The 288,358-nt window shown below is 44.4% G+C and overlaps 1 protein-coding gene across 1 annotated transcript; it reads left to right on the top strand.

The window, feature by feature from the left end:
• The first annotated feature begins 57,203 nt into the window (after window positions 1-57,203).
• CHRNA4 (cholinergic receptor nicotinic alpha 4 subunit) lies at window positions 57,204-275,266 on the top strand. Its single transcript, XM_078651639.1, has 5 exons — window positions 57,204-57,346; window positions 122,388-122,432; window positions 122,577-122,686; window positions 189,523-190,894; window positions 273,163-275,266. The coding sequence occupies exons 1-5, from the start codon at window positions 57,212-57,214 to the stop codon at window positions 273,286-273,288; spliced, it is 1,788 nt and encodes a 595-aa protein (XP_078507765.1). The 5' UTR covers window positions 57,204-57,211; the 3' UTR covers window positions 273,289-275,266.
• The last annotated feature ends 13,092 nt before the right edge of the window (window positions 275,267-288,358 follow it).

Below are 288,358 nucleotides of genomic sequence, written 5' to 3'. Positions count from 1 at the left end.
CCTAATGTTTAACCATGCAGAATGAATGCAAAATTAATGAAAAAGGAATGTAGAGAAAAGTGCCCTATTATCAGCCACAGTAGATATGAAAAGTATAAACAGGTTGGCTGGGCAGACGTGGCGGCTCTCACTTGTTTCCAGATAGAGGTGAGACCGAGGCCTCCTTGAAGTGATATGTAAAGTTATAAACTACACCAGAGGGGCTGGTAGGTAAAGAAATCAGCACACACATTCACTATCAGGTTAAACAATGAAGCAGAGGAAAAGCTCAGTAGTAAAATGTCGGAAAATGTGTCTTTTATCATTAAAGGCTATGTGAAAATAATTTTTAAAGGCACAAAAATAAATGTTAATGAAAGTCAATTGCAATGCGCCACGAAAATTTTGTGGTTCAATAAAGTAAATGAATGTATGAAAAATATTTGGAAAAAATTACTGGCTCCCCTTACGGGATTTTTTTGTATGTACTAGCGCCCCAAAACTGTCTGAATCACCATCTGATGTGGGTCACCTTAAGCAGGATGTTGTGATAGGTTGGAGCAGTTATCCATTGCTCTTACAAGGCTCCTTGTCTAGTGCTCAGTAGGCTCCAGCTGGGCTTTGTTCATATGGTGTCTCAGAAGGGATTGTGGATCCTTGATACACTGAGTGTGAGCTCACAATGAGATGGCTTTTCAAACCTGCTACAGAACTGGGGACATTTATACAATGAAATGGCATGGCATGGCGCTGCAAGCAATTTAGCAGAACCACAATGCATTGTTTCAAAAATGCAGGGATGCACCATATTTACAAGCAAACGGCACACCCCTGTGTTTTCCCTTGCGCCATACCTAAAAAAAGCTGCCTAGCACCAGCGCATGACCTCTTTGCACCATAGTGCAAGGGTGGCTGTGTTGCAGGGATGATTGTGTTTGTCCAGGGAGGGACACATTCCTCCACAAAAAAATCATTCATGCCGTTTTGCTCCTTTTCAACATAGAAAAAGCAAAACCGAGGAGAAATAAAAGTATTTCTCCACATTAACGCCTCCTTTTGAAACGTGTTAGTTTTTGGCACTGCCTCAGATTTAAAGCATGCCTGTAAATCTGGGGCAGTGTCAAAAAGCAATGGGTGTTGTGTGGGAAAGCCTGCAACAACATCTATTGCACACCCCTTTGCTTCAGAAAACTGCAGCGAGAGGGCCATATTTACATGGTGGCATTAAGCCACGCAAAGTGGCTCAGCGCCACCTTGTAAATATGGAGCAGGGCATTGCACCACCAAGTAATGCTCTGGTTGCGCAATTCCCTTGAAACTGTGCCCCTAGGTGGCCAGAAGATGAGACTAGGCAGGTGGTATAGTTGCCGAACCAGCTGTGCTGGGCCACTTTGTTGCATGAAAGTCAGAAGAGTTCAAGGGCCCGATTCCTAAATGCCCTTTGTGAATACCGTAAGTCGTAAAGTTAGGATTTTGTCTCAATTTAGGAGTAGTAAAGTTCGGAGTCTGAACTTTACTACTCTTAAATACCTTTTGTGAATACCGAAAGTTGTAAAGTTAGGATTTTGTCTCAATTACTTTTGTGAATCAGGCCCAAGTTCTTTGCAGAGACTCTTCACTGAACACGAATCTTGTGCTGAACTTCAACACTGCAGTTCTAAGCTAAGAAATATTTGCCTGCGCTTGTCAAAAGAACAGAGCCTCCACACTATAATGTTAGAGCATCAACCAGTAATGCAACACTCCACTCCCCATGAACAGTGTCTCTAAATTAATGTATTGGTATTGGGAAGCTCTCCTTATGGACTCCACTTTCCGAACCTCCGGCTTCTTTGAATTCTTTCTGGTCTGAGATGGCGAGCATTCATGGCCATTAGTTTGCCATATCTAGGCTCAAAAAGCATGAAGCAAAAAAGCATAAGCTCTAGTTACAAAGTAGTCAGGTAGAGTTTGATGGATGAAGAGCACCTGCCAGAAAAAGAGTATGCCATTCAGTCTGGAATAAAATGTATTAATTTGCTTTGCGCAAATTGCATAACATTTTCCCCAATATTAACTGATTATGCAAAGTGATGCATAATTATGGGGAAAGCCTGTCAGAGCTGTGTGTTTTTTGCACAAAATTCCCTTTTTTGTCTATTTTGCAGGCAAGGATGCATTTTGCGCTAAACAAAAACAACAAAATGCATGTGAAATCACTATTACCTTGCCTCAGTTAGAGATGGGTAACAATAGGGATTCCTATGGTAGAACCTCAGCTGGGTATGCATCAGAAGCATCTGAACTGATGGCCGATCCACCACAGGGCCATCAGGTCATAAAAATGGTAGCAAGCACAACAAGATGATGGACGGAGGGCTGATATTTTTCAACCAATTATCCCCATGTCAAGAGATCTGGGTTTAATCCATCATTCTTTTGCTCACTGTGCACCCCTGTTTGGACCCAGCCATATGCAAATCAGTCTTAACACTGCTCATCATGGGACCAGCCCAGCCCGAACTGCCAGGCCAGGTCCTCTCTGGACAGGAAACAAGCATCCTGGGTCCAGTTTCCGGGTATCACCCCTCATCAGCAAGGCTAGCTTGAATTCAGTGGCACAGAGAGCAACCTGTTGGAAACCGGTCCCATGATGCTTGTTTCTGATCCAGAGAGGACCCGGCTTGACAGTTCGGGCTGGACAGTTCCCATGGGGAGCTGGGTCAAGACTGATTTGCATATGGCTAGATCCAAAAGGAAATGGTGTGGTGGGCAAAAAAACGATAGATTAAGGCCAAATCTCTGAACTGAGGGTGAATGTTTGACAATGTTCAGCATTGCGTCCATCATCTTTTTGTGTTGCCATGAAAACAGTAGCCCATGTCTAGCTCACCCTACCTATGCATTAGTGAATGCCACACCTGTAAGTCATTGGTCCTGATTCATATGTTGTTGTGTTGGGCACAAGCAGAACACTGCTCTGCTGAACAAGGATGTAAACAAGATGTTTCCCTAAACACGGTGAGACCCCAGGCCAGCCCATTAGAATGCTGATGGCAGTCAAATTTCTAATGAAATCCTTAGCCATTTTTTCTAGTATCTCAGAGAGAGCAATGACAACTAGGATTGCACAAAATATTGTAAATTGCTTTGCAAATTTTACGAAATTTCTCAAAAATTAGGCGCACTTATTCGAAGTATTCAAAATGCTCTTTGCTGTTAGCTTGTGTGAAATTTTTCTGAGAAGGCAGGCATACGTCTCAAAAAACATCATTTGAGACACTAGAAGGGGACTGGTTCGAAAAAGACATTTTCTTCTCTAACTAGTCTCCCATTAGCAAAAATAAATGAAATGAATTTCATAACTGTTGCTGCATAATTAGAATTGTGAATGGGGTTATAACAGCTTGTTCCAAGACGCATACATTCAGTGCTCCATAAAAGGCCCATGGTGTGCTTGTCCTAAATTGGGATGCACATGGAGATGGGTGGATTATGACTGGTGTCCTTCACAAGGTCATGTCTCAGGCAGCAGGAGATGGCGTCTCCCATAGAAGAGATGGGTGTTCTGGCAAGACCTTGGGGGGACCCAGAGACCCTTAGCAACCTCACGTCTCTCCTATTTCTGTACTCTGTTTGCATACTGCTTTGAGACCAGCCTGGCTCTAAACAGACAAGAAAGGCCAAAATGGGTTTCCTCTGTTCAGCCCAGAGAGCGCTTAACTCTGCTCAAGGTGTCAGGCCTGTGTGATGTATCCCAGGGGTAGCCATCTCTGCTCTCAATCATTTGTGCTCTGGAAAGGGATGTGGCCACACTGAAAGACCCGTCTCAGGGAGTGCCCCTTTCCTCCAAGGTGACCCACGGTTGTACGGCATTACAACGCGGGCTTTTACCCCGCATGCCATTACAATGCAGTTTTTACAACGCAAGTCGTTACAATGACTTGCGTTGGGGGGCGCTGGATAGTGAAATAGTTTAATTTTCTATTCCAACTCCAGCCTACGTTGACAGTAGGGAAGGTGTTGGATAGAAAATTAAACTATTCCCTATCCAACAGCGCCCTCCAGCGCAAGTCATTGTAAGGACTTGCGTTGTAATAGCAGCGTTGTAATAGCAGTGCTGGGTAATGCCCGTGTTGTTATGGATGTTTCCTTTGAACCATATGTCCCTGGCCTTCCTCTTCTAATGTAAAGCCCGTGAAAAATTCTGCAAAGCAGTTGTTTACTTTGGTTATCTGGGTTTAAATGTTCTCTTTGTATTCGGCAGGCCACTGGAATTATGGTAATTGTGGGCGCTGCGGTTGCCCCATAATTGTGGATTTGCCGCATTTCCCACACAATCACTTGCTGCATAATTGGCATATTTAAAAAAAAAACATTGTTTATAGTTCAAACGGATCAAAGATTACTAGAATTAATGCAAAAAATACCTGTTGTCATTCAGTAGAAGACGCTGCTCCATGCTCACTTCGCCTTCGTGAGGGTAACGGCCATCATCAGCATTACTTACCTGCTGTGAAGGCTAGCGGCCACCTTGCCTGACATCTTCCTTCCTTGAGGGGAACGGCAACCAAGAAACTCCCAGCGGCCCTGCTGCGGCGTCGGCCGTGACGCCGCCACTACCGCCCGCGCCTGGAGGCGCTATAAGAGCGCTGCTGGTCTCCCGCAGCACGGGATGCCTGTGGCCATGCCCGGGCCAAGGGCGGGCCCGCAGCCGCGGTCGGTAGGTGGATGACCTGCAGGGCGGTGACGTGGGGAGGGGGAGGGACAGGGTGGGGGGTAGTAATGTATGGATTACGGAGTTATACAGGTAAGTAAACATATAAATAAATAATCGAATTTCTTTGCCTGCACTGGTGATGCAGTGCACGCAACGATATTAGTTTTATTTATTTATTTATGTGTTTACTTACCTCTAAAACTCCGTAATCCATACATTACTAACGCCCACCCTGCCCCTCCCCCTCCCCATGTCACCGCACTGCAGGTCATCCCCCTACCGACCGCGACTGCGGGCCCGTCCATGCCCGTCGGAGACCTGAGGAGGCTGGGCTGGGCCCCCTTTCCAACAACAGGCTCCCCGCAATCTTTCTCTGATCACCAGGTACTGTAATATTTCTCTTTTCCTTTTCTGCCTCTGTGGTTTGTGCGCACTGAGATCTGTACTTATTTATGTGGCCGAGAGACTTATATTGACAACCTAACCATGAGTAATCCTGCTGTGATTAGGAGTAGGGGAGCCAAGGGGACTTTGGATGAGCAGAATCACTACTCTGTCATGAAATTGAATTAACAGAGAGGCGGCTGTCTCTAGACCCTTCAATTCTGCCGAACTAAAGCTAGAACTGAGGCAAAATCTTAAGCGAGCATCAGATCTGAAATACATGAAAGGTTTTTGGAAGGCCGTGAATGCCCCCTTTCTTGCCTCGGGTAATTTTCTTTCATTGAAATAACAATAGGGGAGGATAAATGGGTGACTCACTTTTCTAGCCTTTATAATAATCTGGTGGATAACCAAAATGAAGAGGCCTTAAGCGCAAACTCCTCCAATTATCTTCTGATTGAGATTGATGTTGATGCCCAGGAAGTGATTTTAGCTATAAATGCGAGTACGAGTGGTAAAACCCTGGGCCCAGACAGCCTACCAGTGGGTTTATTTAAATCAAGGCCAGCGCTCTGGGGACCCCTGCTAGCAATGGTCTTAAAGGCCTGCTGCACCTTGGGATTCACGGCCACCTGGACGGAGTCCATACTTGTCCTTATCTATAAGAATGGCAATTGTGACGACAGGTCCTGTTATAGACCGATATCACTTCTGGACTCTTTTGCAAAGGTGGCCGGGTGTGTTGTCTTGAACCGCCTCCAGCTCTGGGTGGAGGAAAAGGGCATAATCTCAGAGTTACAGTACGGTTTCCGTCAAGGTTTGGGCACTGTTGAACAGAGCCTGCACCTGAATCTCTTGCTGGGAAAATATCTACAGGCCAAAAGGGGGAGTCTATTTTTGTTGATTTGAGTTCAGCCTTTGATTGCATCAACCACCAGAAGCTATGGAGTATTTTAGAGACCATGGGGGTCGATCCACCTAACTTAAATTTTTTTACACAGTTCTACCTAGATGCCAGGGCCCGGGTGTGCTACGGAAGAGGTGGCGAACTCAGCCACAGCTTCCCTGTAAAGAATGGGGTGCAGCAGGCCCCTCCTGTTCACCCTTTATATTAACAGCTTGGGAGTAAAACTGAGTAGTGGCTGTCAGGATCTACCATGTATTGATAGACGACCAATTGGAGCATTGTTATATGCGGACAATGCTGTCTTACTGGCTCGTACCCCCCTTGGCCTACAAAAAGTTATCTCTAGCTTTTCAGCCTACATGTCAAAACTTGACCTTCATGTAAACATTAACAAAACATTTACAATCGAATGTTGTAAGCCTAGTATCAAGTGTAGAGATTTCTTCATTAATAATAGGAAACTCGAACTTACTAACCACTTTTTATACTTGGGCATCGTATTTGAAAGAAGGGGCCTATGGGCAAAAGCCATAGGGGTCCATTATGATGTCGGGCAGATTGCCTCCGCCAGGCTGGCAGTGGCCACCGCCGGCCTGGCGGAGGCAATCCGCCCGACATCGCTAGCCCAAATCCCCCCCCCGCCATATTAGGATGCCGTGGGGGATGGCAGCGGTGAAAAACACTGCCCGCCTGTTTTCCGCCCCGGTCGCCTTGCGGCCGGGGCGGAAATCGTGTAATATGGTGGCGGTGTCTGTTAGACACCGCCCGCCATATTACTATGTGCATTTTTCAATGCCTTTCCGTGGCGGAAAAGGCATGCGGTGTTCACTCTGGGGGGGCCCTGTGGGCCCCCATTGTGAAGGCCAAAGGGGGGTGGCACACAGGGGGGTACCTGTGGTACCCCCCTGCATTTACATGATCGAAGCAGCAGGCACCGTGCGGTGCCTGCCGCTTCGATCATTTAAATGCGTGCATTTTTTTTTAACATTGTAGCGGGCGGTGCCGTGAGCACCGCCCGCCACAATGTTAAATTGAGGAATGCGCATCCTAATACCAATGTCGGGACCCCCGCCCTTTAGGCGGGCGGTCCCGATAGCCGATAGGGTGGCAAAGCCCGCCCGCCATCCTAATAACCCCCATAGACTCTAGAAAATTATTATTTTGAAAAGAAACTGGTGCATTGATTCATTTTGCTTGAAAGCTAGGAAAGCGCCCAATCGCTGATTTACTAACAATCTACAAAGCTAAATGTATACCGATTGCTATGTAAGGAGCGGGCATCTGGGGCTAACGTTGAGTGCCAGCAGCTAGTGGAAAATAGGTTTTTAAAATATCTCCTAGCGGTCTCAAACAGCACAGCTACATTCATAAGCCTCGCTGAGCTGGGTCTGTCCTATCTGGCAGGTGTACCTCTAATTACAGTTTCCCGTCTGTGTGCACGGAGGCGCTTACATTGCGTTGTAAGGCTCCCCTAGCCCCTTCCTCTGTCCACGTGCTGTGGGACCCTCACATCTGTATGTGGTTTCACTACCCCACATTGCCTATCCATGACCCGTTGCGCCGCCCACTGTCCATGGTCCTGATCCACTCACACTGCCCAGTGAGGCGTATCGGCTTACACTGCCCTGAGGCACTTCCACCCTCCCCACACTGTCTACGGGATACTCACACTCCTGTCTGGTGAGGTGTATCGGCTCACACTCCCCTGACCCCTCCCCCAACACTGTCTATGGGGTAGTGACACTATTAAGGGACTCTCACATAGTCTGGCCTGAGGACCTAACACCCTCAACCTATCGATGGGACGCTCACACTGGCTGCCCGGAGGATCTAACCCCTTCACACTTTCCTTGATCCTGGGACAGTCACACTGTCCACTTGCTCCGGGCCCCGCACATTGTCTGTTTATAGGTTCAAAATCCCACACTTCCTTTCCGTGTCCATGAACCCGTCTGCTGTCCATGGTCCTGAGGTACTCGCTCTGTCTGTCTGTCCCTGGGCCTCCATCCGCGCGCATTGGGCCTGGAGGCCCAAACCCCGTCACACTGTCCTTGTCCCATGAGCACTGCGCGCGGTCCATGGGGTCTGAGCCATTCACACTGTCTGTCCACTGTCCCGAGAGTGCCGGGACCATCACACTGTCCCAGGGCGCTCACACTGTCTGCGGATCCAGAGACCCTCACACTGTCCACTGTCCCAGATCGGACGCTCACACTGTCAGCGGGTCCAGAGACCCCCACACTGCGTGTCCACTGTCCAGAGACCCTCACACTGTCCACTGTCCAGATCACTCACACTGTCCACTGTCCCAGATCACTCACGCTGTCAGCGCGTCCAGAGACCCTCACACTGTCCACTGTCCCAGATCGCTCACACTGTCTGCCGGTCCAGAGACCCTCACACTGTCCACTGTCCCAGATCGCTCACACTGTCTGCCGGTCCAGAGACCCTCACACTGTCCACTGTCCCAGATCGCTCACACTGTCTGCCGGTCCAGAGACCCACACACTGTCCACTGTCCCAGATCACTCACACTGTCAGCGCGTCCAGAGACCCTCACACTGTGTCCACTGTCCAGAGACCCTCACACTGTCCACTGTCCCAGATCACTCACGCTGTCAGCGTGTCCAGAGACCCTCACACTGTCCACTGTCCCAGATCGCTCACACTGTCAGCGCGTCCAGAGACCCTCACACTGTCCACTGTCCAGAGACCCTCACACTGTCCACTGTCCCAGATCACACACACTGTCAGCGCGTCCAGAGACCCTCACACTGTGTCCACTGTCCCAGATCACACACACTGTCAGCGCGTCCAGAGACCCTCACACTGTCCACTGTCCCAGATCGCTCACACTGTCAGCGCGTCCAGAGACCCTCACACTGTCCACTGTCCAGAGACCCTCACACTGTCCACTGTCCCAGATCACACACACTGTCAGCGCATCCAGAGACCCTCACACTGTCCACTGTCCCAGATCGCTCACACTGTCAGCGCGTCCAGAGACCCTCACACTGTCCACTGTCCAGAGACCCTCACACTGTCCACTGTCCCAGATCACTCACGCTGTCAGCGCGTCCAGAGACCCTCACACTGTCCACTGTCCCAGATCACTCACGCTGTCAGCGCGTCCAGAGACCCTCACACTGTCTGCCGGTCCAGAGACCCTCACACTGTCCACTGTCCCAGATCACTCACGCTGTCAGCGCGTCCAGAGACCCTCACACTGTCCACTGTCCCAGATCACTCACGCTGTCAGCGCGTCCAGAGACCCTCACACTGTCCACTGTCCCAGATCGCTCACACTGTCAGCGCGTCCAGAGACCCTCACACTGTCCACTGTCCCAGATCACACACACTGTCCACTGTCCAGAGACCCTCACACTGTCCACTGTCCCAGATCACTCACGCTGTCAGCGCGTCCAGAGACCCTCACACTGTCCACTGTCCCAGATCACTCACGCTGTCAGCGCGTCCAGAGACCCTCACACTGTCCACTGTCCCAGATCACTCACGCTGTCAGCGCGTCCAGAGACCCTCACACTGTCCACTGTCCCAGATCACTCACGCTGTCAGCGCGTCCAGAGACCCTCACACTGTCCACTGTCCCAGATCACTCACGCTGTCAGCGCGTCCAGAGACCCTCACACTGTCCACTGTCCCAGATCGCTCACACTGTCAGCGCGTCCAGAGACCCTCACACTGTCTGTCCGATCAGATTGAAATGCAGCCTATCCTGCTGTGGCATAAGGTTTGGACCGGCATTTCTACTAGCTTGAACAGGGACTTGATCAATAATTGTCTGTCTCTTGATGGGGCAGACCGCATTCCTTGGTTCACCTACGTTAAAAACTTCCTACAGGACCTAGGACGCCCGAGTACTTTGCCAATCCCGACAGTCTGAATAATATTACTAGGAACACATTAAAATCACTGTCTTGATCATTTGGAGTCTATTAATCTAGGGCCATATGTATCAAGCAAAATTGCATTTGCAAACGCCGTTTCGGCATTTGCGAATGCAATTTTGCTAAATGGTATGTATTAAGGCAAAATAAGGAATCGCAAAATGTGCGATTCCTTATTTTGCGCTTGCATTTTAGGAATCGCAAATTTTGCGATTCCTTAAATGCAATGTAAGAAGCACCAAAAAAGTGCAATTTGGCCTTAAGGAATCGCAAATTACCACCAACTTCAAGTTGGTGGTAATTTACGATTTCTTTCACAAATGCACTTTTTGGCATTTGTAAAGGTGCAATGTGGCGCACATACATGCCCTTAGGGCATGCATGCGTGCCGTATGCGCACACATGTAAATTTCAGGGGTGCATCAGGGTGTCCTTATGACACCCTTGCACCCTTGAAATTATTCTCAATTTGCGATTCTCAAATTGCGAATCGCAAATTGAGAATAACTTCCCATTCATTCCTATGGACCTCCTGGCCCATAGAAATTAATGGGAAAGTATTCTTTAATTGCGATTCGCAATTTGCTAATCACAATTAAGGAATATTAAGAAATTGCTAAAAAAAATTGATTTTTTACATACATCCCATTTCTAATAAATCGCTATTTGAGTATCGCAAATCAGGCTATTGATACATATGACCCCTAGTTACCAATATCGTGAAACAGTCAGTAAGAGCACATCAACTACTCCTGACCCAATCAGGAACGCAACCATACTTACTAGATACCATAGGAGCCTATGACAGGCTGTTACTGACCCGCTTACGCCTTGGAATTTTTCACATCAGGGTCACTTTTCCAAATACTAATGGCTGGTCTCGCTCCCTATGTTTATGCCCGTGGGACAATATCTCTATTCAGTCAACAATTCATGTTATGTTTTTCTGCAAGTTTTATTCCACGCTTAGGATAAAATTGATTTGACCTATTTTAAAGTTGTATGGCCTGAGACAATGTCGACCTGCCTTTTTAAAGTTGCAATACTTGAATGATGGAACCGTGACTGCTCATATAGCCAAATACTTGGAAGGGGTGGTTAGATACAGGATGACAATGGATGGTCCTCCTCTTTCTTAAATTGTCCGAGTTATTTTTAATCTATTTTAATTAAATTATCTTGATGTAATGTATGTTCGATTAATATGTATTGTGCTTTTATGGTTTAATATTTATTTTTAAATTCAATAAAGCGTATTCTGATCAGTAGAAGACCTTTTCAATGGTTGACTGGCCTTTGTGGTCAGCATATGCAATGATTTTAGTTAGTTATGCATAATAATTTTGAACTTTAACTGGCCACCATTCAGTAGGGTATTGCTTCCTGTCTGTCATTGTGACCGTGGTACTGTTAAGCTGAAACTATTGCTAAGACAGGGTTAACATGGCTAAAAAAGACAATAAATAAGCAATTTTATGACAAAATGTGCCGTGTTATGTGCACGCTTTTCCTTTCTTCACTCATAATTTAGTCAACTCTACTACATAATCTAGTTGTCTCCGGCCGTATAATTATAATGGCTTTGCTTTTTGTCTTGTGCTTTTCCTAGTACGTTCTGTTTTAGGTTAATACTTCGATCCTTGAGCTAAACACTAGGGGCCTCATTTATGAAAAGTGATGCATCGCTGCGTGAAAAAAGCGATGCGTCACTTTTCACTGCGCCCTCCTTGCTACACCAAAGATGCGTCATATTTACAGTATGAAGCATCATTGCGCAAGGAGTTACAGATACGTCAGTATTTCTGACGTATCTGAATGGCGCAAAAGTCACGCATTGCTGGAGTGTGTCACAAAAAAGACGCAACTCCAGCGATGTATCCTTTCACATGGGGGCAAGCCCCATGTGAAAGGGCCTGCGTCAGTCTTACGCCTGCTGTGAGGCAGGCGTAAGAAATTGACGCATTTGTGTCCTAGAAGTGGCGCAGTGAAATCTCATAGATTTCACTGCGTCACTTCTATGACCCTTTCTTGCGTCAAAACGCCCCCCTTGCATATATTATACCTGGCGTAGGTGTAATGTGGCGCAGGGGTTTACAAAGTGACACATCTACCTAGATGCGTCACTTTGTAAATATGGCGCAACAAGGCGCATTTTTTACGCCACTGGTACGTCACAAAAAGTGACGCACCAGCGGCGTAAAAGTGACGCATAGCCTCATAAATGAGGCCCTATGTTGTGATAGCAAAGTAGGATCTGTGATCTGCCTGCTTCGTTAAACACACATCTCTGTAGCAGGCGCCCAACCCTCTGACCTATAATTTCTGTTCAAATCAAAAGTCGCGTAGACGTCAAATGAAATCTAGATGTCGGAGCTGACGGGCGTCCCGAGGGGTGGAGGGGTTCCTCTGATAGGTTGCGATGATGATGAAGGGTCGTACATTCCCTGCGAGAGGCGGGGCTCGTTAATGGCCGCCCCCCTTCTGAAGAGAAATGAGATATGCGTCTGAGTACGAGCGCGCCATCGAGCGGGAAGGTATTCGTCCACCCCCTCCGGCTGAAGGTGGGCAGGTCCAAGTGGCTAAAACATACAGACGCGCAGCGATCTACTCAGCGAGGCAGCCTCACAGCCTCCCGCTCACTCCCAGCTCCAGCAGCCCGCCAGCAGCAGTCTACCCTCAAGGAGAAGGCTGGAGCGCGACCGAAAAGGAAGGAAAGGAAGAGCTATAAAGTGAGGGAAGGAATAAAAAGCAAAAGAGAGACGAGAGTAAGAATTAAAGGAAGGAAGAAAGAGCAAGACACCAACAAGGAATAACGGACGGAGAGCTTAAAGTTAGGAAAAATAAACAAGAGTTTAAAGAGAAAGACACAGGAAGAAAGGATAGAATGAGATAAAGCTGAAAAGAAAGAACAGATGGAGTGAAGGAAGGAACAAACTCGCAAAGAAGCTTGTAAACGAAAGAGAAAAAAAGAACGGGAAAGATAAAAAGAAATTTAAGCAAAGAAAAAGAGGGAAGGTAGTAAGTCGGAAAATAAGGTCAAAAGATCTTAAAAAAGAAACAATCAAATATTAAGTAGAGGACAGTGATAAGGAATAAGAAAAGGAATACAAAGAAAGAAAAGAGAAGCCAAGAATACAGAAAATAAGGCAAATAAAAAGAAGAAAACTATTAGTAAAGATCAGTATTTCAACGGTGGATTCAACGGATTTCTTTAAACCGGACATCTGGGCTGTGAGACTCACTGTGCGATCACAAGGTCGCCTAACCCCCGTGGCGAGCCACTTCACAGCCGGACCAGTCCCGGAGACTCCGAATGGGATGAAGTCGCAGCTCGCTGGCAGCGCTCCGAGGTGCCGGCGGGCTCCGTGCAGTAGTAGGCGCTAACCGACCATGTACCCCTCCGTCTGCAGGGGGAGCCTTCTCTTCCTGCTGTGTGCCAGCATCGCCCCAGGTAAGTGGCGAGGGAGTCCGCGAGGAACCCCCAGTCTGTGGCGGGGGAGGAGGGCTTAAAGTCGGGGGCCGGTCTACATTTGACAATGGAAGAGGGGTTTCAACCCCAGACCTCCTCGGAGTACGAGTGTGCACCCCTACTGGAAATCTGAGGACAAACTGTCCCCAAACTGGACACTCCTCTGAGAATCTAGAGTCTGGGAGGGGAAGGGGGTGTGATTGGGAAGCGTGTGGAGCGGGTACTGCATGGGTGTAAGACTCACCACCTAAGTATGTTCCGATAGTGTATAATGCGTTTCTGTTATACGTGATTATAGCGCCCAGACACCCTCAGAGGAGGAGCTGTCGGGGTGCTGCTTCACTCAGGATTATTTAATACGCGCCCGTATGGTATCTGTGTTGGACCCGAATGTGAAATGACCACACTCCCCCTACTTTCCACTCCCAACATTCCCGCAAAGCTTCAAAACTTTTCCATTGTCCAAACTCCCCTAAATGTTAATAATTCTTTCATTTAATAGCGCCTCCTGACATTGTGTTGCGACTTCACACCGCTGCACACGCGAAGCAATTAGTGCTGTAATTGCTCAGCTCATATTTACGTCCATGGAAAGAATGAGTCTTGTGAATCGGTGAATCCACATCATCGCTCCGATCTTTGCTGCCTGCACGCTAGCCCACTGAGCTATACCACCGGTACGTGAAACGTATTGCTGCTGCATGAGGGGCTGGCAATTAGGATCGGCGCTGAATATTATCAGAGCCTATATCTAAGTCCCAGGCTTTGCTCGCATGCTGGGAGTGTTGCTCTTTGTCAGCTCACCCCCCCCCCCCCCTCCCAGCCCCCTCACCTCAGCTCCGCTCCAAGCCACGCACACACCAGCTGAAACCCAGATTGCTTTCACCAGGCGCCCCTAGAAGGCGAGGCCGCTTTGGAGATAGATTTGTGGTAAAGGAAGAAATCTCTGATCTGGAGGCCGCTGATAGCTTATCTCCCGTCAGAGCGTCACCTAGAGGGATGAATGACGGCGGCGGGGGGCCGGCATCGTTTAAGCTGCCGCCATACAGCCACTTCAAGGCGCTGTATTGAATTGTTACCCGTGAAACGAGCTCAAAGGTTCTACGCTCATCTTTTCAGTCGTGCGCCCTGCTCTGACGCTGTGTCGGGCTGGGTGCACGTTTCCTATAAAAAAATAAATGGCCAAACCATCGGCAGCTTCGCCCTAGCTCCCACGATTTCTTTAAACTATTTCGCAATATCCCTTTATCCTTCCTTCGAAGCACCAGGAGCCTGGCAGGTGCACCTCTAATTACAGTTTCCCGTCTGTGTGCACGGAGGCGCTTACATTGCGTTGTAAGGCTCCCCTAGCCCCTTCCTCTGTCCACGTGCTGTGGGACCCTCACATCTGTATGTGGTTTCACTACCCCACATTGCCTGTCCATGACCCGTGATGCCGCACGCTGTCCATGGTCCTGATACACTCACACTGCACAGTGAGGCGTATCGGTTTACACTGCCCTGGGGCACTTCCACCCTCCCCACACTGTCTACGGGATACTCACACTCCTGTCCGGTGTGGCTTATCGGCTCACACAACCCTAAACCCTCTCCCCCAACACTGTTAATGGGGCAGTGACGCAGACACACTGTCTGCCTTGAGGCCCCAACCCCACTGACACTATTAAGGGACACTGACATAGTCTGGCCTGAGGCCCTAACACCCTCAGCCTATCGATCGGACTCTCACACTGTCTGCCCGGAGGATCTAACCCCATCACACTTTCCGTGATCCTGACACACTCGCACTTGTCCACTTGCTCCGGGCCCTGCACATTGTCTGTTTATAGGTTCAAAATCCCACACTTCCTTTCCGTGTCCATGAACCCGTCTGCTGTCCATGGTCCTGGGATACTCGCTCTGTCTGTCTGACCCTGGGCCTCCATCCGCGCGCATTGGGCCTGGAGGCCCAAACCCCGTCACACTGTCCTTGTCCCATGAGCACTGCGCGCGGTCCATGGGGTCTGAGCCATTCACACTGTCTGTCCACTGTCCCGAGAGTGCCGGGACCCTCACACTGTCCACAGTTGCAGATCGCTCACACTGTCTGGGGGTCCAGAGACCTTCACACTGTGTGTCCACTGTCCAGAGACCCTCACACTGTCAGCGCGTCCAGACACCCTCACACTGTCTGTCCACCGTCCAGCGACCCTCACACTGTGTTCACTGTCCAGAGACCCTCACACTGTCTGTCCACCGTCCAGCGACCCTCACACTGTGTCCACTGTCCAGAGACCCTCACACTGTCTGTCCACTGTCCAGAGACCCTCACACTGTCCACTGTCCAGAGACCCTCACACTCTCTGTCCACTGTCCAGAGACCCTCACACTGTCCAGAGACCCTCACACTGTCCACTGTCCAGATACCCTCACATCGTCCACTGTCCAGAGACCCTCACACTCTCTGTCCATGGTTCGTGACCAATCGCACTACTTACGAGTTAGTGACCCTAATATTGTTTATGGGTGCAGGCTAGGGGTGGACGTAACTCGCATAATTACGTGTAGTGTAATCATGCGGAATTACCCCTAAAATCTGCAAGATTACGGAGAATTACGCGAGAAGAGTGGATCTCCATTAAACGCTATTTTCTTAGCACAAAAATGCCCAGAGGGCGCAAGAATGCGTTTTACACTAAGAAGTAGCACTAAATACAAGAGAACATGACTAATGAGCAGGCGAAATGTGCTCCGGCGGTACAATCTTTTCCCCCAAATGACTCTTAATTAAGCAAGCGGGTGCAATCACACTATTGGCAGCAATTTTGCGTCAAAGAGTAGCGCGCAATTACCAAAATCAATCTGGCGCAATTGCAGACCCCTCGCACTGTGAATGGGGCCTCACCAGCTCATATTTCCAGCCCATTGGCACTAAACCTCTCACACAGTCCATGCCCCATAGACCCGTCATACCCTCCATCGGCCTGACCACTTACACTGTCCATCATGAAGAACCCCTCACACTGTCTGTCCAGGGCCCTCACCCACTCACATAGTGTACGGTCCCGAACCCCTCACACTATCTGTCCAGGGGCCCCACCCACTCACACAGTGTAGAACCACTCCTACTGTCTGTACAGGGGCCCTCATTCACTCACACTGCAAACGGTGCAGAACCACTCACACTGTCCAGGGGCCCTCACCCACTCACACTGAGTATGGTGCAGAATCCGTCCCCTCACACTGTCTGTCTAGGGGCCCTCTTCCACTCACTCCGTACAGTGCAGAACCCCTCACTCTGTCTGCCCAGGGGCCATCCTTCGCTCACTCATGTATGGTGCCGAACTCTACACATTGTTCATGGGCTGTCATCCTTTCACAGGGTCTCCCGAGGGCCTTAAACACACATCCCTGTTCCCTCAGCCCTTCACAGTGTCCGTGGGTCTTGAGTCACTCGCACTGTCCACTGGGCCCCTGACTTTTTTTCTGTTTGAGGGGTTTCAACCCTCATACAGTTTAAGTGATCTAAATCCTCACACTAGCTATCCATGTTCTGCAATCCACTCACACTGTCCATGGTCCTGAAACACTCACTCTGTTTTCCTTTTCCCTAAAGCCAAGAAACCGCCTATCTAAGGTGCCCGAGCCCTTACTCTGTCTCATGGACCCCCATCCAATCACAGTTTATGCCCCAGGGTCCCAAAATGCCTCACACTGTCCATGATCCTGAGCCCATCACCCTGTGTTTTCATTGGCACTGAAGTGAAAAATCCTTTCTTTGGTGCCTTGGCTCTCACACTTTCTATAAGTGAAAATCCCTCACACTTAGGGCCCTATTACAATGTAAATCGAAAAGCCTCCGACTGCAGGTTGGAGGATTTCCGACTTACATCCTTGGTTTCAAATCTGACAGCCTAATTACGATGAAGGCTGTCGGATTTGAAACCGGCCGGTTGTACCGACTGGCTTCTGATGGGCTCAATGGTGTTTACGCCATAGGGGTTATGATGTTGGTTTCCAAAAGGCTTTTCATGCTGGGCTTAAAGCCTGTCAGAAAGCGACTTTGGGGATCCCTAGCAGGCCCCCCTACCACAGTGCCTTCTGGTTGGAGGCCTAGGAGGCACACATGGAGCCCCTGTTAATCCCTGCACCGCCTGGCAGGAACCTAATGCCACCCTAAACCATCACACTGCCCTGTTCCATGAACTCTTCACTGTGCCCATGGGTCTTGAGTCTCTCACACTGTACACCTGTCCCAAACCTCTCACCATATCTGTTTAAGGGTTATGAACCTTCATACTGCCTATTCATACTCCGTGAAACCCTCACACTGTCCATGGTACTGAGACAATCGCACTGTCTTTCCATTGGTCGCAACGCTGTTAACTGGTCTATCGGTGGTGCCCGAGCCCTCACACTGTGTATGGGTGCAGAGCCCTCACACTGACTGTTTAAGCACCCTTATCCGCTCACGCTATCTGCCCAGGTACTCTAAAACTACCAGCGTCACTCCAATCTGTCTGTCTATGAATCCTGAACCATTTACACTATCTGTCCCTGAGCACTTCAAGCTTCCCAAGAGTTGTCCATCGGCCCTCCACTTTTGACAGTATCAGTGGGCCAGCCACCCTTCATATTATCCTGTCAATGGGGCATCCACCCTTCACACTGGGCCATCCACCCTTCACACTATCCTGTCAATGAGCCACCCACCCTTCACACTATCCTGTCAATGGGCCATCCACCCTTCACACTATCCTCTCAATGGTCCATCCACCCTTCACACTAGCAGTCCATTGAACCTCCACTTTACGTGCTGTCAATGGACCATCGTCCCATCACACTATCCTGTCATTGGGCAATTCAACCCTCACACTAGCGGTCCATTGGACTTCCACTTTTCATGCTATCAGTGGGCCATCCACCCATCACACTATCCTGTCAATGGGCCATCCACCCTTCACTATACTATCAATGGGCCATCCACCCATCACACTATCCTGTCAATGGGCCATCCACCCTTCACACTATCCTGTCAATGGACCATCCACCCTTCACACTATCCTGTCAATGGGCCATCCACCCTTCACACTATCCTGTCAATGGACCATTCACCCTTCACACTATCCTGACAATGAGCCATCCACCCTTCACACTATCCTATCAAAGGGCCACCCACCCTTCACACTGGGCCATCCACCCTTCACACTACCCTGTCAATGAGCCATCCACCCTTCACACTATCCTGTCAATGGGCCATCTACCCTTCACACTATCCTCTCAATGGTCCATCCACCATTCACACTATCCTGTCAATGGACCATCCACCCTTCACACTAGCAGTCCATTGAACCTCCACTTTACGTGCTGTCAATGGGCCATCGTCCCATCACACTATCCTGTCATTGGGCAATTCAACCCTCACACTAGCAGTCTATTGGACTTCCACTTTTCACGCTATCAGTGGGCCATCCACCCATCACACTATCCTGTCAATGGCCATCCACCCAACACACTATCCTATCGATGGGCCTTCCACCCATCACACTATCTTGTCAATGAGCCATCCACCCATCACACTATCTTGTCAATGAGCCATCCGCCCAAAACACTATCCTATCAATGGGCCATCCGCCCATCACACTATCCTGTCAATGGGCCATCCACCCTTCACACTAGCAGTCCACCTGCCCTCCACCATTCACACTAGCAGTCCACCTGCCCTCCACCATTCACACTATCTGTCAATGGACCCTACGTCTTTCACAACATCTGTCTACAAGTTCTGAACCCCTCACGCTGTCCCAAAATCCCCTCACTCTCCAGATGTTTCTCTCCTCACCCTCTCTGGGTAGTAATATCTCCTTGCGCTCAGTGACGTGGCCAGTGTGTCATGGCCTCTAGGGCAAGGGAGAAAATAGGGCGCCTTGTCGCTGTTTGATCTGTGAAATACAGCAATGCTCATGGTTCAGAGGGCACCTCGGGCTTCTGACTCCGGTGCCACTGCACCTGATGCACCAATGGAACCCATGCTCCTACCCACACTGTCCGTGCTCACCACTTACCTTGCCCGCACTCGAATTTTGAGCAAGGATCGCGGCGCTATGTTTCTAAACAGTGGCGCCATGAAGCACCCCATTTAGCAGCTAGAGCGTGGTTGCCACTGGATCACTAAAAGCTGTTTAGCAATTTAGAGTCTTCGCTGTCTAAGGTCTGCAGACAATAGCTAGTAAATAACATAGGAAGGGAACACGACAAATGAGACAAGCACAGAAAAGTATACAGGGAAATAGAAATTATGCAAATGTGGAAAAAAGGATGAAGAGACAGAGGCAAATAGTAAGAAAAAGCAGGCTGGAGAATAATTCGAAAGAAAAAGCATGGCAGGGAGAAAAGAAAGAAGGATTGATAGAGAGAAGAATAAAGGGGAGATTAAGGGAGTAGGAAAGACGGGGATGGGAAAGAAGGTAAAGCAAGCGAAAGGAAGGATGGAACGACTGAAAGATGAAACGATGCAGGGTAGGAAGGGTTAAAGGATGCTGGATGGGAGAGTGAATGGATGGATGGATAATAGGCGAATGGACCGATGCACGAAGGAATGGTAAAAGGCTAGATCGATTGGTAGACAAAAAGATGAATAGTTGGAGAGGTGAAGAATCAATGGATGGATGAATGAATGGGTAAAAGGGTAGATCAATTGGTGGATGAACAGCTGGAAAGGTGAAGAATGAATGGATGGGTGAATGAACGGGTAAAAGGGACAATCGATTGATGGATCAACAGCTAGAAAGGTGAAGAATGAATGGATGGATGGATGAATGAATGTGTAAAAGGATGGGGGGATTAGTGGATGAGAGGATGAATAGTTGGAAAGATGAAGGCTTACTGGGTGGGGTGGATGATTAAAAAATCCTTAACACATAGATTAAATGAAGTGTGAAAGAAACTCTTTTAGGGTGTCTCAAGCTCACTAGTTTTGCTCAATTGTAGAAGTGTGGGTCAAAATTGGGTGGGGGGTATTGTCACACTATAGCTACTGCCCTGTGCCTAAAACACCCTGTACAGTCCCCAAATCTCTGATAACCACCCTGGTCGTGTGCCGAAGCTCACCACAATGTTCACGAGCTCCATGCTCCTTGCACTCTCTCTCCGCGTGTGGACAGAGCTCCTCCTAGCGCCATTGCCTTGTGCACATGGACATCTTAAGGATTTTGGGGGCCATGGGCCAACCGTATTTAAGGGCCCCTGCTCAGAATAACTTTGAATTCATGATCATTTTCAGCTCTTTCATGAACTCTTTGGCCAGGTCACTGACAGTGCACCGGCACACTCATACACATTTTAAATGTGTTTACATCTAATATTAGGAATTGTGACGTGTTAATATCGCTGCGAATAATATCTGTGACACCCTTCTATTTCTCATAGGCGAGGTCCTGTTTTGCTCTAAAAAAATGTTTTCATGGATGTTGCATTAAACATAAACACAAAAGTTCTCAGTAAATTATTTGTAATAGACACTCACACAACACTCGCATTAAAAATAAATTAAAGGAAAACAGTATTTAGAACAATCTTTTTAGGAATTATTTAAAGTCACAAGGACAAGACTTTCTGCATAACAGAGCTGGCTCTATCAGGCCCCCCCTCCCGAAGAATGTGTGACGTTAAAATGCGTACATTTACAATGCATGCACTTACAACGCAGTTTTTACATCGCAACATCCACTACAACGCATTCCATTACATCGCACGACACTACATCGCATTTTAAAAAACTACTGTTACAATGCATTCCATTACATCGCATAGTACCTTTACAATGCATACAATTACAACGCATACCTTTACATTGCATTTAAGGTAAGTATTGGATTGTATAGGGGTAAAAATTACTATTCTACCTCCAGGGGGTGCAACAGTAGGGTAAGTGTTGGATAGTGTAGGGGTTAAAAAATTACTATTCTAACTCCAATGGTATGCGTTGTAATGGTATGCGATGTAATGCCTGCGTTGTAGTGACATGCATTGTAAAGGATGTTGCGATGTAATGACTGCGTTGTAAGTCTAGTGCGATGTAATGGTTGCGTTGTAAAGGTGTTTCCCCCCCTGAAAGGCTGGGGACCTGGGCCAGAGCCCACTTTGGCCAGGCGTTAAAACGTCTCTGCTTGTGCATCCTCAAGTGGCTGAAGAGCAACACTGGTAAGACCCGTAATAAGAAATATCTGAAAGTAAAGTTCCTCTGCCCAGCCAATGACAAACTTGCAGAAGTCGTTCACTGTAACCCTTGCACACTTGCGACGACCCTTGTGATTAAATTTCAAGCAGACTTACCGTCCTATCCCACGCCTCTAACCCAAGCACATTATATGATTATATATTGTTCACTTTCAATGTGACAATTCCCTGGTCCTTAAATGTCATAAGTCAATTTCTGCAGCACATTTGGGGTTAGTTGATCGCTGTCGTTGTGTTTCCATTACTTCTAGTGATCATCCATTTCTGGTGAAAAAGCTCAAAAGGCTGCGAAAGGCTGTCTCAGCCATTCATCCTTCCATCTCCCTGGAAGGAGATAGTATGCATATGCATGCCATGGCACTGAAAATAAATGCGCTCAAAAACCTAATATTTAGAGTAAATGGATATTGACACATTTATAACTAGAGTGCTAAGATTACATTCCAGATTATTACCACAGCAGAATTGGCATGAGAAAAACAGCCATCAGTGCCCCACAGATCACTTGTGAAATATACACGAGTAAACAACCCTTCTAATAGTAAGAGCTACTCTTCAATGTGATTTTACCTTAGGGCACATATTTAACTCTGTCAGTCCTGGTTTTTATTGAGAAACTATTGTTACAATGAATACTCAAGAAAAAGTAAAACACACAAAATGATGGACGGAATGTTGCACAATGGCAAAACATTCACCCCCAGTCACAGATCTGGGTTTAATCCATCGTTATTTTGCTCACCAAGCCACCCCAGTTCAGACATGCTCATATGCAAATCAGTCTTGACCCTGTGCCTCATGGGAACAGTCCAGCCCGAACTGCCAAGCCATGTCTTTCCTGGACCGGAATCACGAAACTCAAGAAAAAGTGCCATGGAATTGACCATATATGCAGATATGCTGAATGTAATATGCTATTTATTACCTTTGTCGAGAGAGGTGAGGGGCATCATGACTCATGAGAGATGTGTGACCTGTATCCGTGCTATGCCTGAAACGTATCTGCTATAAGCTAGTAGCAGCTGTCAAGCACATGACCTGAATGCAGGTAGACAGGAGACAACTGCTTGCTCCATAAATAGAGTGCGTTGGATTCCCATTACCAGAAGAAGCCGGAGGCTGGGTCCATCCATCACAAATACAACAATGTCTGCCGCGCCTCCAATGAGCAAAGCTGGAAAAGCCTGGGCAAAAGCAGGGAAAGAAGGCGGGAACGTCAGAATTATGGCCAGTGGCAGAGTTAGACCTTATGCTGCCCGTGGCAGTAACTGCTTTTGCCACGTGGCTGCTGGAAAATGGGGGCGGGGGGCAGTAGTGGCTCCTGGAGGGAGTGCTGCGGGGTGGTGAGGTGGGGCCGCGGAGGGGCAGGGTGAGGGGCACACGCTGAAACGCATTTGGCGTTTCAGCGAGCGCAATGAAATTCGTTTTATTTATTTATTTACATTACTCCGGTCGGCCGTGAGCCTGAGTTTACTACCCCCACCCTGTCCCTCCCCCACCCCACCTCACCACCCCGCGTCACTCCCTACAGGAGCCGCTGTTCGGGTGGAAATGCTGGCCATTCCTGCGTACCCCTTGATGGGTGCAGTTTAGAACAGGAGGAGGAAGAGGCCGCTGCCCTGAAAACTCGAGCCACCCGGGGCAGACCACCCTCCCCATTGCTACACCACTGAATATGGCGGGAGACCTGGAAGCTATGAATTTGGAAAACCGCTTTGGGTGAGGATGTGTCTGGTAGGACTAGTGCTTTAAATGGGCAGGCCTTTTTTAAGGGGTGCGTACTGTTCCTCTCCCTTTGGAAAGAAGTGCCCCTTTAAAGCAAATTTGGAGGTCGGGAGGGTGTGGCGCAGAGGCCAGAGATTTTGACTCTGGAGCACTGGCTCATGGTTCGATCGCCAGTGGCAGCTCAGCTCAGCACCATGTGACTCTAGGCAATAGCTCAATTAATCTCCCGACGGCCCCAAGCGCCTTGAAGCACTAAGGAGTGATGTATTTGCGCTTTACAAATATGAATTGTTATTATAATATTTATGTTGTTACCCACTAGAAACTATTACACACAACTCCTCAAGTTTCCCACATGCCATAGAGATAAGAGGCTTATTATGACTTCAGCCATTGAAGATAACGCGAGAGCCACTGGAATTATGCAATTCTGAGGCCACAGCAGCTTGCACATAATTATGAATTTACTGCACTTGCTACAGTACAGACCACTCATAAATCATAAGGTGGGGAGAAGGAAAAAAGAGTTGGATCCAACCACTTTCCTTAGAACGTAATCTTATAAATCAATTGTGGGGGGGGGTTGGATCACTTGTCCTGCTAACCTGGGTTTTCAGGTTGCTGGGATGTCCCTTGGTAAAAAACCCTCATACACGTGAGTGAGTATTTTTGTTGGTAGCGGTATATCTTGGTTCTCCGCTATTGCACTCTCGTGTCTGCATAATCACGGGGTTAGTTGGTATGCATCCTCCGCAAGGAGGTAGTAACCCGAGGTTAAAAGCAGTAGTGTCCAGTGACAAGTGGTGAATGTGAAATTTAAAATAACTCGGACAGCCAGAGTGAATATTTATTATTCAGAATTCGAGTTAGTGGTGAAAATATAGGCAGATATGCGTAGGGAGAATTGTTAGGGTTCTCACGCTATCAATTTTCGTAAGGTTAAAAGGTCAACTAGTTTCAGCCCTAGTTGCCTGGGAGGTCGGTGGGCTTTCTTCAGGACCAGGTGATAAATGTGTTGCAAAGCGACATATTAGTCCTTTGCTGGGTGAATGTCAATGTTGTGCCTGTGAATATAAACAATAAGGGTGACCTCGGTGAGGGTGATGGGACTATTATACAATACGTATGGTGCAAATTAAAACTGTCAATACTTGTTAGGTGGCCTAGCCAACCATTGTCACCGCTAAGGGAAATTTCATATCATTGTAAGTTTCCTTTAGCAAGTGTGTATCCAGGGGGCTCAGTGTCACTGGGAATCCCAGCTAACTTTCTAGGCGTAGGTTTTCATGTGTGGTGTGGTTTCTGTGTGGTGTTTTTTATGTCAATTTCGTTGAAGAATGTTTAAAAGAAGACAATTGCATTGGTATGTAAAGGGAAAGCACATGCTTGTATATTTGTGTCTATGCTGATGTGCAGTCATCTGTTGACCTCACGGATTCAATGACGTCACCTGTCTGTTCCCTTAAGGCATGCAATTTAAATGCACCCCATGCATTATGTAGCCATGGTCTTCATCTCTGCCTCAGAGCTTTGTAATGTGTAAATGTTATTGGGATGCCCTTTCTTCACACAGTTAACAATACTATGAAAAGCTATCAGATAATCAATGTAGAAATATTCAATTCACCACTGCAAAATGTGGTGTCTCGCTCTCTAGTCTGTTGCAAGAGTAGCTCACGAATATCAGAAATACACTCAGCTACAACATGGACAGACACCTGGGTAGTACTACATGCAGTAGTATTCTAAACTCAATCTAACAAACATTGTGGAAAGTGCACAGATTGGGGAGGGGAGTAGGGATATATTACTATTCTAACTCCAATGACAACTGTAGAAGATAGTGCCCACATTGGGAGGTGGCTGTAGGGGTCATCTTTACTACTCTTAGATGAATCTAGTACAATCAGGGGAAAGTGCAGACATGGGGGTATATTAACTATTACAACTCTAATCTAACATCTAGCTTTACTATCCGAACAAACATAGGAAAAACTGTTAACAATGGGGTTCAGTTTGCTATTCTAACTTCAATTGAACATTGGGAACATTCATACATGGATAGATCAAGGTGGGGGAGGGAGGGTTGTCAGGTTTACTATTCTTAATCCATTCTAATAAACGTTATGGAAAGTGCATATATCGAGGAGTGGGATAGGGATATGTTACTATTCTAACTCCATGACAACCATTGAGGAAAGTGCATACATTGGAAGGTGGCTTTAGAGCATGGGTACTCACAAACTTTCTCTCGGGGGCCACATTTACAGTGTGGTTTGTGGCCGAGGGCCGCACCGGTGGGGGCGGGGTCAGAGGAGGAGGGGGCGGGGCTAAAACAAAAAGAAAACTTGTAACCATGAGGTTGCACACAGGTCCCTGCAGCAGATGCCTTCATCCACTGAGCCACCAGACCCAGCATACACACATCTCTCTCTCCCTCCTGCCCTCCCTCTCCATCTCCATCTCTCTTTCTCTCCTGCCCTCCCTCTCCCTCCTGCCCTCCCTTTCCCTCCCTCTCCCTCTCTCTCTCCCTCCTGCCCTCTCTCTCCATCTCTCTCTCCCTCCTGCCCTCCCTTTCCCTCCCTCTCCCTCTCTCTCTCCCTCCTGCCCTCCCTCTCCATCTCTCTCTCCCTCATGCTCTCCCTCTCCCTCCTGCCCTCCCTCTCTGTCTCTCTCTCCTTCCTGACCTCCCTCTCCCTCTCTCTCTCCCTCCCTCCTGCCCTCCCTCTCCCTCCTGCCCTCCCTTTCCCTCCCTCTCCCTCTCACTCTCCCTCCCTCTCCCTCTCCCTCCTGCTCTCCCTCTCCATCTCTCTCTCCCTCCTGCTCTCCCTCTCCATCTCTCTCTCCCTCCTGCCCTCCCTCTCCCTCCTGCCCTCCCTCTTGCCCTCTCTCTCTCCCTCCTGCCCTCTCTCTCCATCTCTCTCTCCCTCCTGCCCTCCCTCTCCCTCCTGCCCTCCCTCCTGCCCTCTCTCTCCCTCCTGCCCTCTCTCACCCTGCTGCCCTCCCTCTCCCTCCTGCCCTCCTTTTCGCTCTCCCTCCTGCCCTCCCTCCTGTCCTCCCTCTCTCTCCTGCCCTCCCTCCTGCCCTCTCTCTCCCGCCTGCCCTCTCTCACCCTCCTGCCCTCCCTCTCCCTCCTGCCCTCCCTCTCCATCTCTCTCTCCCTCTTGCCCTCCCTCCTGCCCTCTCTCTCCCTCCTGCCCTCTCTCTCCCTCCTGCCCTCTCTCTCCATCTCTCTCTCCCTCGTGCCCTCCCTCTCCCTCTTGCCCTCCCTCTCCCTCCTGCCCTCTCTCTCCCTCCTGTCCTCCCTCTCCCTCCTGCTCTCCCTCCTGCCCTCTCTCTCCCTCCTGCCCTCCCTCTCCCTCCTGCCCTCCCTCTCCCCCTGCCACCCCTCTCATCTCTCTCTCCCTCCTGCCCTTCCTCTTCCTCCTGCCCTCCCTCTCCCTCCTGCCCTCCCTTTCCTCCTGCCCTCCCTCTCCCTCTCTCTCTCCCTCCTGCCCCCCTCTCCATCTCTCTCTCCCTCCTGCCCTCCCTCTCCCTCCTGCCCTCCCTTTCCCTCCCTCTCCCTCTCTCTCTTCCTCCTGCCCTCCCTCTCCCTCTCTCTCTCCCTCCTGCCCTCCCTCTCCATCTCTCTCTCCCTCATGCTCTCCCTCTCCCTCCTGCCCTCCCTCTCTGTCTCTCTCTCCTTCCTGACCTCCCTCTCCCTCTCTCTCTCCCTCCCTCCTGCCCTCCCTCTCCCTCCTGCCCTCCCTTTCCCTCCCTCTCCCTCTCACTCTCCCTCCCTCTCCCTCTCCCTCTCCCTCCTGCTCTCCCTCTCCATCTCTCTCCCTCCTGCTCTCCCTCTCCATCTCTCTCTCCCTCCTGCCCTCCCTCTCCCTCCTGCCCTCCCTCTTGCCCTCTCTCTCTCCCTCCTGCCCTCTCTCTCCATCTCTCTCTCCCTCCTGCCCTCCCTCTCCCTCCTGCCCTCCCTCCTGCCCTCCCTCCTGCCCTCTCTCTCCCTCCTGCCCTCTCTCACCCTGCTGCCCTCCCTCTCCCTCCTGCCCTCCTTTTCGCTCTCCCTCCTGCCCTCCCTCCTGTCCTCCCTCTCTCTCCTGCCCTCCCTCCTGCCCTCTCTCTCCCGCCTGCCCTCTCTCACCCTCCTGCCCTCCCTCTCCCTCCTGCCCTCCCTCTCCATCTCTCTCTCCCTCTTGCCCTCCCTCCTGCCCTCCCTCTTCCTCCTGCCCTCCCTCTCCCTCCTGCCCTCCCTCTTCCTCCTGCCCTCCCTCTCCCTCCTGCCCTCCCTCTCCTTCCCCCTCTGTCATCTCACTGTGTGTGTCTGTCTGTGTCAGCCTTCAGCCCGGCTGAGACAGAGCAGAGGCTTTGTCGTATTTCACCTCTTAGCGCCCCTGCATCTCCACTCTGCTCTGTGGGGGCTGGGGGAGCAGTGATTGTCAGAGTGGAGAAGCAGGGGCGCTAAGAGATGAAATACAACAAAGCCTCTGCTCTGTGGGGGCCGGGGAAGCACTGCTGCGGCAATGTTTGTCAACACTAATAAATTATTTCTTTAAGCACAGGTACGATTGTCTGCAAGGTCCGCAAACTGCCAAGGAAGGCTTGCCGGGCCGCTTGCGGCCCGCGGGCCGTACTATGAGTACCCCTGCTTTAGAGGTAGTTTTTACCATTCTAAGACATATCAAATAAACATGGGGGAAAGTACATACAGTGGGGGGCATATGTACTATTCTAATTAGAATCTAACGTCTAACTTTACTATTCTAGCAAACGTAGGGAAAACTGTTAACCCCTTCGGTGCTCGTGACGAGCTCAGCTCATCATGGCATATACCTCTCAGGTGCTCATGACGAGCATGACCACACCCATTTTTATTAAGGCCCTGCACAGCAGGGGGATAGCTCCAGTAGCCATGAGGTTAAAAGTGAGGTTCAGATTTACTATTCTAACTCCAATCTAACAAACATTGGTGAAGGTGCATATATTTGGAAGAACAGGGAGGGAAGGTAGGAAAGTTGTCAGGTTTACCATTCATTCTCCATTCTAAAAAACATTGGCGAAGGTGCATGTGTTGGGGGTAATATTTACAATTCTAATTACAATCTAACAAACTTTAGGAAAGTGCATCAATTGGAGGTCATATGAACTATTCTAACTCCAATCTAACAAACATTGGGGAGAGTGCATAGATAGGGTGGGACATATTGTCTGTTCTTACTACGATGTAGCAAACACTGGTCAAGGTGCATAAATTGGGGGTTGCCAGATTTACTATACTAACTCCACTCTGATAAATATTGGGCAATGTCCATACATTGGGGGTTCAGATTAACTATTATAACTCTGATCTAAGAAACATTGGGGAAAGTGCATACTTGAGAGGGAGAATAAGGTGGAGAGGGGTAAGTGATATTTACTACCCTAACTCCAAATAACAAACATTAGGGAAAGTTCATGCATTAAGGCAGTCACACTTACTATTCAAACAGTCAAATACGCATAGGGAAAAGTGCAGGGAGGGCATATTTACTATTCTCTCTCAAATCTAACAAATATTGTGGAAAGTACATACATTTGGCAGTGTTATTTATTCTAGAGTCTGATTTACTATTCTAACTCTAGTCTAACAAACACCTAGAAAAGTGCATTTGTTGGGTGGTCATAATTAGGATTTTATTCAGATTAACATTGGGGAAAGTGCGTACACTGAAGAGGGAATATTTAGAACTCCAATCTTACAAGCACTAGGGCAAGGGCATATCTTGGGGGTGGGGCATATTTATGATTCTAAATCCAATCTGATAAACATTGGACCAAGTGTATACATTGGAGGCCAGATGTACTATTTTAACACAATCTAATAAACATTGGGAAAAGTGCATACATTGGGAGTTAGATTAAGTATACTTACTTCATTTTAACAAACATTAGTGGAAATGCATACACTGGGAGGGAGAGCATATTTGCTATTCAAACTCCAATCTAAGAAATATTGGGAAAAGTGCATATATTGGGGAGTGGTAGTGATATTTATTACTCAAATTCCAAAAAACTAACATTGGGGAAATAGCATGCACTGTTAGGATCGCAAGTACTATTCTAACGAGAGTCAAATGTATATTTACGGAAAGGGGACAGATGGGATGGGGCTCATATTTACTATTCTAACTTCATTGTAAAAAGGTCTGGGGAAAGTATATAGATTTGGGGGGTATGTCCATTATTGTAACTCCAATCTAATAAATGCGGGGAATGTGTACTGTGTGCTCTTTTTAGTATTCTAACTCGTGTCTAACAAAGATTGGGGAAATGCTTACATTGGGGGTTCATATTCACTGTTGTAACTTCAGTCTAACATACATTGGGGAAGGATACATTGTGGGGTCAGATTAAGTATTCAAACTTCAATATAACACACATCTGGGAAAGTGCACATATACATGGGGAGGTGTCATATTTACTATTGTAACTTAAATCTAACAGACATTAGGGAAAGTGCATAAATTGTGGTGTCTGATTTTTTTATTCAAAATCTAATCAAGCAAACATTGATGAAATTGCATGAGTTGGTAGCAGGGTGGCATTTGATTAACTATTCTTATTCCAATCTAGCAAACACTGTGGAAAGTGAACACATTAGGGGTATCAAATTTGCTATTCTAAGTCAAGTGTAATAAATATTGGAAAATGTGCAGAGATTGGAACGGAGGCAGATTTACTATCTAGCTTCAGTTTAACAAAAGTTGTTAACAGTGCATACATTGTTGAGTTGGGGTAAAATTCCCTATTCTAACTTCATAGGAAAGTACATATATGGGGTAGGGGCGGGTGATATTAATATTCAAACTTCTGTGTAACAAATACAGAGGAAAGTCAAAGCATTGGGGGTAGGCGTGTCTAATTTGTTGTTCTAAATACAGTCTGGCAAACAATGGAGAAAGTGCTTACATTGTTGTGTGGGAGCAATGAGGTTTACTATTCTAACTCCAGAGTAACAAACATTGGGGAAAGTGCATGCACTGGGGAATGGGGTATATGTACATCATCCTGCTTCAACACCCTCCTCATGCTCCGCAATATCTACAGGTGGATCCCCACCGAAACAAGAAGAACGGTCACCCAGGCCCTCATCAGCAGCAGGCTGGACTACGGAAAAACCCTCTATGCAGGAGCCTCGGCCAAACTCCTGAAACGACTGCAATGCATACAGAACAACTCTGCACGCCTGATCCTCGACATCCCTCGCGGCAGCCACATCACACCCCACCTGAATGACCTGCACTGGCTCCCTGTCAACAAGAGGATCACCTTCAAGCTCCTCACCCACGCACACAAGGCACTCCACAACACCGGTCCAACATACCTCAACAGACGACTCTGCTTCTACACCCCCAACCGCTAGCTCCGCTCCGCTGACCTCGCCCTCGCCACGGTACGCCGCATCTGAAGAGCGACCTCGGGCGGCAGATCGTTCTCCCACCTCGCCGCCAAGACCTGGAACATCCTCCCCATCCTCCTACGGCAGACCCAGGACCTGTTAACCTTCAGAAGACTCCTCAAGACCTGGCTATTCGAGCAGTAGCAGCACCCCCGCCCTCCCCCAGCACCTTGAGACCTTCACGGGTAAGTAGTAAGCTTTACAAATGTTCTGATTGATTGATTGGTTGATTGATCTAACTTTAATCTAACAAACATTGGGGAAAGTGCATACATTGGGGGTTACATTCATTAGTCTATCTCCAATCTAATAAACATTAGGGAAGTGAATACATGAGAAGGGGCAGATTTACTATTCTAACATCATTTTAACAAACACTGGCAAAAGTACATACACTGGGGGATTAGGAGGGTAGGTTTACAATTACTATTCTTACTCTAGTCTTCCAAACATTGAGGAAACCTCATACACTGTAGAGATTAGATTTACTGTTCTAAACCACTCTAACAAACACTGGGAAAAGTGCATACATGCAGGGGATAATTTACTTCTAACTCCAGTCCATCCAGCATTGGGAAAAGAGCATACATGTTAGATATTATTAAATCTGAATCGGCCCCAAAATAGGATGACAAATAATATCAGAATTAACAGCACTCCTGAAACTCACCCATAAAACACATGAACACTAAAACAAATCTATCATAGAAAATAGTTTATAACACAATTTATTTTCTTTTAAAATTTAACATTTGTGAAAATTAAATGAATAACAACAAAATATAAAAGCACAATCAAACTTACAAATAATCACACAACCTTTCAAAAATATCCATTTTTTTTTTTAAAAGTGACATCAAATATTAGTTATCAATTAGGAATTTAGTAAAGTGCAATTAAGTAATTACAAAATACAAATTAACTTAAATAATACATAAACCAATGAATTTCAATTATTAAATATTACATAATGAAGAAACTTCCCACCCAATCACCCACTACATCATCTTACCCAAACTTAAAATGTAATACACAAATACAAAATGTAATAACATATAAAAAAATCAATTAAAATATTTTAATTAGTCACCATATTAAAGAACATTAATTTACATGTAATTAATAAAAAATGTCTACCTATCTGATACCTAACTTCAGTTGAAGGATGTTTAAAAGAAGACATTTACAATGGTATCCAAAGGTAAAGCACATGCTTGTAAATTTGTGTCTGTGCTGATATTCAGCCATCTATTGACCTCACGGATTCAATGATGTCACCTGTCTGTTACCATAAGGCATGCAATTTAAATGCACGCATGCATTATGTAGCCATGGTCTTCATCTCTGCCTCGGAGCTACGTAACGTTATTGGGATGCCCTTCCTTCACATGGTTAACAGTACTATGAAAAGCTATCAGATACAATGCTGAAATAATCAATGCAGCACTGCAAAATGTGGTGTCTCGCTCTCTAGTCGGCAGCATGAGTGGCCCATGAATATCAGAAATACACTCCGCTACAACATGGACAGGCACCTGGACCCTACTACATGCATTAGCAATCTAAGTTATAAATCATTTTCTATAATGGGATTGTTTTAGCATTTCAGTGTTTATGTGTTTTAATGGCGAGTTTAAGGTGTGCTGATGATTCGGATATTATTTCATTATATTTTGTGTTTATTTAAAAAGTAGATTTTACTTCTTTAGTAAACTATCATATTATTTAATGTATATGACAGTTTAAAATGTTATTATTTCTTTTTAGTGAATGTAATATCTAACATGTGTGCCCTTTTCCTAATGCTGGATGGACTGGAGCGCAAAGTAAATCCCCCCCCCCCCCCCCCAGGAATGCACTTTCCCCAATGTGTGTTAGAGTGATTTAGAATAGTAAATCTAATCTCTACAATGTATAAAGTTTTTTCAACTTTTGGAAAAGAAAATGCATTGTGCTATAAATGATAACAGAATGTATATTCTTTTAAAATTTAGCAATTGTGAATATTAAGTTAATAACAACAAATTTTAAAAACACAACCAAAATCACAAATAATCACACAACCTTTCAAAAATAACCATTTGTTTTAAAAAACAAATTACATAAAATATTAGTTATCAATGAAAGATTTAGTTATGTACCATTAAGTAATTACAAAATGCAAATTAACATCATTAATACATAAACCAGTTAATATCAATTATTAGATTATAAGAAAACTTCTCACCCAATCACCCAGTAAACCATCTCAAAATGTAATACCATATTAAATAGAAATCAATTAAAATATTAAGATAGACACCATATTAAGAAACATTAATAAATATGTAAATAATAAAAATGTATACCTTTCTAATACAGCAAAGTCATATGGCTGGGTCCAAACTGGAATGGCATGGTGAGCAAAAAAACAATGGATTTAGGCCCAGATCTCTGCACTGGGGTGAAAGTATGACATTGTTCTGCATTCGGTCCTTAATTTCTTCTTTTTGCATTTACCTTTCTAATACCTCCATAAACTCAATATCCCAAAATACATTTAATTAGTAATAAAAAAAAAATTAAATATGCAAAGATATTATTAGGATTAAAATAATATATTATTAGCAAAATAATTAACATTAATCCCACTGGACCACGAACCCGCCAGGCCACACTGATCACCAGCCGACACCAGCGTGTGTCAAGGAAGGCCCACCACGTGCCGACGCAAGCTCCAGGCCAGAGGCACACGAGCCTGCAAGCTCCCAGACCATCGCTGGCCTCCCAATGCTGGCCCACATTACTCCTTCCTCGTTGACATATTCCACCGGCGTCACTGTGGCCCAGCGGATCCCATATGTGAAACTGTGTCCTGGCTCCTAAGTGGCAGTGACCCCAAATCCGGGACAGCGGCCACTGCACCAGACCCCCCAATCAGGGAGGCATAGTTCCATATGGGCATCTTGCGACACGTGGTGACAGAAACCCTGTTCAACGCAAACAGGCAACACGTGGTGCCACAAACACTGTTATAATAATAATAATAATAAAACAGCTTATAAAGCGCCTGGTAACACCTTCACGGCGTGTCCCCGCGCTGTTCAACACCAGCAGGTGACACGTGGTGCCACAAACCCTGTACAACGCAAGCAGGCAACACGTGGTGCCACAAACCCTGTTCAACGCCAGAAGGCGACACATGGATGAGGGACCAGGACTACCCTGCGGACCAGTAGGTCTCAAATCCAGCACCTAGTCACAAATCACAAATGGCAGAGTCCACACCAGTGGTTGCACGGAAGCCAGGCCACAGTCACGGAGGTGAGCGAGCACGTGGTGCCACTGAACCTGAACTACGCAGGCCAGCGAGGCCACCAACCTATGCCGGCGACACTCGTTGAATGTCCCGTGCTGACCGCTGTCTCCAGCCTACACTGCTCTTGACCTAGGCTGCGTTTGAGTAGGTAACATATTTTGGAATGAATATCGATTATGCAAAGGTAGATTACATATTATTGCACGCAAGGAGAGGCGTAAGAGGATGACACGTTGCTTCTTAGCGGACAAAGAGGGTCATCGTCAAGGAGGTGGTCGAACACTACTGACAACTGCCCTGATGTCACTAACTCTGTGCATTGTGAGCCAACGACACGTGTCAGTGGGCCACTGCTGACCACTGCCTCTGGCCTACACTGTGGTCCAGTAGGTCACAGAGTCTTAATTTTGCAATGGCTGAGTTCATATCAGCCTACCGGCATCATCGCAGACAGCATCCCCTCTCAGCCCCAGTGCCCATAAGTCTGTTTCCCAACAATCTTGGACACTCTCTGGTCGACCTTTGATGGCTTCTGAGTCTATGGACTAGGGGGCAGTTTTCATCCTCATGTAGCTGATACCGAATTGGTGGTGGCAATGAGGCTGTCGCATTCCACTCCTCCATTTGCTGCTTCCGGATAAAATCAAACCTTTCTGTGTCATGCCCCGGAGGACACCTTCCACTGTCCCAGAAATCCTCCGCAACATACACCTCAGACATTGATGGTTACCCGCTCAGTTCACATGGTCCATCTGACTGCACCGCAAGTCACAGTCCCGTGGATGCGTGCCTGTGCCCATCGCAGTTCATCCGGGGCCACTGACTCTGTGCTGGTCAAGTCCGGGACCCTTTCTCCGGAGACATTGGATGGCCCCTGAAGCATAGGCCTTGGGGTCATCAGCGCCATTTCTCTGTGGCCTTGTGCTGTACGCAGCCTCCGGGCCTGAATTCGTCCCACCAGGGCTCACACACCAAATCGAGTCCAGACCGGCCCGGACATCGCATCACCGCAGGAGGCACACGCCACCACCGCAAGGACCACCTCCAACCGCCATCTGCCAGAGTTGAAACGGTGGTCCTGACATACTTACGGAGTTGCTCAGACCTGTCGTGGATGCTATCATCTGCCTGATACCCTGCTCTGCACTCCAGGTGCAGGCTATTCAGTGCACTGCAGGCCATTCTTCCTTGCTGATTGTGTCTTGTGCTGTGTAGCGGTTGCGCAGCTATGTCACCTCAAACAGTGTGGGGGCCCTGAGACATTGATGGGGAAGATGATACAGGTATAACACACTCCAATGCATCTCCATCAGGTATCTATCGAAGGAACATAATCCGAGACTTTTTCTTCACAAGAGCGAGCGCATCTCTAGTGTCCCATCCCCACTGCACTGCAACTCACGGACACTTCTATTTGCATGTTGGCTGTCCTCTGGACTTTCTCCGGCTCACTCCATGTTGTTCAGCAGTTGAATCTTTTATGCATGTGTTTTCTATTTCCGTTGCACTGGTGTCCAATGTTCAAGTGGTTGCCAGCACCAGACATTCTGTGCAGAATGGCTTACACTCACCCCACATACATCCAGCACAGGTGTCACTATACATGTGGCCCTGCCAATAAAGCGGCAGGGCGCATGTGTCAGTAGTCAGTTCAACATGATATCTGCATGTGTACCTGTGTTCTTGTTGTATGCAGGAGGGCCCTGGGTCCTATGACATTACATTGTACAGTGTTCATCGGATGCAGACGTGTAACCGCAGGCAGTGGGTTGGAGCTTTTATAGGTACCTTTGTAGTCACCCACTCAATTCACAAGGGGAGTGGCCAGGGCCGTTGTACGCAGAGCCAATATGGGTGTTTTACTGCTATTTGAGCGCCTCTGCCTGTGGTTCTGTACTGTGAATGTGCATCTGCATTTGTCTCAATGGCAGTGTGGTTCTCCTTAGTGGGGTATTGGTGGCCCCTGAAGGGTGTTAGACACCTACATATGTGTCTTGGTTCGCATTCCATGGGTTCGGCCCCCATCCACACCTGTTGGGGCACCTCCTTTTGGCATGCTGACGCATGGCATTGGGGTGCGATGTGTGGGTGGGTGAAGTGTTGTGAGCCAGCTGTGCTTGCGGGTGCTTCCTGCTATGTGTTCTGTTGCAGGCTCGGTGTTCTCCTCTGAGTAGCCTGGTTGTCTGAGTCCTTGGGGGGGGTTGCGTGGGATATCCATATGCTGTTCTGGGGCATTGGTGTTGATGGTGTAGTGGTCCTCTCCAGCATCTCTGATGTGTTGTATTCTGTGCTCTGCTGAAAGTATTTTGTGCCCCTCTGCGATGTGAAGGGGAGGTGCGTATTGACTTTGTGTTGTCATAAATGTTGGCGCATTGTGCAGGTTTGCATGCAGACTGTATGGCAATGTATACTGTGACTGTTTGGGGGGTGCTGGATTCTTCTGCGGGACAGTGTACATTTGGTCTACATGACGGATGTGAGGTCGTACGTGTACATTTAGATTTCACAGTTTCCGCCTCCGTCAGATGTAGTAGGCATGTTTCTGTGCATGTGCGGAGCCAGTTGTGTCCTCTATTCCGCAGTGTCGGCTATGCGCATTGTTCCATGTTGTCATCAAAGTGGGTGTGCTGTTCATTCTATGTGTGTGTGCCGCAGTGTGTCAAGGGGATCTGGGACATGACCCTGGGTGATTGTGGGTGTGCAGTGTGCTACACCTCGTTGTGCATGTATGCCATTGTGCCCACTCCCCCCTGCCCCCCAGTCCCTGTTCGTTGCACTCCCTGTTGATGTTGTGTCAGGTCCTCTTGAGCTGTGTCCGTATCCCTACTCCCTGCACCGTCTCCACACTGATGATTGTGGCCTGGGATTCCTCCAGCTCCTCCGGTGACGCTGGACTGCCACCTCCTGTCACCATTGCTGCCTTCCTGCTGGCAGCGGGTTGGTGCCTGGTTTAGGTAGTCACGTCATGCCGGCAGCTATTGGCCTCCTGGATTGGCCTCCTCGGCACTCCAACTGCAATCCAGGTATATGCTAGTGGGTCAGTTGCTGGTAGTGTTCTGTCACCTCCTTGACGCTGGTCTTGTTTTACTGTGGTTTGCACCCCGTCTTCCTCTCCCTCTTCTCCTTGGCCTTCCCCGACACCGTTGTTCCTTGCTGGTAGTCTGTGGGGGTTGTGGGGTTAATGTTAATGTTAATGTTAATGGCAATTTATTGAGCGCACTTACACCGGGTGGCTTCATGGCGCTGACCCGAGAGCAGAAAAGTACTGAAAGCAGACTGAACAGACTACAGCTGTCAATTATCCCAAATTATAAGCGAGCCGAAACAACCAGGTCTTGAGGAGCCTCCTAAACTGCATGATGTCGTTACAAGACCGAATCTCCAGCCGAAATGAATTCCAAAGTTTAGGCGCCAAGACCGCAAAATTGCGGCCCCCCCTGACGCACATGTTTAAACTTGGGTACAGAAAGTAGAGAAAGATGGGCAGAACGAAGGGTCCGGTTGGGCACATATCTGGATAACAGGTTAGTAATAAAAGCGGGGCTTTTGGCATGCAAGGCCTTAAACACCATGCAGCCAGTTTTGAAAACACAGCGCTGAGAGATGGGGAGCCAGTGAAGTTTCTGAAGCGCTCAGCTAATTGGTTGCCATCTGGGTTGACGCATGACCAACCGAGCAGCCTGATTTTGGACTAACTGCAATCACTTAGATAAATAAAGTGGCAACCCCAGGTATACAGAATTCGCATGGTCCAAATGGGATAGGACAGTGGCCATTATAACCCGGACCAGAGCGTCCTGAGTGAAAAAGCGGTGGATTTTCCGGATCTTGCGCATCTGAAAGAAGCACTTTGAGATCACACTGGCCACCTGAGATTTCAGTGTTAGTTCCTTGTCAAGGGAAACTCCTAGCGTTTTTGCCGAACTGGCAGGGGAGGGGGATGGACCTAGCTCCGCGGGCCAGTAGTGAGGACCCCAGATTTTACCACTGTCCTCGGTCAAGACAAGCTCTGTCTTGCCCGGGTTCAGTTTCAGATGGTTACCGTCCATCCACTGTTGTATAAACAACAGTGTTTCATGGAGGTCTGCCACTGAACGTTCGGAGCCATCGATCTCAAGGACCAGCTGCAGATCATCTGCATAGTTGAAAACTGTCACGTTTCTCATCTTCAGTGATCGAATCAAAGGGGAGATATAGATGTTAAATAAGTGAGGTGACAGTGCTGAGCCCTGAGGAACCCCACATATGGTTTTATGGGGGGGGCAATGTAGGCCCCTTGGCGGACAGCCTGAGACCTGTCATTCAAGAAAGACGACAGCCAACAGGCGGCCGCCCCCCGGACACCAGCCAGTTCAACACGGTCCACCAGAATTTCATGGTCGACCGTGTCGAACGCAGCTGAGAGATCTAATAGTACCAGTACCCGAGGGGAGCCCCCATCCACGTGTTCTCTGAGAGTATCAAACACCGCCACTATGACCGCTTCCGTCAAATGAACTGGCCGGAAGCCTGACTGGTGGGGGTCAAGATATCCAGACTCCTCTAGAAAGTCAGATAGACAGTTTGCTACATGAGTTTCCAGTAGCTTTGCGACAATAGGCAGCAAAGAAATCGGGCGATAATTGGATAACAATGTGGGGTCTGCCCCGAGTTTCTTCAAAAGGGGAATGACTATAGCCTTCTTAAAGGCCGGGGGGACTTTCCCCTCGGAGAGAGACTCATTCATTAGAGCCAGTATGGGGCTGGGAAAAGCCAAAAACCAGTCTTTGAGGATATACGGCGGACAACAGTCCGATGGAGCTCCTGATTTTACCTTCATTAGGAGCTTATGAAAAGTTTCCAGGTCAATATTGGGAAATTGACTTAACGTATGAGTGTTTTTAAACTGATCATCAGAACTAGGTACAACGGAGCGTTTGGGAATATTATTTTTAATAGTGATAATCTTGTCAATGAAATAATCATTGAGGGAATTGCATAATTCCTGTGATGGTGCCATCTTCAATAATATCCTCTCTGAATTGGAGAGTTCATCGACAATATCAAAAATCTCTTTATTATTTGAATTAGTAATGGGACTAGAGAAATGGGCAGCTTTGGCTGCCAAGATGTTTTTTTTATACTCTTTCCTAGCATTCACATAAATCAGTTGTTCTTCCTGGCCATACTTTACACGCCACTGTCACTCCAGTTTGCGGAGCCGTAGCTTCTGATCTTTAAGTTCAGTAAAAAACCATCTGGTAGCATCAGAGCGTCGGGAGGTTTTTAATCTTGTAAGAGAAGCATGTTTATTACTGGCATTCATGAGCCAGTTTGAGATATTTGTTTCCATCGTCTCTATGTTAGGCCCAACCTGGGGCAGCGTGTCGGCCAACGAACGGAGAAAATCACCCTTATTAATCGAATTCCATTTTCTGGCGAAGCCACCCTCCATGGTGCTAGATTTCACAACTGATGGGTAGGGGACAGAACTTGCTGGGTAAAGTTCAGGTTCATGAGCAGGTCCGTCATTTCAGCCGAATGTGGTCCCTCCTCAGGGTCTTTATACCAGTAATTAAAATCACCCATAAGTAGTACCCTGGCATGGTCGGTAGCCAATTTAGCTATTTGTTCACTAAGTTCCAGCGGAAAGGAGGAAATATTATTAGGGGGCCTATAAATAAGTACACAGACTAAGGATTCATGTGAGGATTCAAGTTTTAATACCAAGTTGTCAGTATCTTTAAGGACAAGGCTAGGCAGGGAACAGAACCTATAATCACTATGAATGATAGCTGCCACGCCACCCCCTACCTTATTAGAAGGACGATATGCATGTATAATATAATAGTTATTGGGAATGGCTGCCAACATGTCCGGACTAGAGTCCTCCGTGAGCCATGTCTCAGTTAACAATAAAAAGCTGGGACTGTCTGAGAGTTCTAGGGAGCAAATATCTAGCTGGTGCTTAACAAGCGAGCGAGTGTTCAGGTAGTATACCATCAGGTCCTGACTAGTTCCTGACCTGTCATGGATTGATGAAATCCCAGCAGGGACTGTCCGAACTGACATTTCTGGAAAGAGGGTCCTGTTTGCAAGAATATCATTTATAGACAACAGGTCCAGCATATACCTGTTTGGGATCGCCTTGGATGTGTGCAAGTTTTGTAGAAATGCTGCGGAGTAGGTAATAATCAGGGCATTCTGGCTGGCCCCTGGTTCCGTCCGGGTGCGGACGGGTGCAGACAGGCTTGCCTTTGGCGCGCCTTCAGCGCACTGCCGGCGCGACCGCTGCGTCCGTCCGCTGCGCTCCCGTATGACGTGTTGCATTTGAATCCCAGATCCCACCTCTGACACCGCCCACTGGACGGGGTAAGTAGCTCCCAGAAAATATGTATGAGGGTGACAGGGTCTAGCGCGCTCATGCAACGCCCCTGTTTAAGTAGGGCAGCGTGAGGGCAAGGAAAACAACTAGACCGCACCGTCTCCCAAGATGGCAGTGCCGGTCTAAAGTGTACTGCGGCTCAGGGTTTGATTCCCACTCCCGCTCCGATAATGCCCACCCAAAGCAAAATTCCCACAAAGTGAACACAAAGATCTCAATCATCAATGTAATCAAATTTTAAAATAGTTTCTCAATTCAATTTTTTAAAATGCTCGATAGTAAGCAAGTTGGTCTGCAAGTGTTTGTCAAGTATAGCAAGCAGGTCGCCTATCAATTGCCCTCTGGGTCTAGTGCGCTCACGCAACGTCCCCGGTTAAGTAGGGCAGCGTGAGGGCAAGGAAAACAACTAGACCGCACCGTCTCCCAAGATGGTGACCCCTGCCCATGCGCAGTATAACGTTTATTCCACATCAAAGCAGCAAGAACCACATAATGCGTCTTCTTCAAAGAACAAAGATATTGTTGTACACCATAAACACAGTTCCAATATTTTACGGAAAAAAAAATCATACCTGGCCCCAGTATATTCCAAGTAAAGGTTTATTTGTGGGTTTGAGTTGGCCTCTGTGCTGGGTCAGGGTGCATCCATGTTGTTACGCACTTTGGATTGTTTTTGGTGTATTTTGTCTGTAGTTTTCATTGTGCATTGTCCCGCCAGACGCGTGTGATTTGCAGGCCTGTGGCTGATTTTCGCTGCTTTTTGTACAGCGGTTGGCCTCATCACATTTTTTTGCATTCACGTATCGTATTTATGCAGTGTGGCGTTGATTTTCACCCAGACATGTGCAGCATTATCTGATGTCTATCGCATGCTACCGCCGCGTTGTTAATTCCAAATTGATGCAGGGATATTTTCCCAGAATAGGCTGCGATGTTGCGTTACGCTACTCTTGCGATAGTTATCACACGTTATCACACGTTCCTGTAAATATACCCCTCAAAGCGTTAGTCCCAGGCTGGTAATGTGAGCAGACATAAGTCACAATAGGGACTTGAATAATGCCAGAGCAGGTTTTTAGACATTGTGCATTAGAGCCTGGTCTCCCCATGTGTCCTTTCTTATGGTTCTAACGTGCTCATTCAGATGAACAGAACTTCTTCTTGCCACGCTCTGTGAAAATAATAAACATAACAGCAACATGCGACCCCTGCCCATGCGCAGTATAACGTTTATTCCACATCAAAGCAGCAAGAACCACATAATGCGTCTATTTCAAAGAACAAAGATATTGTTGTACACCATAAACACAGTTCCCATATTTTGCGAAAAAAATAATCATACCTGGCCCCAAGTAAAGGTTTATGTGTGGGTACATTAACATGACTGAGATGCATATGTCTAATCAAAATCAAGTTAATTTTTATTGTAGTTTTACCCAGAATGTATTGATGGCTGTATATGCGTAATATGTGAATATTTATGTACATAATGAGGCTGACTGACAAAAGCATTTATGATCAGTGGTATAACCAGTGTGTCATTGGCCTTAAGCAAGGAAGGACAATGTCTCCCTGGGTGCTGTTTGAATTACAAAATACTTCAATAACCAGGGTTTATTTGACCCTTCGGACCTCTGGGCCCAAGCGATACTGCACCTGCTGCACTAATGGATGCTATGCTCCTGTTTATGGATCTAGGAAGTAGTACTAAAGGGGAACTCTTTTACTTCCTCTTGTGTACCTTTGTTAAAGGCATAACATTAAGGCCCTTATGACAAGATTGGTGATCTTGGAGCCGGGTGCCACGCCAGAGGCCCGCTCCAAGACTGCCAAATAGGTAGTCAGGCAGCCAGCTGGATTATGAGTTGTCATCCTGGCGGGCAGTCCTGCGGTGGCAGTCCCACAGTGGGGCCTTTCTGAGGCTCATAGGAGAGCCTTAGAAATGTACCTCCATAGGAGCGCCACAGCCTACTCCTGCACAGACAGAAATGCACAATGTTGTGCATTTCAGTCCGTGGACAAACAGAAGGTGCAATAATACAGTGTGGCACAACATCTGCCACTCTGCTGGCAACCCCTGTGCACATCCGGCAAAGGGGGCCCTGAAGGGCCTCCTTAGTTTCCTCACCATCACCCTTTTCATGGCCGACTCACCACCTTGAAAAGGTTAGCAGCAAAGAAACTTGTAATATGCTTTGTGGTGCCACGCTGGCAATGCCAGCAAAACACAGCCTTGGACCGCTGAGCCACCTCCACGGGATCAGGGATCCCCAGCGATTGCACTGGTCTTATCTCAGTCCCACTGTCGTACTTGTAATACGGCGGGTAGACCGCCAGTCTGGCGGTCCAGGGACAGCCACCACGGGTTTGGAGGTCCTATTGACTGCCAACCTCATGACTAGGCCCTAAATCCTATTAATAAAAGTGCAGAGAGGGAACAGTCCTTTCAATCTGTTCTAATTATGTATGAAAATTCTGCCAAAGTGCCATTTTGTTCCTATTTTAGATGTTTTTGGACCAATACACAAAGCCATTTAAGAGTACATTAAAGGATACTACAGGAGGACTAATATATATGCTTCAAAATGCCTTTCTGAAGACGCCCAGGACCCGATTAACAAAGGCAATCTGAGACAAACGTTCAACTTTAAGACTTTTGGTATTCACAGAGGTAATTTTAGAGTCATATATTTACTTGTGCAATTGGGCCGGAATCTCCGGATTTGGCTGTAATCTCTGCACCCGGGCCGTACTCTCCAGCTGGAGCTGTATTCTCCTGCTCGAGCCGTATTCTCCGGCTTGGACCAAATGAAGTGTAATCACATTAGAAACACATGATAAATGGTAAAGGGCATCATGAAAATCAGTTTGGGCAGGGAAAAGGGTGTGGCCAGACACTACATCATATCCTAGAAAAGTTTGCTCCTTTGCATCATTGTACATGCAGTCCACATTTGTCCTCCCCTCAATGTTGACTGTAGTGTCAACACTACATTCAACACTCCCCTTAGTTAACACCAAGAGATAAATGCCCAAGAGCTAAAATGTGCAGGACAATCTGAGCTTGGACTTTTGTGGATCGGCAATTTGAAAACATGAAGGGTGGGAAGGATGAAACATGCATACCTTTTGTTCTGCAACTATATATAAAAGCAAGAAAGTGAGGATTTCCATTCATGTCAAGGAAGGCCGGAATGGGGAGAGTGGTGGGCAGAGGGGTATGGTTGGGGGGAGGAAGGACATACAGAAACAGAGGGTTGAGGCCCTACCAGCACTATTGCGCCTCCGGAACATCACTTTTTTGACGTTCTGGTGGCGCAATGTGCCACTGGCATGTTTATAAGGACATGTACCGCCACGTTACAAGGCGTTTCATGGCCTTATGAATATGTGCCCCTTTCATGCAGAAAAGTGCATAAAAGAGGTATTCCATGGGTGTTGCTGGGGGTATTCCATGAAACATCCATGGCTTTTTGACACTGCCCCAGATTTATGAGGAATCGTAAGTCTGAGGCAGCGCAAAAACTTACGCCTAGGAGGCACAATGAGTAGAAATATCTTTATTTCTCCTCATTTTTCCTCTTTCTATGTGCGCTGCAGCACACATGGAAAGAGGAAAAGCCTTTTGTGATTGTTTTTGTGCAGGAAGTTTTCCCTTCCTGCACAAAAATAATCATCCCCACCATGGTGCAAAGGTGGCTGCGTTTGTGCACGGCCCATTGAACACAGGGGAAAAGGACAGGATACCGCGCAGTCCTGCCCTTTTCTTTTGACGTAGGGCAGCGCAGCAGTGAGGCGAGGCCTGCTGTGCTGCTCTACGGCACAAAACACATATATGAGGACCAGAGGTTCTTACTGGATAGTTATAGTACTGTACGAAAGGTCAGCCTAACACAAAAATATCATATGATCCCCCCAAAAGGGCTTAAGTGAAAACCATCAGCACTGAGGTGCAAATGCAAGGCCTGGGTGTCCAGATCCACGATTTCAGTGATTAAAGTTCTACTCATGCCCCCTTCTGGTTCACCCCTCCCTCCTCCACTGAGAGCCCTTGCAACTGTGATAATACCTTGGCGCGGTTTCTTCATTTGCTCCTGCGGCATCCACTGGCATGTGTTTCTATACTTGGCAGCTCTCTCAGCCTGTAGCCAGACCCACTCATAACGTAAATGACTGCAGTGAATTTCCACTCAGTGCGGGCGAGGCTGCCAAATTCTATTAGGCGACAGATTTATTTATTTAATTAATGCAGTTTTATATGGCGCAAACTTTACCCAAAGGTGTCAGAGTGCTTTACAATGGAACCAAGTAAGTTACAAAAGGTACACCTGATGGAATTTACACACTAACAAGTTACATACACAATCAGGATTATAAAAATTAAAGGTGGCAACATAAGGTTAATACAGGTATAGAATACATATTTACAAAGAGGAGCTCATGTAAATGCCAGGTGGCTGTGAGGGTGCTTAAATGGGTTGAAATATTCCAGGAAGTGTCTTTGGAAGAGAAGAGTTTTAAGATCTGTTTTGAAAGTATGGAAAGAGGCCGTGGTTTTGAGGATTAGAGGAATCCAAGGATTGAGCCATAAATCTTTCCCTTTTGAAAGTAGGAGGTTCAAGCAATACATTTTCAGCATTGCATGAAGGTCTAGAGCCGCCTGAGATTTTGAGTTTATTCTCCAGATAGCGAGGGGTGGAAGTGTGCAAGGCTTTGTGGGTGATACAGGCAGTCTATAGATAGGTATTAGAACAGCTTCCATATGTTATGGCGACACATCAGAGCGTACTTAAAAAGTACGTCACACTATATACTTGATGATACCCTCACAGCTTTAACCCCTTGAACGCTCATGACGAGCTCAGCTCATCATGAGCCACGGTGCTCGTGTGCTCATGTCAAGCTGAGCTCGTCATGACCGTTAAAACACTTGCACGCTGGGGAAATTCCCCTGCTGTGCGAACGTTCTACAGAAACGGGTGTGGTCATAGCTCGTCATGAGCACACGAGCACCGTGGCTCATGACGAGCTCAGCTCATCGTGAGCACCGGGGCGCTGTGCGCGCCTCCGCCCCCCCACCAACACAGCGGGGAATGCGCCCCGCATACAAGCGGTTAAGTGGCTCTCGGACGGCCAATTCAATCTGAACACAAAGTAAAGCCATCCGTCGTCATCAGCACATTTTTGCACGAGCGCTGCTCCTAGGTAATGCTGTAGGTATGATGCTAGCCACAAGGTGGCATACACCAAGTCTTAAAATTGAATAGAACTGGATGATTCCAATGAAGGTTTATGCTAAATTACCTTTCTGTAATAAAGAAACACATTTTAACACTGTGACTGAAATTACAGATGCTACAAGTAACCACTTAGTAATGATCTTGATAGACGAAGTAACTTCGGGAATGACACCAGTATGATGGAGCGTGAAGGTCTGTGTTCATGCCAAAACGAATCTTTATATATTACGTATTGCCAAACCTTTGTTTTTTTAAATGCCAAAAATATTCAGTGCTATCAGTTATGTTAGCAGGGATTTTTTTCTGCACTAAAGCCGCAATAGGTTTTAAATTGCCAGCAACAGCAATGCACCAAAATCCTGTAGCATTAGTATGTTTTTCTAAACTACATTAATTATTTTTGGAATGTGCTCCTTCTTTTAGACTTTAAGATTTTTCCCTATATTTTGTACTTCTTAAAAGTCTTAGAAAAAGTGCCTGGCAAAGGAGGCTGCAGAACGAAACACATTTCAACCGTCTTTCTTTTGCAAGTCTTTCAGATGAAGAAGAAAACATATAGACAATTGTTGCCATCCACCAGAAACATCTTTGAGATTAACCACCCATCCATCCACGTCCTAGCATCCAACCTTGTTTGCACCCCTTCCCCTTCCCCTACCCCTCCCCATTCACTGTCCGGCCACTCACATATCAATGGATCCCTCTTTTTGACAACACACTCATGTATTCATCTATCCAGCGGCTAGTGCCAACATGTGTGTTTGTGACTGTGTGCATTTTTCTGTGTTTCTTTGAGTTTTTTATTTATTTATTTATATTCTTGTATAGCGCATGACTCGATCCCCGAAGGGGTATCTCCGCGCTTATGCTTTTACCAAGAAAAAAAACTAATTATGATCATGGACTGTGAAGGAGTCAGTGTATTGATATCTTAGCAGGCCGGAAACAGATAGGTTTTTAGAGTTTTTTTAAAAGACTGAAAGTTTCAAGGTTGAAGGAAGTGAGTTCCATAGAGTGGGGCCTTTATAGGAAAGAGCACAACCTCCCTGTCTAGCTTTTTTAATTCTTGGGACCTGGAGCAGTTGTTGACTGCTAGAGCGCAGAGTGCGTCCAGGGCTATAGGGGTTGAATTTTTCTTTCAGATATTTAGGTCGAGTGCCAAACAGACATTTGTGTATTGTACAGCAGATTTTGAATTTTACACGCTGCCTAATCGGCAGCCAATGAAGTTTGTCCAGGAGAGGTCGTGAAGCTGTCCTTGGCTGAGCATTGAGAACGAGTCTCGCTGCGGTGTTCTGGACTACTTGTAATCTTTGCAGTTGTTCCTCATTGGCCGAGATGAACAGGCCATTACAGTAGTCTAGCCTGCTAACTACCAACGTCTGGACAAGTGTTTTCCTATAGATGTCAGATAGGAATGTAAAGACACGTCGTAGTTCATCGGTATCTTATTGTACATACTTGTCTGTATGTCAACTGGTTTGTTTTCATTGTAGCTTGTATTCATGGTAGCTGTAAGAATTGGTTGTGGGTATTGGTGTGGGTATGGGTGAGAATTGATGCCTCTATTTGTGTTGGTCTGTTTGCATGGTTGCATTAATGTATGTTGGTCTTTGAACATAGTTGTCTTTATGTGTGTTGGCCTGTGAGCATGGGGGCCTGCATGTCTGTTGATCTATACACGTCTGAATGTCTGTAGATATGCTACTGTTTTTGCCTGTGTGAATGCATGAGTGCCTTATACGTGTCTATCAGCCTGATTCATGTACGGGCCGTTTTGCGTGTCCCTAATAGCGATTCATAGCGACTCGCTATTGAGGAAACGCAAAACGGCATTCATGTACTTTTCGGGGAAAAAATAGCGACTCGCACGCGGGCGCTAAATCCGTTAGCGACCAACTAAAAATGCAGAAAAATCGCTATTCCCGGCTACCTGCGTCGGGATTGCGACTCGCAATCTCGTGCGATCGGGATTGCGACTCGCAATCCCGTGCGTTCGGGAATGCGACTCGCATTCTCGCGCGATCTGGAAAACGGGAAGTCGCTTTCCGAGCACAGTGATGACATCACAACCAGGAAGCAGGCAGTTCCCACCCCCAAACACCACAGCGAGGCAAACCTTCGGGGGAGCAAGTCGGAAAGCAGACGCTAAACCAGCGATAGCGACTTCACAACCGACTGTAATAGTGACCTATCTGCTGCCATGTCTGAGGAACCTGTCCCTGGCCCCAGCAACAGCGCAGGACGAAAGCGAAAGCTGAAGTTCTCAGAGCAGGAGCTCGAGAACCTTATTGAAGGGGTGGTGGCCAACCATGACAGGCTCTTCGGGATCAACTCCAGGAAGGTCCCAGAGCAAGACAAACGCAGGATCTGGCTGGGAATAGCCTCCAGCGTGAACTCGGTGGGTGTGGCCGATAGGTCATTGGAGGAGCTTAAGAAGCGATGGTATGACCTCCGAGGTCGTGCCAAGGAGAGGGTAGCGGAGCGCCTTGGAGAGGCATCGGGCACTGGAGGTGGCGGACCGACAGTCCCACCCAACACACCCTTGGAGGACCAGGTCGAGAACACCCTTGAGAGGGAGGCGTGCGTTGGCGTCACCCCTCTGGACTCCTCCCGCCCCACCCAAGACACCCAAGGTAAGTGGCATGCGACTGCGACCCTGTCCCCTATGACCGTCCCTGACCAAATAGGCTCACTGATTGGCCCTTAGTCATGCCTTTGTTGCGCATCAGGGAATGCCCTGAAGCATAGTGGGAGATGTAGTATGTCCACAATGTAGTAGTACCACAATGCAGCCAGACAGATCCCAAAGTACGCAAATCCACAGCCATCCAGGGAATGTCACCCAGCATGCATGTAACATCAGCACGTCTGGCAGTCACATGCAACTAATGAGTATCCACTTACCCTCACAGGTGGCACAGAAAGCAGTGACAGCGAGAGGCTGCAGATAGATGAGGAGGCCCAGGAGGAGGATTCACAACCAGAAACCCAGGCACCAGCCCCTGGCCCTGCAACAACACCAGCAGCCAGGCCCCCCACCGTTGTGGCCCCTGCATCTGCCATCCCACCCGCAGCCAAGGCCAGGCCCCCCACCGTTGTGGCCTCTGCTCCTGCCATCCCACCCGCAGCCAAGGCCAGGCCCCCCACCGTTGTGGCCTCTGCTCCTGCCATCCCACCCGCAGCCAAGGCCAGGCCCCCCACCGTTGTGGCCTCTGCTCCTGCCATCCCACCCGCAGCCAGAGCCAGGCACCCCACTAATGTGCCTCCAGTCCCTGCCACACCAGCAACGCCTGCTGTGACACCACCTGCAGCTGGTGCTATGTCATCTGGGCCTGCGACAGCGGCAACACAGCGGCCAGCCACTGTGACAGGCCAGCAGAGCAGGCGTGGGAGCTCTCACGGTCACACCACAGCTCCAATCAGCTGGAGGGGCAATGGACATCTCCATGCCTGTATGAGCGTAGAGAGGCGCATGCTCAGGATCCACCAGCGCCAGTCACAGCAGCAAGGTGCCATACAGCTCCAGCTGCACAAAATTGGGCGCAATGTGGCGGGAGTGGGAGAACGCGTGGACCGCATGACGGCGGCCATGGGCCGCATGACTGCAGCCATGGAGGCAAACACTGCTGCAATGAGCAAGCAGCGCAGGGCAGCAAGCCGGCGCCACCACCAACTCATGAGCCGGCTGGCCTCCTACAGCCGGTCAAATTATGTGGCTGCAAATGCCACCTCCCAGTTGTCACTCCGGTCCCTCACACAGCAGCACCAACTAGTTCAGTGCTGTGAGGACATCACCAGGGTCCTGGAGCACCTAACCATCGCGGTGATGGCACTACACCCTCCAGCTGTACCTGCCACTGTAGGGGGTGACGATGGCAGTGAGGGGGCTTCAAGCGTCAGCAGCCAATCTGCAACACTAGTCCCGCCACTTAGGCGCAGCACCAGGGCAACGCCTGGTACAGGTGCCCCGGAGGAGGATGAGCCTCAGAGGCGGCTGGGCATTACGCGCAGGAGGCGCACTTGACTCTGCCCAAAATACACAGGCACAGGCTGACTATAAGCCTGCCATGGACTTGCACAATGCAGTATGAAGGAATACTGTTGGTTGTAAATAGTTGTACAGATTACCTTTTTCTTGTGAATGAAACAAATATATTTATTTTGCTGCACACATTAGCCTTGTGTGATCATTACATTTTGCATGCAATTGTGATATGTGGGGTGGGGGTAGAGGGTGGGCTAGAAATTGTTCGCTGTGATGTGGTTGCGACGTCTGTGGCCTTCAGCTGGGTTCTCCCCGCGTGCATGGTGCGCATGTGCTGGTGGCCGGTCGTCCCCTTCTGATTCACTGCCTGAGATCTCAACAGGTATCCGGCGCTTGGTTGCAATGTTATGAAGCATTGCACAGACAGCCACAATGCGGCAGCACGCAGCAGGACTGTAATACATGGCCCCACCTGTCTTGTGCAGTATACGGAACCTGCTCTTGAGCAGGCCAAATGTCCTTTCTATACAGTTCCTTGTCCGGATGTGCGCAACATTGTAGCGCCGTTGCTGAGGTGTGGCAGGGTTGAGGTAAGGGGTCAGGAGGTATTCCCGTAGGGCGTAGCCACTGTCACCTGAATGGGAGGAGCAGATGTTGATTGCCTGTGCAGCGCAGTGCCTTCATTGCAATGTGACATTGTCGACAAAGTGTACTTACCAAGTAGGTGTCCTTCCCCAAACTCTCCCCTGAGCAGTCGTGTGTGGAGTCCGCTGTGCCTGAAGATAAAGGAGTCATGGGTACTCCCTGGGTACTGGGCGACAATGTCAGTGATGATGGTCTTGGCATTGCAGACCATCTGTATGTTGAGGGAGTGGTAGGACTTCCTGTTGCGGTACATATACTCCGTGGCAGCTGGTGGGCAGATGGCGACGTGGGTACAGTCTATGCAGCCGAGGACATGGGGAAAATGGGCTACATTGTAAAATTGAAGTTTTGTCAGGTCCAATTCCTGTTGGCTCGTGGGAAATGTGATGTGGCGGTGGAGCTGGGTGAGCATGGCGTCAACGAAAGTGTGGAGGCAGCGTGATATGGTGGGCTGGGATATCCCCCCAGCAGCCGCTACTATGCCCTGGAAACTGCCGGAGGCCAGGAGGTGCAGGCTGCACAATACCTGCACATGTGTAGGCACCGAATTGTTCCGCCTTGTTGGATGCTGCATGAGGGGGTCAAGTTCATGTATCAGCCAGGTGATCATTTCCCCATTCAGCCTGTATTTGGCATATATCTGTTCTCTGGTTTGGCCCAGCAAGGTGACCCGCTGCCGGTAAATCCTTCCCTGCCTCATGCGTCTCCTCCGTGCTGCTCGCTGTAGCCTTCGCCGCCTCACCACCATGTACATTCCTGGCATTGTGGAACGCCTACTGCTGCTGCTGAATGTCCTTATGTGTGATTGGTCAGGCCTGGACCTGTTGGTGATTGGCCAACTGTTTTTCAAATTTTTGATAATCATGGCTTTTATGGTTACCACCTGCTTTGAGTTGTCCTTAATTTGCGCCGCGCTAAATTGCGATTTTGGGGTTTTCCGCTATTGTATATTTTTCATGAATGCCGATTGAGAATATATTGCGTTTCGCTATTCATTTCGCAGATTCCGTGGTTGGTCGCTATTTCCGTATCGCTAATGCGCGACTACTGGGAATCTGCGACTATTATAGCGTAATCGCTATTTGAATCGCTATTCTGTGTTTGCGAATTCGCTGTTTTGTACTTGAATGCCGATTCCGTGTTTTGCACCCGCAATTGCATTTTCGCAGCCATTGCGGGCGCAATTTCGCTTCATGAATCAGGCTGTTAATCTCTTTATGGTGTGCTTCTTCATATTGTATTGATTGTAACATTTATGCTGCACTTCATATGACTCGGTAACCGAGGCTTTGCCCTGCATATTTCTGTAAGACACTAACCAGCCTGGTGTGTATGGGGTGTAAAAGGGTATGAGTAAGAAATGTGTTACTAGTTGATAGGTGTAAGTAACCACCTGATGTAAACATTGTGCTCTTGGTCAGGGTAAACCACAAAAGTCACTAAATAAACCTGAGGTCCCACCTTGGTAGATATGGAAGAGAGCCGAAAAGCTTAATTTAGAGTCAATGTGTAAAGTGTTTTTGCAGTACTAAAGAAGTAGTAAAATCAAATTGCTAAATAATATAAATTGCAAAACATGGGGAAGAAAACAGACAACAGAGGGTGGGCAGGTGGGAGCGCAGAAGCAAATGGAAAATAAAGTGGGGAAGGGGAAGCAAGAACAGCAACAGGAGGTGGGTGGAGAACGAAGAGGGTGTAGCACACAACGATTTACCAGTAAATGCCTCCTGGAAAAACAAGTATGCATCATTGTGTATTGTAATTCCACTTCTGTAACGCATTGTTGATATACCTAGTGTTCTTATTGTGTTGCTTTGTACATGTTTGGATAATGTCTCAGATACTCCTGTACTGTTATGCAATATAAGAAAAGAAAAAATAAGAAAAGACCAATAAAGTTATTTAAACAAAAAACAGAAGGTGGGTGGAGAAACTGAGGGAGGGAGGGCAAGAGGTACACGTTTTAGACAGCTCAAAAACACATGCACTCCTATAGAGGGCTTAAAGCTAAAGAAAAAAGAAAGTACTTGAAAAGGGAGCAGTAGAAGGGCACAATGAATAGACCTATGCTGAAGGCAAGGAGATACACCAGAAGAGGAAGTAAAATTCACACAAATTGGCGAATGAGAAGCAAGAAAATGCAGGTGACGAAAAGGCCAACCAATAGCTACCAATGTGGGGGCTCTAAGCCCAACGTAAGCTAAAAATATATCTCACAGCAGAAGGTACACGCGCTGTCTTAGGTGAGACCTAAAAACCTACTGGGGTGAAAGAGGACAGATCTTAGAAAGAATAGGCAGTGAGTTTTTTATATTGAAATTAGAAAAAAACAAATGTAAATATTGGCTGTATAAAAACAAGGATGAGCCTTTCAGAGAGTAATACCTTCTGGAATACAGCCAGTAGGAAGAATCCCCTTTATAGGTAATTATCATGCCTGTTTTGCTAAAATCACTGACTACTTCAAATATGAAGTGTCATTTTGCAAAACAAAAATATAAGTTGTTTCTAACCAGGATGTTTATTTCACTATGTTTTGAGACATTATTTCAAAATGTATGTGATTGAATTTATTTCGGTTTTGCAGCTGAAATCCATTTGAATATTTTTATTTGGCATATTTAACCATAAAAAATTGCACTTTACAAACATTTAAAACATGCTTTAACCCAACAGTTTTCCCATAAAACTGTATAGTACACGATGAAGGCCTACTAAGATATGTCATAAAAGGCTCCTATATGAGGGCTCTTCAATCATAACCAAAGCAGCAAGGGTTTGTGCTATACCATAGCTATACATTTGTACAAAATCTTTTATAGTTCCCTGATCATAGGTAAGATTGAATTTTCACCATATGTTCTTTTCAACGTATGCCATTTCATTAATTGATTCCTGTATAGCAATTAAAAGTCTTCCTATTGCACATGCTACGTCTAAAAATCTCATATTTGTCATTAAACTAAGTGCTTGGGGGCACATGCATCATTGTAGGAATTTGCGATTCCTAAATTGCGAAAATTAAGGAATCGCAATTTAGGAATTGCAAAATCCTATGCATCAAGAATTTTCTAAAGTTTTAGCGATTCCTTAATTTTCTGTATTTGCGATTCCTTAATTGCGAATCGCAATTAAGGAATCGCATTACATTGATTGGCTCATAGGAATCAATGGCAAGGCATTCTCATTTTGTGAATTCGCAATTAAGGAATTGCAAAATGAGAATGCAATTTCAAGGGTGCAGGGGGGGTCCAAAGGACCCCCCCCTGCACCCCTGAAATGTCACGTAAGTACATTTTACTCACACACATGTCCCAAGGGCATGTGTGTGTGTAAAATAGAAGTTTCAAAAATGCTCTTTTGTGCATTTTTAAAACTTTTCGCAAATTACCACGAAGCTTGACTTCATGGTAATTTTCCCCTTCCTAATTGCGAATTCGCAATTTAAAAATCATGCATAGCATTTAAGAAATCGCAAAATTTGCGATTTCTTAAATGCTATAGCAATTTAAGAAATCGCTAAAAATTGCAATTTCTTAAATTGCGAAAAACGAAAAAAAAATAATGCATCCAAAAATGGTTTTTGCATTCGCAAACGGCCGATTTTTGCGATTCGCACCGTTTGCGAATGCAAAAACCAATGATGCATGTGCCCCTTGGTCTCTACTAAAACTTTTATAAACAGCTGAAATACAGGACCTCCATAAGTAGGGAAAATCTCCCAGTGGAACGGTGTTTTCGTGCAGTCATGAGACAACTTGTCACCCTGATTGCGAAAACCTTGTTACAAAGACTCCGAGCATTTTAACCTCAATATGGGCCTCGGAATCTTATTAAAGATGCAAGAAAACTTTCCAAGCGCCTGCAAACACTCTTAAAGAACCACGATTCGCTTGCTGCAAGGCATTGAGGGTTCGAATCGTTTAATGTAAAAGAGACAGCCCTACTCTACATTTGAAAATCCTTTTATACTACTGACCCAAACATGAGATTCCGGTCGAGGTTCGATCACAACTCCCTTTACGTCAAGAATCAGAAATGTTACGTATCTTTAGAAGATGTGCCCGGACCTCTGAAGTCAGAGCCTCAAAGTACAAAAAACACATTCAATGTAAACATCTATCTAAATAAAAAAAAAATATTTCCTCAGAAAGGATGACAGCTGAGTTCGTCAGAAATTCTTATGACCAGTCTCATCCCCTTTGTCTCACGTAAGGAATTTGCAGTTGCAAAAAATAGTGTCTGCAGACATCTCACATACAGTGCTTTACATGCACATCTTGCATCCATCCACTCACCCACCCACTAATCCATCCATCCATACATGCATCAATCTATAGATCCATACATCTATCCAAACCCATCCATCCATACATCGACCCAAACCCATCCATCCATCCATTCATTCTTCAATCACCATCCATACATCCATCCAAACCCATCCATACATCCATTACAATCCATCCATTTTCTATCCATCCTTTCACCCACCCACCAATCTATCCATTCATCCAAACCCATCCATCCATCCATCCATCAAAACCCATCCATCCATCCATCCATCACCATCCATACACTCACCCACCAATATGTCCATCCATCTGAACCCATCCATCCATCTAAACCCATCCATCCATCCAGCCAACCATCCATCCATCACAATCCATCCATCCATCCATCCAAACCCATCCATCCAAATTCAACCATTTATCCAAATCCATCCATCCATCCAAACCCATCCATCCAACTGGTTCAAAGTTTTGCATTATTTCTAGTTACTTTTCTTTACACAATTCAGCACCCGATGAAATGTGTTTTTTCTGCACCTTCTCTTGTAACTATATATCTTTTCGATCATCTTATTTAATTATTTGATAATATTATAAACCTCGAACCGCAGACAAGTCTTTTTTCAGAAAACAGATTTCTGAAAGTGTATAGTTTATTTAATCTAAAACATATAATGTATAAAATCATTCTGCCAGTATGCTATTCCATCCAAAACCATCCATCCATACATCGAGCCAAACCCTTTCATCCATCCAAACCCATCCATCCGTCCATCCATTCACCCACCCACCCCAATCCATCCATCCATCCAAACCCATCGTCATCACAATCCATCCATCTATCACAATCCATCCATTCAAATTCATCAATCCATCCATCCATCACCATTCATCCATCCATCACCATTCATCCATCCATCACCATTCATCCATCATCTCATCATCTCCATCCATCCATCCACACCCATCCATCCATCACAATCCATCCATTTAAATCCATTCATTCAAACCCATCTATCCAAATCTATCCATTCATCCATCACCATTTATCCATCCATCACCATCCATCCACCCATCCAGTCCCATCCATATGGGTTGAGTATATTTTCGATTCACATATTTAATAATCTGATACTATAATATACCTCTACCACAGACGACAGTCCTTTTTCAGAATACAGATTTCTGAAAATGTATAGTTTATTTAGTCTAAAATAAATGATATATATATTAATTCTGCTAGTCATGTTGTGTCTGCTTTCCTTATTGAGTATGCTGTAAATTTTAAAGGATTGCATGAATCTCGACAAGGCCATGTTGTTACCTTGGCTACCTTGGCTACGTTATGTGAAGGAAACTTTCTATAAAATAGGGCTAGAAAGTTTTTATGATAATCCGGCCTCTATTAATTGGAACATGTAGAAGGTCATCAAGAATGCATATTGTACTGTTGTAGGATCGCATAGGCAAGAAACATTAACATCTAATCAAGTGGTTACATCACAACAACAGTTTTATTTGTCTTTTACCACACACATACAATGGCGTTTCTATTTGAGCAGATTTCGGTTGAAAATATTGTACTTCTTGGCTGCTTTTCCTAAGCAAGGGGGTTGGTGTGAGAGGCTGCCACCTTGCCCATGTAATAATGTAGCCACACAATGCACAGTGCACTTTGTACTCTTCTGTTCACTTTACAAAGCCCCAAGAGATCGTTTTATCAAACCCCTTTTGAGGGATATTAGACCTTGTACATATATGGAAGGCTTTGAGTACATGAGATCATTGTCAACTGCTGCTATATGTTGCTCTATGCTTAGTTTTATTAAATCTGCACTTTTGATTAGGAATCATTATGAATTATGAACCTTTTTATTGATTTTACGTCTTTTTAACATGATATTTTGTACATTGTGTATTTTTTTCTATGATCCTATTGTATGAATATGAAATAATATTAGTGATCTGGAGATGAGAAATTTATTTTAATGCACTGCACTTTAGACTTTTTTGGTGACCATGGGGGTCAGTGTGGGAAGAGTATAACCAGGACTATTTAACGATCTACCCCATCAATGTGTAGTTTTTAGTGTTTATTGTCCGTGAATTTTGGAATTGTGATTATGATCTGTGAAATACCATTTGTGATTTGAATGTATGATATTTGACATTTGACAATTTTATTAGTATACTTTTATGATTCTTTTGAATCTAATAAAGTTATTTGAACTGAACCGAGTATGCTGTTGTAAGCTTTGGGCACATTCTTAGAGACCATACGGTCTAACGAGCAGACACAGGTCTAACATACATTATTCTCTTGTTCTCAAAGTGCAGAGGGTCGGCCGATGTCCATTCCTATTTTACCATTACCTAATAAGCATATTGTCTTATGCGATATGGGCATAGGAAATCCATACCCTAAACATCTTTGGAATGTATGCATTGGAACTAATAAAAATAAAGGGGGTGGGGTGGAGAAGAAAGTTGTCTGTTGGAAGATGCTTTTCTCAGGACCAGAACCCTTACTCACCCAGGCGTACTCTCTAATTGTAGTCATGGAGCAGAGAGTAGGTTCTAGATCAGGTCTTGTAGTGAGGTGAAACCTCCCAGTTGTTGCTTGTTAAGTAATGCACTCTTTTCTGTAACTCTCCAGCCTACTGTGATGTACAGATGCGCGCCCATGCGGAGGAGAGGCTGCTCAAGAAACTCTTCTTTGGATACAACAAGTGGTCCAGGCCCGTCGCCAACACCACCGACGTTGTCCTGGTCCGCTTTGGGCTCTCCATCGCTCAACTCATTGACGTGGTAAGTGATATTTCTTCTAAAACCAGATGGGACTGTTAACAACCCATGCTAAATGTATAGCTGAGTCTGTGCTTTTCATGTGTGATTTTGAGTGAGTGAGTGAGTGAGTGTGTGTGTGTGTGTGTGTGTGTGGTTGTGTGTGGTTGTGTGTGTGTGTGTGTGTGTGTGTGTGTGCAGTTCCTGGTGCTCTTTGTGGTTGGTACCAGACCACAGGATCATTAAAAACTTTGTACATGGGAGTTGTTTAGATAGATGAGATGTATGTGTGAATTTGAACTTCCTAATGGAAAATGAAGAGTGAACTCAAATCACATCTCATATACATGCAGTCAAAATAGTATAAAGTGCAAACCATAACAGCAAACTGTTGGATCCTTTATTTTCTTCTCAACGATTACCAACATATGCATGAGTAGAAACATATAATTGAGTTAATTGACTTAATATTAATTAGCAGTGCTTCTTTAGAACATCCATGTGTATACTTCAGTTTTTAACACCAATATTGTAGTGGTTTCAAGGGTAAACAACCTTTACAATGAAACTTTTACAACGCACTACCATTACAACACGGTCATTACAACGCAAACCATTACAACGCATTGCGCTGAGGGGCGCTCTAGGATAGGGAATAGGTTAATTTACTATCCAATAACCTTCCCTAGTGTCCACGGGGACTGGAGTTGGAACAGTAAATTAAACTATTCACTATCCAACACCCAAAAGCACTATGCGTTGTAATGGATTGCGATGTAAAAACCGCGTTGTAAAGGCAGGCGTTGTAATAGCCTGCGTTGTAACGTCATACATCCGGTTTCAAGCCATCAAGGCGGTATGCTTTGCTTTTTCTTTGTGGGCCGCCTTTGAGACACATTTTCATCTTCCTGTTCTGCGTGGATCCTTGGTGCCATCTTTGTGAGACCGAGGAAAGGTCTTGTAGCCCACTGTGTATTTGCAAATGCACTCACTGAGGTTTTGAATACTAGACTATGATGGTGACAGCAAGGCTATAATGCAAATGTTGACTAGCATAAGATTCGCGGCCAGTGGAAGCTTGTTTGGAGGCAGCAGCCCTCGTGATACCTAGATGGCCACACGAGATTGAAGATAAAAGTTAGCAACCATTTTTGCATGAAGTCTTAATAACGGAATAAACTCAAAATAGTCAACTCACCACAAGAGGGCTATTGATTATCTGTTGAGCTGAGATATCTTTGACCTTCACAATGTATGTATGGATATTAGGGGGCCCATTATGATGGCGGGCGGATTGCTTCCGCCGGGCCGGCGGTAGCCACCGCTGGCCCGGCAGGGGGCAATCCGCCCGTCATCCATGTCTGATTGACCCCCCCACCATATTAGTATGGCTGGGGGGGTCCGCGGCGGACGGAAAGACCATCCGCCGCTTTCCTGCCGGTCGACTCGTCGACCGGGCGGAAAAGGGGCATAATATGGTGGTGGTGTCTGCAAGACACCGCCATCCATATTATGATGCAGGCGGAGAACAGCCTTTCCATGGCAGGCGGTTCTTGCTTTTGGGGGCCCGTTGCTGGCCCCAAGTGTGTTGGAGGGGTGGGGGGTGCACATGGGGGTACCTATGATACCCCCTACATTTACATGCTCAAGGTGGCAGGCACCATGCAGTGCCTGTCACGTTGTGCATGCAAATGCACAACATGCTTTTTTTACATTGCGGTGGGTGCTGTTTACAGCACCGCCCGCCGCAATGTCAAAAATGCAGGATGCGCCTGCCAGTGTGGCGGGCACATCCTAATTTGAATGGCGGGACCGCCACAACATCGCCGGTCGGTCCCGTGCTCCGATGCAGTGACGGGCCGACATAGTCCGCCCGACATCATAATAGGCCCCCTAGAAATTGAGACATCAGGATTGAAAAATTAACTTTTAGTCCCAACTTGAACAAGCAGCATTCACGCATGGAGACTCGAATACTGAGACAGAAATCTATAGGCATCCGATTTAATTGGCAGCCATGATGGATTGGGGCGTGCAGTACACAGATCTATGGGTATCCACTTGGCAACACTGAAGAAACAGTAATTCCATTGATCATTTGCAAACCCTACAAAGCTTTTAACACTCTGACTAGAGAAGAACTAGGCACTTGACACGGGACGTCAGTGCAGAGATTCGATGATGCTCAAGGACTCATTAATGCTGCCAGATGTTTTAAGCAGATATCATTTCAGAATTGAATTTACATAGCAGGTAGCCTCCAGCAGAACTGACACTCTCTGTACAATGTGTTGACACGTCATCTTTAGGGAGTAGCCAAACAGAGCTAGACAGCAGCTTGTGAATAGATGTTTACTTAGCACAACTGACATATTCAATTTCCCCAGCACAAGTAAAATATGATAGGAATAGACAAGGCTGACAGTCAGTAGTCAATGAGTATTAAAAGGAAATGCGGAATATAGTACATTATAGAAACTGTCTTTACACACACACACACACACACACACACACATACACACACACACACACACACACACACACACACACACACACACATATATATCCTAACAAAAAATGAAGTTGAATGAGAATTAAGATTGAGCAATATGTTGACAGTGCCATCACTATAAAAAGTAGTGTCACGAACATTTCAAGTTAAGATGCTGCCTTCACCTTGCTGTACTAAGTCAACATTAACTCCTATGCTCATCATACACTGCCCTATGCAAGAGGGGCATAACAAAGGGCCCTTGCCTTCCCCATCCAGGAGAGTGACAGCTACAGAGATGTAACTACAAACTTGCAATGTTACTTTATTGTTTTTGAGAGGGCAAGGTGACTTGTCTCTTCTCCTGTCACTGTGCTCTGGTACAATCACAGCGAGAGAAATAAGGCATAAGCGAGAAAAAGGGAGATAAGGGACAGGGGAGTGGGAACAAGGGACCAGGAGAAGGAAACGAGGAAAGGAAAAGGGAACGGAGGAAAGATGTGTGGGAGAGGAGGGAAATAGAAAGGGAAAATGAAAACCAGAGAAAGGGGGAAAAGCGAGAAGTGGAAGAGAGAAAAAAGGGAGAAAAGAAGGAGATAGGGAAAGAGAATAGTGAGAAGAGAAAGATGCAGCTGACAGAAAAGAGGGATAAAAAGGTGGGTGAGTGAAAGACATAGGCACTCCTATATACGGGAAACATCCTTTACAACGCAACTTTTACCACGCAGTGCCTTTATGATGCAACTTTTACAACGCAAACCATTACAACGCATTGCGCTGGGGGGCGCTCTAGGATAGGGAATAGATTTAATTTACTATCCAACACCTTACCTACTATCCACGGGGACTGGAGTTGGAATAGTAAATTAAACTATTCACTATCCAGCGCCCCAAAGCACTATGCGTTGTAAAGGTATTCGTTGTAAATACCGCGTTGTAAAGGCATGCGTGGTAAAAGCATGCGTTGTAATGTCATACATCCCCTATATACTCTCCTATATTCTGTTCTGCCGAATTCTGTTCGATTTCCACCTCTTCTTCCAACCTCATGCAGATCTTCAAGGCCACCAGAGGCCCATTAGACCCTGGTACAGGAAATCGGGATATTTCCAACCCCTGCACAAACCCCTTTTTGGGCAAGAATTCCAATTATAAAATGATTTGAGATTACCATACTCAGTAGTTACCCCCACAATTGTTCGCAGGTACAATCTGACAGCTCAAACCTCTTCACATATACCAGAGAAAGTTCACGGTAAAGACTGGAACATTCGGATTTTGGTGCAGAAAGTACCAAATTAAGCACGGTATGCTCAGATAAATGTTGACAATTATTGTACCTGATTTAATGCTACACCTGGTGTATCAGATTGTGTCGGTTGTGATAATAATTTCCTACCCCTCTGTGGGAATCAAAATCAGGGCCTCAGTCTCCTGAAGTGTTCCCAAGATGAGGAGATGCTCAGCAGTCAGAATAAAAGACACAGAGGCAACGCGGATGTGTATCGATCACTACACTGATATTTTGGTGGTGGCGGTGGACTTCTTTTTGTTACTGCTGATTTCATCAATGATGAACATGAGGGGGAGGAAGAAAGTTGCAGGAGATGGGAGCAACTAGGTAATCAAACACGTCATCGACATCACTTCCCTACAATTTGACTTGAAGTGGTTCTGTGCCCTATTGTGGGGCTGATGCTGTGGGACTCAAGTCCATTAGTCTCTGGGCACTGTTGTCCACGGCCATGGATGATGTCAAGACTGAGACCCACAGACCTCGATAGAATGGAAGGGTTCTCAAGAATGTATTTTTTCTCACGAAATATGAGATGCTTCCCAAGGCTTCATCACTTGGTGCAATTGGGCATCTGGCTGTCCATTCTGGTTTCTGAAATCCCATGGCCTGAGTCACGCTGGGGGGAATGGGTGGCAGGGAAGGTAGTTCAATCAATCAATCAGGGGATTGTAAGCACTCTAGTCACCCGTGAGGGTCCCAAGGCACTATGGGAGAGGGGGGGCTCCACAGCTCTGTTCAGCAGAAGGGCCAGGTCTTGAGAGTCTTCCTGAAGGTGTTCAGGGAGGGGGCACGTCTGATGTCTGCCGGGAGCTCGTTCCAGGTTTTGGCCGCAGTGTGCAAGAAGGATCTTTTGCCTGCTCTGGCTCTGTGGATGCTTGGGGTCCGGCCAGTGCGAGGTTGGATAATTGGAGGTTTCTTTTGGGTACGTGGAAGTTTATTCTGTCGTTGAGGTATTTGGTTCCAGTGTTGAGTAGGCATTTGTTGGCGTGGGTGAGGAGTTTGAAGGTGACTCTTTTCTCCATGGGTAGCCAGTGGAGCCTTCGTAGGTGTTGGCTGATGTGTTTGTGCCAAGGGATGCCGAGGATGAGTCTGGCGGCGCTGTTCTGTATCGTCTGGAGTTTGAGGAGTAGGGGCTTGTTTATGCAGGCATATATTGTATTTCCATAGTACAGTCTGCTGGTGATGAGAGCATCGTTGACTGTCTTTCTTGACTCAGGGGGGATATATTTGAAGAACTTGCATAGGGTGCGGAGGGTATTGAAGCAGCCGGAGTCGACGGCATTGACCTGCCGATCCATGGTGAGGGATGAGTTGAGTACGATGTCTAGGTTTCTGTTGTGCCGCCTTTTGAAAAATGTCAGATTTCCTGAAACTTTGGGCCTGATTCACAAACGGCCTCCACACTCTTGGCGGAGGTCCCACAGTCATGGGGGACCAATTCAGAAAAATCGTCAAGACCTAGCTCTCTGAATGACCTTCGGAACTTCTCGCAATCTCCCCCCAGTGCCTTGAGACCCTCAAGGATGAGTAGTGTGCTTTAAAACCCCTGATTGATTGATGGATTGTTTGATCTACTATCTGCATTTGGGGCAGAATCTCCCCAATAATAATTCTCATGGTGGAGATTCCACCCCGAGTACAGAGACTCCCCCACGAGTGCAAGGGCCCTTTGTGAATCAGTTATTCTCCATTTCTCTGAGCAGTGGCTAGTGTCCCCTTTCTTGCCAAGGCAAAACCTGGCATCAGTTTACAGAGTATCAGTAATTTGTTTCCAAGGTGGGATCGCGCACCAAAGCGAAGTCACCAACTTGCAGATTTGACTCATGGAGTTGTGCTTTTGACTGGTCCTGTTGTTGTCAAAACTGTGTGTATTTGTTTGGAATTCGCAAGATTGGGAACCCAGGGTGGGATAGGGTCAGTCATAATGCGGTTCATGCTCATGCAGTCTATGTTGCAGCTCATCGTCATATGGTGTATGTTCCTATTTTCCTTTGGAATTTGTTGATAGTCAACTATGATTTTTGCCTACGGCCCCTGCATCATTTAGAAAGCATACTACTTTGCTATTTACTTATGGACACCAGTGTATGGCAGTGAAGTAGTTTATTCCAAGGAACTTCAGCAATTCTACAAACTTACAACCCTATACACTGTTGCTAATTTGGAAAACAATAAGTGTAGGAACCCAACATTTTTCTTACAAGCCTACAGCCACTTCTGCTGAATGTCAGGATTAAAGATTTGTTGAGGGGATTCTGCATGTACACAGAACTATGCACAGGAAACAGGACCTCAGTGAATAGGAGGTGTACCAACCTACCACATCTGTACCCAAAATCCCTTACCGACTAGCTATAGTGTCTCATTCGTTCTCTGTCTACAGCGAAACTACGAATGATTAGACAACCCAGAACATGTAATGCTATCTTGGGAATCGCGGGAGGCAGACACTCTTACTTGTCCACACTGCGAGTAATTAGAGATGCAGTATAGTTTAAAATGTTTATTTCAACTAGCGCGCTCTATGGTGCAGTACACGAGTCAATACTAGCAGCAGAATGCATAAACACAATATAGTCAGCATTGTTACAATTCCATAGAATACAAATGGGGATGTCATGTTATGGAAAACAATGGAAAAGGACAGAACGACCAAACCACCCTCCCCGTGACAAGATAAAGTTTATTATAAAACAGAAGACCTCAGGGCTTTGTCAGCAGAAGCCCATACCTCAAGGCCTAGATGCAATGTTCACATCGCAGGACAATTACGGGTCTTCTCTCTGGAAAGGTGTCTCTCTGTGTGTGCAAAAACAGGTTGTGGTTGCAATAAATAAAGTACACAATTTCCAGAGGTGCAGCTGTGTGTAGCCTGTTATGTCTAGGTGAGAGGGACAGATCAGAACAGAATAACAAGGGGCATTGTTGTTTAACCTTGAACATCGTGTTCAGACTAAACCTCAGAGAACAGCAAAGAACCTGCAAGGCAGACAGTTCTCATGTGTAAAGGGGCACAAATAAAGTCTTGCGAAATAGATGCTTGCAGTGTTGTGTGCAAAAGCAGGTTCATGGCAGCGAAGCTCATGCTAATTTAGCAATTGTTGATAATGGACCTATAAGCCTTACTACAGATTACCAAGACTGGGTTTTCTGTATTCCTTCTATGCCTCTTTCTTCTAATACCCTGCATCTCCAGTCTTTTATCTCACTTTTGCATGTTAGTTTTCATCCTTGCTTTCACCCTTTGCCACTGTTTTCCTATCTTTCACTTCTTATTTTTTCTTCCTTTTATACCTGTCTCTTTTTTGATCTGGGTGAACTTCTGACGACAGAAAATAGGGTCTGATGTCTAAAAATGGGAACCAATGCCTACCAACTGGAACCCGTCTCATAAATTAAGTAAAGATGCAAAAATGTGGCCCCTGTCAGCTTAGGTAATGGCTTCATCAGCTGAGGTTGTCTGGCCAATCTTGATTCAGCAAAGGGGGTGGTGATGAACAGAGTGTCTGAATTAAGCAGACCACTCTTACCCAGTCCAAAGATCAGGGCTTGATCCATCACCGTTATTTATCTCACTTGTGAGTCCCTTGCTCATTGCACCATCAGGATTCAAGCAAGCCGGGCCGAAGACGGCTGAAATGCCAGAAACCGGTCCCCGGAAGCTTGTTTCCTTCCCAGTGTAAGAATTGGCTTTTGTAGTCTGGTCTGCCCTGTTCCCATGATGCACTGGGCCAGGGACAGACTAATTTGCATACAGCCAGGTTCTGAAACTGGGATGGTGCAATGAGCTAAAAAACGGTGTTGGATCTAGCCCTGATCTCTTGACTGGGTGAGAGTACTCTGCTTAATTCAGAGACTCTGTCCATCACCACCCCTTGTTGTAAATAATTTTGTCCACCCTAAGCGTGGAAGGGTATACTCAGATGTGAGTCCCTTGCTCATTGCACCATCAGGATTCAAGCAAGCCGGGCCGAAGACGGCTGAAATGCCAGAAACCGGTCCCCGGAAGCTTGTTTCCTTCCCAGTGTAAGAATTGGCTTTTGTAGTCTGGTCTGCCCTGTTCCCATGATGCACTGGGCCAGGGACAGACTAATTTGCATACAGCCAGGTTCTGAAACTGGGATGGTGCAATGAGCTAAAAAACGGTGTTGGATCTAGCCCTGATCTCTTGACTGGGTGAGAGTACTCTGCTTAATTCAGAGACTCTGTCCATCACCACCCCTTGTTGTAAATAATTTTGTCCACCCTAAGCGTGGAAGGGTATACTCAGATGTGAGTCCCTTGCTCATTGCACCATCAGGATTCAAGCAAGCCGGGCCGAAGACGGCTGAAATGCCAGAAACCGGTCCCCGGAAGCTTGTTTCCTTCCCAGTGTAAGAATTGGCTTTTGTAGTCTGGTCTGCCCTGTTCCCATGATGCACTGGGCCAGGGACAGACTAATTTGCATACAGCCAGGTTCTGAAACTGGGATGGTGCAATGAGCTAAAAAACGGTGTTGGATCTAGCCCTGATCTCTTGACTGGGTGAGAGTACTCTGCTTAATTCAGAGACTCTGTCCATCACCACCCCTTGTTGTAAATAATTTTGTCCACCCTAAGCGTGGAAGGGTATACTCAGATGTGAGTCCCTTGCTCATTGCACCATCAGGATTCAAGCAAGCCGGGCCGAAGACAGCTGAAATGCCAGAAACCGGTCCCCGGAAGCTTGTTTCCTTCCCAGTGTAAGAATTGGCTTTTGTAGTCTGGTCTGCCCTGTTCCCATGATGCACTGGGCCAGGGACAGACTAATTTGCATACAGCCAGGTTCTGAAACTGGGATGGTGCAATGAGCTAAAAAACGGTGTTGGATCTAGCCCTGATCTCTTGACTGGGTGAGAGTACTCTGCTTAATTCAGAGACTCTGTCCATCACCACCCCTTGTTGTAAATAATTTTGTCCACCCTAAGCGTGGAAGGGTATACTCAGATGTGAGTCCCTTGCTCATTGCACCATCAGGATTCAAGCAAGCCGGGCCGAAGACGGCTGAAATGCCAGAAACCGGTCCCCGGAAGCTTGTTTCCTTCCCAGTGTAAGAATTGGCTTTTGTAGTCTGGTCTGCCCTGTTCCCATGATGCACTGGGCCAGGGACAGACTAATTTGCATACAGCCAGGTTCTGAAACTGGGATGGTGCAATGAGCTAAAAAACGGTGTTGGATCTAGCCCTGATCTCTTGACTGGGTGAGAGTACTCTGCTTAATTCAGAGACTCTGTCCATCACCACCCCTTGTTGTAAATAATTTTGTCCACCCTAAGCGTGGAAGGGTATACTCAGATGTGAGTCCCTTGCTCATTGCACCATCAGGATTCAAGCAAGCCGGGCCGAAGACGGCTGAAATGCCAGAAACCGGTCCCCGGAAGCTTGTTTCCTTCCCAGTGTAAGAATTGGCTTTTGTAGTCTGGTCTGCCCTGTTCCCATGATGCACTGGGCCAGGGACAGACTAATTTGCATACAGCCAGGTTCTGAAACTGGGATGGTGCAATGAGCTAAAAAATGGTGTTGGATCTAGCCCTGATCTCTTGACTGGGTGAGAGTACTCTGCTTAATTCAGAGACTCTGTCCATCACCACCCCTTGTTGTAAATAATTTTGTCCACCCTAAGCGTGGAAGGGTATACTCAGATGTGAGTCCCTTGCTCATTGCACCATCAGGATTCAAGCAAGCCGGGCCGAAGACGGCTGAAATGCCAGAAACCGGTCCCCGGAAGCTTGTTTCCTTCCCAGTGTAAGAATTGGCTTTTGTAGTCTGGTCTGCCCTGTTCCCATGATGCACTGGGCCAGGGACAGACTAATTTGCATACAGCCAGGTTCTGAAACTGGGATGGTGCAATGAGCTAAAAAATGGTGTTGGATCTAGCCCTGATCTCTTGACTGGGTGAGAGTACTCTGCTTAATTCAGAGACTCTGTCCATCACCACCCCTTGTTGTAAATAAGTCTGGCCAATCTTGGCATCAGTATAGTTGGAGTAATGTGTAATCATGACGGATCCTCACTTAGTGAGTGGTTGGGAAATCCTCTGTAATGAACAGGGCAGGCAGATCTCTAGGTTCTAATGCTTGGTTGACAAGATAGCTGGGGTTTCGACTTTACTGCTGTTGTGGGGAAACCATACTTTTCAATGGACTTGTGTTGCAATTGACAGTGCCTTGAATATCTGGCATTGAAAAGTGATGCACCGCATTCGGCCACTAGGTTGTAGATCATTGAAACAAGTTTTCTTGATGCTGGAGGTTCCACTTCTCAATCCTAGAAGGTGGTTTCTAGGATGATGCTTGGAACAGGAGAACCATGGTTTATGGCTGGTAGCTTCTTAACCGCATGGATGCGGTGCATTTTCCCGCTGTACGCGGCAATTTTAAAATTACCGCGTTACATGATGAGCTTAGCTCGTCATGAGCGTACGGCAGGTTACGCTCATGACGAGCTGAGCTCGTCATCAGCCCCAAAGGGGTTAAACTTGTACCAATATGAGTAGAGAAGAAGTGGTGATAGCCATGTTGGACATTTGTTGACTCTCTTCCAACCGAACGATTGCCCTGCTGTGTTGCTTTGAGTGCCCATTCTCTGAACTCTAGAATCTAGAAGAGGACAGCTTGAGGGCCTGCGGGACTCATGCCAACAGTCAGTTCTGTGACTTTGTTCCTCATAGTACCCTGTTGTGGTGCCTGCCGATGGCTTTTCTTTCATGGCCTTAAGGGATTAACTGTGTTCTTTGGGCCAATCCCAAATTCACATTGTCTTAAGCAGGTTGTGGCATGGCTCTAAGAAATGTCAGGTTCTTGATGAAATGCCCACTGAATGTCACCATGCTCAGAAAACATCTGAGCTAGGAAACAAACAGCATCTTAGGTGTTTACAACTTTGTTTGGGCTGGTGGTTACGGTATAGGCTATGAACCAGAAAACAAAGATTTTAATGTCAGAATGTGTACTTAATGTAGAAACATGTTCTTCACTGTGTTGCTATTCTCTTATTACCTGTACTAAGATGTTAACTGAGGTTGTAGGGATTCTGTTAGGGCCAGATGTACATCTCAGATGCATGTGTGAAACATATTAGTTGCACTTGACATGCCAAAAACATAGGCCTTTGTATAGCCATGTCCAAACATACCTCGTCTAACAGGAGCTGGTGCTATCTTGAAGAACCATTGTAACCCATCAATTCTGGTCACAAGGTCAACTAGTGTGGTCATGTTGTGGCACTCTGAATTATTAGCACACTTTAGTGAGGGGCATGTCACTTTTGGTGTTTCTTTTAGCTTGTGCTCTGTGATTTCAGAGAGGACCTTTGTCCTTTTGGATACTAGCATGCTCAATTGTTTTATGTTGAAAGATATACAGCAGTAGAGGGGGGTGTGGGGTTTGATGGTTTTCATTTTAAAGCACCCATCACCTAGGAATAGTGTTTGAAATTCGAGTTCATTTTCATGTTTAAGCACACAGTGCAAAATAGATGAGATGTACAGCTTTTGTGGTTCTGCCACTAAGCATTGTTCCTTTTTCTTTCTTTGCTATGAAAGGACATGAACTGTGTTGTTCTTGTGCACAGCATTAGTGATTGATTCAAAGCTGAGTGCCATATTGAAGTAAACTTAGATGTGTTTCAGCATTGGCACCAAGGCGGGGGTTAGGGGGATTGAGCAAGTCATAGGCACTTTTCATGGGTTGTATGATAGAGGCACGACTGGATAAACCATGCGGGCCTCTTCCATGCAACCTAAACCACAAATGTGTCTTAACCACGCATTTCTTTACCACTTATGCCTTTACCACGTAATCTTGTGGTAAAGGTATGAATGGTAAAGGGGTATGTGTGGCTAACATCGTGACCCCTCCCTCGTCTTTAGCTACAAACTCCCTCTCCCACCCCCCCACCCTACCCTGAGTCCAATTACCCCTACCCCCTCCCAAACCCCACACTGTCCCTAACCTTTAGACACTAATTCGACCCCCTCCAACCCCCTTGCGCTGTCCCTACAACTAACACAACCCCTTCCACTGCCCTTAGGCAAACCCTATTTTAAAAACCTACCCGACCCCCAGTCCTAAAGACTACCCCACCCTCCCCTAAGCCCAAAAAACTACCCCAACTACCTATTGCCCCCCGTCGTGAATCCTAATACTATAACCCCTAATTAAAAAAACTGCCCAACCCTCCCCCAGCCCTGAAAACTAATCTGACCCCCCAGCCCAGAAAACTACAATAACCCTCCCAGCCCTGAAAACTACTCTGACCCCCCCAGTCCTGAAAACTACCACGGAGGCCCCCCAGCCCTAAAAACTATCCTGACACCCTTCAGCCCATAAAAAGTAGCCCGAACCCCCCCCCCCCAGCCCGAAAAACTAGCCCGAACCCCCAGGTAAGAAAACTACAGTCAACCCCCAGCCCTGAAAACTACCCCATCCTCCCCTAAGCCCTAAAAACACCCCATCCCAGAAAACTACCTCTGACCCACCCCCAGCTCAGAAAACTACCCCGACCCACGCCCCAGCCCTGAAAGCTAACCCAACCCCACAGCGCAGAAAAATACCCCTAACTCAGAAAACAAACCCAACCCACCCAAGCCCAGAAAGAACCCCCGACCCAGCCCAGAAAACTACCCAACCACCAGCCCAGAAAACTACCCACGACCCCAACCCAGAAAACTACCGACCCACCCCCAGCCCAGAAAACTACCCCAAACCCACCCCCGGCCCAGAAATCTACCCAGACCCAACCCCAGCCCAGAAAACTACCCAGCCCACCCCATAAAACTACCCCAACCCCTAGCCCAGAAAACTACTCCGATCCACCCCAGCCCAAAAAACTAAACCAACCCCCAGCCCAGAAACTACCACTACCCTACCTCAACCCAGAAAACTACAACCAACCCACCCCAGCCCAGAAAACTACCTCTCCCCTTCCAGCCCAGAAATCTACCCAGACCCAACCCCAGCCCAGAAAACTACCCAGCCCACCCCATAAAACTACCCCAACCCCTAGCCCAGAAAACTACTCCGATCCACCCCAGCCCAAAAAACTAAACCAACCCCCAGCCCAGAAACTACCACTACCCTACCTCAACCCAGAAAACTACAACCAACCCACCCTCCGCCCAGAAATCTACCCTGGCCCCCAACCCAGAAACCTGGCCCACCTCCAGCCCAGAAAACTATCCCCAACCCACCCCAGCCCAGAAATCTACACCGACCCCCTGGCCCAGAAAACTACACCCAGCCCAGAAAACTACAGGCCAGCCCCACTTACTTCACTGGGATCTCTTCCTGCTTCCATCCTAAGTGGCCCACAGCTAGACCACCCATTGCCTTAACCATGTATATGTATCGTTAAGGCATATGTGTTGTTAAGGCACATGTGGTTTAGCTTGAGTAATTGGAATACACGTGGTTAAGGCCGCAGTGTTCCATCTGTTTCCCTGTTTATGTGACATAACTTTCATAGAAGTGGCATTGCCCATGAGAGCAGTAGGGGTCAATACATTTTCTTTGATCTGGTAAGTCAGGTGTAACTGTGCCTGCCAAGTGGTCGTTCAAAGCGGATTGTCTTAGTGGAGACATCTTCACCCATGTCATTGGTGTTTCTTCTGTGCTCTTCATGTTGATGTGTACTTTTTGCTCTGTAGATGTTTTAGCTGTGTGTCTCAGGTCAATACCCTGCACACTGACCAGCTACTTTCATTAATGGTTGGCTTTGCCAAGGATGGATTTTATTTTTTCCTTTTGTTGGGCTGCAGGCAAAGGAATAATATGGAACTAATTTGGGGGCATATCCTTATGTGCCCTTCATCTGTCTCTCTGGTGACTGCAGTCACATCAGCCAATCTGGATTCAAAGTGTTCTTCTCTTACTTCAGACCACTTGTGAGTTATGAGAGAGTGGCATCTTTGGTATCAGAAGATGAGACATCCACAGCTTGTTCTACTGAGAAGCCTGGATGACTTGAGAATAAATCATGGCTTCACTTTTTAGGAGGGTGTACATGCTTGTGATTTAATGAAACTGGCCATGGAATGCAACTATAGACTCACAACTATCCTGTTTGCCATGAAGCAATAGGAAATGTTTGTAATTTGGTTCACAGGAGGCTTATAATGGTCCTCGAAAGCCACCTGAACTATGACATGTCCATATGGGGGCTGCACCTAAACAGGTCCATAAGAATTTGTGGATGTAGTCGCGGATGCAGCAGTAGTGACCTTTTTTTGCTGCAACATCTTTCTCTTTCAATGCAACAAGAAACCGCTGTTGCCTGACACCCAGGAACTCCCAGCACAGCACCAATGAGAAGGCGCTGTCTGTCTGGTCATGTGATAGTAGTGAGCTGAGGCATTCCATGTGCATAATGCTTGGATGGGAGGGGTGTGAGGTGGAGCCTCTCTTCACAGTACTTGCACGGGGGCTCCATAAGGTTAATTTGACAACACAGCCCCTTTTATAGAGCAGTTCAGCAAGCATTATATGGATGTTTCAGAACATTTCATCTGAAGTACCAGGACACCATAGGTTCAGTCCCCTTAAAAGATGTGAAGAAGCATTTGATCACCAGAAAAACTTGGCAAAAGCAAATGGCACATGACCCTTGAATATAGGTTGTAACACTGTTTTTGTGCTCATACTTCACTATCTAGAGCCTAGGAATCAACTTTACTCACAAAAGTTAATTTATACATATAAATGCACTTGTGTAGATCAAGAGCACCTGTTGGTAAGTTACAATTTTGTCACCATTTCTGAATTTAAAGTTACTCCAAGGTACAGACATACATGTCAGCAGTAGGCCCTGGTGGAGCCTTGTACACAAGGATTTACAAATGTAGTGTTACTGCTCATAACGTTTTGCACATAGGTGGGGACCTCTGTTACAGTGTTTGAGATCCCCTTATGGAAAAGTATATGGAAAATTATTGTAATTAATTAATCTTCAAATAAATTATTACACATATATTAATATAAAACATTCATGTAAAATCATTGGAAATATTTATTTTGGACTTAGCATTAATAAAAAAGAAATATTACAGCACATTATCCTAAATGTACATCAACTAATTCATTAAAATATATATATGTATATATATATATATATATATATATATATATATATATATATATATCTATATATATATATATATATATATATATATATGTACACACTCAACCAGCGTGTTCCTCCCTTCAGTCGTGGAAAAAGAACAACACAGGAGCCGTGGCCTCTGTTCGTGGTGCAGTTTATTTCAGACACAACGTCCTACGCGTTTCGGAGTAAACTACTCCTTCATCACGGGCAAAATGTGTGCATTTCAGTGTAGTTAATAAAGTAAAGCAGTATGTCACGTGATAAAAACATAAACAAAATACTTCGCCTACAATCATTTTGCATTAGGTGATTTACGTAAATATTTTCGTAGATATCTTACATACCAAGTATTATATATAATGATGGCAAGAGCAGTGTTCTAATGTATTTGTTAAAATTAAAGTGGCTCATGACCAAAATCACAAAATCACAGAAACAATTCCGTTTATGGTTTCAACGTTGCTCATGACAAAACAGCGCTTATCTTTAACATTACTAAGCATTTCACAGTATTGTCCGCATACATTATAAATTAACGGTTGCTCAAAGTTTGTAAAAATAAAAAACAAAACTCTGTAACTACCAGATTCGAACCTCTGGTCTCAAAAGACAGCGTACGTGTGACCTCGCCCTGTCACTTTGTCTATTGAGCTATGTAAATGACCATGCTCGACGAGTGAAATAATAGAAGGTATCATATTCACTCAGTAATGCGCTTTCAAAGTTAATAATGCCCCAGTGGGCAAAAACAATCTTATTACTCTCTATTTTGACAACCATTATCAGACAATCCTGTTTAGCTCAAAATACAGCCCAAGTGGACTGCTCATGTATATACACGGTATAAAGTTCATCCTGACAAATTCAAGATTGGTCAGCCAGACTTATTGCCCCAGTGGGCTATTGCATTCTTGATTGCCAGCCTCGTCCATCATCATTCATTTTGGCATGTATATCTGTAACACCTAAGACAATAATATAGGCAAAGACCTATTAAAATCTTCATAATCCAAAAAGACGTTTTACGAAGAAAACACACAAAATTCTAAAAACAACTAGCAGAAGGTTGTTAGCAGCAATAGATTCTAGATCATTCAGAGCTTTACGTTGATTTTCAGTCAAATTATTTCTAGTAAACATTTTGTGTGATTTGAGTCTTTTCAGCTCATTAATCATTCCCTTTTCAAAACAATTAATTGCTTCACAGTTTACTTGGGGTAGAAAAACCGATTTCGGTTTAAATGAAGTAGCAGCCATCAGATCTAGCGTCAAATCACTTCTAGCTGCATTGAGGACAGGGTCATCAATTATCCCCTCCACTCCTGCCAGTTCATGCACCGTATGTAATGTCTCAATATCACCTATTTGTAGATTTCTAACATCTCTTATTGGAGTCCAAATTTATCATTAGATTCAACACCAAGGTGCCCCATGGGTTGAATATGGACGAGGAACTGTCAGTGCATCTATACTAAATTTCAAAGAGAAATGTCCCACAGCGGATCAACTAGCAAGCACCTCAAATTTCCAAAGTCCCTTGAAATATTATATATAGTTGTGCTGTCAACCTCCAGGACCTGCTGTGGTTCGGTCCCACTGGAATCCCAGACAGAAGATTTTAAAAAATAATGGAGGCAGCACCAAGTTCAAAGTCAATCAACGGAACCAAAGTTTGTTCAAAAAATATTTTTTCTTTTTATTTTCTTATTCTTAAAGTGCACAAGACAGCCAACGCGTTTCGCTCCCCAACCACGGGAGCTTCGTCAGGGCGGTTGCAATGGGCGATTAGTCTTTCAATAATGCAGTCAAGTTGAGTCAGGAGAATCTGGCCAATATAATGGATCAGATACTAGTACAGGTATTCCAAGACGAGAATAAAGATATCACGAAGTATGAGGGGCCGTCGGGTGGTTCACATAGATTTCATAAACGGATTGTCCCAAGAGTATGTATTGGTATCCTAGGTACACTAGACGTAAAGCGACGTATGTGCAGTCCTTGATAAGCTGCCAATGACGTGCTACGAGAATATAATCGGAACAGACGGCCCGCGGCGTATCCTCTCGAACTGTCAGTGCATCTATACTAAATTGTAAATATAACTGTTTAAAGAACATTGCTGCTAACAACCTTCTGCTAGTTGTTTTTAGAATTTTGTGTGTTTTCTTCGTAAAACGTCTTTTTGGATTATGAAGATTTTAATAGGTCTTTGCCTTTATTATTGTCTTAGGTGTTACAGATATACATGCCAAAATGAATGATGATGGACGAGGCTGGCAATCAAGAATGCAATAGCCCACTGGGGCAATAAGTCTGGCTGACCAATCTTGAATTTGTCAGGATGAACTTTATACCGTGTATATACATGAGCAGCCCACTTGGGCTGTATTTTGAGCTAAACAGGATTGTCTGATAATGGTTGTCAAAATAGAGAGTAATAAGATTGTTTTTGCCCACTGGGGCATTATTAACTTTGAAAGCGCATTACTGAGTGAATATGATACCTTCTATTATTTCACTCGTCGAGCATGGTCATTTACATAGCTCAATAGACAAAGTGACAGGGCGAGGTCACACGTACGCTGTCTTTTGAGACCAGAGGTTCGAATCTGGTAGTTACAGAGTTTTGTTTTACATTTTTACAAACTTTGAGCAACCGTTAATTTATAATGTATGCGGACAATACTGTGAAATGCTTAGTAATGTTAAAGATAAGCGCTGTTTTGTCATGAGCAACGTTGAAACCGTAAACGGAATTGTTTCTGTGCTTTTGTGATTTTGGTCATGAGCCACTTTAATTTTAACAAATACATTAGAACACTGCTCTTGCCATCATTATATATAATACTTGGTGTGTAAGATATCTACGAAAATATTTACGTAAATCACCTAATGCAAAATGATTGTAGGCGAAGTATTTTGTTTATGTTTTTATCACGTGACATACTACTTTACTTTATTAACTACACTGAAATACACAAATTTTGCCCGTGATGAAGGAGTAGTTTACTCCGAAATGCGTAGGACGTTGTGTCTGAAATAAACTGCACCAAGAACAGAGGCCATGGCTCCTGTGTTGTTCTTTTTCCACGACTGAAGGGAGGAACACGCTGGTTGAGTGTGTACATGTTAAAGGGGGTGGCTACCCCTGCCGTGAGCCCGCCGATACAGAGGCTTGGGACCAGCTAAAATCTCGTGTCCATATATATATATATATATTTTTTTTAAAAAACATTTTGTATTACAAAACAAGGCAGTTACAATGGCAGAATTACTTTCAGTAATATGAAACGTTACAATCATGTCTCTATACTTAGTAGAACATGTAATACGCATAGTGGCAGTAATATATCTCGACATAGGTCATTGACAATGCCCCCTCCCGACCCAGTTTAAACCTCTTCCGTCTCTTCGTCCGAACTATCAATGTCCCCCTCAGGCAATGGTTCACATATTTCCCCTCTAAAAACGTTCCAAGGAGTCCATATCTGATTCCACCTGCGTGGACTCCCCCTGTTAGCATATACTGAACGTTCCGGAATCATTATCAAGTCCACATGTTTGCACCAAGCTGACAATGTAGGTCTATCCGCTGCGCCCCATTTTTTGCAATGTCTCTCTTAGCAATCATCATTCCTAGTGTTCCCCATATTTGTCCGTGGCAAATTAGGTAATTCGGGTCCCATACATTAAGGAGACATTTCCGTGGTTCAGGCAAGAGGGACAATTTTAGTGTTGCGAGATCGTGCGCATTACCTGCCGCCAAAATTCAGTTATCACTGGACATTCCCATAAAGTATGAAATAGGGTACCCTCCTGCCCGCATCCACGGAGACAGAAGGGATGCTGCGTGCGCTGAAGCTTATATAAAGTGGTCCTGGTGTAGTAAATGCGGTGTAGGATTTTAAGCTGTACTAGTCTAAATTTAGCGGAGATGCCCACTTCCTTAGGGGACGCCAGGGCCTCTAACCATTCCGTATCGTCTAATGCGCCCACCTCCTCTACCCATTTTTCACGTAGTTTCAGTGTCGGATCCGATAGATTGTTAAGTAGTATGTGAGTGATGTAGCACTGTGTTGCATATACTCAGTTAGGAGCCGATCCTCCAGTGGGAGAGGCCTCCGGGACCTCGGTACCCTCTGGTAGTGCCGTTAGTAAAGCATGTCTAATCTGTGCATATCTATACGCTTCAGTTGAACCCAGGTCATATTGCTGTTGAAGTTGCGTAAAGGGAATTACTGTTCCCTTGTCCCAGAGGTCTCCCACCGTGGATATGCCGATATTGCCCCTACTGTTTCTCAATTGACCCAACGGCCTGGCATCCCACAGCGGGGTGAGTTTGGTTATAGTTTCCTTCCATCCCAGTCTCGCTTGCGCCGTGTACCAGAGTGTGACAGAGTGTTTCGTGGGTCCTATCAGTCTTGTGGCCAGTTTCCTATTGTAGAGCACTGCAAGCATGTTGTTTGAGCCTAGTTGTGCCCTATTTGCCCTATACGCTGGGTCGTCTTGGGGTGCATGAATCCAGTGATTGAGGGTTTTCAAGTGTGCCGCCCAGTAATATTACTGTAAATTAGGCAACGCAATCCCCCCGTCATACCAGCTCTTGTTTAATTTAATTTGTGCAATACGGGCTGGGCGATTCCCCCACAACAGGTTCGTTACTAGGGCTGCCACCTGTTTAAAAAATCTTAGCGGAACCGGGTACGGAGTGTTATCAAGTGCATAAAGAAATCTGGGCAGTGCCATCATCTTATATAGTGCTGCTCTGCCCAGCAGGGGTAGGGGCAAAGACGCCCAGTGGGTCACATCCCATCTCAGTCGGTCTAATGGTGGCATCAAATTTTTTTCTAAAAATTCGGCCGCGAGTTTGGTGATATATATACCTAAATATTTAAAAGAGTTTTCCGCTAATATTAGTGGGTAGTCAATTGGAAGCATAGGCACCGGACCCTTCAGGACATATAACACTGACTTAGTCCAATTTATGGTGTATCCTGACGCTTTCCCGTGAATGTCACAAAGTGTCAGAAGTTCAGGGATTCCAGTTTCGGGGTCCGTCAAATACACCAACATGTCGTCGGCATAAAGCGAGAGGCGATCCTCCCATCCCTCCTTCCAACTGATACCCTTCAATAAGGGGGTTGCTCGGATTAGGGTAGCCAGAGGTTCCAGGACTAATGAAAACAACAAGGGTGACAGGGGACAACCCTGACGTGTCCCTCTGGCTAATGGCACCATGTGCGATAAGTGCCCGTTAGCTGTCACCTGTGCCATTGGGTTAGTATATAAAAGCCTTATCCAAGCCCTAAATTTGGGGCCAAACCCCATTCTGGACAGTACCGTGAAAAGATATTCCCATTCCACCATGTCAAATGCTATTTTGGCATCCAATTACAGTATTACCGCCGGGTCTGTTAATGACGATGCTCGTACCAACACCCCATGGACTCGCCTGAGATTGAGGGAGGTCTTTCTGTTGGGCATAAAACTTGACTGATCTGGATGGATCAGCTGTGGGAGGTGCGTCATCAACCTGCTGGCTAACAATTTTGCTAGTATTTTAGCTTCTGCATTTAGCAGTGAAATAGGGCGACACGATGTGCATTTCTAAGGGGGTTTGCCGGGCTTTGTAATTGCTACGATTGTCGCGGTACGTTGGTCCAATGGGAGTTCCGCAGTCGCCAGACTGTCATTAAAGATTGCTAACAAATGTGTACTTAGGGTATCAGACATTATCTTGTACCATTCAATGGGGATTCCATTAGGGCCCATTGCCTTCCCTGATTGTATCGCCCCTATGGCCAGTTGTTTTTCATCAGCTGTGAGGTCGGCCTCTAACTCCATGCTAGCTTCATGCGTCAGTGTCAGGGTGTTTATGTGGCTTAATGTTTCCAACGCAGCTACCTCCGATACTTCCTGCTCCGGAGTATAAACTACCCTAAAGTATTCTGCGAGTGTGTGTATTATCTCCTGGGGGCGTGAATGCAATGTTCCCTCCCTTGTGCGTAGGGATTGTATTCCCTTGGTGCTGCCCCCTTTCTTGTCCAGCCAGGCCAGTAATTTCCCTGCTTTGTCCCCCACCTCGTATATTCTATGCATGGTTGTTGTAATACTATCTATCGTTTGTTTCCTCAGGTGCTCTTCGTGTTGCTGTTGACATATCTGTAGGGCGTGCGCTGTGTCTGGTGTAGGGTCTGCCATATGTGTAATATTCGCCGCGTGCAGGGCCAACTCCAATGTCGACAATTCCTGCTGCTGCGATCGCTTATATCCAGTTATGGATGCTATAGCCCGACCCCGGCGAACTGCTTTATATGCCTCCCAAAGTACCGAGGGTGACTCCACAGAGGATGTGTTCTCCTCAAAGTATTGCCTAGTAGCCACCTTAACTTCTTTCTTTATACGTGGGATCTTAAAATAGTTGGGATAAATAGGATATATTCTCTTGCGGGTTTTCTCCTGGCATGCCAGCGTCAATAATACCGGGGAGTGATCTGATATACCCCTAGGCTTGGTGTCTACACTTTCTACGTTTTGTAGTCGGTTTCTCAAGAGCAGGAAATGTTCTATCCGCGATAGACTGTTATGTACCGTGGAGTGAAAAGTGTACTGATTAGTCATGGGGTACATATGCCTCCAGACATCTATCAGTCCCATTGCCTCGAGGAAGCTCTGCTTTCTAGTGGGGAATCTATCCCGTGACGCATCTATCGTTGTGTTAAAGTCTCCCCCTATAATTAGATCTCCCTGTGGCAAGGCTAGAACAAATTCTCCCAGTACAGGCAGCGCTATGGAATGCAGAGCAGGTGGAATGTACACCGATACTATATTGAAGAGTCGGCCCTCCCATTGGCCCTGCATCGCAGCGAAGCGCCCCTGGTCGTCCATCTTAGTCTGTAATATCAGAAACGGTGCGTTTTTTTAACCAGAATGCCAGTTCCCCTGGAGCCGGACGTGAACTCTGAATGCACCGCCGTTTTGTATCCTCTCCTATCTAGCGCTTGGCATGCCTTCCCCGTAAGGTGCGTCTCTTGCAGCAGGATTATCGCAGGATTATAGCGTTTTATGGCCTGCAGGACCAGTCCCCTCTTAATTTTATCACCTAATCCCCTAACATTCCACGTTAGTACTCGCAGGGGGGCTACTAGGGAGTCCTGTGAAACCTCACCGTGGAGGTCCGCTTGTGGGTTGTGTGCCATCAGTGTGGTGGTGAAAATGGGGGAGTGATTCTCCCGACCTACGTTCGATTTGACTGCCCGTCCTTCGTGCTCCTAGTATATGTAGTCCTGCACTGTCTGCTTTAATAAACACAAACTGAAAAACAAAACCCAGTTCCTCCCAACCAACCCCCCTCCCTGCCTCCCTGCTCAACGGACAAAGAACCGCCCCCCACCCCAACTTAGCAGAGTGCTTCTCCCCAACCCAACCCATAGTACTTGCTTGTTGGGGTAAAAGGTCCGTAAGGCAGCAGCCCTCTACGCCCCTTCAGGCTCGCCCCAGTCCTGAATCCAGAGCCAGCACAATGTCCAACTGTTAATACTGCATCTTGTTCAGTAGGTCGGGAAATCAAAGGTCTTGTCTCTGTTCATGTTCGTCTAGTACTAGCCGGGGTGCGCAGTTCAGATCCTCTCGCTCAGATTCCTGAGATCCTTCGTGAGCTTCTTCCTAATGGTTCCGTTGAGTCTTGTTGGTACGTCGACGCGTTCCTGTCGGTCGCCAGCCCTCCAGCCAGTCATGCGCCGCCTCTGGTGTGTCGAAGAACCACGTTTTATTGTCTGCTAGTACTCGGAGGCGGGCCGGAAACAACATGGAATAAGGTAATTCACGCTCCCTCAATGCTTTTTTGACCTCTACAAAGCTCTTCCTGCGCCGGGCCACTTCTGCCGTGTAATCAGGAAAGAAAGCAAGAGTCGAGTTCAGTATACGGACCGGGTGAGAAGTTCTCGCCGCCTGAAGGACAGCGTTCCTGTCCCTAAAGTTGAACAGTCTAGCAAGCACCGGTCTCGGGGCTGCTCCCGGTTTAGGTTTGCCACCTGGGACCCTATGGGCCCTTTCGACTGAGAAGAAAGTAGACAGTCCTTTGGGCTACAATTTGGTTGTGATTAAATCCTCTATGTACAGATCCATGGCTTGCGTACCTTCTGTTTCCGGAATCCCAAGAATCCGTACGTTGTTCCGTCTCGACCGCCTTTCCTGGTCATCCAGCTTCTTTTTCAGGTGTTTGTTTTCCGTTTCAATCCGCGCCATTGCTCTCTGCAACTCAGATGTGTCTTCTACCAAGGATTTCGTGACTATTTCCACCTCCTTGATCCTTTCGGTCATCTTGTGAAAGTCCGCCCGTAGCAGAGAAACATCTGTGGATATTGTCCCTACCATTGTCTGTACGGCCGTCAGCGCCTTCATGATGTCTTCCAAGGTGACCTTTTTCGTTCCATCGCCATCTGGTGTCTTCCCCGTAGAAGGGCGTCCGTCCACTGAGGGCGTATTGTTTTTGTCATGTGCGTATTTATCCAACTTGGCCTGCGCTGCGTGATTCCTTGGGCCCCTTCCCGCCATGGTGCACCCCTCTCGTGATCCGCCGCGGCAGGGCAAACTCAGGAAGAGAGTGGCGGTAGCACCGGATCAACAAGTAGGGTGAAGATGTGCGCGTTTCACAGTACCGGCAGCGATCAATCGGCAAAGGTGTCCAAGTGTGGCACGGTATTTCTCAGTGCCTCTACTTAAGTTGAAGTCCCAGACACACCAGGGCAAGGTGATGGTGATATGTTCTCCCTGGTCAAGTCGTGAGACAGTAGCCGCGGGGTAGTACAATTTTCAGTGTGTCTGGCAAGAGAGGGAGGCCTAGTGTCGCAGCCCCTCCTTAGTCACAGCTCTGTTCAAGATCGTATAGTCCACAAGATTTTATAATGGGAGGCCTTGCTGTTTTCCCCTCTCTTGTTGCGTGGTTTATCCTTAGTGCTGGCCGATTTGAAGTCTCCCCACTGCCTCAAGGGTTTAAGAGCAGCCCCAGCCCACACGCTGCTGCGCTGTCGTCTCTTGGTCTGGGTTCCTCGGTCTGCGAGGAGCCGTCGCGGCTACATCCGGTCACGGGGAGGGTTGTTGTCAAGAGCCCCCCCGATCCTCCACCGGTACTGCTTCGTTACGGGGAGATGGAGGGGCGGCCGTCAGCGGTGAGAGCGCCGGGTACAGGCGGCGCAAGTACAGTCGCGCGGTGTTCACCTCAGGCCCGTCCTCCCGGTTCGCTCACTCCGCCTCCTACACCACCGCTGATTTGTCGTGGTCACCGCCTGTGTCGGGGCCTCCGTCACCGCCCGCGGAACACAGGTGAGAGCCCTGCAGTCATGGCTGTCCATGCTGGCCGACACAGGGCGCACTTCCGGTTTCACGCCAGCCGGGTTTTCTGCACTTCCGCCCGGCACTCGGATCAGGACAGGCCGCGGCTTGTGTCTGTCGAGCAGGCCTCCATGCTCACCACTCGCCTTCTCCTCTCATAAGTATCAGAGCACTTCCCGGGTCCACCGATCCACGCTGCCTGGTTCCGGTCCTTAGCTGCAGCCCCTCGGAGCCTTAAAATTGCAACGGATTAGTGATCGGATAGATGTTAGAGGCGCTTTGCCCATGGAGCTCTTCGGCTATGCCGCCATTTCGATCGGCTGCTAGCCACGCCCCCCATTAAAATATATTTAATTTTTAAATAATTTTTCTCACAAAATAATTTTAAAAATCCACTTACTCTAAAATGCTTATTGTTTAGTATTATTACATTTGATAAAAAATATGTATAGAATTCATACAAATTATTTTGAATATTTTAACAAAAGTTCAAAAGTTAATTTTAATATTAATAGGTATGTATTACTAAATGTATTAATAGTATAATGAATATTTATATATTACATATGTGCATATCTATATCTATTTCTTTCTATCACTATGTATTATATATATATTCGTAGTGATAGGCTGCTTGACAGCCAAAAAACATCTTTTTGTTGCCATCTAACAAATAAATATACTTACCAGAGCAAATTGGAGTGGCTCGTCTTTCCCCGCCGGAGTGGGGGATGTCAGTGCGATATATATATATATATGGGAGAGGTGTGGCGCCGCGGCCAGGGCGACTGACGCTGGAATCTGGGGATCAGGGTTCGATCCCCGGCTCCGGCGGCAGGTTAGCCCAGCACCATGCGACTCTGGGCAATAGCTTGCTTTATCTTCCCGACGGCCCCCAGCGCCTAGAGACCCTAACGGGTGATTGTGCGCTATACAAATGTGGATTATTATTATTATTATATATATACTATACTATACCAAGGCCAAAGACAATATCAAAAAAGAACTATTAAAATGGCGAAACGAAGGATTGATCACTAAAGATGAATTTAACTTTTTGTTCAATGCCCATCCTAAAATTCCCCTATTATATCTGTTACCAAAGTTGCACAAGGGGGTCAGTCCAGTGCCTGGACGTCCAATAATTTCCGCAATTGACAGTATGGCGGAACATGTGAGACAGAATGTTGATTTCTTCCTCCAGGACCTTGTAAAAACTATGCCATCTTATTTGAAAGATACAGGAGACTTCCTAACTCATATCAACAACATGCCATGGAATCCTGATTTACTGTTATTAACTCTTGATATTGAATCACTCTATACAAGCATACAACATGATTGTGGAATGTTGGGAGTGGAATATTTTTTGAACACTCGTCCAATAGAATATGTTCTACATAACAAAATGCTTGTATCCCTAATCAGATGGTGCGTTGATAATAACTATTTCTCATTTGGAAAGAATTCATTCAGACAAAAGCGGGGCGTAGCCATGGGGGCCTGTTTTTCCCCGAGCTATGCGTGCTTGCACGTGGGGTTCTGGGAAAGGCAGGTCCTCATGGGGGAGCACAGTATACTTTACAACCAAAGAGTCGTGTCCTGGCTTAGATTTATCGACGATGTGTTCGTCTTATGGAAGGGTGACATAGAAAGTGCTAATACATTTGTTGAGACATTGAATAATAATGTGTTCAATCTGCACTTCACATCACACTGCAGTACTACCACTATTCAATTTTTGGATGTACAGGTACAGGTAGAAGGAAACAAACTAGTCACCACCGCATATAGGAAACCTACAGCAGGAAATACGATACTTCATGCCTCCAGCGCGCACCCACGACACTTAATTGCGAGTATCCCCTATGGGGAAATCTTGCGTCTCAAGCGTATATGCAGCACTGATAATGAATTTGAAAGATGTAAAAACGAAAGCATAGAACGCATGAGACTCAGAGGATACACAGAAAACATCCTGTCTAAAGCAATTGAGAAAGCTAATGCTAGACCCAGAAGCACTTTACTACCTATTAACACTGAATCTGAAAGTGCAATTGTAGAAAAAAGAGAGGCACCAAGATTAATTGTAACTTACAGTAGACAGGAACGTAAAGTTCGCTCAATCCTAAATAGAAATTGGCCCATTGTCTTGACAGATAGTGTATTGAAATGTGAATTACCTGATAGGCCTAATGTAACTTTTAGAAAAGCTAAGAACATGGCCGCACTTCTCTCGAACAATACGGTGATTGGGGCTCCAGTCGGGAGTGCTTGGCTCCCAGTTAAAAATGGATTTTTTAAATGTACCACATGTAGAGCCTGTAATTTTGGTGTGAACACCGCCAAATACAACACCCCCTTTAAAACTGAAGATCAGGTGATTAAAGGTAAATATGATTGCCGCACTGATTATGCAGTTTATGTCCTCACGTGTACCTGTGGGCTTAGGTACGTTGGCAGTACCAAGAACCAGGTGCACGTGAGGATACTTCAACACATTAGAGCAATCATAAATAGCGACCCAGCCTACCCAGTTGCTAGACATTTCAAGAATGTACACAATAAGGATGTGAAATGTCTCTCTTACTTTGTCATTGACACAGTACCAGAACAAAAAAGAGGAGGAGACAGAGACAAACTTTTAAGACAATTGGAGACCAAGTACATTCTTAACTTAAACAGTAAGTCTCCACACGGTCTCAACGACAGAGAGGACATGCATACATTCCTGTAATAATTTCTCTACTTCATTACCTGAACTAATTTGTTTTTAAGAACTACTGACTTGCTCAATATTAGTGTTACCTAGTAATTAGGACTTGTAGAGATTAAATAGGAGCTTCCTATTCCTAATGCAGATACTAACATTCATTTAACTTGTCTTTTTAATCACCACACATTTTTTCTAGTTTTTTTATCACTTGGACCTACTAGCACTTTACACAGGGACAAGGTTTCATATAGAATCATAATATAAGTGGGCTAACATTCGGGATCGCATGTTGCCCTATAACCTTGTTTTTACTTTTACTTTTACTTTCATCTTTATATAGCACCAGTGTCTATATATTCTTACAATCTGCATATCACAGCGATATAAACTCATTTATGAGGTTCTTTCCAGCATAGTGGAACACATGAAGTGTTTTTTTGGCATTTATGCTTAAAATTGGTTTGCACTTATTTGCACTGAAAACCTTGCAATATGTTGCACATTTATGCGTATATTTGCACATGTTATCTAATAGAATATATATTTTTGTACCATATTTATATGTTTTATAATAACAGGTTTTAAATTACAATGAATTTTTAACATATTATTGTTATTGAATTGTAATGTGTATATATTTACTATGCTTATTTATTGCTAGAATTTGCACCTTGTTATTTTTGTGCATTTATGCCTTAAATAATCAAAATAAGTAACTGCTGAATTGAAGAATACATTACATTTCTGATATTGTCGTTATCCATGTAAGAAATGCAAATATGCGCGAAATACGTTTGATCCCTGTAATTCATGCACTTATTGCACTCTTGAGTATGTTTTCACTTTCTATTGCATCACGTGCTAAAACTCACCAATGAAACTAGTATTTAATGTGGTTTGTAAAACTTTGTCGACATGTGATCAAGGGCATTCTGTGCCCGAAACGCGTCATGCCGAAATAAGACCTTTGGAAGATAATAAACCTACCTACTAAATACTATCTGCTGCGTGGTGGTCCGTGTATCTGTGGTGGTGGCGATATACCAGTGAAACAGAGACTGGAAATATATATATATATATATATATATATATACAAAGCAGCAAAGACTGAATTTTGCTTTTCTCTTTTCTGCTCTATTTTAATAGCTTACAATGACAAGCAGAGTGAATATGTTCATTTTTGCACTCCTTAGATAGAAAAAAGCTAGACTCTTTCTGCACATTTCTACACATTCTGAGCTATTACAGCTTCTTTTCAAACAACTACCTTGGATTTGACTGTTTCTAATATTTGTTTGCAACAAATAGCAGATTTTTTTGTGTGTTCAATTTTGCACTAGAGGCTTTATTTTCATTCTTCATGTTTGCAAGTATGCTCGCTCTTTCATATGAAAGAGCTATGCACCAAATATTTTAAGTGGTTTGTGGGAAAGGTGATGGTGTGACCACGTATTAACTGGAATGAAAACACCCTGGGGTACATGATAAGGGTATTGCAAGTCACATCAGCGTTCCATAACCTTATATAGGAATTTAGCCTTCAGTCTTATTGATCTATGTGGTTATGGAACTCCTTGGTGACTTGCAATGTCCTTATAATGTACGGCAGGAGTTACTTTATCCCGTATATAAAAATACAGCACTGACAGAAATTGAATTTATTATCTGTTGTTATTTGCTTATACTGTAGACCGCAAACAAACCATCTACCACCGCACAAAGAAAGCCAGGACTGCTCAACCAAATTAACATTGAAAAGTATGAAGTCGAGAAGTACCGGATTGCATTAGTAACTTAGTCATACAATATTATGGAGACTGGGAGCTCTGCTTTGGGGCTTAAGGTAAAATGGAGTGGTGCGGGGATGGGATGGGGAAGTGAACTTCTTACACACCTCAGGGAATCCATTTTGTTGCTATTGCTAGCTCTTTTCTTTTAGCTTCCATGGGACCAGAACCCATGGTTACTAATCGCAGGCAGATCGTTTATTTTATTTATGTATCTACAGTAACAGGTTAGGTAAAAGCTAAGTGGGGATAAACATGAACGTTCCTTCTGCCTCATTGAGCACAGCTGATGTATTTAGGATAGTGCATCTCATTGCAGAAGACATTCTACAGGATATTGTGAAGTCTAAACTCCTCTCTAGTTCTACCCCTTAAGGTCTTATTCCACATCTAATTACACACTCCTGCTTGAAGTGCACCTTGGATTCACCTTGCCTGCCTATGTGTGGAACAGAGGGCCAGGAAATGGGTCTAGTACTAGTGATGGGTTGTTCCAAGTGGCAATGACTGTTACATTTCACTATGTGAACCTGCTCTATTTCTGTGCATGGTCCTCCCCGTGAACCAAGGCTGGTGTGCAGATGAGACACAAGACTCATGATGCTGACTTGGCAGCTCTGGTTAAATTCTGTCATTCTTGTTTGGCACTGACACCTGGGGGTCGATTCCGATCCGGTAAAATCCCCGTCCGTACGAATCGTATCCGGAGCCGTTTCCGTACGACTCGTACGGACGCCGTACGACCGGACGATTCCGATCCCGATCGGCGGACCCGGACGCGATTCGTACGGTACACGTCGATTCGTACGGAAAAGCGCACGATCACCTACACATCGTATGGCGCGTACCCCCCATGATCGCAGGGGTACGCGCCGTACCCCTGTGATCATGCGGGGTACGTGCCGTACACCCAGCATACATGGGGTACGTGCCGTACACCCACCGTACATGGGGTACGGTGCGTACCCCATGTACGCTGGGTGTACGGCACGTACCCCGCATGATCACAGGGGTACGGCGCGTACCCCTGCAATCATGGGGGGTACGTGCCGTACCCAGGGGGGGGCGTTCCGTACCTGTTTCGGCGCGAACTCTGCGTTTACGACTGTTTTCGGCTCCCGTAGGAAAAGGGTCGTACGGCGCGTACCCGACACGAATCGTACTTGCTGGGTCGTAAAAACCAGTAGTGATGTCGCGTACAGCCGGTTCCGAGTGAAACTCGTACGGAGATTTGAGTCGTACGGAGTCCTGTACGACTCGTACGGAGTTTGGCACCTGGTACGGATCGTACTTCGTCGTACGTACGGGACGTCTACGGGTACGATTCGTATGGGGAAAAAACTCTCCGTACGACGATTCGGAGCGCATTTTACCGGATCGGAATCGACCTACTGGAGTCTTCATCAAAAGTACCTCTTGCTCTGGTGCCTTATGCTGAGATGTACAACCTGGCTTATGCAGCCAGGGCACAATACAAGCATTAGTAGCACTGCCAGCTGCACCCATCTTTCTGCCTTTACTCAGTGTGACAAAGTTCCAGACCATACAGGCTGTTCCTGAACTACACCTGCATTCAACAAGACCTCTATTTTAGGATGTTAGATACATTGTTTGTGGTGACAGAATCAATAAATTCAGCTCACAGTCGAAAGTATAGTGAATAACAAAAATAAGATGCATTTCAACTGCAGGTTGAGTTGATGAAATGGATATCTGGTGTTTCAGCTTATGGTGTCAATGGGTTGAACTGGATGTAGTCAGTTGCTTGAGTTCATAGTAACACGCCAACTAGTAGATAGGTCCTGGATATTAAGGTTACTTACATTGTACGTTTATCAAATATCATTGTTTAACTTTGGGCAATGAAACAACAGAAGGTGCTAGTCCGGTATATGTAAGTTAGAGTAGTAGTGGACAGGAACGGAGGATGGATGTGATATGAGATCTTATTAGCAATGTTACAGACCAGCAAATGGAGTTTAAGATGCATGATTGGAAGTCTGCCAATCAGAGGACACATAAAAGATGGCTCTGGGTAGGTACCGTGCCTGGCCCAAGATATGAGGGTAAACCATTTGGCATTCAGTACATATGATCAGTACATGTGGTACAAGTGTTCATATATACACACTGCTAAATGTGACACAGTCTTTGCATACTGAATGTATTGTTTGCTGATGAGTCAGTGAGTTTGATAAGTGTTATTAAGCTGCAGCTACACTCTGCAGATGAGTAGAAAGTATCAGTAGGCTGACCATTTTAGTCGATAAAGTCTGTCGTTTCATCGTTAATTGAACTAACAGCGCTAGAAATTTGTGTCAACGGATTAGGCTGAATTAAAACAGAGATGGTGGTAGTATGATCTCACACTGATTTGGTTGAGGTTGGTGCATTGGTATGTTTGGATGATAATCACTTTAGGTTAGACTGAAGTTCATCAAGTCAGTAGGTTGAAGTGAAAGAGTTATTAGGTTAAGTTGATGGAGATAGAAGTTCAATCACTATTTTCAATATTATATCATTAAATGATCTTCATAATGTGTCAATCATATCCTCTGTATCGTATAAAACATCTACTCGCTCCGGGTGCACTTTGTCTGAGCTGGAATGGGCGCCCCTTATGTATTCCATTTGAATATTTCATGAAGGTGCGGGTTTGGTGCATTACACATCTTTGCGTCTTAATGACTTGCCGTGATAAAGTCCTCCCCATTATGTGCACTGCAGCAATCAATAAATATGATTTGATTTAGTTGCTGTGGCATGGCTTTCAAGAAACTGATCCTGCATTTCGACCTTCCTAAGCTTTTGGCTACTCCAAACTGCTTCACAGTTTCCAAATGCTTGCTCCTCATCTCTCCTCACTATCCAATTCCTAGTACTGTTTTGAAATATGGTGGCAAAGATGGGATCATCAAACACTGAAACCCCCTACCAATCTGCACAAAGCTAAATAAAATATGAAGGTGCAAAGGCAGGTGTTAATATAAACTGTCTTGTCTTGTTTGAATCCATTTTGGGAAAGGGATTAGTGCATTTTTGTTGCACAAGAGTTTCTTTCACCACACAACTTCTGGGTTGAGTAGAAAATCCATTAACGGAAACATGACTAAAACATAATCCAGCAGGTTGTTTACTCATTTACTTCTGCCTGCTACCACTCCTGGGGTATAGACCATCAGCCAGGACTCTCCCGCTACCTCTTTCCTGGACTTTTGTTTCAATCTGACTCTTGGTGTAAACCATCTCCTTGCAGTCAGCCTTGAGGTAAGGACACCAGGTGTTTCTTGTCCTTCCTCTTTTCCTTTTCCCTTCAGGGTTCCAGCTCAGGGCTTGCCTGGTGATGTTTGACGCAGGCTTTTGGAGGGTGTGATCTATCCAGCCCTGCGTATTTTCATGATATTCTTCATGAGAAGGGGGTTAGAAAGTCTGCTGCCATAAGTTCTTGTTGCTGATGGTATTTGGCCAGTGGTTTTGGAGGATTTTCCTCTGACAGGTGCTGACGTAGCTATGGACTTTTTTGGTGGTGGTCACTGCTGTCCTTCTAGTTTCTGCTACAAACAGAAGAACTGATTTTACGTTGGTGTTAAAAAGTCTAATCTTGGCTTGCAGTGTTACGTACTTGGCACTCCAGATCTTCTTTAGCTAAATAAAGGCAGTCTTTGCTTTGACAATTCTTGCCTTGACGTCAGCATCTGGGCCGCCCTGCTCATCTATGACACTGTTCAGGTAAGTGTAGGCCTCAACTTCTTCCAGTGCATCGCCTGCAAGAGTGACTGTAAATGTGCTGGCTGTGTTAGCCTTCAGTATCTTGGTTTTCCCCCCGTGAATGTTGAGACCACATTGTGCTGATGTTACTGGCCCCTTGTTGGTCTTCTCTTGCATTTGCAGATGGTCTCTGCAAACTCCAGGTCATTGAGCTGCATGCAAGGTCTCCACTGGATCCCATTTCTTTTCCTTGCTCTGGATGTCTTCATGATCCAGTCTATGGGCAGCAGGAAGAGAAAAGGAAGGAGCAAACAACCCAGTTAGTTGTCCTCCATGGACTATCTTGCAGGCCGTTCCTTCATGAGAGTTCTTGATAATTCTTACCTGTTTATCTGGCACACCATGGTGGTGGAGGAGTTTACCAGGAGTGTCTCTGTCCATACTGTCGAAAGCCTTTTCATTGTGGAAGAAGTTGACATAGAGGGGTGAGTTCCATTCCAAGGGCTGCTCAATGATGACGCGCAGTTTTGCAATCTGGTTTGTACAGGATCTATTTATGCAGAAGCCAGCTTGCTGATCTCGCAACTGAGCATCACTTGTTCCTTCATTCTGTTCAGGATAGCTCTGTTGACTACTTTGCCTGGGGTTGATATAAGAGTTATCCCTCTGTAGTTTGCACAGCTACCCAGGCCACCTTTCTTGGGGATCTTGATGAGCTGTCCCTCCTTCCAGTCTGATGGCACCTTTTCCGCTTCCCAGATCCTTCCAAACATGAGGTAGAGCATGGCTACTGATGTTTCAATGCCTGCCTTCAGTACCTCTGCAGGAATATTGTTGGGTCCTTCTGCCTTTCTATTTCTTAGATTTTTGATGGTGTGCCGTATTTCTGCCTCGGTTGGTCTGCTGCATACAATTGGCAAGTCCTTGTCAGCTGTCTGTATGCCTGGTGGAGACTGCAGTATGGGCTGGTTCAGCAGTTCTTCAAAGTGCTCTATCCATCTTCATTGTTGGCCTTCATTACGCATGATTGTCTACCTAGCTTTGTCTTTAGCTGGTTCTTCTGGCTTGCTGTTTCTGCCAGAGAGTTTCCTTGCTACGTTGTAGAGTTCTTTCAAGTTTCCATGGCATGCTGCTTCCCGGGCTTCTGTGGCAAGACCATTGATGGATCTTTGCTTGTCTGCTCTTAATCTTCTCTTTGCTACCTTGCTGGTGTTGGTTTATTCACCTTAAGCTTTTGCTTTTTCTGCTTTCGGCTGACATTGTCTTCGGCTTTCTTTTCGTTTCTCTTTTGGATTTTGCAGAGAGTCTCAGTAAAGAGCCTTTATTTATGCTGGTGTCAGTGGTGTAACATTAGCACCAACAGCCCGTGCAGTGTGGGGAGACCTAGCTCCAGGGGGTCCCCTCAGCACAGTGCACAGGGTCTGGGACCAAAGTGGTAGGTGGAGGGCGGGGGGAGCTCTCATTGTACGTTGCAGGTGCCGCCCTCAATTTTCTTTATGCCAGTAGCTGGTGTTTCTTGGGACCCAGTACCTCCTGACAGGTTGATGTCACTGTTTGATCTTCTCCCACTGACTTTCTACTGAGTCTCTGCCGTCCTCTAGGTCTTGCGGGACTTAAAACTTGTTGCTGAGGGTGATTGACTATTGACTCCATTTCTTTGCCTTTTTGAGGAGGGTGGTTTTATATCTGTGGCATTGGTTTGTCAGTTCCATGCATATTTCTTCAGCTGTATCTTTAGCCTGGCCACGACAAGGTGATGGTCAAATGCCAAGTCTGCTCCTCTCACCACTCTCACATCCTACTGGAACCTCTGGAATGTCTTGGCTCTCGAGACATGGTTGATCAGATTCTATGTTTTATGGTCTGGTAACAACCATGTTGCCTTGTGCATTCTTTTGTGTGGGAATACACTACTGCCTATCACTAGACTGTTCAGGGCACAGGGATCTGTGAGCCTTTCATCATTATTGTTCATGTCACCAAGACCATGGTTACTCATGACTACTTTGTCCCCTGTGTTATCGCTTCCAATCTTGGCATTGAGGTCCCCCATAAGTATGGTGATGTTTCTCTCAACACATTTCTCTAGGATGGACTGGAGTCTGTTAAATTGTCCTGTTTCCTCTTCTTTGCTGCTATTTGTAGGTACATAACACTAGTTAACATTCATGTTGAACCTCTTTATGTGGAAAGCCGCTATGATGATTCTGGGACCATGTGCTTCCCATCCAATCAGAGCTCTGTTGGCTGCTGGCGTTAGCATCAGTGCTACGCCCTGAGTATGTGAGGCATTCTCTTCCTCATGTCTAGAATACAGCAGCATTCCTTTCATGGAGCTAGTCTTTTTTGCCTGGACTGTGTCCATCTGGTCTCGTTGATGACAAGAGGGGCAAGGTTGTATTTGTTAATTTCTGCTGCCACTTGGGCTGTTTTTCCTGTCTCGTACATGGCCCTCACATTCCATGCCCCGATGGTGTTGGTCTTGGTCAAAGGCAGGAGAATCAAGCTTTGTGGTTTTTAGGGTTTCTGGCTTTCGCCACAAGGCATCACAGCTCTCTGTAAAGGGTATTCCTCTCTCCCCAAGGCTAGGATGTCTTTTGGTCTTTCATTGGTGTTTCTGGAGCTAGGAGTGTTTTACAGTGTGGGGTATCTAGCGCTACGCATAACCCTCCTCCTTTCACAACTTGGTGTAGGACTGGCCATGGCGAGTTGGGACCGACCAGGGCGGAGTTGTTTGATTGCACATCAGTCATAAGTTTGAGGTCTCTGATCATACCACTCAGGGAAGGAATCCACTTATGTAAAAAAGGAGTACCCCAGTGTGAACTCTTGGTTGACATCCAAGTTCAATGTGTGGGCTTTTGGGACTGTGGTATACACTTAGGTGTGTGAAACTTTGTTTCCAATGGGTTGTTTGCAAAGTTGCCAAATTCTGAACGTTGCCGAGGTTGTCAGGGGTCCAACTTTATCTGTGCTTGAAGAAAAGATTTTCTCGACATTGTGAGATAATTTAAATTTTCTCTGAAATGCAACTTAGCCAAGCTGGAAAATGAGTACAGAATATTTCTCAACAAAGTTAGATATAGGGCGCTCCACAAGAGTGCTGTTTTTCTTACGTTGTCTCATTAGACATTGAGAAGACATTTGATACTCCGCTAAGCCGTACCTATTAGGTGTGCTTAGGAAGATGGAAATGGGTGAGAGTTTCCTAAACGTGACCAAACTACTATCTGCACCACTGCTGAATGGAGTCCAGATGGAACTGATATTTTCCGAACAGATTTTAGATACAGAGGGGAACAAAACAAGGGTGTGCCCTTTCTTAAAATCCTTTTGCTTTGGCCCTGAGTCGTTAGTATGTTAATTACATGAAAGGGAGCAGAAATTAGGTATATGGCTACCACATCACTCTATGCAGATGATGTTCTCCTATTTTTGAAAGGCTCACTCAGGACCACACCGGGGATTTTGGAATAGTCTTCACATTTAAAGTCATCTGCGAAAAATCACCTCTTTTCTCAAAATATCCGGCACTTGAACATATCAGGATTGAAAAAATTGATATACAACTGAAGTCTGAACCAAATACCCATAAATATCCAGGTATTCAAATTTATTATCATGCTGATTAGATATTGAAGGGTAATCTTCAGATGGCCCTTATTTTTATCAAACAATCTATCCTGTTGTGGTGCCAACTTACTCTCTCCCTTCTGGAATGGGCGGCAATTTCTAAAATGCTTATTCTCCCCAGACTGCTATACTGTTTCATGGTAATGCATTTAATATTTTTCAGCATTGCATTAAAGTAATAAAGAAGATATTCTCAGAATGTATCTGAGGCCAAGCACAAAGAAGACATGCCAATTGAAAAGCGGTTCACTTCATAAATGAAAGAGAGATGGGTGTTCAAAATCTAGAATTCTATTATCATGCTGTCCAATTGATGTGGCCAAAGAGATGGATAGGTAATGATGTCGACCAGGAAGACATTTCACTGGGGGAATGCTTTTGGCCGAGGTGGTCTGACATAATATCCTGAACAAACATATCGAGAGACATAAATATTACATCAGAAATATGGTGATCCTTTACTTATAAGGAGAGCAACTAAACTATTCTGGAAGAAAATGTTGACCAAAAATCGGTAAAAATATCTTTTTTTCCAAATAAATATGGACTATGAAGTAATTTATTTAAAGTATCTAATTAGTTAAAATAATATATTGTTAAATACATTTTTGTATTAATGTATTTATTAATATATAAATGTACATAGACACTTATGTGTATATAATTTAAAAAATAACAATAAATAGACACATTTTTAAATATATTTCAGAGGTTAAAAAATTACAATATTAACAGAAAAAAATCAAAAAGTGTCTATATAAAAATGTAAAGTACTGTAATAAATATAAAAAACATGTTTTCTAAAAAAACAAAATGTTCAAAAAACTAAATACTAAAACACAAATAAAATGAAATACCTATATTGAAATCAATACAAATCTATTTTAGCCAACATTAGGGAAACAGCTGGAGTGTGGGGGGTTTCATTTAATATTGCTGCTCCAATTTGTGCAATAGGGAAGGAGTTGGACTTCAGAGCGGTAACATTCAATATGCCCACTACTAGAATAACCTGTGCTCACCCTCTGGTAGCTTGCCACAGAGCAGGCATGCTTATCTCAAAAGGCAATACGTATAGTATTTGTGCAACACACACATTAACACAATGAATACACCACAAAAAGACTGCACACTGGTTTAGAAGAATAGCTTTCTGTATACCAAACAAAACAAGACCAAAATAATAAAAATCTCATGTACACTTTTCAAGTTATGCACATTTAAAAATTACATTAAATGCAAGTTACGAATATCTTAAATGTGCAGGAGAATATAGTGTTTAACTTAACACTGACGTCTAGCAGGTTAGTTGTGATCCCTCAGGACTCGGGTGACTAACAGAAGACCTATACCTTGATGGTGGGGTTGCCGATGCTAGGGGAGAACCCAGCATTGATTGGGCTGCACAAACACAAGGGGCCGCAGTGTTGGCAGGCCTCATGAGAGGGGCCCGCGTCGCTGAAGTTGGCTTCCTCCAGGAAGTGACTGGCAGTGATCATGCTGCTCCAGGGAGTATAGACACCAATGAGCCATGCGTCCCAGGGGCGGCCTGGATCAGCAAGGCAAGACGTCTCAAGAAGGCGCTGTTGAGAGGCCAGTTGGAATCAAAAGAATTTTGTCTTGGAGGGGTGCAAAACCTACAGTAAGCGCTGTTCTTGGGCACACACAGTGAGAGATCTGCAGCCAAATAGGAGTGATTGCTTTACTCACAAGCGGGTTTTGCAATCAGATGGGGTCTGATCTTTGTTGACAGCCACCTACCGGACTCTCAAGTGACAGAGTCCCACAGTACGAGTAAGAAGGGGAAATCTTTGATGCCTCCGAGATTCCCAGAAAAGGGGGCAAGCTAACCAGCCCTTTGAGAAAACTTTAATGTTAGCACAGTACAAAAGTAGCAGGCCAGCACGGCAAGGCGGGTAGCAAAGTGACAGCTCCCCCTGCAGCACAACAATTATTAGGCCACCACAGCAGAGCAATTAGCAGAGTTGCAGTCCTCCTGGTAGCAGAGCAGTTCCTTCTGGCATTGTGCAGATGTGGAGCCGTGGTCCAAAAAGAGACTGATTTCAGGGGGTCAGAGACCCAGTACTTATACCCAAAAGTGCCTTTGAGGTATGTGGTGACTTCAAAGGAACTCTCCATAGAACACAATAATCTCTCTCAACCCAGTCTTCCAGGCTAAATCTGGGGGGTAAATCAGTGCTTTTTGTGAGGTCAGGACACAGATTATTCAGATGTAAGTGATATCCATCTATCCCCCTTTCTGCCCAGTAAGACTATTAGAGTGCAGATAAATGCAGATGAGTCCTCTGTCACACCCAGCCCTTCCTTTGTTTCTGGCTGTCTAGAGGGAATGCACTTAGTGTAGCTGTCATCCAGGACAGAAGTGTATTGGAGACAAGCTGTCAGGCACAAAGAGCAGTAGTACAAAGAAATGTCTACTTTCTAAAAATAACAATTGTAAAACAGTAATGTTAAATCCACCTTTACCAGTTTGGAGGATTTATCATTGCCATTCCAAACATATCAAACATGAAAAAGGCACTCCTCTGTGATCAGGAATTACAGCTTTAAAGTATATTAGGGAATTCCTAATGCTGGCCTCTGAGAGGGGTAGGCCTCACAGTTGTGAAAACTAAATAGGCTGTTTATCGCTACCAGGACGTGCAAAACATAAAGGTATATGTCCTACCTTTTACTTACATAGCACCCTGCCCTTAGGTTTGCTTAGGGACTACCGTAGGGGTGACATACATAATAAAAGAGGAGTTTAAGGCATGGCAAGTCGTTTTGAATGCCAAGCTGAGGTGGCAGTAAACAGCACACACCGTGGCAGGCCTGAGACAGGTTTGAGTGGCTACTTCTGTTGGATGGCGCTATCAGTGCTGCAGGTCCACCAGTAGCATTTGAAGTATAGGCGCTGGGTATGTGGTGCACCACTTTACAAGGCGCTTGCACATACAACAAATATGTCAATCAGGTATACACTGATGTCATCACATTTAGGTGAAAAGCATATGCACTTTAGCACTGGTTGGCAGTGGTAACTTTCTCAGAGACCTAAGGCCAACAAAAAAAGAGGTCAGAAAAATAGGAGAAGGGAAGCAAAACGTTTTGGTGGACCCTTCAGAGAGGGCCATTTTCCAACAGGATAGAGTTTCTATACCAATGCCAGTCTATTTAACAGAAGGGAAACTATTGGAGTGCGAAGGGGGTAGATTTACTAGTCCCACTCTTATGTTTGCAAAAGCAGGTAAAGCGTTGAACTAGAAAGGTTAGATTTGCAACTCCCACTCCAGTCTAAACAAAATTAGGGAGCATGTTGGACTTTGCAGGGGTTGCATTTACTATTCTCAACCCAATGTATGGAACAATAGGGAAAGTGTTGATATTTGTTAGGATTACTTATACAATTCCAACTCATAATAATTTTATACAATCATAGAAATAACATAAAACAATATTTGTTTATCATATTTTATATAAAAGTGAATACAATATAAACTTAAAGAAATATTAAATAATTTAACAAGTAGGTTAATTCACTTTCCTCCTTACAATCCAAAAAACATAAAAAGTAAAAAAAGTATTTGAAAATATTACATAAATAAATTTAAGAAATAAAATTTAAAAAGATTAAAATTACATTTTTCAAATATTATTAGTAAATACATCTAAATTTTAAAACATGTTGCTAAATAAATAAAGAAAAACTAATATTTTAAACAATAAACAATTGCAAATAAAAAGTAAGATTATCAATTAAATAAAATTAAATAAAAATAGAATTTCAACAGCTTTCCGTCATATCCCACTACAAATCTAACAACCCGCAGCTAAAATATAATTTACTATCAAAAGTATAAAAATTTAAATATAGATTATAATTTTCTAAATAAATTCATATAAATAATATAACAATCTAATAATTACACAATCTAAAAAATAGTAATCAATTAAATATTTAAATTACAATGAAAAGCTCAACTAACATATAAATTAAAATTATTATAACTTAATTACCATCCCCTCCCTATTCCTCTACTAACCCAACAACATGCTGCTAAAATATAAACCACTAATATACATTTTAAAATTAAAATGAGCAAGTTAAAGCTAAACAAATAAAATATCAAATAAATAATTGAATAATTTACATAATTGATATTCAATAAAATATGTAATTTGCAATAAAATATATTTAACATGAAAATATTTATAATTTAATTAACTTCCACTCCATTATCATACGAACCAACAGTTTGCTACTACAATATACATGACTAATTATATATTTTTTAAACTATACATTTCAAATGACAAGCTATACTGTTAAAAGTTAAGAACATTTATACTAATAATATTGGCAATTAAAATGAATATGCTAACTAATATAGAGTAAATAAATAAAAATATTTATAACAGCTAGATTAACAATATTAAGTACAACAATGTTCTAGGAAGCAGTTTTATGTGCCAAAAAATTATATGCTGGCCTTTGACATTCTCTTCCTTGATATCTTGGTGCTCCCAATCTTTTTGACGTGATATTCGTGTCACACGATATTGTCACCTGGGTGAAACTGAATGCTGGGAATAGAATTGGGTAATGTGAAGTTGAATAAACCTCAACCCAGAGCATTACCTGCAGCACAAAATTTCTGCCGGCGTTACACACAGGGCTCTAGCTTTGCTTTAATGTAAGCCCAAAGATTCCATTGTGGTGTTTGTCAAGGTTCAAGGAAGGCTTAAGATGTATGACAAGAAACCCCGGCAGGAGAATGAGGATCTCATAGTTGAAAATCTGTACTCAGGGAGAGTAGTCCATTCGAATCAACGATCAATGATTTTGGAATGTGGATGAGTCAATTCACAATGTAAAATGCACTAATGAAGGCTGCAAGATTAACTGGAGGGAGGAGAAGAACAATATCCATCAGATTCGAGGCAGTAAGATATTGACTTATGTGGGAGTTAGGCGACCAGTGACAAATCTCTACCTGCTTATTCTGGACAGATGTGCCAATTCGAAAGTAAAATGGGAAGACAGGCCCAGGAAGGAGCTCACAGAAAACAATGGATTAATGTATTGGATTATACTAAAGGAATAACAAGGAACTCTAGATATAAGTTGACCTAAATCAACTATTTACATCAAACCTTGCTTCAGCAAAAATAACCCATATATACAGTCCATGATGCACAGGCTGACTTCTATGATATGGTATGGGGATATGCAATAATCTGACGGTATTGGGAAGAAATACTTACCATTGTTACACTGGTGTTGGGCAAAAAGTTGGAAATCACACCACAGTTGGGTCTGCTGTTGCTAAGGGCCACATTACTATGTTTGTCAGACAAGGGTCGGACCACCATCGCCGTGGGAAGGTGACCGTCCGACAATGAGTTGCCAGTCCCGCCCTCCCTATCATGATAGGACCATTGTGCAGGTGGTTGTAAAATGCCCTTTTCTACTGCGGATTGCGCTGTATCCCAGGAAAAGGGCCGCAGCACAACACGCAGTAGAAAAAGGCACTTTTCAAGCATCCATGCACTATGTGCCAGGCACCTGTGGTGCCTGGCAAACAGTGCATGGATGAGTGGGGGCACCACAAGAGCCCCCCTGGCCACTTAGCAGTGCCCCACGGGACCCCTGCTTGGGGACCCCAAGTCCGTTTCTGTCTACCTTTTCATTGCGATCGGACCGCCAGTAATAAGGCAGTCGGAAAGGACATCCTAATCCTTTTTTTCGGTGTCTGCGCAGGCACAGCCTCCATTGTATGGATTGGAGTCTGACTACCGCCCAACGGAAGAAGCGGTCTGTCCCCCTGACATTATTGTTCCGACCGCCTGCATCATATTGTGGCGGTTGGATCAATGCCCTGGATGGCGGATGGACGACCAACGATGGCCTGTCGGTGGCAGACCGCCCTACACCATAATGAGGGCCTCGTCATCGGCAAACAAAAGTTAGGCAAGAGTTGGAAAAAAATTGTGGTTGCATGATATAGGTAAATGGCTCATGGCTGTATTTGTTACGCTCTTGGCTTAGCAATTGCAAGGCAGCGGAAATATTGAGAGTGATGTATAGGACAATATACTGATGGCTAAAACGGATGGGTTGCCACCATGAACAACCTGGGTGATACTGAGACATATTGGATCAGGACAGAAGATGAATATCAACTGATTAAGGTGTGTAGAACATAGTGCTATGTAACTGGACACCTATGCTATTATGGCTAAATAATGTATTAGAGAGTAAATCAGTGTTCTTTAAACTTAGTAATGCTGCGCCTCCCCAGTGAAAAAAATAATTAATTGGGCCCCCCTCAGAGTTTTCCACAATTATTTTATTGAATTGGCAATGTATAAATATGTCTGGACTTATTTAAATGCAAAACATATTTAAACAATGCAGGTAAATTCTGTTACCCCTTTCAAAAATGCAACCAAATACATGATCGCCAAAGATACTATTCAGGTCAGGCAAGCCTTACTAACGTGTAAAAGTATCCACAGTGTGACTATTAGAAATGGGGGTGGGATTTTTGAAGAATATTTGGAGCCCCTTCCTTTTCGACACATACTCCCTGCTAGGTTATCAACAACAAAAGAGGTTAGTGATGGCCCATTACAGAGCGATTACTGCCGCGCTTTTATTTCCCCACTTAAAAGAAAGCACTGCTAGCAGCATAATGCTTCTTCTGGTCAGAGCCTGGTGCCCCCCCCTGGGTTCACTTGAGGCCCCCCCTAGGGGAGTTGCCACCCAGTTTGAAGACCCCGAGGGTAATTTGTAACAAAACAATATAGGTGATCAGACCATGTGTGGAATGAACACAGAATTGCTCTGGTTGCTGCTAACTTCTTTAAAGTTTTATTATATATTTGTTTACCTTTTCCCCCTCTTTTCTCTTCTCTTCCTTTTTTTCCTTTTTACTTATGATTGAGTTGCCTATTCTGTGTTTAATAGCAATATAACCCTGAGGGCCTGATTCACAAAGGGCCTCTGCCATGGTGGCCGAGGCCCAGGAGTCATGGGGGAGTCTCCGCACTCGGGCGTAATCCCCAGAATGAGAATTGTAGACTTCACCGCGACTGCAGGGCCTCTGCCACGAATGCGGAGGCCCTTCGTGAATAAGACCCTATGTTTTGAAATAATGTTCTGCACATACACTAACCTATGTGATTTGACCTACTGGTAAATCTTACAAAGAAATGAAAAAACCTTACAGAGCAATTGGAATGAAAATAAGGTAAATTTTTAAAGAATTTTTCTAAAGACAATGGGGCCCATTACGATGTCGGGCGGATCGCCACCGCCATGGTGGCGGCGGCGATCCGCCCGACATCCATGCCCACCCGTCACCCATTTCCCCCACGCCATATTACTATGGCGGGGGGGACCGCGGCGGACGGAAACACCGTCCGCCGCTTTTCCGCCCTGGCCGCCTTGCGTCCGGGGCGGAAAAGGGTTTTTATGGTGGCGGTGTCTATCAGACACCACCAGCCATATTAGGATAGGCTTAAAACAATGCCTTTCCGTGGCGGCGGAAAGGCATGCGCTCTTCACTTTGGGAGCCCCCTGCGGGCCCCTGAAGAGAAGGCGAGGTGGGGGGTGCACATGGGGGGTACCTGTGGTACCCCCAGCATTTGCATATGTAATGCGGCAGGCACTGTGCGGTGCCTGCCGCTTTTCGTATGGAAATGCATACATGCATTTTTAGCATTGTTGCGGGCGGTGCTGAGAACACCGCCCGCCACAATGCTAAAAATGCAGGATGAGTCCACCACTGTAGCGGGCGCATCCTAATACCCCCCACGGGACCCCCACCCTTATGGCGGACGATCCCAAAGACCGATAGGATGGCGGGCGGACTAAGTCCGCTCCTAATAGACCCCAATGTCTCTGCACACAATAAGAACACTGGGGATCCCCTTCTATATTTGCTATTACCTAATTTGAAATTACAAGTTGTGAAAATTTTGCAAGGGTTTTCACCACGATTCAGAAAAATTGAGCAAGAAAATTTTGGCTAATGATGGGTTTCCTCCAGGCCACACCGGCCTGACAACACATCTGTTCTGATTCTGAGCAGCTGCTTATGCCACAACTGATTCAGTTGCATAATTGCTGTCTTCAGAATCTCATCTCTTCTGCACCCTGAAGTATGCCCATATCACTGAGATCTCGCCCTCAGCTGGGCCAGGCGACATTTCCATTACACTGGCATAATCTTTAATAATTTAGTAAATTTCACACTACACTTGTTATGCGAAATTCCTGAAATTATCGTTTTGTGCCAGGTCACACAATTTCACACCATTTGCAGCAAAAATGTAGTGCGAGCAAAAGGCAGTAACACAAGCAATGTGAGCAGCTGCTGTTTGCAGCACTTTTGTTTTTTTCCCAATTTGTTGACCATGTTCTCGATTCCAAAATGGGCACTCGGCACATTTCCCACAAAAATATCACACCACATTCCAGTTTTGAATTTTGTGTAACTAGGCCAAATTTCACGTAATTTTTCTGAAATTTTGCATGATAACACAAAATCACATTGTGTAAATGTGGCACACCTCTACCCTCATCTATATACAGGAGGGGTGGAGTCTTCTCATTTTGTCATTTTAAGATCCACCGCTCATCTACACTTTTGCCAATTCACTAACTGGGACACGGGAAGCCACTTGCAGGACATGGAGCTAAAAAACAAAAGCGACCATGTTCCAAATCATAGCAGCAAGCCTCAAAGGAGCATATTTCTAAAAATACCTAAGTTCATCGCCAAGAGCAGAATAGTCCCTGCTCACAGACCTTCGTCCACAGCCCGTGGCATCTGTCTTGCGCGCTCCCAACTGAAACCTGAGAGTTAGTCAAACACTTTGGCCGACCAGATATGGACTTGGAGGAATTATTCTCACGTCTGATCACATGATGTAGTTGCAGCCTCACTGCTACTGTGATTCCCTTCCAACATAGGTGCAGGACACTTCTGGGCATCATTTATGAGGCCACACCAGCACTTTTTCTTCTAGTTGCATTCATCCATTTGTGATTGGGGCTTGTAAATAAATTGGCCAGAGTATTGCACCCATCTGGTTTAGTATGTGATCCTTTAGTTGGTAAGGCACACTTTTGGGTGAAAAGTCCCTAACACAATTTCCTTGTGACAACCTGCTCTTCGTTTTAACACACAGAATGACCTCGTTTTTCACTTGTTTGGTAGATTTGTGTCACAGTTCCTCAACAGATGTTCTGCATAATTTTGGGATGTTTATCAGGATTGTGCTACTGAACATGTACACCAACAATATTGTGGTTTATGAATATCGAGGAGCAAAATATTGAAAGGGAAGTGCATATTGGGTAGTACAGATAGTGCTAATTCCATATTTACATACCTTGAAGATATATGTACCACATAGGTAAAAATATGTGGATTTAGGTATAGAAAATCTAGACTTACCTGATGAGTTCAGGCCTCAGCAAGGCCCAAAGGTACCGAAAGGGTCCGCCCTTCTGTGTACAAAGTCCTTAGACTTACAAATGAAGTTGGCAAGGAAACTGGAAATACAAAAACATAGTTTAATAAACCTTTAAAGGTGGTGATACAACCTCCACAACACTTCTACAGTATTGTACAGAGTAGCACACTGAATACAAGCACATGGCCCCTTTTATACACAGTGGAAGGGGTTCAGTTTACAGCTTAGACAGAGGTTACAACCACGTAAGGACATTTCCAAATATATCAGTGGGTGGAGCTAACAGTATTTCTAGAACATGGGAGGGCTATGCTAATAAGGAACAACTGTTACTTCTGCTGAGCATGCGCTACACTCTCAAGAAGGACTAATAATAACTGTTGCTAGGTAGAATCCACAGTGTAACTGGCAGAGAGGTAGGACAATCAGAACATTGAGCACATGGCAATGTAGGGCATGAAAATGGCGGACTCGAAATACAAAATGGAATCCCTATACTAGATATTTGGACTGATGCATTATGGCTTCAGCTAATGCTTAATAATACCGCTGTTTTATTTACAACAGACGACCCTTTCAGCGTTAGCTGAAGCCATTCCATTTCATAGGGTAGTCATCATACTCATCTTGAATGTCAATGCTCATAATGTTAGAAATCTCTTTAGTTAGACTCTTTTGATAAGCAGCTTCGGAAACAGCTTTCTTATTGGGTATACAAGAGGTAATGCAAAGAGAACATATCATAGGACCACATTGAATACACATACAGCAAGTGAAAAGAATTACTACTATTATACAAAGGCCAGTGAGGATCTTCCAACCCCATGTAGTAAATAAGGTCCAAAACCAACTAGAGAAGGTCCATGTACCATTATCTACATGTATGTCAGCAGCTATTTTATGCAGTTTATTTATGGCATTATAAACAGAAGGCGAGTTGTCTGGGATGAAGACACAACAGCTACTTCCAATAAGTCTACAAGCTCCTCCCTTTTCTGCTAATATGACATCTAACACCATTCTGTTTTGCAGGGCAACAATTCTAGTAATTTGTAACTCTTCAGTTACGTTTCCTAGTGCTGCAGCAGTTCGGTTGGTCACTGCCTCTACAACTCTAGTTAATCTTCTTATCTTTCTACTGTTTAGGGCAGCTCCAACAAAGAAGAATAAACCTAGGTTAAAATCTACATATTGCTGCAAACTAGTGTCGGTCTGGTCCACATCATCGATAGATAAAGTACGTTTGTATCTATTCACAGTGGCATTATTCAACAATTTCAAGTTTTTATGATAAGTGGCAGGTGCTAAAAACACTGGTGGTAATAAAAACGATACATAGCATACTCCTGACCAGCCAGCTGGTAATCGATAATATCCTCTATTACCGCATACAAAATATGTATTATGGGATGCTAAAAATGTGCTATTATTCAGACCATCTATATTTAATACTTTAATACAATCACTAACACCTACAGGGATGTACCCAACACTTTGTACGCATAAGTCCGCTTGTGCTTGTGCAACTGAGATCACAAATTTTTCACTTTCGACAGTGTCTCTAGTGTTCATAAAAATGTAGGGAGTAGACTCATTGTCCGGTCGATATTCTTCCCACTCCCATATAGTTCCATTGGCTTGTGGATAGCCTTCTTTATTCTGGTGACATTCTTTGTTTAGTCTAAAAAGTAATCTTCCAACAGCAGACTTTCTTGTGGCAAATAGAAGAGTATACCAGGCACGACAAGAACCATTATGAGAGAAAGGGAGAGGTATAAACGGTGTTCCCCCCTTCTTCTGGTGCGCTGGCATCATACCACATATCCAGCAATTTGTTTCATTTGTAGCAGTGTGGGTATGATGTAGCATCTGAATGAAGGTGTTATTTACAAAGGACAAGCGGTGTTTTGATTCCTGATAGGGGAGCGTATAAAAGAAATGCTCCTCTGGCACCGGTGTAGAAACCACATATAGATCACGGGCAGGAATTACATCCTCAACAAACCACGTGATAATGGCAACAACTGCCAGACTAGCAATAAATCCAAAGGCGCAGATCACTTTCTTTCTCTCCATGTTGAACAAATGTCTCGCAAATCTTCCTGAAACTAAAAAAAAGGCTGTCAGAACTCTTCCCCCAAGGCGGCTGTTGTTTTCTTCACCAACGGGCCAAGACGGGTGTCACTACTCTAATGCAAGGCTGATCCCCCCCCTTGCCTCATCGGCTCTCCGTTGCACCAACCGAGAGGCCGTTCTGACAGCAGTCTAAACAGCAGCAAACTTCTTCCTGGGTCGAAGGTTGTATTTTCTTACTCCAGAAGTCGTCGGGTCTGGGAAGAACTCCTCTTGCTCATCAGGTACCACAGCAGGGCCTTTCTCTGTAGTCAGGATTTCTCGATGGTCAGTCAACACGGCAGGCTCCACCAATCCGGGTTGCACTCTGCGACAATGAAGGGAGTGAATCCAGTTCTTCCGGTTGGTTACTCGGACGGCCGTTCTTGTTGCGAGCAGAACCTGCTCGGGACCGCACCATCGGGGCTCCAGGCCACTCGTCCTCTTGAACGCCTTGATGAGGACGAAGTCACCGGGTCGGAGACTATGACCCTCACCTGTGGACCGGTCAGGGAGTGCTTCTCGAACCTGTTGATGAATAGAAACCAAGTTATCAGTTAATTGTGCCAGATAGTCATTCATCAATACACAAGGTACATCATATACGGAACTTGGTTTGGGCACTCCCCAAATATTCATGGGACGACCAAACACCACTTCATACGGTGTAAGGCCGGTTCGGGAGTGTGGTACTGATCTTATTGACAACAATGCCAAAGGCAAAGCGTCGGGCCAAGTCAGAGAAGTGGAAGCCTGGATCTTTGCTAGTTAAAGCTTCAGTGTTCCATTGTAGCGTTCCACCAAGCCAGCCGACTGTGGATGGAACACTGCATGAAACTTCTGTTTTATCCCCAGACCTCTCAGAACGTACTTGATAACGTCTGCTATAAAATGAGGCTCGTTATCACTCCATAATAGTCTACAAACACCATACCTAGGGAAGAACTCCTTCAGTAGCACCTTTGCTGTAGTCATTGCAGTATTGTCCTTAGTAGGGTAGGCTTCAATCCATTTACTGAAAGCACACACCACCACCAAGACGTACTTTAGATTATTACAGCGTTCAAGTTGGATATAGTCCATTTGCAGGACTTCAAAAGGTGCAGTAGGTATTTCAAATCCTCCTGCTGGAGTCCGTGTTCCTTTCCCTGGGTTGTATTTAAGACAGATCATACAGGTCTGTACCACTCTCTTGGCCGTGCTAGCAATCTCTGGATGTTGCCAAACTTGCGCAAGCAATTTCACAATCGCTGAAGCTCCAACATGTGCTAGCCCATGTGCCATTTGAACCATAGGTTGGACAAAAGCTGTGGGCAACTTCCACCTATCCATTTGTTTGTTGCTCCAACAACCTTCATCATCCAGTTCTCCATTTTCAGACCATTGCTCTCGTTCTTTATCAGAAGCAACTCTCTGTATTTCCCTCACTTCTTTCCTAGCATCATGCCATCGTTCTGCTTGTGACTTCACAACATACATTGAAGTGGAGTCAGGTCTCATTGCAGTTTCTCGTGCTACTTGGTCAGCGAAAGCATTTCCTTGCCCTACTTTGTCAATAACTTTCTTATGTGCACTGCATTTCACTATAGCTATCTTTTTAGGAAATGTCAGGGCAGTCAAAAGATTGTGCACCAATTCTCCATACATAATTTGTGTTCCGTGTGATGTCAGAAAACCTCTTTCCTTCCAGAGCAGGCCAAAGTCGTGCGCTACTCCGAAAGCATAGCGGCTATCTGTATAAATATTCACACACAACTCTGCACTAAGCTCACATGCTCGTGTCAATGCTATCAGCTCCGCTGCCTGGGCTGATTTCTGTGGTATGCGTGCTGTTTCCACGATAGTATACAAAGTAGTGATGGCATATGCTGCCGAAGTCGTACCATTCGGTAGCTTCAGGCAGGAGCCATCCCCCCATAATTCTCCATCTACATCTGAGAAAGGCGTATCATTGAGATCGATACGACCCTTTGTCTGTTCCTCAGTCACAAAAATACAATCATGTGCTTCTTGTGCCTCAGGCTGAGTCGTCAGGAATGGTAACAATGTTGCTGGATTTAACGTAGCTCATCTCCTCAATGTGATATGGGGAGCCAGCAACGTTAGTTCATATCCGGTCAGACGGGTACTTGTTAAATGCTGCGTCTTTGTTTGATTCAAAAGGGTGTCAACAGCATGGGGAACCAACACTAACAGCTTGTGAGATAACACTATTCCCTCACTCTGACGTATTGACACAGCTGTCGCTGCGACCGAACGAAAACACCCCGGCAATGCCCGAGCGACAGGATCGAGCAATGCCGAAAAATATGCACACGGACGCTGCCTGTCCCCATGCATCTGTACTAACACAGATGACGCACATCCATCTCTCTCATGTACATATAATGTGAAATGTTTTGTGTAATCAGGAGTGCCTAACACTGGTGCTGAACAAAGGGCCTGACGTAACTGTTGGAAAGCGTTTTCACATTCATCTGTCCAAGGAAGGGGAATTGAAGTGTCTTTTGTCAATAGCGCTAACAGTGGTTTGACTATATGTGAAAACCCCAGTATCCACTGCCTACAAAAGGACGTAAGACCCAAAAATGCTCGAACATCTTTCTGTGTAGAAGGTGTTGGTGTGTCCAGGATGGCTTGGATGCGATCTGATGTAAGTGCACGCCCCTCCTTAGACAAAAGGTGGCCTAGGTAGGTCACCTTAGGTCTACAGAATTGCAATTTCTTCTTAGATACCTTATGATTGTGAGAAGCCAAAAAGGAAAGCAAGGACAACGTACAAGTCTCACATTGCTCTGGGGTGTCAGCAGCCAACAAAATATCGTCGACATATTGAATAAGCACTACCCCCTCAAGCAAGACAAAGGAATCCAACTGTCTTTTCAATGCCTGACTGTAGATACTAGGGCTCTCAGTATAGCCCTGTGGAATTCTACAAAATCTATACGATCGATTATTCAAAGTGAAGCCGAAAAGGTAACGGCTATCAGGGTGAATAGGGATCGAAAAGAAGGCGTTCTTCAGGTCGACAACCGAGAATGTTGTCGCTGTTGGTGGGACCAAGGTAAGGAGTGTCGTGATGTCAGAAACAACAGGGTATTGGGGCACCACTATCTTGTTCACCTCCCTCAAATCAATAATAAATCGATATACCCTAGTATCAGTGTCTTTCTTCAAGATTGGTAAAATAGGACTGTTACAAACATTGTATGGGACTTCTTCCACCACCCCCACTCGAATGAGATCCTGCACAATCTGTATGAGCGCCTCCTCACCCTCCTGTGAAATCCTATATTGAGGCAGGCGTGGCAACACAGCTCCCTCCTTTACACTAATGCGAACCGGGGGAATGACCATCTGTCCCACATCAGTGTCTGAAGTAGCCCACAACGTGTGAGGTAAAGAGGCTAATGCAGCACTTTCAGCGACCATACACACTCTCTCTTTTGCAGGGTAATTGTCATTTAAAATCACGCGTACTCCTTCAGGGGAGCAGCGGATTGTGGCTCTAAAATGTTTCAGCATGTCTAGACCCACAATGTTGTCAGGCGTGTTTGAGGAAAGCAAGAATGGACATGGTGCTGTAAATTTGTCGACATGAAATGCAAGGGGTTGGGATAATGGGCTAAGAGAAGGTGTTCCATCGAACCCTACAGATGTGATCGTTAAGCTAGACAGGGGAGCCCTCGGAACCAATTGTTTAGACAAAGCGCTACGAGTAGCCCCTGTATCAACCAGAAACTGATCAGTAGAACCCAAAACATGTGCTGTAACATAAGGACCCCTCTGATCTACTGGTAATTCAACTGATTCCTCCCCCCATCCTACGCAATCCTATGCATATTGGGAATCATGACTTTCGGGGTGCACATAGTCAGACATCTGATACTGATTTCGTCTATCAAAGGTATTAGACCCTCCTTGTTGTTGCTCCCTAGATTCGAATCTAGCCCTGTCATTTAGGTTACCTCGTGGTCCAGAGAAACCCCCACGATTTCTCCCAAAACCTCTACCCCGTCCCATAGCCCTGTGTTCTCGCGCTAAAGGACACTCATTGGCCCAGTGGCCTCGTTGCTTACAATATGCACATTGATCTTTAGCCAAGTCTGTGCGGTTATATGTAGAATCATAAAAACCCCGACCACCTCTATTATTTCCTCTCTGGGGTGGTCCATACACTTGTGCTAACATAACTTTTGTTTTCAAATCCTTAGATGTCTTATCTTCATTACTTTTTGCTTCTAATTCCTGACGCTCGTAATACTGAGCCATTGTCAGGAGGGATGCCGGAGTCGAAGTCGTCCAGGAGCTTTCACTCGCTTTCAACCGAGCTGCTACTCCCGGTAACGGTAATAAATTCGAAACATATTTGTCTACAAACAGATGTCGACCCGTGTCATCCGTCAGAGACTGACCACTGAAATCCTGAAAAGTTTCTTCAAATCGCGTAAAGAAGTCAGAAACTGATTCATCTATCTTTTGCTTGCAAGATGCTAACATAGTCCAGTCAATCTTTTTAGGGGGGATAATCATCTTCAATTTAATCAAAATGGCAGCAGGGAGGTCTAGAATGAGCTGGGGTGGTTTCTGCGCAGGTTTCCTAGCTCTGTCCTCCTCCTCAATGTCTTCCCATTTAGCTTTAAACGTCACTAAATCATCAATTTTTCGTACTGATCTCCACATGTCAGGGGGTAATATAAGACCAAAGAATAAATCAATGTCAGCTAATGTCATAGTACAAGAATTCAAAGCCCCCTCAACTTCTTCATAAAAGGCAGCAGGATTTTTCCGTGGGTCAGGTAACGCTTTCTTTAAGGCCATAACATCCGCTCTATTCCAAGGAGTATATACCCAATTATAGATAAAATACCCTCGGGCATCAGCTGAATCTTTATCTGAACTAGTACCCGCTCCTTTAGGAGGAACATACAAAGGCGCTGCCTCTCGCATAGGTTTAACATGCACAATATCGACCTTATCTGAAAAAAAGATAGGTGATTGTTTCCCGTCGCCACTCAAACCCGTCTCTTTGTCGTCCACCGTCTTTTGTCGCTTTTCTTCTCGTAACCGAGACGCCTCATCCCGCAATACGAATAACCGTCGAACTGCATCAGCTGCCTGGGAAGGAGAAAAGAGACCTTTACGCAATTCTTTCTTATCTTGTATTATGTCATCAGGTTCAAGAACAGGAGAATATTTTCGAAAAGCCCCGACTACTTCATCAGAAAAGGTTTCAAGAAAATACATTTTTTCCCTGTCCGGCCATTTTTCAAGAGACAACAATATTTCAGCAAGAGGAATTGTACCCTTAAGAATACGATAAGAAATTTGTCGGAGCTCCGCCATACGATCAGATGTTAACTTAGACCGCGTGTCTACCTTATCTTTAAATGATCCAGAATCCTCATCTTCCCCTTTCGGAGCAGACGGGCCAGCATACGGAGGCGGAGAACGATCTAGTAATAAAAAATCATCATCAGAATTATTAAGGACAGGATAAAGAGGCCGTCGAATAGGATATTGGCCAGATATCTGCAATCTACGTTCCTTTTCCCGTTTTTCTTCCGCTTCTTTTTGTTCACGTTGTCTCATTTCTTGCGCCTTCTCACGCACATTCTTCCTCTGCTCTTTCTCAATCAGCGCATGTTCACGTTTCTCACGCTCACGTACTTCTTTCACCCACATTCGCACACTCTCAAACATGTCTTGTCTCGCTCGGCGCTTACACAGGCACTGTTCCACATACTCAATTTTGCGCACATCAAACAAACCATACAAAGGCCATCTCAACTCAGGATCCTTCTTGGTATACTTCCTCCACAATGTGCTGTACATTATAGGGGAAAGACCAAACTTAATGTACATGTCCCTATTCGGCGTCCCTTCTGGGGGAGCCGGCTGCGATTCTTCAAGACTTAACCGGTTTCCACAGCAGCACCACTTACGTAGTGCGCTAAAAGCAGGCATGCTAGAAATAGTGCGAAATACGCAATATTATACAGAAAAATGGCACTTAATCGTTGCGCCGCTCACAACCATATGTTGGAGAAAAATCTCCACATTGCCTGCCTATATGTGTTGCAACGCATATATACCCATTTTCATAATCATAATATGATCGATCATCCAAACATCTCCATATCCATATCCATAAGCCACAGCAAGCGTATCCTAAAACTGCCTTGCTAATCACTGGCTACCATAAACACTCACAGTAATTACCATACATTGGTCCTTACCAAGCACGAGCGTCCAGATTCCACTTGCCAAGTTCCACAATTTGCTCAAACAGCTTATCCACAGCAAACCGACAGAAGAGGTCTCAGTCGAAGACCGGCGCCACCCAGATGGTCAGATCGGAAGGAAGGAAGAAATACCTCAGGATGCCAGGACTAAAGACGCCGCTGGCAGTGATCACTTCCCCGGCAGAGTTCCATTCCTTCGTCACGACCAGTCCTTCGAGCCTCCGAGTCGCCGATGAGCCCTACGTTGGGCGCCAATTGATGAGTTCAGGCCTCAGCAAGGCCCAAAGGTACCGAAAGGGTCCGCCCTTCTGTGTACAAAGTCCTTAGACTTACAAATGAAGTTGGCAAGGAAACTGGAAATACAAAAACATAGTTTAATAAACCTTTAAAGGTGGTGATACAACCTCCACAACACTTCTACAGTATTGTACAGAGTAGCACACTGAATACAAGCACATGGCCCCTTTTATACACAGTAGAAGGGGTTCAGTTTACAGCTTAGACAGAGGTTACAACCACGTAAGGACATTTCCAAATATATCAGTGGGTGGAGCTAACAGTATTTCTAGAACATGGGAGGGCTATGCTAATAAGGAACAACTGTTACTTCTGCTGAGCATGCGCTACACTCTCAAGAAGGACTAATAATAACTGTTGCTAGGTAGAATCCACAGTGTAACTGGCAGAGAGGTAGGACAATCAGAACATTGAGCACATGGCAATGTAGGGCATGAAAATGGCGGACTCGAAATACAAAATGGAATCCCTATACTAGATATTTGGACTGATGCATTATGGCTTCAGCTAATGCTTAATAATACCGCTGTTTTATTTACAACATACCTATCAATATTTGTTTCCGATTTTGTGTCATCTATATTCTGTCCGGCTGATATTGTAAATTTGATATTCAGCGCAGTGCTGTCCTAACGCATGGGTAAGATGGCCAAACGAGCATAGAGACCCCATGCAGACCAGATTTTAACACAAATTTTCTGTTAAACGTTTTTATTCCTGTGAGTGGTTGTCTAGGCAGGGCCCAGTGCACTGCTTTGCCCGGGGTTTTATAATGCTGTTAAGACGGCCCTGATTCAGGGGGCGTACAGTTTATCAACAACAAAGTGCTAGTCTCGGTTGGCCATTTTTAGTACTGATTAAGTGATGCTCTTTTTATCATGAATGGCTAATATCACCAAAAACTGCTGTAGCACAATTGATGGTCGGTGGCAGCTAATTAATAGACATTGGGGAATCATGTAATTTCACCTGCACAGCAGTGGGGTGACTGCTTATCACCTATGTCTATGTAAATCTGCGCATGTGTTTAGACTGCATCCCCTGATTCTCACTTATATTATGGAGTATGCACAGAAAGTGATTGGTTACATGAGATCTGGGGTTCCCATTGTTTGGAGTCCTACTATATGTATGCAACTGCCTGCTACGGTTTTGGGGTGCTCCATAGGCTTTAGGAGTAACCAGAACTTCTGTCTCCCATATTTCCTGTCTGACACACAGCACTCACTGCTCCTTTGCTTCCCCTTTCTTCCCACAGAAACTATTTTGAAGGCAAATGCACACCTCTGGAATCACATCCACTCGAGTCCCGGGCTGCTATCGAGCCACCCCGAGACGCACCCACGGACCCTTCTGCTGCCACTCCTGCAAGTTCACCTGCATTCGGACCTGCACCACACCAGCACCGACCAAGCCAAGCACCAGCAGCAACCACCTCAAGTGCATCCTGCTCAACACCCGCTCAGTCCACAGACACTCCGTCGAGCTCTGGAACCTGCTCGACACCACAACCCCAGACGTCGCCTTCCTCACGGAAACCTGGATGAATGCCTCCTCAGCGCCCGACATCGCCATCGCCATCCCGGACGGCTACAAGATCATCCGGAGGGACCGCATCAACCAGACAGGAGGAGGCATCGCCATCGTCCACAGGAACACCATCCGCATCACGACCAACACCGACGACACCCTCGCACCCGCCGAACACCTGCACTTCCAGATCCACATCAACCCCAAGATCACCCTCCGCGGCACCCTCATCTACAGACCCCCGAGACCACGCACACAATTCAGCAAAGACATCGCTGACTTCATCAGCCCGCACGCCCTCCCCTCCGCTGACTACATCCTCCTAGGGGGCCTCAACTTCCACCTGGAGAACAACAACGACCGCAACACCACCACCCTGCTGGACAACCTCGCCAACCTTGGTCTCAAGCAACTGGTGACCACCCCCACCCACTACGCCGGACACACACTCGACCCAGTCTTCTCATCCAGCAAGGACATCGCCTTCAGCCATGCCACCGGACTCCACTGGACGGACTACAGCTGCGTCCACTTCAGCTTCAGCAGGACCACAATCGACCACCACCAGCAACAGGTTGCACGCAGAAGCTGGAACAAGATCACAGCCAACCAGCTCGCGACCTCCCTGAGCATGAACCCTCCCACCAGCGCAGCGAACCCAAGCCAGGTGGCCTCCAACCTCACGAAGTGGATCAGCAACTGCGCAGACGACCTGGCCCCTCTGAAGACCCCGCCTAGCAGACCCTGCAGCAAGAAAGCCCCATAGTTCACCGACGAACTCAAGAGCTCCAAGAAGAACTGCCGAGCCCTCGAGAAAGCCTGGCGCAAAGACCCAACACCGAACAACATGACTGCCCTCAAGCTCGCCACCCGAAAACACCACCAACTGATCCACGCCACCAAGAAAACTGCATTCAAGGAACGACTGGACAACAGCGCACACAACAGCAAGGAACTCTTCAACATCGTTAAAGAGCTCTCCAACCCCAATGCCGGAAACAACGACATCACCCCCTCGCAGGACCTCTGCAACTCCCTCGTCTCTTACTTCCACAACAAGATCGCGGACATACACAACAGCTTCAGCTCACAACCGACACACACCACGACTGAACCACCGCCCCCCACCACCACCCTCCGCGCCTGGACCCCGATCAGCACCGAAGACACCATCCGCACGATGAACTCCATCCACTCCGGATCTCCGACCGACCCCTGCCCTCACCACGTCTTCAACAAGGCCGACGCTGTCATCGCACCCCACCTGCGGGACATCATCAACACCTCCTTCGACACCACCACCTTCCCAGAGAGCTGAAAGCACGCCAAACTCAGCGCTCTACTAAAGAAGCCATCAGCCGACCCCACCGACCTCAAGAACTACCGCCCCATCTTGCTGCTCCCGTTTCCTGCTAAAGTCATCGAGAAGACCGCCAACAAGCAGCTGGCCACCTTCCTCGAGACGAACGGTCCCTCGACCTCTCGCAGTCTGGCTTTCGGGCCAACCACAGCACCGAGACCGCCCTGTTCGCAGCTACCGATGACATTCGAGCCCTGCTCGACAACGGAGAAACAGCGGCCCTCATCCTCCTACACCTCTCCGCGGCCTTCGACACTGTCTGCCACCGTACCCTAGTACAGCGCCTCAGCAACGTCAGAATCCAGGAGAAGGCACTGGAGTGGATCACCTCGTTCCTCACCGGAAGGACACAGAGAGTCCGCCTCCCCCCGTTCAGATCAGAAGCCACAGAAGTCATCTGCGGCGTTCCTCAAGGCTCCTCGCTCAGCCCAACCCTCTTCAACGTCTACATGAGCCCCCTCAGAGACATCGCACGCCAACACAACCTCAACATCATCTCCTACGCCGACGACACCCAGCTGATCCTCTCCCTCACCAACGACCCCGCCACCGCCAGAACCAACCTACACGAAGGGATGACAGACGTAGCCAAGTGGATGATGAGCAGCCGCCTGAAACTGAACTCAGACAAGACGGAAGTCCTCATCCTGGGATCTTCACCCTCCGCCTGGGACGACTCCTGGTGGCCCCCCGCCCTGGGCTGAGCACTTAAATCAACAGACCACGCACGCAACCTAGGCTTCATCCTGGACTCCTCACTCTCCATGACCAGACAAGTCAACGCTGTCTCCTCGTCGTGCTTCAACATCCTGCGCATGCTACGTAAGATCTTCCGGTGGATCCCCACCGAGACCAGGAAGACGGTCACCCAAGCCCTCGTCACCAGCCGTCTGGACTACGGCAACTCCCTCTACGCCGGAACCACCGCCAAACTCCAGAAGAGACTCCAGCAGATCCAGAACACCTCAGCATGACTCATCCTGGACATCCCCCGTCGCAGCCACATCTCCGGACACCTGAGAGATCTGCACTGGCTCCCGGTCAACAAGAGAATCACCTTCCGTCTCCTCACCCACGCACACAAAGCCCTGCACAACCAAGGACCAGCATACCTCAACAGCCGCCTCAACTTCTACGCTCCCACACGCCATCTTCGATCGACCAGCCACGCCCTCGCCGCCGTCCCCCGGATCCGAAGAGCCACCACAGGAGGAAGGTCCTTCTCCTACCTGGCCGCCAAGAATTGGAACTCCCTCCCGACCCACCTCCGCCTGACCCAGGACCACCTCGCCTTCAGGAAGCAGCTCAAGACCTGGCTGTTCGAGCAGTAGCGGACCCCCCTTCCCCAGCGCCTTGAGACCCTCCGGGTGAGTAGTGCGCTATATAAATGCTGTGATTGATTGATTGATTGATTGATTTGAGTGGAGCAAAAGGTTCTCTCCGCTAACCTCTCAGACCAAGTATGCGGCCTGAGAGAGGCAAAACAAGAGCAAGTACTGTGGACCAGGGTGAGATCAAGGCTTCCCAACCATCTCCCGCAGAAGTTAGGACCCGTCAATACCATTTGATTGGGCAGGGGTGATATGAGTTTCAGTCTAATACCTGAGAATGACAGTAGCTCTGGTTGTTGGGTGCATTGAAGATATAGTACACCGCGGAAATGAATCCCATTTGTAATGAGTGACTTCCATCAAATATTTGTAGACAACTTGAATATAAGTAGCCAGATGGCGGAGGTGCAACTACCACTGGCCTAGATAAAAGCTAAGCCCCTTCGGCTTTGTCAATGATCACCTTTTACTTGACAAGCCTTGCACACCAGCGATGAGAAAGGCAAGGCTCAGAGGCAGAGACTTTGGTTGTCTTCTGGGGTAGCGGACACATCCCGGGACCTAGGAGAGGAGATGTCTGATACTGGAAGTAAGCAACAGAGGGGGTAAGGAAGGAAAGGGGTAGATTGCTTGGCATAGAAAATCTTGCCAAGAGCCCAATCCCAGCTACAGGTGCACTGATGTGAGGCGTTTGTAAGGGCCAAGTCTACTGAGACCCAAGATCTGGGATTGTGCCCCGACACACCTTCGATCAGTCTGCGATAGATGGCTACCGCCAGCATTAAGGCCCATGTGACTTCGCAATTGTCACTGTGCAAGGGAGCCTCTGTGATAGGGTATTGTCTCCAGCATGAAGGGTCATCCCTTCACTGGTGCATAACCAATATTTAGAGCAAAAAATGGCTCCTCCAAGCATTCTTTTCATGAAGACAGTGAGCAGGGCTTCGAGCAGCGGCTTCAACAAGTAGTGAGCGCACCAAACCTGGAAGATCCAGCACTGACCTTCCCTACACACCAGAGTTTACAGGTTGGCCAATAATAGTAATAGTGCTGAGTAAATAGCTGAAGAAAACAGAGGGGCATATTATCTAGGTGTGCGTTATATAACGCACATCGCACATTTTCATATCGCCGGCTATCGCCGGATTTTTTCGCCGTGTTAGCGCGTAATTATCAATGCGCAACACGTAGGCGAAATTAAATCCGGCGATAGTCGGCAATATGGAACATTAGCGCATGAAAACAAACGTTGTTTTCACGCGCTAATGTGTGCCTTGATAATATGGGGGGGTGGATTCAGCGTTATGATCCACACCCCCATGTTATCAATGCCTTAACACCTGGTCAGAGCAGGCGTTGGGAGACCTGCGATAAACGAGTTTATCGCAGGTCTTCTTCTCCCAATGCCTGCCTTAGTAATAGGGTGTTCCCACCTTTAACCACATTTTACATGTGGTTGGACGTGGGAACGCCCACTTTGGATGTCATTAGCGATGTTTCTCGCTTACATGCAAAGTGGGCTTGAGAGAGGCATTAGCATGCCCTTGTTAATAGGGCGCTGGAAGTATCGCCGCTTTCTCTGCACAATTCACCGAAAAAGCGGCGATACTTCAGCTTGCTAATATGCCCCAGAGTCTGTCCCAACGAGAGATGTGTACATCTGCAGAGAGGCTGGTACCCTCCATAAGGCCGTTGTTGTCAGGCACCTTGCGTAACAGCTAGCACCACCAGAATGAAACAGATGCTACCCCAACCCCAGAGGCCTAACACAAAACAACCAGATCCCTCTGCAGAATATGGTGTAGGACCCTGAAACTTCAATAACTCTCAGACATCCTTACAATTCACACTGAATTGAGGGGCCCTTGAAGGCCCCTCAGGGCCACCTTATGCCCCTTAACTTAACTGTCAAAGGATTCATCAATGCGGACAAAAAACTTCTCTATCATCTGTTCTCCATCGCTACAAATCAAGTATAATAGGTATACCAGAATGCATGATTATTTGAGAATGTCTATTTGGGCTTTGAGACCCACTCTGACGTAATCCACCCGATTTAACCCTTTTAATTAAAGCAGCCTTCTTCTTAAGTGTCTGTTTCCTCGCCGGGTGTCTCTCGCTGTTGTCACTGCCGGGTAGCGTGCAAGGGAGAAGCTATGGGTCACGGGAGAGAGAAGCCATAATAAGAGATACAGAACATGTCACGCACTGTGCGGTGCCCCAGGGGTTCCGTCACCACGCCCCCGCCCCCTCAGCTCGAGAGCCGGCTGCTGAAGGGCACCTGCTGTAAGGCGCTCTGGTGCAGTTCTCGCACGAGCCCAGGGCCTGTCTGTGAGTGGCGTGCTCCCGCATCAGGGCTGCACCTACAACGCCTCGTTACACTGCAATTGAGCAAATGAGGCCGATGGATTTGTCATATTCATGAGGCCTTTTAAATGCCACAGCAGCAGGCATTAGGGCGATTTATAGCTCCAGGCTGGAGAGGAAGACGCAGCCTACTTAGAGCAAGCAACATCTTGAGACCTCTCCTAATGGGGGACCCAGAGTCGGTGATCCATGAAAGAATGAAAACGGGGGCACATCCGGTCAGGCAGGTTGTTTTGAAGGGAAGAGGTTGTTTGTGTATTATTTATGGAGCTTAATCAATGCCGGCAGGGCAAGCTAAATTTACAGTGCGGCTCTGCAGCCCTCAGCTCTGTTGAATATCACACGTGAAGTGTCAGAAAGGGGATCTGCCGCTTTTCCAGCTGCCTAATAGGATTTAGTCAGATAGGGTCCTTCACCTTCCGGTAGGGTTGGGGAGAGTCAGTCGTTTATCGAGAGAGATGCAGATTGGCCTTAACAATTCAGTCGCGGCGGCTACCAATATGCAGTGGCGGGGCGGCGGGGGCGCAACAGCTGCCGGGGAGGGGGGTGGGGAAGCGGGTGTTTGAATGAAAAAAATAAAAACTTACCTGATCCCGCTGTTGCCTCGCGCTTCAGTGCTCCTCCATTTTCCTGCTGCTCCCAGAAGTCCCTGGGACAGGTCCCATTCCAATCCAGACGCTGCTTTCATACTATGAGAGAAGCGCAGGGATTGGACTGAGCGGGCTGGTTTGACTCTCGGGTCAGGCACAGGGAGTCTGTGCCGTTTCTCCACCCAGATGTATAATACAGCCCGTTTAATTCTACGGCTGGGTTACAGAAACCTAAGTACACGTCTGTTTGGCCGGCCTAAGACAGCCGATCAAACTGACATGCGCACAGAGTAGTGCACAAAGCACTCCATTCCTCCTTCCGCCCATGGGCTGACCCCGCCCCTCCCTACACACGCTGGTTTAGCCAGAAGCTGAAAAATAAAATAGTAATACAAATTGTGTAGGAGCTGCCACTGCCTAACATTATACAGCCTCCCCCCAGGCAGTTGGCTTTATTTAAGGCCTTAACTAGGGCCCACTGCTGCTTTTCAAGCATTATGATCAGTAGTGACCAAAAAGGACACGTCCAGGCACATCCTCACTTCGAGAGGGCTGTCCCACACAAGTCCACACTCGCATTTCTCACAGGCTTCGCCAGTGAAGTGACCCTGCTAATAAAAGGGAGTTGGGCTTATGTACCCTCCCGCCAAATCCTACCCATGCAAGTGTCTGTGTCTTTGTTGCCTCACAACACCTCCTTGGCAATGAGTGGTGAAAGACGCACAGCTGCGGTCATGGGAGAGGGCCCATTTGCAGCAGTATCCCAGGTAACCTGTCAGTGGTGGCCCTCAGGCTGGGGTATTGAAGTGGTTGTTCTCACTGAGCTGCTAAGGAGAAAGTGTGGCTCCAAGAGGCCTGTCCTCAGGGTCGGACTGGGACAGAAAATGGGCCTGGGCATCAAACTATAAGTGGCCACCATTAGTGAATCAGATAGCTAAAAAGATGGCCCACATTTGCAAATCAGGACAGTTTGTAAAGATAAGCTTTATAGGGGTTTTGCAAGGCATTGAAGACTCTATGCATTTCTACTTGCTTCAGGCATTGTTTGTGGTAATATCAGAGAAATGAACAATAAAAATCATCAACCTAACAAGACCATAAACCTGGCCAATGAACAGCCAAAAAACCAGGCCACATGCTGACCTGTCAGACCAACTCTTCTGGTGCTGCCTGAGTGCCTATTGGCCAGTCCAACCCTGCCTGTCCCACAAAATAAAACATACACAAAATTCTTCTTCTAAGTTAGCCCCACTAGCATGTGTGCTAACGTGCAATGTTAGCATATGGCCACTTAAAATGGATACAGGTGTCCTGCTTCACTCCTTAGTATCAAAGGTAAAATTCAGGGCTATCACTTTCACGCCCCAGTGAACATCCTACCCTGGTACAATTGAGAAATATGGGGCTGATTAGGATGGCGGTCAGACTTTCGTTTAACTGCCATCCTTTCGTAAATGGGACCGCCCAACACGCGGTCGCAGTTCCACCACAGGTATTAGGATGCGACCGCCACCACGGCGGATGCAATGCCTATGTTTTGCATTGCGGCGGTGCTTCTGGCTATAGCACATGCAGCAGTGCAAAAAGGGGACACTGCACATATCCCTGCACTCTGTGGCAGGCACCAAGGGATGCCTGCCACATGGTGCAAGGATATGTAGATCCAAAGCTGAGGGCCAAGGGGTAAGGGGAGCCTGCTATGGGCCCCAATGTCCCTTTCCACCAGCCTTTTCATGGAGGGTTCACCGCAATGAATGGGCCAGCAGAAAGGAACATTGTAATACCTACGGCGATGCCTGGCAGGCACCACCACCATTGTAGGTACCGACAAGCTTCTTGAGTCGCTCAGACTGCCACCCATCCACACCCCATCATTATGAGGCGGGAGGAAATCCTCATTCCGATGGCGGGGGAACCGCCACCCACGGGCTATTGGTGGCAGTCTCACCGTCATCATAATCGGGCTCTATATTCTGATAAAAGAACTTGAAATACCCAAAAAGATTTGCAACTGTACATGCTTACTGACCAGACAATCCCCACTCATTCAAGCACAATATATTTTCTTTTAAGAAGAAAATGACCAATTGTGTGCTCATCAATGCATGATCTGTATCAAAGAATCAACATGAAATACTTGACCTCAACAAGGTCATGCAATCAACCTGCCTATTCATAACCAAAACTTGATTGCCAAATGACTCTTGGTCATGTGGCGCCTGTCCACAATTTTCGATACTATTGACCATGAGCTGATGATGCCATGCCATTGAGCTGATGCTGCCGCATCTCAAGGGAATGGCAAGTACTGAAGGGGCCATTTTGCAATCCCCTTTTTGGAAATCTGTGGTGAAGTATTCTGGATGGTTTCACCTCTAAGCATGTCCTGCATTGCCTCCAGTAGCCTGGTGACACACCTCTCTGGCTCTCATCCTGAGGCAGTCCAGAGATAATCTACAGAGTCATGAAGCCTGCCTGGCTGAAGATGCCACCTGTAAGAAATTAAAAGGTCTAGAGCAAATGAAGACAAAACACATCTCATGTTGATGAGTTCACATAATTATTTGGCAATGGGGCTAAGAGAATGAGAGCAGCGACTAGTTATTGGACTGAAGACCTCCCTGCTCCTCAGGTGCATCATCTTTGTGTCCTCTTTGGTTTCCATCTGATCAGTCATAATCTTGTTAGGAGTAAGAGAGTGTAAAGTTCCTAAGTTACAGGGCTTGCAGCTTGGCTAGATATTTTGTTATACTTTGTGGACTTCTTGAAGTGAGAAGCTCTCATAGAGAAAAAGAAGACATATCAGTGCCCTTCAGCTGCAGCAACACTTTGTTCTCATTGCAGCAAAGAAGAGACGTTTTAAGGCATGGGCAAATATGAAATTTCCCTGGGCCCCTACCTTCCAAGGGACTCCTGAGAAAGAGAACATTTTGTTTAATTCACTTTTATATATTTATCTTTCTCAACCTTCATCACATGATTCAAATGTGTTTCCCATCATGGGGCTTGAATTATCAGAAAATGGGTAATACAATTCTAACGTGTTGCATACAGGGGCCCCAAAATATATATTTTTGCCCTGGACCCTCAAAATATTTTTGCCCCCGAACCCTAAAATCCTTAAGACAAGACTGCAGCAAAGGACAATTTAGAGTAGTGCTTGACCTGCCTTAGCTTCTCAGCCCCATCCGCCTGATCCAGGCTCCCACCCGGCAGTGCACTAAGGGGGCCCTCAAAAGCCCCCCTCATGTATTCTCCTGAGCTTCTGCAACCCCCACTGTCCACTCCCCTTTTCTTCTCCTAACTGTAAGTGGATGGGTTGCTGGAGGTGGGCACAGAGACTTCCTGTCAAATTATGTATTGCTTAGGGTACATCATGCAGCATGAAATTCTGCCTTCCAGCAGACCAGATGGTGTTATTTTACTTCATGGCAAGTCAGAACACTTTACCTTGTTTTGTTGATGCAAAGTTTCTGACTTCACATGCATTTTCATTTGTTTATTTGTGCTTTGGATCTTATTTATATTTTTAACTTGTTCAACCTGCAGAAAGTATGCTCCTTCCTTTCAAACAGGATGCATTATATTAAAAAAAATAATGAATATGATGAATGGAGGGATGACTTACCTCATTCTAACAAGGAAGTTTCTCTCCTTTTTTAGGATGAAAAGAACCAGATGATGACGACTAACGTGTGGGTGAAGCAGGTGAGTCCGCTCAATGTTCTCGTCGCGATTGCCTGGCTACATCCCTGGCTGAGGAACCCTGCCTTGCTCCTTGTGTAACCAAAAACTTCTTTTGTTGTCTGTCTTTTGTGTCTGTCTTTCTGCTTTCTTCCCCGGAGGGCTCAGGAGTGGAACGACTACAAGCTGCGCTGGGACCCCCTTGAATATGAGAATGTGACGTCGATCCGGATCCCCTCGGAGTTGATCTGGAGGCCGGACATCGTTCTGTATAACAAGTGAGTTGGGGCAGCACAGCAGTGGGGGGGAAGTGGTGGTGGACAAGATGGCTTCTGTTGCACGTGTAATGACCAGTGCTACATCTGAACCTTGCCTCGTGGGCAATGTGGGTGCTGGGACCTGCCCAGTTGCCCAGTCTGATCATGATAGCAACACTTTACTTCATGGTGTTGCCTGGCCCATTACATGGCAGTGCCCCAAAGCACAGGATACCATCATTAAATTGCATGCATCCTCTTCGGTATGCAACGTTTACAACAATTTTTTTACAACGCACTACCTTTACAACGCAGGTATTACCACGCATACCATTACAACGCATTGCGCTTGGGGGCGCTCTAGGGTAAGTAATAAGTTTAATTTTCTATCCAACACCTTCCCTAGTGTCCACGGGGACTGGAGTTGGAATAGAAAATTATACTTACCACTATCCAGCACCTCTAAGCGCTATGCGTTGTAACGGTATTCGTTGTAAATACCGCGTTGTAAAGGTATGCGTGGTAAAAGTATGCGTTGTAACGTCATACATCCATCTTCTTCAAGTCAGTGGCTTATAATTATTCAGCAGCTCGCTTGTAATGGGGACTTTCTTGCGTTGTACACATTATGAAGTCAAATTCGTTTTGGCACTTGCTTGCATTTTGGATGCTTGTAAATTTGATGGATTCAATAGCTGTGAAAGCTTGTCACGTCATTTATCACTGCCTTCATCTTACATTGCCCACCTGTGCAAGCGTTTTGCATTGCTCACTAGTGCAAACCTGTCACTGTGCAAGCTCCTCACACCGCCGTCGGCGAACCATCAGTGTAAAATGACCATATTGCAAATTACCATAATCATCTCAGTGTCCCTCAGATCAAGCTCCTCACACTGCCCACCACTTCTACGTTATGTAATGTTGATTTGTATAGCGCACTAATCACCAGAGAGGGTATCCCGGCACTTGGGCAGGTGTGTAGGCATGTGATCAACCAGGTGCTTATACAAAGAGCCAGGTATTCAGCTTCTTGTGGAACTCAATCAGGGAGGAAGAGACTGATGTGATGAGGGAGGTCGGTCCATGCCGTTGGTTTAACACCTTGAACGCTATGGGGATTTTTCTCCTGTGCTGGGATTCTACAGATACCACTATTCATGACGAGCTAGGCTCGTCATCAGCGTAGCAGGAGGCTACTGCATGACGAGCCCAGCTCGTCATGAGCGTCGAAGGGGTTAATGTAGGAGAATGAGCGACCTCCAGCTTTGCTTTTGCAGATGCAGGGAATGTGTGCGAGTGAGAATGAGGCACAGTGTAGGTGTTGGTGGGTTGGCAAAAGTGTATGCAACTATTCAGATATTCTGGTCCTGTGCTGTGTAGGGCTTTGTATGTGTGCTTGAGAAGTTTGAATTGGCTGTGCTTGTGGAGCTTTATGGGGTGTGGTATGGTGTGGATGTGGCATGGAAGGTTACATATGAGTCTTGTAGTGGTGTTCTGGATGGTTTGGAGTCTGTGTAGCAGTTGGTCTGGCTTCTCATACTGCTGGCTGTGCCAGCTTCTCCCTCTGCTCACCTACAACAGATTCCTACACTGCCCACCAGTGCCAACTTCTCACACTGCTCACAAGTGACAGATTCTTACTCTGCCCACTAGTGCCAGTGTCAGACACTGCCTATCAGCTGAAGATCCCACACTGCCTCATAGAGCTAGCCTCTCAAAGTGCCCACCAGGGGTAGATTATTGCACTGACCAGCAGTACCAGCTTTGTACAGTGCCCAGCAGTGCAGTAAAGGCTACTAACACTGCTTACTGCTAGCAGCTCCGGCCATCAGCAAGAAGGAAATTTAGGGGCATATTATCAAGGGGGTTTATCTCCGCTTTTTTGGCTTTAAAAGCCAAGAAAGCGGAGATAAAATTATCTCCCTATTACCTAGCTGCCGCTAACACCAGTTAGCGACAGCTAGTAGGAGATAGCGACCATCTTGGGCCCCGCTTTGCATGTCAGTGAAATTTATCACTAATGACATGCAAAGTGGGCATGCCAAGATGTTAGCGACTGGAAACAGTCGCTAACATCACTATCTCCTATTACCAACTTTTGGAGATATTCGCGCTAAGCGCGAATATCTCCAAAAGCTAACACCTGCCCTGAGCAGTTCTTAGCCATGTTATCCAATGGGAGGTTGATAACATGGCTAAGAGCATTAGCTCGGCAATGCGTGAATATCGCTGACTTTTCAGTGATATTCATGCATTTCGGCCGATTTTTGTCGCTTAGGAGATAAACCTTGATAATAGCATGGTTCCTAAGCGATAAAAATCGCCGCAGCTCGGTGATAAAAATATCGCCGCTAAACCAACATAGCGATAATTATCGCTAGTTGTTGGTAATATGCCCCAAAGACTCTTGCAGTCTAGAAACATTGAGCTTTCTTCTAATCCTATACTTGTTGTGCTGTATTTATAGAAAAAAGTGAGACGACAAGGTCATCCCCCAGAATATTAGGAGTAGAATACCACCATACACAAATATGATGCCCTCTCCAAAAAAGTTGGTTGAGATTTCCAATCCATTGCCCACAAGGTAACCTGGCACACACAGCATGGGGCTACATTGGCCATCATCGCTACCAAATATTGTGTTAGAAGTGAAAATTGTGTTGTAGCCGCTATCAGAGGTAGAACAGGCTTGGACGGGGTTATGTAGCAGAAAGAAAAATAAAGCAGATAAAGAAAAAGATAAATTCATACAGGAAGTTGCCCCTGGCAGGCCAGTAGGGCTGGGGATGAGTTTGCCACTATAACACGCTTTGTCTAATCTTGTGGTATAGACCCATAGTGGCCTTTCTGAGGCAATGTTTCTATGGGAATTTCTCAGATTTTTTTTTAGAACTAATCTACCTCTGCTGGGGTGAAGAGAGGTAAAATAAATAGTTTTCCCAAAAAGTAAAAACTAAGCAATATAAAAGGATTTTAAAAAAATGAACTGGAGCTCAGAAACACTAGGGGGCTGGATGTCTAAAGTTAAGAAACCCCACATTAACTATTTTTGACTTTCCAAGTAAGGTCTCTGTTTTGGAACATAGGCATACATTAATCACTGCATAAAATGTAGACCTGGGCTGTGAACTCTGCTCTGTTTGCTGAGTTTTCTGCACTCAGCGGAGTAAGTATAGTTCCCAAAAACCTTGTGGAGCAGAGTTTTTTTCCTCGCTCTTGCTCGCCAGCATTAAGTTGGCAAGCGCGAGTGCGGAAAATCCAATGCTAGATCACCTCCCAGTGAGATTTCTCAACGCAGGCGGTCATGGATTGTCACAACCGCTCACGTTAGGAAACCTTCCTTTCGTGTTGAGGAACCTGCCTCTCGAGTAGAGCATCTACTCAAATGACAAACAAGCATTTGCAATGCAATAGGTCTCGCATTAGGAAAGTTTGAGCTATTGGCATTGTAAATGACAATATTTTTGTATGTGTTGGTTTTGAAAATGGATACATTAATAGCATTGTTATTTACAATCCCAATAGCTTAAACTTTTGCAAATGTGACACCTATTGCATTTGTAATGCAATATGTGTTGTGTTGAGAGTGGGAGAGCGGGACAGTGGGAGAGTGGGTGGGAGAGTCAGTGAGTGGGTGGGTGGGAGAGTCAGTGAGTGGGTGGGAGAGTGAGTGGGTGGGTGGGAGGGAGAGTCAGTGAGTGGGTGGGAGAGTGAGTGGGAGAGTCAGTGAGTGGGTGGGAGAGTCAGTGAGTGGGTGGGAGAGTGAGTGGGTGGGAGAGTCAGTGAGTGGGTGGGAGAGTCAGTGAGTAGGTGGGAGAGTCAGTGAGTGAGTGGGAGAGTCAGTGAGTGGGTGGGAGAGTCAGTGAGTGGGTGGGAGAGTCAGTGAGTGGGTGGGAGAGTCAGTGAGTGGGTGGGAGAGTCAGTGAGTGGGAGGGAGAGTCAGTGAGTTGTAGGGCTGGATTACATTCCATGGCTTCCAATTAAAATTACCATCGGACAATGAATCCAGCAAATAAGGACTTTGGCTAAACAGCTCCCCCATTACCTGTTAAGACATTTTTCATCAAGTATCACTTGGACGCTCATGGACTGTGTGCTTGTGGCAGCTGTATGGGGCATTTGTTATTAGCATGCATAAGCTACTGCTGAAGGTCTTCGAGCAGTTTCCGGTTTTGCTTTATTATGCCTGAACATTAGTATGCAAACTACTAAAGATATTTCAATGTGATTCTCTCGAGGCTCGTTAGTCCCTTATCACATCCCCAAATTCTCCTACAGACTTTACAGACTTTAACTTAGAGATTACTCTCCAGGTTAAGAGGGAAAAAAAAACTAAACATACACGGCGTTCCTGGCGATCAGAATCACGGCAGTAATGGTAACTGCTTTTGCTACTCGAAATGCGAGCCTTAGCGATTTTATTTAGGAGTGGCTATAATTAAACATAATGCATTTTATTTTTCTTGACTGCTGTACTGACCTGTGAACAAAAGAAACTAATTCTGACTGCCAGAAGAGAGCATCATAGTTGCATCCCAGAATCATGCAAGGTCAATAGCCACTGCACAGTATGCCTTTTACAGTAAAATAACAAGGAAGTGTCAGCACAGAAAAGCGGGCGAATAAAATAAAACACAACTTTTACACATATCGAAGTCCTATGTGCTGACGCGGTGCCCAGGGTGATGTGTCTACAGACAGGAAAGGGTTAAAACGCAAACTCACCGCAGCAGCCCGGCTTCAACAGGAAGCCAGGCAACCTTTGTTGGGACGGGGGCGGGGCCGGACACGCGACCGGAGCTTCCCAGGAGGCAGGCTGCAGTGGCTGGCGCATGGCTCCGGTGCAGAGAGAGGAGAGCCCTGCGTGCAGCCGGCGTCCGCCCGGGAAGCCAAGGAGCGGAGTGCCGGTGTCCCTGTGCCCGTTGACGTCGGAAGAGTCCTGCGGAGTAGAAGTCCCGGTGAGTGGGGCTGCAGCGTGTGTATGTGTGTGTGTACGCGCGCGCGCCTGTGTGTGCGTGCGTGCATGCAGAGGGGTGGGGGCTGGATGTGTCCGGTGAGTGGGGCTCCGTGCTTGCGTGTCTGTGTGTATGCAGAGGGGTGGGTGGGGGGCGGCAGCGTGTGTGTGTGAGCGCCCGCCTGTGTGTATGCGTGCATGCAGAGGGGTGGGGGCTGGCTGTGAGTTACTCTGCGCAAGCGCGGCTCAGACGCGCGCTCCCGCGGTCAAAACTGAGACTGCAAAAGCGCGCGTCTGAGTCGTGTCCACTCTCCTGAATACGGGTCACATTAGGTCTGTAGCAGACACTCTCAATGCTCACGCATTGAGAGTACGTCTGCTCGACCTAAAAAGAAGTAGCGGCCTTTTGCTCTGCACATGGTGGTGTTCGCGCTAATTTTCCAGCACGGTACAAATACCCGCTGCAAAAAATCGGGCAAACGGAGTGACCTAACGCAATCTGCTGCTTGCAGAACTCTGCGTAATGCGGCAGAGTTTTTCAGTCACTTCACGGAATTTCGCAAACTCTGCCCTGGCCTTATAAAATTACGTTTGTCTTATGACTGCAAATTGTAAGCACATGTATATAAAGTTGTTGCATGTGAAGTGTCAGATGTTCAGTGAGTCCATACATTGATAACTCATGCCACTGTCTTGTGTGCTATACTTTACTTTCAATAGAAAACAATGTAAGTTAAATGTAAATGTAGAGGTACTTGTATAGCGCACGACTACCCGGAGGCGTCTCGGCACTTGTATGAATACCGCTGAGGAACCCTTCCTGGCCTTTCCCTGTGAAGTGTCCACTCATGGGCACCCCCAAGGTGAAGCCAGGCATCCTAGCGTTGTTGGGGCTATTGTCGAGATTAAGCAAGCTATTGCCCAGAGTGGGACCCATGATTTGAATAGGCACCAAGGCGGGAATTAACAGGTCCGAGGAAATTGAGCCCAACACCCGCCGAGGCGGGAATTGAATCCTGGTCCCGGGCCAGACTTCTGCATCAAGGTCTGCCGCTCTAACCATTGAGCCACACTTCTCCACAAAAGGAAAGGACTAACTGTCCTGAAGTGACCAGGATCCCCATGTCGAGTTGCTAGGTCTCAAGTGATTGCAGGGCAAGATGTTTCCAGCCTGGCATTTCTTTTCACAAATCCTTAACTTACCCTGCCGGGGCTTTAAGTGGGCCGGGTCCCACCAGGTCTGAGAACCAGCATTTTTTTAAAGGGGGCCTCGAAACAGGTCTCTTTTGGGCTCTGTTTTATGCCTGCTGTCACTGCAGTCCGTTTTTTTTCCGGACTGCAAACGGACTGCAGTGACAGCAGGCACATCCATGTGCAAGGTGCTTACACTGCTCACTTCTCACAAGTGGAGGTTACGGCATGACCTCATGCCAGGTGAGCATTGTAGGGGAAGGGAAATCCTTTAAAGAGAGTCATTTTCTCTCTGGATTTCCCTTCTCTTTTTGAATATCGGGAGCAGCAACACTGTCCTGGTGTCACCAGGGCTCTAAGTGGAAGCTTTTTCAATATTATATACAACAAGCCATATTTGCTGATTATTTATCTAATGCAACTAACAACTATTGACAAAGCCAATAGTCCTGACTTGTATGTATGATGTTACTTGTATCATATATCAAGATGCAATGACAGAAACAACAAAATACATGTCGGGCAGAACACTATGCTAGCACAGAGGGCCTCATTTATGAGAAATGACGCATTTCTGCGTGAAAGCAGTGATGCGTCACTTTTAATTGCGCCCTCTTTGCAACATGATTGATGCATCATATTTATAATATGACGCATCATGTCGCAAGGAGTTACAGATACGTCGGTATTTCTGACGTATCTCTAGGCGCAAAAGTGATGCATTGCTGGAGTGTGTCACAAAAGTGACGCAACTCCAGCAATGTGCACTTTCACATGGGCAAGTCCCATGTTGTTAGTGCCTGCGTTAGTCTTATGCCTGCCATGAGGCAGGCGTAAGATTTTGACGCATTAGCGGCCAAGAAATGGCGCAGTGAAATCTTATAGATTTCACTGCGTCACTTCCATGACCCTTTCTTGCATCAAAACACCCCCCTTGCATACATTATACCTGGCGCAGGTATAATGTGGCGCAGGGGTTTACAAAGTGACGCATCTACCTAGATGCGTCACTTTGTAAATATGGCGCAACAAGGCACATTTTTTATGCCACTGGTGCGTCACAAAAAGTGACGCACCGGCGGCGTAAAAGTGATGCACAGGCTCATAAATTAGGCCCAGTGTTTTTAGTTTAGGTGTTTTTAAGCCACTCCCTTAAATACATTGGCCACGCCCCCTTTTTTCTTTCATTTATATCAGTTGATTATGGGATTTTCAGACTCCTGAGCTTTAAAGGAAAAACTCGCATTTTCATACCACTGGATTCTTTTCAAGTGATGGACGGGATCGAGTGGATCAAACTTTGACTCTTTGGATTTAGGAGTCACAGGTCTGTCCCCCCCCCAAGTCCCTGGAAAGTCCTGGATTTTAATAAATGAAAGGTTGTTAGAGGAGAGTAGCCCAGAATTGACCCCTTACCACCGTGAAGATCAAAGAATCGAAGAATCGAAGTTTGCTGTCCAATTGTAATCTCCATGAAAATTGGAGACTGTGACTGTGAAATCCTTTCGGTGTTGTCCGAAATTAATTAATGTTAGTTAAATGGTCCCTCGTCCTTTCTTTGAGAAACAATAAGGGTTTCTAACTAAGCTTACCAGATGGCTCAATAACATCAGGAAAACATTTGACGGTTGTGGGTTTCCTTTAAAAAACTGATGCTTTCTGGGACTTGAGGTTATTGTCCATTGTAAGAGAACCAATTGTACTAACACACCAAAAAACAATGATTTAGGAGAAGAATGCAATGGGCGGGAATATTTGCAGTCTGGTAAAATTGAGCTTTCTTCGAACCATATAATTATTCTGCATTTCTAGAAAAAGAAAGATTACAAGCAGTAGGGCTTTTCATCTTCTACCAGAATTATAGGTATTTTCTTATCCCCCTGCAATATATATTCACTGAAAAAAACAAACGTTGCACGGACATTATATTTAGAAAATAGAATTTAAAAAAGCGTAGAAATTCACTGAATAAAGCAAAGGTTACATGGACGTTATAGTGAAATTCAGCCGTTATAGATAGTGAGCTAGCTATAACTCGCACTTACGCAATGCACTGCTTATGACCTTACATATTACATCACTCATGACATGGTTAGTGTCATCATTCATGGCATCTCAAATGACATCTCTGATGACATCATCCAGTGACTGTGAGTGTTTTTAAAACATTTATGAGCGTTAAATATATATATATATATATACCAAGGTGGATTGGAGAATCAGTGTGCGTAAGAGTGCCTGTTTGGAGGATTCAGGGGGTGCTCGACTGACTGTATTAGTGAGTGATTATCTGTCTCAGTGTATGTATGTGTGAGTGACTGGTTCTGTGAATGTCTGTATCAGTCTATCAATTGGTGTCTAAGTGGCTGTATGGGTGTGTGAGTGGGTATGTGCGTTTCAGTATGGGTGAGTGATTCATTCTCTGACTACCTCTATGGGTGTCAGAGTGTCTGTGTGGGTGGGTGATGGGTTGTGTGACTGCCAGTATGAATGAATGAGTGGGTGAGATATTGGCTGTATGAGTTAGTGAGTGAATGTGTGAGGGTCTGTATGGGCGAGTGAGTGTGTGTATGGCTGTGTCGATGGGTGAGTGCATGTGTCAGTGGTATATGGATGAGTACCTGAGTAACTGGGTATGTGAGAGGCAGTATAGGTGAGTGATAGGGTATGTGAGTTACTGTATGGGTGAGTAAGTGAATGTGAGAGTGGCTGTATGGGTGAGTGTGTGCTTGTGTCAGTGACTGTATAGGTGAGTGAGTGAGTGTATGTGTAACTGTATGGTGAGTAAGTATGATCAACTGTATGGGTGAGTGGGTAGGTGTGTGAGTAGCTCTCTGGGTGACTGACTCAGTGTGTGAGTGGATATATGAGTGTATGAGTGGATATGTCAGTGGCTGTATTAGTGAGTGAGTGGGCTGTATGGGTGAGTTAGTGGATGTGTGTGTTGATCTATAAATCAGTAAGTGACTGTGAAGTACTGGTATGGGTGTTTGAATGGGTTTGAGAATTGTAGTGTGGAAGTTAGAGTGGGTGTATGAAAGGTTATATGGGTTTGAGTGGGTGCATCGGAGGTTCTGTGGATGATAACATTAGTAATGTCATTAGTGATGTAACTTGAGATGTCATCAGTGATGTGACTGACCATGTCATGAGTGATGTAATATGTGCAGTCATAAGCAGTGCATTGCAGGGGTGTGAGTTATAATTAGCTTGCTAACTATAACAGCTGAATTTCACTGGCTTTGTACAAGTGAAACCTGAGCCTAACTATAATGTCCCTGTCACCTTTGTTTTTTCAGTGAATTTCCAAGGCGCTTCAAATGCTAATTTCTATCTACAATATCCCTGTAACCTTTGTTTTTTTTCAGTGTATTTCTGTATTTTTTTAATTCTAATTCCTAACTATAAAGTCCCTGTAATCTGTGTGTTTTTCAGTGCTTCTCTATGGTTTTTTAAGTAGTAGTTGTGTTTGCAGAGTGGTGGAGAAAGGGGGCAGGGCCTCAAAAGACCTCTTAGCAATCCCGGTGTGTGGGACTTACTGGAGTTAACAGGAGGGGAAGTTTTTCCCCAAGGTGGTCTTAGGGGCAAGCTACCCCTCCTATTACCCCCAGTAAGTCCCACACAGCAGGATTGGTGAGAGGTTGTCAGAGACCATGCCCCCTTTCTCCATCACTTTACAAACACTTCTCCTTGTGCACTACTGGCTAGGGAAAGACGTCCACTGTAGTTATGAGGCTCTCAGGAGTAAAGTGGAATTCATTCCCTAACCAGTTGTGCGCTAGGAGGTGTGTTTGCAGAGTGGGGGAGAAAGGGGGTGTGGCCTCTAACCACCTCTCAGCAATCCCACTGTGTGAGACTTCCTAGGGGTAACAGAAGGTCTTGTTGGCCCCAGGATACCCTCAGCAGCCAAGGGTACTACAATGTCCAACCAGCAGTGAACCAGGAGGCACAATTGCAGAGTGGTGCAGAAAGGGGTCGGGCCTCTGGCTTTATGCTGGTAGGTTCTTCTTTTTTCTTTTTTTAAATTATAAATAGGTTTTCCTGTTCTCAGTTTCTATTTTTGGTACATTTTGGTGGGGTTGTTTTCAGTGTTTTCATATGATTTCAATACCTTATAAAAACAGTGCTTATCAGTGGTTACACATTTTCGCACAATGTAAAACAACAGAAACTGTGATTTTTCAGTGTTTTTGGAAAGTTTTTCTTTTATTATTGCTTGCTTTCTGCAGTGATAGTGCCTGGTATATAGACAGTGTACGTACAGTGTATATGAGGTCCAAATACATTTTTGCAAATCAAACTTATTGTAGTACACAATACTTCTTCAGTGAGTCTTTGGTCATGTGCTCTCGCCCTTTCCTTCCCATGCAAACTTTTTTCTGTGAAAAGGCTCTCTCAACATTGGCACTTGAGATAGGCAACGCCAAAACAGCCAGTACACAATTTGCTAACTCTGGCCACAGACATAGCTTTCCATACCAATACTGGTGCACTTGAAGATCGCGATTCTCTGGGCAGGTCTACAACATTTGCGTTGAACTGGGCGTTTATGCCCTCAGAGTTATTGAAGGAGTCACAAATTAAGCAGCACTTTTGAAACTACAGAGAAAATTACCCTTTACGGAAGGGATCTTGAGCTTGTACAAAGTACCACAGTGAGGTTTCATTTACTTCAAATACGCTGGTTGGTGAAGGGACATTTCTATGCAAAATTGCAAGCCATTTCTTATACATTGTAAAATAAAAGTTCCTGAATTGCTCTCCAACATTACTTTGCTTACGAAGTGGCAAGCACTCTAACATGGAACATACATCCAGCCATTTTACCAATCAGTGAAAGAATCAAACACAGCCAAAATATCAACTATGATTTTGATATTCCCTGATTCTATACCTTTTATAAAATAATTAAACAAGACCTAAAACATTCTTCTAAACCCTGCATCTTCAGACCAAAGACCACAACACTGTAAAAATCAAAAGAAAGAAGAAACAATATTTTAGTGGCATCCCTGAACAACGAAACTCAAGCAGAATAATGTTAGCCCTGTCTTTCTTGCTGCTAGCTTGTATAACAAAGTTACATTGTATTGGCCCCTTCAGGAAGGAAAATAAATGACTCTTTTACTCTCCTTTTCCTTTGTTTGAATGGCATTTAGTTTGTGGTTGTGCAGGTGTTTTTTTAGTGTTTATATGTTTACACTGGTGAGGGCTATTTCCCTTTCGGTGGGGTTTTATCAGTTATTATAGGTTTAAACCTAAAACCGGACAGCCGAATTATAAAGGAAGGGGGGCCTGTGCCCCTCCTTTCCTGGGCAGATTTTGGCCCTGGGATACCCATCTCCTCGGGCCAGGTATTTTTACAATGGGGAAGGGGCCACTCTGCTTCCCTCCCTGTGCCATTTATGGTTCCAGGGACCCCATCCTCAAGGGTCCGGCTTTTTCTTTTTAATTGTTTTCTTTTTTTTTTATAAAGGAAGGGGGCTGCGTGGCCCCTCTTCCCAGGGCTGATTTTTGTCCCAGGGATCCCATCCCCGGGGCTTGTCCTTTTTTTAGCATTATTTATTTTAACATGACCGGGCCCCCCTAGCACAATTTTGGCCTTGGGACCCAATCCCCCAGGGCCTGGTCTCTATACTGGATGCCCTGACCTCATACAGTATACAAAACATTTTTCATTACCAAGACATCCTGGTTATTGTTCAATTTTATAAATGTTGGGTGCTTAATTTGTTTTTGACATAACAGACGGTCATCACTGTAGCGGAAAGATCATGTTGTCGTCACCAGAGGTTAGTCCGGAAGTTTGCAATGGCACTCCCCATGATTGGTCGATGCTGCAAGCGAATGGTCAATGACGGAAGTTTGCGTTGGCGGGCTGAGTGAACAACAAGGTTTTGGCACCAACAGGCTGTTCATGGTCACGAAGAACACATTAATTTCAATTCAGCTCCACTGAAGCAACACCAAGGGTCTAGGACCTGAGGGGGACCACCTGGATTCAGGGGCTTTCTCCAGTGAGGTCTGGGTGCTGATTCAGGTGGTTGGGAGCCCATTATGTCCCTCTGGCTTTGAACAGGAGACAACCACACTAGCTTTTCGATTCACTCTCATAGTCCTGGGTGTAGGTGAAATCCCTCTGACTCAAGCAGGAGGGAAGCACTAGGAGCAGAGCAGCTGTGAGCAATCCAGCAAGGCAGAAGCCCAACAAGGCAGTATTCCAGCAGGGCAGCAGTCCAGCAGAGTGGCAGTACTTTCAGCAGCACCGCAGCCCTTCTTCTTGGCAGAGTCTCCACTGGTCCAGAAGTGCACTGAAGAGTTGATGTTTGAGGTTCAATATTTTTGCCTGCTCCCTCCTTTGAAGGAGTAGAAGCTTCTAGAGGTTTACCTTTGACGTGCACAGTCTTCTTATCTTCCCTACCCTGGCTCCAGACCAAGAGGGGGTAGACAGCACTTTGTGTGGAGACAGGACACAACCTATTCAGGTGTAAGTAGGGCTGTGCCCACCTCCGCCCAACCCTCCTAACGGTGATGACCCATCCAGGATCACCTACGCCGTCAACTATGTGTGGCTGTCTAGGAGGAATACACAAACCCCAACTGCCAACTACATCCAGTCATGTGACCCAACCTCACTAAATGGCTAAGGCAGGTAAATGCCAACTTTCTAAAAGCGCCATTTTCAAAATTGCAGTTCGAAATCCAACTTTACCAGAACATAGGATTTTTCATAACAATTGCAAAGACACCAAACATGAACTGGTCTCCTGGTCCCATTTTGAAATTACAGCTTATTAAATGTAATAAGGTAATTCTAAACTGTCCACCACAGTCACCTCTTGATCCAATCCAATTTGTAGGAATTGAACCAGGCACGGCTGGTGCAGGTAAGAGTGGTGGTGTGGGGTGGGAGAAGTCGACATACAATGGGAAAGGAAAAATAAAATGAATACATTAATTAAGCCATGTACCTAGCGCTTGCAAGGTAATTGGTTTTATTTATTGAGTTATTTATTTTATTTTCCCTATCCTGTTGTATGTCAACTTCCCCTTGCCCCGCCCCCCCCCAACCGCCTCACTGCTCTTACCAGCACCGGCCGCTCCTGAAATCCTGAATCAATAAAGGCTTTTGCAGTACTATTACTAATTGGCTGTTTTGTACTTTACCAGCATTCCACCTCCTACCAGGTTCAGAGCAGTTCAAACCATATTAAAAATCCAGGAACAAACAAACAGGAGTAGAACAAAAAACAAACCACAACAGCAGGCTGTTTCCATCTATGCAGCCAGGATCTGGAGCAACATCCCGCCCCAACGCTGCTCCAATTTAGGAAAGAGTTGAAGACTCTCTTTAAAGAACACTACATCACAAAGCATTAATCATTGTCAGCCCAGCTTCCGATCATATTACTCATTGATTCTATGCTTGTCTTTGATGATGCACTGCGCTCTGCTGCCTTTTGGCTAGGTTTGCAATATAGATGGCAACCCACATAAAATGGTGCATTTGAGGTGTGTCAGTGAGCCGCAGTGTTTGAACTCTGAGGTGCTCATGATTCATAAAAATGCTTAAATTTTAACAAAGGAGGGATGGAGAGGGAATAGTGGATTCTGTCTCCCCTAGCAACTATCATAAACAAAAAAGGAATCCACTAGGTGGACGGCGGTTGTTACCACAATGGTGGGGAGCAACCAGTGTTGTTAAAATACCCCTCACACACCAACAGGCCCCTTGGTGTCATGCTTCATCATCGGGGTCTTCGCAAACCTCTACGGAATGCGGCGTGCTACGACTTCACGACTACGCAGGAGCACTTTATGAGTGAACTATGTGTTTGGTGTGTGTGAGGGTACCAAGATGTGAGTGGTGAGGTGAAAGTGAGGGATTAAAAAATACCTGGCACGTGAGTGCTGAAAAATTTTTTTATTTAGTCTCCGGCTGGTATTGTTAAAAAGAGTGCTAGAGTGGTTGTGGTTTACTAATTAGGGTAACCCAACCAAGTTAGTGCGTCGACATGTTTCGGAGTAATGGAACTCCTTCTTCAGGACGGGAATATGCACTACTTATCCCCACCTTACTCACATGTGTGTAGATTTTAAAAATGTGCTCTACAAAAATAGATATGGTGAATAATGTACCTATCTATGTTGGATGTACGGTCCGTTGCGCCCAGTTGGCGGTTCAGGATACTTATTAAGAGAGGTCCAATGGCCTCATGAGCCACAGCGTGTTGGGGGGGTCCGTTCTACCCGATATGGCAACGGTTTTACACAGGGCTGTCTGGCTTGTTCCCCCTCCACGCGGCTCCGACGTGGAGGGGGAACAAGCCAGACAGCCAGACGCGCAACGGACCGTACATCCAACATAGATAGGTACATTATTCACCATATCTATTTTTGTAGAGCACATTTTTAAAATCTACACACATGTGAGTAAGGTGGGGATAAGTAGTGCATATTCCCGTCCTGAAGAAGGAGTTCCATTACTCCGAAACATGTCGACGCACTAACTTGGTTGGGTTACCCTAATTAGTAAACCACAACCACTCTAGCACTCTTTTTAACAATACCAGCCGGAGACTAAATAAAAAAAATTTTCAGCACTCACGTGCCAGGTATTTTTTAATCCCTCACTTTCACCTCACCACTCACATCTTGGTACCCTCACACACACCAAACACATAGTTCACTCATAAAGTGCTCCTGCGTAGTCGTGAAGTCGTAGCACGCCGCATTCCGTAGAGGTTTGCGAAGACCCCGATGATGAAGCATGACACCAAGGGGCCTGTTGGTGTGTGAGGGGTATTTTAACAACACTGGTTGCTCCCCACCATTGTGGTAACAACCGCCGTCCACCTAGTGGATTCCCTTTTTTGTTTATGATCATAAAAAGGCTTGCCCGGTGAGACCTTTAGGAAAGACAGGTGAATCCAAGAGGTAGATCAAGACATTGGCTTGTTCGGAAGGGGGAATCTGCTAATGGAGAGCAAATGGCTTAGAGATTTGAAAAAATATGGTTAGGAAATCTCAGTTCAGACCCATGTTTAGTTTTGTTTTCTTTGCAAACTTTCTGTATGTAATTGTTGATTTGGGGTATTGTTGTTAGATAACTGTGGTTAAATATCTTAATAATATTGCTGTAATTTTCTCTCTTTGGCAGTTTATGTGAAGACAATATCAATGAAATTATTATCATTTTGTAAGGGATGGAGACAAAACTGTACACTGCTGAAAAAGCACTGATTTGTGGCATTACTAGTTGAGCCAAGCCAGCCAGGTGTTCTCAAGAATTACCTTTTCACAGAGAGAATTTCTCTTTGCTGCAGTAGAGCATTCCTCTGTATCCTGTTGTGAGAGCAATTGCAAACTCCAGCTGCCAACGAGTGAGTCACCCGCTCAGAGTTCCCCACTGCTCCTCTTTATCAATAGCAACAGATGGGCATGCAAACAAGCTCAGTACGTTGGCACAAAGGCAAAGGGAGGCCAGCGATGGATGATTCTGTTTGTGTAGGGTAACAAAATAAAAACGTGATGGATGGGAGGCTTGAATTACACCCTGCCAGTGGTAATTTATGGTGTCTCACTTAAAAAAAATAAAGGTGATGGGTAGAGTGCTAGCTCGGCATCATGTTACTCTTGGCAATAGCTCACTTAATCTCCCCAATGGCCACTAGCGCCTGGATACCCGTAGGGGTGATAACTCGCGCTTTACAAATCTGGAACTATTATTATTATTATTATTATGCTCTTCAACTGGAAGGTACCCATGGCAATAATAAAGTGCATTAGGGTTTTGTCTACTATGCAACTGCAGAGGCAAACAATATGCAAACACACCTTGGTCCTGCTTCGATAGGAATAGTCAAGCTTGAACCAACTGGCTACGTCCTCTAGAGACAAAAACACAAGTACCCCTAGAATAGTTTCTGTCTTTTGAGGAGTTTCTAGTTGGAGAACATGAGTATACAGTGCATCAACTGTAGTGCCTGAAGGGTTTGATTCCTCATTGAGGGCTCTATCGAGGGATCGGCTCTCCAAAAAGATTGATCAGGAGTACTCTGGGAACATAAGTTCTGGACAGGTCAGCACTAGGCTGGTTATCCCCTTTAGGTAGTTTTCCCTTAGATTCCTGGGTCCCAAGTCATTGCTGTAACCTGTGGGAATGTCTGGAGATGAGGCTTGGGGGATCACCACTGGTAGGGCGTAAGATTAATGCAAATCCTTGACTGCGGATGGGGCCTGCATTATATCATCCAAAGCCATCCAAAAACTTCAATCAATTCCATATCATGATCGAGATTGAATCCTGTGTATCCAAGCTCGCACTGTAGGTAATTGCTCATGAACAACTGGGTGACTGTCGTATTGGATATCTCCACCTCTAAAATGAATTAATGTATGAACCTTACTATGCAAGTTTGTTGAATTATTATCTAACGGTAGTTCTGAGGATGGTCTCAATTATTAATTAACCGAGGTACCAACACATCAACGTGTTTCCAATACTTGCCATCACGAAATCATACACTGAATTGACTTCTTCTGTGCATTTTTAACATTGGATTACTCATTACAATGGATTCTATTTCAGCAAAAGTGGGCAAGAATTCACCTGATCCCTTCTCTGAAAACTGTTTTTAAAGACCTTCTTAGGTTCATCTGAATGCTGTATAGTAGGAAATATAAACCCTCCATCATCTACTGCACAGCTTTCCAAACTGTGTGTCCTGACACAGTACTGTGTCGCCTGCAAGTGGTGGGTGTGTCGCAGGATGACACCACCGGTATTAAGGGCACTTAGCAGTTGCTAATTAAGAGGCATTCCTTTGAAAGAGTGTCTCCGAGTCTGCCGCAGCAGTGTGGACTCCTTGACACTCTGCTCTATGGGTGCCGACGATTCACAACAAAGCCCCATTAACATGTAAATGGTCTTTTACAGACCTGCGAAGTACTCGGGTGCATAGGTTCACAAGCATAAAGCATGTGAGTTAAGGAGCAGTCAGATGAGAGGACTTTAGATTGGGTGAGGGGGTGGATTAAGGATTAGTATGATATTGAAAATATTTCCTTGAAAATGTGAGGGCAGCCTGTGTGTTCTGGATATTGAGTTGTCCAGTAAGAGTAGAAGAATAGTGTGGTCTGTTACGATCCAAGATGAAGTCACCAAACACAATATGGGGCGGATGAGTGGGGGCTGTTATAAAGTTGGAATCCAGGTCCTTGAGGAAGGTGCCATGTCAGTGGTGAAGCACTAAAATATGAATTTGGCTGGGGTGTTTATTTACATAGAAATGTGCTTGAGGGATGCTTGTTGGGTCTCAGAAGAGAGTGGGGAGTGAACCAGTTTTGAAGAGGAGAATTTGGAGTCGAAGTAGTCTATGATATAGATATGTGCCTTGTAAGCTGGGATGAGGTGACAGAGGGTGACAGGCAGAGGGAGGGAGACAGAGGGAGATAGAGGGAGGAAGACAGAGAGAGGGGGAGACAGAGAGAGGGAGACAGAGAGAGGGAGACAGAGAGGGAGAGAGGGAGGGAGGCGGTGGGACAGAGACAGCGGGACGGAGACAGAGGGATGGAGACAGAGGGGAGGATACAGAGGAAAGCAGAGAGGGAGACAGGGAGAGAGGGAGACAGAGGGAGACAGAGGGAGGGAGACAGACAGAGGGTGAAGGGCGACAGATGGATGGAGACAGAGGGAGGGAGACAGATAGAGGGAGATAGATAGAGGGAGACAGATAGAGGGAGACAGAGGGAGGGAGACAGGGAGAGGGAGACAAAGGGAGGGAGACAGAGGGAGGGAGGAGAGAGGGAGGGAGACAGAGAGAGGAAGGGAGACAGAGAGCGGTAGAGAGAGAGAGAGACAGAGACAGACAGAGTGAGTGAGACAGAGGGAGGGAGAGGGAGAGAGGGAGAGGGAGGGAGAGAGAGAGAGGGAGAGAGATAGAGAGAGGGAGGGAGACAGCGAGAGAGGGAGGGAGACAGGGACAGAAAGAGATAGAGACAGACAGAGACAGGGACAGACAGAGATAAATAGAGGCAGAGACAGGGGCAGACAGACAGAGGCAGAGTCAGACAGAGACGGAGAAGGAGACAGAGAGAGGGAGACAGGAACAGACAGAGACAGGGACAGACGGACAGAGACAGGGACAGACAGACAGATAGAGGTGGAGACAGGGACAGGGACAGGCAGACTGAGACAGAGAGGGAGAGGGAGACATAGAGGGAGAGGGAGACAGAGGGAGAGAGAGAGAGGGAGACCGAGGGTGACAGAGGGAGGGAGAGGGAGGGAGACAGAAAGAGAGGGAGACAGAGAGGGAGGGAGACAGAGGGAGGGAGACAGAGGGTGGGAGGCAGAGGGAGACAGTCAGGGAGAGACAGAGGAAAGGAGAGGGAGACAGACAGAGGGAGGGAGACAGATAGAGGGAGGCAGAGAGGGAGACAAGACAGAGGGAGGGAGACAGAGGGAGGGAGACGGAGAGAGGGAGAGGTAGGGAGACAGAGGAACAGAGACAGAGGGAGGGAGACAGAGGGACGGAAACAGAGGGAGACAGAGAGCGGGAGACAGAGAGTGGGAGACAGACAGAGGGTGAAGGGCGACAGATGGATGGAGACAGAGGGAGGGAGACAGACAGAGGGAGGGAGACAGAGAGAGGAAGGGAGACAGAGAGCGGGAGAGAGAGAGAGAGAGAGACGGAGACAGACAGAGTGAGTGAGACAGAGGGAGGGAGAGGGAGAGAGGGAGAGGGAGGGAGAGAGAGAGAGGGAGAGAGATAGAGAGAGGGAGGGAGACAGCGAGAGAGGGAGGGAGACAGGGACAGAAAGAGATAGAGACAGACAGAGACAGGGACAGACAGAGATAAATAGAGGCAGAGACAGGGGCAGACAGACAGAGGCAGAGTCAGACAGAGACGGAGAAGGAGACAGAGAGAGGGAGACAGGAACAGACAGAGACAGGGACAGACGGACAGAGACAGGGACAGACAGACAGATAGAGGTGGAGACAGGGACAGGCAGACTGAGACAGAGAGGGAGAGGGAGACATAGAGGGAGAGGGAGACAGAGGGAGAGAGAGAGAGGGAGACCGAGGGTGACAGAGGGAGGGAGAGGGAGGGAGACAGAAAGAGAGGGAGACAGAGAGGGAGGGAGACAGAGGGTGGGAGGCAGAGGGAGACAGTCAGGGAGAGACAGAGGAAAGGAGAGGGAGACAGACAAAGGGAGGGAGACAGATAGAGGGAGGCAGAGAGGGAGACAAGACAGAGGGAGGGAGACAGAGAGAGACAGACATAGAGAGGGAGAGGTAGGGAGACAGAGGAACAGAGACAGAGGGAGTGAGACAGAGGGACGGAAACAGAGGGAGACAGAGAGCGGGAGACAGAGAGTGGGAGACAGAGAGCGGGAGACAGAGATCGACGGACAGAGGGAGGGAGACAGACAGAGGGAGGAGGGCGACAGAGGGAGGGAGACAGAGGGAGTGAGACAGACAGAGAGAGACAGAAGGAGGTAGACAGAGGGAGACAGACGGAGACAGACAGAGGGAGACAGAGGGAAGGAGACAGAGGGAGTCAGAGGGAGGGAGACAGAGAGAGGAAAAAAGTTAGAGAGAGAGAGAAAGAGGGAGACAGATAGAGTGAGTGAGAACCCCCCGAACTCCCCTTAGGTGTTTCGGGCTCGCTACGCTACGCTCGCTCGCTACACTGCCTTACTGTGTCCCAAATTGATGCATCTCCAAAAAGTGTGTCCCCAACATGATAAGTTTGGAAAGCTGTGATCAACTGGGTTGGAAGTAGGTCATGTAATTTAACTGATTAATGTAATTTGTGGAAAAAAGTCAACCATTTTATTTTATATATAAGCCTCTGGATATATTTTTCTTTTTTAATTAAACTAACACTCAATGTTAACAAGACATGATTGAGTTTTGTTATGAATGGCTAATTCTGTTTAAAAAAAAATAAACTTTCTGTGAAGGTTGCTTGTTGAACGATCACCTTGGTTGTGTTTTTGTTGTTGCTGTATACTCAGACCCAAGCTCCCAAGGTTCCCCTGTACTTGGATATACCAACAAGGCCTTTGATTTCATGTGACAAACTTCCCTTTGGGGTTAGAGTGAGCATATCTTGCAACTAGCTGTAATTTTTAAGTTTAGATTTATACTTCCCTAATTTTTCAGAAAAAACTTTTTGATCAGGGCTTTCAAATTCCATATTTTCTAACCTGGCTGAATATATATATGATGCAAAAATTCATTGAACATTACGGCCCTTATTAAGATTTGGCAGTCCTTCAGTGGACGGTGCAAAGCACCTTCTTCTGTAGGACCGCCAAAGCTGAGGTGCTGCTGCCTGCTGGATTAGGACTTCATTTCTTGTCTGGTGGGCGGTCCTGCCGCCGTCTGACAGCAGCAGTCTTTTAGGCTCATAGAGGAGCCTAACATGCAGACCATCGCTGTCAGAGCACCAACTGCACCTTACTGCACGGTGTCGCATACATGCCACACAATGCATGAACTGGGGGTGCTAATCCAAAGGGGCACTACATGCACCCCCAGGCGCAGAGGAGGCAAGGGGTCCGTTTATGACCCACTTAGTTGCCTCTCTGCCACCCTTTTCATGGCAGACTCACCGCCATGAAAAGGGCGACGGAGAGGCAATTCTAAATGTGCTCAGCGGTACCGCTGGGGGCAATGCCATCGTATTTCAGCCTCTGACCACTACAAGACTGCTGTGGGATCCTGCATCCCCGGCGGTCGCGGAGGTTCTATGGTGTTCCGGCCACCACACATGTAATACTGTGGGCAGGCCTACATGGTGGGGGTGGTTGGACCGCTACCGAGAGTATGGCTGTCGTATGGACCACCATACTCGTAATAAGGGCCTAACAAAGTATCTTCCAATCTAAGAATATAGTCACCAAAAATAGTTTGAGAAGGCATATTCACAACCTGATCCTATCAAGGGACATCAGAACAACATATGATTCAAATTTGCACCCCAAGTAGAACATTTCTGCCAGTTATCATTCTCAGCGTGTCCCAATTTGTCGAGGTCAATGGGCACTTGATAAATCATCCAAAGTATTTTCTACTGTATTTAGGTCAATGTTTAATCATGATAAATCTTCACAATTCCAGACCTAAGATTTTTCCATAGGTTTAAATAATTGTCAGTTGCAGTCTCCAAGCTCCAGTCATTGTCAATATCACCAGTAAACTAACAATGCTTACTTGATTCGCTATGTGTTTATTAGTGTGTGCGAAATTCACGTAATTTACTTTTCCGTAATTACTTGAAAATTGGGCAAGAGTAAGCAAAGTTACACATGAGTATGTGAAAAGCAAATCTGTCAATTTGTACTACATTGCAGTGCAAAATGCATCCTCGCTTCACTTTTTAATGCAAGGACACATTTAAACAAAAGCATTGAGGACAACAGCCACTCATGTCTAGTTGTTTCCATCCATTCAAGGTACATTTTTACTGCAAATGGCACATTTACCGTACATTTTTAAAGTGAATAGCATAACACTACGCAATGTTGCAAAAGGACTACTTTCAGGAATTTTGCATGACATACATATTGTGAATTTCCCATAATTTCATTATTTACATCTCTGTAATGTAATCTTTTGATGATGCCTAGTGTTCATAGAAAAGGAAGGCTTACTTCCCAGAGCTGCTCTTTTAGCTATCCTATTTAGAAAGGCAATACATTACAGAATCAAGCAATCTTAATAACCAATTAGCTAGTAGTGCTTTTTATAGAACAGGCTCCACAAACTGTTCAAAGGCTTCAAGCTTTACAATGTTGTCATCATTAAATACCTGCAATATTGAGTTGATATCCTTTTTGCATCTTCAGATCCAACACTTTAATTTACAAATGCATCCCAACTCATTGAGGTGAATTAAGGTTTATGGGCCACAGCTACAAGTGAATAGCAGAAAATCATGCATCTTTGCTCTGTCCTGAGCAACCTTTAGGGCACATTCACCCTAATATTGACATTATATTGCAATACGTTTCTTTTAAATATTTTAGAATCTGCATCCTAGTAGCTTTACATTAGCTTAGTATCTAAAGGTAGATCCTCTCTTTGCAAAAATGAAGGACTTTGAAAGTTAGAAAAATTCCAACTTGGAGTTTTTGGGATGAGTAAGGGGTTGAAAAATGGGGAGTCTACTCCACCTTCTTTATATCTTTAAATACCACCCCACAAAAATTCTTCTTTATGATCTTATCAACTATATAAGTATTATACATCTTATAAGTGCATAATACAATCACTGATCCGTATTTCTGAAGAATCCAACATGGAAAAATAACATAGTTATATGTGTCTTATTATGTTAAGAAATCCTCTTATTTTTCCTTAGTATAACGTCCATGTAGGCTCTCAAAAGTAAAAGGATTGGTATAGTTATTGTTTTAGGCCGACCTGCTTGAAACATCTGCTAAAATAGTGTAATAGGTTGGTATCCCCCAAAACCATAAGAGATGTGGTTAGCAATGTGGTGATTATGAGAAGTTTATACCTTCATTTATCTGCCCATTCTTAATTATAAAATAATCTTCAGATAAGATACGATTGAAAATTCCTTGTTACCAAATGATAGGATTAAGGAATTTCTATGAAATTTGGATGAGAGGTTACATAAGCATCAAGTGGAGATCTCCTTAAGGAAACAACTAACATTTAAGAGAGACTCTATAATCTGTGAAAGGGGCCACCATGTACACTTTAGAAAAAAAATATGACTGCTTGAATAAGGACAGATAGTTTGTATAGGAGCATATTAATCAAGCCAGTACACCCAGTTTATCAAAGTGGTTTCTGAAATAAATGGGAGTTAAATCTGAAAGTGTGTGGAAACAGACAAATTATTTTTTAGAACAAATGAATATTTTCTTTGCAAATCAAATCATTACAAAAGAAAGAGAAAAACAAGGAGTGGAAGGAGGGTGAGGAATGAACATATAATGAAACCCACCTCGCACAGTGAAAACATAAATAAAGGAATCATTGAGGATGCAGTGCCGTTAAAGAAACTTATCTCTTGACTAGGGAATTGATATAGATGAACATGAGGAACTAAACATTGCTTGGGTATTGTGGCCTAGTACTGAAATCGATCTCTTTAATTTGAAAGTTAATCTGATTCCCTTTACTCATAAGTTCTGACACTACAAGTATTTTGTAAATAAAGATAAGTAGGATTCCACTGTTACCACTGTATTATGTAAACCACCTTCAACGTGGAGTGTGAGAGATGTGATCAATTTAATTTCTATGAAACAATTAGTAAATTATGTGAATGATGAAATTTAAAGAGAGGATTTTATTGCTTGGAGTATTGATTACCATAATGTTCTCACTAAAACTAAACTAACCAATAAAATAAAAAATTAAACAACCTTTACCAATAAAATCAGCTTGACAATTAAATCAACAATATAAAAAGCACACTCATTTTATCAACTAAGAACCTAAAAAATGACAAACGCTGCAAGACAAGGAAGCTCTGCTGGATTACCTGACCAAACCCCTAAAGAAGAAATATATACATCTCAACAACTACCTAACCAAGTAAGTAAAAGTTATTATTTAAACTAAAGCTTACTTGTAAATAAAATTAAAGATGTAAAATTGCAAATAATTAACAAAACTATCTCCAAATTCTGTTCTATGTACATGTACTTCCTAAAAGAAAACACTACAACTTCAAATAGTATTAACCTGCCAAAATTAAACACCTATCTGAAACCAGAAAAATATATAACAAAGTAAGTATATATTAACTATTAAAAAATATAAACTCACCCCAATAGCAAGTAAAAACAAACTTAATGACCTTAACCTCAAACTAGCATTAAATAAACATTTAAAATAAAACTTGGGTTTTTTCCTTCTTTCAAAAGAAAAGAAAGCACCTGCTCTACTTTACAACACCCCAATAGAAAAGCTACAAAATAAGGTGAAACATTAAAAAGATCATACATGTAAGTATAACAATATAGAAGTTGTTGCATAGTTTTATATATAAATAACAAATGAACAAACTTAAAATAATTGTATTTATTTATACAACGACACTACTTTGATATACAGTGACAGAGAAAGCTAAATATATAACATCCCAGAAAGGAAAGCAGTTACTAAGTCACATGCACTAAACCTACACCCAAGAAAGTACATTCGCAGAAAATGTGAATTGAAAATGTACATAATATTATTCTAATGCATGCTATAGGAGGACTGCTACAAAAGATGACATTGTAATTAATGTAAGGGAACACACAGAACCGCCAATTGTGACAGAAATATTTAAGTAAGAGAGGTATTGCAGGATATAGGAGTGGCAAGCAGTACCTCCCAGGAGCCCACAACCAAAATCTTAAAAGATATACAGTCTAAAGTCCCAGAAAACATCACAGGCCAACAATCACCTATACCCACTTTAAAATGTGTAATGGAATAAACTGAAAAACCACCTGCAATGCTCCTCCTGCCCCTGGAAGATACCAAGACATAGAAATACCTGAACATTTAAAAATGGCACACATTGATGAACCTTACCTTTTACATGACAACCTAAATAATTAATCCTAACATTCTCTCAGCAGATGACTTCCTAAAACTGAGCCGCTGTCAAACCTGGATGATGGACTGGCCTTCAAAATGTGTACCAAACCATTCATTCAGACATACATAATACATAGTGTATTTCAAAACACAAATATCCCTTTAATTTATGCCCTACCACCAAAGAAACAAAGCAGCACTCACTTCAAACTCTTAAACCATATTAAAGATAAAACAAATAACTACTACCCAAAAAAATATTCATAAACTTTGAACAAGCCATGATTCAAACAATTAATTATTTTTACCATAACATAGCCATACAAGGCAGTTAATACTATTTCAATCACAGCATATAGAGACACCTCAAAAAATCTCCACGAAGTGTAGAATATGCTACAAACAGCAAATTTGATTTTGAAATTAAAAAAAAGGATAGCACTAGCCTATGTCCCTGTCACAGAGGTAGCTAATAACTTCAATTTTCTTACAGAAAGTCCTTTCTACCAACAAAACAAAGACAAACCAAGCCCTCTAATGGAATATTTTGAAGACAATTGGATTGGCAGACTGCATCGCTTCTGACATAAACGCCACCCAAATTCCACATAGCATGGTTGAATGTCTATGACAGCACCTTGGCATGTAGCCAATACAACCAACGTAGTGGAGGGATGGCACAAAGCCTTCCAGTCCATACTAGGCAAACTCCAACCTGCACTCTATAAATATATAGAAACATTACAAAAGGAGCAACGGGACCAACTGCTATGAATGGAGCAATCTGAAAGCCAAATTGACCTAAATTTAACAAAAAAACAAAAGAATATACAATGTGCTACAATTTAAAGTCAAACTCTTAAACTACAAAGGAGTAGATTACTTAGAAATAATAGTCAGAAGCACTTTATATAATAGATAGTAACCTCCAAATTCCCACAAACTGTCACACAATCTAAACCAGCACTGCAAATATATTTTGACATAGATAAGAAAGCAAAGCAATCCAAAATATCTAGAAACCATAATAAAAACCAAAAAATTGTACAACAAAAAAATGCTCCTGGAAACTCGAAAAAAGGAAATCAAAGTTAACAATATTGGTTTATTGTGAACCATAAGTGATTTTCTAAAAAAAAAAAAAAAAAAAGTTAACTCTTAATGCCAATAGGACAGTTCAGTTAGACCTGTAAGCTTTGGGTGTTCTTCTCTCAAACGTTTTGCCTCTCCTCCTCCATTTTGTCAGATCTATTTTTGTTGGCCTTAAGACTCTGAGAAGTTTCCCACTGCCTACCAGTGCTGAAATGCATGTGTTTCCTACTTAAAACTTGGTAAAATCAGCTTATACCCAATTGGTATATTTAATTTACTTATATGTCACTAGTAAACTGCACTACATGTGATACATTGACTGTTTCATTTCCTTTCTATGGTCCCACAAGTTCTGGGCTGTCAAAGTATACAAACACATGTTTTAAAGTTGCAAGGCTGAAAGCTTTGCAACTTTGCAAATCTTTGTTAATAACATGACTAGAGGAATATGAAAATCATGGAATTTGCTTTCCCATAATTGCACAAAAATTTGGGAAGATTACACAAATTTACTGGCAATTACGTGAAATGCAAATCCATCATTTAGTGTCATTATGATACGGGGAGGCATTATCTTAAAAGAAAAAGTACAAAAATCACCACTGCTGTCAGCAACAACCCTGTGGTCTTGGCATTTGTGTTATTTCTGGGGGCTTGCAGTTAAACTTTTGCAGTAAACAGAGAAAAAGTACACTTTGCGGCCCAATGGAGTAATGTAGCTATTTTCAAGTAACAATCATAACACAAAATTCCCCAAATCATTCAAATTACACAGCGTAATATAATTTTTTTTCACCTTAATATGACAAGAATAGCCCAGGATCATAGGAACTTCTGTTTCTGGCGCTTACCTACTACATGATAAGAGGTGCGCCCACATCTTTCATCCTACATGTGAGCTGTCTCCTTCCAGATGCTTCATCACATATATATGAAACCTCCCCTTATGCACACACACCTTTGTCAGGATTCGAGACATATTTACGCACATTTGATACATTTTGCCTTTAATCCCGCTTTAATCCCCCTTTTTGTTAAAAATCATATGATCAAACACTCCAGCTGAATTTTCCAGGAGGGACTATTTTTCGGAAGCATGCAGCAGCTGTGTTCCCCTTTGCAGGTTCAGCAGGATGTAATTTCTGGGACACGAGAAGCGTAACTTGGCTAACCCGATTCTGTCTCGTTGTGTATGCATGGCGGAGAGCTGACTGCATTAGCGCGCGCTGCTGTTCCCTTTGCCGGGGTCTCTTGAAGGCTGATTTAAAAATCGCAGCAGCTGACTCGGAAGGATTGCTCGTCGCCGCTTTATTCCCGCGGAATAAACATCACACGAACTTCACTTGGCTCGGCTGTTCCACTTTGCACCTGTGCCGAAAAATAATTGTTAATCAACGCTGATTCACAGCAGAGAGATGCGTGTTCCGACGCTGCTTGTCAGCAGAATATAGGGATCAAAGCAACTGTAATTTCATATTTAATAACATAGTTATTGGCTTTAGCCGTGCGAATGCCTCTGTGTTCATATTTGAATGTCCCCCCCGGAGTGCACGTAACACAGTGAATCACTAGCATCCATAATTTAATAATGCATGTTGGGAGATAATTTTTTTTTTTAAACACAACTGAGAAAAGAGAATGTATTCTCATAAAAATATGTCCTTTGCTACTAGAAAGCACGAAATGGGAACCTTTATTTTTTTGTTTAAACACACATAGTGGGGTATGTAATAAGTTGCTGAAAATGCACACAAAAAAAAGAAAACAGTATGAATCATAAACCTGCAAACCTTAGAAGCATTACAGACCCCATGTGAAAGGGCCTGCGTCAGTCTTACGCCTGCTGTGAAGCAGGCATAAGAAATTGACGCATTTGTGTCCTAGAAGTGGCGCAGTGAAATCTCATAGATTTCACTGCGCCACTTCTACGACCCTTTCTTGCATCAATAAGCCCCACTTGCATACATTATACCTGGCGCAGGTATAATGTGGTGCAGGGGTTTAAAAAGTGACGCATCTACCTAGAAGCGTCACTTTGTAAATATGGCGCAACAAGGCGCATTTTTTACGCCACTGGTGTGTCAAAAAGTGAAGCACCAGCGGCGTAAAAGTGACAAACAGCCTCATAAATTAGGCCCTAGGTATTTTAGGTTGTTGCTTTGTTTGATGAGGTCAGTTGGGGTTTAAGATTCATTGTGACATCATTCACGCGAAGGCCCCTTTAAAAATCTATCTAAAGCTCTTCAGGCTCTTCCACAGATCTTTGTTCATTCCATTGTTACACATATTAGCTTTTTATTGTTGAAGATTCCGACAATCTTCATCCACAGTCTCATCACCATAGAGACTGTTGCCAGTCTCCATCTCCTTAGTAGCTGCCTCCTCCAAACAAGCTAGGCAGGAAGACAAAAGGTGTCATTCCTAAACACCTCCATGACTGCCAAAATAAAAGTCGACCCTTATTTTTCTAATTCACAAAACCTTTGTGCATATTATTGTATGTTAGACTTTCCCCTTTTAACATTGTCATATCTAAATATTTTGCCCTTGATCCTATTTTTTGCTGAATTTGTTTTTGTTGGCCTTAGGACTCTGAACTGTATCACTTCTAACCAGTGCTATGTGCTTGTGCTCTCTCCTCTAGAAACGTTAGATTAGCTTACACCCAACTTGCCGATTTACTTTACTTATAAGTTGCTGGTCAAGTAGTACTACATGTGCCCAGAGCCGGTAAATGAAATGCCTCTGTTGGTCCTGCAGCAAGGATTGTGCCTCCCACTTAAGTGGCCCTTTAAACATGTCTCAGGCCTGCCATTGCAGGCTGTGTGTGTGCAGTGTTAAACTGCCATCTCGCCCTTTCTTAACACCTTGGCTGCTAAAGCAATTCCCGCTGGGTGCCGAGCATCCTAGATTCCCATTGTTCATGACAAGGTCAGCTCGTCATAAGCACAGGTCCAGTAAACTGCATGACGAGCTGACCTTGTCATTAGCATGGAAGTGGTTAATATATATTGGTCAACGCTAGAGAGCACATAGTGTAATGTATTTGAAAAGTAGGACATGTACTTTAAAGTTTTACATGTACTGGAATGTGAAAAAGTCTTAAATACGTTTTCACTACTGCAGGGCCTACCGCTCTCATAGGATAACATTGGAGCTACCTTATTACATTTATAAGTGCACATTTCAAGTGGGAAGAGATGACCAGTTCATGTTTGGTGTCTCTGGAATCACAATTTAAAATTCTAATTTAGGGTGAAGTCGGATTTTGAATTGCAATTACTAAAATGCCACTTTTAGGAAGTTAGCATTATCTTGCCCTAGACATTAAGGGACTTATTACGATGATGTAATGATCGCCACCGCTGAGCCGGAGGTGGAGATCGTTACGCCATCGTAACGAGAAATACCCCCGTCATATTATGATGGCGGTGGGTATTGCGATGGACACAAAGTCCATCTGCCACTTTTCTGCTGGTCGGCAATCGCGGCCAGGCAGAGCTGGGCCAGTAATATGGTGGAGGTTCCTAGCAGGCACCGCCAGCCATATTATGATGTGGGTGGTATATGTGCCTTTCCATGGCGGCGATGCCACCATAGAAAGGCTGGTGAGGATTGGCTTTGGGGGCCCATTGCGGGCCCCCGGGAGGGTGGGGGGTATACTTGGGTGGTATCCAAGGTACCCCCCTGCATTTCCCTGCACCAGGTGGCAGGCACCGCGTGGTGCCTGCCACGTGGTGCAGGGAAATGTTGTTCACACCCTTTTACCATTGCGGATGGTGCTGCAGCCAGCAGCCCCGTCCGCAATGTTAAAAGGCCAGGATGCGCCCGCCAGACTGGCAGTCGCATCCTAATTGGGCCGTGAGACTGCCGCACATCTGGTGGTCAGCCCCAACACTGTTATGGTGGCGGGCGGACTGATGTCCGCCCACCATCACAATGAGCCCCTTAGTGCCTGTAGTCTGTCTCTGGTCACATGACTGAGTGTAGCTGACAGTTGAGCTTTGTGTATTCCTCCTAGACAACCACACCCAAAAAGGAGCTTAGTTGTGTCTGAATGGGACATCATTGGCAGTTTGGAAGGAAGGAGCTTGGCACAGTCCCACTTACACCTGAATAGTCTGTGTCCGTCCTCAACCCCCTTTAGTTAGTCCGGAGGCAGGGCAGGGAAGGAAGGATGCTGGGGGACGTCAAAGGGAAACCACAAAATCTTCTACACCACTTCAAAGGCACATTTTGGTAAAAATACTGGATCTCAGACACTAACTCTTCGGTACACTTCTGGATCTATGGATACTCTGCCAGGAAGAGAGACTGCTGTGCTGCTACAAGGACTGCATGTTCCTGTACTGATACTCTGTAGAAATGGCTGCCAAGCTGTGCTGACCTGCTGCCATCTTGCCTGGGAAAGAACTGGACCTGCAACTTCAGTTAGTACCCAGGACTCCAGAATAACTCCAAGGGCTAGGCTGCTGGCCTCATGATCTGAGCCTCAGGGACATAACAGGTTCCTCAACCATCTCCTGGACATAGCTGCAGTGAGTTCCTGACCCCAAGTGGTGCCTTTCAGTTTCTGGACTCTTGATGTGACTCACAGGCTTCCAAAATCAAGCTTTTGGGCTTTCTGGGACTGCACCGATCACACCAAAATTCAGCGCAAGCCACCGCCAGCCGTCTCCTCTCACAGCAAGTGTTGATTGCCCATGGGGACCACCAACGCGAAGCACCAGCCTGCCTTTCTGCGACGCTCGGCTTGCTCTCTGTGCCACTCCAACCACCACCAGTGATGCTCTCCTCACTCCCTGTCCTCTTCAATGCAAATGTGACTCTTGACACAAAGGTTGAGAAGGTAAAACTTCAGCGGGACTAATCTGAGACTGTATCCAACCCCCGCTCCATCGCGGTCAGCCTGAACCTTTGACTTTCACCCGGTCTAGTGCAACAAGATAAATGTGGTTGGCACTTTATGCTTTTAGGTGCTATTTTACGATTTTTCTTAAAAAATTCAGGACTCCTGTTCTACTGATTGAACTTTTGTTTGTTTGGTCTTGTGTGTTTATTAAATGTTACTCTTTTTGTATAATCTGTGTGGGATGCTTTTTACGTGGGGTTTTCATTGTTTTACTGTTTGAAGTGTTGCATAATGCTTTACACATTGCCTCTAGGTTAAGCCTGACTGTTCTGTGCCAGACTACCGGGAGGTTGAGCACAGGTCCATTTGGGGTCTGCTTTTGCCTTACCCTGACAAGGATTGTGATTGCTGGTTAACCAGGGCTAGTCAACCAGTAAAACAGTTTCTCCCAATTTATGGACTGTGACTTTTCTGAAAATAGTCATATAAACATGAGGCGATCAGTGCACCAACTAGCACACTTGGTTGCAACTCACACAACAACAAAGATAAAATAAATTAAAATATTCAGATTTTGGCATATCTGTAAGGAAGGGGAAAATGCTTACAATATTTCACAGAGATTCTGAATTATTGCTCCAAAAAGGGTGTTTTAAACATTTATTGCTTTGTATAAATACATGAGAGCAATCAATCATCTATTATTATCCAACAAAATTAAAATTACAACCATTCCAAACATTCACAATAAGAGATTGTTGCAGTAACATACATTTTGAAGAACATTTTCTTTCCCACTGGGTGCCTCTTCACGATGCCATAAGGTATTTTGCACCAGTTGAGTGCTAAGGGGACTGACTGTCTGTAAAGCTAGAGGGGTAGTACTGCGAGATAAAAAGTCCCCCCTCAGGGTCTGCAGAGTTTCACATAGACCTTGAAGCTACCTGTTGCAGCCAAAAGGCCTTGGTAAAAACACACTAGACCCACAGTGTTCCAGCAGGACGCATAAAGCCAGGGATGTGAGTAAATGCAGTTGCCACAACAGAATTAAGGGCAGATACACAAAGCTTTTTTGAGCTAGCAAACAAGGCGATTCATAGAATCGGCCAGTTTGCAACCGGAAAAACGCTATTTTAAATTTCCAAGCCCTATTTGCGAGACAGTAACCTATTACAGACTCGCAAAATAGACACAGACATGGTGGTCTGCTGTCCATAGCTGGCCACCATCCCTGTGTTATTGCCCATTTCCAGTTGGCCACAAATGGAGACCTGTCTCATGCATATTGATGAGGCACGTCAATTGCGACCCCATTGGGAATTGCTACACATTAGTACATTTACAGCCAGATTCATCAAGCCGAAATCGGCTCGCAAAGGGCCAGATTCTGAGAATCTGGCCCTTAAACCAAATCTAATGAGCTGGGTCAACTCAATAGACAAATGATTGAATAAATTATTAAAACATAAGAGTTCAACATGCCCATAAGCTCTATAAGGTAATCTATATTACCCATATTAATGTGATCATGCAGAACAGGTTCTGACAACTGTATAAGCAAGTTGCATTAGTCTTGTGGATAGCTGTCTTAAGTGGCAAGAACAAGCAGGTTCACGAAGGGAAGAAATGGGTAAAATAATACCAGATAACTAAACTGTAATGTATTTAGAAATTGGATATTAGCAGCAATTATTTCAGATTTTGTGAAAGTTAGAATTTACTAGTGCATATTTCATTTTTTGTATTAACTTACATTCATTCTTATTTGATTCTACTTGCAAATCGAAGAGCTTAAGGGGGTCATTATGATGTCGGGCGGATTTCCTCCGCCAGGCTGGCGGTGGCTACGGCCAGCCTGGCGGAGGAAATCCGCCCGACATTATCAGCCCAATTCCCCCCCCACCAGATTTGGATGGCGGGAGGGATCGCGGCGGTGTGAAACACCGCCCGCCTGTTTTCCGCCCCGGCGGTGGCGGTGTCTTTTAGACACCGCCCGCCATATTACAATGGGCTTTGCACAATGCATTTCCATGGCGGCAATGCCGCCACGGAAAGGCATGCGGAGACTCCCTGCGGGGGCCCCTTGCGGGCCCCCTGGGAGTCCGTGGCTTGGGGGTGCACATGGTGGGTACCTATGGTACCCCCCCCGCGTTTCAAAGTGCAACATGGCAGGCAACGCGCGGTGCCTGTCATGTTGCGCTTTGAAAAGAACAACGTGCACTTTTACCATTGCAGCGGGCGGAGATTCCTGCTCCGCCCGCCGCAATGGTAAACATACAGGATGCGCCCGCATCCTAATTCCATTGTCGGGACCCCCGCACTGTTAGCGGGCGGTCCACTTCTCCGTTATGCCCGCCATCCTAATGGACCCCTTAATGTAAAAAAAGACACAAAGCAAGCAGGTTCCATGTTGCTTGCTCTGTGCTCTAGCAATAGGACAAATGCAAGAGTAAAGCCCATGAAGGTTGGAGAAAATTAACTCACATTCCATTAGTGGTTACACACCCGTGGAATTCTGTTTCACAAGTTCTGGAGCCGACAAATTCGTCCAATTCCTTGTCCAGTTACAAAGTCAACTGGGATGGTGATATCAAGTATGCATCTGAAGAAATTGGTATAGTTTGGATACAAATTTATTCAACTTACGTGAAGATAACTTCATCAGTGTAATTTCAGAGAACCTCCTTGAATCAATAATCCTAGGATGAATATCAACAATTGTAGAAATCTGGTTTAGGGGTGTGAATAAAGACTAAATAAATTAGATAAATGTGAGACACATATTGTTGAACGTTTTCCATCATTAAATATTCCAACAACAGAAACCATCCGCCATGGTACAAATATTTTTTCAATTATAATGCAATGCAAAAGTCCAAGTCATGGCCTCTCAGGAAAAGGGAAATGATACATCCTATGTAATATCTGTTCTTTTTGCTTTTGTCGTCCTTAGTGGAAAGGGTATGCCCAGACCTTGGCGATGTGCCTACTTTGCCACTGGATTCAAGCTAGCCTGGCTGATGAGGGATGATACCCCAAAATCAGTCCCAGTTTGCTTGTTTTCGGTCAAGGGGGACCTGACCTGGCAGTTCCGGGTGGACTGTTCATTTGCCGAGCAGGGTCAAGCCTGATTTGCATATGACTGGGTCCAAACTATGGTAGTGTGGTGAGCAAAAAACAATGGCTTAAACCCAGATCTGTGACTGGGGGGGAATGGTTGATTTGTCTTTTTGCCTCCTTCCAGACAGCTCAACACTCAGTTTCAGTGTCATTTGTTGGAGTATGTTATGGAAACACCAAGTCTCTTGTGGACACCCCTTTGCCTCCCCTTATACTCAGTATTAATTGAGTCAGACTCCAAATGCTTCTCACCAAAGGCAAACATATTTCCACTGTGTGTAGATACTTCCTTGTTAGACATTATAATCAGGCTCCAAGACCTTCCCAAGTGCACCCATACAGGAGTTCAGGTGCAAAGATTATCTTTCACAACGACTAGTGTAGACACATGAGGACAAGTACAAAGTCCTTTTTTCAGTGTGCATGGTTCACATGTGCAAGACAATATTAAAGGAAACTACCATTTACCCCTTTGTTGCCCAACACATGGATGAACAGGATGCTCTCCAAAGATCACAAATGTCGATCATCCTGACTTTGTAGACACCACTGTTTAATTCTCTGTGTGCTGTTGTACTTGCTGATTTGGTCTTACATAAGTCTGAATACTGCCCTCTGAGATCCCATAGTAGACCGCCACCTGGTAGAATTGGATTTGCTGCATAGTTCACAAATGCCGCTCACTCTGACCTTGTAAGCTCTACTGTTTAACCTTCTTCCTTTCCCCACAGTCCCTTCTTGTGACCGAACATGTGCCCCCCATCCCCTTCCCTCTCCCCTTGATTCTGCTCTCTCCAGACATGGCCCCAACTCTTGGTACATCTTATACCCATCTAATCTCTCCAAAAGCGCCAGAAAAAACTTGAAACATAAACTTTTGATGCGAAATCCAGAAACTCTTAAAGTTGATACCTACCATAGCCTCTCGTCTCCTATGAAAATGAACTTTATTTTCTACTCTAAACGCCCCTCTGTATGGAAAAAGACTTTCCTTCACCACTTTATAATCTATAAATCAACCAAAATCCCTTACGGATTCAAATTATCTACCACCTCATCCCCTGCTTTTTTTGGTGAAATTGACATCTCCATTTTCAAAACTGGTAACAGTCTTATTCAAGCCTCTGAACACCACCTCAACATTGTCGACTTTAGTTCCCTATCCTACCAATTATCCCAACCAGTTTTTAACCTCTCCCCTACCCATTTGCTCGACTCCCGGCCATAATCTCCCACCTCCCTGATCCTGACCTTCCCTCCTCTACACGTCTCAACCACTCCCACCGCCTCCGAAGAGACCACAACACTAAGCGTTGGCTCCCCCCACACTCCCCTCATAATGTTGGCTTTCTCCCCTGCTCAAAACATCGTTCTCTTCCACTCCTACCTTCTTCCCCTACCCTCTTCCCTGACTCTTACCCCAACACCTCCCCTACCCACTGGCAACTTTCCGAGTCCCTTCTGGTCCTCCCCCTTTGTTTAATCCTTCTTCTCCTCCTACAACTCCTTTCATCGATATTGTCATTCTGTCCTCTAATACTGTACCGCCCTTCTACACACAAAATACTTTGCTCAATAACATTCTCCCCACTCAACCCGAAGTGATTGATCCCTGCATCCTTCAACCTCTCTTTTCCTCTCCCATCACATCTCTGATTCTAGTTCTGAACCGTCTTTCTCTACTCATAACCCCTTGTTCAATTACCAGACTACTGTCCCTACTCCCGCCTCCTGCCTCTCCCCCTCTCCCCCCTCCGCTCACTAGACTACCTTCCTCTGTCAACACAGACCCCTCCTCATCCCCCCTCCTTCTCCACTGATACCTCCCTTAATCTTATAGCACAGACACTAACCAACATCGACTGCAAACTCCCAGGTATGATAACTGAACGTTCACGTCTCAGAGAGGACTACTACGCCCTCAAATCCAGGACCTACCCCAATCTGACTGATTCTTTTTGCCCTTGCTTCCATAACATTTCCCATCACATTCAATGGTGCACCATCCCCCTCTGCAGTCAAACTCACAGGCCATTTCGCTCTGTTAGCTACCTCTCCACTTCTGACCTAACGCACCTAGTCAACTCCTACCTACCTAAGCCTTTAGATAGCTATCCTTGACTTACTCACCCCCCCACCCGGCTACTCCATCATCAGGAAAGACAGACCCGACAGAAAAGGGGGTGGACTAGCTATAATCTACAAAAATGAACATCAACTCTCCACTTTAAAAAACTCTGATCATTCAACATTTGAATACCTTGGTGCTGAACTCTCCATTCAGAGCTCTCCCCTGATTAGACTACACAACATCTACTAGGTAGTCAGGCCGGTGGTAGAATTTCTACAGTCCAGAGGGGTCAGGATGATTGTATACCTCGACGACCTTCTCTTGATGGCTGCTTGCCCTCAGCGTCTGTTGCAGCATCTTCAGATGGTGGTGTCACTCCTCCAAGATCTCGGGTTTGTCATCAACGAGAAGAAGTCTCTGTTGCAGCCCACTCAGAGCATTATATTCTTGGGGTTCGTGATAGACTCAACTTCATCCACGCTCAGCCTTCCGGCCAGGAAGGTGTCCAGATTTCCCTTTGCCAGCTGGCTCGGGTGGTAGGTCTTTTGTCCGCCACCTTCCAAGACATTTTTCCGGTTCCCCTCCATTACAGAATCCTGCTGCGCCTCAAAGGTTTTTTCCTACACAAAGGGTATCCGTATTCTCACAAAGTTTCCTTGTCCATCGAAGCAAGGTCCAAGATTCAGTGGTGGTTCGACCACATGGAGGCTTTGAACGGAAGGGCAATTTTCGGTTCCGTCCGAAACATGGTCATAGAATCGGATACCAGCAGGCTCGGTTGGGGTGCCAGATGCGTGGACCTTTCTACAGGAGGGTTGTGGTCTCCCAAAGAACAGAAGTTACACATAAATTGTTTGGAACTTCTGGCGGGATCCTTTGCAGTACGTTGCTGGACGAAAGATTCAGTGCAGTCGTGTGTGCTCCTGAAAATGGACAACATCTCTGCGGTCCGTTATGTGAATCATCTGGGGGCACCAGATCGAAAGCCCTATCAGACCTGGCAGCAAGGTTTTGGCACTATTGCCTCGACCATCAGGTCTCCGTTACAGCGGAGTATCTCCCAGGCCGGGACAATCGGGAGGCCGATTTCCAGTCACGCCATTTCAGGGATTCCAGTCTCGGCCGCCTGACCAGTCGGTTTTCACGAGACTGAACATCCGTTGGGGCCCGTTCTCAGTGGACCTTTTTGCATCCAGGCTGGATCACAAGATCCCACATTTTTTCAGCTGGCGTCTAGACCCTTTGGCGGCAGCTACGGATGCATTCCTCCAAAACTGGAACTCGGAACTGGGTTACACATTACCGCCTTTTGCAATGATCACGAGGGCGACTGCCCAAGTTCGTCGACAGTCAGCAGAACTGATCATGATCACTCCCCTCTGGAGGTCTCAAGTGTGGTTCCCAGCTCTGCTGGAACTTTCTTGGGATTTTCCAATCCTACTCCCCCAGTCTCTGACTCTTCTCACGAGTCCGGACGGGTCTCCGCAGCCTCTAGTTTCCATGAATTCTCTGAGGCTCATGGCGTGGCGGATTTCCGGGGTAGATGGGAAACCCCTTGCTTTTCGCGAGAGGCTGAGAGCTTTATCTCTAAGGCATGGGCAGACAGTACTGTCAAAAGATACAGATCCGCATGGGGCAGATGGACCCTTTAGTGTTTGCGACGGGGTTTTGATCCCTTGGTCACAGTTGTGGTCAACATTGTGAATTTTTTGGCCCAACTGGCCTCGGAGGGCGTGGCCTATCGGTCTATTAACACCTTTAGGTCGGCTGTTTCCTCTGGTCACTTCCCGGTGGATGGAGCTCCAGTGGGTGAGCACCCTCTTGTTTGTCGGCTGCTGTAGGGCATCCGCCTATCCCTACCTCCGGAGCCTCGTTATTCCGCTCTCTGGGACGTCAATCAAGTGCTTAACCTGTTTTTATCCCGGCAACCGAATAGGTACTGCTCCAGGAAGGAATTGTCAGCAAAACTGGCCATGCTTCTGTGTCTTTATATCTTCTAGGCGGGTGTCAGATGTCCGGGCTTTGGACATTTCTAGCAGAATTTTTACTCCAGGTGGGGTGACGCTCACCTTATTCAGTCGCACTAAGTGCCATTCTAGATCTATTTCCTATCCACAGTTTCCAGATTTTCCAAATGTATTCATTTTAAAATAAAACCGCTTAAATGTGGAGTCTGATGACCAATCTGCCGCGTTGAGTATATCCTCTAAACGCGCTCCTGGGCTAAAGGCCTTTGCAGCCATAGCACCCTTTGCAGAGTGTGTTCCAAAGTTGCTAAGGCTGATGCCTGCTTCCTGCATCACCCAGCCAATGCCCAAGTATTTTCGAATGTAGCTGTGGACCCTCAGATAAAATGTATCTATTTGAGTGAGGCTACATGTGAGCTCTAGGTTTGGCACTGTGAACGGGGTAACAGTCTCCAGATCCAACACCTTTCATGTCTCTTGTCTTGTTTCTCAGAGTGGAATATGATTCCTAATTCTCTTTTAGGAGGTGGTAAGTCTGACTAGTATCCTTGCCCATACCTATAACTTCTACTTTATTCCCTCTTCTATTCAGTGCCAACCACCCCAGACCCGTTACCGTGCCTTTTACATTATTCCGCAATTTCTGCTCAACTGCAATCTTTGGATGGCTAAGCGGAGCACATTATAGCTTTGCCAGAAAGCTATTACGATTAATGTGAAACTGATGCCATCCACAAGGCTCCTTCCTCTGTACCTTTGACTTGTCTCACACATCTTCTACCTTCTTGCTTTTTTTCCTATGCATTGAGATGTTCGTAAGGTGGTATGTTGTGCTATGTAGGTAACCAACATAAGATTCAGTTTATAGATTCAAAGCAGGCTACCACAAAGCAAGGATGTGTTGTCTGTGTATTTCTTCTGCGTATGAGTTACTCAGGTTATAGGGTTTATTTGAGTCTGCAAAAGGAACATCCAGTTTGTTCATAGTGTACAACAGCATAGGCATGAGCTTGATTTCCTTTTGTTCCTTAGCAACAGTAACAGTTTTATGTAACTCTTTTACTGCCTGAACTGTCTGGTCATGTGTTGGAGTATTTCACCCAGGGAGGAAAGAACCAGCTTGAAATCTGCCTTAACTAAATTTATATTCAGCGCCCTTTGGGATTGGTCGATTCAAACTTCTCTCTGCCTAATAACATTGGATACTGAAGTAGAACTTGAGGGCATATCTGCAATGAGTCCAGAAGGAGTGAAAGTGGTCTGTTGGGAATGTGTGGGTTCCCTAGTCTGTGTTGCCTCTCGCAAATACAGAGGTTAAGAAACTGGGGGGTGGACCCCCCAAGAGGGGCTTCAAGAGATCTCATGGGGGCATCAGGCTCTGGCCAATAGAAGCATTATGCTATTAACAGTGCTTTGTTTTCAGAGTAAGCCACTCTGTAATGTCACTAACATCTTTTGTCATTTATATCCTGCCTGGGACAAGGTGTCAAAATGGAAGGGCCTCCAAATATACTTCAACCCCCACCCCTTCATTTCTAATAGTCACACTAATAGTCACACTGTGGATATGTTCACATATTAGTAAGGCCTGTCTGACCAGAAAAGTATGTTTGTCAATCATGTATTTGATTGCAATTTTAAAATGGTAACATAACTTAATTGCAATGTTAAATCAGCCTAGACATATTTAAACATTGCCAGTTTAATAGAATAATTGTGAAAAACTTTGAGGGTGGGCCTGGTGATTGATTTTTTTCACTTGGGGGGGGGCAGCATTACAAGATTTGAAGACAACTGCCCAAATATCTCAAGTATGATGAGAGGACAGAGTGAAGATTTGTCCATGATTTTCCTGCAATCATGATTATGGTAGTAACATGTCTAAATAATACATTCAAGGATGCAAATCACTTCCCTGCCCTCTGATGTTTATGGGAACCACACGGTTTTAAAGTTGGATGCTGGCAGCACTTATTTGGTAGTTCAAAAGTGGTGATAAAGTAGATGTTTCAAAAGTTCTCTGTCCCCTAAACTTAGGGTTGCAGTCTTCTCTGATAAAACCTGTGTACTGAAAACAAGACACTATAAGACTGTGAGAGTGAGTACCTTAGTTGTTCAATGTATAATTTGCCTTTGGGCATAGTGTTGATTTTTTCTGGGTTCACTGACACAACATCGACTACATCGACTACAAAAATATCGACTCCCTCTACTTAAACAGGTAAGTGCAAAAATATTGACAAAAAATATTGCTGTAAAAATATAGTTGTACAAAATATCGAATTTTAGATATAAAAAATAAAATACTAAATATTAAATACAATTATTTCTAACAAAATAAATTAAATGTAATATACATGTTAACAAAACATAACACATAAACCTAATTAAATAAGTTAAACACACAAACATAATAATTTATATATATATATGTACTTTAAATAATTGATGAAGTATACATTCTTATTCATTTTATAATGTAAAAATGATATACTAATTTTATATGTATCCATGTATATATATATATATATATATATATATATATATATATATATATATATATATATATATATATATATATATATATATATATATACCAATGTCGTAAAATATAATTAAAAACATCCTATTGTAATATAAAACATTAAACTATTTAAACATAATTCAACTTAAATTTCCCACTTCAGTCAGTGCAACAGTAGGGAAGGTTTTGGATGGTGGAGGGGTAAAAATTACTATTCCAACTCCAGTCAGTGCAACAGTAGATAAAGTGCTGGATAGCGGGTGGGTAAAAGTTACTATTCCCACTCCAGTGAGTGTAACAGTAGGTAGGTAAATTGTTAGATATCGTAGGGGTAAAAAATATATTCCCACTCCAGTGACTGCAACAGTAGGGAAAGTGTTGGATAGCAGAGATGTAAAAACTACTATTCCCACTCCAATGAGTGCAACAGGGAAGTGTTGGATAGCAAATAGGTAAATATTACTATTCCCACTCCAGTGAATATAACTGTAGGGAGAGTGTTGGATACTGGAAGCATAAAATTTACTATTCCCACTCCAATGTGTGCAACAGTAGTGAACGTGGTAGATAGTGGAGAGATAAAATGTACTATTCCCACTCCCGTGAGTGCAACAGTAAGGAAAGTGTTGGATAGCAAATGGGTAAAAATGACTATTCCCACTCCAGTGAATATAACAGTAGGTAAAGTGTTGGATACTGGAAGGATAAAATGTACTATTCCCACTCCAATGTGTGCAACAGTAGGGTTGTATGACAGTACAACGTGGGCTATTTCCACGCGTGCCATTACAACGCTGTTTTTACAACGCAAGTCGTTACAACGACTTGCGCTGTAAGCGCTAGATAGTGGAATAGTTTAATTTTCTATTCCAACTCCAGACCACGTTACAGTAGGGAAGGTGTTGGAATAGAAAATGGAATAGTTGAATTTTCTATTCCAACTCCAGACCACGTTACAGTAGGGAAGGTGTTGGAATAGAAAATTAAACTATTCCTTGTCAAACAGCGCCCTCCAGCGCAAGTCGTTGAAACGACTTGCGTTGTAAAAGCAGCTTAGTAATGGGAGCGCGTGGTAATGCCTGCGTTGTAAAGGCTGTTCCCCAACAGTAGTGAACGTGGTAGATAGTGGAGAGATAAAATTTACTATTCCCACTCCAGTGAGTGCAACAGTAGGGAAAATGTTTGATATAGCAGGGGTAAAAATTACTATTCCGACTTCAGTGAGTGCAACAGTAGGGAAAGTGTTGGATAGCAGAGATGTAAAAATTACTATTCCCACTCCAATGAGTGCAACAGTAAGGAAAGTGTTGGATAGCAAATGGGTAAAAATTACCATTCCCACTCCAGTGAATATAACAGTAGGTAAAGTGTTGGATACTGGAAAGATAAAATGTACTATTCTCACTCCAATGAGTGCAACAGTAGGGAACGTGGTAGATAGTGGAGAGATAAAATGTACTATTCCAACTCCAGTGAGTGCAACAGTAGGGAAAATGTTGGATAGCGCAGGGGTAAAAATTACTATTCTGACTCCAGTGAGTGCAACAGTAGGGAAAGTGTTGGATATCAGAGAAATAAAGTTTACTACTCACACTTCAGTCAGTTCAAAACTAAAAATAGAAAAAGTTTAAAACTCAAAACAATATTTAAAAAAAATATACATATATAAATATGAAAAACATTCAAATACAAATATATTTCATATTCAAAGCAAATTAACAAAAGCATATTATAATGTAAATTTCATATGACAAATACCTACAAATATTATATAAGATGAAATAAAAAATAAACTTCAAACAAATAAATATTTTTAGCTAGAACATATTTACAAAACAAAAACATTATTACGTACATTTATTTATTTTATTTCCTACCCTATAACACCACACAATTCACAAGCCACATCTAAATAAAAAAAATGTACTTCCATAATTAACAAATGTAATTACCAATTAAAGAAATAACTTTAATTAAATAAAAATAAAAAAGCTAAAATTAAACTTTAAAACAATTAATTACACAATTAAAACGTATTTATAAATATACTATTACTATTAAACAACAAATTAAAAAGCTATTAAAATGTACTTAGTAGCCACCCATTTCCCCTTGAAAAGTAAAAACCATTCACAAAAAAGAAACAATTACCCTAAATAAATATCAATTAATTAATTAATATTAATTAACAACTTTGTATTAATTAATTAACACAAATTACTTCCCAACATTTACCACTATAACCCCCACATCAAACACCTTTAAAAGTAATAACACAATTTTCATATTTTATTTACAATTAAATAATATTAATGAACATCTAATTTTTAATTATTCAAACATAAATTTCTTCCCTGTTTACCCCTATAAACCTCTCAACCCGAACCTAAAATAACTGTAAAATTGCCATAATTAATTTTAAATAAGTTAATTAATATCACTTAACATCTAATTAATAACTAATCAAAAATAAATTATTCCCCACCCTTTACCTCTATAAACCCCAAAACGTGCACCTAAAATTAATTGCACATTAGCCATGATTAATTTTCAATAGATTGATATCAATGAACAACTAATTAATAATTAATCAAAAATAAATTACTTCCCACCCTTTACCCCTATAAACCCCAAAACACACACCTAAAAAGAATTACACAATTATCATAAATAATTACCAATTAATTAATATTACAAATGATTAATTAATTAATAGCAAAGTACTTTACACAATTAAAATCTCAATTAAATAAATATTAATAAACAAAAATTAACCATTCATTTCATATAATTAAATTACTTCCCACCCTATTCCCCTATATACCCACAACCCCCTATGGAACAAAAAATGCTAAATTCAATGAACATAAAATGAATCACTACTAAAAATGTAATACATATATTAAAAAATATAAACCATTCTTATACAAAAATTCAAATTTCAAATATATACTAAAATACATAACACTAATTAAATAATCAATATTTTAAACAATAATATTTTTGCAAAAGATAAAAATCACTTCTATATTTTTTAAATCAATATTTCTTACCTTAAATCGATATTCATGACCACGATTCTTACTGTCGATATTTCTCACTCACGATATTTATGACTCTTTATTTATGTAATTCGGCATTTAAAACTCGATATTATGTCTGCGCACAATTTTTCTTCTCTCCCCCTTTCCCCTAATTTTTTTAGCCAAGATAGAAGCAGCAACATCAGAATTTTTAGGTGCTCTTCGAGAGTGTTTAATTTTTTTTATATATCTTTATTTTTAATTTCCAGAGAACACAAATTGTCATCAGGAACAATCCAGCCACATGGTTGGGGCAAATGCAAAGATTATTATAAAAACGAAGCCCTGTTGCAATAGAACGTGCCATGGTAGCTAAATAAGGTCAAAACTGCTATCCACTCAATGTGACAGGGTATTGTGGCTTAGTCTATATAAAATTAAACAGTAGTGGGCAGAAAGAAAGAATGCAAAAAAGATAAGATAAAAAAGGGGAGGGAGGTGGACGAAAGGAAAAGATCACATTCAGGCCCCAGATAACTTCGGTGTGGCCTGAAAAAGGCTGTCATCTCTGTTGTCCAAGCGGAATCTGAAAAAATATTGAATCGGGCAGGGCAAGATGACCAATGATGGTGGCCCAGCCAGGTCACGGACTATATAAAGGGACCATATATAAGAGGGAAGAGGATTGAGGATGGATGGGTTGGGGGAACCCACGAGCGCCATAAATGAACCTCAAGATGCGCGCAGCGGCAACAGTACTTATGCTCTTCAAGGGGCGGAGTCATGCCCAAGAAAGGCGACCAGATCTGTAAGTAGGTCCCTGATTTATCTTGTACCCTGTATATGAGCCTCTCATATGAGCCCGTTTTTTACATTTCTTTGAGCCATTCGTCATGGGTGGAAAGTTGAAACAATATCCAGGGTCAGAAGATCATCACCACGGTAATAGCCGTGGCCAATAGGCGCTTCTCATGAACAGTGGGGGTTGGGAAGTCATCCGTGTCACGTAACATGATCAATTGCTAAGAAAAGGGCAATGACAGCCACAGAGTCTTGTTCATAGTGGATTCCACCTCTATACACAATGTCGGGAATTGGGCGCAATCACTGAGGATGTGAATTATAGTGTAGCCCTCTTGGTCGCATCTCCATGACAGTATTTTAAATGCCCAGTCACCTCTTTGGGTGGCCCACCAGGCCTTTGAAAAAAGTGCTCACTTTGAGATTGTTATTCTCAGTTGATTAGTCCATCTATCTGAAGAGTAGGGTGCTGTTCTCCATCCCAGATTAACCTCAAATCAAGGATCACATCTGCTAGATTTGCTCAACCAGTCTGCTCAGGGAAAGCACTCAGAGGTGACTGCTGTTCCCCCTGAGGTCCCCATTAGATGCAAGTGCTGAAGATGGTAATTAATGCCTCTGCTTTTCTCCTTGAGGATGATGGTAAGCTAGGGGCTGGATCTAGAAGACATTACAAGTCCTTCAGACGATTGTCAGCTGCAATCATTCAAGGTTAAAAATAATTTCTCATTAAAAATGCAGCTATACTTGGCGCAGATCGGACAGAGATAAAAAATAAGATGCTTCCTTGGAGGTCTCTGGGGTAAGCAGACACCAAAGGTGGCACACATTGGTGGATTAAGTTAATTTACTTATTAATCCTAAGGGCCTGCTTTAGACTTGAGTGGTCACGTAAATTATTCAAATTTCTGTACGAAATGTTAAATTCAGACAAAATTTCTCCTATGGAATTGCCTCCGTCTGCAATTCTCTCAAGACACATTTCGATACGAACAAGCTGGTGAAATACGACTGACAGAAAATGATTGGAAATAAGCAAAGCATGCAATAACCAGGTGTGCCAACTCTATTACTACACGAGATTCCTAATTCTGGTTTGGAAGATTTGGAATGGGTCTTATGTACTGCGCATGGTAGATACCACGGGCCTCATTTATGAGGCCTTGCGCCAGTTTTGCGCTTCAGATGCGTCACTTTTTGTAACGCATCGGCAGCATAAAACATGCCTCCTGTTGCGCACTATACAAAGTGACTCATCTAAGCAGATGCGTCACTTTGTAAACCCCTGCGCTACATTATACCTGCATCAGGTATAATGTATGCAGTGGGGGCGTTCCCCCACAAAAAGCCTTGTAGAAGTGACCCAGTGAAATCTATGAGATTTCTCTGCGTCAGTTCTAGGACGCCATTGCGTCAATATCTTGCGCCTGCCTCACAGCAGGCGTTAGACTGACGCAGACCCTTTCACATGGGGCTTGCCCCATGTGAAAGGACACATTGCTGGAGTTGCGTCACTTTTGTGACACACTCCAGCAATGCGTCACTTTTGCGCTTACAGATACATCAGAAATACTGACGTATCTGTAACTCCTTGCGACATGATGCGTCATACATTAAATATGACGCATCCAGTATGTCGCAAGGAGTGCGCACTGAGAACTGACGCATCACTGCTTTCACGCTGCGATGCGTTATTTCTCATAAATGAGGCCCCATGACCTACGGTGTCAGTATTTACTGGGTGTTATTATAATTCTGAACAAAATAATAGGGTACTCTAATTCAGGGTGTCGTATCTAAATATTGACTGGTTACAATATTGTTACTAGAATATTGAAATATCAAAATAGTAACAGGTATGTATAGATTTGTATACATAACTTCTTGCGGAGGAATTGATTTAAGCAGGCAGAGTTCCATTCGGAGGCCCAATGGAGGGCTGCTGAAAGTGTCCTAAATTATGCGCTGGTAACCGGACCCACTGGTGGGTGAAAGTGTGCATAAACTACATGTCCCAGAGTGCACTGAGAAAGGAATTCATGTAGAAAGGCACACCTGAGGATAATCAAGTTAAGTAGCACGCAGGGGATAATATTGGCACGTAATTCCTGGTTACCAACGCTGGTCTCTGAGGAAGGAGAAAAGAAGGGACTTCAAGTCAGGATGGGAAGCTGGCTGCCTGTCTTAAATAAAAGGTTTCATACGAAGTGCGTCCTCGATTGCTGGGCAAAACTTGTGTAAACATAACTTCATATATAGATGTACCATGACCATCTATATGTATCTTCAAGGTACGTAGATGTGGCGTTAGGAATAGTAAATCTATACGTTCCTCTGTGCACTCACTTTTTCGATATTTTGGGTCTTCGATATTTTGGTAAAAATATTGTGACCACTCAATATTCCTGCTTCAATATCCTAGACAACAATCAAGTTCAGGCCCATCTATATGAAGTGGGAAACTGCAGCACTGGGGTCTCCTCCGTCTCTTGCATTTTTACGAGAAATAAGAGAAACTTCAATTACCAGTTAACTTTAAATCTAGCCATAGACCTCTTGATATGCTCCATGGTATTTCATGCTGCTGTATTTGTCAGGGATCCTTCCTCACTTGGAGATTTGTCTTTCAATGTCTACTTATTGAGTAATTCATCAGAAATAGCCCATTCAGGCAGATCCATTAATTCTTGCAAGTAAAGTCAATGATTTTGCTTCAAAAGCTCTACAACCTGATGTTACTGCTCTCCTTGGACTTTGTTCCTCAGTCTCCCCTCCCATGGCACCATTCTCTGTAAGGCCCTCCAGCACTGGTGATCATGGCCTGAAATCACAGGAACGTTTTGACAGCAGCCTCTCCTTGATCCACAGGTTCTGATGTTCTGCAATCTATAAACCAAAAACATCAAAGAACAATTCTCCTTTCCTCACTTTTTCCCTTTAAAATCCCCGTTACCTTTACCACAATTCCCGTCAGATTAAGTTAATTGCTTTACACCCACTAACTTCATGTACAAATAAAATACACACCGTCCTTTGGATCTTCAACCTGCTCCAGCTGTTTTCTTTGCATCTCATCGGTATGCAAGGTGCCTTGAGGCAGCTACCAAGTGCTTGCAATAGTTACAGAAGCCCAAAATGAAAACAAATTAAATATATAATATATCATATAGAACTCTCTCCAATCAACTGGCTCCATGAATCCCACAACATCCCATTGCTCCTATGACTGTATTGCCTTCCAATCAGAGAAAGAACTTGTCTGAGAATCATTGCCCCACACTGAAAACCATTCCTGGGCCAGACCGCTTCACCTAAATAACAATGGCAACTAGAATAGTTCCTCCTCAAAATCACTTCTGAATTCCTGTTTTGGAGACGCTTACTCCCCAGTGGCATAACGAAACTTTAGCCCCCCCATGCAAAGTACATGGATCCCCCCAATCCCCTGGACTCAGTCCAGAGCTCTCAGTCCAGGGGTCTGCCTCCCATGCACAGTGATGGAAAGGGCGCCCTGGATCCCTCCCTCCCGCACCGCAGAGGCAATGGGGGCAAATGTTATGCACTGTTTCTCGCCTGTGCTCGCTCTTTGCAAAAGTCAGGGAATTTCTGCAGTAAAGCGACTGTGGGGAAGTGAAGAATCACTACATATGGCCTCTACAGCTCCATGGTCGTATGGCCTCCTATTTTCCAACTCACATGCAGGCCCGGACTGGCCGTTGTGGGCACCGGGCAATCCCCCGTTGGGCTGCATGGGTTGGGGCCGGTTTTGAGCCACCTGGGGGCCGTTTTTGTTACAGGGCTGAACGGCCCTGTAACAAAATCGGCCGAAAACCGGCCCTGGCAAAGAGTACGGTCGCAACCCCAAATCCCCCCCCCAGGGGGGGACGAGCACTTTGCCAGGGCCGGTTTTGGTTCCCAGTCCGGCCCTGCTCACATGAACTCTTCATCTGCTCCCCACTAACCCCAACATTCTATGATGACAAAACAGAGTGCCCCTGCTCGGTCCCGCACTAAAGCATTCCAATAACAAAGTCGTAAACAAATAGGGCATGCTTCCGACCAAAAAACCTCAGTGAGCCTCTTGGTACATACTCAGACCAAGAAAACAAGATATCACTGTGCCTGGTGGTTTCATTTCATTTCTGCCGGTAGGGCATCAGGAGGACATCATCTTTGACCTTGGACAGTAAACCTACAAATGTATTCTCAGGGTCGGAATGGCCAATAGGGCAATCAGGCAGTGCCTGATGGGCTTGTCTGACAGATCAGTGTGTGGGCCTTTTTTTTAGCCAGGTGGTTTTACTGTTGGTTTCCCCGACATTACCACTTTTTAAACAATATGCTTCATTAATGTGGGCCACTTTTATTTTGGTGCCCAGGCCTATGTTTTGTCTCAGTTGACCCTGGAGCCAGTGGTTGCAAGTGGGACCCACTAGCATTTATTTTTAGGGATCAGCACTTATGTTTCCTCAACAGACTTTCACCCAGAGCAAGAGAGAGAAAAATACAAAAGGTTGAAAGGAAGAGGAAAGAAAGATGGAAGAATTGTGACAAAGCGAGAAAGCAGGGATGAAAAAGATACTGCAATGTAATTCGGCATTTAAAACTCGATATTATGTCTGCGCACAATTTTTCTTCTCTCCCCCTTTCCCCTAATTTTTTTAGCCAAGATAGAAGCAGCAACATCAGAATTTTTAGGTGCTCTTCGAGAGTGTTTAATTTTTTTTATATATCTTTATTTTTAATTTCCAGAGAACACAAATTGTCATCAGGAACAATCCAGCCACATGGTTGGGGCAAATGCAAAGATTATTATAAAAACGAAGCCCTGTTGCAATAGAACGTGCCATGGTAGCTAAATAAGGTCAAAACTGCTATCCACTCAATGTGACAGGGTATTGTGGCTTAGTCTATATAAAATTAAACAGTAGTGGGCAGAAAGAAAGAATGCAAAAAAGATAAGATAAAAAAGGGGAGGGAGGTGGACGAAAGGAAAAGATCACATTCAGGCCCCAGATAACTTCGGTGTGGCCTGAAAAAGGCTGTCATCTCTGTTGTCCAAGCGGAATCTGAAAAAATATTGAATCGGGCAGGGCAAGATGACCAATGATGGTGGCCCAGCCAGGTCACGGACTATATAAAGGGACCATATATAAGAGGGAAGAGGATTGAGGATGGATGGGTTGGGGGAACCCACGAGCGCCATAAATGAACCTCAAGATGCGCGCAGCGGCAACAGTACTTATGCTCTTCAAGGGGCGGAGTCATGCCCAAGAAAGGCGACCAGATCTGTAAGTAGGTCCCTGATTTATCTTGTACCCTGTATATGAGCCTCTCATATGAGCCCGTTTTTTACATTTCTTTGAGCCATTCGTCATGGGTGGAAAGTTGAAACAATATCCAGGGTCAGAAGATCATCACCACGGTAATAGCCGTGGCCAATAGGCGCTTCTCATGAACAGTGGGGGTTGGGAAGTCATCCGTGTCACGTAACATGATCAATTGCTAAGAAAAGGGCAATGACAGCCACAGAGTCTTGTTCATAGTGGATTCCACCTCTATACACAATGTCGGGAATTGGGCGCAATCACTGAGGATGTGAATTATAGTGTAGCCCTCTTGGTCGCATCTCCATGACAGTATTTTAAATGCCCAGTCACCTCTTTGGGTGGCCCACCAGGCCTTTGAAAAAAGTGCTCACTTTGAGATTGTTATTCTCAGTTGATTAGTCCATCTATCTGAAGAGTAGGGTGCTGTTCTCCATCCCAGATTAACCTCAAATCAAGGATCACATCTGCTAGATTTGCTCAACCAGTCTGCTCAGGGAAAGCACTCAGAGGTGACTGCTGTTCCCCCTGAGGTCCCCATTAGATGCAAGTGCTGAAGATGGTAATTAATGCCTCTGCTTTTCTCCTTGAGGATGATGGTAAGCTAGGGGCTGGATCTAGAAGACATTACAAGTCCTTCAGACGATTGTCAGCTGCAATCATTCAAGGTTAAAAATAATTTCTCATTAAAAATGCAGCTATACTTGGCGCAGATCGGACAGAGATAAAAAATAAGATGCTTCCTTGGAGGTCTCTGGGGTAAGCAGACACCAAAGGTGGCACACATTGGTGGATTAAGTTAATTTACTTATTAATCCTAAGGGCCTGCTTTAGACTTGAGTGGTCACGTAAATTATTCAAATTTCTGTACGAAATGTTAAATTCAGACAAAATTTCTCCTATGGAATTGCCTCCGTCTGCAATTCTCTCAAGACACATTTCGATACGAACAAGCTGGTGAAATACGACTGACAGAAAATGATTGGAAATAAGCAAAGCATGCAATAACCAGGTGTGCCAACTCTATTACTACACGAGATTCCTAATTCTGGTTTGGAAGATTTGGAATGGGTCTTATGTACTGCGCATGGTAGATACCACGGGCCTCATTTATGAGGCCTTGCGCCAGTTTTGCGCTTCAGATGCGTCACTTTTTGTAACGCATCGGCAGCATAAAACATGCCTCCTGTTGCGCACTATACAAAGTGACTCATCTAAGCAGATGCGTCACTTTGTAAACCCCTGCGCTACATTATACCTGCATCAGGTATAATGTATGCAGTGGGGGCGTTCCCCCACAAAAAGCCTTGTAGAAGTGACCCAGTGAAATCTATGAGATTTCTCTGCGTCAGTTCTAGGACGCCATTGCGTCAATATCTTGCGCCTGCCTCACAGCAGGCGTTAGACTGACGTAGACCCTTTCACATGGGGCTTGCCCCATGTGAAAGGACACATTGCTGGAGTTGCGTCACTTTTGTGACACACTCCAGCAATGCGTCACTTTTGCGCTTACAGATACATCAGAAATACTGACGTATCTGTAACTCCTTGCGACATGATGCGTCATACATTAAATATGACGCATCCAGTATGTCGCAAGGAGTGCGCACTGAGAACTGACGCATCACTGCTTTCACGCTGCGATGCGTTATTTCTCATAAATGAGGCCCCATGACCTACGGTGTCAGTATTTACTGGGTGTTATTATAATTCTGAACAAAATAATAGGGTACTCTAATTCAGGGTGTCGTATCTAAATATTGACTGGTTACAATATTGTTACTAGAATATTGAAATATCAAAATAGTAACAGGTATGTATAGATTTGTATACATAACTTCTTGCGGAGGAATTGATTTAAGCAGGCAGAGTTCCATTCGGAGGCCCAATGGAGGGCTGCTGAAAGTGTCCTAAATTATGCGCTGGTAACCGGACCCACTGGTGGGTGAAAGTGTGCATAAACTACATGTCCCAGAGTGCACTGAGAAAGGAATTCATGTAGAAAGGCACACCTGAGGATAATCAAGTTAAGTAGCACGCAGGGGATAATATTGGCACGTAATTCCTGGTTACCAACGCTGGTCTCTGAGGAAGGAGAAAAGAAGGGACTTCAAGTCAGGATGGGAAGCTGGCTGCCTGTCTTAAATAAAAGGTTTCATACGAAGTGCGTCCTCGATTGCTGGGCAAAACTTGTGTAAACATAACTTCATATATAGATGTACCATGACCATCTATATGTATCTTCAAGGTACGTAGATGTGGCGTTAGGAATAGTAAATCTATACGTTCCTCTGTGCACTCACTTTTTCGATATTTTGGGTCTTCGATATTTTGGTAAAAATATTGTGACCACTCAATATTCCTGCTTCAATATCCTAGACAACAATCAAGTTCAGGCCCATCTATATGAAGTGGGAAACTGCAGCACTGGGGTCTCCTCCGTCTCTTGCATTTTTACGAGAAATAAGAGAAACTTCAATTACCAGTTAACTTTAAATCTAGCCATAGACCTCTTGATATGCTCCATGGTATTTCATGCTGCTGTATTTGTCAGGGATCCTTCCTCACTTGGAGATTTGTCTTTCAATGTCTACTTATTGAGTAATTCATCAGAAATAGCCCATTCAGGCAGATCCATTAATTCTTGCAAGTAAAGTCAATGATTTTGCTTCAAAAGCTCTACAACCTGATGTTACTGCTCTCCTTGGACTTTGTTCCTCAGTCTCCCCTCCCATGGCACCATTCTCTGTAAGGCCCTCCAGCACTGGTGATCATGGCCTGAAATCACAGGAACGTTTTGACAGCAGCCTCTCCTTGATCCACAGGTTCTGATGTTCTGCAATCTATAAACCAAAAACATCAAAGAACAATTCTCCTTTCCTCACTTTTTCCCTTTAAAATCCCCGTTACCTTTACCACAATTCCCGTCAGATTAAGTTAATTGCTTTACACCCACTAACTTCATGTACAAATAAAATACACACCGTCCTTTGGATCTTCAACCTGCTCCAGCTGTTTTCTTTGCATCTCATCGGTATGCAAGGTGCCTTGAGGCAGCTACCAAGTGCTTGCAATAGTTACAGAAGCCCAAAATGAAAACAAATTAAATATATAATATATCATATAGAACTCTCTCCAATCAACTGGCTCCATGAATCCCACAACATCCCATTGCTCCTATGACTGTATTGCCTTCCAATCAGAGAAAGAACTTGTCTGAGAATCATTGCCCCACACTGAAAACCATTCCTGGGCCAGACCGCTTCACCTAAATAACAATGGCAACTAGAATAGTTCCTCCTCAAAATCACTTCTGAATTCCTGTTTTGGAGACGCTTACTCCCCAGTGGCATAACGAAACTTTAGCCCCCCCATGCAAAGTACATGGATCCCCCCAATCCCCTGGACTCAGTCCAGAGCTCTCAGTCCAGGGGTCTGCCTCCCATGCACAGTGATGGAAAGGGCGCCCTGGATCCCTCCCTCCCGCACCGCAGAGGCAATGGGGGCAAATGTTATGCACTGTTTCTCGCCTGTGCTCGCTCTTTGCAAAAGTCAGGGAATTTCTGCAGTAAAGCGACTGTGGGGAAGTGAAGAATCACTACATATGGCCTCTACAGCTCCATGGTCGTATGGCCTCCTATTTTCCAACTCACATGCAGGCCCGGACTGGCCGTTGTGGGCACCGGGCAATCCCCCGTTGGGCTGCATGGGTTGGGGCCGGTTTTGAGCCACCTGGGGGCCGTTTTTGTTACAGGGCTGAACGGCCCTGTAACAAAATCGGCCGAAAACCGGCCCTGGCAAAGAGTACGGTCGCAACCCCAAATCCCCCCCCCAGGGGGGGACGAGCACTTTGCCAGGGCCGGTTTTGGTTCCCAGTCCGGCCCTGCTCACATGAACTCTTCATCTGCTCCCCACTAACCCCAACATTCTATGATGACAAAACAGAGTGCCCCTGCTCGGTCCCGCACTAAAGCATTCCAATAACAAAGTCGTAAACAAATAGGGCATGCTTCCGACCAAAAAACCTCAGTGAGCCTCTTGGTACATACTCAGACCAAGAAAACAAGATATCACTGTGCCTGGTGGTTTCATTTCATTTCTGCCGGTAGGGCATCAGGAGGACATCATCTTTGACCTTGGACAGTAAACCTACAAATGTATTCTCAGGGTCGGAATGGCCAATAGGGCAATCAGGCAGTGCCTGATGGGCTTGTCTGACAGATCAGTGTGTGGGCCTTTTTTTTAGCCAGGTGGTTTTACTGTTGGTTTCCCCGACATTACCACTTTTTAAACAATATGCTTCATTAATGTGGGCCACTTTTATTTTGGTGCCCAGGCCTATGTTTTGTCTCAGTTGACCCTGGAGCCAGTGGTTGCAAGTGGGACCCACTAGCATTTATTTTTAGGGATCAGCACTTATGTTTCCTCAACAGACTTTCACCCAGAGCAAGAGAGAGAAAAATACAAAAGGTTGAAAGGAAGAGGAAAGAAAGATGGAAGAATTGTGACAAAGCGAGAAAGCAGGGATGAAAAAGATACTGCAAGAGTGAGATAAAGAGGCAGGGAGTGTCTAGTGGTGGATTAAAGAGGCATGAGGTGGAATGGAGACTATGTAGCCTTGTATTCAGCATCCCAAGGATGTATGACATTACAACGCATGCTTTTACATCGCATGCTTTTACAACGCGGTTTTTACAACGCATACCATTACAACGCATAGTGCTTTGGGGCGCTGGGTAGTGAATAGTTTAATTTACTATTCCAACTCCAGTCCCCGTGGATAGTAGGGAAGGTGTTGGACAGTAAATTAAACCTATTCCCTATCCTAGAGCGCCCCCCAGCGCAATGCGCTGTAATGGTTTGCGTTGTAAAAGTTGCGTCGTAAAGGCACTGCGTGGTAAAAGTTGCATTGTAAAGGATGTTTCCCGCATCCCGACCTTCAATAGCATTGGTCGCAGACTTCTTCACAAAACTTTGGGCCCGGCACTTATTATTGCACAAATTAAGAATGAGCAGTACACAGTACGATGTTTTCTGATTTAAAAAAAATTTGTTTTCTGAGGTTTGTCTTCCTTTGAGGAGACAATGTCCATGTGAGGTCCTTCTAGAGAAGCTCTAAGGGGCCTTTACCACTTGATCCACACTAAAATCTGAGTCTCGTTCAAGGGCAGCCTTGACACAGCTTTCAATTCCCAGGTATCCTGACTGCCCGAGGTGCTGCAATGTCAGAAGGTAAAAGACTGTCACCAAATCTTCTAATTTTCCTACATCCCTGTGTGTCTCTGCTACCATCACTGTGAGCGAAGCGGCATCGCTCTGCCACCCACATAGAAGTTCCCGCAGGGTTCAAAGTCTGCTCCTGCTGACACAGCCTCAAAGAGAGGATGGATGTCAAAATAGTCAACCTGTGAGATCCCAAATGCTAAATATATTCCCTCATCCACATTCATCATTTCCTCTGCTGTCAATTCTCACAGTAGAATCCCTCTTTCAAGAGTTTTTAGGGTAATGTCTTCCTGGTACGCCGCTCCCGTGTTCTGAATCGATCTAATTTTCATCTACCTCATTGTGGTTGAACAAATTCCATGACAAAGCCAACATCCTGCCTTTATGACACTCCACATGGGTCTGCACAGAGAGAGCCACAAATGACTGCTCCAAGCAGTAATTTAAAGCAGGGCCCTTTTCATAGGTAAGCTCTTTCCCTAAATCTAATCACTATCTGAATTCCTGCTCCAATCCCCTTTGAAATGATGCCCGAAATATAGCCTCTGGCGAAGAAGATAGTGGGAAGGAGTCATAGGGGTTCACTACAACCGTATAATATATTTCTGCGCTAGTCATTATGTGTTAGGGACACGTACTGGAGCCATATCTTTTAGCACAAAGCAAACCTCTTCGTCCTTTGGATCTTCTACCTGCTCCAGCTGTTTTCTTTGCATATCATCGGTATGCAAGGTGCCTTGAGGCAGCTACCAAGTGCTTGCAATAGTTACAGAAGCCCAAAATGAAAACAGATTAACTACATTTTTTGTATCATGCAGAACTCTCTCCAATCAACTGGCTCCATGAATCCCACAACATCCCATTGCTCCTATGATTGTATTGCCTTCCCATCAGAGGAAGAACTTGTCTACTAGTTTGGGTTCAAAACACAATGCAGTACTGATATAACAGCCTTCCAATTGGTCAATGGTGCCCTGTTTTCTCAAATCGCGCTACCTATTGGTAGGCTTTGCTACTTCCATCATTGAGTCCTAACCAACACCTTTACATTATCTTTGTGCTTCGATAGCATCATTCTGAACTGTTTGTGTCATACCAGTAGAACAGAGTCCAGGGGTCAAGAAGAGTTTCCTCGGATTTGGGACCATCTGTATTGACAGCGGCCCCCCATAGGGCACCATCCTCTGACCAATAGTATTCACCCAGTTTGCAGAGGACCTGGTGTCCTATTTGCATCTTGAATAATCAATTACAACAATATTTGTCTCATAGGAAGCCAAAACCATCAGGGCTCCTGGCATAGCCAATGAATATATAAGGACATACATTTACAATTACATTTAATCTTGAACATAAAATTACCAACTATACACGTCAATATTCATAATGTAGGTGCTTCAACAATTGGTGCAGTGATAGTAAAAAAGTGACGTAAGGGACTATTGTGCTTGGTGTTTTTAAAGCAAAACAGAAACAGATTGAAAAATCGACTCAAATTTGGAGTACAATTTCAATAAACTACAGTGAATGCCCATCTACATGTATGAGTGTTGCCATTTCTGCGCCTAACCTGTTATAGCATGGGGTCTTAATCAGGACTGGATGGTCGCACCATAAAGGCAAGTTGACCGTACTCAGATTATTTAAGTATATCCCACACAGTGTCAGTACTCAAGTGTTTCCATCTGCTGGGATCACGCTTTGATAGGAGAAATACCTCTACAGGTCCTCATGAAAACACCATCAAAGAATTGGTTTCAATCTGTCTATGATGGAAACTCATTTAGTATGTTCTGCGAGTGCGTCGCCTAAAAAATGACGGCATTATTTGGATCTTGCACATCATCTCAGTCAAGAAATGCCAGGCTGCAACCTATCTCAAGTTACCAAGCACCTAAAAAGCAAATTTCTTCAAGCCACACCTCACCAGAGGCTTACCACATGGATTCCACACCATCCATTAAGAGTTCCCACCCACGCTCAATCCATCTCCTCTCCCATCTGCTCTACGACCCCGTGGAGCTCTGCCCATTCCTTTAGCAGTAGTCTTACCATCTTCCCTGGAAACCCCTGTATTGATTATGTATTTCCTCCTCCCTCTCTTTCGTCCTCTGCACTACCTAGAGTAAAACTATCATTACAGACAGAGATCAGAGAAGAACTAGGCTAAGACTGGAAATAAATTAGCCTTATTATCTCTATAGCTTTCAGCCGCGGTCCGTGCAGGTAACAGTGGTGGGGCCGGGTGAGGGGGATTCCGACGGATGATGACTAGGGAAAATGTATTATTTATTTAATTTTCCCTCTGCATCGTCCTTCGAAATCCCCCCACCCCATCTTGGCCCCACTGCTGTTACCTGCACGGACCGCAGCTGATAGCTTTGCTGGTGTCCTGGCTGAAGCTTTGGAAGCAGGGAAGTGTCTGTGCTACCACACTGTCCCTTTTTCCACCTGAGATGACATTTCTCTACTAGGAGTAAAAGAAAAATCTGCATGGGAGGAAATTCACTGGGATCTAAAAGAAAATATTGGGTCTGCATGGGGGTTATGGAATAAAGGATAACCAGGGTCAGCCATTCAGTCTTCCTCATTCGGGCAGTAAGCTACCAAGTGCTTTCTGTCTTACCCTCACATGTGCAGGGTGCCAGTCGGTCTAGACTACGGCTCATCTGCCTGGTGAGTGTTTGCCTTCTAGAATTTGATAGGGCTTGCAACATGAGCAACAACCCAAAAATGATGCTCCTTCTAAGGGTGGCAGTATTTTCTAGGGACCGAAAGGAATCTACACCTATACTACACCACACTCAGCGCGTACAACATGAATCCCTGCTCAAATATTTGGCCTTGCTTGGTGTAACATGAGAGGTTAAGTCTGGACCTTTCATAATTGTATAAGTTCTGATCAGGTTTCCAACTTTGATTGCTCTTCTACCACTCACCTCTCTTGTACATCAATAAGCGCTATCACTGCCTAAAAGATATATAGCTACTGCTCTTATGTGGTAACGACTTGCGTTGAAAAAAACGCGGTGTAACGGCACGCGTTGTAAAAGTACGCGTCGTAATGCCGTACATCCGCATGGTGCCACTCGACTACTTGGTCTTATGTGATCGCTCCCCTTTTGCAGTGATTGCGCATAGGACCACTTTGGCCTTCTGGTAGGGTGGTGAGAGGTAGTGGTCTGTATTTCTTAGTGCTCCTGTGCCCCTAAATAAGATACCCTACTCCCTAGTTGCTTAACAGTGCCACAGTCTTGCTGCTTTAAAAGTGCCCCGGAGTGGGGTCAATGTAAACTGTTTACAGCCTCTCTCTATAACTTCTTCCCGCCACCACGCATTAAGGGCGTTGACACTTGCAAGACTCTTTGGTCACTCATGCATGACAACACATTGCTTCTTACAACACACAGCACTCTTCCAACCACACACTTCACACGGTGTGGCTTGCGACCCAGTTAGGCAAGTACAGCACACCCAATAGGGACAGTAGCTGCTATATAAGTGCTACAGTACAATACAATACAGCACCCTGATGCTAAGTAATAGGCTTACAGTATATATGTGTTTGATAACATGAGCAGTGGTTAATTTGTCAAAAACAAAAATTGCTGGGGTTCTCATGAGGAGGCAGTTTGCGCCAGCCCATTTCTCCTGTTAGGGCCACCTAAAACAGAACCAACTACTAACCATGAAAGTGGGGAGAAGATGTGGCGTAATGGCCAGAGCTGCCGGCTTCAGAGCCGAGGAACCAAGTTCAAGTCTTGGCTCAACATCCTGTGTTTCTGAGCAAATCACTTAATCTCCCTGTGCCTACCATAAATGAATGTGTCATTAACTGGTGCTCATGAAAAGCACTGGTGTTGATGATTAGGTGCCAGTGCTGAGCAACGGAAACCACCAGCTCAAATTAAGCACCTGATATGACTCACACAGATATCAACATATTTTCTTTACTCTGATCTGGCAATGAATTATAACTCTCACAGTGAATATGCAACATACTATCACAGTGACAGTAACTCGCTGAGAAGCTCTCATACACTTTTGCTCCAGAGGCATATAGGGGCTTTTGAACGTAAGGCATTTGGTGGCAGCATGCAAACGCTTAAGTAGTAGTAACACCTAGGGACACATCATGGTATGGCATTCACTGCAGAGGAGATATGCACTAGTACAACAGAGATACCTTGTGCCCAGTCAGAGTAGCTGTAGTTTGATGTTCTGAGAAGAAGCTGTTCATAGGGGTCACTGTAATGTGTGTCTTTTAATTCAAAGTATAAGGTGTAAAAAGATACATTTAAGATCATTTTTTGAGTAGAAAATCGAGAAAGTAAAGGATGAGAAAGATAAGACAATAGTGCCAAAGGGAGAATGCAGGGATAAAAGACAGCCTGTACACGTGCTATATAGATACAGGAACTCTCTGTTGTTGGGAAGAAAGAGGTATGTAGGAGGTACAATCAACCCTATGCTTACTCATTATTCAACAGAGCAAAGGGCAGGCTATTAAGAAACACTGGGCCTTTGTATTCATTTATTTGTACAAATTAGGCCCTGCCTGTGAGAGACCAGGCAGAGACTATTAGGAGAACTATTCATAGAACAGAGGTGAAGTTGTGGGTACCATCAATTTCATCCATGACATCATTATGTTGGTCCATGGGGTGAAGTGAGTGAGAAAACTGACTGTTAAACTAGCTGGGTAACCAGCTGCGCTACCAGACATGGCAGCTGATGCCCACAAATAACAGGCATTTGGGTTCTCCCGGGCATTCAATGCAGTTCCATTTTAAATGGCTTTCTGTCTTTTGCCAGCACTGTTGCCCTGCTGGATCTCCCAAATGATGCAAAAGGCATCAGCTGCTTCCCAGTAAGTTGCAGACAAGAAATGGGGACGCTGGAGGCGGCTGGGATTGCTGAGCCTCAGCAGGTACCAGGTGCTTCTATCAGAGCGATGCCATGGTTCCTGCTATGCGCCTGACCTCTCAGTGTGCACCGGTGGATAATTACAGCATGGCTGCCTCCTGGAAAACTGACATATCTCTGCACAACTCGCATGGGAGCCGCCTGTGCTGTCTTGTACTGCAAGCCCTCTGAACCACTATTCTATTTTTATATGAAAGAATGAGGACTCCATCAAATTTAAATTGTGGAATTAAAATGAAAACTTCCCCACTGCCAACATCTGATTTCAAAGTAAAGCAAAAATGATGAATCAACCCAAAATTGTTGGCAAATTCTTCTCCCTCCTATGCTGTGCTGAGTTCTATTGCATGCTAGATGAGTGAAGAACACCGACATTTTCTGAAAAGTACTTTAGCTAAGCCCTCTCCCATCCCCACTGTTGTCGATATAGACCCTGTAATGATCAATCAATCAATCAACACGGATTTGTGCGACAAATCACCCGCAAGGCTATCCAGGTGCTTGGTTCTTTCTGGGATCAATCGAAAAGCCAGGTCTTGAATCCCTTTATGAATTTTGTGAGAGAGGTTGATGTGCCAAGGTGGAGGGGAAGGTCATTCCAAGACTTGACAGTGAGGCAGGAGAAGGATTGTCCTCCGCTTTAGCTTTGGCGGATGCAGGGGGTGAGGGAGGCGGGCGCAGGTGTCTGGAGGGTTGGTGGAGTTTCAGATGGTGGTTGATGTATGCTGGTCCTTGGTTGTGGGGGTCCTTGTTGTTGTGTGTCAGCTGATGTGATGGTTGCACCTACTGTGGTCTCTCAGCTGAGAAAGAATTGTTGAGTCAAAGTACTGGAGACAGTGACCAGTGACATGCCTGGGCTCCTAACTCCCATTGAATATTTGAATACTTAACCTCAGGAGATCTCCCAACTGATCCAATACTCAATTTGGGGTTCCTGTTAGGCATAGCCTAACTTGAGTTGCTGTTGAAATGCTCAGCTTGTTTTAATTTGGCATTTTTCAGTGGTGTGTGTATTAAGTGTGCATGTTTTCAATTTTTTTACATTTATCAATGGTCTAAATTTATTTGGGTAGCAGGTGACTAAACACTACCAAAACATTCCATGTACATCCATTTAAATATGTATTTTATCAAGCTCCGTCCAACTTGTTTCAATTTCTCATTATACCTCCTTCATGGACACAACAAAAGCTACAATATTATCACCTGTATCCACAAACTTACATCTACTAACATATTGATATTAATAAGCAGTACCAAGAGTGATTCTCAAAGCAAAAAAAGGTATTCTTTTTGCAAAAAGGCATAGTCAAACAATCCAAGTTAAAATCCTGCTTCAAAACTGGTTGAACCATGTTGCATGAGAATCCTTCCTATTTAAATATCACTTCAAGTTTCAACATTCAAAGTAAAAGTTTTAAGGACCTATCTAATTCAGATGCATATATAAGAACCATTGGATGGGTACAAATATGCATTTTCATGCAGATGAACACTGGGCTGGACTGGAATAGGACAGGAGATAAGAGACAGATGCCCCTTCCGGATAATGCAAGCACTCTACTGAATTCCTTAATGATGTTGAGAATAGAAACAGGTGAAAAAATCTCGACATATTTGTCAAGTCTGAATGAGTAGAAGATCAGAATAGATGCTGGAAGCATCTACCCAATCCATTAAAAATTAATGCAATGTTCTTTTTGGAGTCCAAACACAAGGCATAAGTTCTTTAGTAGATTAGTGTCAGAATTTTGCAGCAATCTCTCTTTAAAATGTTTGAAGTTATATATTAGTAGTCCAAATTTAACAAACAGGTTAATTTAACTTTTTTTATGTTGCAAACTGTTAAAGTCGTTAAAGTAAAGAGTGCCACTCCTAGCACAAATCTAAGTTAAAGACTTTGTACACCAAACATGCTTTTAATATGCAACTTATAACAATATTCACCAATATTGAAAAACGGCTACATATAGCTCTACTATGCTTTCCCAGGAATCCCAATCAAACTTTAACTATGGCTAAGGCGGCCACTGCCCATGTTAGAAGGCAAGGTTTAATGATTGGTCGAAAAATGCAATGGTGGTCGTTCAGTGGACCAATTAATTCAGTTTAAAATCTGTATTTGACTACTTATTCGAATCCACATCAGTCCACTCAGACTTTCAGTCTTCTCACGTCAATTAAATGAGAACTGATAACTTGGGTAAGTACAAACATCTGTTTGCACTTGAAAATATCCCAGTAATATGAATAAATAATACTACTAGGGTGCAATGGGCATTTGAATGCACTTTTTGCACATGTGCGGCTGTACAGTCTTAAGGGTCCACAGGCTCTTGTGGAGCCCCTTCTGTAATGCAGATTCCAGTGGTGCTAATTGTGCACCAGCAGGATTTCAATGGGCGTGCCAACATTTGCTGGGAGGAATGGCCACATTCAAATGTTAGAAAGCTTGAAGTTTGTGAGAGTGCCATATTACAGACGCTGACATGGAGGCAAAGCAATGCTTAATTTGTAAAAAACATAAGTGCCAGGGCTCGCGTCAGGAGGCCACAGCAGCCTGCAACAAACATTGGGGCATATTATCAAGGGGGTTTATCTCCGCTTTTTTGGCTTTAAAAGCCAAGAAAGCGGAGATAAAATTATCTCCCTATTACCTAGCTGTCGCTAACACCAGTTAGCGACAGCTAGTAGGAGATAGCGACCATCTTGGGCCCGCTTTGCATGTCAGTGATATTTATCACTAATGACATGCAAAGTGGGCGTGCCAAGATGTTAGCGACTGGAAACAGTCGCTAACATCGCTATCTCCTATTACCAATTTTTGGAGATATTCGTGCTAAGCGCGAATATCTCCAAAAGCTAACACCTGCCCTGAGCAGTTCTTAGGCATGTTATCCAATGGGAGGTGGATAACATGGCTAAGGGCATTAGCTCGGTAATGCATGAATATCGCTGACTTTTCAGCGATATTCATGCATTGCGGCCGTTTTTTATCGCATTTGCGATAAACCTTGGTAATACCAAGGTTCATTTGCGATAAAAATCGCTGCAGGTCAGCGATAATTTTTTGTCTCTAACCAAGCAATAGCGATAATTATCGCTATTGCTTGGTAATATGCCCCACTGTCCCTGCTATGCTGCCAATGATAGTAACAACATGACTACTAACCATCACAATCCTACAAGCGTGACTATTTCAGGCCCCCAAAGTAATAAGAATAGCTTGATTGGCATGTAATAGTCATTTTTAATATAGATTGAATTATTAGTTAACTGTTGTTGTGATCATCTCTAAATTAGCCAGGCAGTGCCACCTTGTGGGAGACCGTGAAGTGCCTGTCTTGATAAATAAGTGTCGGTGTGGAGCACCGGAAACCACTGGCTCAATTTGAGCACTGGGGCAAAGAGGCCAGAAGGAGGATTACTTGCTGTGTGCTACAGTGATGTGGTCAGTTTTCTCAAATTGTTTCTCATTTCAATGCAGGTGTTGGTCACCATTTATAAGGGAGTCTAAATTTCTTGAGTCTGCACGTTCATGGTCCTTTCAAGTGAGTTCAGTAAAAAGCTCAGGACCATGATACACAGATGCCCTCCTCTCATTCATTCTATGAGTCAATGTTCTTTCGTCATCATGCTTTTTTCAGCTCATAATCATCAAAATAATCTTGCTTTTTCAATTACCCACTCCGTTGATTACATTTACTGTGGAAATCATCGCCTACCATCTTCACTATGGAAATAGACTTTACTTGCAGCTTTCAGTACCTAATTAAGCCTCCTTTGTGCATTCTAAATACATCTGTTAAGCATAGTGCAGGAACAAGGTGCAGATATAATTTATTTCCCGTGAGGCCATCACCACTAGCCTACTCCCCAGAAGCAGTATTTTTTACCCATTGACTCTATTCCGGAGGAGATATCATTTTTTAAGATCCTCGACACGCATAATGCTGATAGTAGAATACTTTTCTGCAAGTACCCTTAAGGGCGGAGAAGATTATCCAAGAAACTATAAGGGAATCAGAACCTTCTCTGTGCAGATTAGGATCAATATCAACCCAGTTTCGGAGATTATTAAATTAACCGGGTGGTCACTTGTCAACCTGGGCACGTGCCTCTGGTCTGCACCGATGCATAGTCTCATTGGGTGCACCCGTTACATGCCTGGACCTGTTACCTGATTTCAAATAAATTGTGCTCTTTCTCTTGCGGTTACAAGCTCCGTCTTTATGCCCCAGGTGGTTAGAGTGCATGAGGTAAAGGAGGTGCAGCACTTTCAAACTAACATTTTGGGTCCTATTCATGAAGGGCCTCCGCACTCATGGTGGAGGCCCTGCAGAGTGGAGGCCCTGCAGTCGTAGTGGGTGCCCAGCACTCATGGTGGGATCTCCGCAATGAGAAACTGATTGCAATGCAGAGGTCCCACCACAAGTGCGGGCCCCCGCCAAAATTGCGTAGCCTCCACCATGAGTGCAGAGGGCCTTTGCGAATCGGGCCCTCAGTCTTTCACAAATAGTGGGTCAGCCTCACGCCACCCTATACATCGGGATCCTTAGATGGTGCTCTGCCCTCCGTGCTCCATCACAATGGATACGCAGGAGAAAACATTCCACCACACTGAGATTGGCAAAATTTGCCTGGAACTCCGCGTTACAGAGTAACACAGAGTCACCAAAGTCCGCCAATTCCACGCGAAGAATGACATTTTCCACTGAGGTCTAATGATGACCCATGTGAATGTGGGAAAGGCTGTGCAGCATTGTGAGTTTGTTCAAAGTCTCCACATACATTGGGGTTTACAGAACAGGTTGCAAAAGTGTTTGTGGCCTTTTCGGTAACATGGGGATCCAAAGGAGTGTGCAAACCCCTGCCACATACCCTAGGTAATTTTGTAATTCAGCCCCTAAATTTCAGAATCTTAGGGCCTGATTACGAGTTTGGTGGTGATTGTCCCACTGTTGTGGCTTTGCCAGATTCCCAATCCACGTAGCTGGCAGTCTGCCCACTGAAATACGATTTTGTCGGGCTGCTGGAGGGGAGCCATTCTCAGACCGCCATGACAGCGGCAGGGGGAAAGCAGCTGTCAGAGAGCAGTACAGACAAGGTTACTGTCATCCGGATTGCGAGTTGCCTTTCCTCCGAGCCGACCATGGCAGTGAGACCGCCTGCTTCAAGTCGAAGGAAATGGGTTGCAAACTCACCAATTTCCTTTTTTCTTTTCAGTCTTACACGTGGATCCCTTTCTCCAGGTCCCCTCTTACACATCACCAACTTGACCCTGAAGAAAATTATCCTGTCGGTGCCAAAATCCAGGCACTTGTCACTCACTGACTTGACTGGGCACATATCATCCGGATCCCAGCAACGTACTAGGGGCCTCATTTATGAAAAGTGATGCGTCACTTTTCACTGCTCCCTCCTTCCGACACCAATGATGTGTCATATTTACAGATTGACGCATCATGGCGCAAGGAGTTACAGATACGTCAGTATTTCTGATGTATCTGTATGGCGCAAAAGTGACGCATTGCTGGAGTGTATCACAAAAGTGACGCAACTCCAGCAATGTGTCCTTTCACATGGGGCACCCACTTCTCTTGCATGCAGCGCCCACCGACATACTAATTCAACATACATTGCCATTATGCACAAGCTAGTGTTTTCAAGCGTCAAGCTAAAATCTGGGGTGAGATGGTGTCTGAGCGCTAAGATAACATGTATGTGTAATCATGCGCTGTGAACCATATAGCACAAAAATGGACTAAAGCTGAAGCATCCATGCTCTGTGTTAGTTGGGTTGGTCCAGGAAGCAAGGAGTGATCTGCATTTGAGACAGCATTCTCACAGACTAATAATAGGCAAATGACCACACCTATCAACCGAACAACTTCCCTCCCTGGTTAGCTAAAAATACAGTCTGCTTTGAACTAATTTATATTTTTTTAAATAACATTTTTTAATATTAAGCTGTTGCATTGGGTCAATCAGTGTATACTGCTCAAATGAAAGTTCAGATCATTGACAATTTTCAGTGAATGTAAACGTTTGTCCTGCCCCTTACAAACGTAGTGTGCATGTTGTCTGATGGTGCAGTGTTTAATAAGCAGTTTGGAGGTTGATTGAGGTGAACAAGTAGGTTTGGGTGACTGGAAACTGGAGTTGGTGGATCACCTATTTTTTCTGGGTGTTATGATAGATCATACAAAGGGCATTGAAATTCAACCTCTCTTTGGCCGACTAACTGTGAGCCAAGGATATTGCCACCGAGCCTCGGTCTCTTTTCCTGAGTCTGCTGGGTGGGTCCTAGTGAAGTATTATCAGCCCTGCAGAATTTCCCACCAGCATATATTCCATTATCAGCTGGGTACTTGTTTGTTGGGCAATGCATGTATGTTTTAGTTTTTCAGTTGGAAGATGCCTCCCCTCCTTTCAACCTCGATTTAATGGAAAGTGGTTCAAGATGACTGGATCTCAGTTGTGTGCTATGTAAAATATGTACTTCAGGCAATTGGCCTACTGAAGCATGAAGATGACAATTTGATTTGACAACCACTTATCACTCAGGAAGTGATGTAAGTTAGCCAAGTAAATATTTATTTGGAGATTAAAGTGATGCTGGTGCGCAAACTGCGCATGCTATAGAGAGACTGGGAAATGTACAGTGTTCCAACTTGTCTAGATTTAAATTACAATAGAAAAGAAGTTCCCCAAGAATTTAGTAACTATCCATTATAATTTTCATTATACTTTTTTCTGTGGCCAAAATACAAAGCTGAAATATGGGGTACTAATGTCACCTCCATGGCTTCTATGATGAGGTATCTTGGCCAACTAGACTTTCAAACACAAAAATCTATGGGGTGAACGTGTCTGCCTTGTGCACAGTAGCTAATGCCATTGAAGACTATAATGAAATACAAAGGACACTGTGAAAAAATCCTACACAAAAGCTGATGTCGAATGGGATAAAAGGGTGGGGAAAACTCTGCCCCAGGGTATGTGAGAGAGAATTTGCAGTGTTTCTTATTGAAAATCTGAAACATTTATATTTTAAATTATTAGGTTTGAAATCCCAAATTCAAATGATTCAAACTATTTTGTGTGAATTCCCAACTCTACAAAGCATCATATTTATAAATTAAATGTATTTTCCAACCTGATTATGTATTGAAACCTATTGTGTCTATTTTCTTTTCTCAGCGCTGATGGGGACTTTGCAGTTACCCACTTGACCAAAGCCCACCTCTTCTACGACGGTCTGATCAAATGGAGGCCTCCGGCCATCTACAAGAGCTCCTGCAGCATCGACGTTACTTTTTTTCCTTTCGACCAGCAGAACTGCACCATGAAGTTTGGTTCCTGGACCTATGACAAGGCAAAGATCGACCTCATTAGCATGCATAACCATGTGGATCAGCTTGATTACTGGGAGAGTGGAGAATGGGTCATCATCGATGCTGTGGGCAACTATAATATCAAGAAGTATGAGTGCTGCACTGAGATATACCCTGACATCACCTACTCCTTCATCATCCGGCGACTCCCACTCTTCTACACCATCAACCTGATTATCCCGTGCCTCCTCATCTCCTGTCTGACAGTGCTCGTGTTCTACCTTCCCTCGGAGTGCGGCGAGAAGATCACTCTTTGCATTTCCGTACTGCTGTCCCTCACTGTCTTCCTGCTCCTCATCACGGAGATCATTCCGTCCACCTCGCTGGTAATCCCGCTCATTGGCGAGTATTTGCTCTTTACCATGATCTTCGTCACGCTTTCCATTATCATCACGGTTTTCGTGCTCAATGTCCACCACCGCTCCCCGCGCACCCACACCATGCCAGCCTGGGTTAGAAGGATCTTCCTCGATGTGATCCCTCGGGTGCTTTTCATGAAGAGGCCATCTGCCGTGAAGGACAACTGCAAGAGGCTTATCGAGTCAATGCACAAGAAAGCCGGCCCTCTCTGGTCCGAGCCAGAGAATGAGCCCAACTTCCCCACTTCCTCTTCCAATAGCCCTCCCAGCTGCCATGACTCGCCCACCTCCTCGTGCTGTAATCAGCTGGAGGAGCATGTGGATTCTCAGGCTCTCTGCAAGTCCCCTTCTGGTCAGTATAGCGTACTGCGCGAGGACATAGTTCAGGCCAATGGATCCTCGCCTCAGACCCAGTCACACCCCCTGAGTGACGAGCAGTCCTCGCCCATCTCAAAGGGTCGTTCCGTCAGTGTCCAACAAATGTACAGCCCAGGGGAGGCGGTAGAAGGGAGCATCCGCTGCCGCTCAAGGAGCATTCAGTACTGCTACCTGCAGGGAGATTCCTCCCAGACCATCGACCAGTCCAGCGGCTCCCCGGCATCCCAGCTGTGCCGCGTAAATGAGGACCAGCTGGAACGCCAAACATCGTTGTGCAAGTGCAAGTGCAAGAAGACGGTTGCTGCAAGCACGTCCCATGCAACTAAGACTGTGGGCACCAAAGAGCAGCACCTGTTGCTGATGTCCCCATCATTGAAGCTGGCGGTGGAGGGCGTCCACTACATCGCTGACCACTTGAGAGCCGAAGATGCAGATTTCTCGGTGAGTATTTTCATGTTATTTATACAACTGTCTTGGCCTGAGTTGTTCCTGCACCAAAACTCCAAACCACTGTCAGTACTTCTCTTATTTCAAGGAGAGATCAGATGAGCTGTTCTGGGTTAGCACAGGCACTTTTCAGAAGGAAGAACTGGCTGATTTGCCTAAAATGTCATTTGAATACTTATGTACAGGCCTTCCCACTCAAAGGCCGGTAGGGCTGCGGTAGTTGAAAACAATTTCCAAGCATTACATTACGTAAGCCGGTGCACTACTACACAGGCATGTACACTGTTAGACAGTGAGTGTCTGGTCTTCAAGCCAAGGAGAACAGGTTAGTGGGCCTGTATTTTGGAGAATTTCCAAAATGAGGAAACCCTTTCTTCAAACAACCTGAAGACATTGCACCTTTAAAAACACCAAGAGTTGGGTACATGGGGAACAAAATATAGACATAAGAAAAGGAGCAAAGATAATAAGGACAAGGTAAAATTGAGAGGTGGGAAAATAAGAGGTACTAGATAATTGGTATTGGGTCAATGGGGAGAGGTTCCAGTGTATAGAGAGATATAGAGGTAATAGAAAATAGGTATGTGTATTGGTAATTGGTCAAGCATCGTCTAAAGTGTCTTACTAGGATATTGGAAGAGCTAGAGGATCTTGGGCACAGGTGAGCAAATAATACTTAGGTGCAGGGATGAGGATAAATACAATAGCACAGGAAGCAGTACTAACGTATCAGAATAGGTGGGGTATAGATTCTAGTGCATCTGCAGCAGTAGAGCCATTAAGGTGTAGATAGGAGTACCGGTACTAGGGTATCAGCAGGAATATAAAAAAGGATTAAAAAACACCATAGCTGAGGAAGGAAGGGATAATCCTGCTGGTGCATGGAAAGAAAACAGACGAGAGGAAAACACAAGATAGAAGGGGGTAGTGGGGCTGTCCTCTCACAAACATGACAAAGAGAGGCTATTGGTGGCCAAATGGATTTCTATGACTGTAAACAAGAGAAGATAAATCTCCTACATGTTATTGGTATGGTGTATCATACAAGAAACTAGGAAATGCATCTCCTCTTTGACAGGCAAACAGAGAACCGTGGATAATGCAACCAAGTCTAGGCATCTTTTTGCCTGAGATGAATTTTGTACTTGTTGCAATCTCCCCTGCAGGCATTGGGAGAGTAACTGGCATAGACTATTGGTGTAGTCTAATCTGAAAAAGATAAATGCATTCACCACAATAAGGCATGTGGGAAGGAAAGACAGGGAGGGTCTACAGGACATGAAGTTGGTGAAAGCATGAGCCAACCATTGGATTCATCTACAATGCAAGGAGGAAGCCGGTGTCTAGGCGTCGCCACGTTCCTCATAGTGCTTTTTGGTTTTAGAGTTTTCCTCAGTACAGGTGACCAGGGAGCCAGATCAAAGATTTGTCTCTGCTCCATGAGATACAGCCATACTTCAGTTTTTATCAGTGGTTACCTTCTGCATATTCCTAAAACAACCCTTGCAAATGCCAGCCTTTATAGAAATAGTTCTACCTCTTCTGGCTACCTCTGTGTATCCTAATGACTATCTATGTGCTGTCAGCTAAAGAAGAAATCATGAGGACGAAGGATTTTATAATATGGATCTGGTGGCATGGACAGAACTTAAATATCAGCAGGACAGACTGAAAGGGTGAGCTGATGATGCACTGACTGAACAGAGTGAGTAATGTGAAATGAGCTCTTGATGTGAAGAGGACTTCACTCAGCATTTAGTGCAATTAGTAGACTAAATGATTGACCATGAATGTTCGATTCTTTATGAACTACCGCGTCTAACTCAGCCAGCATAGGTAATAGTACTGAAGCTCCAAAACCATTATTCGTGGGCATCTTTCGTGTTGTCGTCCATCATTGAGTCAAATCTAACCCACTCCCTCTATTTGATCAAAAGCTGGCCTGGTCACTTTTCTTTTTTTTTATGTTTGAAAACTTTATTAAAGTAAATAATCAAACCAACAAGGTAACACCAGCATATATAAATGAGGAAGAGGAAATATGATGAGAGGATAAAAAATAAAGCTGATGGTACAAATGAGGAACAAAGCATTTTAAGCGTTTTTAAGAGGGGGGGGAAAGGAGGGAGGGAAAGGAGGGGGGGGAGTAAGAAAAACCTAGCAATAAGTCATAAACAGAAAATTGCAGTAATTATGAACATCAAGCATAAAAAAGTACAGTAAAAGCACCAATGACTATGAATAACGATAGATATATGGTCTAAAAGGCAATAAATAACATATTATGAAGTATAAGACGGCACAAGCGAGAGAGTAATTAAATTGAGGAGATATAGGAGTACACTTATTCAAGGGGGCTTGAAGTTGGCAGAGGAAAAAGTACAGGGTTTTGTCTTGGCAGATTGGTCCAAATGTAAAGTTAAAGGTAACCAGTATAAATCAACATTACGGGAAGGTTTGCACAAGGCTGCGAAGGCTACGTCGAGCCTATGGGAGTGACAGAGTAAGTTCCACCAACAGACCATGGAAAGTTTGTGTAGAGATTTCCAATTGGAAGAAATGTGTTGGAGGGCAAGGGCAAGCATGAGGTCAAAGAGACCTCTCGAGTGTGGTGGGAGGTCAAGAGAATCAGACAGACTGCCTAGAAACACCAAGGAAGCTGAGAAAGGGAGAGAGAAGTGAAAGATATGAGAAATACGGGTCCACACCTGTGTCCAGAAAAGGCGGACGGAAGGACAGAGAAAGAAAAGGTGAAAGGAATCTGCATTAGTAGCATTGCAGGTCCAGCAATCAGCACTAGAAGAGGATATAAAACGAGATAAGGAAAGTGGAGAAAAATAGAGTCTATGATAAAAGAAAAAGAGAGATTGAGTCAGAGAGGCATTGCGGGAGGTTTTGAGAGATTTAGCCCAAATTTTATCCCAAAGAGAAATCGGCCATATAGAATCGAGATCTTTCTCCCAAGAGAGTTCTAATTTCGATTTGGGGCGATCAGGGTCAGAAGCAGAGAAAAATCGATAGATAAGGGAGGCCTTAGGGACAGTAGAAAGAAGGGTAAGTAAAGAAGAAGATGACGGGGGTGAGATGGTAGAATCAAGAGAGTAGTATCGTTCGAGGACGGTTTCCATAAGAATGAAGTATTTCTTCGCGAAGGAAGAAGGGCATTGGAAGGAGGACTGAAAGTGAGGGAAGGAGCGAGGGGACAAGCCATCGAAAAGATGATGAACCCAGGTAACACCCTTCGATCTCCAGGTAGGCCAGGCAATGGGTCTATTCCGTATGAGAATAAGTGAATTATACCAAATGGGCATAAGGAGAAAGGACTCACGAGAAATAGGAGCAGATGAGGTCAGGGGTCGCAAAAGAGATGAAGTGTGTCGAAAAATAGGGGAGACAAGACATGGAGCTTTAGTGGTGAAGAGGAGAGCTTCTTTAAAGGAATGTGGAAGTAAGAGATCACGCTCAACAGAAAGCCAAAGTGGGGACAAAAAGGAAATGTCCTGTGATAACCAACGAGAAGCTTGACGGAGGGAAAAGGATTTGTGATAGAGACGGAAATCCGGAAAATTAGTACCACCATTCACTTTGGGTTTACGAAGGGACGAGAGTGAGATGCGCGCTTTTTTCTGTTTCCAGAGGAATTTGGACAAGAGAGAGTCAATACGGCGAAAGTAAAGAGTCGGAATATGAATCGGAAGCATGGAAAGTAAATAAATTAAGATTGGAGCAACCATCATTTTAATGGAGTCGAGACGCCCCCACCATGAGAGAAAAAGGGGATTCCAGGATGTGAGGAGGGTATCTATTCTAGAAATAACGGCGTTCATGTTAAGACGAACAGAGGACGAGGGAGAGTTGGAGAAAAGTACACCTAGATACTTAAGTTTCTTACTCTGCCAAGCAAAGCCAGTGGAAGAAAAGAAGTGCGGAAGACAGAATTTAGTGAGGGGAAGAATCTCCGTCTTATCCGAGTTGATTTTATACCCGGATACCAAAGAGAAATGTTCAAATTCAGCCAATAGGGAGGGGACTGAGGTAGCAGGGTCAGAAATAAAAAGAAGGATGTCGTCAGCATATGCAGACAGTTTAAGGTGATTGGGTCCATATGGAAAGCCAGAGATGGAAGAATTATTACGGATGGAGGTCAAAAAGGGTTCAAGAGCTAGGATGAACAAAAGAGGGGAAAGAGGACAACCCTGGCGAACACCACGTTTAAGAGTAAAGGATGAGGAGAGTTTACCATTGACTAAAACAGAAGCTTTGGGCATAGAATAGATTAAGGAGACATAGGAAATGAATTTTGGACCGAAACCATGCCATTTCAGGGAAGCCATGAGAAACGACCAATCAACTCGGTCGAAGGCTTTTTCAGCATCCACTGAGATGGCCGCAAGAGGGATGGATAAGGAAGGGGCTTTACTGAGGACATTAAGGAATAGTCTAGAGTTGTCCGAAGTGAGGCGACCTTTAACAAAGCCGCATTGTTCTTTCCCTATGAGGTGAGGTAGAAGGGGATCAAGGCGAAGAGCGAGGAGTTTAGCAAATAATTTATAATCTACGTTGACCAAAGATATCGGCCGATAATTTTTACAAAATTTGGGATCACGCCCTTCTTTAGGGATGAGGCAAATAGTGGCATCTTGGAATGATCCTTGAGCAAGGCCTTCGGAACAAAAGGACTGAAAAAGGAGAAGAAGATGAGGTAAAAGAATGTCGGAAAAATGGAGATAAAATTCAACCGGAAAGCCATCAGGACCAGGGGTCTTGCCTTTGGTAAGAGACGTCAGTGCAGTGGATAATTCAGAAAGGGTAATGTCAGAGTCTAGAGTCGAGAAATTGAGCTGGGAGGTATCAGGTGTAGGCAGACGAGAAAAATATGACTGAAGAAGATCTGGGGTAGGGGGACTTTCAGGAGTATATAGAGTTTCATAGAAAGAATGAAATTGCTCCAAAATATCTTTATCCGTATGGAGGAGAGTATTGGAAGGGGAGTAAATAGCATCAATAACAGTCCGCTCCTTCCGTGATTTGAGGTAATTAGCAAGTAGCTTACCGGACTTATTACGACCCCCGTAGTATCGTGCACTACTGCGTAGAAGATAAGAAGAGGCCGAATCCGTGGTGAGCTTATTAAAGGCAATTTTGGAGCGAAGAAGTTCAGGAGACATCTGATTTGGAGAAGAGGTATAAAATTGGTGCTCAAGTGTCTTAATATGTTGTAGGGCGACCTTGCGTTTTTGAAGAAACGCCTTCTTTTTCTTGGAGACAAAGTCAATAATGAAACCACGGGCCGTGGCTTTAAACGAGTCCCAGAGGGTGTGCAAAGGGATAGTAGGTGTAGTGTTAAGGTGAAAGAATTCTGAGGTGAAAGAACGAAATGCCGAAGAGAAAGTGGGATCAGTGAGAAGAGAAGAGTTAAAGCGCCAGCGCGAGGATTTAGGGGCAGGGGGGAGAAGATCAAAGACAGTAAGAATAGGGGCATGATCAGAGATGACAATAGGTTCAATGGAAGAGGAAAGAAGGTTTTGAGATAAGGAGGAAGAAAGGAAAATGTAATCCAGGCGGGAGAAGGAAGAGTGTGGGGGAGAGAAAAAGGAAAAATCCAAAGTGTCCGGGTGTGTGATCCTCCAGGAATCTATGAGATGAACCTGAGAAATCGTGTCAAGAAACTGTTTGTGTGGTTTATGAGGAATGAAACGAACAGAAGATTTACGATCTAAAAAGGGGTCTACAATCTGGTTACAGTCTCCACCAAGTAAAAAGGCATCGTCCTTGTATTGGATACATTTTGCTGTGATCACGGGCCAAAAAGAAGAATCAGGGCATGTAGGACCATAAACATTCAGTACAGTAATCGGGATAGCATTAACGAGCAATTTAACTAAGATCCAGCGACCCTCTTCATCTCTCTCCTCAAGGAGCAGTTTACATTTGAGACGTTTGTGAACTAGAATAGCGACCCCATTTTTTTTATGAGAAGCAGGTGAAAAGAAAACATCGCCGACCCAAAGTCTTTTGAGTTTCAAAGACTCAACGTCAGAGAGGTGTGTTTCTTGGATAAGAGCAATATCAGGATTATAAGAGGAGAGGTGGGAAAGAACTCTCTGCCGCTTAATAGGATGGTTAAAGCCTTTAACATTCCAAGAAATGACGTTAAACATGAGACTGTATAGCACAAATTAGAAATAACAGGTGCAAAAACATACTGTACAAGCAATAAGGTGAAGTAGAAACTATATAAACCATTAGAACTAGGGAATGGAAAAATGGATAAACATATTGTATGAGCAATAGGTTAAACTGCAAAAAATCGAAAAATATTAGAACCATTGAAAAGGTAGAAAGAAGAATAGGAGGAAAAGGAAAAAGAAAGGGGGAAAGGGGAGAGGCGAGGGGATAGGAAAGAAGGTCAGTAAAGGATGTTGAAAAAGGAAAAGAGAGAAGGCATAGAAGACAGTACAAATCCAAAAGGATGACTGTAATAAACATACCTGAAGGGGGTAATACACAAAGGGAAGGCGGGGAGGTGGTGATGCGTTACAAGACGGGGGGACCAGGAACAGGAGCGGAACCACACCGAGACCTCACAAAAGGGAAACGAAGGACTGAACAAGATGGTGAAGGAGACATCCGAGAAGATCTGTGTATGGAAAAAGAAATTAATTAAGGACAACCAGAACAAAATACATGAGAAACATAACCAGACGTAGAAGAAGAGAAATGTTGAACGTAATCAAGGAGACTGGAGAAAAGAAAAAATTCAAGAAGAGAAAAACGAAAAGACGAAGAGAAAAGGCCAAAAGATTACATAGAACTAGAGAAAAAAGAGAGCTAGAGAGCAAAACATGAATACAACAGAAACATTTCAGCCACTGTTTGATGGAGAGGAGGAGGCTTCCATCCCTTCCTCATTTTGTAGAAGGAGAAAATTACGGAGTTCACCAGGTTCCTGAAAAGTCCAAGTCTTATTCCGATGAGTGACTCTGAAGGTACAAGGATGAAATAAGCCATAACGTGCTCCAAGGGAACGCAAAGAGGGACGCATTGCCAAAAATTCCTTGCGTCTGGAGGCAGTAGCATTAGATACATCCTGAGAGAAGTAAATTCGCTGACCTTGAAAAGTCAATTGTTTTTTGGTTCTTGCTGCCGAGAGGATCAAAAGAAGGTCGGTGAACTTCAGAAACAGGATAATAACCCCACGGGGTTTGGCAGATGAAGATTGTCTGGCGCCAAGTCTATGTGCTCTCTGAAGACTGATGGACGTAGAGGGGGGTAAGTCCAAAAGCTTCGGGAGGAAGGAAGTGAAGAAAGAGACTGGATCATCCCCCTCAAGATTTTCTGGCAGATTGTAAATACGAAGGTTGTTTCTTCTGTTGCGATTTTCCAAATCTTCCGTGTGTTTCTGCAGAGAAAGGACAGTCTTTTCTAATGTTACAATGCGTTGTGTGTTGGATTGAACCTCAGGTGAGAGTAGTTCAACAGAAGAGAGGCGCGCATCCATAGATTCCCATTTATCTTTGAGAAGCTGCATATCTTTGCTCGTCTCTTCAATAAAGGGACGCATGGCACGAAGTTCCTCCAGAATTTGATCAATAGGAGACGAGAAAGATGAGTCGTCTGGTGTGGGAGAATTTTGTTTGGTACGTTTGCCAGTTGGAGCCTGAGGAGAGGATCTACTGGAGGCCGAAGTACCAGAGGAGGCACGCTGAGAGGAAGGAGTCGACATTTTAGTAGACTGAGGCAGTGTAGATCCAGCAGGTGAAGAAAGCTCCGGAAAAACACACCAAAGAATCAAAGAGAAACTTAGGTTGTCGTAAGAATACCAGAGGGGACTCTCCCCCAGACAACAACGAAAGTTCAAGGTGCGCAGAAGTGAAAAGAAAGACGACAGTAATGGTGCAAAAAGAGCACTATTATGGGAGCCAGTCACTGGGGAAATATAGAAGAAAATTCAAAAACACCTCTCCGTGGGTTACGTTGACCAGAGGAGAGCAAAAGTCGTCGAAAAACTTCAGTTAAATCTGACAGGCATGCGCCAAAAAACAAACCTGAGGAGGTACAGGTAAGTCACATTTGAGAAGCTCAGCGAGCTGAATGTTGTGGGTGCCGGTGGTATTAAAGCGAAAGGGCACAAAACCTGCCTCAGAAAGAAAAAGGTTGTGAAGCATTCAGGAAGCAAACAGTGAGAGAAACAGTCACATCATAGCCCAATGAAGAAGCGCTGTATTGGCAAAGCGCGTGGGGAAGCAGGCTGTACAGCAGGATCCTCACAGGTTAAAAGTCTGAAGAGACGTGCCTCAAAGGAGAGGAAATTATGGCAGAAATGCGCTGTAAATGCTCACCCCATAAATTAATGTTGGCAAGTGACTCATGGTGGTCGAGGGAGCGCTGGGTTGGTGAGGAGGCGGAGGTCCGGTGCGTCGCGGCATGCCTAAAATGGCGGCCGCGTGAGGAGCAGCAGCAACATCACAGCAAGTGAGGAAAAACGGCACTTGAAACGCCGCACAGGCGCTCCGTGTGGTCTCCGGAGGCTCCGGCGGCAGAATCCAGGAAAAGGAAACGAAAATAAACCCCTTCACATCGGGGAAACTTCAATGAGGTCGGGTGGTGCGGCGGAGCTCCGTAGCTAGCCGGCCATCTTGCGCGGCCCTGGTCACTTTTCTAATACGCCTGTAACCTCAGTAATTACTTGAAGCTGAGATGTACCTGTTTTTTCATTAATTTAGAGAGGAAAAGAAGGTTACTACTGCATTTTCCCTGCCTTACAATAGTTTTTGAGCAAAGGGTTGCTCGGTGCTGCCTTCTTTGCCACATTAAGACGGATGCTCACTAGATCATCCAATAAGGACAACGATTTCTTTAAACAGTGATAAAGAGCAGGGACCCATGGGGAACTGCACTGCAGAGGCTTGACAGCTCTGGGAGTTGGGATATGGAAATTGCTGTGAAATATTTTAATTAATGAGCAGATTTAGAGATGTTCCTGCAGTGCTGCAAAACCTGATATTTGCAACCCAATTAATTAAATCGTTGGACCATCTTTTCATGAAGCTTTTGGAATGGTGGTATGATGTGTTTAGAGCCATGAGGCATGGCACAGTAGGGTGACAAAAACAATGCATGTCCCAGGGTGTGCAAGACGTGTCATGCACACCCTTAAGGGTGTTGTACACCTGTCGGGTGGTACGCCCAGAACATTTGCAAATCGACCTTCAATGGAATACCTGATGCAGAGGCAACAGTAGGTGGGTGCGGAATGGATGTAAATGTACAGGAATTTATATAGCGCAAATCACCGAGCAGTTTCTAAGCGCTTGCTTAGGGAACCCGTCCTGGTATTCCCCTGTGAGATAACCCCGGCAGGGTATCCGCAAGGTGAAAGCCAGGCATCCCGCCGCGAGGGGCCGTTGTGGAGATTAAGCAAGCTATTGCCCAGAGTCGCAGAGTGTGAAACCGTGATTCGAGTAGGCACCGGAGCTAGAATTGTCGAGTCCGTGGACATTTTAGGACTCAAGACCCCGCTGAGCCGGGAATTAAACCCTGGTCCCGGGCTGACCTCTGCTTCCAGGTCTGCCTCCTCTAACCAGTGAGCCACACTTCTCCACATGATGCCGAAAGGGTGGGAACATTGGAAGATTGCATCTCTGAGAACTTAGGAGATCATGCGTAAAGCTCACCTGAAGGCCTAGGGGGTAGATCAGTGACTTTATATAGAAGTGTAGATGTGTGCATATTGCATCCCTGGAGGGCTTTGAAAAGCAGGACTGAGGCACATCTGGAGGGTGAGGAATGGGACAGTGACCTATCTTCTGGGTGGGAACCACAGAATTTGGAAGGAATTACCAACAGTTCAGTTTGTAGTGAAATATTATTAGTACCTCAGGCAGATGCATGCAGAATTTCATTTACATACAGTAGATTTCCCTTCTGCCCTCCAACCCCAAGTGACAAGCTGTAACTTTGCAAAGAAAACCTTCAGCTAAAATAAATCCCGTATTGGTCGTGGTGGGCTGGCGTATCGGTCGCGTTAGGAAATACTGAATAATCTGCCTCAGGGAAAGTTCCAGCAGAAATACAGATCGGACAAAGGGGTAGGGGGTTTTGTGTAAACATTTTGTGCCAAATAAATGTAGGCCATGAAAGGCTTGAGTTCATTAGAACCATTCACCTGGATAGGGGTGGGAGTGTCACGAGATGAGCCCACACATTCCATGCCCCAGTTTCTATAGGATGCTGCAATTGTCTGCCTCCTATAGTCCCTTTCTTTTTCCTCCTCGTCCTTGCCTCCTGTGCGGTTGAATTGCTTTTCAATCGGAAAGTGCTGGAACATTCCAGCGGCGGATTCGCGCCATTGTCTGCCAGCGGCTCCTTCTTCTATAGACCCGTGGCCTTCGGCCGCCATTAGCATGCGAGTCTTTTTGTTCTCTCGAGAGGGCTCAAGGCGGCCGCTTCTGAGGGGGCCCCGCTCTTTGGTGACCCAGTAAAGTGCAAATCATTCTCGAACGCCTATTCTGCCATCCCTAGGGCGTGGGTTTCTTTGTTTCCACGTCCCTTGCTGAGTGAGGCATGAGCAGGTTTGTCGATGGTGATTGGTTCTCTGCTCTGATAAGGGTAACTAACATCTGTTGGTTGTGTGAATGTAAGCACGAGCTGTGACTGTCAGCCTAATAATATGATTTTTTGCCTGATTTGCGCAACGTTTTGTCGCCCTCAGTCTATTTCAAGTGCTACTTTACAAGTAATGGAGCCTTTATTTGAAAGACAAATGCCCCTGAAACCTGGGGCCCTATTACAGTAAGTACCTTGAAGGCAGGGCACATGCTGGAGGTACACATGGGTAAATGGCGTCCACCCACTATTTTCACAGGGTGGACGCCGCCCCCCTGCCAAGAACTGGGGTCCCACAGAAATATCGAGAAGTTGTCCTGGTGTAATTTTTAGACACCTTCAGCAGCGCCTGTATGTTGTCTGTTTTCCATTAAGAATAATAATAACCTTGCATTTGTAAAGTGCACAGCTACCTCTGAAGTGGTTTCCCAGCATTGGGGGCCCTCAGCAAGATTAACCCCTTGGCCGCGGCGGTAATTCCGCCGCAGCACTAGGGGGGTGGGGGGCCGCATGGCGCCGCCTGTTACGGAACCACTCCGTCACGAGCCACGGTGGCGCTGTGGCTCACGGCCCCGCCCGCTCAATAGAACGCTCCGCGCAGGCGCGAAATTGATGCCGCGCAGGCGCGGCGGCCGAGCTGTGACGGAACTATTCCGTCACCAGCACAGCGCCACTGTGGCTCGTGACGGAATGGTTACGTCACGAGCATGCAAAGGGTTAAGCGAGATATTGCCCAGAGTCACATGGTGCTGGGCTGACCTGCCACCGGCACCAGGGATTGAACCATGAACCCCGTGATCCGGAGTCAGGCGCCCTGGCAGCTGCGCCACACCTCTTCCACAGCTGCACCAGCTGCTCATTCCCAGCAGCATTGTGCAGCAGTGAGGGAGCTTTTTTCACCTCCAGCTGGGCCGAAGTTAACAGGGCCATCAGGTCTCCTTTTGTTTGAATATCCTGACTGGAGGCAGCCTGGATCTTAACACTAAATGTAACTGCCATGGAGGGGAAACAAAGGCACACATCTCTTCACTGGTAGTAAGAGAGGCCTGCTTTTGCCTTGGTTCAGTCCTTTAATATAAGAGATGCATGCACTGTGAGAATGTCAGGTGTGTTGGTCAGTGCCAGTATTTGTACAACAATTTTAATAGCACTATTTTATTTCTTTTATAGCGCTAGGCAGCCCTATGAAGGGTGTCAGAGCTCTTTACGTAACATACACATTACGCATGGACAATAAATCATGTGCATGTGTCAATCAATGTACAAGATGAGTAACATGAGACAGGGTTACAAGGTGTAGGCGTTATATGTCTTCATAGCTATATAACACAGATTACAATGTATGAGCTGTAGGTAACAAAATGATCTCTGTGTTGAAAGCAATAACCCACTATACTATCTACATAAAATACAAATCTGCAATCTGTTTGTTACCTGATGCGCTTTGCAGGAGACACATTAACCCACTATGCTACTTTGATTCAAATCTGGGACTTCACAAAACACAGATCTCTCCAACAAACGCATTCACCTCCAGAGTTATTTCTCCATTATTATTATTCCCTAAGATTTACTTGGCACCTTTTACAGCATATGCCTTAACTCATAACATATTTTAAAATGCATACTTTGTAACCAGTTCAGCAGAATAGATCTACTGCCATGCTTCTCCTTGTTGCCAATTTCTTTGTGACAGGATTTAAAAAAATCAATATGTTAGTTGAGACCCAGATGTTGCATCAGGATTGTGCCACTTTTTTGGCACAACCCCAGCGCCAAATCTCATTTGTTGAATCTCATATTGTGCTTAATGATATACCTGATAAAAAAGTATGAGGTCTTAACCCCTTCCATGCTGCCGACGCGGCCCAGCCCGTTTTGCGGAAGTGCCGCATGGGAGGGGTTAATATCGGATGTCACTTGTTGTGATATCACATCCAGTGAGGTCACTTCCTTTTATGTCACATGCAATGTCATGTGTCGTTAAATCATGCGCTGTGATGGCACACGTCATGATTTCAGTTGCATACTGCCTAACCTGGTTAGTCTCCCCACTTCTTTAGGACTTGTGAACTGCTTGAAGGTGTTTCTGGTGTGTGGGCCTGCTTTCTCCGCCCGGGGCCCTTTGGTATTACAGAAGTGACTGCAGATGCTTGTGCGGCCTTTTCTAATGCAGATCACGTATATATGACAAGGGGGTGTCTCTTCTTCTAAGGAAACACTTTGCCTGTGTGCCAGTGCTATCTTTCAAATGCAGCAGGCAATGGAGCTTTTAGACGGTGCATTGACTGTTCGCCACACAGAGGTGGCACACAGTCAATGTCCCACGCAAGGACGCCCCTTTAAATGGGGTTATTTGCAGGGACTGCTTGTCTCTTGAGGCAAATGTCCACTCTGCATAAGCATTCTTATAATGAATGGCTTTTGTCTGTAATTTCCCTGCCAACCTCCTCAGCAGCAATGGTTATCAGTTCATCAGGCGTGGCCGTGCCATCACCCATGAGTGGTCTGTTTTTCTTGATTCCAGAGTTGAAGTGGTTTAAAAAAAATATGGCAACTGTGATCATGAATGTAATGGTTCTGGGTCAGTGGGTGCAGGACGGGAATCAGAGACATGGATAATTAGAACTAAAGATTCTGTAATTATATTGTTTTCTTGATATGTTGCGAATATAAAATATGCACTTGAAATTTAAAAAATTGCAAGTTAATCTGAACAGTGAATATGGCACTTGTATATCTAATAAAAGCTACATTAGTTAAGACAAAAGCTGCAGATGTCTGTATGTGCAACTGAAGAATTGAATTATACTTGGCACACTGGTCGAGTGCTATGAAGTCACAGCCTGCAACACACGCATTAGTAAATGCTTTAGGTTTCGCTTAAGTGATTAATAATAAGCAGTTTTTTTGTTGTAAGTTGTAACTTTCTGAGTAGTTGTACAATATAAGTTACAGAAAGTCTGCTATGACTTGTTTATGTACAAAAAGGCAATATTTTGTGCTGTTACTAATGGGATAGTTAGGGTAAGTAATAGCACAATTGGACGAAAGGAAAGAGGGAAAAATTAGAATTAATTGATGTAATAGCAATATTATTTGCTTAGCAGACTTCTTACAACTTTTGGGACCATTGCCACTGTACCTGCTACACCATTCAAATCATGACCCTAGACCATGCAAGGTAACTACACTTGTGACTGCTTATTTAATAGTTCAATATAGCAATATTTGTTGTTAGAGGAGTTCTGACAACTTTTGGGCCCCGGTGCCATTGCACCTGCAGCACCATTAAAATCACAAGCTGCACTTGTGACTGCCTGTTTACTTTAAAATTTTAGCACAAGCTGGGTTTAGTGGGGACCCTAGAGCTTTTGGCCCCGGTGCCACTGCATCTGCTGCACCATTCAAAATCCAGTCCTTTTTAACTGCAAAGAAACTGCAATTGTGACTGCCTGTTTAGTAGTAAAATATTGCAATATTATGTGTTTAGAGGAGTTCTGAAAAATGTTGGGCTCCATGCTACTGCGACTGCTGCGCCATTCAAACCATGACCCTGTTGTCTGCAAGGTAACTGCGCTTGTGGTTGCCTGTTTAGTAGCAAAATATAGCATAGCTCTTGTATATTAACTTCATTTTTAACTTGTAATGTTTAGTACAACATTTAGAGTTTAATCATATTGATCAAATAGATGAAATTGAAAAAATCAATCTGATAATGCCTAAAAAGTGCATAGAAAGGCACAAATTGAGAATCCCACAAATGTTCTACGGCTAAAGCATCTGCTTTACACACCTAAGTAATAAAAAGCAAGCATTCCAGCATACTGTTAGAAGCTGCCTGCCTTTTCCTTGTTAAGATATCTTATTTTGACAGTGAATGGGGCTCAAACACGGTGAAAAACTTTAGTATAAGTATCTTAAATGCGTGCAGCATGGGAAAGTTAAAAAAAATAGTTCCACACAAAAGCGAATTAACACAGTAATTTGGGAGGGGGAACTGATAAGAGCCCCCCTTTAAGATATATTAAATCCAAAGATATTTCACAACCATAGCCCAAGAGCTGTGCAATATTGCTACACATAGTATAAGAGAGAATGCCACACTATGTTCGAACATATTGCGAGTTTAAGATAAAAAAGTTTGGGCATTAGACTGTGCTTTCTCAAGGTAAACTTGGGGTATCTACTTTCATATCTTGCTTAAAGTTCATTAACAGGCTAACAGCAGTAAATATCATTTGAAAAAGTGCCCTTTATTTGTTTAGAATCCCTTTCTTGCAGCCTGAAGTGTTTTCATTTTACTGATGAGTTGCAAATGGATCTCTGTGCTCACAGATTAAATAATTAGGCTTTAAACAAATGTCTCACTGGCCTTTCCTGAGAGATTTTCCATTGAAAATATCACCAGATCAAAGTGCCAGGCAGTCCATTAACAAAATACTTACCTTCACTATAATGTGCTTTCGGAAATCTCGACTCAGAAGGATGAAGGACTGAGTCATCCCTGCCAGCATTCCACCTGTGAATTGCAAGTTAAAAATTGATTTCTCCAATTTGTTCCAGAACACCTATTACATACTGTTCCTATTTGAGCTTAGCAATGGCAGTTTAATATTCAGGGCACTAGGGCAGGGTTTTGTTTGACTTCACCTTCAAGGTACCTAACAACCTTCTTGCTTTGCTAATAATTGTTTTTCCTGATACAGCACTCACCCCTTGAGAGCAGTGAACCTCAGTCAGTTATTCAGTGGCAGCAGGCTTCGGCTAAAATTGAGAGGGGGAGTGAAAAGAAATGTCTCAAATGCTGAGATAAAAAAAACAGCCAAAACTTATTGGAACAAATATAAATCAGAATGAAGCCCGAAGCCCATTTGATTACCTACAAAATCTTAGCGTAGCTTGGATGCTTAGATTGGATGCCATGGACCCTGGCGCAAAGAAGGAAAATGACTGCTTTGACTGCTGTTGGGGGTAATACATGTAGCAATTATCTTGGTTGAACTAAACCTCACTTGAGACCCCTGTTCGCATGGACATAAGGGTTGCTCTTGTTTTTTGTTTAAATGGGAATGGAACCTCAGGGCTCTGGGCCCTGGTGTTACTGTACCTGCTGCACAAATGGTAGCTGAGCTTCTGCTACCAGGGAGAACAGGAAGAGCACCAGCCAGTACTAGAGAGGTTGTCATGGTTATGCTTCATGATAACAACCATACAGAACAGGCTCTCCCTGAGTACCTGTCAGCACATGCAATTGTCAACTAGGAAATACTAATTAATAGACTGGAGGGCTTTCATTGGAATCTTTGGAACCAAATTAGAATGGAGACACTCTACTACATTCTAGTGGACACATGTGTGAAAGATGTACACTATATTGAGGTCATGAGTAATGCATTTGGGGATTATTAATGGTTTGGCAACTATTCATAACTGGGGAATTTCTGTGACTTTTAAGGTTTTCAGTTGGGAATATAATGTACATTCAGCTAAAATATTTTATTGCATTTATTAAAAACTGTTTTAGCATATAAATAACTCTTATTAATGATAGGTCGATTGATATATTGAATGAAGTTTTATCATTCTAAACTTTCACATCTGACAGATGCTAACGGTTCCCCTAGCTCACTGACCATCACCCCTTCCCATTTCCCAGTAGCCTGGCCTTCAGTGTTCAGTGTCCATGCCAAGTGCCCAACCCATGACACCAATGTTTACTGACATGGCCATTTGTATTTGATAAATGCACTGTCACCCCGGGTCTCTAGTTGCTATTACAGGATAGGCCATAAGCTGTAAAAAAATAAATTAAGAAAACAGACAACTTTTGTGAGGTTTTCTGAAGAGAAGATGACTGGGAATCCCCTGGAAGTTGTTTTTCAGAGTGTCAAACACAAAAAAGGTGATAGAAGGAATTCTTGCAATAAGTCTAACCACTGGCAATCACTCAGGGCAGCATTCCAATCCATTATTCTCTTGTCCAGCATGCCATATGCAAATCAGTCTTCACCCTGCTCCAACAGTTCACCCTGAACTGCCAGGCCAGGTCCTCTCTAAACTTGAATAAAAGCAAATCAAGACCGGTTTTGCTGTGGCTCTTCAGTCAGGTGTAGCTTGGTTCCAGTGGCACAGTGAGCAAGGGGCCCACATCTTGGCATACCCATAGCCACTTAGGCTGGTGCATCAAACACACAAAAGGTGATGGGATGATACTCGCAATAGGTCTCGCCACTGGCAATCGCTCGGGTAGCATCCCAACCCATCTTTCTTTTGCCCACATGCCACCTCAGATAATTATCCAAGCACTTGCCAGTGGTTTGACTTATCACAAGCATCCTTCCATCACCGTTTGTGTATTTGATGTTATTCAGAGCGCAGAGGCTGAAAACAAAAAAGCGCTTCCGAAAAAGTGGTGAGCCATTTATAAAAAAGGTCACAGCTTGCTTGCATGGGTGCATTTCTCGAGTGTATGGGAAAAAAATGGGATGTCTTGCCATAAAGCGATAGACGGACAGTACAGAGCAGCTTGAAAGCAACATGTTATTGCTTAAGCGAGTCGGTGTCGGTCACTCAGGACAGATTTTGCTCAACTGTGGCAGACTTGTTTCTACTACCAGGCAGGCAGCCTCATTGTGGCCACCCCATACTCTGTGGAACTCTGAGAGCAGTTTTTAAATTGTAGCTTGCTCTAAATTACATTTGGGAATTTTAAAAGAAAATGCAGCATATAGAGGGTTCATACAGCCTTATATTTGCCCCCCTCCCCCATGGCTGCATCGACCTCACAAAGATAAGAGCTAGGTGGACATATTTTGTGTTTCAAAAGTTTTGTACAGAATCGTCAGATGGGGCCAAAGATATAAGCAATCAAAATATGGATTTTCTGTGGCTGCCCACAGTACTATAAGGGATTGTGAACCTAAAACTGCCTCACACCATATGGCCAAATGTAGCAGCTTTTTTGTGGCAATAGGGCACTTTCTATCTCGTTGGGCTAGCCACTGGTTGTCCCTGATGTTGTGATGTGACATCTTATAATTATTTTCACAGTCGGTTTTTAGTTTGTGAACCACAAAATGTTTGCCAAACTTGATATGATTAGCTCTTATGTGTCAACCAGACTGTCAGCCAAATTCTCAGATTCTAACTATGGTTCAAGACCTGTTTACAAACATAGTAGCTGTGGTATCTCTGTATTTTAAAATGTTTGCCAGATATACACAAGGAAGGGCATCTTCAGTTCTTAGTATAATAACTCACTTAATGCAGAAGTCTTCTGTCTTGAGCTGTGCCCAGTTCCCCTGGTACCTGGGTGTACAGGCTACAGCCTTGACCATACTCCACCTTTCCCGGTCAAGGGCGGTGAAAAGAAAGCCACATTTCCTGCTGTGAAAAAATTGGTGTGAAATAGAAATCGTTTCAGAATTCAGTGTTGTTTTTGGCAAAGTTAATTGTTCTATGATTGGTGACATGAGCATTGAGGTCAGTGAATATGCTGTTTCTCAATTCTGTTCCAATCACACTCAAGGGCAGTATATTTCCTCATAAACATTCATGTTCTTCAAAGGCTACAGTACCCTTTTCAGCACTTGGATTTCCCAGAGAGATAAAGGGACCACTTTAAAGCTATTTCTCCCTGTTTGATGGAAGTTCCTACCTTTGAACCTGTATTCCAAGTATGTTCCTCTTGCATAGTCAATTAAACAGGGACCCCGTTCTTGAAGTTAACCATATTTCCACTAGCCACAAAGCTGTGGAAATTGAAATTCAAGCTTCTTTGATGTATTTTTTTACCCTTTTCTGTGGGAGGGATTACGACCTTTTAGAGTGCTTTTCACTTGCTGCAGAGTCTGGGAAATTGCTGCAGGACCCTCTTCTCTTTTTGTTTTTTAATTGAACAGCTTACATAGAAAAATTCGTTACATCCTAGAAATTCATTAACAATATAAAAATAGGTATACTTCATCATTAAAATTAAAAATTAATTTATCACTTTGGTGTAATATTGCCTATTCTCGCTTAGACCCAGCAAAGTGCTGAAAATAGCTTTAAGAAAGCATATTCTGACAAAAAAGAAAACAAACAAACAAAAAACTATACTGTTCGAGGATTCGAGGACGATAACATCCAATCACTCTAAATTACATCGGGTCACTATCTACTCCCTCCAAATATATCCAAACCCACACAAACCTTCTAGTTGCTCCAAACCTTTTTGCATGCCCTTCTTTGAATTTCCTTGTGCGAGTTATTTTATTATACCATTGTGCGTAAGTAGGTACTCGGGAAGTCCTCCAATTCTGCAGAATCAGGGATCGTGCCACTAAAGAGGCTATTGCAATAAAAACTTCCCTTCCTTTTTTGCTTTTAAGACATTTTGACTCTCTTTTTAGGTTTTGCCTCGCCAAAAAGATGCGCTCTGCGCATCTTTTTCGCGCAGGCGAAAACCTGATGAGAACTGTAGTGTGCTTTGGGTCGGCCCTCGTCATTCATTGGCTGGCTCCGTAAATGGAGCCTAGCCATTGGATGAGGGGCCTGTCCGTCAATGCCGGACCAGACACGGGGGCGTTCCTGACATTCTTTGGCTTTTGCCGACGTCACGCGACGCCGGGAACGCCCCCGAGTCTGGTCCGGCATTGCCGGCACTTCTGCGTCTCTCCTCCCCCGTTTCCCGCCCCGTGACTGGCCGGCCGGCCAATCCTAGCGCGGCCGGCCGGAAGTGCCCGCCCCCCGCAGCCCGGGGGAAGAAGGAAGACGGCAAGAAGTATGGCGGCGCCCGCGGGGCTCCCGTGGCCTGGAGGGAACCCCGGGAGATGCGGAGGACGTTGCCGGTCTCCCATGCCGAAGAGGGAGACCGGAGAAGTGCCAGAGAGATTGTCGACGTTGCCGGTCTCCCATGCCGAAGAGGGAGACCGGAGAAGTGCCGCCGTCGCAAGGTGCAGGTGAGTCGATTTTTTTTTTTTTTTTCCCTCCTCTCTTCCCCTGCCTTCCTGCCCCAACCTCTCTCCCCCTGTCTCCTACCTTCACTCGTCGCTCGTCATGTCCTCCCGCAGACCTGACCCCGGCGGCCGTACTTCGGTTTAAGCAGGCTGACTTTAGAGAGCGTTGATTGTCATTGAGCAAGGAGGGGCAGAGGTAAAAGTGAAACTCTATGCTTGCGAGTTGGAGCTTCTGCTTTAAAGTTTTGCAAAGCATGTGCTGGAGTTAATGGAAGCACCCTTTGCATGTTTAGAATGGACATTCCGTCTGTGAAGATTCCTCGTGCTCTTGCTCTCAACAAATCCTTAAGAATTTCTATTCCGGTAGAACCCGCATCAAAAGAACATTATCAATGACATACTTTGTATTTTATTTTCTTTTGGTCGCCCAATTACTTTCATTCATTTCCACGACAACACTTTACAAGTGTTTTGCGGGTTACACTCATCCTCTGGTCTTATGTCTCTGTGTGTCCGTTCTATGAATGGTGAGTTGTATGGAAAACGTTGTCAGGACCTGATCACATTATGCAGAGGCAGGCCTTGAAAATTTTCCTTGTCATTGGCAACCAGAATGAAGTCAATGTTGAAACGCTTGCCGTCGTCTTTACTTCACTCAGTTGTCAGTAACTGTGTCCCTTTGAACCTATAGAAACGCTGCATCCTTGAGAGCACTATTGTTAAAGACCTTCTCCAGACCGTTTGTAGGTGAGTTCATTTAAAGTGCTTGTAAGGAAGTAAATCAGATGTGGACAAACTTCAAGGAAATAAACTGCCAATAAAAGCTTTGGTGTTTTAATTTAGTAATCCGTATTGTTATTTAGTCCACATTTTCCAGTATGATATTGCCATTATCAAACTTTGTATTTATTACATTTAAGACTACCGATGTATAACTTGCCTCTGACATATGTTGGGTAGGGGAGCAGTTAGTTACAACTCTGCTAAGTGGTCCCAAGTCAAGTATGTTACACTCAGAACTGGTTTATAAACCAACATCATTTAACATGTCTTGACTTCAAAGCCTATATTTCTGTCAACAGGCATTGACAAAGCCCGTAGGTCTTGCTTGTGAAATCTGTTGGACTTTGCCAATGGTTTTTTCTCTCTCCCAGATGGATCCGCGATGGCGAGCGCATCCTTGATGGTTATCTTTGAATTAATTTTCTTATGCTTTAAGAAACTCAAAAATGTCCACCACAGATTGGCTGATCCAAAGCGACCATCTGTGCCATTTTAATATGTCTGCTACTGATGGTGCAGGAGGTAGCACTCAAAGCTCGAGGGTGCTGGTGCAATTGGCCACAGGTAAAGGGGGTTCTAATAAATAAAGGGATTGGGAGGACTGAAAAGGTTTATTAAAGCGAAGGGCTGGGGAACTAGGGGCAGTAGGGAAGCACAATAGTTCCTGATATGCACTTCAGTCTGATGTCGGCAGTGGAAGGATACCTTCCATCCAATCTAAACCCTGTGACTCTGAAATGCTTATTTGCAGGACAAACATATGACTAGTGAGGAAAGCCTTGGGAATCAGAAGCACGAAAGGGAGATGGACGATAAAGCCATCCGATCATGAGTGAGTGGCTAAGCCGACTGTTATATAATTCACAGCAGGTTTTTTACACCAGTCAGCTGAAGGTGTTGATAAGCGAGACCTAAAAAAAAAAATAATAAACCTACAAGTCTCAGAAGACAGACCACTGCTGGCTATAAAGCCTGGCCTCGTTGAGTGCGCTACATAACGTGGCACAACATGATAGCATTAGAGTCATCTCTAAGATACGGGCAGACTTGGAGCAAAGTATGTCTTGTATAATTTTATTGGCATTGCAGCAGGATTGAGGATTAGACCAGTGTTTGGCAATCTGTGGGTGGCGACCCATTGGTCGGTTGTGAGCCGAATTTTGGTGGATCGCATAAGTGCAATCAATAAATAAAGGTTCTTTTAGATTCTGTATCCATCTTCCCACATTTGCTGTACCTCAAAGACAGAAGTCAAGTGTCAGGCTGAGTCTTCTGGCAAATTGGTGCTTATTTTGTTTAACATTGGGGTTGATTAACTAAAAATTAGCATAACTGCTGATATATTGGGGTGAAAATAGAGTCCTGTGTCAAACACCATTTTTGCAAACCTGCAACACCTTCCTAAAGAGGTTTAGTCCTCATTGAATGTATGTGATGAAATCAACCTCATTCGCGAGGCAACAAAAAGGTTGACATTAATACACAGGTCCCGTGATGCAAATTGAAGAAGAAAAAAAAAACAGCCCTTCGTCCCATTCACTCCAGACATCTCCATTCGCACCTCTGCATTATCTTCCTAGAGAACAACCACCAGAGACGAGTTGTTCCCAAATAAAACACAGTGACTGCTACTTGAGGCCCTGAAATTAGAAGTGTGCACAATGCAGTTTCCGGGATCGGACATTAGCACAACTGATTTAAATATGCCTCAAGTTGTAACACGTAGAACAAAGATGGAAATTAAAGCCAGTTCACAAGAGAAGCAACATTCCAGTTTTCACTCCACAGCCATCACACAGCTCCACCGATGCACCCACCGCACAGCTCCACCGATGCACCCACCGCACAGCTCCACCGATGCAGCCACCACACAGCTCCACCGATGCAGCCACCACACAGCTCCACCGATGCAGCCACCACACAGCTCCACCGACACAGCTCCACCGATGCACCCACCACCCAGCTCCACCGATGCACCCACCACACAGCTCCACCGACACAGCTCCACCGAGGCACCCACCACACAGCTCCACCGAGGCACCCACCACACAGCTCCACCGAGGCACCCACCACACAGCTCTACCATGCCCCCACCACACAGCTCTACAATGCCCCCACCACACAGCTCCACAGATGCACCCACCACACAGCTCCACTGATGCACCCACCACACAGCTCCACCGACACAGCACCACCGATGCACCCACCACACAGCTCCACTGAGGCACCCACCACACAGCTCCACCGAGGCACCCACCACACAGCCCTACAGATGCACCCACCACAGAGCTCCACCGATGCACCCACCACACAGCTCCACCGATGCACCCACCACCCAGCTCCACCGATGCAGCCACCACACAGCTCCACCGACACAGCTCCACCGATGCAACCACCACACAGCTTCACCGATGCAACCACCACACAGCTCCACCGATGCAGCCACCACACAGCTCCACCGACACAGCTCCACCGATGCTCCCACCACCCAGCTCCACCGATGCACCCACCACACAGCTCCACCGATGCAGCCACCACACAGCTCCACCGACACAGCTCCACCGATGCACCCACCACCCAGCTCCACCGATGCACCCACCACACAGCTCCACCGACACAGTTCCACCGATGCACCCACCACACAGCTCCACCGATGCACCCACCACACAGCTCCACCGATGCACCCACCACACAGCTCCACCGACACAGCTCCACCGATGCACCCACCACTCAGCTCCACCGATGCACCCACTGCTTGTGCCTCCGTGTGCCCCTGTTGCCTGCTTGTGCTGTGTGGGTGTGTGTGGAGGGCTCTGTGTAGCTGTGTGTGTGGGAAGCTTTGTGTGGCTGTGTGTGTGGGAAGCTTTGTGTGGCTGTGTGTGTGGGGGGCTGTGTGGGTGTGTGTGGGGGGGCTCTGTATGGGTGTGTGTGTGGGGGGGCTCTGTGTGTGTTTGTGTGTGTCATTTGCGAGAGATAAAGCTAGTGGCATTGTAAATGGCAATGCCATTTATTTATGTTAAAAAAACATAAATAAATATAATGTCAAGAGCAATGCCAATAGCTCTAACTTTAACAAAGGCAAAACCATTGCATTGTAAATGCTTGTTCTCAAGTTTTTGCCAGGTAGTGGGGGACCAAGGCAGCCAACAGCTCTCCTGGTCTCCTGATTTCACCAACAGGCTCACAACTACCTGAAGTCATCTAGAGGCTAGAGGTCCCTGCTGACATCACTAGACCAAGATGACAGCTGCCTACCTCCTGATGCTGTCAGCAGCTTTGAACCTCCTCCTGCACAAGCAGTGGGTGAGACCTGCCTATAGCCCCAGACTGGACTGTGGCAGGTAAGTGGGTGAAGCAGTGCAGCAGACATACTGTTACCATACCTTGGATCATGGAAGGAGCTCTGGCTAAGGACACCAGGCTGTGAGGCTATAGGGCCATATGTATCAAGGAACCAATTTGCGATTCTTTAATAGCAATATTTAAGAAATCGCTATTTCAGAATCGCAAAATGGTATGTATCAAGAAAATCGCAATATTTTAGCGATTTCTTGATATTCCTTAATTGCGAATTCGCAAATTGCGAATTCGCAATTAAGGAATACTTTCCTATTCATTTCTATGAGCCAGGAAGCCCATAGGAAGGAATGGGAATTTTTTCTCAATTTGCGATTCGCAATTTGCTAATCGCAATTTGAGAATAATTTCAAGGGTGCAGGGGTGTCCAAAGGACACCCTGTTGTACCCCTGAAATATGCATGGGTGCACAGGTGGCGCACATGCATGCCCTAAGGGCATGTATGTGCGTCACATGGCACTTTGAAAAATGCTGAAATGTGCATTTTTCAAGGAAATCGCAACTTACCACCAACTAGAAGTTGGTGGTAATTTGCGATTCCTTAAAGGCATTTTGCAAATATTTTTGGCTTCATACATTGCGTTTAAGGAATCGCAAAATTTGCGATTCCTTAAATGCAATTGCAAAATAAGGAATCGCAAATTTTGCGATTCCTTATTTTGCACCAGATTTTACTTCATACATATCATTTTGCGAATTCGCATTCGCAAAGGCTGAAATTCTGCGAATTTCGGCATTTGCGAATGCGAATTGCAATGATACATATCATTGGCCCATAGTCACATAGATTGGCTCCTTAGCTTTCGGGCCAAGCTAATAAATGAGTTATTATCCCCCGCTCCCTGAGAGTTTGAGCTGGCCTGAACCATTCTTGGGAGCCATTCTCAGCTGACAACTTGCCGGAGAGGGATGATGAGTTTTGCGATATTTTCCAACTTGGACTTCATTTATTTTTTTCTTACATCAATCAAGTCCGTTTGCACGACTCAGTGGTCTGTGCAGATTTTACTCATGTTGAAGGTTTAACAAATTTCGCATGTTTTGAGTTAACCTGCGTGTACCTAATGGATAAAAATAGTCTCTGAATCAGCTTCAAATTTCCATTTGAGTTGCCGTTTGTGAACCGATTAGCCAAACGGTCCTTCCACGCATACACATTTTGGGCCTGATTCATAAAGGTAAACTTAAACCAAAAGTCTAAGTTTGGACCTGAAGCCTAAGTTTAGACCTAAAGTCTAGCTTTACTACTACCAAATTTAGACTTCTGGTCTAAGTTAGACTTTTGGTCTACGTTTACCTTTGTGAATCAAGCCCGTTGTATCTTTTCGTTTTCACTTTTCTCAAAACTTTATGAACAGATGACACAAATATAAGCAAAGGTGTTCAGTTGTAAAAAGTTCTTTGTACATGCAAAGTTTGGTATAGTTCCATGTAGAAGTGCATCAGACCAGAAAAAATGACCATGGGAACTTGACGAGAAACACATTTTTGGGCTCCAATGTTGCTTTTCTAGTAATCTGCTTAAAACGTTGAAAAGTCCTCCTTGGGTGCGTGTTTATGCGTGTAAAGTTTTGAGAAGAGTCACTTCACATGGTGAAAGATATTAGCAATTAGAAATTTGCTTTTTCGGTTGAAAGTTCAACGTATTCAAGGAGTCACTGTCACCACCTCCTACATATAGAGTGCTAACAAATTCTGAGAGTTTAAAATGTTCCTTCCGTTTGACAGATCTATGTTTAACTTTTCAAATAGTTTGTTTTACTCCGAAATTATTTGCAATCATATCGCTCAAAGCCTAGCTCCCTACTTCTGGATTCTTTGTAGTTTCTGTATTTGTGCTTTTTCCAGGCCAGCTTAGATGGAGTTGCAGTAGTACAGTCTAGATAAGACCAGTGCTTCAGCCAATACAATGATCTGACTGGTCTTTAGAAGTGGGCAAACCTTCCACAATGCAGGAAGTTGGAAATTTACATTGTATATTTTTGACCACAATTATTATTTGAGTAGTAGAGGACATCTCCCCTTTTGCGATGGAGTTGAAGGTTAACCCAACATGGCTGGCCATGAGGAGAGTACTTCCGGGTTGGTGCTAATCTCTGACCCAGTGATTAATACCTCTGGATTTCCTCATTCAAATAGAGGAAGATTTCTTTTATCCAAGAGAAAAAGTGTTCCAGGCCTGCGCTCAGGTTGCTATTGATATCTGATTTCCTATTTGTTTGTAGATGGATTCAAGTGTAGTCATTTTTATGTTGGTGGATTTGTGTATCATTAGAATGTATCTGGAGCTGGAGGTACCAGGCAGTCATGTTGCAATCTATCGTCAGTGGGGAACAACCTTTACCACGCAACGTTTAGCACGCAGTGCTATTACAACGCAGACTTTGAAACAAAAACCATTACAATGCATTACACTGGGGGGCGCTCTAGGATAGGGAATAGTTTTAATTTACTATACAACACCTTCCCTAGTGTCCACGGGGACTGGTGTTGGAATAGTAAATTAAACTATTCACTATCCAGCACCCCCCAGTGTAATGCGTTGTAATGGAATGCGTTTTAAAACTTGCGTTGTTACAGCATGCGTGGTAAAAGCATGCGTTGTAATAACGTACATCCAATCTATCGTCAGTGGAAGCAGCAGTGAAAGGCCAAATTATGTGGCATGGCTGACTGAGTTATGTAAGAAAAGACGCAGTGCTGCATATTTTCTGATGGTATAACTTCATTATTTTGGTATGTTAGAGGCTTCACTGCCTTTTCCTATGCAGCAGATGAAGAATTATCTGGCAAATAAAAAAAAAGCCATAATGTTTTGATAAATACTGCGGCCACAGAATCACATAATTCCATAGGCATTTTCAATTTTTGCTGCTTAGGTTCTAAGCTGCGCCAAGATACCCCTTCCGGTGTGACTCGTGCACATTAAAACATTATATAAACATAACATAACAACATGCGCACAACTTGAACATGGAAGGGAATGTCTTGCTAAAGGAGTAAACAGCTATGTATGAGTGCTAACAACGAGTGACTACGGGAGAGTGTGGGTTGAAAACATGTTCGAGTCTTCAGAATGGGCGATTCTTCAGAGAACAGGATCTAAAATCATATTTATTTGGACTGAAAAAATCCTCATGGGTTTTGAGGCCACACAAAGCACGCAGCCAATGGCCTCATCCATTGTTATGATTTCTCAACCCCCTTGGTGGCATTTTATTGTCTTATTAACTCCAGTTGCGGGACGTGTGTTCTGTATTTAATTGGCGTCTCCCACGGTGCACTGTGTGGAGGCAGTCAGCCTGGCCTCTTTCTACTCTATCTAAAGCGAAGATGGATATCCCTGCGGTGTTCCCAGCGGAAGCTGCCTGTTTCATCCCAGCCAAGTCGCTGCTCCGCAGGGGTCGCGGAAAGAAATGATTTCACAGAAATGCGACGGCAGGTAAGTAATGGTTTTGGACAGTTCATTCTGCAGCAGCAGACTCCTTCTCCGGCACAGCTCCGGGCTGGGGACGCACCTCGCTGCATCTCCTGCGGTGACCTGCTTTCCTTGTTAAACGCCATCTCAGGGCTCCTCCGGGAGACACTGCTGACTTCACACATGTCAACCTGCGCAGAAGCCAAGACGAGAACGAGGTAACAAATGGCATCCGCATAAATTAATGTTCATCGCTGCAGCCAGACTCATCCTTGGCCTTCCACGACGAACCCACATCACACCCCACCTCAGGCAACTCCACTGGCTCCCCGTACAGAAGAGATGCCAATTCAAGCTGCTGACCCACGCACACAAGGCTCTACACAACCAAGGACCCGCCTACATCAACCACCGCCAGAAATTCCATCAACCACCGGGAAGACTATGCTCTGCCTCTCTTTCACTTGCCCATACTCTCTGAATCTACCGAAGCAGAACTGGAGAACGCTCTTTCTCACACATTGCAGAAAAAGACCTGGAAGAGCCTCCGGGCGCACCTCTAGACCATCACCTTACTTCCGGAATACCGAATGACCCTCGACACCTGGCTGTTTGAATAAGCTTCTGGGACCTGCAAGCACCTGGATACTCTATCAGGTTATTACCCGCTCTTTCTAAATCCTGATTGATTGATTTATTGATTGATTGAATAGGAGCCTGTCAGAAAGAACACAAGAAAAACAATCGAAACTAAAGGCGTGACCAGTGGCGTAACGTAAAATGATGCCCATCCTGCAGATTATGACGAAAAGTCCATATCTCTCAGATATTCACAGCTTTTGGTTGAATAAGGGACCTCTAGGAGAGGTTGGAGCCCCCCACGTTGCAGAATCTGCTGGGGCCTGTGATACATCGCTGGTTTATTGCATTACCACAACCAGTAACCATGGTATTTCATACATGTAGATGTAAATGCAGACTACCACAGTGAGACTGATGCAGTACATTAGTGGAAACTTATGAAAACTGAGGACCAACCGTTCCATTTGTGCAAGACTTTTACTGCCAACTCAACTCATAACTCGTAACTCTATAGGTCGTGTTTGATCTCCCATTTTACTTCTGCCTTCTAACTGTAACTGCAACAAACGGGAGCAGCAGGGTTTATTTCACACCCTGAGTACTGCTGGGGCTCCGCAGATCAAGAACTGGATTTAGAATTGGGAATAGAAAAAGTGTACTCGTGTAAACTACTTTAATCTCTATAGAACAAAACCAGAAGAATCAATCAATCGTACAAACAGTACTTGCAAAGCATGCTTATTACTCCTGAAGGTATCCAACTGCCGGGTTGCTGAGCTTAGTCAAAAAGCCAGGTCTTAAGTCTCTTCCTGAAGTCCATCAGCGAGGGTGTTGTTCAGAAGTGGAGAGGGAGGGCATTCCGGGTCATGATGGCGCGTTGGGAGAAGGAGCGGCCTTCGGTGTGGCTCCAGCAGATGCGTGGCATCCAGCCGCGGTCGGTAGTGGGAGTAGCTGCCGGGCGGTGACGTGGGGAGGGGGAGGGGCAGGGTGGGGAGTAGTAAACTATGGATTACGGAGGTTTACAGGTAAGTGAACTTATAAATAAATAAAACAAATTTTGTTGTGCGCACTGCATCACCAAATGGGATGCAGTGCACGCAATGAAATTCGTTTTATTAATTCATATGTTTACTTACCTGTAATCCTCCGTAATCCATAGTCACTAACCCACCCCACCCTGCCCCTCCCACTTCCCATGTCACCGCCCCACAGCTACTACCGCTACCGACCGCTGCTGGTGGCATCCAGTGCAAGGGCGAGGAAGGCAGAGGCAGAGCACCGGTTTCTGGTTGGTTGATGGAAGTTTAGGCAGTGGTTAACCCCTTCTACGCTCATGACGAGCTGGGCTCGTCATGAGGTAGCCTCCTCGCACGCTCATGACGAGCCCAGCTCGTCATGAATAATGGGTTTTTAAAAAACTCAGCGCAGCAGCAGAATATCGACCGCACGCATGCGGTTAATGTATGCTGGTCCATGGTTGTGGAGAGCTTTGTAGGCGTGTGTTAGTAGTTTGAATTGGCATTTTCTCTGGGTGGGGAGTCGTTGGAGGTTACTCGCGTATTGGGTGATGTGGGTCCATTTTGGCAGGTTGAGGATCTGAATTCTGTATTGCCTGGAGCCTTCTCATTGGTTTGGTTGTGGTTCCTGCATACAATGTGTTGCCGTAGTCCAGACGGCTGGCGATTAGGGCTTGCATTACTGTTTTTCTCGTGCTTGTGGGGAGCCATTTGAATATTTTTGGGAGCATGCAGAGAGTGTGGAAGCAGGCGGAGGCGACTGTGTTGATCTGTTGTTTCATGTTCCGTTTGCTGTTCAGGATGATGCTGAGGTTGCGGTCATGATTCGTGGGTGTATGGCTGGGTCCGAGTTCAACTGGCCGCTGCCTTCGTTTCAGAAGGAGGCATGGTTGCCCAAGGTCATTCCTTCTTACTTGTCTGTGTTGAGCTTCAGACAGTTGTCCTTCTTCCAGGCTGCAACATTCTTTATGCAGTTGTGGAAGTTGGTCTTGGTGGTGGTGGGCGAGAGGATGAGCTGGGTGTTGTCGGCATAGGATATGATGTTGATATCGTGAGTTCCGACGATGTCAGCCAGGGGCTCCATGTAGGCATTGAAGATGGTGGGTCTGAGGGATGAGCCTTAAGGGAAACCGCAGATGATGCTTGTGGGCTCCGAGGTGAAGGGAGTAGGTGGATTCTCTGCATGCATCCCGTGAGGAAATATGCTATCCATCTGAGTGCGTCTCCTTTGATTATGATATGGTGCAGTCTCTTGATGAGCGTGCGGTGGGAAACAGTGTCGAGAGCTGCAGATAGGTCAAAAAAGATCAGGGAGGCCGATTCTCCTCTGTCGAGGAGGGTGCGGATGTTCTCAGTGGCAGTGATCAGGGCAAGCTTGGTGCTGTGGTTGGCTTGAAAATCAGGTGTGGTGAGCTGTTCCAATGTGGTGAAAAGTTAGCCTGGGGAGGCTTCCAATGAAGTGAGGAGGCTGAGGAGTTCGGTGGGCTGGGGCTCAAAGCTCCTGTAGATGGTGGATATCTTGTTGTGAAAGTGATTTGCTAGAGCGTCGCAGAGTTCTTGTGAGGGAAGGGTCATGTTCTTGGTGGCTGTTGGGCAGGAGAACTCTCTGGCGATTGCGAAGAGTTCCTTTGTGTGGTTTGTGCTAGCCTTGATGTGGTCTGCAAGGGGCATCCTTTTTTCGTGTCCTTGAGTTGTTGGTGGTATTTGTTGAGGGCTGACTTGAAGGAGGCTCGATCTGTATTGTCTCTGCTGGTGGGCCATCTTCTCTCCAGTTGTTTGTATTCACGTTTCATTGTGCTGAGTTCCAGTGTGTACCCTCTGGCTTGTTTGGTGGGATCTGCGGGTTTTAGTTGGTTTGGTGGGGGCAAACAGGTTGGTGTAATTGGTGATCCAGGTGTTGAAGTTCTTGACTGCATGCTTCAGTTTGGTTCTGGCATTGGACTGAGTTGTGTTGAAGGCATCCTTCCATTGGGTCTGTGTCACTTTTCTCCAGCTGCGGAAGGAGGTGCTGGAAGGGTTAGGGCTGGTGCGAGGTGATCCTCTAATGATGAAGTGGGCGAGCGAGTGGTAGGCCCAGGTGAGTTCCGTGGAGTGGCTATATTTAACCCTGTTGCTGTACTTGAAAATAGGGTCTAGTGTGTGTCCCGCTCTGTGTGTGGGGTATGTGATCAACTGGGTGAGGCCGATGTTGCCCATTGGCTCAAAGAGGATGGCATAGTCCACGCCAGCGGGATCGTCCAGGTGGAAGTTGAGATCTCCAAGGAAGATGTAGTGCTTGGATTTGATGGTGAGTGGGGCAATAAAGTCTGTGTTGGTGTCACTGAGGCTGGTGCACGGTCCTGGAGGTCTGTAGGCAAGGATGCCTTTGATAGTTGTTTTGTCATCAGTGTGGAGTCGAAAATTCAGGTGTTCCGTGGCCGGTGTGGCATCATCTTTGGTGGTGGTCCAGCGGATTGATTCTTTGTGGATGATGGCAATGCCACCTCCGTGTTTGTTGGTACGATCCCGGTGTGTCATCTTGTAGCCGTTGGGTGTCACAGTGGTGTTGTTGGTGGCAGAGGAGGAATTGAGCCAGGTCTCTGTGAGGAAGATTACATTGGGTGCACAGGGTGGAGATCGTGTCCCAGACTAAGGTGGTGTATTTGCAGAGCGATCTGGCATTGATCAAGAATCATCAGAGTGTTTCCGAGGTGGGGTGGGCGTGGCACAGAATTTTGTGAGGATGGGTGGTTTTAGGTTTTCAGGTGAAGAGACACAATGGCACATGAATGGTCCTGTTATGGAGCGAGGAGATACAAGGCAGCAGTTGTTGCGCTGTCCGGGGTACAGGGCTCAGAGATTTGCCTTGGAGTACCTGGGGGTGCACAGAGGACCAGAGTTCCTGGCGCTGGACACGGTCAATTAATCCATCAATAGCTACTTGTAGAGTGCACTTATCATCAGGAAGGGTATCCAGGCACTGTGAAGCTGGCCTAGTCAAAGAGCCACATCTTGAGTTTCTTCCTGAATTCCGCCCAGTGAGAGATGTTCGGAGGTGGAAGTTGTTCCAGGACTTGGCGGTGAGGTGAGAGATGGAGCGTCATCCACTTTGGCTATGGTAGATGCGTGGAGTCTGTGCCAGGGTGAGGGAGGCAGAGCGAAGGTCTCTGGGAGGTTGGTGGAAGTTTAGGCCGTGGTTCAAGTATGCTGGTCTTTGGTCGTGGAGGGCTTTGTAGGCATGTGTCAGTAGTTTGAATTGGCATTTTTTTCTGGATGGGCAGCCAGTGGAGACCTCCCAAGTGCTGAGTGATGTGGATCCTTTTGAGCAGGTTAAGGATCAGTCTGGCCACTGAGTTCTGTATGGTCTGGAGCCTTCTCACGAGTTTGCTGGAGGTTCCTGCGTACAGTGGCTTTCAGTAGTCTGGAAGGATGGTGATAAGGGCTTGTGTGCCTGTTTTCCAGGCGCAGGCAGGCTTGTCTTCATCACCCCAGCAGCACACTGGCTTTATTTGGCTGCTCTGTGGCCTACATTAAGTAGGTCCTAGGAGGAGTGCTGGGGATGCGGGAAACGGGTGGTGGGAATGGCGAGCAAGGGGTGAGGCTCGCTCTACGAAATAAAGCTGAAGCATGCAAGTAAACACAAAACAACGCCCCAAGTGAGCACAAAATAAAGCCTAAGCAGGTGCAAAAACAAGCCTGACTAAGTACAGATGGGAACACAAGGTAAAATAAAGCCTGAGTAAGCACACATGGACGTACTAAGTAAAATATTGCCTAACTAAGCACAGATTGATGCACTAAACAAAACAGGCACAAAACGCAAGTAGGATGGGGCAAGTGATAAGTAGGGGTATGCATGCAACTGACAGTACCTCTAGGTACAGAGGAATGCCAACGGGCCAACTTAGAAGAGAGGCACAAAGCCAAGCAGTGTGGGGGAGCTGGCAGAAGGACAATGATAACAGCAAACCCATGAAATGTCAAATGACCAACATTAAATTAATCCTGATAACTAATAAACAAATAAATCACAGGATTCATTTATCAGGAATCAAAGCCTGTAGAAGAGAGTTGGATGATAGAGAGACTCTATTATTAGCAAAACGCACACTGCGGAGTGCAGTGGTTCTTAACCTGTGGTCTGCGGATCCTTGAGCTTCTGCAACGCCCGCTCAGAGGGTGCACAGCAGTTTAGAAAATTAAATAATATTAGCAGATTAATAAAGCAAATGTACATATGAAGCAACATTGAAAATGGATAGTTTCTGTATTGTTGTGTATTGTTTACATTTTCAAATTGTTAAAATTGCTTGGGAAGGGATCCCCAGCTTCCAGTAGTGAGTCAATGGGGTAAGAAGGCTAAGAACTGCTTTTCTAGTGGATGATAAGTTGCAATCTCTCTTAACATTTCTGTATGCTTCTGATGTGTTCATGCTATGCAATACTCTGCACTTGATTCTCTGCTCTGAACCCTACCACATTGCCATTAATCGAAGTACATTATTATCTGGCAAAGTGCCAATTGGAAGTTCCTGTAGATATCTGTGAAATGTCAGCTGAGTCGATTCACTGGTACATATAGCAGCAATTTTGCTGTCACACACTTGTTCCAGTAGGTCATTTTAATTGTATGAAAACTTTAAAATGGTTCCTCATTTCTATGTGATGATGAAAGGAAGGCAATTTAGTGAGAAAATGATCGCTTTGATATCTGTGGTCCCAGCCTGAGAGTATCACTAAAGAGAACAGAAGCTATTGCTCCATCCTTCGACTGGCTTCCAAGATTCTGAGCACCACTACACACTTCACTGAAAGTAAAGTACTAGAGTGTTCTTTTTCACCCTGTAGCTCTTCCTACACTGGAGAATTCTACTTCTCCTCCTTATCGCCCACCGTAGGAGTAGATAAAAGCCTTGTAATGGGTGATAGAATAGTGCCACATAATTTGGACAGTGCTCCTTCAGATGCTCATCGAGAGACTTCAAAGGCTTCAGCTAAGGTTGTCAGATTATTTTTGAACCTTTTGTGACTGCAAGAAGCCGGCCCTGAAATTGCTTCGCTGGCCAGCTGTGGGAGTGAGGCGTAAGTTCAAAGCACTCTGCTCTGTTCTCAAGACCTAATGAGACAAAAGTCCTGTGTGGCTTCAAAATCTACCCACTGAAAGCCCAACAGGATCCTGCACTCAGTGACAGTACATTTGATCATCCAGCAAGTCTTCAGTCTGATCAAGCCTGGAGGGAGACAGGGTCTCAACAATGAAAAGCTTTGAAGCCCACCCGGAGAGCAGAGAAGAGCAAACTACTTGTGTTCCAAGAAGGGCTTGACAACAGAACTGTTCTGTATTTCCTATAATTGGACTTTTGCTTAAAGGAGTAACTATTGAAGACTGTTAGCATGAAGATTCTCTGTCAAAGATTGGGATCTCTGTAGCCCTGAAGTAACTTAAAGGCAAGGTCTCGCACTCTATGTAAATCATTAATAAATAATTATGTAAATAAAACACTCCTCAAAAGTGCATTTCAGTGTCCACTCTCCTAGAAGACAAATTGTGCTGACCTAATGTGTTGCAAAGTCATCCTGTGCCCTGGGCACCCCCCAACTTTCTGCTGACTGATACTGGTGGTAACTGACTCTGACTGACCCTGGGCTCTGCCTAACCAGGCCCAGGGCCAGTGTTATGCAGAAAGAGACACATTAGAATACAGTTAAAACACCTACATACACCAGGGTACACAAGCGTATGGTGAGGTACGGGGAACATCCTTTACAACGCAACTTTTACAATGAAGTACCTTTACGACGCAACCATTACAACGCAACTTTTACAACGTCTTGCGCTGGGGGGCGCTCTAGGATAGGGAATAATTTCCAACACCTTCCCTACTATCCACGGGGACTGGAGTTGGAATAGTAAATTAAACTATTCACTATCCAGCGCCCCCCAACGCAAGTCGTTGTAATGACTTGCGTTGTAAAACTTGCTTCGTAAAGGCATGCGTTGTAATAGCATGCGTTGTAACGTCATACATCCGTGAGGTACCCCTGTGATTGGCATGACCTCGCATATAGGCTCCTAGTATATAATAGGGCAGGGGGATTGAAACTATCTAGAAGTCTCCAGTACCCTGGGGCATGGCAGTTTAGAGGCCAGTAGCCTTTTTCTGCACTTGCATGTGTACACTGCTGAAGCCTGAGGTCAGTTTAAAAACAGCCCTGGGTGCCATGAGTGCTTTTAAAAAGTAAATTGTGTCCAAACTCGACTTTGGTGTTTGGGGCACTTAAGAATGGATAACCTACAATGTTTTGGCATATTAGGGACCCCCAGGGTCTCCCCTAGGTATCCCAAGGGTAGGGGGGTCAGGTATTTACAAGGTACACCCTTATAAAATGAGCTTTTATATGCCTGGGTAAAGTGAAATTTCACATTTCACTCCCCACATTGTGGTAAAGTGCTGCTCAAATTCGACCTTGATGCTAGTAGCACTGTGGAGGGAGAATCTACAATATTTCTATAGATTCAGAATCCCTAAAGTCTCCCCTAGTTGCCCGTGGGGTTCCTGTAGATATAAGACAAGTACTTATAAAATATGTTTTTGTAAGTCCTGGTGCTGGAAAAATAGCCCAAATCATTTTTCCATTGCAAATCCCCTGATACATAGGTTAACATGGCAGGAAGTTATTGTTTAAAAACTCTTGATAGGAGAGGACTAGAAATGCCATTCAAAGACTTCCCAGAAAGGTTTTACTAAATACAACAATATGATATTGTTGAATTTCTCCTAAAGTGTAGATACAAGAATTTTTAAGATTTTCTTTTTTGTAAGTCCAAATTCAGCCTTCCAGTGGTCTGCCCTGATTGGTCAGATTTAAGTGGATTAGCCAGGCTGCCTTGAAGAGGTGATAAAGAGCCCCTGCGGTTAACTAGTTCTGCTGGCAGGGCAGTGTGCTGTTCCATAGGAATGTCATGCCAGGGGGAGGAGTTGTAAACTATGTTCTTCAAAGAAGAGAGCAGAGACCCGTGTCATTTACAGCTCTGAACTTCTCACCTCAGGCAGATGGTAGGATTAAGCAGATGCAGGAGGGAGAGTCCAAGTAAATTAGCCATCCTAGGGGTGTGTTTAGCCAGCTCGTACCTCCTTGCTGGTAAATCAGGCATTATGGATTTGGAAGAGTTGATGCACTCTGGGACAAAATAATGCCACACAATCTACATGGTGTGGTCATAACTTTGAGGAGTTACCCTGCTCCCATTGGTCAGAAGTGACCTCCTGCATGACCCAGAGAACTTGAAATAAGTATCTGAGAGGGGCAGAGCCTCTCAGATCTGCTGCTTGAAACTTACCGAAGCAAGAAGTGCCCTGTTGAGAAGTTTGGCTGTGCAAAGATTTCTAAGGCCTGACCTCTGAAGACTGCACCATCTGAAACTACAGCCCTGTGGATTATCTTGTTGAAAAAAACTAAAGAGTCAACTCCCTGAAAGCTACAGGTTAAAAGAGCTCACTTGGAACATCACCCACTAAATCTGCACCTTGGAGAACCAACAGTGGATTTGTAAGGGTTTTGTACCAGTGGATTGTGGGAACTGAAGTCCTCAACTTTCAAGGACCATATTGGAGCTTCCAGACCCTTTGAGTGGGTTTGAGACACTTTGGGACCCCTTGAGGAACTTCAGGAAGAAGTTCAAGAAGTTTGGATAACTTTGGAGCAAATTTGGAAAAAAGCTCCCTAGAGGGTCGACTCAACCTGACCAGCCAGGCCGCCTGCCTTCAACCGCAAGCCGGCCAAGCCAACCAGGTTTGTCCCGCTAAAAGCTCCATCGCTCCAACATCCAGAGATTGAACGGGACTAGAAGAAATCTGAAGCCGGCTAACCCTCACCGGATCAGGCTACATGAGGAGCACCGAGAGACCCCGCGAGAAAAAGCTCCAGAAAAGTTTCTAAGTCCGCTCGTAGAAAAGGTGACCAGGAGCAACCGCGAGAGCCATGCCGCCAGCCTTTCATCGCGTGTCGGACTGGGTTCCTGGGTTGTCCCAACGAAGAAATCTTGAGAAATTTTCCAAGTCCACTTCAGGGAAGTTGACAGGGACCTTGGCACAAGTCAAGCCGGCGAACCCTCACTGAATCCGGACTGGCTTGGAGCGTCGAGGGGCCTGGAGGAGAAAAGCTCCAGAAAAGTTTCTAAGTCCAAAGGTAGAGACTAAGGGCCAGATGTAGGTAATCCCCGATTACCGATTCTTAAATACCGAATCATACCGATTCGGTATTTAAGAACTGGCAATCGGGATGTAGGTATATTTACCGAATTAATTACCGAATCAGTATGATTCTGTAATTATTGAATCGGTATTTACCGAGTCTGTAACTGCTATTGTTCCCTATGGGCCTTGAGGCCCATAAGAATCAATGTCAATTACCGAATCGGTAAATACCGATTCGGTAATTGTGGGAAATATTGAAGGGTGGCAGGGTGTCAATTTGACACCCTGTTGCACCCCTCAATTGTGCATGGGTGCACATGTTGCTGACATACATGCCCTTATGGTATGTCTGTCTGCAACATGGCACTGTTTAAAAAGCAAAAAAAATGCTTTTTAAATGGTTTTCTTAATTTACCACCAACTAATAGTTGGTGGTAAATTAAGAATTCGTAAACCCTTGTAGCACTGAAAACAGTGCTACCTACATCTCAAATTACAGAATCGGTAATTTTACCAATTCGGTATTTTACCGAATCGGTAAAATTACTGATTCTGTAATTTTACATGCCCCTACATACCAATGTCCAAATACCGGTCGGAAACGGCCAAAAATCGGTATTTTCGGCCGTTTCCGACCGGTATTTGGACACCTACATCTGGCCCTTAGACTGGGACCTGCCGCAAGTTGTAGCTGCTCAGGGCTCCATCGCGGTTGGCCTGAAACTTTGACATTGACCCGGTCTATCGCGAGCAGGTATCACAATATGGTGCTATAATCTTCTAAGTGCTATATTTTATTACATCTTTGAAAATTCATATCTCCAGTTCCCTACATTGGATTTTTGTCATTTTGGTGGCATTTTAAATATAACAAGTATTTCCTATTTTTATAAATTGGTGTTGGATTTTTTTTATGTGTTGTGTCTTAATTATTTACTGAAATTATGTTTTTAAATGCTTTACATACCTGTCTTTGAAGTTAAGCCTGTCTGCTCGCAGCCACGTCACCAAGGGTTGAGCTTAGGAATAATTCTCTAAGACCTATGCTGAGTCCTACCATGTGTTAGTGGCCTGATTGCCAGTAGCAGACCAACATTTGCCCCTATTAATAACCCACTTTCCAACATAATGGAAATAGTATAAGCACACCTCTAGCCAAATGCACTGCAGTCCTTTAAAACGGATTTTCCAACAGTGTACCAAATACCTTGCCTACCGGGTTGCTTGCAAACAATGTGAGCTGCTGTGCAAACATAGTGATTTACCATCATGAATACAGACCTTTTCCAAGTACTTCTGCCTTTCATATGTTGGACTTTCAGTAGCTGAGTGTGTATGGTGGTTAACATTCACCATTTATTAATGTTCTTTAGTTTTTATGGTCTGGTTGACAGCGCAGCTATCACCAGGCAATTTTGTGAGAACCACCAGGAGAGGGGCTTTGGCTCCACCATCATGCTGGAAGCCAGGAGTACATGTTTTGATTGGGCAGAAGTTGCATGCTTCCACAAAAAAGTGCTCCACACAGCTGTGATCATTTTATGTATACAGCTGCCTAAGCTTGATTTTTAATGGGCACACACATGGCATTGTAATGCTAATAAAGTATCTTAGATAACAAGATAATCTATGGTGTTGTTCTCTGGCAGCAGCACAGATTGGGGGAGGCAGCCATGAACAGTCATGGATTTTACGTTCATGGCTTGACATTGTCTGACTTGACTGTGCATTTATAAGTTAGACCTATTGGCAGTGCCAATACTTGTTGGAAAGCACTCTTTATAAATGTTATTTCGTTTTTGGTACTTTTGGAAACTGAATATGTCTTTTGGTTATCAGTCACCATTTATTAACGTTCCTTAGATTTTGGTACTTTAAGTAGTTTGTTGTGTGTGGTGATTATCAGTCACCGTTTATTAACATTCTTTAGTTTTTTATACTTTTAGTAGCTTAATGTGTGTGGTGGTTATGAGTCACCGTTTCGTTCTCTAAGCGTTTGATACTTTTAGTGGCTTGATGTGTGTGGTGGTTATTAGTCTCTGTTTGTCAATGCTGTGCAGTTTTGAGTTACACTAAAGTTTGCTAGAACCATCTTTTTACTGCCATGAACACTGTTCATTGTACGTGTCTATCACTCTAGGTCTTCTTTTAGAGATCATGTTCCTTGCGTGTATACTGTCTTGACTTGTTTTAATTATCAATTTTAATAAGATTTAAGCAAACTAACAAATCAGAATAGTTGCCTGCAAATTTTATGTACATTGGTGAATGTGTGGCCCTTATATGATTTAAACTAAATCAAATAAAGGTAATTTCAATTCACTAAAGTTTGCTAAGAAAGTTATGGTGTTCCACCCTTCGGACCTAATGTCAAAAAAAGTAACTTCCTGTGACGCCATCAGGGAGTTAAAGAGCACTTCATGTGCCATCCTGTCTTCTATGATTTTTATGAAATGACACCACTGAGCTCGTCCTAGCTGAGGTCTCTAACCCATGGTTTAAAACTGGAGAGCCAGAGGAAGCAGCAGATCAAGACGTCAAGTCTATATTTTGACAACAGTGCAGAAAAGAGCATCAATTATTGCATCAGGGACAGGCTGTTGGAGACAGGTGTCAAAATCAGAGTTGAAATACACAGGCATGTATCAAAACTGAACTGCATTCTGTAGCTCTGGGCTTTCCACAGTGTCACTTAGGATTGACCTGCATGAAAAGGAACTCTGGGAGTTCTAAGTCCAAGCTGTTTTAGGCTAACATCAAAATTCAATACATTTCAATAACATGAAGAACATCTGGCTCCACAAGAAAGATAGAGAGTGGTTACATTCCAAACCATAAATGTTTATTAAAGGATGAGCAAAGTTACAAATCCAAATAATCAAATTAGTTATTAATCGATAATCAATACATGAATATAGTAGTCCATGTATTTCATGGACTAATTTCAAAGGAATTCAAAAGTCATAAAACAAAGACAAACTATTATAAAGTTGTCTCAAAAAGGAAAGTTAATCAAAATCAGATCCCCCATAAATTGAGCACCCCACTCTGCTAAATCAAGAAAGGATCTACAATAAGTAAGGACATGAATTCTCCTCTACATTGCATTCATTTAGCTCACACAATTCTAACATTCCATACACCTACACCTGGTTCCCACATAATGGGCCAATCAGAGTTAAGGCACAAATAGATAACTAAGTCAATCGTTTTCTCAAGCTACTGCACAATGAGGCTACTCTAAACATTTTTCAAAATGAAATTTATTTCAACCAAAATGAGATAAATTGGACCAAGCTCTACTACGCAGGTGCATCACATTCGAAAAGAATCTCATAAAGAAAACTTTTTACATGGGAACGGAAAACCAAAGGCACATAGCAATAATACATTTGGCATCAGCTTCTCCTGGAAAAGAAAGACACATGAAACAAGGCAATATTGCAGCCAGACGTTAGCCATTTTAAAATACAGGCTTACAGTATCTATAGTTGTTTTAAATGTGAATAATACACAATCAGTGCATTTGCGTGTTAAAAATCGAATTCAGGGAAAAAGTCAAAGTTAGACTGATGGGTCAGGGGTAGTGCTCCTTGAGTATTTATTGAAAGTACTATTCAGGCAAACATAGGATAGGCAAAATCCACTCCTGACCAGGGGTCGTGCAAAAATGTGCGTAATTTGCCTTTTCAAAAGTGCATGCAATTTCTGGAACACTTTGCGAAATAATGCATGTTGATCAGCTAGTGATATATTTTAGCATGAAACACATCCTCGAGTGAAGAATTAACACCAGGATGCATTTCACTTTAAAAAAAGAAAAATGCGCGAAAAACACAATTGCTGTGGTTAATAGCTGCTCCTATTCTAGTTTTATTGTTCCTGTGTTCCCACACTATCATTTTGCTGCCAACAGAAGTGCTTTTACACTACATGGTCTAATAGCATAATTTCAGTAATTTTGTTGAACAAGCGTAATAAGACATTTCTCAAATTACATGAATTACAGTGTTGTTGTTTAAATTTCACTTGGGCCCACTCCTGGCTCAAATTGGGGTCTCATTACGGCACATCAAAGGAGTACTGCATAGTCTAGTCATGAATAAGGCACCCAGTAATGGAGGAAACAGTCACACTGAGAGGCATAGGGTGATATAATGGTAAAAATACAAAAGGCAAAAAAGAGCTCTGCGAATACAAGCAATCCTCTATTTTGGCCAACAGGCGTGACAACTGCGGCATAGTGCCTCAGCCATGCCCTATTATGCGGAGCAGAACTACTACATCCTGACAGCACTCTAGAACTAAGCATCAGGTAGCCCATCATTCTAGTCACATTGTGGTGCCAGCGTTGGCACAGAACTGGGCCGCGCCCTGTAGTATTACAGTACATTGACAACGTGCTATGTAGGATCCAATATGGCTTCTCTGGGTCTTAATTTTGCAGTATTGACGTATGTTGGGGTGAAAATTGAGGTTTCTGGGTAATCTGTGTAAATAACACTGTGTGATGCAGCCCAAGGTGACAAAACAGCAGTTGCGCTATTCCTTGAGTTTCTAAGTGTGTTCCTAGCTACAACAGCGCATTCGGTCTCTTCCCACTCAACGCCTTCCTGGGCTCTGAGAAGAGAGCCCCTCAGAAAGGCAATCAAAGCAAACCCCATCCACGCAGGTTCTTATAAGAGCCACTTTAACACATTGCGCTACATTGTGTCCCAGCTCTTCCAAATGGAGCCGCCCACACCAGCCAATCCTGCGCGCTCTCCAGATGAGTAGGCCTTCAAGTGGGTTTGAGTCAATACAACAGATTGGCTTTCACTTGCTGGAAGGTTTGCGCTGCCTGGGTACAATGAACGCGTTCAGAGGTGTACCCTTGAGGGAGCAAGCGAGCACGCTGTGGCAAGCGAAGCAGGCGAGGACTTCCTTTGTATGGCAATCTCTTCAGATGCTCACAGGCGCCCAATCCAGCTGTGACCACAATTCAGTATGGGTGGGTGGGGGGGGGAGTGGGGGGGGGGGGGCCGGGAGTTTACTAAAATACAGAGGGGTCTAATTAGGAAGTTTTGGTTACAATGCATTCTTCCACCCCCTCCCATCTCACCCTGGATTTCAAGTGCATACTTTACTTGTTTAGTAATGTTATGGCTCGAATATTTGTCATACCAAGTGGGGGGTAACTGTTGTCAATTTATGGAGGGCCACATGAATTATGCGATTTTGCGGCAGTGATGTTTTCTGCATCCTTATGGATTTGTCACATTTGCCACATAATCCATCATCTGCTGCATAATCTGCAGATTTTGAAAACAAATTTTGGTTTGAGCTCCAATGGATCAAAAGTTACTAAAAATGCAGAAAGGTGTTGATGATAGTGGAAGGCCATTAGAAAAGGCTGACTGGTCCTATTTCTGTTGCTCATTGCTGTATGTGGGTGTTAAACTGATGCTAATGACATGCACCAAACGCGAAGCAGCGGGGACGTTAGGAGATACGGAAGCATCAGCGGCGAAAGCTGCCTTAATATTAACCGACACTGTGGTTGATAACTGAAGAAAAAACAACCAACGAACCAAAGTCCCCAAACGGAAACCCCTTTGAGGGTTGGAATTATCACCTCAAGGAAGAAAAAGGAACACTCGCGGAAAATAGCCTTGAAAAAGTCAAGGGTTACATTCCCTACTGACGAAACACGTGTTGGCTGTAACATCTACCGAAATAAAAGCAACACCTGCGGAACAACCTGAATTACGAGGACCTCAATTCTTAAATATTGCATGACTTATGTATGAGTGAAATACACATGTGCAAATCATTGCTAAATACTGTAACGAGTGCTAAGGAGCGTTCAGACATGAAAATGTGCCCAGACAGTGTTACCCTGTGTACAAATTACAAAACGAGGAAATAATACTATCACAAAATGTGCCGCAGTATGCTGCATAATTTTTCTTTCCTTGTATAACTTGGACCTCTATTGCCGAAAAATGTGTTTCGCTCCAGCCGCATAATTCTAGTAGCCTTGGATATACGAAATATAAAATGAACCCAGTAACATAGAAGTCTGCATTACGTCCCAATCTGGGGAGACGGCGCTTTTAAAGTCTTGCTAAATTGAGTGATGGCTCTGCAGTCTGTGGTTTGAGACTTAAAAACGTGTGAAAAACTTCCAAATGCCTCTGCTTTCTTAAAATTGCGACTCACTGATGAGCCGGAGAACCTAGATAGGTCGGCTGTCTACAGCTCAGGAATTCTGTGCGACCTGAAGAGAAGTGCTGCAAATAAAACTAGGGGTGAACAAAGTTGTGTTTTTTTTTTTATCAGCATCATTCCTACCGATCCGTATTGCAGAGGTAAATAAAAAGAAATAAATGTGAGAGAGCACAAGTTTGAAAAAAATGTATAAGTACGCCATATTTACAAGCACGTAGTTAGTTTAAACATGTTTTGCACACGAGTGTTTTATATTCAATAGCGAAATGTATAGAATGTTAAGTAGAGTAACCATAATTATAACGGTGTGAGATTAAATGTAGAAATGTTGGAGTATATGTGAAAACCTCATGGTTCTCTCATGTTAAAAGAGTCATGTCCGAATTAAATGTAACTTTGGATTCCAGTATTTTGTGTAGGCCTTAGGGCAATTCACAGCAAACCTGAACGTGCTGCTAAAATAATGTGAGATAAAGTTGACATGGTTCTTTCAAAATGTACTATTGAACTTAGGGTTAAAAGTATATGCTTTATAGATGTGTTATTTTAGAAACGTATGCTAGTTAAGAATGTTTGCTGTTTAAATCAAGTTAACGTTTTAAGAGTGCAGGAACCTGCTGCATGTAAATCAAGTAGGCCAGAACAGATAATGTCATGTAGTTTAAATCGTCATGTGCTCGTTAGAGGAGAGGTCGTGAGGTGTCCAGTATGGAGCTCTGAGAGTGTTTTATGGCCTAAGATATGGTGAAGTCTGGAATTTGAGGCCCACTGCAGGACGAGCTGTATGCAGGTGCGAGGGTCCTAATCAGCTCGAATGAAAGGGACTTTGTTCAGTGGCGCCTTGCGCAGGCCTGTAGGAGTTTCCAGGAATTTCAGGGGGTATCAGCACACTGAAGAAGCCGCCTGGGAACCAAGGTCAACTATAACGAGGGTCTTCAAGAGTACCATCATGGAGTTTACCGCGCAAAGATGTACCACGTGAGGGGCGTCCCAAGGGGCGTTTCTATTGGAAATGTGATTTGGTATTAGGGAAAGTGACCCGGGAGGAGAGCAGAGCAGATGATTTTGGGAGCCTAAGGAAGCGGATGGGTAGGCAGATAGGCTGATCAGGAGAGACCCATTATCAGAGAAGAGACAAAGAGAAGTGCGTGATCTTCTTAGGAAATCACCACGGCTGACACCTAGAGGGTAAAGATCTTGTTAAGTAGGGATGTCATTTAGTGTAGTGTAGGGACAGACTAACCTTAATTTTCTTTTCTGTAATGACTTTGAGGTTGCAACTTGTATCCATTTTGGCAAACCTGATGGTTTTCGAGCTTGTACTTATTATTCTGTTTTTCAGACTCAGATTATTCAAAAAGTTCATGTTCATAGTGATACCGATTTATCTTCTTAATCTCATTTTGAGAAGTTTGTATCTTCAGTTATCTTTGACTTTATATTAAATCTTTAAAACTTAATTTTGGTCAGTGGTCATTTAGAGTGGTGTAAGTTCTTAAATTGATTGTTTACTGCGAGATTACCTTTTACTCAAGACAGGTACCAACGATTCAGTCGACAGGAAATGGGATTTGGTAAGATAATTAGTAACCAGTAATCCCGCGTTAGCAGTTGGTAGCAGAGGATGGTTATCTTCTTGAGGAAGGTAATCTAGAGAGGTTAGTTTACCCCAAGGCCCGAGACGTCGAGAGACGAGCAGCGGAAGAATCGTGTGCCGAAAGGTGCAGACGGTGCGAGAAAAGCAGCAGTATCAGAGAGTGAGTATAAAAAGGGTCATGCGTGAACAGATTGCGGTGTTTTGTGTTGTATTTGTATTGTAATGTCTTGCGGAGTTGAATGCCTGTAGTGTGAAAGAGAGAAGGTTGTGAGCGCGCGCAACCTGGTAAACTGGTAACCTGGTAAACGGGTGAACTGGTGAAATCTTAAGTTCAGGCCAGAGCTTAAGTGGTTTTGGGTGTATCGAACATCCAGGGTAGTTGTCGACCATAGTACGGAGGTCACGAGGTACCATTGACCGCCGTGGATCCAAGATAGGGGGAGTGTAAGAGTGAGTGTATGAGTAACGGACGCTGGTCGAAAGTTACTGCGTGTGAGTAACCTATCGGAGAAGGCGATTGTCTGGAAGTAAACGGAAAGACATTTCGCCAAGTTAGGGTGACAACTACAGAAAGACTGTGGGCGTACAGTCAAGAAAGGTGATCGCTTGGACGGAAGTAATCATTTTTCAGAGTATGAATGGGATGCGTGCATGACCGAGGAGACGAGCTGAGAAAGGAGGGGAACTGCTGCGAAGGGGGACGGGTGACGTCGGCTAGAGCCGCGCTCTGATTGAGCGGTTGGTGTGACGTTAGCTAGAGCCGCGCTCTGGTTGGGCGGCTAGAGTGACGTCGGAGGAAAGTCGCGTACGGATAGGCCAGTTAGTGAGAACGGCGCTGAGATTGGTGGAATATCATCAGGAAGTAAACAAACGCGGAGAAAAGAGAAATCATGAAGTGTTTTAAGTGTTTGAAAGGGATTTTTAAACGTAAACGAAGTGAACATTATTACGGGGAAGAGGCTCCCCCAGAGGGTACGCCAGCTCATTATATGGCAACGAATGTAGGGCTGCATACGATATTGTGGATTGGGGCTTGGAATAAGCTTACGGAAGGAAATGAGGAAATGCAGTTCCCGAAGTATGGAACGTTTAAGTTAGAAGTGTTACATCGGCTAAAAGCAACCATGTCCTCATTGAAACCCTCACCTAGACCAACACAGTTTGAGGCTCTTAATGCATGGATTAAGGCTGCACACGACCGAAATTTGAACAGGCGTCAACAAAGGCTGACGCGATCGGTAAGGGCAGTGCGAGATTCCAAATGGGATGAGGAGGAAAAGCGTTGGAGGGTACAGACTATTGAGGTGGAGAAAATGTATCCGATGAGGGAGGTGTCAGGAGGAGGAAACCTCATGGAAGAAGACGAGGAAAGCGAGTCGGAGGACAATCTGATAAACAGATTGTTAATGGATAGACCACCTCCGAGAGTGGGATTGATAGAAGATAGAGGGCTCGCAAGGGAAGATGGGAATGAGATAGAGGGATATACACCACTCCCTATATCGGAATGGACACCTAGCAAAGGCGGAGAAACACCTCCAAACAACACTGTACAGAGTGTAGTGGGAAGGTTTGTGGTGCAGAAAACGCCAACCACAGAAAGGGTTGAGTCTGTGGGATTGCCAGACGCTCTTCAAGTGCCTGTTACCATAGGACCCATAGTTTCGATCTATAATTCTGAGAGAGATAGAGGGGAACAACAAAGGCAATTGGATAGGGAAAGGATTGAGATGGAAAGGAGGAATAATGTGACGAATGCATGGAAACAATTACCAGGTTCGGTAACGTGGAACACCCCATTAGACACAACTGTCGGTCCCAATTCAGAACAGGGAGGTCCGAGAGGACCAATGGATCTAAGGGGACCGCGGCCAAGATCTTTTTCAGAGTTAAGAGCTGATTTGAGGGAATGGGACGGGTCCATAGTATCTCCGAGTAACAGGACAAGAACGGAACCAGAGTGGGAAAGCAGGGGAAACGGGACAGTATCTCATTGTGGGGCCAGCGAGAGTAGTCAGAGCCGGGAAGGCCAAAGTCAAGAGAATAGAGGGGATGCATGTCCTACAAATCAGAGAGAACAGCCGGAACAAAATACTAAGATTGTAGAATGTGAGGAAATGTCCCGTCTCTGGGGGAACGGAGGAGATGAGGCGGTACGGGCTTTTCAGAATAGGTTTAGGTGCCTTCATCATACACTTGGGGAAGACGTTCAACATTGGAGAAAGGAGAACAGCGATAGGTCCCGCCACGCCTCGAATAATCAGGAATCACAGGGAAGTAGGGAAGAAAGAGGGAGTAATAGAACCTCTTACCCTCTATCCCGTGAAACTAGCCAGGATGGAGAGAGAGAGGCTGGGAGGCATGAAGGAGTGTTTCACCACCCACCCCGAGAAGATGGAAAGGCATGGGACTTAGAGAGATGGGAACAGGGGAGGACTCCCTATAATTCACCAATACCTAAACGTAGATCTCGGAGCTGGGATGGGAGAGATGCGGATGGAGGAGCTAAATTGAGTGTCTTGAAAGCTGAAATAAAGGCAAAAAGGCTTGATGTTACCAGTTTAAAATCAGATGTTGATGAGATAATAGATGGAACATTGCCTTTGGAAAGGATAGAATTGTATGAACAGGATGAGTTATTGTTCATGGCAAAGGATATTACTAGGAAAGCTAGAGCGTTTCATGAAAAACTGACTGATTTGGCAGACAAGTATGCCGTGGATTTGTCTAGGACAAGGGCATTGCAGAGCAACCACAGATTACAGTACGCAGACCAAGATCTAGATGAGAAGAGAACTACTGGATTAAAAACACACATAAGAGAGTTGGTAACAGGGATAAGAGTGTGGAGAGAACTGGATAAATGGGAAGAAAGGTGGTCGAAAAAGGGCACAGTTAGGCGAAGTACAAATGTGATGACCCCTGAGGGAAGGGTAATGCAGATGGAGGCATTCCCTTTGCGAGAAATATCAAATGGAAATTATGTACATGTGCCCTGGAGTAGAGGAGACTTAGCCGCATTTACCAACTCATTTCCGAAGTTGCGGGACAATCCAGTCGAATGGTATAAGCAGGTAGAGAGGTTCGTTAAAATCTCGAAAGTACTGTGGATAGATTTGAACACGTTGTTTGACATCGTGGTCCCATCTGATCTATGGACCCCTTGTAAGACTAGTGTCGAATGGCCAAATGCTGAACCATTGAGGGATGCTCGAACAAATGGACCATCTGAGATTGTCATGCGAAAGTATGAAAGGGTAATAGCATGGCTGAAAGATAAGGTACCACCACAGGATATAGATTGGGTAAAAATAGACCGAACAAGGCAGGAACCCAAGGAGACAGTTCACGAGTTTTATGAAAGATTGTTGAAAACATTCAAGCAATACAGTGGACTAGATGTAATGGATCCCAAAGACATAGGGCAGTTCGTGTCAAAGTTTGTCTTGGGGTTGAGACCTGATATTTGTTTGATGATACAGCAACATTTAATCTGTTGGCAGAACAAACCACTAGATGAGATTTTACGATATGCGAGGTACTGCAGTGACGAGATAGATTCTAAAGCCAAGAATCTAAAGGAGAAATTGATGGTGGTGCAAATGCAGTCCGCTGGGAAGGGTGGCCAGCAGAAGCAGGGGATGGGACGAAAACCAAATGGTCAGAACAAAGATAATGAAGAAGGGCAGAGACCTAAGATAGACTTTGCCACTTTAAAGAAAACGACAAAGTGTCATCTGTGTCATCAGGTGGGGCATTGGCGACGCGAGTGTCCCTTTAACCCTGAAAACGGAGAGCTAGAAGTAGAAGAGCAGGTCCAAGAAGACCCAGTGCAAAAAGTGACAGTCCCAAGCAGTAAGGTGGCCAAAGGGGGGACTTCGGCTCCACGGGCCCAATTCCCACAGCCACCGAAGATAGCAGCTGGAGGAAAGGTCTTTAAACAAATGCCTCTGTTTATCGAGGAAGAAAAATGTTATTACATTGATCCATTGACAGGACAACGGGTGAGCAGTGAAGAAGACTGTACCCTCGGGGCAGTTCTAGAAGTGGATCAGAGAGGGCCATTTGTTGAGGCAGAAGTGGCAGGGTGTCCCACTACGTTCTTAGTGGACACTGGGGCTACTCGTTCGACTCTGAGATCAGCGGTAGTTCCAGACTTGCCAATGTCAGGGGAAACAATTCAAGTGGTAGGAGTCGCAAATAAAAGAATGACTAGTCCCTTGACAGAACCAGTGTCTGTGAAAATTGGAAACCACATGAACGAACATCAGTTTGTGGTTTGTGACTCGAGTCCGGTATGTCTGTTAGGTAGGGATTTGTTATGCAAATTGAATTGCACCATATACTGCACCCCACAAGGAGTGGAGGTACAGACTACCGACGATGATGCTACCTTTAAGGTGGCCAATTCAAAATTCTGTGTAGAACTATATCCTACTCTGACTGTAGAAGATCTTCCACAAGACTTAAGAGATGCAGTGGCGTCAGAGGTGTGGGATTTCACAGGAGAAGATATAGGATTGATTAAAGGGGTAGAACCGGTAAAAATTCTGGTAAAACCAAATGTTGAGTTTCCAAGAACGCCTCAATACAAATTGTCCCAGGAAACGATTGCGGGAATAAAGCCTGTGATCGAGTCAATGATACAGCAGGGAATACTGAAGGAAATCGTGGGCAGTCCTTGTAACTCCCCGATTATGGGTTTGCAGAAACCTAGCGGGAAGTTTAGGATAGTTCAGGATTTACGAAAAATTAACAACATAGTCGTTTCATGTTGTCCCGTGGTACCGAATCCATCAGTAATATTGTTTCAAATACCATGTCAAGCAGAATGGTTCACAGTGATAGATCTTTGTCAGGCTTTCTTTTCAATCCCATTGGATGAAGAGAGCAGGTACCTTTTTGCGTTTAAAATGGAAGATCGCGTTTTAACATGGTGTCGAATCCCACAAGGATTCACAGACAGTCCATCCATCTTTAATCAGTTGTTGAAAAAGAATCTTGAGAATCTAGTACTGCCACAGAACTCGGTTCTGGTACAGTACATAGATGACCTACTTGTTGCGTCAGAAACAGAGGAAGCTTGTAAAGTAGATTCAATTGCCTTACTGAATCATTTAGCTGAAAATGGACATAAGGTATCTCCGAGCAAGTTACAGTATTGTCTGACAGAAGTACAGTATCTAGGGCACAGGTTAGAAAAAGGGAAACGTAAGGTGTCCCCAGAGAGGATTGAGGCGATAATGAAAATGAATGCGCCTACAACACAGAGAGAAGTTAGAATGTTCTTAGGAATGGTGGGTTACTGCCGACAGTGGATAGTTAACTTTTCACTGAAAGCAAAGCCCTTACAGAAACTGACGCACAAGGAGGTGAGTGATCCGGTACCATGGGATGAAGAATGTCTGGTGGCGTTTTTACAGCTGAGAGACGATTTATGTCGTGCTCCGGCTCTGGGAATGCCAGATTACGAAAAGTCATTTTCACTCTATTGCTGTGAGAGAGAGGGATGTGCTTTGTCAGTCTTGGCACAGACCCACGGTAATGCCCGTAGACCAGTTGCATATTTTTCGGCTACATTAGATCCAGTAGCCGCAGCGTTGCCCGGATGTCTCAAATCCGTTGCCGCAACGGGTGTCAGCATTGAAAGGAGCGAAAGTATTGTAATGGGACATCCAGTGGTGGTGTATGTACCGCATTCAGTTGAATTGTTAATGACCAGGACGAAGACGCAGCATCTGACCAATAGCAGGCTCACGCGTTATGAGCAAGTTATACTTGCCGCAGAAAACGTGACTCTCAGGAGATGCTCTGTCTTGAATCCTGCTACTTTGATGCCATTACCTTCGGTAATGGAAGGCGAAGGATGTGAAGACCACGATTGCCTTGATGTGACTGAACTATGCACGAAACCCAGACCAGATATAGTGGATGAGCCATTGTCTGACCCCGATGAAATTTACTTTGTTGATGGCTCATGTTTAAGAGACGATACTGGTCGGTTGAGAGCAGCTTATGCTGTTTGTACCATTACTGGAGTTGTGGAAGCCGCTTGCCTGGAAGGAGTACATTCCGCACAGGTAGCAGAGATTATTGCCCTAACTCGTGCCTGCATAGCAGGAAATGGAAAGAGAGTCACCATCTACACGGACAGCCAATATGGTTTCGGTGTGGTTCATGATTTCGGGCAGTTGTGGTCTCAGAGGGGTTACATGACCTCCTCTGGTTCGCCCATTCGAAATGGAGAATTTGTGCGATTGCTGATAGAAGCATTACAAGGTCCTGTTGACATTGCAGTAGTGAAGTGTGTAGCTCATACTAAGAATACAGATTTTGTGTCACAAGGTAATAGATATGCTGATGAAGTCGCACGCTATTGTGCGGAACAAAGTTATTCTTTCTCAAAGGTGGAAATAGAAGGTGCAGAAGAAAAGACTGAATTAAGTATGATGTTAGAAACTGTAGACACTTGGGAGGATTTAAGGATAATGCAGGAGAACGCACCTGAAACAGAGAAAAAGGCATGGGAAATAGCAGGCTGTGTGCGAAGTGAAATGGATTTTTGGGTTTCAGCAGATGGGAGAGCTGTGTTACCTGAAGAATTAGCTAATCCCATGGCGAGAGAAATACATGGTCCAGTACATCTAGGAAGGGATGCTATGATGAGAGTTTTTAGGCAGACTTGGTATTGCCCGAAATTCAGAATAGCAGCAGAATCAGTATGTAAGCGATGTGTTACCTGCCAACAACTGAACGTAGGCAAACGAACACCAGTCACACTGAGTCACATTGGGAGGTCGGGGGGGCCTTTCAATAGAATGCAACTAGATTTCATTGAAATGCCAAGAGTCAATCGCCTTCGGTATGTGTTGGTGATTGTATGCGTATTTTCCAGATGGGTTGAAGCGTACCCTACACGTAGGTGCGATACACTCACAGTGGCTAAATTGTTGCTCAGGGAGTTGATACCGCGCTTCGGGGTGCCTGCCTCTTTGGAATCGGACAGAGGAAAACATTTTAACAGCGAAATAGTGAAGATGTTGTGCTCCACACTGAATATCGATCAAAAGCTGCATTGTAGTTATCGACCAGAAGCTTCAGGAATTGTGGAACAAGTGAATGGCACTTTGAAGAATAGATTGGCTAAAGTAGTGGCATCCACATCCTTGAGTTGGCCAGATGCTCTTCCATTGGTGCTCATGAGCATGCGCAGCACACCTGATAGGAGGACAGGTCTCTCCCCCCACGAGATCCTGATGGGGAGGGCCATGAGACTTCCTACAGTTCCAACTACTGCTCTATTGAATATTACAGATGATCTGATCTTGGATTATTGTAAAGGACTGTCTGACGCCATCCATTCTGTGTCCCTTCAGGTGCATGCGGCTGAAGTTCCAGCAGCGAGGAACCTGTGTCATGACCTGAACCCAGGGGACTGGGTCCTGGTTAAAAAGCACGTCCGGAAGAACTGCCTAGATGTTCGCTGGCGTGGGCCCTTTCAGGTAATCCTGATAACGAACACCGCGGTGAAGTGCGGGGGGCTGCCAAATTGGATTCATGCATCCCATACTCGAAGAGTTCCAGCACCTCTAGAAGGAACAGCTCCCATCCCAGACGAAAGCCCGGAAGTGGAAGAAGAGTCGCAAGAAGGGATTGAGGCAGCTGAGGAGGTGTCGGAGGAAGTTGGGAACGCATCGGATTCAGAAGAAGAGCGAAGGCAGGACGGCAGTGAGACAGAAGACGCAACTGAAGGAGAGAGCAGAAGTGAATACGACTCAGACTCAGATCCGTATCGGAGCGACCAAGAACCAAGTGGGAGGACAAGGAATAGGAGAATAAGGCTTGGAGCTGCCACTTGGCCAACAAGGAGAAGAAGGCTAAGTTTGAGGTCGGCCCAGGAAGAAACGCTTACTCCTATATCCGAAGACTCAGATCCAGAAGAAGATATCCAGGATCAAGCCGAGGAGGGTCTTAGAAGATCAAGTAGGGTGCGAGTGCCTAGCAGAAGATACTCTACTCCCGACTGGACCTACCTTGTTGCAGATGTCTGGGAGACACAGAACAGGGAGGATCAGGGAAGTGGAACTGATCAGAACTGACCCGATCATCACAGTGCAAATAAAGTTTCTACTGCCAGGAGCGGAGACCGAAAGGTTGCTGACACTCAACATCGTTCATCCTGCTCTCCTGAGTGGAATAAGAAAGTTGATTTTAGAAACAGTTGAGTTTCCAGTTTGCTGTTCACGATATCCAATATTGGAGGGAACTCTTCTTCGTTTGGAAATGCTTGAGCGAGTAGTAGAAATGCTAGGAGCACTTATTGTTGTGGACTAATATCATATTGCGAATGTCTTCAAGGGGGTGCAGATCTGGAAAAGTGAAGAAAGTGATCTTGATTAGAACGGACCCCTTTGTAATTGTGGATATAGAACTGATAGTACCAGGATTGGAAATTGAAAAAACGCTAACTCTCAATTTCGTCCGTCCACTTGTCTTGAGCGAAATAAGGAGAATAATCCTAGAAAAGGTTGACTTTCCATGGTGTGGTACGAACTGTCCAGAACCTGAGGGAATGATACTTCGGATGGACGTTTATGAAGAAGTAGTGTCACTCCTTGAGTCATACATAACTTCAGACGAAAATAAGACTTTTGAAAAGAAATTGTAAATTGTTGCAAGATAACCTAGCGCCGAGTGGAAGAAGAAAAAAAAATGGTAGGGGTTTCCTTTTAGCGGATGGAGAAGGGCTAGGGTTGTCTATTTTACTGGACTTTGAATTGTTTTGCGGAAATAAATTGTCAAGCTTCCAAGTGTTCCAAGAAAGACATTGCAAGAGAGAAAGACTTTGTTTGAAAAGAAGAGGAAGTGAATGCTGGAAGATAGTCGAAAACTACACTGTTTGAGAACATGGAGGCTGGCAACCCGAACCGCAGGGCAAAATGTATAGCTGTTACATTTTTAGGAGTAGTGGTTTCTCTTATAATTTTAGTGGTAACTGTTTCATTCCTAGCGGGACACGAAGGGGATGGAACCACAGTTAAGGAGGATAAGGGAGTGTCAACACCGAGAACTACCATTATTAAGGAGAAGGGAAACATCAATGAGAAAGACAAAGCGTTGTTAGATGCAGAAGTAAAAAGGTTACACATGGATGAGTCACAGGGGAATTACAAGTCAAATGCTTATGCTAAGTTGCTTTATGAATATGTTGATGCCATGGAGGTAAAGGATTGCTATGTCTGTATGCAATTACCAATTTCGGTGGAGGAGGGTATCAAATACCATCATCTCCCGTTGACCTATGGGATAACGTGCAGTTTATTGTTAAGTATGTTTTATGGACGAGACGGATTTGAGTATTACTTCTCGAATTTCGACTCGACATTGCCAGAGGTTCCGAATTTCAAGCATTTGAACAAATGGGACTACTACAAAAGCGAAGACAGGTTACACAAATGGTTTATTCCATGGAGAACGTTAGATACTTCACATGCTCGAATCAACAATCTGACTTGTCAAATATCAGAAGTTGAGAAAAAGTTTATAGCTCAGGTAGATACTAGATACAGGAGGCAGAAGATATTGAAGGCATCAGGACAAGGGGAAACAGATTGGACCAAGGAGGAAAGGGCACAACAACGAAAAGGTAGTATTGGTCCAATTGCTTTGGATAAGGAGAAACGGGGGAAACTGTGCATTCACAGGAGTTACTCCTATTATGAAAACGTTTATGTAGGACAAGTAAATTGTGAACATGCCTTTCAATTGGAGTACTACTCTAAGAACTTCATGAAAGGGATGCAAGCAATACCAAATGTATATTTTGTATGTGGAAGATATGCCTATGTGAAGTTACCAGATAATTGGTACGGATCATGCTATCTGGCTGTTGTCTTTCCTAAAATATATCATGTTGAGAATTTAGACACGCCTAAGAAAGAAATATCAACTAGATGGAAGCGAGGGCTGGGTGCAGCAGAAGTAGTTGGAGATGTAATAGGTGCTGCATTCCCTTTCTTAGGATTGATAATGAATGACATTAAGATCAGGAGGTTAGCTACAGTCGTAGATAGACTGTCTGCCAGTACTGCAAGATCCTTGATGCTGATAGAGGGGGAGATGCAATCGATTAGGGCAATGGTTCTTCAGAACCGACTTGCTTTAGATGTTCTGTTAGCAAAAGAGGGAGGAGTCTGTAGGGCCTTGAAGGTACAGGAATGCTGTACTTACATTCCAGACAATTCAAAGCCTCTAGAGAAGTATATACAAAACATCACTGCCATACACTACGAAATTGAGGACCTGGCAAAGGTAAATGTGTGGGAAAAAGTAGGTCATGGAATGGGTAAAGTTGGAAGTTGGTTTGCCAACTTAGGAAAGGGTATCGTTTGGTACATATTGAAGCCCATCATCATAGTAATGATTTGTGTAATCACTTTGTGGGGATTGGTGCGTTTGTATCAATGGTATAGAGCAAATAGGTTACAGAGAGCTATGAAGAAACAGGAAGAAGAGTTGACAGCGATGCAGGACACTCAATATAAGAGTCTGAAAGCATTAGAGAGTATGAAAAGAAGTGGTACTGCCCTGTCTTCACTTTAAAGGTTCTACATTTTAGTGTCATGGTAATGATGACCCCTAAAGGTCATCAAAGGGGGGACTGAGAGAGCACAAGTTTGAAAAAAATGTATAAGTACGCCATATTTACAAGCACGTAGTTAGTTTAAACATGTTTTGCACACGAGTGTTTTATATTCAATAGCGAAATGTATAGAATGTTAAGTAGAGTAACCATAATTATAACGGTGTGAGATTAAATGTAGAAATGTTGGAGTATATGTGAAAACCTCATGGTTCTCTCATGTTAAAAGAGTCATGTCCGAATTAAATGTAACTTTGGATTCCAGTATTTTGTGTAGGCCTTAGGGCAATTCACAGCAAACCTGAACGTGCTGCTAAAATAATGTGAGATAAAGTTGACATGGTTCTTTCAAAATGTACTATTGAACTTAGGGTTAAAAGTATATGCTTTATAGATGTGTTATTTTAGAAACGTATGCTAGTTAAGAATGTTTGCTGTTTAAATCAAGTTAACGTTTTAAGAGTGCAGGAACCTGCTGCATGTAAATCAAGTAGGCCAGAACAGATAATGTCATGTAGTTTAAATCGTCATGTGCTCGTTAGAGGAGAGGTCGTGAGGTGTCCAGTATGGAGCTCTGAGAGTGTTTTATGGCCTAAGATATGGTGAAGTCTGGAATTTGAGGCCCACTGCAGGACGAGCTGTATGCAGGTGCGAGGGTCCTAATCAGCTCGAATGAAAGGGACTTTGTTCAGTGGCGCCTTGCGCAGGCCTGTAGGAGTTTCCAGGAATTTCAGGGGGTATCAGCACACTGAAGAAGCCGCCTGGGAACCAAGGTCAACTATAACGAGGGTCTTCAAGAGTACCATCATGGAGTTTACCGCGCAAAGATGTACCACGTGAGGGGCGTCCCAAGGGGCGTTTCTATTGGAAATGTGATTTGGTATTAGGGAAAGTGACCCGGGAGGAGAGCAGAGCAGATGATTTTGGGAGCCTAAGGAAGCGGATGGGTAGGCAGATAGGCTGATCAGGAGAGACCCATTATCAGAGAAGAGACAAAGAGAAGTGCGTGATCTTCTTAGGAAATCACCACGGCTGACACCTAGAGGGTAAAGATCTTGTTAAGTAGGGATGTCATTTAGTGTAGTGTAGGGACAGACTAACCTTAATTTTCTTTTCTGTAATGACTTTGAGGTTGCAACTTGTATCCATTTTGGCAAACCTGATGGTTTTCGAGCTTGTACTTATTATTCTGTTTTTCAGACTCAGATTATTCAAAAAGTTCATGTTCATAGTGATACCGATTTATCTTCTTAATCTCATTTTGAGAAGTTTGTATCTTCAGTTATCTTTGACTTTATATTAAATCTTTAAAACTTAATTTTGGTCAGTGGTCATTTAGAGTGGTGTAAGTTCTTAAATTGATTGTTTACTGCGAGATTACCTTTTACTCAAGACAGGTACCAACGATTCAGTCGACAGGAAATGGGATTTGGTAAAATAATTAGTAACCAGTAATCCCGCGTTAGCAAATGTGCAAAATCATTTTCTTTTAAAGCAGGTGTAGGGGAAGCTACAGAGGGGAGCTGGGACAGAAGCAACGCAGGGTGGGGGCAGAACCAACATGGAGGAAGCTGGTGGGGAAAAACAACATGGCGGGTGCTGGTGGTGGGAAACAACACAGGGTCGGTTGGAGTAAAGCAAACAAGTGAGAAAGAGGGCAATGTGAAATGCGGGGGTTGGGAAAACAGCAAATGGATGAGCGACAGATAAACATGGAACCCGGGAAGAAGCAAACAGACAGGAAATCAACGTGAGAGATAAGCATACAGGGCGAGCACATCATATAGTGGGCGAGAAAGAAGCATAAGGGGAGAGATAGCATTGAGAGTGCGGTGCTAAGGAAGAAAAGTACACATGGGAGATAGCTGGAAAACACATGCACTCTCTAGGAGTGCCTAACTAAAAGAAAAATGTAGTGCCTCAAAAGTGAGTGATGGAAGGATACATGTAATACAACCATGCTCAGGGGATGGGACAATTACAAAACGAGGAAGTAAAGTCCCCCACGAGCTATCAAATAGGATGCAACCAAATGAGTGGCAATAAAGTAGTGGTTAATTTGTAAAATAATGTGTGCCGGGGCTCTCGTCAGAAGGCAACTTGTACCACTGCCTCATTACAGAACAAACGTCTAACCATGAAAACGGGGAGAGGTTGTGGTGTACTGGCCAGAGCTGCCAGCTTCGAAGCTGGGGAACCAAGTTCGAGTCTTGGCAGCTCCACATCCTGTGATTCTGTGCAAATTACTTAATCTCCCTGTGAATAAACAAATACTATTATATTTAAACATATAACTGTTGCCCATTTGTGCTCATGAAAAGCGCTGATGTTGATAAGTAAGTGCTGGAGCTGAGCACCGGAAACGACAGGCTCAAATTAAGCACTGCAATAAAGCCAACCAATATGGTAAGCAATGAGCGGATTCTAAGTCCACTGTAAACTGACAATAGGTCTTTTCACAAACCAGACAACTTGCTATGTCGGGTAGGCGAGACATAAATATTAGTGGCATCTGCGCTATCACAAGGGAAAGTCGTTGGGGATGCATAATGCATAACGCATGGCTTTGCAAGACATCACGCAACTGACTCAAAATCTGTCTAGATTTATAGAGCAAGCCTAATATTTGTATTAAGCTAATAAGCTAACACCGAAATGCCACCAGATAGCACCAGTTGTTTTCTGAAGTACATTTTCATATACTTTTATTCAGGTGCTCATGCCACCTGGCACTAAAGGAAGAAATAGGACCAGTCATGGTGGGGCAAATTATCAAGCACAGGCGATAAAATTATCGCCGCTTTATCGGCAGGAAACTGCCGCTAAAGCGGCGATAATGGGTTTGATAATATGCCCTTGTGAATTCCCATAGCAGCCCAGGTTAACACCAGAACCTGGGCTGCTGTGGGAATTCACAAGGACATATTATCAAGCCCATTATCGCCGCTTTAGCAGCAGTTTCCTGCCGATAAAGCGGCGATAATTTTATCGCCTGTGCTTGATAATATGCCCCGTAGTTTTTTGCCTGTGCCCTGAAAAAAATTCTAACAAACAAAGGGCCCCTTTCCCAAAAGTAAAGTTACACTTTTGTGTAAGTTTACTACTTTTCGCTATTCACAAAGGTAACATTAGACCACAAGTCTAACTTTACTACTTTTCGGTATTCAGAAAGCGAATTTACTGCTAATAAAGTTAGACTTTTAGGTCTAAGTTTACCTTTGTGAATACCGAAGAGTAGAAAACGTACACAAAAGTGCAAGTTTGCCTTTGTGAATCGGGTCCCTGGTGTTGGTGACCCCACACGTGTCTACATCGACACAAATTAAACACTGCTTTGACTTCCACCTTTTCAAAGTCCACGGAATAACTGTCTCAGGTAAATGCTCCAATCACATTATTATTTTCCACCTTGTGACCACCCTGCCCAGAACAAACAAACCTCTTAAGGATTTTCAAGAGAGGATTTGTTTTCGTTTTTTGACTTTATATTACAGTATCTAGAAGTGACAAAAAGCAAATGGTTTGGACCATCCATGTTTTTTTTGTATGTTTATAAGGGTTGTGGGGTAGAAGTTTGTTTGCAAGGCTTGGATTGAAACAGGGCAAATGAAATGTGTAGCCCGTAGAGGTATTGATTAGTCTTGAGTTCATCGCCGCATAACCGCAAAGTGCAAACACCTTAAGAATAGGAAAATGCTACTGCAAACAACATTGATTTTAATCCTTACCGAAATGGTCACAGAGAAAATAAGATCAATGTGTGCTTCTAAAATGTATCAACTCCTTAATTAATACTTGAGTAACCAAACAAGCGTGGCATGTCTTTATCGTTCCCTTTACAAAGTACTCTCTCTCCATCTCTTCTTTCTTTCTCTCCTACCCTTCACTGTAACTCTTTTTTTCTCTTGTATCTCCTTTTCACTCTCACAAATTCTCTCTTACAATCTCTCATATCTCTTTTTCTGTCTCTCAAATGTTAATAAAGTGTTTCCAAAGTTAGCACATTAGCCTATATCTATGGAACACAAGATCTGTCTTAGTATAATATTACTTTTATGTTTTGTACAATACAGCAACTTAAACCACTAATTACAAAAATAAACAGAAGGGGGTGAAAAAACGAGTAATGATAGAAAAAAAAGAAAAGGATGGAAAGGACAGACAAGCATTGGCATAGCCAATAGGTCTCGCCTTTGGGACCTTTATAAGTATTTAATTATGCAGCGCAATATCCTTGCTGCAACATCACTGTTAAAAACTAAAGACAAGGTCCCAAGGCGAGACCTATTGGCTATGCCAATGCTTGTTTTTTAAAAGGTACCAATGCTATTCTCAAAATAAAAGAACGTTTTGCAATAGTCACACATTTGGAACTTTGCGCCTTACTGTATAGTCACTCACTTTGGTTTATGTTAACCATGTTATCGTGCTCTGTACCGTCATTATCCTGCTGAACATCATTTCTGTGCTAAATGTTAATGCTACGAAGTAAATAATGTAATTTATGCTGTTATTAACTCTTAGACTCGCTGCTTGATAGTTTAGCTTGTTTTTAATCTGTGTTTAGTGTTCTCATTGCTGCAGCGTGTTTAGTTTAGAGCAAGTCTCCAGGCCTCATGCACTTTGTCAAACAACCAAAACCCTGCATGCCGTACTCGGGAAAGGGCAGCCAGGATTCCGCTGCAAATCAGAGCGCTTTGCAGACTCATCTGGAGTATGAAGCGCCAATTACCGATCCTAGGTTAATAATGGCATGTCGTTTTTTATTTTAAAATGTGATAAAAGTGTTCACACTGAAAAGAAGCATACTATAAAAAACACTTCAAAAATAGAGAAACGCGCACAAATTCAGATTGGAAATGCAACATCTTCGGTGTTTGAAGCCTGGAAATAAAGGAAACGATGAAAACGAGGTGCAAGTCTGGAAAGGTAGATACGTCTGTGAGGCACGGATTGAGACTGAGTGAGACAAGGCAGCGCTGGAAGGAAGGAGAAATGCGAGTCAAAACAATGCAGCGCTCCTGAAACTGAAAGCACGGCCGGCCGGCCGTGAAAGCCTTTGATGCCACAGGGGGTGGAGCGATACAAAAAGGGGATGATGGACGGAGCGTTTGAACAAATCAAACACTCACCCCCAGTCAACTGATCTGGGTTTAATCCATCACCATTCTTTAGTTCACTCAGCCACCCCAGTTCAGACATGGCTATATGCAAATCAGTCTGACCCTGTGCCTTGTGGGAACAGTCCAGCCCGAACTGCCAAGCCATGTCTTCCCTGGACCGGAAAAAAGCATCCTGGGACCGGTTTCGGATTCATAATCCTCATCAGCCAGGCTATCTTGAATCCAGTGGCCAAGTGAACAAGGGACTCACGTCTGAGCATACCCTGCCACACTTAGGGCGAACAAAGCGATACAAAAAGGGGATGATGGACGGAGCAATTGAACAAATCAAACACTCAGCCCCAGTCAACTGATCTGGGTTTAATCCATCACCATTCTTTAGTTCACTCAGCCACCCCAGTTCAGACATGGCTATATGCAAATCAGTCTGACCCTGTGCCTTGTGGGAACAGTCCAGCCCGAACTGCCAAGCCATGTCTTCCCTGGACCGGAAACCAGCATCCTGGGACCGGTTTCGGATTCATAATCCTCATCAGCCAGGCTATCTTGAATCCAGTGGCCAAGTGAACAAGGGACTCACGTCTGAGAATACCCTGCCACACTTAGGGCGAACAAAGCGATACAAAAAGGGGATGATGGACGGAGCGTTTGAACAAATCAAACACTCACCCCCAGTCAACTGATCTGGGTTTAATCCATCACCATTCTTTAGTTCACTCAGCCACCCCAGTTCAGACATGGCTATATGCAAATCAGTCTGACCCTGTGCCTTGTGGGAACAGTCCAGCCCGAACTGCCAAGCCATGTCTTCCCTGGACCGGAAACAAGCATCCTGGGACCGGTTTCGGATTCATAATCCTCATCAGCCAGGCTATCTTGAATCCAGTGACCAAGTGAACAAGGGAACCAGGGGGTGGAGCGGCACCAAGCTGGGCAACAGATGGCTGACGATTTGATGCTGTGCACGCGCATTTTAGGGCAATGCGCTTGCTCATTGACCTAAAAGCGCACGGGCACAGCACCAAATCACCAGCTAGTTAAACCTCTCTTTAAGCCCCTTTATATCTCGCTCCCGCTCAATGCGCATGCGCATTGAGATAGGTCGCTCGACCTAAAGGAAGAAACCAGGCAAGAAAAGAGAGGAAGGAACCAAAATACAAAAAGAATAAATAGATTGAGAAAGGTCTAAGAAAAAATAAATGGAAAAATATAGGAGTAAAGAGAACTACAAGAAAAAAACAAGCATTGAAAATGCAATAGGTCTCACCTTTTATTAAGTTAAAGCCATTTGCTTTGCTATACAATACCATTAGCAAAGCAAATGGCTTTAACTTAATCAAAGGTGAGACCTACTGCATTTAATGCTTGTTTTGGTATTGACTTTCAGTGAATTTACATTTTACGAGGAAAAAAGCAAGAAACTTAAAGAAATAGCAATATGTTTGGCTATAAAAATCAAGTAAACCTTGTATATAGGGAAAGTTATTATCCTACATTTGTTGCCCTTTAGGTTGGACTGTGAGACATTTTTTAAGCATACGAGATGATAACAAAAAAACGAGCCATCTAGTTACACATTAGGGTACTGTTCGTATTCCACCAATGATTTACAACAGATTTCAAGAAACCGCTTTGAGTACGGTGAGATGCGGGGAGTTGTGAAAACAGCGGTGGCATTAGGACATATTTGTGGCATAACGAAAGGAATGCTGTTCAAGATAATGTATGTCACCCTAAACCAGGAAGCCAATGACGAGACGCCAAGTGAGAGGTACTGACAGAGAGGGAAAGCGAAAGCACGCCGCCATGCACACGTACAGACACAAAAATGCGCACGCGGGTGCACACCCCTTCGCTAATGAAAGTAAACAAAGATGGCATTGGGCTGTCCACGTGCGCATGCATTGTTTTGTCGGTATAGGTGCATGTTTAGCTGTGTGGATGGCGAGAGCAACCATCTTTGTCCATCTGGAAGTGCATACATTCAGCTTTGGCTGAATTGATTGCAAAAGGTTCTCCTCATGGTGAGAGCAGAGCATGCGCTGCATTTACCAGGCGAGACCTAAAAAGGGTAGGTGCAAAACAATCAGTTAAAAAAGATAAAAGTAAAAAAAAGACTGTCTAGACAGGCATAAAATGTAATTTAGGATGCAAGTGAAGACATGTCAAATACATAAAGAGTGATTATGTTTAAGACAGTAGCCTTGGGTGCCATTTTGGATTTAATGTACCAGGCTCAAACTTTTGACTTGATCCAATAATAGTTGTCTATACGTTTGTCCTTTCAAGACATCTCTCATTTTCCATTTCTAGTCTGTGACACATTTTCTATTGGCACTTTCCCCATATATTGAGTTCTTCTTCACCGGAGCAATAGTAGAAGCAAAAAAAAGGCTGTCTAATTTGAATGTCTCCCAAAAGATGTCTGCCACTATTTTTGTCACTTCCTGGAATTGATCGGGGAGAGGGGTTCTGTCATGGCTCCGCAGATGCATCTCTCTGCCTTCTTCGTGTCCTTGATCAGGCTCCTTCCCTGTTCTAACACAGGAATATGCACCTAAACAATGATATAGTTAGGCAGACATGCTTGACATTACATTTCATGTATAACAATAACACAATGACAAGATATATCATACCTGCCAGCTATTTCTGCTCCCTCTCTGACTATGCACAGTTTTTATTCCGGATATATTCTAGGTAATGTTTTTCTCTTATAAGAGAGCAGAGCACATACTTTTTTTCGTATCTGTATATCTTGTACAGTGCAGGAGAAAGTGCCATTAAGTGTCTAGTTTTCCATTGACAGGCTTGGACACTGAAGGGCTCTTTGGCCTTGGCCATAAGCTTAATGGGTACAAAGATGTAGACACTTGTAATTTATTAATTTTTTTGCATTTCATAAAGCTTGAATCATGTCCAAGGACCTCAAAAGCTATTAGAGAACCAGGCCTCTCTGGAGAGCTGAGAGGGTAGAGGCAGACAGGAAGTTGTGACTGGACTTTCCGGGATTTCACTTCTGTTTGAGCTGGCATGGTCTGGTCTCCCGTTTGATGTCACCAGAGCTGTACCTGGTCTGATCTCTAGTTTGAGGTCACTAGAGGTGTATTTACTCTGATCTCTAGTTTAGTTGTCACGAGAACTGTACTTCAGTCTAATCCCTAGTTTGTTGTCACCAGAGCTGTACCTGGTTTGAACTGTAGTTTGTGTTTGCCAGAGCTGTACCTGGTCTGATCTCTAGTTTGAGGTCGCCAGAGCTGTACCTGGTCTGATCTCTAGTTTGAGGTCGCCAGAGCTGTACCTGGTCTGATCTCTTATGTGAGGTCGCTAGAGCTGTACCAGATTTGATCTCTAGTTTGAGGTCGCTAGAGCTGTACCTGGTCTGATCTCTAGTTTGTGGTCACCAGAGGTAATTGGTCTGATCTCCAGCCTGGGGTCGCTACAGTGATTCCTGGTCTGATCTCTAGTTTGAGGTCGCTAGAGCTGTACCTGGTCTGATCTCTAGATTGTGGTCACCAGAGCTGTCCCTGGTTTGGTCTCTAGTTTTAGGTCGCTAGAACTGTGCCTGTTCCCTCGTTTGGGGTCGATAGAGTGATTCCTGGTCTGGTCTCCTGTTTGATGGCAGTAGAGCTGTACCTGGTCGGATCTCTAGTTTGTTGTTGCTAGAGCAGAACCTGGTTTGATCTCTAGTTTGAGGTCGATAGAGCTGTACCTAGTCTGATCTCTTGTGTGACGTCGCTAGAGCTGTACCTGGTCTGATCTCTAGTTTGTGTTCACCAGAGGTAATTGGTCTGATCTCCAGTGTGGGATCGCTAGAGTGATTCCTGGTCTGATCTCTAGTTTGAGGTCGCAAGAGCTGTACCTGGTCTGATCTCTAGATTGTGGTCACCAGAGCTGTCCCTGGTTTGGTCTCTAGTTTTAGGTCGCTAGAACTGTGCCTGTTCCCTCGTTTGGGGTCGATAGAGTGATTCCTGGTCTGGTCTCCTGTTTGATGGCGGTAGAGCTGTACCTGGTCTGATCTCTAGTTTGGGGTCCCTAGGGTGAAGTGTGGCTCAATGGTGGCTCAAGTGTGGCCAATGGTTAGAGCGGCAGACCCTGAAGCAGAGGTCAGACCGGGACCACGGTTCAATTCCCGACGCGGCAGGGTCCTGAGCTCAAAATGTCCACGGACTCGATAATTCTCGCTTCGGTGCCTACTCAAATCACGGGTTCACACTCTGCAACTCTGGGCAATATCTTGCTCAATCTCCACTACGGCCCCCGCAGCGGGATGCCTGGCTTTCACCTTGGGGGTGCCTAGTAAGGGCTATCTCACAGGGAAAAAACAGGAAGGGTTCCCAAAGCAAGCGCCTTGAGACCCTTTGGGGTGATTAGTGCGCTATATAAGAAGCCAACATTACATTAGGGTGGTCAGCAGAGCAGTGCGTGGTTGGATGCCCAGTTTGAGTTTGCGAGAGCTGCACCTGGCCCGATCTCCAATTTGAGGTCTCTTTAACTGTATTTTGTCCAATATCCAGTTTCAGGTCATCAGAGCTGTACGTGTATGGATCCACAGTTTAAGGTCGCTAGGTGTGTACCTGGTCAGAGTGCATTTTGTATTCTTGACAGAGTTGGACTGTCCTTCTGCGATATGGTTCATGGGTAGGGTCATGCAACAGTCCAGTTTAGTTTCCATCTCTAGCTGCCTCTCCAGTGGGCCAGCCCATTTCTTTCAGTTTTGTGCATCTGGACTTCTCATCAGCAGCTCTAGTGAAGTGGTTGTCCTCCATTGAAAAGTACAATACCTTGGCGGTTTTGCCACTAAAGACTATGCAGTTTATGTATGTGTCCACTCATTAGCGATGGAGTGCCTGGTTAGGCAGTGTTTACATCCAAGAGCATTATATAGGGTTTTGACAATGGCAGCTGCCTATCTTTCTTTCCATCATTGTGCCTGAATTTGCACCTCCTGAGATTCTTCTTTTTAAGAAGTATTGAGCTAATTAGAAGCTTTGCCCTCATAATCTAGGAGCAAAGTCTGAGAACTACACCATGTATGATGATGGTCAAACATTTTCGCATCATCTCAGTCAATTCTCTGCAGCCTGAAGTTTTGTGGGACATGTGGCTGCAAGGAATTGTTCCCCTTTCGTCACACAAGAAGAAACACAATAGGTGCCACACGGTAAACCCAATAATTCCTGTTTTCCGTCCTTTGCCGGAACTGCAAGTAACAGGGAATGTGAAGTACACAACTGTGAAAACCAATAAGCCATTCCAGGCGAGTAGCACATCATTATACAGGGCCACTTTTTGTTGTTGTTTTTTTGGCAAATAGTTTTTATTAATAGCAAAGTAGAAAATGCTCTGCAGAGCCAATTACAAACAATGCAGGTCTCAAATGCCAAAATCACCCAAAAAAAATCAGCCTTGCTGGTGTGCAAGGTAATCAGTAATTTCAGCCTCAAGGTGCATCTCTTGTCAACCTTTTGTATGATATAAGAAACAAACATTAGCTGGTTAAACTCCACATAACCATGTGGAGGGGAAAACAGAGAAAGAAGGAGGTGAATGGAGGCTCTAAAAAAAGAAGGGACAAGTGAAAAACAAGGGTACACATGGGGCAGTGAAGAAGAGTCTCACAAAACCTAGACAAGAACACTTCAAGCATTTATCTAAGCATGACCCTCTACTCTCCCAATATAGTCTTATGAGCCAATGAAGAGGTGTGGCGCAGGGGCCAGGGCCACTGATGCTGGATGCTGGGGATCACGGTTCGATCCCCGGCTCCGGTGGCAGAGATGTGCCCAGCACGATTTGAATCTGGGCAATAGCTCGCTTAATCTTCCAGACGGCCCCCAGCGCCTTGAAACCTTTGGGTACTTGTTTGCACTTTACAAATACTGGACATTTACATTTACAATGAAGGGGTTCAGACATCTTAACTAGTCAAGATGATCCATATCCAACTTGCTTACTTTTGATGTGTACCCACTACCGCATTGTATTTTTGACACTCTGCTGGAAAGTATAAGATACTTCTGTAGGGAAAAGATTACAGGGCTTGCTGTACTGCCCAACCTTTACTCATGCTTGGTACCATTCTGAATATTGGACTTCCCGGTCAAAAAGTTCTCTCTCAAACATCCAATGCCTTAAACACTACCCGAACCTCAGCTAGACGAGGATATCCAACTGAAGCTAAACCCAACAAGACAGAATTCCTGCTAATAGCCAAGAACAGTAAACACAAATAGCACAGACCTGGTTCAATGACATACACCTTAACTGCTTCGAAACCAACTTTCAAGTAATCTCAGGTCACTTGAATTGATGTGAGAGACCAACCTCACCCATAAGAAACATATTACTAAAACACTCTCTACTGAAGAATGTGAAACCATATCTCCTAGAAAGTGATTTCAGAACTGCTATTGAAGCTCTCATACTCTTGCATCTGGATGGTAGTCTCGAGACTCCACCATGACCTCTCTAAACACCATCATCCATGCTGAAGCATGTCTCATCAAGGGCCTAAAGAAATAGGATCATGTCATCCCCATCTTGATGAAGCTCCATTAGATCCCCTTTCCGGCGTGAACCATCTTAAAAACCATCTGCATAATTTACAAAGTCAACACACAGCTATCCACAACTATCTAGATGACAAACTCACCATAACTGGTGGCTTTCGGCAGACCAAGAGCCATGACACCATCAGAAAAGTGTTAAAAAGGAAACAAATAAGGCAAAAAGCGTTTCCATCTATTTATTTAACTCTACAACCGGGATCTGGAGCAACATCCCCATGTCCATGAGGGCTACCCAAACACTGCTCCAATTGAGGAAAATGTTGTAAACACACCTCTTAAAAGAACTTTTACACCATCATGCAGTAGCAGAACACAAACCACCTAACCGCTTGTGGATTGTATATGTGCCATTAATCTTAGGTTAGGTTTGCACTGTACAACTACCACATACCCACATACATACACACATTGCCTAAAGCTAATACTTCTGGGTTGGGTGGGTCGCTGCACTAAGGTCAATGAATAGAATACATGTATTTTCATATATATATAGTGGTTGTGTTTCAGAACCAAAATCTTCTTCAGTTTGGGATCGCGTTGGTTAGAGTCCTTGAGGACAAGAATGGTGTCTCTACCACTGCCATCGAACGAGCTGAGAGACTTTGATGGATGCCTGGAAAGGGGTTTGACCAAGTCTAAGCCAGGGTGTATGAGTGGTATTAGTCACTTTGTAAAGGATACTTACATCATCACATCTATGATCAATCGACAGCACTTGAGGGTGCTAAAAAATCAAGGGGCTCATTTATGAGCCTTTGCGTCACTTTTTCGCCGCTTGTGCGTCACTTGTTGCACCATATTTACAAAGGGACGCATCTAGGTAGATGCGTCACTTTGTAAACCCCTGCGCCACATCATAACTGCCCCAGGTATAATGTATGCAAGGGGGGCGTTTTGATGCAAGAAAGCGTCATAGAAGTGACGCAGTGAAATCTATAAGATTTCACTAAGCCATTTCTTGGACGCTAATGCATCAAAATCTTACTCCTGCCCCAAGGCAGGCGTAAGACTGATGCAGGCACTAACAACATGGGACTTGCCCATGTGAAAGTACACATTGCTGGAGTTGCGTCACTTTTGTGACACACTCCAGCAATGCGTCACTTTTGCGCCTACAGATACATCAGAAATACTGACGTATCTGTAACTCCTTGCAACATGATGCGTCATACTGTAAATATGACGCATCGTTAGTGTCGCAGGGAGAGCGCAGTTAAAAGTGACGCATCGCTGTTTTCACGTAGCAATGCGTCACTTTTCATAAATGAGGCCCCCAATTTGTGGTGAGGCCCTCACAATTTGTATCAACACCAATCTGCTTTCAAGTGTTAGCAGTACCTGGAAAGATTGTTTGCTCATCAAGTACCTCTCTCTCTCTTTCTCTCTGTATCTATTGATCTATCTCTCTTCCTCTGCCTCTCTGTAGCGTCTATATCTTTTGTTCTCTTTTTTCTCTTTATTTATTTCCCTTCACTCTTCCCTCTCCCTCTGTTACTCCTTCTGTGCCCCTTCCTCTCTTTCCATTTTCCTCTCCCTCCTTTTCCTTCCCATTCTTTGTCGTGCATAGTCTCTTACAGACTTCACAGTTCTCTCTCTCTGTATCTATTGTTCTACCTCTATTACTCTGCCTCTCTGTAGCCTGGTCTATCTCTTGTTGCCTTTCTCTCTTTATTTTGTTTCACTCATCCTTCTCCCTCTGTCTCTCCTTCTGTGTCTCTCCCTTCCTATTTTCCTTTTCCCTCTCCCTTTTTAGCTTCCCATTCCTTCTCGTGCTTGGTCTCTTACAATCTTTCACTTTCACTTCCTCTCCCTATTTCTGTCTTTCTCTCCCGGGTGTATCTCCTAGCTCTCTCCTTCCTTTTCCAATTCTCTCTTCCTCCTTTTCTCTTGATCCCGCTCATTCTCTAACTAAATTCCCTTTCCTCTCTTCTCTTCCCTCTCACAGTCACTTCCCCCCTCATTCTCCCACCCTCTCTCCGTCACTGTTACTTGTACTTTCACTCCTTTATCTCGCCCTCACATATTCCCTCTTATTCCTTCAATGTCTCTTTCTCACTGTTTCGCTGGCTCTCACTTACGTGTCTCGCTCTCTCCTTGGATCTCCCTCTCCCTCTGTCTCTTTCTCTCTTCCTTACTTACTATATCTCTCTAACTTTCTTCATTTTCTCCTCCACCTTCCTTTCTTGAACCCCCCTCAAACTCCTACGGCCCCTATACATTTACATACTCTCTTTTATCTCTCACTCTCCAACACACCTTCTTTTTTTCTTATCTGTTTCCAATTACAGGGTTACCTGAGTAAATGCTGCTTATTCATATCAAATATATTGGAGATGTGAGATGAAGTGACACACCTATGATATGTGCAATTTCAGACTTTCAAGGTGGTTGTATGTGTCTTATCTTTCTCAAGTCCCATTCAAAAGATTTATTTCATGGTGCCCTATGAGTCTGCGGGGTAATACAATCACGGCCTATTAAACAAGCTTTTAAGTCAAACAAAGCAAAATATACCACAGAATAGATTTGCTGCTTTCATCTAAATTGTTTCAATATGGCAGTAAAACCTAGTATGCTCCTTTGAAATAAAGGCTATTAAAAGTGGAATTGTCAATAATATAAATGCCAAAAGCTGGGTGGTTTAAATAATGAAACCTGGTAAAGGTGGTCTTTCATAATGGATGACTGCAGTGTGTTGACCTGTTCATAGTTCTGCCTCTATGTCAGTTATTCTGTAACTAGGTGATTGTTGGTCTGTATTCAAGAAGGCCTGAGTGCCTTTTATCTTCCTGTGTGCATGAATGTGTTTTTCCATATTGTGAATGTGTGCATGTATGATGTCTTTCTCACTCTGTCTATGCATTCTCCAAAAGTCAAACACATTGACTTTGTAAATTATTCCTGACCCTGCTTCTTCAACATGTTTACACTACTTACATCCTTTCTCTCCATTTCCTTCTTTCTAATCTCAGTCCCCTTCATTCTGAGATGAGCAGCCCCACAGGTAGCAGACACAGCAGCTGAGATCAGACCCTCCAATTTCCAGGATCTGATACTCTTCTTGCCTTGAGGGGAGAAGATGCAATTTCTCTGCTGCTCTCATGGGACCAGCCCAGGGCCACTTCCCAGTGAGAGCCACTCAACCTTAATTGTAGCATGCAATCTTCATTGCCGTGCACAGGGCCTGCATTACAACTGGGAGGGGCAAAGGGAGGGGAGCTGGGGCAGTATCCTTTCACAGACACAATCATCAGAAGCACAAGACATGATCCTTCCCTCTGGAGCTGTATTTGTTGAGCAATCAGCTTCTTTCCATCTTTCCAGAAACTGATTGAAAGGGAAGCTTGAAGGCAGGCTGATATTGCAGGACATCTACCATTACATGTGTGGCCCTTTCCCCCAGAAATGTATTTGTTTTATGGTTTTCTATTAACTTCATATCTATGTTAAACTCCTTTCATTGTTTAAAAATAACATGAAAAGTCGCAATATGAAATTATATCCTAGCTGTATTGCCGGCTGGGGAGAGTCACACCGGTTGTTAAATTCCCTGAACCCGAGTTTTAGGCCCAAGCTATAGGCAAGGGCCTATAACGAGGTAGAGGGCATCCTTTAACAACCGGCGTAACCCGATGCAAGAGGGCTATAAGGCTAATACAATATTCCACCCACTCATGGTAGAATGTTCTATATTAAAAAGAGATAATAAGAATTAGAACATTGGAATGTTGGTAGCTCCATTGAAAACAATGGAGTGCTCTGGGCTTATAATGACTGGTATAAGCCTGGAGCTCCAACATTCCAATGTTTCTGAACAAAGGCTTCAAGGACCCTGAGGGGATTCCAATCCCCTCACGCTCCCATAAGGCTTTCTTCTTTTTTGTTAGAACATTCTGCTCTCTAGTGGCAGAATGTTCTAATAGCCTTATAGCCCTTCGTAGTTGGGCTATACCGGCTATTAAAGTCCCTCTCCCTTGTTAAAGACCCTCGCCTTCAGCTCGGGGCCTTTAACGCTGGAGAGGGCCTTTAATAGCCGGTATAGCCCTCTACGGCGGGCTATAAGGCTATAGTACAAACATTGGAATGTTAGAACAGAAGGATTATATCAGCCACTATTGACCCTGAGCCACTTTATTGTCTCCAATGGATCTCCCAACATTCTAATGTTCTACATACTTTTCCTACTCTTCTACACCATTCAAACTTTCGAAAATGGATTTGATTTCATACTCTGATAATAAATGGAGCTATAATTAATTGGATTTGATATAGCTTCTCTTGATCTATCCCACTTGTTAGGTATTCACCAAAAAAAGACAGCTTGTGAATTGTCTCAGGCATCCTCACTGCCTTTTATAGTTCATCATGTACTGCCCCATCGACTAGGTTTTCGAGTGTCATGCTGTTTAAATTAGGTGTGGACAAAATTATAATTACATCGATGAAATTAGTGAGAGGCACACATTGGGTATCACGGAAATTTAAAACATTTCTTCAACTTTTGTATCAAATGAATTTCATTAACAATATTTAAGTAAATGCATGCTTTGAGTAAAAAATCTGCAAGCTACAAGCAGAGGACCGATTCACAAAGAAAATGTCTGGCTGAGAGGCATTTTCTTATCTAACTATTCTTTTGCAGTTATCTTGCAAAGATTATTTTTTACCTGTGGTAGATGCAGTCTTTAAAAAAAAGTCAGGCTAGATACCTGCTAATCCCATTTTGCTATTGAATTTTGTGTAGTTTTGTGAGATACAAGAGTTACATGATTTCGTGCATCCCTTCCTTAAATCCAGATTAACACAGATGATTCTAGGTTCTACCACCATTAACATTTGTGATTATAGATTTACCCATGTAGGGTTTAGAGTTTTTATTATGAATACTATGGTTACTACCCATATCTTTCAAAGACCTCTACTTCTGAATTTTTTATTGGGGCATTTTACACCCCTTCTAAGTTGTTTTGAGAAAAATAACCACAAACATCTATTCAGTTTCGACGTTTCAAGGAATATGGTATTTAAATTAACTTTCAAGAAAACATCACATCTATTTTCAGTGGCAATTAATGCTGAAAACGAAATATTGCCGGTTAGCATGGGAACTCCCCACAGGCTTAATCCAGAAAAAGGAGGAAATTCCACAAATCGTAGGTGGCTGAATAATTGTGAGCTACCCAGGACTTTGTCTGCCCCTATTGCCAATCATATTCCAAATCTTTGTGTACATTTTTGCCCATTCCTGAACCTAGATAAATACCCTTTTCACTTCAACTGTAAATTTGCTTCCTAAAATATGCTTAGTTGAGTGTGAAGCAAGTGATCTAGCTCATGAACTATGTATTATAATTTTGAGCTTTTTTTTTTTAATGTTTTTTTTTTTCACCCGTCCGCAATGTATCCTTGTATCCGTTGGATTTCTATATGGGAGGTGCCCAACTTGTTCCTGCACGGCCTAGAAACATACCTTTTCACTATAGCTTTCTAGAACTGGAAGGGCTTTTTCCTAAAACCTGGGTTTAATAACCAATTGAGCTCGTTCAAGAACTTCACGTCTAATATTGACTTTGTAAGTATGGAGGCATTTACACCCCTCTGTATTCTGCCTCAACCCTTCCCATTTTTGCGATATGCCGACCTTTTACATTAAACATCGTCATGCCAAGATTTTTTTCTTAACAAGGACTAGGAGAGTCAATTTCAAACTTCAAATTGGCCTATGGGGACTAAAATGTTCCAGACAATCAGTAAATGTATTCTCAATTCCAATTGATAAGCTATTGCAGTATGTTGTTCTTTCCTTTTGTTTAAAAGCTTCTGAATAGATTGAAACCAAAACAAGCAATGACCCCTCCTTGGCACAAACAGTACATCTATGCCAAGTTTGTAATACATCTGCCTGGCTGTTAATGAACAAGCAAAAACAAATATTCGTATGCAAATTTGCATGACGAATGTAACATAGGATATGCCCTCCAACATCTTTCCTCCAAACGCCTCATTACTAAGGCATACAATACCATACAAATATACATGTACAAACACTGATTCTGTAATATACAGGCAGTCCTTTTTTGGCAGATAGACTCTGGCTTTCATACATTACATTCTCGAGGAGGGAGTTTTGGAGAGGATGTTGCAAACATTCATCGTACTCAATTGAGATCTCAAAATCCAAAAATGTTATTAACCTATTTGCATGATCTCAGAATAAAATGCATTTTAGGACATATTATGCTCTCCTTAGATATATGTGTTTGAATCTTCATCAAAATGACAGTCAAAAAACAAAGTCAATACATGGAATGATTTGGAAACTTTGAAATCATAGTTAATATGTACATGGGAAATTGTTAAATTTCAAAACATCAAATTTTAATGAATTTACAGAGTAAGGAGTCAAACCTTGGCTTCTCTACAAGTTCACCTCTCAGGCCACTGCAAGTGATCACTGTCTACAGCTCCACTTTCATGATGCATGGAAGTTAATATTGCAAATGCAATTTAAATATTGAATTCACTTTGTACAATCATAACGTTCCTCTATACACATGTCTTCTACATACATGTCTGTGCTTTGTTCAGTGGCATATCTCATGTTAAAAAAAATATTGAATTATATACTAGTGTCATTTTCAAAATCTGTAAAGAGCTCCTATGAAATACTAAGATTTTTGAACACCGCATGTATTGAACCTTTACAATCTTTTACAGCTTTATAAACGAGGGCATATTTTCTTATTTAAGGCTTTGTCTTCAATCTTTTGAAGCATCTGTAGAGTATTGCCACCTGCATATCTTCAGACTGTAGGTTAAATAGAATTGAATATGTTCAATTTCAAAACCATATCCTAATGGTGTAATATTTCTATAAACAACTTCCTCAGAAAAGCTGATGAATTGATTTGGGGGAACCTCTTTCTTTTTACATCTGGTGATGGTATTCAAAATTCCTTTGGAAGACATCTTTTTATTATAATACCTGTATCACTTCTTTCTTTGCATTTTTCTTTTTCAAAATAAATTCAATGTAGTGGAAACACTATTTTGAAGTATTTTTCCTGAGTCTTTTCCAAAGGCAAATCACTTTACTCAGAGCCACACTAGTGATGTACATTTTGAAAACCGTTGGTAAGAAATATAATTTTACTGACTGCATTTGGGATTTTCCAAGGTTCACATGAAACAAGTGGAAGCTTCAAGTGCCCATTTGTATAATGATACGCGTTAAAATATTTGGGATTCCAGATTCTCTATTTTAAGTTTCTGGTTGGGAAGAAGGGTTGTTATGGACTTTCTCTTCAGTGAATTTGCTAAAGAAATCAGAGTAATATACATAAAAGACCCAAATTCCAAAGTGTATTATTATTATTTTTTTTAATAAGGTTGCATGATATAGAAAACAATCCTGGGTTATGCTTGCATATCTTACACACAGTTCACAAAGCCAGAATAATTTTGTGTGTCAGTAAAGACTTATGTCAGAAAGTTGTTCATGCATAATTCATCCAGGTATAGCTTGATTTATTCATGAGTAGGATGTGAGTAAGTGGGAGGGAGAAGAAGATTCAAGAACTGCAGTCATGAAGAAAGGGGAGCTTCACTAGCGAGGCTGTAACTAGGAGTATTTGTTTTGGTGGGAATGGCATCCTGCAATCATTCATGAAGAGAAGGTTTAGTCCACAGTAGCTTGGAGGTGAAGTAAAGCTCCATGGCTTTTGAAGTAGGGAATATATTTTTATTTACATTTCTTTCTAAATATTTACCCTATATTTTTTGTGAAGATTTGTATTTTAAAGCGTGTCACTAACCCAAAGGAAGAAGTAGCGGTATGCCACTGCACACCCTCCACAAACCCCTCAAGATCAACAAATAAAAGTGCAATGGCTAGACAGTGTAAGACCAATTTTGGTCACTATCATTAAAAACCAGCAACCCCCTACTTTAAATCAAAAAGGGATATATCATTAGTCTCAGTGTGCCGACTAGATTGGATGAGGCGGCCTGACCTACTAATTGTGGCATGCTTCATCATCGGCGACTTCATCCCACCCTGGTAAGATGGTACAACCAAGGTGGACTTAACCTCCTCGTGAGGGAGTTCTTGATGAAACTTAATGGACAAGACGGGATCCAGACAGACTAAAAATACCTTAAGGTAAACCCAGAGTGATACCTTTAATAGAAGGTACCTTAGATACAGCTAACATCATACAAAACAGTGGATGGTGAACTGGTACAATGACCACCTCTAACACTCCATTGGCTGCAGGAGTGGCTGTAACAGAAGCTGTTAGGTTATAGTCTGCGGGTATACCTATTGATGAATGTTTAACTACAGAGGATATCCCCTCCTTCCAGCCAATGGAGTGTTAGTTCCCTAGAATCAGGGAACCATGATTTCCAGGTTTGTCTAGGTAGGAGTTATTTTCTGACAACTCAGCACTTCACACTGATTTAGTATTAATAGTAGAAGATAGGGATCCCCTCCCCTCTGATTTTGGCCCTGACAAATGCCCCTCACTGCTACTGGCATGTATGCGGGCAGACACATGTTGGCATAATATGAATGGTTTGGTCATTGTATAGGGTCACCAGCCACTGTTTTGTATGGTTTTAGCTGTGTCCACAGCACACACATAAGCACGCTGAAAACATGGACATTTAACATAAGAGCAAATTGAAGTCATGACAGCTATTGAAAGCACCAGCTTTGGGAAACTATTGGACATATTTACAAGCCCCTATCGCCACCACATTGTCATTGTTAGTGATATTGTGGTGGCAATAGGGGCCTCGCCTTATTTACAAGGCAGCATTAAGCCACTAAACGTGGCTTAACACTGCCTTGTAAATAAGGCACCCTTTCACGCTTTGTTTAGTGGGAAAGGGGGGGAAATGGCTGTTTCAGTGGGCATTCCACCGAAACCCCCATTGATTTTGACGCTCCCCCTAATTACAAGGGCAGCATAAATAGGAGGTAGCGCCAAAGGTCTTAAACAGGTGAAACGAGGAGAAATGCTTTATTTCTCCTCGTTTTTCTGTTTCCATGTGTGCTCCATTTGGTTTCTCTGCCTTCCTAACCTTTCCAGAGTAACAGGTAAGATAGTACACCAGAACACAACACTTTAGTCTCCTCGGGGAACCGCGGCAACAAATCATCACCTTTTGTTCTCTCACTCATGCATGTCCATCATAAACAGAAACATGACATGTTAACACGTCACAATATTTATTGAAACTATTGTGCTATATTATTACGCAACTGTGCTGCAACTTGAAAACGTATAAAACTTAGTAGTGCAATTAGCATCACCAATAAACCATACACAATGAAAAGCCCTATCATGGTTATTGGTGTTTCTGTATAAGCTAGCCTCTCAATAATATAACTAAGATCTCTGGGATGGTACCGGGCTCCATACCTGTCATTTGCCGTTAGTTTTTCTGCATCTCAGATTGCACAGAGATGGCGTGCTCATACCAGAACATTTCTCTCTGCTAGAAATCTTCCTCTCTATTTTCAAAATGGCAAGTCTCCGCTAATATGATAAGAAATGCCCTACATGCTGGGCCTCTTTTATTGTGTCTAGGTATTAGTGTCCTATCTCAGAGAAAAACAGGGCACAATGTTGTTTGACCTTGTACTAATTGTTCAAACTAAATCCCAGCAGAAGAGCTGACTAATAAAACAGGTGCAGCCTTTTTCTAAAATAATAGTGTGGCACAAGTATTTTACTTCATAGTGTATGCAAAGCAAAAGCAGCCTCCAACGTGTGCAATTTGTTAGGCTAACATAGGGGAAAATTACAGTGTGCCTTATAGGGGACTCACGACAACCCCACTCCCAATCTATCCCACTCAATTCTACCCCACTCAACTCTACTCCAATTCACTCCAATCTTCCCCAATCTTCCTACTCTGCTCCAATCTAGCAACTCCACTGTTCCCTGATCTACCCCACTCCACTCCAATCTACCCTAGTCCCCAATCTACCCCAATTTAATCTGCCCAACTCCAAACTACCCCACTCCAATCTACCCCGCTCTACTCCACTAGCCTACACCATTCTACCCCTCTTCACTCAACCCAAATCTATCCCTCTCCTATCCATCCCAATCTACCACACTCCACCCCACCCCACTAACTTTTAGCCATGCTGAACAGCAGCCACACTGGTGTACAACATGACCAAAACACATTGCTAAACCCAACAGCTCTTGTGCAGTCGAGACCTGTTGTTTTTGCCAAAGTTTGTTAATAATGGAAATTTTTTGAAAGAGGCTGAATCACCTTAAGTTAGCACCGGTGCGGGTCAGTTTTACACACACACTTTCACTCACTGACTTGTACATAAACATTTGCAGCAATTGCATGTTTTTATGAGCTCATTTGGTGGAATTGTGTTTGCGCTGGCTGGCTTGTTCAAATGTCAGTCATGGACAACAATTCAAAGGAAGGGTAGTTGAAGTGACGTCACACTTTGTTTGACGCTGCTGTTCATCACAGAATTGACCTCAATTATTCCACCCTTTGCCCCTCTAAAGTATCCTCTTGTTTGCTGCTTAGTGGGGCGTAGGAAATGACAAGGAGTGGAAATTACATGTAGTAAAGAAAGTTCTGCCGTAGGGTGAGCAGATGGCTCCGTGTATCCTGGACACTACTTTTCCATTATTCAACTTTTCTTTATATGTAATTGCATTCTGGGACTTGTAGTCTTGTTTCCTCTTAATTGCGCCAATTGAACCAACACACCAGCTAACGTGGAAATCTAGTTCCAAGTGCCTCTCCCCCCAGGCAGACCTGCCCTCTCCTTTCTTGCAGCCGGTACACCGCCCTTCGCCCCACAGCTGCAGCTGCCATGTATGTTCCTGATAACGCTGCAAATTGATTTTTCGACCATGTAAACCATAAGCTGTGGGGCCATTAATCTCCCTTACAGTTTTGTTTTTGCAACAAAAAAACAAGCCTTCGGTTGGTATTGATTTCTTTCCTTGCGTGGGTCAGTGTTTTCGGAGCAGAAACACAGAATCTCTGTGCTATAAAGTTTCTTACCTGTCTTAGGAGAGATGTAAAGACAGGTGATAGGGACGGGTCTGAAACGGAAAGGAATGGCAAGAGTTACAAAAAATTAAAACGCTCCACCTGGTAAAGAAGGAAATAGATAAACGTGGCCAGTCGCGAGGGGAGAAATGTCTGATTCAACACTTTTTGTCGTTATCTTTTAAGCCGACCAAGCTAATTTTAATTAAATGTCCGACTTGGGACCTAGTGGGTAGTCAGGTGTTTTTGCTGCCCTGGAGTGATATTGGCAGATCAGCATTGAGGACTAATGGTGCCTGATTGCTTTAGTTGTCAGGAAATAGTGGGCATACACAGTTGTAGCAGCAGAGTATGTTTTATTGGGAAACAACCATTCCTACACAGTCATTACAACACACTACATTTACAATGCAGTCATTACAACGCAACTGCCTTTACATCGCATACCATTACAATGCATGTCACTACAACGCATGTCATTACAACGCACGTCACTACAATGCATGCCATAACATCGCATTATAAGGTAAGTAGTGGGGAATAGTCATTTTTATCCCAACACTAGCCAACACTTACCCTACTGTTGCACTCACTGGAGTGTGAATAGTAATTTTTACCCCTACACTATCCAACACGTACCCTACTGTTGGACTCTCTGGAGTGGGAATAGTAATTTTTACCCCTACACTATCCAACACGTACCCTACTGTTGCACTCACTGGATGGGAGTAGTAATTTTCACCCCTATACTGTCCAACACTTACCCTACTGTTGCCCTAAAAGTATTATGCGTTCTAATGGTATGCGTTATAATAGTATGTGTTGAAATGGAATGCATTGTAAATGTAGTTACTAAAAATGCGTTGTGATGGCATGCGTTGTAAAATCATGCATTGTAATGGAGGTTGCGATGTAAAAACCATGTTGTAAAGGCATGCGTTTTAAATGTTTGCGTTGTAACGTGTCCTATTCGTTTTTATACATCATAACTTTAGCTATAACGGTATATTTAAACCTGATGGTGCTCGAGCTGTCAACCTGAAGCGCATTATAATGATAAGTGTAAACAAAACCTTTCCTTTATACCTGCCCTTAGTTCTAAATCCATAGCTAACACCAGCAATTACTCAGACCTCACCCTGACCATATAATCAACCCCTGACGCTTACTGTACGCCTAACACTGAACTGACACCAAGGTTAAAACAAACAATAACACAGCCCTCACTCTATCACTAACACCAACGCTGATGCTTCATGTGTGCCTAACACTGCACTAACCCCATTGGTAACGCCACCTAACACAAAAGATAAAACCAACAATAACTCAACTCCTATACTAGCCCCTGTACTAAGCATGTTCCTAACTCAATACCTATCTTGAGAAAACCACCAATAACCCAATCCTCACTCTTATCACTAAACCTGATGCTCTGCGTGTGCCTAACTGTGAACTTACACTACTGATGACAATAACCAAACCCTCACCCTAACCTTACCACTAAACCTGATGAATACTGTGTGCCTAGCCTTGAAATAAGTTTAAAACCAACATTAATAACTCAACACTCTTAGTAACCCTACTGCTAATCCTGATACTACTAACCATGTGCATAACCTTGACTAAACCCTAAAACCAAAACCAATGATAAGCCAATCTTTAACCTAACCCTACCACTAAACGTACTGATAATCCCATGCCCCCATTTGAACTAATGTTTGTGATATCATCAATGAAGAGCCAAGCATCACCCTAACACTACCTATCTGTATGGTCTATTCTCTTAGAAAGTGGAATGGATGAGGCATTAGTGCACTTTTTAGCATATTTGCATAGAGACTTGAAAGCCAGGATGATCAGAATTAGCATGCACGGGGAGGTCTCTACTAATATTGATGTTTTTAGAGGGGTTAAGCAGAGGTGTGTTTTAGCCCCATTACTTTTTATTTTGTATATTAATAACTTACACGTGATTTTAACAAAGCTCACTAAAGTTTTAGTTCAGGGCTTTGAGGATGTTATGGCCTCCCTAGATTCATGCACTAATTTAAAAAAAATCTTTTATATGGCGTGTGGTCCGAGGAGTCATTCGTTAAACACCATTTACAATACCGTCAAGATATGGGGCTTTTCCAAATGCATTAATCTTCAGTACGAGGAGAATAGGTTTTGCCGAAAGCTTCTGGGAGCCCCTATCTCTACGTCTCAATACGTTTGTCACTGTGAACTAAAGTTACATTACATCGAAGACTATATAAGGGCCCAACCTGCTTTATTTTGGCTAGCGATATGGAAAAACACAGCGGCATCCCTGTCTAGAGAAATCATAAGAGATTGCCTTAGTTGTGATGAAGGCATGGATATTCCATGGCTTGCCGAGGTAAGAATTCGTTTACACAAGATTAATTACAAACATATTTTCGACAGCCCTAATGAGTTAGACACTATAAATAAAAAAGACCTCTAGGCAGCGCTATACAGGCACTATAGAAAGGTTAGACTCAATAAGGAGTCCTGCAAATCTAGTGTAGCTGCATTTCAGTCTATTGAGATTGATCAATATCCAGCCAATTACCTGACCAAACCAATGTGTCACTAGGAGCGTGGCCTTTTTTCACGCCTAAGGGCAGGCACTGTGAAGTATTTACAATGTTTCCTTTCGGATTCCAAATCAAACTTGATCTTCTGCCATGCCCATGCAATGGTCACTCAGGTCAAACTACTGTACACTTTTTATTTTGTAAGTTTTATATACAATGTACCAAACTGTTTCTACTCCCTTTTTTTAAAACAGGGCAATCATACGTCAATTGCAAAGATGCATATAGGGCTTTTCTTAATCTAGAAGAACATGAGTTAATATTTCGCGTGGACGCATTTCTGAAAACCGCCGTCCGTGTGTAATATGATGTACATTGTATAAAGTGTATTTATATTGTCCTGCATCGTATTGGATTTTATACTGCACTATTATGATTATTACGAATGTGTGTGCCTTTTATGTATTATTGTATGTGCTTGTCCTTTTATGGATATGTTTTATCTGAATAAAGTATTTGAAATGAAATAAAATTGAAACTTACACTACCACTAGCCATGTTGCTAATGCAGTTTCTCATTGTGAAACATTTGTAATGCTAACACAAACAACATTGCAAACCTCAAACTAATCCTAGCATTACCAAGGACCTTAACACTAGCATAACCTCAAACTAACCCTCCCTAATAGTGCCAAACAAAAAATAATCATCACCCTATTGGTCCTACTTTGAACTAACACTAACTATCATGAACCGTGATACTAACTCGATTCTTCAACTTGAATTAACCCTAATGATAGCACAAATAATAACCAAATCCCCACCCTAACTATGGCACTAACCCTAATGCCAACACCAACAAGAACTCAGCACTCACCATAAAACTACTTTGAACCCTGATGCTGGCTCCTTGCCTAATCGTTGACAAACACTATTGCTAACATCAGCAATAACCTAGCACTATCGCCCTGCCTGAACTGCTAATCTCAAACTATCTAGGGTTTAGCGTAACTCACGTGTAGTGTAATTACGCGAAATTGCCTAAGAATTCAGCATTTTGTGCTAAGAAATAGCGTTAAATGCAACAGAACACGAATAGTGATTGCGAGCAGCTACTTGCACTCGCTAAATGTTCTCTTGGGTTAGGATTTTCCACACATACAAAATGTACACAGGAATGCACTTTGCGCTAAGAAACAGCGCTAAATGTAGCAAAACACGAAAAGCGAGCACTCACTCTTGCTCTCTAAATGTGCTCTTGCAGTAGGATTTTTTTTCTCCCAAATTACTTTTAATTAAGCGAGCAGGAGTAATTGCATAATTGTTGGTAATTCCACATCAAAAAGTAATGTAGAATTACTGAAATCACTCTGATTACTACGGCATATTCAAAATTCTGCTCATGTCTAGAACTAACCCTGGGTATAACATTAACTGTAGATTTACCACAAAAGCCCGGGCATAGAGAGCCAAACTTGTTAAATGAGAATCGGCCTATGTCATAGCCTATGTCTAACCTGAGGTCTGTGCAAGTGTAGTCCAGTTAAAGATTGCACCCAGAACCCATTCTCAATGGAATGCCATACATTATAGATTTTATGCAAAGATCAACAGATGATGATCCCTATCTCTCTTTGTGTCTTTACAGGTGAAGCAGGACTGGAAGTACGTGGCCATGGTCATCGACAGGATCTTCCTATGGATGTTCATCATCGTCTGCCTGCTCGGCACCGTGGGACTCTTCCTCCCACCCTGGCTGGCCGGGATGATCTAATGACTCTGTAAGACACTCATGGATTCCCACCTACCCAACGGAAGAGAGGGCGGGAGGTGGGATCGGGGGTTATGGATGATTCATCTTCTCGAGGGATTAGCTGTGCATGTACGTTCTGGAGAAGATACTAAGGTGGCCACCGATGGAAAAGCGTTGTTAGTTAAAACTTCCTCATCGTGGAGGAAATCTATATTAAAGTATTCCATACACAGCATGGCTGGGAATATTAATACTTATTTTTAAAAGGGTGGGTGGGGCGTGGGGGACAGACATGGTATAGAAAAATAAAAAGCTGGAATCATCCCTTAGCACCATATATCCACCATGCTGGAATGTGTTCCTATATACTTTAAATAACCAATGCTCCATGGGTTATGATCAGGCACCAAATTAACTTTAAAAGACAAAACTCCTATGTTTGGAAAAATATAGGTGTGGAATTTGGAAAACTAGACTTCGCTCAGGTATTCAAATGCAGAGCAGTGAGTTTATAAGACAAGTTTTTTTATAGCTGATATGTATTTTTCAAACAACTCATTGTGATGGGCACAGGTTGCACTTTAGTGGTGAGTAATTACTCCTGTCATGTTTATTTTTAATATTATGCTCTTTTGGAATGCAGACTGAGATTGGCATTCAAAGATAGTCATCACACACTGTAAAGCTGGGTTTGAACTATCCAGATATACATTTGTGCTGGTGGATGCAGGCAGTGGCGTAACAAAAGGCCCCGGAGCCCCCGTGGTGCAGGGGGCCCGAGCTCCAGGTGCCCCCCTCCAGCACTGTGCACGGGCAGGCGCAAGAGCTCCTGACTGGGGCCGCAGCTTAGGGGGCCACCTGCATGCACTTTGCAGGGGGGCCCCCTGAAGTTTTATTACACCACTGGATGCAGGTGCTAGGCACCAACACCCATTGTGGGGAACAAGGACTCATTTTTCATCATCCAACTTTGACCCACACTTAGAGAGAGAGGTAGTAATAGAAGAAAGAAGGAGGAGAAAAATGAGAATATGGACAAAGAAGGTTAAAATAGGGATCAAAAAGAACTAGCAATAGTGAAATAGGATGGATGTGTAGGGTGGTGTAGGAAGAGGTATGCCCCAGTGTTTGGCAATGCCAACAGCGGGCTCCCAAGTAAAAGAAAGCTTAGACTTTTAATTACTATTTAAGAATTGAAAATATTGTAAAATGATCATGATGTAGGACATTCCACCAAACATTCCTCTAGCACCGTAGGTCCCCGTTTTCTTTGCTTTTAATAGGGCCAATATTATCTTTGGTAAGGCATTGAAATAGTGGCAGACTTCACAATGTATGAATCGGCGCCCCACCTAACCCAGTGTCAAATACTGCAAGAACTTGTCGCTCAACGAAACATCACTGCTGACCTCCATTTATGAGATACAACACCTTGGCAATCATATATGATGTCACAAGTGGAGCAACCACTGGCATTCAACTAGAGGAGATAGCCACACCCTCCATTTTGCTTTTACAAGCATGTTCTCATTTTTTTCCAAAACCATCCGCTTGTTTTATATTGTAATGTGGGCCTGGTCATCTTTCTATTGTCCTTGCTTTAAACCTACCTTACTGCCAGAGTAACCTTTCATGATCTTGGACACATTTGACGTTTCTACTAGCAACTGTCTTGTTCTCAATGGCACTCACCTTTGTATACTTCTTTCAAAATGTCAATGTTTCCATTTCCAAATTAGCAGAACTGAAGCCCACCTGTGCCAAGTACTTGGTGTTGGCTCTGCCCACATGTGAAGTTTGTGTTCTGGGACAGTAGAGCTTGACAAGCAAATCTGTAACTATTTTTGATGCAAGCAGCTGCCATCAATCCAAACAATATTTGTATCTCATGGTCTGATATTTATTTATTTTAGCACTGGACTGTGTTGCAAAGCAAAACTGTTTTTTCGCCAGCAGTGTGAAACTTTTCAAATTACAAATAAAACTGTTTTTCAGCATTCTCTCTTGCTTTTTCTTTTCAAAGTGAGCTCTTATTCATAAGACGGTGGAGACTCAAATGTGAGAGTAAGGTTGATCTATAATACTGCAAGAGTGTGTATGGGTTTGTTGTTTGAGTCTGTAAGATTGTGAGCGTATGATAAACAGTATTGCAAAAGTGTGTATAAGTTTGCAAGATTGTGAGCGTATGATCAACAGTATTGCGAAAGTGTGTTTGAATTTGTAAGATTGTGAGCATACGTTTGACAGTACTGCAAGAGTGTGTTTGAGTTTGTAAACTTGTGCACATACAATCAACAGTGCTATGAGGATGTGTATGAGTTTGCAAGTTTGTGGTTTTATGATCAACCGTACTGCAAGAGTGAGTTTGAGTTGGTAAAGTCATGGGCATGTGATAGACATTCAACAGTACAGCAAGAGTGTGTTTGTGCTTGTTAGATTGTGGCCATATGATTGACAGTACTGTTAGAGTGTGTTGAGTTTCTACGATTGTGAGTGTATAATGAACAGTACTGCAAGAGTGTGCTTGAACTTGTAAGATTGAGTGTACAATCAGGATTACTGCAAGAATGGGGTTGAGTTTGTAAAAGAGCAATTGGCAATATTCTGAAGGTGTAAGAGTTTATAAGATTGTGAATGCACAATCAACAGTAAGGCAAGAGTGTGACTGAGCTTGTTAGATTGTAGGTATATTATTGCCAGTATTGCAAGAGTTGGTATGAATTTGTAAAATTGGGGGTGTACGGTCGACAGTACTGCAAGAGTGTATTTGAATTTGGAAGAGTATAAGTGTACGATCAACACTACTTCAAGACTGGGTATGAGCTTGTAAGATTGTGAGTGCACAATCAACAGAACTGCAAGTGTGTGTTTGAGCTTGTAAAGATTTAAATGTACAGTCATCAGTAGTGCAAGAGAGTATGAGTTTATAGAATTGTGGGTGTACAATAGAATGTCCTGCAATAGTATATGAGTTTGTAAAATTGTAAGTTCACTACAGACAGTAATGCAAGTGAGTTTGCTTTTTTAAGGTTACGAGTAATCAATAGCCCTGCAAGAGTGTGTACAAGTTTGTAAGAATAATTGATCAATAATACTTAAAGAATCTTTATGAGTTTATAAATATGGGAGTATAATACCGAGCACACTGCAAGCATGTGAGTGTTTGAGAAGATTAGTATGTGGCCAGCAGTGCTGCAAGGGAGTGTTTGAATTTTTGAGGAAGTATAAATGAAAATACTGCAAGTATCTGTCTACATTTGGGAGGGCATGAGTGCAGTGCTGCCATAATATTTATGAGTTTGCGAGAGTTTGAGTGAATGATCAACACTACTATTTGATTATACATGAGTTTGTCAGATGCTAGGGTGTGCTCAACAAAATTGCAAAAGAATAAATGAGTTTGAATTGGTAAGAGTGGTTGTTAATGAGTTTTCCATGGTATAAATCTGTAATCTGACACTGGGTATTTCAGATTGGAATGGTTTGAGTGTCTGATCAACAGCACTGCAAAAGAGTTAAGGCGTTTGTAAGATTATGAGTGTGTGGTTAACAATCCTGCAAGAGTGTGAATAAGTGTAAGGGGGTGTGAGTGTGCATCCAACAGTGCTATAAGTTTGTGGATAAGATAGAGTATGATCAGCAGAAAATACAGAGGGTCTAGCAAGATATATCTCTGAAAACTTGTCTACCCCTGGGTTTGTTCATTAAAGTAACCTGTCACATTCCATGCAACAAATTTACTGTCTAAAGGTTTTAACAGTGTCAATACAAATTCTCCTCGTTGAAGACCTATTGGCTTTAGAATATGTTTTCATTATTAATAGGTCAGGTCACTGCCTTTATTTTAATTTTCATAGTCAACAGTTCAGATCTATAGCATCTTACATCTTACATTACTTTTTCCGGTGACCCAGTCAGGTCTAGAGCATTCATCATTGGTTTGTTACCATAACCAGCTCGACCTATTGTATTGATTATAAGCTTTACTACAAGGCTTTTATGTACAGAGTCATCAATTTACAAATATGGACAATATGACAATTGACAAAAATATATACCCCTTGGTCAGAGGGGCTGAGAAGGATTTTTAAATGCCAATATTTAGCCTACCAGAGGTATTAGAAGGAGGTAACATACACCAAAACCCTTGCCACATATAGTAATCTGTGAGATTCTATTTAATAAAATACTTGTCAATAAGCTATATCACAAATCACAGGACAGTAACAATCCACACTTAAAAGCACAGTGGTTTTAACATACGCTTTTCACAACAAACAGTTAAGACCTACCCCCTTTGTCATAGCTTTTGGAAAAAAAAAACAAGTAACGCATATGGAAACTGTTGTAACTTTTTCCAGCTCTCCAATCAGGTTTGGCTTGTCACCTTCTAACACTGACCTTCTGTATTGTGCATAAGCTCTACCACAAAGAAACTATCATGCGTGCAGTAATGCAATTACAGATAAGTACAAACTAACTGATACAAGTCCTCCAAGAGGGTTCAACATGTGTTTTTAATTGTAATATGCCAGCCCTACTATCTTTATTTTAACTTTTCATAACAAACAGATAAGAAACATGACTTGTGACTTAACTTTACCCAGTGAACCAATCAGGCCTTTATTAGTGACTTGCCAGAATAATCCAAGTAGGCCTACAATATTGAATATTAGCTTCCCCACAGGGCAGCCACTGGTATATAAACATAAAATTGGTAATATTTACACAATTATTGTTAGCAAAACTATATACAACCCTTCCACTATTTGTGACTGAGAGAGATTCTCACAGTCCAGAAATTGTCTACTTCAAGGGCTTGTCAGAGTGGCCAGGACAAAAATACATTCCCACTAGAGTAGTCTATGTGATTCCTTGTAACAAAGTATTTATGTACAATATATTTACAATCCACCTGTACAGGATTATCGTTCATACCCTTATCAAGATAAGTAAGTGAAGCCTATGGCTATGGCCTATGGCTCCACTCACTAAAAAGGTGGAATATCACTGTCTTCAACTACGCCGATGATCTGCAGATCATCTTCCCTCTCGATTCTCCCGACGCGGCAACCAGCTTTCAAGCAGTGATGCTCCACATACAGCAGTGGATGAACCACAACCAATTAAAGCTGAACCCAGGGAAAACGGAGCTCATCCTGCCAGGTAACAGCGCGGCACATTGGGGCCCTCAGTTCTGGCCATACGAGATGGGCCTTTCCCCCACACCCTCGAGCACAGTGAAGAGCCTCGGGGTGGTTATCGACTCTGACCTCTCCCTCAAAGCTCAGGTGGGTGCTGTGATCTCATCCAGCATGTTCCAGCTGCGTAAAATCTGCAAGATCTCCCACCTTCTCTCGCACGCGGCGCTGGTACAAGTTGTGATCTCCCTGGTACTATCCCGCCTCGACTTCTCTAACTCCCTCTACCTTGGCCTACCACAGTCACTGCTCCGCCGCCTCCAAATCATGCAAAACCAGGCTGCAAGACTAATCCACAAAACCCCGAAATGGCAATCAGCAAGGCCTCTGCTGCACAAATTGCATTACCAATCGAACAAAGGGCAGCCTTCAAAACCGGCTGTCTAATTTTCAAAGCCCTCCATTGCAACAGCCCAGACTTTCTGAAAGCCCTTATTGTGCAGCACCGTCCGGCCCGCAATCTTCGGTCGGCTCATCTCCACCTGCTGGTCGCCCCCACCATAAAACTCAAGAAACTAGGTGGCCGTAGATTCGCCCACCTAGCACCTAAGCTGTGGAACCCCCTCCCTTTTTCAGTCAAGACCAGGAGCTCTCTGCTGCACTTTAGAAGGTTCTTGAAAACCTGGCTCTTTTCTAAAATCGGTTAGCCTGCTTCGCCGCAACCTCTGTACACTTCAGCGCCAGGAAACTTATGGTGTCAGTGTGCTATATAAATCCCACTTAACATAACATAACATAACATGGCCTTTGTCATACCTTTTCATAGTAAAAGATCATACCTTTAAAATATAACAAATGGCATCACTTGCTTGTCGCTATAACCAGTTCACTCCTACTTTATTAAGTGTAAGCTTTCCAACAGGGAATAAAGTGTAACACAAGCACTCTCTTCGGGGGGAACTGCACAACCTCTGTCCAATCAAAGGCTCAAGTTAAGGCAATTTAACATGGAGACAGAGTCAAAGCCCCTCTCTGTTAGTGCTTGTAATAGCTCTTTTTTCCATTGATCGCATGAAGTTAGTAGCAGCTGCACATTCAAGCCAGGCCTAAAAGCAAAGAGCTCACATGACTCAGTGGGAGGAGAGAATTCAGTCAAAACATCTCAGCATTGCTGTCTACCCAGAACCCTCTGTCAAAGACTCTTTTTTAGATACTTTTATAACAAAGACTGTAGAATAATAGCCACAGTTAACCTTAAGCTAAGCTAAGTATATATCTTCTACTGTATGCTCCCAGATAATAAAATTGTCTTCAGAACCTTGTCTCAAGGCTGTGATCAGGCATCAGAACTTATAGTGCACCCAAATAAATTATCCACTGGTAACCAACTGTAAGAGCGTCGCCTTTATGGCATTCATATGATGCAAAGAGTTCCGGTTCTATGCGAGAATGTTGCCATATACCTGGGAATAAACATCAAGTATATAATGGGTAAGCAGTAAACTGAGCTCCTCTGGCGGAGTTTGCAGAACTTTGCCCGGAGCGTGGAGGTCCGGAAAAACACCGCCAACCGCCTCATGGCAGGGTTTCTTGTGTGGCAATGGTAGGTTGGCGAGCATGAGAAAATTAAACGCTAGACCGCCTCCCGGCAATATTGCTCAATGTGGGTGACCGCAGCAAGCCGCTACCTCTCACCCACCCCTAAATGATATTGGTTTATCCATAGCTCTTCTCAGGAGATCAACTCAGGAAGTCACAATGAGGAAAGTTTTACATCACCTCTGATTCTGAAGCGCCTAAAATTGTTGTATTCCTTTTAAGCAATGGATAGCTAGAATTAACGATGAACATTTTTATATCTGACTTTCTTGTTAGATTTGTGTTTGGAATATTTAACAATTTTTTTATCCCTATCCAACTCCTCTTCCAGAAGTGAAATGACATCATATCCAATCTTCCACCTTTCCACCGCCTATAACTGCATTGCACAATCAGAAACAATGGAGTGTCTTCTGAAACCTTGCGGCTGAGGCAAGACTACCATGGAAGGGACTCCTAGGGACCTCCATCGCTGGTCAATTCCTCATGGGAGTATGTGTGTAACATGCTATTTACATTTACGTTTCCATTGTTTGCTACATTTTTGATCCATGCACCACCTCAGAAGATACAGCACACACATGACTAGCTGTTAGTTGTGCCTCTGAAATCATCAATGTGTTATCAGATTAAATGATCAATTATGAGTCACTCAAGGTTGTTTCTAAATCCTGCATATTATAAATTGAATTTACTGCATTATTTCTCATTCTTTACTTCCAGGTTTATACATTGCTTTTTCTTCTGTGTTTTACCTTTGTTTGTATTTACTTATTTTTCTATTATTTCAAGCTACACTTTCATATTTCACCATTTTTAGTAATGTTTTGTCTTTATTTTCAAAAAATTCTTCAGTGCCCAACCCCTTTTTTTGATGATGATCCCATTATTTGGTGTGGGATCGAAACGCTGTTGACCTTATCACTCTGACACACAAGTTGTATAATAATTATTTTATGTAGGTGCATTTATATAGGTGCAATGGTGCTCTAGATATATTGGTTGGCCTAATTATTTGATTATCCTTTGGCCACGCTATTTTTTTTGCTTATCCCTGAGTTTTTTCCGTTTCCCCTTTTCCTAATATTGTAGACACTGCCCCACTTTTTCCTATGTTTTTCATGATGTTTATATTAAATATTATTTGCTGTTATAACAGTACATGATACAGTCATTATTATATTTCGGTACTGAATTGGTCAAATTTCTAAATTGTTGAAAGGGACCACTGTTTCCTTATAAGTAAATTATGGTACCAATGAGTTTGATCCAAAAGGGAAATTGTTAACATATGTTTTAATTCTTTAGTATCAATTGGTCATTTTTTTAATTTTTCTTCAATTTCACTCCTATCCTCATATTTGTAACCTTTTTGTTTTGCAAGAAATGAGGTGGATCTCAATATCATTGAAAGCTTCACTGAAAAAGGTGTGTAAGGAGAAGAGAGTAAAGCTAACAAAAGGCTCCAAGAAACTGCAGCAGACAAAAGCCCTCAGAGCATGTTCCAGTGTACATCACAGAGGCAAGCGAAGGATGCTGCAGAGGATGATGATAAGATAAAAGAGGAGGAAGAGAATGACCTGGTAATGGTCCCAGAGCCAGGGGAGAGAGAAGGCCCACATGACCGAGGACCCCTGCCTTGTCTTGGGCATTGTGTACCCTTCCACAGCCAGTGCTTAATTTGTTAAAAAACATAAGTGCCAGAGCTCTCATCAGGAGGCCACAGGAGCTTGCACCACACATTGCCCCTGCTTTGCTACCAACAATGGCAACAACACACCTACTCACTATCACATGCCTACAAGTGGGACAATATAGACTAATTTGGGCCCCCAAAGCTATAAGAATGGCTTGGGCAGTAGGTAATAGTCATTTTAAATGTATATTGAATAAATACTTACCTGTTGTTGTGGTCATCTCCAAATTAGGCAGACAGTGCACCATGTGGCAGCTGTCACAAGCACAAGTGTTAAAAATTAAGTGTTGCTGCCGAGCACCGGAAACCACAGTCTCAATTAAGCACTGCTACAGCAGCCTGACCCCTGCATAGTTTGAGGACAGGAAAGCTGACAGAGGGAGCTGAAGCTGCAACAGGCCACTCTGGCCATGGAAGAGAGGAAAACTGAAGCAGCTACAGCAAGTGACCAGGAGGAGAAAAAAAGTAGAAGCTGAGAGAGTCTTAGAAGAAAAGAGGTAAGATGTAGAGGAGAAGAACATTCTGCTGACACATGAGATGAGCCTTAAAGAATTGGATCTGGAAGCCGTGAACAAAGCTCTTGTTGACAAGTTGATCTTAACTGAGAAAAATACTGGTTAAAGTTTAGGGACAGCCAAAACTGCCTACCCTCTCCCTGGTGGATTTTGTGTATTACTCCAGTAAGACTTTAGATAGTTGGGCAAAGTGCAGGAAAGTGAGTGACTATGATGGGCTGTACAATTTATTTATGCAAGAGCAGATGCTCAGTAATTGCTTTGTAGAGCTACACTAACAACTGATTGACTCCAAGCTCACCGTGTCTAGAGAACTTGAGCAGCAGGCTGACCTCCGTCCTGGAGTGTTGAAAAAGGTATCCAGGAGTGATCCCAAGAAGGGTGGTTCAGGTCCCCAACAGAAAAGAAAAATGAAGGCCCAACGTAAAACAGATAAAATCTCAAAAGGCTCCCAAAAAATGGTGGGGGGGGGTATTTCAATGCCCCTACTAAGAATAAGAGGGGGGGGGTTGATAGGAAGAAGCCTAGTGCACCCCTTTTCCAGTTCAAATACTTTGACTGTGTCCAGTAAGCCACCCACAGGTTGGCACTCTTCAGATGAGCCAATGTGACCTTTGGGGAAGAAAACAATCCCCATGAGTAGAAGGTAGAGCATGATCTAGTATCTCTTGAGTGGAAGGTGGAATCAGAGGGTAAGCGAGGGATCCCTGTGGGTGGGAGTTGTCATTTCTACCAGACCACAGTGAACGGGGTTCCAGTTACTGCTCAAAGGGTTACCCTTTCCAGTCAGACCATGGTGGTGGATACTGCCCTGGTGTCCCCTTGAGCAGTATCTGCTGGGACAGGTATGCAGGGTTACCCAGGCAAATGGGCAGGCCTTAGTCCAACCTACAGCTCTGGTCTCCCTGGAATAGGGTGGGAAAGTGGCCCAGAGGAGAGTCATTGTCACCCCCCAGTTGCCCAATGAAGGTATACTGGGAAATAATAACCACCAGTGGTAGAAGAGCTGGGTGTGGCAGCTTCCCAGCTCATCTCAAATGTTCAGGTTACTGGGCGTACTACTCCCAAATGGAGAGTATGAAGGTCCAAATGGAGAACAATGGGGGTGAGGTGGAGGGAATCCACAGTGGGAGGACCAGTGGATATGGGGTTACCCACTCAGATAGAAGAGCACCCCATGAATGACCATGGTTAGGCTACTCCTGACGTGAAGTTCCCCCCTGTGATGCTACTGAGATAGAAGACAGGAAACTTGCATCAGGTAGACCCCTGATTCAAGGTGTTACTCTTGATGGAGGTGGTGGTTCCACCTTGGAAGTCCTGACTTGCCAGGCACCTGATCAGCTTCAGCGTACGGACCCTCGGCTGAGAGATCAGTCTAAAGATATCACCTCGAAGATGACATGAGGGAGAGTAGAAGTAGGGTACAGATTATCTGGGACTTTTGTGCCTCACTCTGTGAAACCTAAGAGATTAGACAGGTCTCAGAGCAAGAGGGAGACGTATTGTCAGTCCTAAGACTTCAAGTGAGGTGTGCCCAAAGCCCAAGGATACAGCCTCCACATGCCTCTCAAAGGCCAGGGGCCTGGCTCTTTACACTGACAGTTATCGCCGGCCTCTGAGGTTATTGCCCTTATGGGCACTGGGTCGGGGACAGAAGCTTGACTTATGGGGCAGAATGGGCCACATCACCTTCTTGGCCATGATAGCACTGTCTACCTACTGGGATACATCTGTGGCAAGCTAGGTTAGGGGCTTCACAGATGGAGTCTGCAGATGAAGAGAAGACTTCCCAATGGGTCAGTACAGTAGCCCAGGAGGATGTTGACAGAGTGGTGCAGATAGGTTCAGAGGGGCATAAAACAAACCAGTGCTTCTGCAGAGGAGGCAAATTGTACTTGTTCTATCACCTGAAGAGGGAAGCCTATCAAGGTATTTATTAGTCTAGCCTAGATTTTGGATGGGAGGGGCATGTGTTGTAAATGTTCCCTTCCCGCAGGATCACCTGGCATTATGTTGCCATTTCACTGAACCCTATTTTTGTTGGCTGTAGAACTCCATGAACTGTACTAATGCTTACCAGTGCTTGTTATTTCCCTGTTAGGCATGTTAAAATTGGAATACACCTGATTCTGACATTTGATTTACTTATATTTCCTTACTATATGGTACTACGTCTACCCTGGGCCTTTAAATTAAATGCTATCCGTGGGTGGCAGCTCTCATTGTGCAACCCATTACAGTAGCACCTCAAACATGTCTCCAGGCCTGTCACTGCGCCTGGGTGTGCTGTTCAAACTACCATTTCCACCCATCAAAATAACTCTTTTGACAGGACTAAACCTTCTCTTTTATACTACTACGTCACCCTTAAGGTAGTCTTAAATGCCAAATATCAGGGTGTGTGGTATTTAACAGTAGGACACGTATACTTAATGTTTTAGTTTCTGGTAGTAAAAACCTTCCCAAGACAGGTTTCATTGTGGCAAGGCTGCCTCTCTCTTAGGCTATCACTGGGTTACTCTGTTGCACATAATAAAAGCTCAATTTAATTTGGCAACAGCTAGAGGAATAAGTCAAGGATTTTTACATTATTATTTTAAAAAAGACACCTTGGGAAAATTGCAGCAAGCTAGGTTAGCAGCTTCACGGATAGGGTCTGCAAATGAGGAGAAGACGTCCCCATGGACCAGTACAGTTGCCCAGTTGTGACAGAGTTGTGCAGATAGGTTCAGAGGGGCATAAAACAAACCAGTGCCTGTACACAGGAGGCAAATTGTACTTGTTCTATCGGCTGAAGAGAGAAGCCAATCAAGGTATTGATTAGTCTAGCCTAGCTTTTGGATGGGAGGGGCATGGGTTATAAACTTGCCTTTCCTGCAGGATCACCTGGGATTATTTTGCCTTTTCACTGAACCCTATTTTTGTTGGCTGTAGAACTCCATGACCTTTACTACTGCTTAGCAGTGCTTGTTCATTCCCTGTTAGGCATGTTAAAATTGGAACACACCTGATTCTGACATTTTATTGACCTATATGTCCTTAGTATATGGTCCTATGTGTATCCAGGGCCTTTAAATTAAATGCTAAACACGGGCCACAGCTCTCATTGTGAAACCCATCACAGTAGCACTTCAAAACGGTAAACAGTCATAATATCGATTCCAAAATATAGAATGGACATAATATCGAAGTAAAAATATAGAATGGACAAAATATCGAATGGACAAAATATAGTGGTTAAAAATATCGAATTTAAGGTAAGTAATATCGATTTTCAAAATATAGAAGTCAAAATATCGAAGTATACAATATAGGCATTAAATATATCGATTTTTTAATAATATCAATTTTTTTAAAGTGTTTTGTATGTTAGTATATGTGTGAAAAGTGTATATTAATTTTTGTAATGTATGTTTAATGTATTTTAAGTAGTGAATTTTATGTTATTAAATTTTTGCGTAATTTAATTCTGTAGCGGGTTGTGGGTTTATAGGGGAATAGGGTGGGAAGTAATTTTAATTATATTAAATTAAATATTAATTTTTAGCAATTATTATTAATTTTTTATTAAATTTTGCTTTCTATTTCTGTAGCGGGTTGTGGGTTTATAGGGGAATAGGGTGGGAAGTAATTTAATTGTAATTAATTAAATATTTTTATTTATTTATTGGTATTCATTTTGAATTTATTGTTATTTTTTAATTGGTAATTAATTTGTAGTAATTGCCAATTAATTTGCATTAATTGATTAATTGTTAATTATGTTAATTTTCTAAATTTATTTTCTGTAGCGGGTTGTGGGTTTCTAGGGGAATAGGGTGGGAAGTAATTTAATTGTAATTAAGTTAATATTTTTTTCATGTATTGGTATCGATTTTAAATTTATTGTTAATTATTTTGAATTGGTAATAAATTTTTATTAATTGGCAATTGATTTTTATTAATTGGCAATTAATTTGTATTAATTGGTAATTATTTTGTATTAATTACATATTTGATAATTATGATAATTGTATGAATGTATTTTCTGTAGTGGGATGTGGGTTTATAGGGGAATAGGGTGGGAAGTAATGTAATTGTAATTAATTACATATTAAAAATACTTTTAGTGTATTGATAATTAATTTACTGTTAATTTTTAATTGGTATTATTTTTATTATTAATTAGTTTTTGTTATTGAACATTAATTAGTTGTTACATAATTATGAATAGGTTATTAATTTTTAATAACTAATATGTAGTTGTATTTCTAATTAATTATTACATAATATTAAATTGGTTAATTAATTTCAATTAATGTTTTATTGGTATTGATATTTAATTTATTTTTAATAATATATTAAATCATTACTTTCCCTACTGTTAAACTCACTGGAGTGGGAATAGTAATTTTCACCCTCCCGCTATCCAACGCTTTCCCTACTGTTGCACTCTCTGGAGTGGGAATAGTAATTTTTATCCCTACGCTATCCAACGCTTTCCCTACTGTTGCACGCTCTGGAGTTGGAATAGTAATTTTTACCCTCCCGCTATCCAACGCTTTCCCTACTGTTGCACTCTCTGGAGTGGGAATAGTAATTTTTACCCTTATGCTATCCAATGCTTTCCCTACTGTTGCACTCACTGGAGTGGGAATAGTATTTTTTACCCCTACGCTATCCAAAACTTTCCCTACTGTTGCACTCTCTGGAATGGGAATAGTAATTTTTACCCCCACGCTATCCAACGCTTTCCCTACTGTTGCACTCTCTGGAGTGGGAATAGTATTTTTTACCCCTACGCTATCCAACGCTTTCCCTACTGTTGCACTCACTGGAGTGGGAATAGTATTTTTTACCCTCCCACTATCCAACGCTTTCCCTACTGTTGCACTCTCTGGAGTGGGAATAGTAATTTTTACCCTTACGCTATCCAACGCTTTCCCTACTGTTGCACTCACTGGAGTGGGAATAGTATTTTTTACCCCTACGCGATCCAACGCTTTCCCTACTGTTGCACTCTCTGGAGTGGGAATAGTAATTTTGACCCCTACGCTATCCAAAGCTTTCCCTACTGTTGCACTCTCTGGAGTGGGAATAGTATTTTTTACCCCTAAGCTATCCAACGCTTTCCGTACTGTTGCACTCACTAGAGTGGGAATAGTATTTTTTACCCCTACGCTATCCAACGCTTTCCCTACTGTTGCACTCACTGGAGTGGTAATATTAAATGTTACCCTCCTGCTATCCTACAGTAAAATATTGTACATTTTTTATTAATAACTTAAATTAATTATATCTTACTTTTAAGGTTATTTCAGTATTTTTAAGTATGTTTTAGTTAATTATATTTATTATTTCATTAATTTTAAATTACTTTTAAGATATTTAAAAAAATTCGATATTTTGACTGACTATATTTTTTACAGACTATATTTTGGATTCGATATTTTTGTACTTACCTGTTTGTAGATAGGAATTCGATATTTTGTCATTCTATATTTTGGTGACTATATTTTGGTAAGTCTATATTTTGTCATTCTATATTATGTCAGTGATCCCTTCAAAACATATCTCCAGGTCTGCCATTGCGCCTGGGTGTGCTGTTAAAATTACCTTTTTTCCACCTGTTAAAATAACTCTTTTGACAGGACTAAACCTTCGTTTTTATACTACTAATTCACCCTTAAGGTAGTCCTTAAATGCTAAATATCAGGGTATGTGGTATTTAACAGTAGGACACGTATACTTTATGTTTTACATTCTGGTAGTAAAAACCCTCCAGAGTCATGTTTCACTGTGGCAAGGCAGTCTCTCTCTTAGGCTATCACTGGGTTACTCTGTTGCACATAATAAATGCTAAATTCAATTTGGTAAACAGCTAGTGGAATAATTCAAGGACTCATTTAATATTCATTTAAAATCCAATTTAACATTTAAATTCCAATTTCATTCAATGGTAAGATTTTTACATTATTATTTAAAAAAAACACCTTTAGAAAATTGTCTTTTCCTGCCCAAAAACAAAAGGTATTTGTGCCAGTGTCCATCTGTCACCTAACTACTAATGGCTCCCTTTTGGTGACATCTGTATTGCTGCCAAATAGTGGACAAAGGGCTTGGGTTTGAGAGATGTGTTTTTCTTCCTTTAGAAGGAT

This window comes from Lissotriton helveticus, chromosome 7 (assembly GCF_964261635.1).
Source record: "Lissotriton helveticus chromosome 7, aLisHel1.1, whole genome shotgun sequence".
In the NCBI taxonomy this organism is placed as follows: domain Eukaryota; kingdom Metazoa; phylum Chordata; class Amphibia; order Caudata; family Salamandridae; genus Lissotriton; species Lissotriton helveticus.
The sequence above is the reverse complement of the archived record's forward strand: the minus strand, read 5'-3'. Positions and strand labels throughout refer to the sequence as shown.

Coding starts and splice junctions, on each gene's coding strand:
- CHRNA4 (XM_078651639.1), top strand. CDS start 57,212: ATGCGCGCCCATGCGGAGGAGAGGCTGCTCAAGAAACTCTTCTTTGGA. Junction 122,433..122,576: donor CTAACGTGTGGGTGAAGCAG/GTGAGTCCGCTC, acceptor CGGAGGGCTCAG/GAGTGGAACGACTACAAGCT. Junction 190,895..273,162: donor CCGAAGATGCAGATTTCTCG/GTGAGTATTTTC, acceptor GTGTCTTTACAG/GTGAAGCAGGACTGGAAGTA.